The sequence below is a fragment of the Microchirus variegatus genome (assembly GCF_963457635.1).
Source record: "Microchirus variegatus genome assembly, chromosome: 17".
Lineage (NCBI taxonomy): Eukaryota > Metazoa > Chordata > Actinopteri > Pleuronectiformes > Soleidae > Microchirus > Microchirus variegatus.
The window spans coordinates 3019750-3308107 of record NC_139818.1 but is presented as its reverse complement, the minus strand read 5'-3'; the positions used below and the strand labels follow the sequence as shown (position 1 = coordinate 3308107).

The window sequence follows — 288358 nt, the reverse complement described above, 5'->3', positions numbered from 1 at the left end:
AAGATGATTGTTGAGTTTAGTATTCTTCTTAGTGCGTTTGAAATATATCCTTCTCTTTCCTCACAAACATCTATTCGTCAAGCTAATTTGAGCTACTTTTGCCAGCTAGCAAACACATATGGTTGCACCTTATGCTTTATTTACATCGGATCTCAGAACTGGGAGCGACGTCACCGCCCCAAGTTCACCACGTTCCGGTTGAGTTAAGTCGGAAACGTAAACATATCTCAGGCTAGCTAATATTAGCTATTATTAGCAATACCAGTCGATAACAACGCCCTACATCAAGGGGCCTCACACTCAAATGACTAAATATCTAGTCTGGCCAGTAGGGGGCCAGTGACGTGGAAAAATAAGTCTATTTTCACAGACTGTCCAAAGAAAAGCATATTTATGATGTAATATTAATCTATTACTCAAAAACAAAATGTACCGGATTAGTGATTTATATTAGAGCAACAAGAAATTGGTAGGAGGACCGTTGGTTTGCGACCTCTGCTTTTCATGATATTTGTCGATGTTTATGTTTATTAAGCGTAAATATTAAGCATAAATATGCGTTTTTATGTGAAATAAAATACAACACGCGTGATACTCATGGTAAAACAAGTGGTGTTTGTACAGTGGAAATCCTAGAAAAAGTGTAATATGTCTGTTTGTTTCAGCTCAGTTAAGATTAAAAAATGAACATGAACCAAACATACATTATTCAGTGATTTATTTCCATCACACCTGCTCTCATGGGCTCTGAGATTTGAGCTTTTTAATGAGTAGAAACTCAATGCCACAGAGTTTTAATGGTTTATACGCTGCTCATATAACACAGCTCATTACAGCTGATTTAATATGAGCACATATTAGTCAGAGAGCAGCGTGGAGGAAGGAAAAATGCTTCTTTTTTTTGTTTGTTTCACGCATCAGCCTCAGCCTCAGCCTCACCGCTGCCGACTGCAGCCCCTACCTGGTGTTTGAATAACCCCCCCGAGCACATCTGCGCTCGCCCGCTTTCATGGATGCTGTGCTGATCGAGTGGCGGCGGGAGCAAGAGAAAGATCTCGGGGAATGACTTTGCGATCTCAAAGTATAACGCCCTGAAAACACACGGCACCCCCCAGGGTTCACGGCCGCTCTGACCCAGATGCAAGCACTTAAGCCGAGAAGACAACTCCGCGGGAACAATGCCTTCATTAGATGTGCGCTTCAAGCCGACGCCTGATACTAGTTCAATTACTCAGAATAGTGAATGGGCTTCAAAGGCTGTGAGAAATTCCTATCTTAACCCTCATCTCAACCCTTAATCTTAACTGGCCTCAAAACCAAGTGTTGAGGGTTATTTTGTCACTTAGAAATGGGACACCCCTTAAATGCAGATACGTCTTCAGACTGTAGGGGGCAGAAAAACACCAAAGCTGCGTCCAGTCTGTCAACTCCAAAAAAGAAGAAGAAGAAGAACACATTTACGTCAGGATTATTTATTACGATCCGTTTGTCAGTCAAGTTATTAGGTTGTCAGTTAGTTATAAGATGATACTCATACAAATATTCAGCTGACAGTTACCACACACCACAGCTTATTGAAAAGTAAACCACACCGGCCGACTATTGACAAAAGATCGTAAAATAAAAATAAATGTTACGCAACAATGACGTCAGTAATCCATAATATGGGCCTAAACTAAGATAATACAATGGTTTTCATCATTTTTATATCTCTATTAACAAAGAAAATACTTCATTTGTATCGCACTCGCTTCGCTGCTTTTTCGACGCCATCTTTCTTATGTGAAAACACGCAATGCATTCTGGGTAGCCCTTGCTCCCAAGGGCAGTGTCGTTTTTTTGAGAATCAGGACAGCACTTGCACTAGAGGGAGAGCATTTTTGAGATTGAGGGTTAAGATTGAGGGTTAAGCAAGGAATTGGAATTCACCCAAACTCTCTGGTCTGGTCTTAACGTTTCATTACAGAACAGAACTGCACCTGTGTGAGTTCCTGGATGCAGGAGGTATTTTTGTGTTGCGCTGTAAATTCTGTTTTCTCCTCTCCAGGGTTTTTCTGGTTCTTTGTAAAAAAGTATCTGCTGTGTGAGCTGAGAAGTAGGTCAAGACGGCTGCGTCGACTTTTTTTTTTCCCGTTTTATGTCGTTCCCTTTTCAACGTCAGACAATAAAACTTAAAGAGTTTTATTTATGTGTCTGACGAGAGAGAGAGAGACGGGGAGAAGAAGAAGAAGAAGAAGGACATCATGGACGTGACGGTGAAAACAACATGGATGCTGATTTACGAGCGGCTGCAGAACCTAAACCTCCAGTTCTTCTACTGATGTATCCTCCACATGAGGGTCAAGCTAAGACACAATGTTCAAAGAACCTAGGTTCTCCTAAGGTTCTGCTCAGGTTAGTTAAATCCAAACCAAAAACTAACATTGCAAGAATGTTCCCTCAGGGTTTGGTACACTCTTAGAAATAAGGGTTCCAAAAGGGTTCTTCTACAAGGGCTGAGGTTCTACCTGGAACCATTTGCTTCTGAAAAACTATCTCCCGAAGAAAGGGTTTTTCAAGGGTTCTTGGTAACACTAATGGTTCCAGTAAGAACCATTTTGATCCAGAGAACCCTTTAAAACCCCTTTCCTGAATAAAGGATTTTAAAAGGGTACTTGGTGGAACCCTCCAAAAGGGTTCCAGGTGGAACATTTATAAAAAGGTTCTACCTGGCTGATCACGGCTGTTACACAGTAACGTTCTGGGAACCAACTGTGCAATCAAAAAAACATTTGGGGAACATTCCATATCAACCACAGGAGAAACCGCACTCTTAGAAATGAAAGTGCTAAGTAGAACCATATAAGGTTCTTCGGCTTGTTCTCATAGGAGAACCCTTTTTGGCTCCAGGTGGAACCCTTAGTGTTACCAATAATGTAGTACTGACAGCCCTGCTCTAAATGGACTGTGAGTGTGAGAGTGGAGAACCCTGTGATGGACTGCTGAGTTGACCACGGCAACCCCAGCTTACCAATTTTTGGTTCCAAGAACATTGTGGGAACGTTACCTTTTGGTTGCAGGAACTCTTAGTTCTGTTCCTCTACAAGGGCTGAGGTTCTACCAGGAACCATTTTCTTCTGAAAAAACTTTTCCCGAAGAAAGGGTTTTTCAAGGGTTCTTGGTAACACTAATGGTTCCAGTAAGAACCATTTTGATCCAGAGAACCCTTTAAAACCCCTTTCCTGAATAAAGGATTTTAAAAGGGTTCTTGGTGGAACCCTCCAAAAGGGTTCCAGGTGGAACATTTATAAAAAGGTTCTACCTGGCTGATCACGGCTGTGACACAGTAACGTTCTTTCCTGAAAAAATAAAGGGTTTTAAAATGGTTAAATAATCTCACTTCCTTCTACCACAACCAAAAATGTAACTATACCCAAAAGCTAATGCTACTAGCTTACTTTTCAGAGGTGTTTCCTTTGCATCACAACACAAAACCCCCCCGCCAATTATTGAACGTTCAATCCAAGATGGCGGCTTCCCTGTTCGTTTGAGAACATAGGTTTCAATCGGTCTTTTCACCGTCTTGACCTAATGAACGCGTGTACCAAGTTTCGTGCATGTACGTTAAAGCTGATGTTCTGGCCAACCTCGTTTGTGGGGCAGAGCATTAATTTGCCCCTCATACTTCCAATTTTGCATGACATTTAAATACATTCATTTTCACCACGATTGATGCGGTTGCAATAAAACTTGTGCTCGAACCCTAAATATGAAATACATGACGATTTGTTGGCTGAATGTTTGTGTGTGGTTTGGTTCTTGCTTCCACCATAAGCTTCTCTGTGTGTGTCTGGAGTTTGCATGTGTGTGTGTGTGTCTGTGTGTGTCACACCTGATTCAAATAACCACGTCGTTATCAGGCGTCTGCAGAGCACGGACCATGGATTGGAATCAGCTGCGTCAGAGCCGGAGGAAACTAGGTCACGAGGTCACGAGGACTAGACCGGATTGAGAAAACCTGGCCTGTATCGATTGTTTGAAGCTCTGCACAGATATGAAAATACTGTTGACGGTGAGTTTAGGCTGAACTTAATCCTACTTGGCAGAAAGTTTTCAGCCATTTGACAAAGAGAAAGACATTGATTATGTATAATTCTCTTAAAACAGCATATAGTATAGAATATGTCATATTGCCACCCATGTATCGCCAGATTAAATGACCAAAAACATAGAGCCACAGCGGTTCATCAAAATTAAAGGTATACTTTCTAACCCTAACATTGCAAATTGTGTAATTTGAGAGCAACAATAAAAGCTAAATTCTCGCTAATGGACAACTCTCACTGTGGCTGTGTCTCCACAACTGAATGCATTGATTGGATGAAAGTCATGGTTGCCTATGATTGAACGTGCCGACTGGACACAGACACTATTTTACACTATTTTACACCATTTTACAGATTTAATCCTGCAGCCGTCTCGTGGTACGGACACGACACCAGCCGATCGGATCGCCGCATGCACCTTTGAAGAAATATCGGAGGTTTTTTGGAAAGATTCCCTCAAGAAGTTCTTGAGAAATCAATCTAAAAAAGAGTGGGATGATACAGATTTACAGAAGTGATCGGCCATCATCCATCAATCGCACCGATCTCGATCTGAGATCCCGACGATCGGCAGAGGATCGTCTGCCCCGACTGAGAGTCCGGACTCGTCCACAGATAAGTTTTGGAGGACGAGCGTTTCCTCCTGAATGACAATGAGGCGACGGAGAGACACAGCTGGATGTGACAGAGGGAGATAAATGAGGCTGAAGACGAGGAGATCAAACCAGTCTGAGCTCACACCTGTTCACTCAGGGACTCGGAGGATCAATATCACAGGGAAACAAAGCAGCTGACAAATAACCACAAATATCAGTAGATGTAATGTTAAAATGTACATGTTTATCCTTTATATTATTATTTTAAGAACAGCTCATCACAATGCAATACCGGCCAATTTATTAGGAACACCTGTTCACCAACAACTTTCCAACATTGTCCAAAACAATAGAAATAATCCAGTGAACAGCCGTTCTCTGGGTGATGATGTCTTCTTGAGTTCAAAGGTCAAACAAAAACAAACAAAACAAAACAAACAGATGTCTGTACCTGATAAATTGGCTGGTTTATTTCCAAAGAACCACGTCGTAGCCCCGACTGCTTTCACCCTCAGTGTCTTTACACTTCACTTCAGAGTCCAGTCATGGACACAGAGGAGCCGCTGCCCAGCTGCAGCGCCACCTGTCTGCTGTCACGTCGCTGAGATAAGAGTCTGAACTCATTGTGACTCGATGTGGGTCAGCAGAAGGAAACGCAGAGGGAGGTCGGTCAGAGACGTGATCGTCGCATCTGTGTCACCGACCGAGGATTCTGCTTTTTTTTTGTGTTTTCTTGGCAGCACTGGAGTCTGCAAATGTAGTCGTCGTTTTAATGAAATCGCACTTTGGCCAAGAAGGAAAATTCATCTCAGGATGAGGACGAAGGCACGTCATTGTTTTTGAGGTCAAGCCGAACGAGTGGGAAAAAAAAGGTTCTTTCCTGTCACAATAAACTAAGATCAGAGCTTTTCCCTTGATTGTTGTGCTGTGAAGGAACCGTTTATAACAAACTCTGTCAGGGAGGTTTTCTTTTTCACCAACGTCTGTGTTTTGTTTGTTTGTCAGGAACTTTGTGTCCTGTGATGACAACATCAACACAAAAATGTCACCGTAAAGTGATTAATTATATCTTTTCTGACAGAAAAATGTGTTATTTTCGACATAGTACGATGAGAATAAAGTCGTAATATTACGAGATTTTCTATCATTATTTAAAGGAATTCTGAATCCTCATCTTGTCGCAGGTTGTAGCTGATATGGCGACAATATATATATATATATATAGTTATATATATACGACATTTTTCTCTCAACATTACAACTTTTTTAATGCTGTATAATAATGACTTTATTCTCGTAATACGACTTTATTCTTGTAATATTTTATGAATTTATTCTCGTAATATAACAACTTTTTTAATGCTACGACTCTATTCTCATAATATTGTGACTTTTTCTCGTAATACGACTTTATTCTCATTTTACGACTTTTTCTCGTAATACGACTTTATTCTCATAATTTTACGACTTTTTCTCGTAATACGACTTTATTCTCATAATTTTACGACTTTTTCTCGTAATACGACTTTATTCTCATAATTTTACGACTTTTTCTCGTAATACGACTTTATTCTCATAGTATTGCAACTTTATTCTCGTAATATAACAACTTTTTTAATGCTACGACTTTATTCCCAAATTGCAACTTTATGCGACTATTCTCGTAATATGGCTTTGTTCTCAGAATTTTATGACTTTATTCTCGTGAAACGACTTTATTCTCGGAATTTTATGACTTTATTCTCGTAATACGACTTTATTCTCGTAATATGATTTTATTCTCATAATATTGCGACTTTATTCTCGTAATACGACTTCATTCTCATAATATGGCTTTAGTCTCGTAATATTAAGACTTTTTTAATGTTACCAATTTATTCTCGTCAAACCGTTGACCTGATTTGGTCCTCACTAAAGCGTTTCACTATGTGAGTGCGCTCAGTCGGAGTTCTGTTTCCTCCTCTTATTGCACTCTCACCTTCGAACTGAGGCCCTTTCACGTTAGTGGGACCAAAGTTCGCAAACACTTCAAAAAATAAATGCAAACGCTCTCGTATCAAACCCCAAACGTACGCTTTCACGTTTTTGGCGCGAGTTTAACGACGTACTGTACGTAAACACGGAACTACACTTCACCTGCTCTATGTCTCCCTCTCTTCTCTACCAGTGGTACTGCAGCCTCAACACAGGAATCTGCTCTTATTCGCTGCTTCATTTCCTCACATTTGGGCTGAATTTTAAAAAAGTGTTGGAGCTTTTTGATCCATAATTTTTTACTCTGCAGTTATACATTTATATACATATATATGTACAGTGTATAAACATATTATATTGTGTGAAGAGGAGAAAACTCCTGCTTTCACTTTCCCTGGTCTTTAAGGGTTCGGGCGGGGCGGACATTGGGTCTGGGCCCATGTGTTCTGGACTCTGTCGTTTGTCAAAGTCTGAGAGTCTTATTTTTAGAGCTGCTGAAGGTGAGACAGGAAACAGAGTGAGGCAGAAGGGGAATAACACGGCGTTAATGACCCACCTGCTGCTCAAGGTGTCTGCATCTGTGTGGCTCTGACATGCAAGAAAGAGAGTTTTTCAGCCTGTAAATGGATCCTGATTTAGAAGAGTTTGACCAATCACAGAGCAGTTCACACACACAGAGAGAGAGCGAGAGGGCGCCTCCTATTGGCTGCTCTACTAAACATCTGCATGTACACGTGTCCTTTGTAGCTATTCTTTCAAAATTGTACTTATAGACAAGTTTTAGTTTGTATTTCAATGCTTCATGGGCTTAGGCGTCATTTTGGCCATATTGCGAAAAAAACATGCTATTTCCACTAGATGGCACTGTCACAATTTCCCGCTCCTTCTCATTAACATAATCACACACTATACTACTTACTTTGCATGTAGTATATTGAAAAAAAAAGAGAAGATGTTTTCACCTATAAACATGTAGAAAAAGTGGAATATTTAATAATGTGTAATATTTTTTTTTACTAGCTTGAGTTTCTAAAAAGCACATTTTTGTGCTTAGTGGTACGAGTGTGACTAATGTTAGAACCGGCCCTATGGTTACCTTATGTTATAAGGTTATTATGGTAATATTAACGAACAATGACAAATATACGTATGTCACCTACCCCAGGTTTAAAGAGGGTTAGGGTTAGGCTTTTGCCGTGGAAGTGATAGTTTTTACCTACTCTCCACCAGATGGCGTCATTTTGGCCGTATTGCGAAAAAAACATGCTATTTCCACTAGATGGCACTGTCACAATTTCCCGTTCCTTCTCATTAACATAATTACACACTATACTACTTACTTTGCATGTAGTATATTGAAAAAGAAAGAAGAATATGTTTTCACCTATAAACATGTAGAAAAAGTAGAATATTTAATAATGTGTAATATTTTTTCACTAGCTTACTTATAAAAAGCACATTTTTGTGCTTAGTGGTACGAGTATTTGAACCGGCCCTATGGTTACCTTATGTTATAAGGTTATTATGGCAATAATAACGGACAATGACAAACATACGTATGTTACTGTATGGAATCGCACACACGACAATAAGTTGAGGAGATTCTGCTAAAGTTTTGTAACGTATCAGCTTTTTTCAACTCGGAACTGACATTTTGGAAACCCTAAAATATCACTTTTTCTCGAAGTCATTTTTCTTGTGTTTGGAGTTTATACATTGTTCGCAAGCTTTATACTTCTTCCGTGTTTTTGGTGTGTTTCTGTACTGGCGTTACAGCGCCACACGCAGGTCTGGCATGTGTACTGCAGCCATTTCTTGAATTGATGCCACGTTTTACGAGAAATGTAAAGGAAGTTTCTGTTTCTGTGTGGATAAGGCCTCGGTTGTTTCATTCGAACCGTTAACTCAACTTCAGATTTAAGGCGTTTGAATTTCCTACAGCTTTGTGTGTGTGTGTGTGTGTGTGTGTGTGTGTGTGTGTGTGTGTGTGTCCTCTGAAGCAGGCAGCGAGGCATTATCTCACTTTCACACAAATGCACTTCCGTGCGTCCGACACCGAGAGAAGAAAAAAAAAAACCAGCCGAACAAAAGGAATCATCAAAGCTTGAACACCTCACTTCCTCTTCCATTTTTCATTCACAAATAAAAGAGAGCGATTTTTTTTTTTTTTTTAATGAGGTTGGTTCTGCAGCAAAGAGAGAAGAAATCACTGAAGTTGTTTACCACGCTGCCGGTTTTTAATTAAGCGAGCCAGACACAGCGCGTAGAGCGGAGGATGCGATCCGCTCACTGGAACCGCGACCACGGCCCGTGATGAATGAGCTGTCATCTCCAATCGCAGCCGAACCTCGATCTCCCAAACACCTGGAGATTCCCACCACAGTGGGTCCACGCTACAGCTACGGCTGCAGCTCCAAGCGGTCGGCGAGGTCAGAGGTCACGCTGGCATGCTAATGTAAGCACGGGCGCAACGCCAGAAAACTGACACTGTGTTGGAGGAACAGACTCTTTCAACCAAGATGCTTGTTGGTACTCAAACTGTGGTTTGGATAGGGGTTCATATAGTACAGTACGTGAGCTTCTTCTGGTGGTAAATTAGACGCACAAATCCAACTTTTAATGACTTGCAATGACCACGTCACACAGTCTGACTGAAAGGATCGGATCAGATTAGCTTCGCCGTCCAAAACACCAGAGTCTGAGTCGAGAGAAGCTGCTGCAGACGTTTGCCCCGAAGATTCTAGAACGCTGAAGAAAAGCGATGAGGACAAAGTTTGGCTGTGACAGGTGACATTTCTCTAACACTGGCCACAGACTCTGTGGGGAACAACCCTACTTCTGCCTCAGCGTCCTTCAAACACCAATGTGGCTTCACACAGAGAAAGTGACAATGACAATGTGACCAAAGCTGAGATAGTTCGCAGCAGACACTCACTGGGTTTACATTCATCTTATTTGAAAGGGCATCACTTTCCTTAATCCATGTGGATTATCTAGGACGTTGACCACATCATTCAGAGAGCACAGACCTCCACCTAGGGTTAGGGTTACAGAGATGGTTGGAGATGGCAGGCTGAAATTTGGTACGTTGGTAGAGTGTCTGGTTCAATAGACAAGCACCGACTTTCATTTAAATTGAATGAGTTTTGACCGAGATGTGATGTATTTTACAGTTTTGCCCATTAAAAGCAATAGTTTTTTTGGTTGTTGCCATCATCAGTTGATAAATGCTTACTAAAAATGCATTAAGAACATATTTTGGTGTTTAACTATTCATTAAGAAAAAATTCAAATTGATCCGTCAAAAACTGTAAACAAGGAGTTGCTAACAGAGTTCCAAACATGCGGGATTAGGGTTGGGGTTATGGAGATGGTAGAGGGTGGCAGTTTGAAACTTGGTATATTGGTAGATCCGTCAAAAACTGTAGACAGGAAGTTGCTGAAAGAGTTCCAAACGTACAAGATTAGGGTTAGGGTTATGGAGATGGTAGGGGTTGGCAGGCTGAAACTTGGTGTATTGGTAGAGTGTCCGCTTCTATATACTCACACCAGCTTTTGTTCAAATGCAATAAGTTTTGACAGATATATGGCTTATGTACAGTTTTCCCCATTATAAGCAATAGGGATATCTTGAAAATTTGATATTTTTTTGTGACGTCATCAGTTGGTAGATTTTTACCAAACTTAAATGAGAACATAGCTGAGTGATTAACTACACATCATGAAAAATTCAGATTGATCCATCAAAACTGGACATTGCTAAAAGAGTTCCAAACGTACAAGATTAGGGTTAGGGTTATGGAGATGGTAGAGGATGGCAGGCTGAAACTTGAGTTTCTGAGTCTATATACAAGTACCAACTTTCAACGTTCAAATCAGATTGAGTTTCTTGTGTTTCCTCGTCACTGTTCGTTGAGATTGACGGCCCCGTTTTCATTAAATCATACAAATCAGGTTACTGCTAACTTACAATGGGGAAAAAGTACAATTACAATATTTTCAGAAACGGTGATGAACTGACAGCAGGAAACGACAAAGGCCTCTCCATGCGAGCGTTGATTTGCTAACTTCTCTTTTTAAATCTGTAACAAAAAAACATTGAAAAGTTCACCTTTGATATATACATATGCTTTAACAAAAAGAGCCCAAAGTTACTTTGTGGTTACTGTTTCCACAAATATCAGCAAAACATGTGTTACGTTCTTTTACAGAATGGAACAACAGCCGATGAGTCGTTATACTTTTATATTTCCCGGAATAATAAACCTATAAAACCACAGTCTGTGGCTCGACATCGTTTCTGCGTAGGACTTATGACGTGGGTTTGTTCTTCATCAGATTGACATTTCCTCACAAACGTTACCTCCTCTCAGTCGTCTTTGTGTCCGTCCTTGGATCTGGGACAGAGCACCGTCCAGCGTCCCTGGCATCCTAATCTCAGGTAATGGAAAAAAATTGGTCTGGTCTTCGTCCTTCTTCGTCTCCATCCCGAGCCTCCTGACCTCCACACGAGCTCACGTCCACCGTTTAGAATAAACGCTGACGGAAAACCACGTAGCGAGGTTAAATCCCGTAAAATCCAAACCAGTGCACCAGGTTTTTTTTTTTTACCATCATAAAATCCTGGGGATGGATGTTTCTTCCTCAGCAGATGGCACAAATAAAAATACAAATAATTAATTTCTCCCAGTTCTGACTGGAGTAGCAGAAGAAAACTGCACAATGACCTTGAACTGAATGAGACAAACAGAAAAAACCCATTTCTAAATTTGTGGTAAATTCCACAAAGCAGCGCAAGAAAAGAAGTTGTATTTTTTTGGTTCTGATTCTGCTAAAATAACTGCAAACGCTAAATATTTTTGCAACTATGTGAAGCATAATGACAGCAACATTTAGCATTTAAATGTGAATATTTTCTGTTTTCATCGCTCCACATAACAAATAAAACATTAAAAGTGAATAATTTTTGGTTTGTGGACAAAACGAGACATTTGAGAACATCATCATGTCCATCGTGTTCATGCTAGGTCGGTTGCTAACCAACCTACCAAGTTTAAAATGAGTTATTCTACATTTATTAATCAAAACCTAAATCAGCCCTTTCAGTCGTTCATTATTAGTCGTAGTTAGTAATACTATTAGTTGTACCGTCCGCCATGTTTGTTGGCTAAAAGATAATCAGTTGGCTGCTAAATGCACCTTCACCTCTAGATGTCACCAAACCCTTCACGCAGATTGTTCACGCAGTCTGTTCATCCCGACCTTTTCTAATCGTAAATACACTAAACGTACGTTCTGGCTAGTTTGTGCGATCGATTTGACGTAGAAACTTGGTAGTGTGAAATATCCGCCTCTAAAAAACAAGTTATTTTACCTAAAATACATATAAAGGTTTGTTTTAAGGTTAAAATAACAAAGTTTTTACATTATTTTTAATGGATGAATTGCGGAGTTTTTTCCAGATTTTGTTTTCAGACCAAGGTTGAATCTTTTTTTTTTAAGATTTATGACAGTGAAGCATTTTCTTCTTCACTTTAGCAACGTTCAGTTATTTATGTTTTTATTTTCTTCCGTCAGCTTTAACGTTTAAGAAATGCACTCACTTTTTAAAACGTTCAATCAATTTTTTTTTTCTTCTTCTTCTTCTTCTTCCCTGAAATATATTAAATTATTTCTGCTCTCTCTTTAAGTGGGTGCTTCATTCAGCGACTGTAAATGTCATAAGGGAGGGTGGGGAAAAAAAATAGACGACTCGAGACTTTTAAGTGTAAACAAAAAACATCCTGAAATTGCAGAGCGATGGAGTGATGGCGAGGACGGAGGACAGAGGTTCAGCGAAGGACGACGGCGGCGGCGGCGACGACGACCGGGGAATGAATTAACGGCCTGGCGAGTTATGGAGGGTTGTTTTTAATCCCTCAGCTCGAGCGCTTCCATTCGTCATCGATCACTGGTTGTCATGGAGGATATGTGGCAGCCTCCAGCCCCGTCGGCTGTGTGCCATTCTGCAACATGCTGGGATTTTAATGGAATGCTTCACTCTCTGAGAGAGAAGGGGGGGGGGGGGAGGCGGCGAAGGTCGCTCAGCTGTTTAACCCCTCCGGCACGTTAGAACGACTAAAACAAGAGGTTTTTTTACATGAATCCAATCGTTTGCGTTAAACCTAAGGATGGGAGGATAGAACTATTTTGTGTCCGATGCCGATATCACAAACTCGAGTATCAACCATTTTCAGCCATTTTGGACCATTTATGAACGCTTGAAGATGTTAGCGACACATTTGTGCCGAATCATTGCAAAGACGTCATTCTACAACTGTTTAGCAAATATTATTCTACCCAAAAAATGAAAAAATGGGTTAGCCCAAAACGTGACTGAATGCCTAACTAATTTAATTCTTCTAGATTTTACCAATTTACCTCCTTATCAATTAGGGTTGTTTGTTTGTTAGTCCGACTAAGACTATATTACGGTTTTCATAATGTCACGTAAGCATGATGGTTCTACTAAATCCGAGCTACTATTAGTCCGACTTAGACAAGAATTTGGTTTTCTTAATATCCCGTAAACATGTTAGTCCGACTAAAACCGAGCTAGTCTTAGTCCGACTAAGACAAGAATTCGGTTTTCTTAATATCCCGTAAACATGTTAGTCCGATTAAAACTGAGCTAGTCTTAGCCCGACTAAGACACAAATTCAGTTTTCTTAATATCACGTAAACATGTTAGTCCGACTAAAACCGAGCTAGTCTTAGTCGGACAAAGACAATATTGCGGTTTTCTTAGTTGTCTTAGTCGGACTACGGTCTTAGCTTGATTAAACTGTGCTAATTTGTGGAATTAATGCGTACATTTTTTTTAGAGGAAGAAAAAAGAAAGAAAGACACACAGTTGTAAGTGGCTCTGCTGGCGCAGATAATGATATAATCATAACATTAACAGTCACTGTCTAACTAACGGGGACACAGACAGCAGCTAACTGCTAGCATTCTGACGCTAACGCTAACTAGTAGAAGCAGTGCTTCTCCTGCTGTGGGTTTAGTTCTCCCAAGAAAACTATTTAACTTCTATACTTTAAATTTTGTTTATAATGTGAGTTATTTACAGTGCAACGTGTAGTTTTTAAAAAAGTTTTTTCAAAGTTATTTACAGTATTTTACTTTTTTTAAATTTTTTTAACAATGTAATGTTTATTTTTACTAAGTTTGTATAGGTTTTTTAAAAAGTTATTTACAGTATTTTATTGTACTTTACATTTATATTTTCATATACTTTATTTATCGCTCCATTCCTACAACAATATAAAGAGAAAATTGTAATTTTTCTGGCATATTTACGAATGGTAATTAATCGTGATTAATCGTGATTAATCCACAGCTACCCTGTGATTAATCTGATTAAACAATTTAATCTTTGACAGCCCTAATATTAATGTTTTAACTAGCCTACGCTGTCGGGGGCTGACAGCAAGGGGTATATCCGCGAACTTGTCCAATCCTCAACTTTAACTATTTTTTCTGTGTTCACTAATAAGTTAACCAGTTAACTTATTATGTAACTATTACCAATCCTAGCCAAAGTAATAATGATTGTACTTGTAGATAGTTGTTACATGAATCATTGTACAACATTTGAAGGCAATATCTCCATCAGTCTGGAAGATAAAGCCGAAAATGTGTTTTTAGCATAATAAATTAATTAATTTGCTAATTAATAATAAAGCTACAAAGATAGGGATAATTCTCAGGTGGTGTGTGATGCCCATGCAAAATTTGAAGCCAATACCTGCAATACTTTGGAAGATACAGGCGAAAATATGTTTTTTCTGGCCACCGTAGAAAAGGGCAGAATCGTGGCGTCTCAGCTTTAAAAGTGACACAAATGCAGAACCATCACATTTCAGACTCCCAGTGAAGCAGCTTCTCCTGATGGAAGTGTGAGGAGGAGGAGGAGGAGGAGGAGGAGGAGGGAGATTAGGGGTGAGATGAAGAGCACAGAAGGACCTGAGATGAATGAGGGACATGAGAGCCCAGATGCTCAGATAAATAATTCACCTCCTCTTCTTCTTCTTCAACGATGTCCTGCCAGACTCCTTTCACTGGCTCTGTCAGGTGCCAGCGAAGGACGTCATGGGAGGAGAAGAAGTGTCCGTCACAGCAAAGACTGAGGGGAGGAGGAGGAGGAGGAGGAGGCTGTAGACTGGTTATATAATGCAATTCACTGGGCTGCGGTGCTGAATGACCTGCAAGAGGAAGAAGAATTCAATTTTATGTTCATCAGGCTGAAAGACGTCGACAACAATCAATGTCAATTTTTATCTGTCGATGGAAAAAATAATGGAAAAAAAACCAGAGTAGAGTTTGTGTGCGAGGTGTGTTCCATGGACCAGAGTCTGTGTGAGAGGTTTTAGACGATAGAGATGGAGCTTCAGCGTTAGAAAAGTCATTAGAAAAAGCTGTCACACGTTTGAGCTCCTGTCATGAAAATCTCACACACACAGTTGTCGGGAGGTTTCCTGTGTGTGACTTGATTCTCGGTCGTTTGCGGCTTCATTTTCGGCTGCTGTTCCACTGGTTTAGCTCACGGTGACTCGAGAGCGAGACTCGTTACGCTTCCATTCACGGTAACAGAGCTTTATTTGGATAAGGGGAAAAACGGAGGAAACAGAAAACCACACTGCGCTGAATATCAAATACACAGTTTTAAACACCGACAAACAAGTCACCGCGTGAAGCATGACAGTGTGTTTTCTAAACATGTTAGTCGAGCTAGTCTTAGTCCGACTAAGACAATATTACAGTTACAATATTATTGTTTCCTTAAGAAGCTGCAAAGTCAGAGAAACTGTTTTTTATTCTTAAGAAAAACACTTGTGTCGTTTTAGTCAGGCTTCCTTCTTGTTCAGAACACCAGGTGATGAGATGATGATGTAGTAAGAAACTCCTCTGACACAAGACTCATATCGAACAAAGGGAATTTTATTTGTCACAAGTCAAGCGTCAGATCGAGTACTGCAGATACTCGAGAGAGTGTGCACATGTCGAATCTCCGAACAACTCTCCCTGCAAAGAGCAGAAACCTAGTTTTTAAGGATTCTCTGAGTTCCTTATCTTAAACCCCACATTTGGCGGTCGCCCCTGTCTCCTACTTTTATGAGGGTAGCTTTCCTGTGAAACAAGTTGTGTCAGCCAAATCTATACCTTCTCACGATTGTCTCAGAATCGATCCTCTCACAAACGTACACATATACAAGTTTTGACATTGGTGTTATTTGGTCCAAACAGGAAACATCTGTACTTCTTTGACCTTATGCATTGTTCAGGAATAACAGACAGGCTTCTGTTGCATCCAGGTTTTAGGTGATGCATCTGGGTGCAGACTAAACCCTCTCGTGAGGAAGTTCCTGTTTGCCTCTCAATGCATACTCCTCACACAGACAGGACAGAAATCAGCTGAGTCAGAATTAAACATGTAAGAACCACAGATTAGCTGTGTTGATGGTGTTCATCTTTGTTCATACACTTCACTTGTTTTAGGCCTAATTGAACGTGTACCAGCATCCTCTGTTTTGGATTAGCCTAACCCATAACCCTAACCCTACCCTCCTCTGTGTTATATAATAAGAAAATTAGCAGAATTCTATGGGCATCCTGTGTTGTTTTCCTCGCCAAATGATGGCTCGTATAAGTCGGTAATCATATTTTTCCTCGACGGCTTCATTTATTGACAGCCGTCTCGACCTGAAAGTGATTACAGACTCAACCTTTACAGCTCCAATCTCGTCCTCGCGGGGGACGGTGCGATACCTCGCCGATATCGACTCACTCCTAACGACGCGGTGGTGTAAAACTGTCGCAGAGTCTTTCTCGCTGTCAGCGCTAATAACGTCCGTGTGAATAATTGGCGGCGACGGTGGTCTCTAAAGGGCCTCGGTGCCACCGTTTCCCTGAGCTCCAGTCCGTCCTGATCAGTCGACTGAGGACGTGACAGCGAAAGTCGCCCTGTTACTTGCAGCTGTCTCCGTACCTCGCTAATGATCGCCGGGTTGGACAGAGATTGTCCAGCTGTGTGTTGTGTTGTGTTGTTTTTGACAACTATCTTAGATTTAGTCTTAGTCTTAGTCTTTTGGACGAAAATGCTTATTAGTTTTAGTCTCATTTTAGTCACTTCTGTATGTGATAGTTTTAGTCCAGTTTTAGTCGACGAAAACTAAAAAAGGTTTTAGTCTAGTTTTAGTCAAAAAAAAAAAGTATAGTCTTTTAACAAATGTATTTAGGTCAATAAGTATTGGAGATTGTTGTTGGGCAGTGTCGCACATAAGTTGTGAAAATAGCAGCAGATCTATAAGTTCAACACACTGTGAGCTTGCAGATTGGCTATTATTACACACAAAGAGATCACCACACTGTCACTGAATGCTAACATGGCAAAACATGCTGCTAAAGAAACACACACATAATGAATTGACGTTAGCGTAACAAAAGCTAACTTTAGCCACTACTACTAACTACTGTGTCCAGTTATTGTCATGTCCTGCTTTCTTTCTGCCGCTAAATAATCCATCTGTTCGTTGTTTGCTAACACGTTAGCATAAAGATCGCTAGCTTAAAATGCTAACGAGTCCACTTACATGAGTGTCGGGTTAGAAGAAGTACAGCCGCAGTTCAGTCCCTCTGTGGGATTCCTTATCCATCGCCATTTAACGGTGAACAGAAGCAGTAGCGGGTGACGTGCATATTAAGTAGCCATGTGCTTTCTCCGTGACCGTCAGGTGATTGGCCGAAAAAACGAAATGTCATGAATTTCAAACGTCTGACAGACCACCCGCTGACATTTCCGTCCATTCTCGTCTCGTCAACAAAACTCACACAAGTCTCGTCATGTTTTCGTCATCAAAGAGTCACGTTTATCTCGTCACCGTCTCGTTATCGTCATGAAAAAAAGTGGCGTCAACGAAAAGATTTCGTTATCGTCATCGTTGACGAAAACAACACTGGTTGTGTTGTGTTGACGACCTCTTCAGAAAGACTCAGGCTGCCAATTAAGGCAGGCTGGGGTTTGTAACCCTAACGGTGGAACGTGGTAGACGATAGCGGTGCAGCTGATCAATAATCTGTCTTTTGTCTCTGACAGAAGATGGAATCAGAGAAAAAGGGAAAAGCAAACACATGTAACCCGGGGGTAAAAGGGGAAAATGTTTGAGAGTGGGATCACGGTCTCGTCGTACATCACCGCTCAGTGTGAGACTTGACAGCGGGGATAAATGTGAGCCGTCGCGTCGGGGGTTTGACAAAGAGGCTTTGTGTCAAAAGTTTAACCTCAACCTGTCGACGGAGTCAACGAGCGAGGGAGCGAGGGCGACGGCGCGGGTCATAAAGTCGTCAAGCTCCTCGCGCTCCGACAAAAACGTACATTCGTTCAATTCAACTGATTCATATAACGCCAAATACAACGTAAATGATCTCAAGTATCTCTGTTCATAGTAAGGCAGGAACCTTTAAAATGTTATAAGAAAACCCAACACAACCTCACACAGTGAGAAAATATGTCAAAGATGTGCGGTCATCTGCCTAGACAGGTTGGGGTGAAAGGATTCAGTTATGACAATGTCATTTATACGAGCAGCAGCAGCAGCAGCAGAGATTGTTGATAAAGAATGATACCCATATCAACTTTAATCATAGCATAATAATAATAATAATAATAATAATGGTGACGATATGAAAACCCAAACCGGATCTGGATCCTGCAGCCTGCAAGATGAGGACGCAGAGAGGAAGAACAAGGTTAATGACACGTAATGAAGTTATATTCAAACCCTGAGTGTGAGTGAACCGCAGGAATTCACCCGGCAGTCAAGAATAACTAGAATAACTAATAATTATTGGGTTAGTCCAACTAAAACCAGGCTTTTGACGTACAGGTTAGTCAGGAAAATGGCTCCATCCACACGGAACCTCCCGAAAAAATGTCTCAAAACCAAAACCAATTCAACTTCAAAACCGGGAGTTCAGTTTCCTAAGGTAAAAGATGCCAATTCTCTGTTTCCACTATGAATAAGTGGAATTATTAAGGTGGAGTATTTAAACCAGAAAGGCATTAAATATAGATTATGGGAATAAATACGACTTTTTATGACACGTCGTACGAATGATACCACATCATTTGCAGTCATGTGAGCCCAGTGTGTACTTGTACACACACACACAGTATCACTTTACATGTCTCTTACAGCTCGATTTCTCATGCTCCACATGTTCAAAGAAAAAAACCTGCTTTAATTATGGAATAAGCCAATTTGAAGCTATGAAGCTGTTGGACCGCTTTCCTTTGTGTTTAAAACATGTTTTTTTTCCGGGAAACTATAAATAAAAAATGGCAAAGAGTCTGAACCAGAGTATGAAAAGGTTTTGTGCTCTGAAAACTGAGAATTTAGAGGAACCATAATTTGGAGCCTGACACGTGGAACCTGGCACCCAATGGGACCATCATTTACAAAATTGACGTAATGCGAGATTGAGGAGGTACTATGAAGTAATGGAAAACGACGTGACTGATACCAAACCGAGTAGAGTTGAGTCAAGCAAGAACTGTTCGCTTTCTTGGGACAGGATATCCCTGTTGGAAGACCTCAGGCCAAAGGACCATGGGTGCGATTCTACCCACGGTCCTTTGCTTTGAACCCATCCATTGGGTTCTTTTAGTGCCAGGTCCCAAGCCTGGATACCTGGGAAGATCAAAAATATGGACAGATTATCCGCTGTGGCGACCCCTAAAAAGGAGAAGCCGTTTTTGTCCACAGACGCGATCGTTTACCATATTATCTGCTGTGGGGACCCCTAAAAATGAGAAGCCGTTTTTGTCCGTCACGGTCACTTTTATTCTGCGCCGACGTCTGGTGGCCTTTAAGTATCACACACAGTGAGACGGAGAGTGATCCGCTGTAGTCGGTTAGAGCCGCCATTTATTTTGGCGCCGAGTAAAACAGGTTCGCGTTTGTTTCCCCCGCGATTCATTTCCCTCGCGTCGCCAAACTGATTTGGCACTTTAATGAAACCCTGACCTTGAGGCGCGTGAGTTATGACGCGGGCGTAAAAGTAATGTGTCATTTGGTCGCGATAAAACATGCGGCGTCGCCTCCAAATTTTTTTTAATAAGCCCGGACACACTGTGCGATATTGACGTCGGCTGCTTTGGGAGGAAAAACACGGGGCGGATTGGCAGAGACGGATTGAAGCCGGTGGACGAGATGTGCGTCGAGGAGCCGCGTCGCTGGTGAATTCAATCCCTCACAGCGAGACAAATTGTTCCATTAGCGACTCGCTGTCCCTTGAGTTTCTCAGCCTGTTGATTAATAGCTAAAGAGCGTCTGTCTGTCACCTCGACAGTCTGACTGAGCACGTCTTCCCGACGCTCGCGTTTACCCTCGCCGCGCAGAAATCCACAAATCCACAAATCCACCCACTCACCTGCGTCGCTGCCCGGGAAATTAGATGGGCAGCGCTCGCGGTAATGGTGAGGGGGGGAAACAGGCGGCATCAATACAAATGAAAACGCGAGCGCGGCGGTGTTGGCGGCTCGCTTTAATGTGATGCGGTAAGACGTGGATTTTCATTTTCAGCTCCGTCTTGGCTCCAGCAGGCTCATCAGCCGCTCACACACTCGCAGGGCGCTGCATATTTCAGCTGCGAGGTTTGAAATAAGAGAATGGCAGCAGAAATCAATTGGCCTTGGCTTATTCAGTAATGCCTCAGTGTCGCTGTGGAATGCTAATGTTGTTCTGGCTCCTGATCTGTGGAGACTGACAGCAGCTCCTTCTCATTCCCTCTTTCCCCCCCTCGTTTCAACTGCTTCTTTATTCTCCTCGTGTCTCGTTTATTTTTTATCTATTTTGGGGGCAAATTGGCCCCAAATTTTACACCCAAATCTTCCTGACGTTTTTTAGGATAAGGAACGCAAGAGATGTCAGAACGGAACAGTTTACCCCCAAATTTGCATTCAATTACTGACCTGGGAACTCAAAGTCGTGTAATGACACTTTGGGAACACTCTGCTGGGAAAGTTGGCAGCCCATGGCTAAGTGGAAAGGGTACTTGACTTGTAACCGGAGGGTTGCAGGTTCAAATTGCTAACCCATCACGTTAATGACAGGTATCCAAAGGCCACTGCCCCTAACCCTAGGAAGGTTCCTAGTAGAGGATCTTAAGGGATTGTAGGGGTGTGTGATTTCCTCGTCTTCTCAATCCATCAAGTTGGAAAACCCAGATTAAACAGGGTTTCATCTGAAGTAACAGAAACCACAAGTTTTACGTGCTGCAGATTCAAAATGCTAACCCATCACGTTAATGACAGGTACCCAAAGGCCACTGCCCCTAATTCTAGGAAGGCTCCTAGTTGAGGATCGTAAGGGATTGTAGGGGTGTGGGATTTCCTCGTCTTCCCAATCCATCAAATTGGTAAACCCAGATTAAAAAGGGTCTCATCTGAAGTAGCAGAAACCGCAAGTTTTAAGTTGGGTTCGATTTATAAATGTAGATTAATTACTTAGGTCACCAGTGTGAGCAGTAAGGACTTTGACGTATTTAGGATAAGAAACTCAAGAGATATCGGAACAGTTTACCCCCAAATTTGCATTCAATTACTGACCTGGGAACTCAAAGTCGTGTAGTGACACTTTGGGAACACTTTGCTGGGAAAGTTGGCAGCCCAGGGCTAAGTGGAAAGGGTACTTGACTTGTAACCGGAGGGTTGCAGGTTCAAATTGCTAACCCATCAGGTTAATGGCAGGTACCCAAAGGCCACTGCCCCTAACCCTAGAAAGGTTCTTAGTAGAGGATCTTAAGGGATTGTAGGGGTGTGTGATTTCCTCGTCTTCTCAATCCATCAAGTTGGAAAACCCAGATTAAACAGGGTTTCATCTGAAGTAACAAGTGTCTCAGCTGACATTGGGCGATAGGCGGGGTAAACCTAGGCCACATATCGAGACAAACAACCATTCACTCACACTCAGTTGACTATATATCTCATGTTTTTGGACTGTGGGAGCCGGGTCTTCTTACTGCAAAGGCAAGAGTGCTAACCACTACACCAACCATGGGCCCCTACCTAAAAGCCACTGCCCCTAATTCTAGGAAGGTTCCTAGTTGAGGATCTTAAGGGATTTTTGGGGGCGTGATTTTCTCGTTTTCCCAATCCATCAAATTGGTAAAAAGGGTCTCATCTGAAGTAACAGAAACCGCAAGTTTTAAGTTGCGTTCTATTTATAAATGTAGATTAATTACGTAGGCCACCAGTGTGAGCAGTAAGGACTTTGACGTATTTAGGATAAGAAACTCGAAAGATGTCGGAACAGTTTACCCCCAAATTTGCATTCAATTACTGACCTGCGAACTCAAAGTCGTGTAGTGACACTTTGGGAACACTCTGCTGGGAAAGTCGGCAGCCCGTGGCTAAATGGGAAGGGTACTTGACTTGTAACCGGAGGGTTGTAGGTTCAAATTGCTAACCCATCAGGTTAATGGCAGGTACCCAAAGGCCACTGCTCCTAATTCTAGGAAGGAGGATCTTAAGGGATTTTCAGGGGCGTGATTTCCTTTGTCTTCCCAATCCATCAAATTGGTAAACCCAGATTAGGATTGGGGTTAGGGGAAAACGCAGGGGGATGTCAGAACAGTTTACCCCCAAATGTGCATCCAAGTACCGCCCTGGGACCTCAAAACTGTATTTATTTAGAAAAGGGTTTTGATTTTCAGTCGTGTAATGACACTTTCCCTTTGCTGGGAACGTTGGCAGCTCATGGCCAAGTAGAAAGGGAACTTGACTTGTAACTACAGGGTTGTAGGGTTGAATTTCTGCCAGGTCACGGGCAGGTACCCAAGGCCATCGCCAGGAAGGGTCCTGGAAAAGGATCGGTTCATTTCAGAGAGGAATTTTCCTACTTTGACTTCACAAATTCCGTATCACTGGCTCTGTGCAGAACAATTTAAACCAATACTCCAAGGGATTTGTTTGGGGGCGTGGTTTTCTTGGATTGGGAAGACCCAGATTAAACAGGGTCTCATTTGTAAATGCAAGGAACATTTAGAACAGGTCATGTTTTCGTGTTTTCTGCTTTCGTGTTTTCTGCTTTTGTGTTTGCGTTGTGTGATTTGTATTTTCCGTTTTGAGTTAATGTTTTTGTGTTTTTGATTTGCGTTTGTGATTTGCGTTTGTGTTTTGCACCTCAGGGCCACCGTATCATCCACATGTATGTTGCCCAAATTTTTTTTTATCCTCGATGCTTAATATATTGGTGCCCCGGTTGCTTTTTACACTCTCCTTTTATTGTCTCGCGTGTGTTTACTGCCGTGACACACGAGTTTAATTAACTTTTATGGATTCTAATGTAACCGCACGGCACTTTGGCCAAAAACGTGTTGCTTTTTAAGTGCTTTGTTAATAAAAAGGTGGGTTGGCCTGGATACAGGAAAGCGTCAAAGACACGGAGAAAGACGGGAGGAGGACGGTGACGCAGCAAAGGAGGACGAGTCGTTGGCTCCACAGAGGACGTTCGGTTTTATTTTATAAAACGAGCTGCTCTCCGTTGATAAAATTGGCAAAGTGCCTCCACAACACGTTTATAAATCATCATCTCGAGCCACGGACGGCGGTAATCGCCCTGTTAGAGTCAGGGTTGGTGATGGGAAGATGCACGAGCAGAGTTTTCGGGGGTTCCTCTTGTCAGCATTCAGTAATAGAGTGAAGTAATTCAGCAGCAGCAGCAGAAACAGCAGCAGCAGCAGCGGTGGCGGTAGTGTCGGCACGTCGACGACGGCCCTGATGTCATAATCCATCAGGACGGCGTTAGAGAATCCGGGCCTCAGGCCGCGGTGATTCGTACATCAGACTTTTAAAAGCAATATCTCGCCGAATGACAGCGGTGACACGTTTCAGAGGAACGAGCGCCGCCACCGCCGTCTGCTTTCTGCTGACTCCACGCGCTCGCAGACAGAATGATGCAGGGCGCTGGATTCTTTTAAATAATTGCTTTTCTCTGTGTGTGTGTGTGATTCCACCCCCGTGACAAGTAAATGAAAAAGACAAAAAGAAAACAAAGTGAAATCCAGACGTGGTGCCGTCACCTGCAGAAAAACTGCTCGGCTGAAATGAAAAATCTGCCCTGACAGACGTTTCTGTGCAGACGCTTATTAAAAATAAACATTTATAAAACGAACAGGAAAGCAGAACTGATAACCGACCGCTTTATTAGGCACACTCAACACCAGTTATGTATAATATTATAATAAAGTGACTTCAGCTTCTACCAAACCAATTTTCTGGTGAGATACTTGGGAACAATGGAGTGTTAGCGACACACTGAAGCCACAGTGAGCATAAAATGGCTATAAAGCAATTGCAAGTGTGATTTTTCAGTAGGACTAAAGAGGAGAAACTCGTCTTCTGATCTCAGCGAGAGCAACTGAACTTAACTGTTTCGTGGGGAAATTAATTATAAAACTGATGAAATATGGATCAAAAGTTAAATCAGACACAGAGAGAAGCTGGAAATCAAAAGACTCTGGAATGAATTAAAAAAACGCTGCAGTTTATGAAGCCTGTGGGGAGATCTAACGTCTGGTGGATGATGTTTGGTTGAGAATCACTGACAAAAAGTCTGTAAAAATCACGAGAGGATTTTCAAATCACAGACACAACAAACAATGGTCAGAGTCTTGGGAAGACATCTATGTTTATATATTCCAAACACCTGTTTCTAACTGTCCAAAACCACAAAAAAAAGGGTTATGGTATTGGTTTACGAGCGTCAGGAGGCTTCCGGGAGCTCCCGCATTTAAATTTGTGAAAAAAGGGTGTGAATTGACCAAGAAATGACAGTTTGAAAATCACCCTTGTCTTGAGTTTAAAAACTCCAGAGATTACTTTTAACCTGTGAGACATGTAAACACTTTAGTCTGACTAAAATCGAGCTAGTCTTAGGGCCTGATTTACTAAGATTCCAAATAGCGAGCGCTAAATTGCTTGCGCGAGCAGAAAGAATGCGCCTGTTACTGGATTACGTTTCGCGGGTGAACTACTAAGATTGCGGCCGTAATTGACTACAGGCGCAGAAGTGGTTAAGACCGCCCTATTTAAATGAGGATTTTGCGCAAGTCAAGAGTTGTCCACATGGAGAAAGAGCAGACTCAACGGAAGCCCAAAATTAAATTTGAAGCCACTGAACAGAAAGTGACGTTCAGTGATGAGCTGATAACTGAGATCGAGGGATATGACGTCCTTGTTCCCCGCGTCCATAGGACCTTTTTATATTATTATTATTTTGATCGTGCGTCGGTATTTTGGACAGCTCCATCATTACCTGACGTATCAAACAAAGAAAACTATGGACAATGGATGTTGCTGTAAAAAAAAGAAAAAGAAGGTGCTGCGCTCTCCTCCTGACTCACCTGCAGCTCACTGACAGCTGCCAGGGAGCGAGTTCTGCTGTTTCTATCAAGATTACACATAGGTCTAATTTCAATGGATGAGTCACTTTTTTGTCAATATGTAAATAATAAATAAATCGGATCATCACAACGGCTTTTTAGTCCCAGTCCGTCCCTGGTTTCATCTGTGTTCATTCAGTCAGGCTGAGTTTCCATTACGCGTGCCAACAGCCTTTGATCTGACGTCAGAGGCGACGGAACAATCGATATAGATGATATATCTATAGCTGATTCAGATAGTTACATTGAATAGTGATTGTTGTGATTATTTATTGCATTTAAATGTGTCTGGAACTGGAAGGGTAAGAGTTAGGGTAACCTGCCTGTGAGGTTTTGGTGACGTGTGCGCACTGTGCCACCTGCGCTTCGCCGTGCATCGAGAGTAGACCAGGTTAGAGCTGGACCCGTTAAGGTAAAGCGGGGTTCCCCGTTCCTCCGGTCTTAACCGGGGAACATAGGTACGACCCCTCCTTCAACCACAAACTGCAGACCAAGGTAAGCCCATACCAGTACAAACACGCATTTATCCTGGTATGGATATTTATATTTATTTTATTCAGATATACCAAATAAGAAATAAATGTGCGTCATCTGTGAACGCGTAGTTGAACATGCTCTGAAAAAGCGTAACTTCCTGATTTACAAATATAACTATAAATAACCGCAGCCATGTGCGCCCACCACTGTGCCAGTTAAGACCTGCCTTTCAAACGTGCTAAATATAGTCACAAAAATAATCACCGCAATCAGTTTCAGGTTTGATAAATCACTTTGCGTGTGCTAAAATAACATATTTACATTTTCTCCTCCCATCACACGCAAAATAGCGTGTAAACGCCCCATATTGCATATGCATTAAGGCAAGAACGCTAAATGGGTTGCGAGTGCTATTTTGCCCGTCTGAGGGACGCACTCCTCGTTACGCCCTGTTAGTAGATCAGCATCAACGCTAATCTGCGTGTGCAATCCAGTTTGCACACGTTTTTGCACGCGCAAAGCTTTAGTAAATCAGGCCCTTAGTCAGACTAAAGCAGTATTTCGGTTTTCTTAATGCCCCAAAAACATGTTAGTCTGACTAAAATCGAGCTAGTCTTAGTCAGACTAAGGCAGTATTTCGGGTTTTCTTAATGTCACGTAAACAAGTTAGTCTGACTAAAATCGAGCTAGTCTTAGTCAGACTAAGACAGTATTTTGGGTTCACTTAACACATGTAAACACTTTAGTCCGACTAAAATCGAGCTAGTCTTAGTCAGACTAAAGCAGTATTTTGGGTTTTCTTAATGTCACGTAAACAAGTTAGTTTGACTAAAACCAAGCTAGTCTTAGTCAGACTAAGACAGTATTTCTGTTTTCTTAATGTCATGTAAACAAGTTAGCCTGACTAAAATCGAGCTAGTCTTAGTCAGACTAAGACAATATTTTGATTGGATTAGTCATAACACAAAATGTCCACTTGCAGAATTCTACGTCTTAGATTCATCGATTTGCATTAAACTAAAAGGTTGTAATGGATTTATTGATAAATGACAACAGCAGCTGCAAAAAGCTGCTATAATTAATAACCTTTGATATAAATGTGGTGGTATGATGTAATGACGCTAGCTTGGGTATAAAAAGAAAACATCTACTCAAGTACAAACTTATTCACTAAATGTAAATTCAGTCATTATAGGCAGAATATATTTCCATGGCAAACTTTATAACCCCTGACGTACAGGAGAAAAACCCCCGAGCAAAAGCCCAGTGCCACTAGCACGCTTCGGTCTGGTTCGGTTTGGCCTCCCTGTGGTGGCTCTGGCCTCAGGCTCACCAAAGTGTCTGGAATAATTGTAATAATATATATATATATATATATATATATATATATATATATATATATATATATATTCACCCGTTCACTCTCTTGCTGCAGTTTGGGGTCAAGTTAAATTTTTCTGCATTTTTGCCAACATCATTACTCCAGCAGCAGATGGAGGCTGAGCGTAGGTATGATTTTTACCAGCTCTGGTGATAGTTTCTCATTCTCCGCCTCAGTCACAAACCAGGAAAACTCACCTAATGAGGAATCACTTGCTATAAAACCATTAAATCTGGTAAATAAATCACCGGGTGACGACGGAGAGTGAGATATTATCAGGATTAAATGAGGAATCATGTTTCTGACGTGGGTTTTTAATCCTGGACAGAGAAGACGACAATGTGTTTGTTTTTTTCTCAACAGGTTTTTTAACTTCAGATAAACTTAGATAAACAGAAAGTTTCAGCCTGTTTTATAATAACAACACTTACACTTGATGATGATCTGCTAGATTGACTTAAAAAAAATAGATGTTTCACTTTCTAGTCGCAGACATCTTTAACAGGTAAAGTTACAGTGATGGGTTGTTTGTTTGTTAGCTGCTGTCGGATAAGATGAGATTAAATGGACGTTTGTGAGAAGAGAAGGAAAAAGACAGAAAATGTAAATGTCCATGTCCTTCCTGAGAGGAGACTATATTGTAGCTGCTAGTTTTCTTAATTTAGCCCCAAGTTCTGTAGCTACTACTGTTGCTGCTAGTTCCGTAGCTGCTAGTTCTGTAATTGCTAGTCCTATAGCTACTACGTCACTGCTAGTTCTGTCACTACAACTTCTGTAATTTATAGTTCTATAACTACTTATGTAACTGCTAATTCTGTAATTACTAGTTCTGTAGCTGCTATTTCTGTAATTGCTTGTTCTATAGCTAATACTGTAACTGCTAGTTCTGTAGCTGCAACTTCTGTAATGGCTAGTTCTATAGCTAATATTGTAACTGCTAGTTCTGTAGCTGCAACTTCTGTAATGGCTAGTTCTATAGCTAATAGCCTACTGTAATTGCTAGTTCTGTAACTACTACTCTAACTGCTAGTTCTGTAGCTGCTAGTTCTATAATTGATAGTTCTATAGCTAATACTGTAACTGCTAGTTCTGTAGCTGCAACTTCTGTAATTGCTAGTTCTGTAACTACTACCTTAACTGCTATTTCTGTAGCTGCTACTTCTGTAACTGCTAGTTCTGTAGCTACTAATACTGTAGCTGCTAATACTGTAACTGCTAGTTATGTAACTACTACTGTAACTACTAGTTCTGTAGCTGCTAGTTCTATAATTGCTAGTTCTATAGCTAATACTGTAATTGCTAGTCCTGTAGCGCCTTGTCCTTTAGCTGCAAATGTTAAATATGCGAGAGCGAGCAGATTCAGATTTATTTCAACAGCGTTAAAAGAAATATGAGGGAACAAAATGAGTTATGTCATTTCTGTAAAGTCGATGTACTTACAACATCTCTTCAAACAAACTCCATAAAAACAGCTATAGCGGCTACATTAGCAGCTTTTTCACAAGCCAACTTTAGCAAATTAAACCGAGTCGTATAAATCTTGTGATGTTAGTAAAATACAACTCTTATCGGGGGTTAAATCTAGTATAATATCAATTTTAAATACTGTGTTATGTGTGTGTTGTGCTGCATAACATATAAATCAAACCACAGGCACATTATTCACTTCCTTACCTCAACTTTTAACATGAAAAAATATTCTATTTCTTTTTCTTTATTCTTAAAGTGTGGGCTCTGGATTGAATTTATGTCCCCATATGTGGGTAATTTGTCAAAGAGCATTCAGGATGAAGAAGGGCTGGATGTGAAGGATCTGTGACGAGGCTGTTGCCGTATTAATTGCATGTGCAAACCCACTGTGGACCAGTGTTTTATGGATTAGCCCAACTGTCACTTCCTCTTTGGGAAACCTTCCATCGCGTTTAGGTGGATCAGGCCCTCGACCACTGACCACTTGTATATTAATAAGTAATCGTGGCAGCAGTCGGGACATACGGCATACGTCCAGAATTGTAATGACACGAATAAATCAAAGAAAGTGGGCTACTGGGGGGGACGTTGTGCTATGTTCGTTCTTAATCCAACATGGAGAAGCTAAGGCGTCTTAATGAGCATCAAAACGTCAAAGACGACTCAGGAGAGAACGGGAACGGCACAAAAAAACCAGCCACATTTGGTATTCACCAAGAGTCCGTGCATTTGTCTGGGGAGCTTTCGATTTAGGGTAAAGAACGTGGAGCGGTTAGCGGTTAGCTTCTGTCGTAAATGCTGTGGTTCTCAGTGTAAGGCATGTTGTTCAGTTTGACACCCGGTCAATAAGATCTGATGTTCCTCAAAATGATGAAGAATAGTTTATTTTTTTATTTTTTTTTTAAATCAATATTGCTGCATCTTCTAGAAGTTCTGCCCGAGACTTTGTGGAAACACGGCGCTTGTTACCAACTGTAATCGACCGCGGACAGATACCATCACGGTGTCTGACTCTGGAGATGAGCAGCCGCTCGATTGTTTATTGAATTATTTATTGCAAATAAATGAAGGCAATAGATCAATAATGACAATCAACGAAAAGGCAGAACGGGTGGAAGAGGCTTCGAAATCATGAAATAATCATAACAGAGAGAGAGAGACCAGGAATTTCTGTAATAAACAAAAATTTAATCCAAAAATACACAAAGCAGGTGCTGTAATCTACATGATATACAGCTATATTCTGTATATAATTAATTTATATAATTAAGTAATAATATAATTTCCAACTCAGGAACTCCGATCAACCTCAAGTTCCCCAAGTTAGGGTTCCAAGGTGACTTCTTTTACCGTTAATAGCACTTTTTTGTATTTCTTTCTGAATAAATCAGTCGTACATGGAGTTCTGCCAAACACAAAAGCCACAACACAAAAGCCACAACACAAATACAAAAGCCACAACACAAACACAAAAGCCATAACACAAAAGCAACAACACAAACACAAACACCACAACACAAATCAAATACAAAAGCCACAACACAAATACAAAAGCCACAACACAAATACAAAAGCCACAACACAAACACAAAAGCCATAACACAAAAGCAACAACACAAACACAAACGCCACAACACAAATCAAATACAAAAGCCACAACACAAATACAAAAGCCACAACACAAATACAAAAGCCACAACACAAACACAAAAGCCACAACACAAACACAAAAGCCACAACACAAATACAAAAGCCACAACACAAAACAAAAGCCACAACACAAAAGCCACAACACAAATACAAAAGCCACAACACAAATACAAAAGCCACAACACAAACACAAAACCCACAACACAAACACAAAAGCAACAACACAAATACAAAAGCCACAACACAAAACAAAAGCCACAACACAAATACAAAAGCCACAACACAAACACAAACGCCATAACACAAACACAAAAGCCACAGCACAAATACAAAAGCCACAACACAAAACAAAAGCCACAACACAAACACAAAAGCCACAACACAAATACAAAAGCCACAACACAAACACAAAAGCCACAACACAAACACAAAAGCCACAACACAAAAACAAAAGCCACAACACAAACACAGATGCCACAACACAAACACAAACGCCACAACGGAAGTGAACGGTAACGGATGTTGACAATGCGACGGATTGTTGCTGGCGGACTATTTCATAGAAGAAGACAGTTCTTGTGTGTCGTTTGTATTTGCGTTGTGGCTTTTGTATTTGTGTTGTTAAGATCCCGCGGATACGCTTTCACTCAAAGTTCCGAGTTCCAATTGAAATAAAACTCTACAACTCCTTTAAAAAAAAAAAAAATCCTTTCTCTCTTAGGAAATTAAATTTGGAAACTAGTAACTCTGCCACACCAAAGTCCACAGAGGACATCAGCAGTTTCATCTTGCGGGGACACAGCGGCGTCTGCTCTTAACACATTTGACGTCGCTCCTGTGCGCTGTGGTGTAAAATCACACATTTTCCCAGGGGACTTTGGTGCAGGCGGGCACAGAACGCTCCGTGACAACATTTATCAAAATATTGCGACAAGAGCCTCTTATATCATCTCTGAATGGCACACATAAAGATGATGCTGAGGGCTGGAGAACAGCTCGTTACAACAAGATCAATGAAAACACAATCTGCGATTAATAATTTTCAACATTTTCTTAACGTCTTTGTTGAGACTTGTAAATTCGTCGGGGTAAAGAAAAATCCCCCCTTTCCACTTCCTCCTCCGCCATTTCCCCGACTTCACTGTAAGTCGTCTGAACTCTGGCTGCCGCTAAAATCCATTGTGATTATTCTCCTTTTCATGTGTGTGAATTTAAAGCCACCGAGGCCCTGAGGCCCTGTGGGCGTGTGGGGAAACGACTCGCGCTGGTTCAAACGTGGAGCTCAGCGAGGAGTCGGCGGCGGCGGCGGCGGCGGCGGCGACACAAAGCCTTCACTCGGCGGCGGCACAAAGGAAACTCGTGTCCTTGTGCTTCGACTGTAATGAGCGCGGCGCTCCGAGCTGCTGCTACTGCTGCGCGATTCCTTCAAGTCAAAAAGCAAAATTCCCTTTCAACTCAAGTTTCCCGCAGAAAAAGTAAAGTGTGTCGCTGATTTAGGGACGAACTGGTGACACGAGACCTTTTTCATCTTAAAGGAGGATGACGGGGGTTGAGGTGCAGAGGTGTAGCAAGGCTTTTACTCTCAGGCAGTAAAGGTTCATAGAAGTGTGGATGATAGGGAGCGACACAGATGTTCTACAGTTCACGCTTCCAGCTCTACTCATGTTTTCAGGGATTGTCAAAGTCTTTTTAACTGATCTACAGTTCGGCATTGTCGTCTTTGATTCTCGTGTCAGACGCGACCAATCGGTGGCCAGCATTCTGTCGCTGTCACATTTTAGTATCGTTCACGTCATAGTTCCTCCTCAACGTGGGCGAAGTCATTATTGCACGGCCGTGCAAAAATGGGTGCAAAAAAAGATGGTAAACCACTTGTTTAATATCCTTGGTCCAGATTTACCTGTGTGACAGAAGCTTAGCTAACAGGGCTGCAGTAGAGCAGCAGCAGCTCACGTGTCCCTGCAAGCTAAAAAATGTCCATTTTCTCGATGGACTTTTTTTGAGTACAAGGGCCAATTCCAATTCCTATCTTAACCCTCAAGCTCAACCCTAAATCTTAACTGGCCCTCAAAACCAAGTGTTGAGGGTTATTTTGTCACTTAGAAATGGGACACCCCTTAAATGCAGATACGTCTTCAGACTGTAGGGGGCAGAATAACGCCAAAGCTGCGTCCAGTCTGTCGACTCCAAAAAAGAAGAAGAAGAAGAACACATTTACGTCAGGATTATTTATTACGATCCGTTTGTCAGTCAAGTTATTAGGTTGTCAGTTAGTTATAAGATGATACTCATACAAATATTCAGCTGACAGTTACCACACACCACGACTTATTGAAAAGTAAACCACACCGGCCGACTATTGACAAAAGATCGTAAAATAAAAAGAAATGTTACGCAACAATGACGTCAGTAATCCATAATATGGGCCTAAACTAAGATAATACAATGGTTTTCATCATTTTTATATCTCTATTAACAAAGAAAATACTTCATTTGTATCGCACTCGTTTCGCTGCTTTCGGCGCCATCTTTGTTATGTGAAAACACGCTATGCATTCTGGGTAGCCCTTGCTCCCAAGGGTGGTCTCGAAAAATCTCAATATTGAGGGCGATACAGCCCTTAAACTTGTCCCTCAACTTAATTTTTCTGAGAATCGGGACAGCACTTGGACTAGAGGGAGAGCATTTTTGAGATTGAGGGTTAAGCAAAGGAATTGGAATTCACCCCAATTCTTTCATCTGTATTTTCCTTTTCTTTACTCGTCTTTGTGTCGTGACTCGTCCCTTTGAGCTGTAGACTTCATGTACGTCAGTTCCACGTGTCTTTTTAATGCTGTATTGTGTAAGACATGAGTCATAAATGACATAAATGAGTCATAAAAAGCTCTATCCGTGGCGCTCGCTCATCATCTCAGTTTGCTATCGAACCAAAAGGCAGGAGCGTAGGGGCCGGTGCATGCTATATTGCATGCTAATTAACATGCTAACCACCTAAAAATTCCTGAACAGAAGTCTGTTTTTTATCATTTACTCCATAATTAATGGTTTTATACGGTCTCAGCCTCTATGTGGCCTCGATTTTAATCCAACCTGGAGAAGCTAAGGCGTCTTAATGAACGTCAAAATGTCAACGACGACTGAGGAGAGGACGGGACGGCACAAAAAAACCGGCCACATTTGGTATTCACCAAGAGTCCGTGCATTTGTCTGGGGAGCCTTCGATTTAGGGTAACGAACAGTTAGCTTCAGTCGTACATCCTGTGGTTCTCAGTGCAAGGCAGGTTGTTCAGTTTGACACCTATGGGTGCATTCACACCGGCTTCTTCGTAATCGAACCCTAGTTCATTTGCTCGGAAAGTCCGCGTTCGTTTGGGTAGGTCTGAATGGGCAACCGAACTCCGGCTTCGGTTCGCTTCAAGTGAACCAGCTGACTATAACGCAGGGCATTGTGGGTAAACGCAACCAAAACATACTCAACGTGCAACCCCCAATTGAACCGGGACTATCGGACGATTTGGTGTAAAAACCACCCACGTCATCTGAAATTGCCACATCACGCCGGGCGAACTCTCATGTGGAGGATAAAGCGGTAGAAGATGGATGGTTGAGTACTAGAAAGCAGAGAAATAGAGTTATAACCCTAACCCTTACCCTGGATTTCCACGACGCGGAACGGCCGCGGTGCGGTCGCCGTTGCAAATCGCTTCCATTCTAATCAATGAGAGCATTTCCACCAGACGCGCTGCGGAGCGTCTCAGAAGCGTCCCATAAGCGGCTCGCCGCGCCGCAGCGCTATCGATAGGTAGCAGTACTATTTTTGCCGTTGCCGCTGCTGAACCTCGTGAATTCCAACAGAGCAGTTCGCACCAGACAGGAAAAGCGACACAGAATCAAAGCAAAACACTTCCGCCCCCCCCTTTCCAAATAAAACACAATACGCGGGTCATATAGCCTGTCACAACTTCACATCAACATTACGCCGTGACCGGTGCTGCCAGGTCAACGGTCAATTAATCAGAGCGTCTCGGAGAGTCATAATGTACGACGAGAGACTGATTGTTGAAGTGGAGAAACGTAAAATCATTTATGACACCAGATCAACAGTTCTTCCACGTCGGAGAATGAAAAGAGGCTGTTGTTGTTGTTGTTTCCTTTATAAACACAGTCTATCGCTGGATCTCGCGAACTCGCGTCCGTTCGAGATTACCGCGAGATCTTCCGTGAATACCGCCGGCTCCCAAGTCGCCGCACCGCTGCCGTAACGGGTAGAGCAGAAATGCTCTCATTGATTAGAATGGAAGCGATTTGCAACGGCGACCGCACCGCGGCCGTTCCGCGTCGTGGAAATCCAGGGTAAGGGTTAGGGTTATAACTCTATTTCTCTGCTTTCTAGTACTCAACCATCCATCTTCTACCGCTTTATCCTCCACATGAGAGTTCGCCCGGCGTGATGTGGCAATTTCAGATGACGTGGGTGGTTTTTACACCAAATCGTCCGATAGTCCCGGTTCAATTGGGGGTTGCATGTTGAGTATGTTTTGGTTGCGTTTACCCACAATGCCCTGCGTTATAGTCAGCTGGTTCACTTGAAGCGAACCAAAGCAGAACCTTGCCGCTGCCGTTCCGCGGCCAGTGGAAATCCAGGGTTACGCTCGCCCACAAGACTTGCCACATATGCCACATATGGAAGTTAAAGTTATCTTGGGGAAAAGAAAATAGGGGCAGAAAAACTCACTCATTGAACATTTTCTCGGACAATTCTACAGCCATAAAATCAAAATAAGTCCAGATTATCATGATGGTGATAAGACGGTTAAATTGACACCTCAGGAATCGTCTAATTTTCATTATCATTTCGGTCCGAGACGACGGGGTTAAACAATCTCCACCTCCACCCTCTGACGCACCCTGACATCATGTGGGTGAACAGCTCATTCTGCGCTCTCTATGCTCCTGAAACACACACACTGCCGTCTATATGCTAATCCCGTAGCCTCAGACGCTCACAGGATCCCAAGAGAGGAAACTCCGCCAGACTCACGCCACCTGTTCTCCGTGCACTTTATTCATGTGAGGAAATAAAAGCGTCGTTTCATAAACACTCTTCAGAGATGCAGATTAAAATGTTTTCCTTCATGCATCTCTAACTCCAATTTCCTTCGTTCTGGGTTTTATTTTATTTTATTTTATTACCCTCCGTCATGGCGGTAAAACAAAACAAAAAAACACCATAACTCAAAACATTTAGGAACAGACTTTGATTACATTTTCTGGGGATGTGGCTTTCAGCCCGAGGGAGAACACTGATTAGATTTTGGTTCGGATCCCGATCCCAAAATCACGATTAAAAACACAACAGTCCTCGCATGATTGGGGAGTTTTTGACTAATGACTGAGAAAATATAACAGTTGTTAATGGTTGAAATCCAGAACATGTTTCCGTATGCAAAGCATGAAAAAACATCTCTGATTTTTTGGTGATTTTCCACTCTAAGGCCCCATCCCAATACCTCCCCTAACCCTACATTTTTGCCCTAACCCTACATTTTGCGCGTTCACATGTAGGGTGGAGCAAGGGGAAATGCGATTTTGCCCTTAAAATCAACCCTCAAAATGTAGTGAGCTCCAATGCAGTCTTAAAAAGAAGTGGAAGATGAAATTACCCATGATGCTTTGCGAATTTAGCGAGCCAGCTGATATTTTTCAACAAAAATGGCGGCCACATCTGCCGAGGAACATTTTCGTTGTAATATATTTTCGCAAATAAGCACGTTACGATGTTGAAATGTGTTGGAACATGTTGGTTTGATGTGTTTAACTGATGATTTATGAACGAATCTAACGAACTAGCTAGCGAGCGGCTACCCGCAGAGCGCCCTGAGATAGCGAACGCTCTCGAAGCACTCTGCAAATAGCCGCTAGCTTGCTCTGCTACATCTGGGTAGTTTTGTCAGTGTTTTGGATGTGTGTAGCTGTGTTCACTTGAATACCCTGGACTCGTCAGATTTCAATCACATTCGTGATTTAGCGTTTGCGTGGGCGGCGTTGACGGAGAAAAACAAAGTGATCTGCCGGTATTTTTACTGAATGAAAATAGTAGCACGCTCCACCGGTAGAACTGTCAACATGTGACGTAGGTTACCACGTTTGTTACGTTCACTACGCTAATTTGCATGTAGTGGTGTCCCAATACCACTTCCCTCAACGAGGGGAATTTACGGTTGAGGGCGCTCAAAACCAAGGGGAAATATTAAGGGGGAGGTGTTGGGACGGAGCCAAAGACACACATATTTCATGTGAAATTTGATTAAAACGTAATCCTGTACTAAGTTGTCCAACTTTGACAACTTTTGAGAAAAAAAATGTTTTGGTCAAAATTTGGAAAAAAAACGTCATACTATACTATGTCGTCCTAAATTGACAATTTTTTGGGAAAATAATGTTTTGGTCTAAAAAAGCGTCATACGTCGTCCAAAATTTGACTAAAACGTAATACTATACTATGTCATCCAACTTTGACAACTTTTGAGAAATAAAAAATTTGGTCCAAAATTTGAAAAAAGACGTCATACTATACTATGTCTTCCAAAATTAAAAAAAAAATTAAAAACATTTTCTGGTCTAAAATTTGAAAAAAAAAGTCATACGTCGTCCGAAATTTTAACAAAACATCATAATATTCTATGTCGACCAAATTTGACAACTTTTGAGAATAAAACATTCTGGTCAAAACTTTGAAAGAACGTCATACTATGCTATGTCGTCCAAAATTGACAATAAAAAAAAAAAATAATAATAATAATTTTGGTCTAAAAAAGCATCATACGTCGTCCGGAATTTTACTAAAACGTAATACTATACAATGTCGTCCAACTTTGACAACTTTTGAGAAAAAAAAAAATTGGTCCAAAAAACACATCAATACAAGGTGGGTTCTGTTGGCTCCTCAGGCTTCTTTATTACATATCTAACAATCATTTCTCGCATCTCCATCAAGGACATTATGTTTTTGTTCCTTTAGCCAGTGTTTGTCTGTCTAACTGTTCGGTTCGGCAGCATAACTCCACAAAAAGTTGTGTTGTTGAGTTAAAAAAAAAAAAAAGTCGGATTACATTTTATTGCGCCGTAGGTCCTCGTTCCAAAGAACAAGTGATTCGATTTTGGTCTTAGTCGTTCTCTGGATTAAAAAAACAAAGAAACAAAAGGAACTGTAAGTATTGCTAAATCAACTAGGTTTCTACATTTTCATGAACAGCTCTGCTAAAACTGCTTTAAACAGTAAAAATCATGTTAATGTTCATATACTGTTAAATCGGACACAAATCAGTTGTTGTCATGACTCTTGTTTTGATGCTTTAATTGACGCCGTCACATCTCGGCTGATGCGCGCGGTTCAGCAGACTTTCTTAAATTGATGCAGTAACTGAATTACAGTGAGAGGAAATCGAGTGATCATGGATTTGTCTTCCCCCCCGCCTCACGCAGCACTTACTTCGCTCCCGCAGAAACTTTACGTGGAGCTTCGTCTCTCATCTGTTATTAAATCCGGCAAAACAGACTTTATATGAACAAACTGAGATCTAATAAACTCCAACAACCTGAGTCAGACACGCTGAAATTACAAACAACAACAACCCCTCCCTTTTTTTAAAACCTGGAGTTCTGAACTGTGATGAGATTACTTCCTTTGTTTTGCTCCCCCGAGGCAGTTGTTTGGGGTTCTTTAATTATTCATGGGTATTTCTTTCATTTTCAGGGATGAATGTGTGAATAATGTGGGGTTGGATTCTGTTTACCTTGAGGGGGAATATCTTCAGCTAAATAACATTATGAATGGCTACGCAGAGTTTAGTCTTCATATTGCTAGCATGTTAGCCGCGGGCGAAGTATCAGCTTTTAATGTTGCGGGTCACAATCAATCACTCCACTCATCCAAGTGAGAAAACACTAACACGGAATAATAAAAAAAAAAAATGATTAACCAGAATTCAGCAGGAATGAATAAAGCAAGAATATATATAACAAATAAAATGAAATAGATAAAGAAATAAACAATAAACATGTAATAGAGATGCTGTAAACAATATTTATCTAATAAAGCTAGTTTAAAAAAGGTAAAAGGAACTAAGAGAGTTGAGAAATAAGGAAAATAAAATGAATACTTTGAATAAATAAATTAAGTTCAGTTAAAAAGGCAAATCTTAAATGTGTAGCTGCTGTCCTCGGGAAACAAGATTATTACTTTGAACTATGTTAAATTTGAGTTGCTCCCAAATCTGTAATCTGGATCAGATCCAGATGAAATTTAAGATGGTGCTTGAGTGTACGATCCTGCATACATATACCGAAATTTATTCAAATCCAATGTTAAGGATTTGAATAAAATTCGGATTTGTACAGGATTAGGGTTAGGGTTATGGAGATGGTAAGGGGTGGCAGTTTGAAACTTGGTATATTGGTAGAGTGCCTGATTCTATGTACAGATGCCAAATTTCATTTATATCCGATGAGTTTTGGCAGAGAAAATGTATTTTTTCAGTTTTGCCCATTATGAAGGGTAAAGCATTCCTTGAAAATTTGAATAAATATGAATTGTGATGCCATCAGTGGGTAGATTCTTACCAAAATTTTATGAGAAAATAGTTGGGGGATTACTTAGCCACCATGAAGAATTCAAATTCATCGCTCAAAAAATGGAGACATTAAGTTTCGAACAGTGTTCCAAACATGTACAGGATTAGGGTTAGGGTTATGGAGATGGTAAGGGGTGGCGGTTTGAAACTTGGTATATTGGTAGAGTGCCTGATTCTATGTACAGATGCCAATTTTCATTCAAATCCGATGAGTTTTGACAGAGAACATTTATTTTTACAGTTTTGCCCATCATGAAGGGTAAGGGATTCCTTGAAAATTTGAATAAATATGAATTGTGTTGCCATTAGTGGGTAGATTCTTACCCAAGTTGTGTGGGAACAATAACCAATGAATAACAACAATTAAAACACCTGAATGTGTAAATAACTAGCTGGTATTTTAGCTTCTCTTAAAGTTAAAATGTTAACTCTGTTGATGATGCAACATCACAAGGAGTTTCAGAAGAAGAAGAAATGTCACGTATCATCTGCATAACATTTTATAATCTTGTTATTCAAAGGCTGCAGATGCGTGAGAGTTGTGATTTTTCTGAAAGTCAAGTGTACGACGCGATCGCACTCCTGGAGACAGTTGTGCGTGAAAAAGCCGGATGACGATGAACGAGTGAACGACCCGGCGTCCCCGTTGTCGCCACGCTCGTCTGATTGTCTCTCTCTCCCTTCCAGGACAATGGCTGCTGATTTCATTTTCACCCCCGCTCTCATTGTTGCGCGGTGATTGAAAGGATAATGGAGAAGCGGACACCTGTAATCAGGAATTATTTCAGAGTCAGGAAATGAGATTGTGACAGGATTTATTCATCTTATCTGTGTGTTTTTTCTTTCTCCCTCTCTCTCTGTAGAATCTTAAAATCTCACCCCCAAACAGCTGCTGCTGTTTTGAGGTTTAGGCTATAAAGGGTTAAATGGAATTTAATTCATTTTGTACATCTATTTTTCATTTTTAGTTCATTTAATTTCAAAAATGTATGATCACTGGTTTGTAAGTCTAACCCTTAAACCAAGTCTTAACCCTCACAAACACAAAAAGTTGTGCAAAATGTCCTCATAAATTGAAAATATCCCCACAAAGTCAAAATGTCCCCACAAGGTCAAAATGTCCTCACGTGAAAGGTGTAAATCATGTTTTATGTCTCCGCTACAAACTATTACTTCTCCCTCTCTCTCTCTCTCTCTCTCACACACACACACGAACGAACACAGCACACAAACACACAAGGCCCTCGACTCACACTCAAAAAACACCAGGTGCAACACTGCCCCCCACAGGTCACATCTGGTATGTCGGATTTTTAAGTGGTTTCATCACTTTTTTTGTTGGTTTCTGTTTGTTTTAAATATGAATAAATACAGAAAATACACAAAAACACAAAAAAGTACACATTTTCATTCAAACACACAAATAATTACCATAATAACCCTAACCCATTTTCTCTTTCTCATTTTCTTTGTGTTTTATTGTGGTTTTTCCTCATTTATCATGCAGTCACAATGCCATGAGAGGGAGAAATACAATTATTTATATATATATATATATATATACACAGTATATCTAGGTCAGCACATACTCTCTATATAGAGAACTGTTGCTGCTTCAGTGGCAGTGATGATGGTATTTGACAGATATTCACAGCAAGTGACAAAAATGAACAGACTGTGGAGATATTTTTACTTTATTTACTGACACGAACAATAATAGTGTGACAACTGTAGAGTAATGCAGTGTGTGTGTGTGTGTGTGTGTGTGTGTGTGTCATTAAAGTGGAGTGGAAACACCTGCCCAGTGTTCCCACTCACTCCAGGTGGCCTCATCAACTACACCAGTTTATTTCCTCCCACTTAAATCCTGTATACTGTCACACTTTATCCATATTATTATTGTTTTCTTTCATAAATTTCACATTGAGTCAGATAAATTCAAATGTTTGTCCTATTTTTGTTGCAGTAATAAGAGCTGTTGATATATAGTGATATATATATATATACATATATATATATATATATATATATATATGTATATATTATTTTGAGGACACAATAACGTACAACCTTTGAACATATTTGTACCATAAGAAATAGACTTTATTGGTAACAAAGTGATTTGGTATAAGTAATTGTTCATAGTTTATCTGGATTGAACTAAACATAATTAAATATAGATTTAGTACATGTTTTAAATTCACTAAAGATACTTTTGCCATAATATTAGTATATATTTTATATAATATATATATATTAAGTAATATAGTGAAATTTCATGTCACTCCCTATATAAGGTAATACAGTGTGTGATTCTCACGTAATAAATAAACACATTTTAAATACAATTTCAAATTAAGTAACTGCATAAGATAATTTAAAAAAACATATTTTCATATATTTTTTTATATGCAAAAGTCATTGGTTGCATCTATAAAGCTGGAGCTTAGGAGAAAATAATATTGGAATCTGCATTTAGGACATTTAAAAATAATAAATTAATGTTTATATGTATTTTCATACATGTATAAAGTAAAATAAGGGTGTAAAAAAACATGAAAATGAAATGAAAATGTTGGTTTTACTGCCCTTTTAAAATGTGATGGCTTAGCATTTTTGAAAACGGTTTATTTTAGTGGGTTTTTTACGATATTGGGTCACGTCTTACGTCCAAGTATTTTAACTCAAGTGACCAAAGGGGTTTCCAAACCTTACACAAGATGCAAAACTGTTGAATTACTGCTTCTGTGATATGACAGAAGGGTACAGTCATGTTTGTACCAAGTCAGTCTAATGGTCTAAAACATCTTCATCAGTCATGGCATTCTTAGCCTCCCAACCCATGAATGTTTGTTTTTGACTGTGACTAGTAGCTCAGCGTCCAGTAGATGGCGCTGTTTCCCTTTCATTGACAGCCACAGAGCTTGACATCGTCACAGCGTTGAGGTGAACACGAGCCCTCGCGTTGACCTTTAACTCAAGACTCAGATGACACAACACATTCACATCATCTTGTGAAGTTTTCGTTGCGTTTTAAGGCACAGATTTGATTTCCCCCTCCCACACACACACACAAACACAGAGAAGAACAAAAACCCAGCGTGACCTCCTGCTCTCTCGGCTAAATTCAGCTAAACAGCGTTGATGGTTGCGCTGATGAAGTGCAGAGGGAGGGGATGAGCGCCGACATGTGACACCATCGCAGGTCTGCACATCGTCTTGTTAGCGTGGGATCTTATCTTCTCCAGAAAGAAAGATAAAACATCATTATGTAACGGGACGAGGATTCTTCAACCGAAGCCTCGGCCTGTGATCCTTCAGCAGAGGCCAGAGGAATGTCCTGGAAACGCCTGGAAGCTCCGGGTTCCACCTTCCAGTTCCCCGAGTGAGAAAAGGATTCCTGCGAACAGACGAAATCGCCCTTTAGCTGCGTCTGCGCGCGCGAGGTGATGATGTTCCAGGAGGGGGTTAGCGTGAGCGATGATGAGAAGAAGAGGCCGCCCTGTTTCTGAGTAGAAGACACTTGTGGCCAAATCTGGGCAGGATGAGAGAATGAGGACGTTTTGGACCTCGGGCTTCGAGCCCAGAGGAAAATTAATAGTGTTTATGTCGAGGAATTCGTTGCAGGGGGATTTCTGACAGGATGCAGGATGTGTGTTGATGTGTATCAACATTTCTTTTTTTTTTCTTACCCTGCAGCAGCATTTTTCTGCAGGAGTGAAACTCCAGAGACGGAGAATCAAACAACTCAGAGGCAACCGACATCAGTCCAAGTCACGACAACTTTAGAGCTTTTTAGATCGAACACCAGCTTGAGACAAAACCTGCAGATACGATGGATGTCAGCGTAGAGACTCTGTAGATAATCTATACTTCAAGGTGCATTATGTAATAAATCTGAAATCCTCCTAATATGTCACAGAGACTCAGGAATAATGTTCATATAACAAACTGAACTCACCAACAACAACAGTACAGACAAAATATTTGCATTAAAAATAATATTTTGCAGACTGCAAATGTTTATGTTTTGAAATCATGTTTTGGCATCATGTGGCGCCACCTACCGCCGCCTACCAATCATTGCAGTCAGTAGCGTCTCAGCTGCCGAGCAACCACGGGTTGCCAGTTACATCAGAAAACAAAGACCTAAAAGGTATTTTGAATTTGAATGTACGATATCTTGAAGTGGACATAGACCGGAAGTTCCAATTAACGCTGTTTTTTTTAGTATGTATCTGCGTCATTACCTTGTTTAAGAAGCCCTGAAGGTTCAAAACAAACAGTTCAGCCACTGCTGAGAACGCTCTGTTTTATTGTAATCTCGGGCTCAGCAAGATCTCTGAAAAAACCCGTTCCAGTTACGTAAACACCGGTTCTCCTGACTCTGGGTCTGACTCCGGGTCAAAGGTCGTCAAAGGGACTGTGGCGGGGAGTCGTGAAGAAGCTATTTTTAAACACTGTTAAAACAATGTTTTGATAATGAGTAGCAGTGCATCCACCGTTCCAGAGGGGGGAGCTGTGCTTCTGAGAGCGGGTGTGCTGATTATGTCACTTCCGGGTTCTGGCCAATCACAAGACAGTGAGATTTCAGTCTGAAACACCGCGGCTGAGGAGAACGTCAGTCAGGAGAGATTTCTATCGGCTCGTTTACAACAACTAGGAGGTTATTGACCTTAAAAACAAGGTAATGTATGTAAATAGACCTCCATAACTAACATATATGTGCAACAGGACCACTCTATGTGAGCTTTAAAATGGACTCAAATAAAGAGAATAACTCAATCACGTAATCCCCAACCAAGAACTGGAATAAATTGGGTTGGTTTTGGTTTGTTATGACATGTTTTGTTCATGTTTTCTTTGTGATATTGTGAAAAGAGAATGTTGCTAAAAAAAAAATCATCTCACTGTCAAACAGCTTATTTCACTGGGAACTATAACCCTTCCAGAGGCGCAGCTTGTGAACAGGCAAGGTAGGCAACTGCTTGGGGCCCCGAGCCTATAGGGGGCCCCCGACACTCGGAGCCTGAGGGCTGTTTTTACTGAAATGTGCAGTGAGCAGCCGCCTCCCCGTCCCCCTTAAACATCAATGACATCTCAGTAGGAAACCTCCCTAAAGGGGCCCCACCTCACGTTAACCTGTGTGAAGTTATCGTTCTGCAAGTTGGAAAATGAAGAGGATTATTTACAGTGTAATGCATATCTTTTTTTACTTATCTTATTTACAGTATTTTATTGTTCTATATATTTATATTGTTCTGGGTTCTTTACAGTGTAATGTATTTTTTTACTAAGTTTATATCGTTTTTTAAAAACTATTTACAGTATTTTATTGTTCTTTACATTTATAGTTTCACATACTTTTTTATTACAAGGTTTTTCATTAATTTCGGAAAAAAAAGAAAATATTTTGAACTCATACATTTTTCGTTGGTGTCAGATTATTTATAACATCATGGTGATGAACACTGGTTGGAAGGAAGGGCCCCCCTAGGAATTTTTGCTTAGGGCCGCTACAGACTCTAGAACCGCCTCTGCACACACCCTCCTGCACTAAAGTCCATAGAGAAAAATGACGTTTTTAAGCTAGCTAACGAAGGCCAAAATAAGGCAATAGAAGTTGCCTGTGATGTAAAAAAAAGTGTTGATTTTCTCTATGGAATTTGGTGCAGGGGAGTGAGTGAGAGTCTGTGATAAGGGAAATATTTCCCTGAACGATCTGCATCAATCACTTGTGAAGCTCCTGCAGCTCGGAGGGTTGTGTCGGAGCTCTGTTTGAGTCTGATCCACTGCCACAAATCACGCCTTCGTCTTTACAACGACATCCAAACCATTGGACGCTTCTTCTGTCGACGTCTCTGCGATTGCTAATCGACCTCTGTGACCTCTGTGTCTAAAACCTACCACCGCTAACACGTCCCCCCCCCCATCATCCCTGTGGTTCATTGGCCGCTGAGTTACTCGCTCTGGTTTAAATCATCCTTATGGACGCAGCTGCTGCTGCTGCTGCTGCTGCTGCTGCTGAGGCCCCTGACGACCGAGCTGCTGCCGCCTCTACACGACAGAGATTGTTTACGTTAGCGGTTCTATCGCTAACAGCCCACGTTATAACGCGGCTGCTCCTGTAGACCACGTTCACAGTGTTCAGTCAGGGTCTAACTCCACATGTTTTATGGTCTATTTTGACTCTAAACGGGACCATTATTTTCTTAATGGACACAGCACTAATGTCTAGGATTTATTCGAGGAACCGGTGGAGACGCCCCCTCATGGCCGTTCAAGAGAATACACGTTTAAAACTTCAACTTCAACACTGGATTCATTTTATTGACCCAGTAACTTTGTTTCTTTGGTAGGTGAAGTCAACAGCAGTGGTGGTTCCCAAAGACTGGGTCGCGGCCCACAAATGGGTCACGGGTGATATTTTTTGGGTCCTCAAACAAGGATTTTATGTGTGATTTGTGTTTATTTTTTACAACTTTTAATTAGATAACCAAACATCTCCAGTTATATACCAATATATTATACCAATTATATTCTTACTTTTTCTTTGTTTTTTTTGGCTAACTACTTTTTCTTTACCGCTATTTTAGGGGGATAACTAATTCAGCTTACTTTACGTACAGTGTTGGGCAGCGTTTAGCTGTAATGCTCTTGTTTTTACTCAGGTAGCGTGGAGTTTCATCAGAGGAAATATGCAGAAAAACAGTTGTTTTATTGCTTTTATTAGGTCCTGAGCCACCATTTTGCATTGTGACAAACAAAAACATTGGGTAATTTACATAACAGCAGTTACATAAAGATGAGAGCTTTGACTGCTAATTTCTGCCTAAGAAAATAACGTTTCTATTAAAAATCAAAAATTTCAAAAAATCTGAAATTAGCGCTACAACAAATTATTTAGTTATTATTGATTAGTTGTGATTATTTCTGCCTTCTTTTTTTTTTACAACAAGGAAGTAATAAAATATTATTGTTGTCACTGAAATAGCTAAATTAAAGGTGCCATATGTAAGAATGTGGCCAAAAACGGTTACTACATTCAAATAAAACATACCGAGGTCTTTTTAGGTTTCGTTTACTGACGTAACTGGCAACCCGTGGTTGCTCGGCAGCTGAGACAATTTTTTTTTCTTACCCTGCAGCAGTATTTTTCTGCAGGAGTGAAACTCCAGAGACGGCAACTGAAATCCGTCCAAATTGCGACAACTTTAGAGCTTTTTAGATTCAACACCAGCAGATATGATGGATGTCATCGGATGTCAGCGTCGCGACTCGGTAGATAATCTATACTTCATTAAGTCTACGATACCTTAAAGCGGACCTAGGCAGAAGTTTCAATTAACGCAGTTTTTTGGTGTGTATCTGCGTCATTACCTTAGGGCCCCTACAGACTCTAAAACCGCCTCTGCACACACTCTCTTGCACTAAAGTCTAAAGAATGTGGCCAAAAAGAGTTCCTACATTCAAATAAAACATACCGAGGTCTTTTAGGTTTCGTTTTCTGACGTTAACTGGCAACCCGTGGTTGCTCGGCAGCTGAGACTCTTCTGACTGCAATGATTGGTAGACGGCAGTAGGTGGCGCTACATGACGCCAAAACATGATTTCAAAACATAAACATGATTTGCAGTCTGCAAAATATTTTTTTTTTAATGCAAATATTTTGTCTGTACTGTTGTTGTTGGTGAGTTCAGTTTTTTATATAAACATTATTCCTGAGTCTCTGTGACATATTAGGAGGATTTTAGGATTTTATGGCCAGTTGCTTTAGATTTATTACATAATGCACCTTTAAATGAATGGTTAATTTTGAATAAGTGCCATGAGGCAGTCGTTGTGATATAAAACCCCTATTTTCCTCCCATTCATTCTTCTTTGTTGGTTCAGAAAACCAGTTAATGGTGTACACAACGAACTACAAATGGCACCTACTGCCCCCTGCACTTCCTGTAGTGCATTGCAGTCACTGAACCTCGTGTTTCCCATTATTTTTCCAATTATGTTGACGTTTTCCTGCAGGTCTGGTTAGTCATCACATGACGTCCCCTTGTGTAAATAAAACCTGAGCTCACCGGTGGTTAAATATAGAACCAGATGATTGTGTCGGTAAACACTGGATCACAGTGACCTTGACTTCCACGATCGATTATGACTTCATGTTTGTCCGCGCTCGTCCGTTTACTCGAGGCTTTCGCTCGAACGATTTCGCCCTAGATGAAGTCGACGATAAATAAATAAACGTGGGCTGGTGCTTGGCGCGGATCCTAAGGTTTGATCGCTATCTCAAGCGAAACACACATAAAAAGAAGAGATAGAGACGTTCAGGAGTTGCACATGTGGGGATTTTTCTTTGCTGATAAATCAAAGTATTTGAGTTCTAGTTTCTGTTGAAAACCTGCCGTTTCTCCCGTGTTTCTCCTTGGTTTTATTTAAGCAAAACTTAGAACCTTTAAGCGTCTCAAGCGCGTCGCGGTTATCTCCGCGTCTGTACACAAACATGACAGCAGCTTCTTCATCGACCCTTCGTCTAAATATAAACCGCCCTGCGTGGATAAACATGGTCTGATTAGCATCGGGTTTTCTTCTTCTTCTTCTTGTTTTTAGTCTCTTTTACTTTTATAAAGTAGCTTTATTCTGTGTATGTGTGTGTGTGTGTGTGTGATCAGAAGTTATGGTGGAAACTGTGTGTTGTGATGGCGACCATGTTATTTAGGAGACTTTGTGCCGTGTTTAGACTGAGCTGCTGAGTGTGTGTTTGGGAGAAAATAAATGAAGGATAAATCTCTGAGTTGACATTATTTCAACCCCCCCCCCCCCCACACACACACACACACAGCTAAACTCTCCCTCTCTTTACTCCAGAGAGTCTCTCTGCCTTTATATACAGTATATATACATATATATACAGTACATACATACAGTATATACGTACATACATATATCAGAGATGTGAATCTTTGGGCGGCTCACGATTCGATTCATACGATTCTCGATTCAAAAGTTGATCCAATGCAATGTGCGTTGAGGCGAATTTTGGCATCAAAACAATAGAGTTTGTATAAGATAATATGATCACACTAAGGCAAATTTAAGACAAAAGTGAACATTTATTCATTCAAAACAAATTTTAAAAAAATTTCTTCCCAGAAGTTACAAAATTAAACCGTACACAAATAACACCAACTGGTGTTTTGTGTGATTTTTCACAATAGAAAATTCCAAAGAAATTCTATTTTTTTTTTTTTCAAAAATCGATTTTTTTGAACTTTATGAATCGATTCAGAATCGTGGATGATTAGAATCGGGATTCTTATGTGATTTGATTTTTTTCCCCACCCCTTCTATATGTATATGTGTAAGATATTCCAACTTTCAAACAACACTTTAACCAATCACAGTGCAGCTCAGACTGAGAGAGGGCGCCTCCTGTTGGCCGTACTCCAAAGCACATGTTCATATAACAACGATAGCTATTTAGGAATAATGCTAACAGCTGTTTATGACGATAAAAATCACTTTAAAAAATGTTATTAAAAGTATTGGATGGCAGAGAAAATAAACATACTTAATAAAAAAATATATGATGAAAAGGTTTTCATCATATATTCTTTGATCTAAGTCCATTTTACGTCATCGGAATAACTGACTCTATTTTACGATCAACTCCTTATTTATTTATGTAGCGATTTGTTTTTTGTTTGTTATATTTACATACATTTTTGTATATTTTGTTCTTGTTATGTGATCCAAGTTTTTTGATGACATGAGCGCCCCCCTGCGTCCACAACCAAGTTAACAAGAGGCTTAACAAATAAAATCTAAAGTCTGCCCATGATATGTTCAGAATATCTTATGAATTTTCCATTGAACCAAACCCCATTGAAAAAAATCAAAGTTTTTAACTCACAAGGACACAGGCGATTGCTGGTCCACTGCTGCCCCGTGTGGTCAGTTTGTGTCACTGAGGTGAATCAAAATTAAGGATTTGAAACATCGAATTTACTAAATAAGACATTTGAATTTACTGATGGATGGATGTTTTAAGTATGACACGGCAAAAACTGCTTCTATTTTTCAACAACGTTAGCTGACTGCTAAATAAGCGCGTAGCCCCTGCGTACGCGTCTCGTGTTTCAAGTCACAGAGTGAGAAAATTCTAACATCGGCTAATATTAATGCTAAATGCTAAATACATTGCTAGCAGGTGTTTGCCTCTTGTATTGAAAACTGGAAAGAGCCTTGATGTAAAATCTCACATTTTCTCTATGAGGTTTGGTAGTTTACGGTTTTGCGTAAACCTGCGTACTACAGCTTTAACGTGACTCACCACATACAGACAAAAGTATGAAAGTGAAAACAATATAAAAACTTAAGAGGAATAAAAATCCACTCTCAATCTGACAGGGTTAGGGTTAGAGGAAGAGCGAGCGGCAGAGAGACGGTTCTTGACGTTTGAGATTGGAGGCATCTTTCATTTTGTTTCCTGGTCGTCGCCTCAGGACGATGTGGATCTGTTTGAGAGGAGAATTAAAGGGGTCGAGTCCTGTGTCACCGTCCTGTTAACGTCCTCAACGACCGGGGTAATATCTGATCACAGCGATCACAGGCTGCAATAAGAAGAAGAGGAAAAAAACGCCTGAAGGCTTTTAAAGAACGGTTAAGTAAGGTTCTTCTGCAGAGAGGAGGAAATGGAAAAGTAGAAATGTAGAGATTAAAGTCACATGTTTTATTTATTCACATCTTCCTTCTTCCTTGTTTGTTTCTTTTAATGATTTATGCCGAGTCACTAATTGAGTCACACCAGGAAACCTGGACGTCATGAGAACCAAAGTCAAGGATTAAGGCCCTAGCTAGAATTTGTGAATTAGCCACAGATTATTGTTATTATTATAGCCACAGCATCGCGGTCATTTTTGAGTGCGTTAACGTGCATAAACACTCTTGAACCTTTGCCTGGAGGTCAGGTCTTGGCAGCGAAAATTAGCGATGTTGGCATAGGTCCCCAGATCTGTGCATTGCTCAAGGGCTCTATAGCGCTAAGCCCTAATGTGAAAACAGAGGCAAAATTGAGTTCTGCCGAATTTCACGAAACTTGGTGGGAAGATGTTATAGACCAAGATGAACAAAAAAGTCGACCGTAACCATGGCCTAAACGCAACAGGAAGTTGGCCATTTTGAATTTTGGTGTCCATGATTGGCAATTTGCACCCGAGTAAATGAGCAAACTCGTCCAATCGCGTTTTCCGTACCAACATAAAAAAAAGACATGCCAATTTGTACTAGACACATCAAAGATGAAAATGTATCAAAAAGTTTTGCGTGGCGTGGCGTGGTTCTTGGCGAATGACCATTCGCTACAAAACAGGAAGTGCCCTATAACTTCGGCATACATTGAGTTCCACCGAATTCCCCCAGACTTGGTGGGAAGACGTTATCGATCAAGACGAACAAAAAAGTAGACAGTAACCATGGCCTCAATGCAACAGGAAGTCGGCCATTTTGAATTCTGGTGTCCATTTTTGGCGATTTGCACCCTACGTAAATGAGCGAACTCGTCCAAGCATGTTTGTCGTACGGACATTTTTTTTTTAAATGCGCCAATCTGTACAAGAAACATCAAAGGTGAAAAGTTATCGAAAAGTTTTGTGGATTCAAAACGGCGTGGCCACGGCAACCCTCTGCGTTTTGTCGAATTTCGACCATTCGCTACAAAACAGGAAGTGCCCTATAACTTCGGCATACATTGAGTTCCACCGAATTCCCCCAAACTTGGTGGGAAGACGTTATCGATCAAGACGAACAAAAAAGTCAACCGTAACCATGGCCTCAACTCAACAGGAAGTCGGCCATTTTGAATGCCGGTGTCCATTTTTGGCGATTTGCACAGCTACGTAAATGAGCGAACTCGTCCGATTGTGTTTGTCGTACCGACATAAATAAAACACACCAATTTGTACTCGACACAACAAAGACTTCGGTGTATTTGCTTCTTCTTCTATGAATGAATGCTACGCGTGCAGGAGTGGCTCAACCTCCAATCGCATTATCGAGGCTAGTTTCTTCAACATAACACAATAATTAGTTGTTGTTGTGTGACAATTCCAATGACAATATATCACCACTTTGGTAATAAAAGCCTGTTTACTCCACTTATTCATTGTTTTTGTATAGAGTTCATTATTTGGTCGTTGCCACAGCCAGAAAACAAACACTCTCGCCGCTGCACAACCTCGGCGCCTCAGGGTCGTTAACCAACTCGTCCATCGATGGCGGTTCTTGATGCTGTTATTTGGCGACAGAGCGATGCGGCGCCTGGAGCCGTCACTCGGCCAGGTCAACAGCAGACAGGATGTTCCATAGCGCGTCCCCGCGGGGATGGGGGTGGGAATGTTGGTGGGGGGGGGGCTCCAGGTTTGTTTTTCCGGCTGAGAAGTGACACTCGCCATCCTCTCTCCGCTCGCCGTCGCTGTGCCTCGGCAAGAATGTAAACACGTGGATGATCCATGCACATGTTGTCTGTGTGCTGCTAACACAAGCTAACACGCACAGTAAAGTTCTGCATAGCAACAATATTTCTTGGTGTCATGTCACACCACCATGAAATTTTTTTAAATAAAAGGTAAATAATATCTGCTTTAGTGCCCTAATTATGTCACGGTAACATTCTATTTCCTATAAATCCAGAAAATAAAGGATATTTCAGTGTTTTGAATTGAAACCATAGCTGCTAGCATGAAGATAAAGGCACTTAACTCAAAATCAAAAGACTTAACTATTCATATTTCTCGCTACCTTGTCTACAGTATCTAAAGAATATATTTCTTGCCTTATCTTCTTGTTAAATCGCCCCTTTTCAACTAAAAATCTACATTTCTAAACTGCTTACTCTCCCACACCAAACTCCATAGAGAAAATCATCGTTTTTAGCTCATGGGGGACACAGGAGCTGCTGGTCTACGGCCGCCTCATTACGTGGCTTTGTGTCCCGCGGTTAAATTCAAATGAAAGATTTTACAAGCCGAATTAAAAAATAATTTACATATTTGAAGTGAGTGGTGGAATCAGCAGTGATTCAATACCATAATAACAGTCCTCAGGGCTGTGATGTAAAACTGGTGGTTTTCTCTATGGACTTTGGTGAAGGTGAGTTAGCAGTTTGCAAACTTCACTTTCTTGATGGAAAACTGCTTTAAACAGTGAGATAACATGGCAGACATACTCTTATGATATTGCAGATGCACATTAGAGTAGATTGTAGTAAGAGAACCATGGCCTAATTTCTCCTGCATGCACCAGCTCATAATGCTACCAATGCTACCTTATGAGATCAAGGGCTGCAACCTGCGTATCTTGAGCCACGTGGTCATTTTTGAGCGGGTTAACGTGCATAAAATGTCTGGAAACTTGGCACGTAGGTGAGGTCTGGCGAAATGTATTTATGCTAGCAGCTATGAAATGTTAATAGTTTTCCCTTTTGTAGTTATTAAGTTTCATAAATGCTAGTTATTTAACCTTTAATTCATGGTGTTAGCTTCATTTTATGGGTCAAAAATGGCTCTTCTTACACTCGAGTTTTGCCGACCCCTGACCCAGATGTTCCAGAGATGATCCTGACCCAAATAATCTCGTTACACAAGAACGACAAACCACACTCCATCTTCTGGAGCATCTGTAAATGCTTCTCGCCGCGTTCTCTGCCTGTTTGACGTTGTCCAGCGTCTTCACAACCAGGGGTCACCTCTTCCGCCGAGAAAAAATGTTTGCACTTCTTTGCGGCATGAAAAATTACCAAAAGCTGGGGCCGGGGGGGACCGTGGGGGGGCCTTGGCGGGGGGGGGGCCTGCGCCTGGCGACCGAGAGCCAAACTTAAACAACCTGTTTAAGCTTCCACATAGCACCTGTCCTGTCGGCTAAACACTCCGCAACCCGTTTTGCAGGCGGTTGTAAACATTTGCGGCTGCTGTGTTTACGCAGGACGTGTAAGAACACCGCTAACCACCTCCTCCCCCCCCCCCCCTCCACGATCCCGACTGACCTCCTTGAACTTTCCTCGCTCTAAAGTCTGTGTGGGCCGAGCTGAGATTTATGCATCGCCTTCAAAACACGCGGTCAAACTGACTGATGGAGCAAAAACACCTTTTAAAACTTTTCACCTCTCTGTTTAAAGGTCACTTTTCCACCAAGATAAATGAAGGCGTTTCATCAAGGAGCGAACATACTATCCTCCATAACTAGCTTTATTTACGACCCGGTTAGCGAAAACACTTTCTAGGAAAGAGTCGTTCATCTCAGAGTCGATGAGGTCACACAGTTCACACAGGACAGATATCAGTGGAATGCAGCGAACGGCTTGAACTCCAAACTGTACGTGAAACCATATGGAAGAGGGATTATATGTAGCAGGGGTGCTGCAAGAGATTCTGGGAGCCGAAGGCTAAAGGGCACATGAGGGGCCCCAACATTAGCACAACCACTATTAGGTATATTTTTTATTTAGTTTTTGGACTTAGCTAAATTAACGTTCAGCCCTTATGGTTTCACGTAAAAACACCGATTATAAAACTGCATCCATAATTTCAAACTTTAGCATTTAGGATGCTAAAACCCCATGTTTTTTGGGGAACAACCGCTTTTAATATTATTGCTGCAACTTTGCATAAACCTGTATTTACGGGTTTACACACTCATGGTGAGAAGAGGTGGTAAGACGGTGTTTCAAAATACATAAAGCAGCATGGTCTGGGTGGTTTGTCCTTTTGGGCTTCTGTAGAAAATGGCCACACAAGATGGCGGCCTCTGTAAAACCGACGTACGTAGAAAAGGCTTATTCCAAGGCGTCAAAAGCAAAGTCATTCTTAGTAATTTATAAGTGTTGTAAACACTTGAACACTCCAACCAACCGCGATACTTCACAATAGCACGTTAAGTGTCTGCTCCCACACTTTAATAAGGCCTCAAAAACCCCTTCAAGTCCTTAAAGAGGTTCTTTAAAACAGGCTAATTCTGCTCTGAAGTGTGAAATGTGGACGTGTCCATGTATAGGTCATGGAGGCTGGTGCAGGTGTAACTTTAGCTCTCTCTGCTCTCTCGTCTGTGTTTGGTTTCACTTCTGTCCGTTTACACTAGATTCACATTAGTGTCAGAAACGCTGGGTGATGATGAGTAGGAGGAGGAGGAGGAGGAGGAGGGACTACAGTCTACAGTCCAGGTGGTATTTACACGCTTTTTAACGTATGAGTTTGTTTAAACGTAAGTTCTCACGGTGGCTGTCTCTGGCTCTGCAGAGTTTGTGTGATGATGATGGTGATGATGATGATGATGCAGCAGATGCAGCCCGGCTCTCGCTCCGCAGGCCTTATCATGATTGGTTGTGGGGGGGAGGAGGAGGAGGAGGAGGAGGAGGACAGGGCAGGAGAGGCGAGCTGTCGTTGAGGATCCACATGCGCTCTCAGTTTGCACCGCGTCCTTAGGGAGCACGGACTGAACCACGGACTAATCCATGGACTGATCTAAGGACTGATCCACGGACCGTTCTAAGGACCGTTCTAAGGACTGATCTAAGGACCGATCTAAGGACCGATCTAAGGACTGATCCACGGACTGATCCACGGACCGATCCACGGACCGATCCAAGGACTGATCGTCCACTGATCCACGGACCGATCTTAGGACCGATCTAAGGACCGATCTAAGGACCGATCTAAGGACCGATCGTGCACTGATCCACGGACCGATCTTAGGACCGATCTAAGGACTGATCTAAGGACTGATCCACGGACCGATCCACGGACCGATCTAAGGACCGATATAAGGACTGATCTAAGGACTGATCCACGGACCGATCCACGGACCGATCCACGGACCGATATAAGGACTGATCCGAGGACTGATCCGCGGTCTCCACGGCCTCTCAGGTCTTCAAGGACAAGAACGAGATCAGGACCTCTTCACCTTGACCATCGTGTCGGTCATCAACAACTTCTCAACTTCAGCAAATTTCTCGTTCGGAGAGAGAGAGACTTTGAGGAATTACAAGGATCATTTTTAGGGAGGAAACATCTAAGAACCCGAAGAAGAACCCGGTGTGGATGATGAGCGCGAGGCCCAGCGAGGACCGTGGCTGAGGAAACCGTCCGAGAACTGGTTCCGATGTGAACACGGAGCACCATGCTAACCCTGCTGCTAACCCTGCTGCCGACCTGGCACAAGACGACCAGCACCTCCACCTCCTCCTCCACCCTCCTTCTGCTCCTCCACGTCTGCAGCCAGCAGGTAAAACTTTCTAACTCTTTTTTTTACTCAGTCTGTGCTGAAACAACTGCAATCACCAGTCTCTAACAGCAGAGGGCGCTGTCATTACTCACAATATCATCATCTTTATATAATTGTACTGTACAGGCTTGTATAAAAGTACCTTAAAGATATTTTTACTTGAGTAAAAGTACAAATATGTTACCAGAAAATTACTTTGGTAGAAGTTTAACTCACTTTTATCTTGTATTATTTAAGTAAAAGTCTTAAGAGCAATAATATAATATACTACTACTACTAATAATAATAATAATAATACCAACTCTTTTTCTTCTGATTTTATTTGGTAACAGTTAAAGATGGAGGAAATGTAAAAGTTGCTAGAAATAGAAATAACAAAGTAAAGTACAGATAATACTTTATATATACACACATATATATATATATATATATATATCCATCCATCCATCCATTATCTACCGCTTTATCCTCCACCAGAGGGTCGCGGGGGGTGCTGTGCCTATCTCAGCAGACATTGGGCGATAGGCGGGGTACGCCCTGGACAGTTCGCCAGTCCATCACAGGGCCACATATAGAGACAAACCACCACTCACACACTCACACCTACGGTCAATTTAGAGTGACCAATTCACCTAATCCCCATATCGCATGTTTTTTGACTGTGGGAGGAAGCCGGAGAACCCGGAGGAAACCCATGCACACACGGGGAGAACATGCAAACTCCTTGCAGAAAGGCCCTTGTTCCGAAGACGTTCCAAACGGGGCTCGAACCCAGGAACCCGGGTCTTCTTGCTGCTATATATATATATTGATGTTTTATTGATATTCACCAGAGAAAACCAACATTTTCAACAAAAACAATAATAATAATAATAATACATATATTTAGTGTCGTAAATCAACATTTCTACAAAAGCCTCATTAAATAAAGCGCTCAGGTCAAATAACATTTCAAACAAACAATAATTAATGTCATGGAAAAGTTGTCGATTTCTCAAAATATGTCATAAAAGCTGCAAATGAACTATTAGGTCATAAAATAATGTTTAAAAAAGATCATAAAATGACAATAATGTGTGTGTTTTAAACAAATATAAAGTGGCGTGCGTCTCCACATTTAAATATTTAATCAACTACAACAGGAAAGTACTATAAAAAATTTCTTTACACACTCACATATACACACACTCAGTTCTATCCTATAAAAGATAACATTAAATCAACAATAACTAAGTAAATTTTGCTCAAGAAATGATGCTGTACGTTCAAAATCCCATACATGTTATTATTATAATAATAATAATAATAATATTAAGACCTTTTTTACGTGTAAATAGGGTTTGGGCTGAAGAATATTCAAAATATCAGTTTTGTTTTTTGTTTTTTTAAATCAAAAGACGTCAATGTTTTTACTAAAGGTTAGAAAAACTGAAAAAGTTCAGAGAATCCTCAGAAATTTGGGATTATAAACGTTAATCTGTCTCAGTAACGTCAACACACGATGTGACGACCGCTGAAACGCGATCACCTCCCAAACATCCTGTTTATAGACTTTAGAGCCTCAGGAGACGTGTGTGTGTGTGTGTGTGTGTGTGTGTGTGTGTGTGTGTGTGTGTGTGTGCGTGTGCGTGTGCATGTGCGTGTGCGTGTGCATGTGCGTGTGTGTGTGTGTGTGTGTGACACTAATGCAGCGTCCCTCTGGAGTTTGATAAATCACACAGATCACACACAGGTGGAAGTGTTTCCCCCGGCAACGCACGACGACCACGCTGCTGAACAAACACTCCCACCAAGTGGGTAAATACTAACACTGCAACATTATCGGGCTGCAAAACAATCATTAAAGTTTAATCATATAAAATATATATATATATATATATATATATGATGTTGTTTTCATTTTATGGCCAAAAATAGTTGTTTCGCAGCTCCAGATTAATTTATCCTTGGGTAGAGCGCAGACAAAAATGGCTTCTCCTGATACTAGAGGCTGCAGTTCCCTGATCTAGACTGAACCATGGATGACGATGGGTGACAAGTAACAAACAAGTTGGGGGTGTAGCTCAGTGGTAGAGCATTTGACTGCAGATCAAGAGGTCCCTGGTTCAATTCCGGGTGCCCCCTCATCATGGCTATGATTAATAAGCCTTTAAAGGAAACTAAAGGAAACTAGAGGATGGGTTCCTCTTCAAAGACACCCAGTCTGTAGAATAACCTACTGACGACGCCCATGTCTGTCTTCAAGAAGCTCTTGAAAGATTGACAGCTCACTTTTCAAGATGCTAGAGGTTGCAGATCCCTGGTCCAACCCTAACCCTAACCGATGATGGGGAAATCTAGCCAATTAGTTGGGTGTTGTAGCATTAGTATTAGCATCTTCTGTCCTAGCACCTTACCTTACCCTCTGTCAGATTGCTATCGATTGGTTTTCCTTTCAAGGCTACTAGCGTCTGCTCAGCGCTTAAATGTAAATTTCACAGCCTAGTTCCTGGAGTTAGGACACTCTTCGTTGGAATGGCTGCTTCTCCAGCACCAGCAACCACCTCCTACACCACAAAGAAACCTCAAGAGTTTAAAGAGTCTAAAAGAGTCGGACAATAGTCGTATCTCCAGAATCAAAACTGCTCATCTGATCACGTTCTCGCTCTCTCTTGAAAAGGTCTCGGGCTCAGTTCTGGAAAGTCTGATCGCTAAACGGACCGAGTACTGGGAGAACTGCAACAGAACCCTGGTGCACTCGAGTGCACTCTTGAAAACTGGTGAGTCTTCATCATTTATTGAGTTATCTCTGTCTGTACATTACGTCCTGTAGATTAAAATCCTCATGATTTTCATCGCAGGAAACTTCTGCAGAGGAACCTTTGACACGTTTGTGTGTTGGCCTCATTCATCTCCTGGGAACGTGTCGGTGCCGTGTCCGTCTTACCTGCCGTGGATCAGCGAGGGTAACGTTTTGATTTCACCACGTTATCAGATCATTTGTGAGTTTGACAGGAATCCTCTGCTTTGTAAAAGCCAGACAAGTGTTGTTTAAAAGTCTTAAAGTTTCTGAGTTCGCTGGTGCTATGGCTAGCGCAAGTCAACGGTACCAGTTAGCATGGCATTAGAAACACTCATACCGACTCCACAGTGCACCCGAGGCGAATCAATTGTAACGGCAGACTAAAGATGTACATATCTGTGTTGATAGAATGTTTGAAATAAAACTAACCTTGTAATTTGAAGGATTTATGTCTCAGCGCGTCATACTTCCTGTTAGGCTATGGCAGCGGCGGACTGATTCTGCTGCTGCTGAGAAAGTAGTCCCTCAAAAATTCATGCGATGCAAGGTTAGTTTTGTTTCAAATATTATTCTATCAACACAGATATGTACATCGATAGTCTGCCGTTACGATTGATTTGCCTCAGGTGCACTGTGGAGTCGGTATGAGTGTTTCTAATGCCATGCTAGCTCGTACCGTTGACTTGCGCTAGCCATAGCACCAGCGGACTCGGCAACTAGAAGAACTGAATGAAATTTCTTGAAAACGTCTCCAGACGTCTCCATCACACCGGCTGAGTTGGAAAATAGGTCTTATGTCCAAAATTCCCAACTATCCCTTTAAGGTCAAATGTAGGTCAACATCCTGTGGGAAAGAAATGGCTTTAAAGCCCATTTTGGGGCAAAGTCGCCAATCTTTTTACTTCATATTTAAAGTAATGGCTCCCACTTTATTCGTTTAAATTTGGAACCTGCTCTTGTTTGTCCAAAATAGCTGCCAAATACGGTTGCTAAGTAGCGAGACTTCCCTTGAGGGACTTGAAACAAAGCTTTTGACTGATTCGATCATTTGTTGAAAGCACCTTTGTGCGAACTTTGTAGCATTCGTTCACGTCAAACATAAATCTGTGGCTAACGTGATTCAATCTCACCATCGAGACTCAGAGGAACATTAGACTGACAGTGAATGGCTATTATTCTTTTAAATGATTGACAGAGTGCATTGAAATCCCGCTGTGGATTTATATAATAGCTTATATTGGTTTCCTGCTTTATAATAAAACACATCGCACGGCACATGGGGAAAGGATTAGCTCATGAGCTTCAGTCAGTCAGCCTGTCATCTAATGAAATCACGCGCATCCAGAGTTTCTTTTCAATCACACGCAGACGCCTCCAGGAGGGTGCACAGGGAATGCTTAGCGAACGGGAGGTGGCGTCAGAAGGAGAACTCTTCAGAGGCGTGGAGAGGTGACTCAGAGTGTCAGGAGGACCACTTCTTCAAAGACAAGGTGAGGACGAGGAGGAGGAGGGGGGAAAACGGTTGTGACGGAAACTGGTTTTATTGGCAAGTTTTTCCCTATACCGTAAAAGTTCTCTCCGTCCGTCCAGGAAGACGAAATGCTTCGTCAGACGGCGCTCAGGCTCATCTCCGTCATCGGCTACTCGCTGTCGCTGACCTCGCTCACGCTGGCCACGCTCCTGATGGGAATCCTGAGGTCAGTGACCGACACTTGTCCTGACTTTCTTGCACAGTAATCGTGTAAACTGAGGACATCTTACAATCCAGTGACCCAACGGTCAACCGCTACGAAAGGTTCGGCACCTGGAGGTAGCAGGTGGTGGCCGTCTGTATTCTGTATATCGTCATTGGGTTAGGATTAGGGGTTAGGGTTAGGGTTAGCCTCCACATGAGACAAGCTCCGTGAAGTTGGCCCCCCATCCCCAATAAAACAATTTCAAAATACTTGTAATCTTTGTGATTCGTTTGTGCTGGTTTGTGCTGCAAAGATTTTTGTTTGTGCTGCTTTAGTTTTTGAGATATTAAACATTATTGCAAAATGGGGCGCGCGTGCCCGCGCCATACTGAGCGAGCCCCTTCACCACTCGGTAGGTGAAGAAGAGGAATATGAAGCAGAACCAGCCAGATTTGTCCAAATGAGCTGAAAATGGTCTCGTTTGTTTGTGCTTTGTTTTATGCTGGTTTGTGCTGCAAAAAGTTTTGTTTGTGCTGCTTTAGTTTTTGAGATATTAATATATCTATATTGTCACGCAGCCCCCCGTATCGTCCAAATCAGCTGAAAAAGCTCTCATTTGTTTGTGCCCTCTTTTGGACCCTGGGGTCTTCCGTCAGGTGTGACGTTGACCGAAACGTCACCTACCATCAAAGACCAAACTTGTGTGACAAAGTGTTTAGGGGGGGTGTGTGGCAGTGTCTGTGGCCGGTCTGGTGGCCCCCCTGGGGCGGGTAAGCGTCTGTGAAAGCCTGGATGTGGAGCTCCAGGAGTTAGTGAAAAAATGTCAAAGTGTTGACTTCCAGGATTTGGGGGCGGTGTGTGGCGGTGGCTGTGGCCGGGACAGGGGCCCCCTGGGCCGGGTAGACCTCCGGGGAAGTCCCGGTGCGGAGCCTGGAGGTCCAATAACGGTTAATATTAATCCCAGTACTGTAAAGTAAAGCAGCACAAACGAAGCACGAACAAATGAGACCATTTTCAGCTGATTTGGACGATATGGGGGGCTGGATATAAACATGTTAATATCTCAAAAACTAAAAAAGCACAAACGAAGCACAAACGATTACAAGTATTTTGAAAAGGTTTTATTGGGGGGGGGGGGGGGGGCAACTTCACGCAGCTCATGAGGCAGGGTGGAACACCCTGGACAAACAACAACGAGCAAACAACCATTCACTCACTCGTACAATCAATTTAGAGTGTCCAGGAAGTCAGAGTAGAACACACGGGGTAGAACACGCTAACTCTGCACAGGAAGTCCCTCGGTCAAACCAGGACACGGAGACCGGTGACCTTCTTGCTGTGAGGCTAACAGCGCTAGCCTCTACTGTATGCGGTCATCTAGAAGAACTATCTGTCACAAATAAACGACAGTTATTTGTTTCTCCCGTTACTCGATCGCTACACGGACACTTGTTCCAGACGATCAGGCCGTAGATCCGTCTAGATTAGTCATTTATTTGCTTCGTCGTTTCCTTCAAGAAGATTCGTGATGGCTTTATTTGTCCCATAGGAACTCCGTCTTAGACACAAAGTACCACCAAACACAACCATGACATGGACTAATACCCCCAAAAAACATCAAAGACCTTCTTCTTATGTCCCTTTCAATAGTGGATTCAACGTTGACCCTCCACACCTTCATTGGCAGGTCTTCTGTCAACACAGATTTGGTTATCAACGATCTGATGTCTCCAAATTAAGAAGATAAACGCTGAGATATGAAATTGATGTTCTTTAACGCACCGTCAGGAGCTGGAGCAGCAGAACACTCGAGGCCTGAGGAGTTATTTACCAGACAGCGAGACAGATTAATGATTCTAAATGTCACGGGAGTCAAGAATCGATTCCACCTCCGATCGTTCGTCTTCCCCTCTGTAATGTGGTCTCGGTTGCTCTTCCTGTATCTGTTTACCAGGAAGCTCCACTGCACCCGGAACTACATCCACATGAATCTGTTTGTGTCGTTCATCCTGAGAGCCGTGGCCGTCATCTCCAAGGAAATCATTCTGTACGTCATGTATTCCAACCTGCCAAAGGACGACCCCGGATGGAACTCCTACCCAACCTCTGCGGTACGCAAACAAAAGACGACGTGACGATCCTGTTCTGGAGATTTTTTTTAAGTTCCTAAACCATTTTGCTCACATTTTGTTCCCACAGACGGCGCTGATGTGTAAGTTCTCCAAAGTGTGCATGGAGTACTTTGTGGCCTGCAACTACTTCTGGCTCCTGGTGGAAGCCATTTTCCTCCACACGCTGCTCTTCACCGCCGTCCTGACCAAGAGGCGACTTCTGAAGAAGTACATGCTGCTCGGATGGGGTAAGAGATATTTCCATTTTTTCCACTAGCTGCTCACTGGGCCGCCGGTTGGTGTAGTGGTGAATTCCAATTCCTTGCTTAACCCTCAATCTCAAAAATGCTCTCCCTCTAGTGCAAATGCTGTCCCGATTCTCAGAAAAAATTAAGTTGAGGCCAAGTTTAAGGGCTGTATCGCCCTCAATATTGAGATTTTCCGAGACCACCCTTGGGAGCGAGGGCTACCCAGAATGCATTGCATGTTTTTAACATAAGAAAGATGGCGTCGAAAGCAGCGAAGCGAGTGCGATACAAATGAAGTATTTTCTTTGTTAATAGAGATATAAAAATGATGAAAACCATTGTATTATCTTAGTTTAGGTCCATATTATGGATTACTGACGTCATTGTTGCGTAACATTTATTTTTATTTTATGATCTTTTGTCAATAGTCGGCCGGTGTGGTTTACTTTTCAATAAGTCGTGGTGTGTGGTAACTGTCAGCTGAATATTTGTATGAGTATCATCTTATAACTAACTGACAACCTAATAACTTGACTGAAATAAAATAATAAATAAATAATCCTGACGTAAATGTGTTCTTCTTCTTCTTCTTTTTTGGTGTTGACAGACTGGACGCAGCTTCCGCGTTATTCTGCCCCCTACAGTCTGAAGACGTATCTGCATTTAAGGGGTGTCCCATTTCTAAGTGACAAAATAACCCTCAAAACTTGGTTTTGACGGCCAGTTAAGATTAAGGGTTGAGATTGAGGGTTAAGATTGAGGGTTAAGATAGGAATTGGAATTGGCCCTAGCACTCTTGCCTTTGCAGCAGGAAGACCCGGGTTCCTGGGTTCGAGCCCAACTTTCGGAACAAGGGCCTTTCTGCAAGGGAGTTTGCATGTTCTCCCTGTGTGTGCGTGGGTTTTCTCCGGGTTCTCCGGCTTCCTCCCACAGTCCAAAAACATGCGATATGGCGATTAGGTGAATTGGTGACTCTAAATTGACCGTAGGTGTGAGAGTGTGAGAGTGTGAGTGAATGGTTGTTTGTCTCTATATGTGGCCCTATGATGGACTGGCGAACTGTCCAGGGTGTGACCCTATCGCCTATTGCCCAATGTCAGCTGAGATAGAAACAGCCCCCCCCCACGGTGGAGTATAAAGCGGTAGATAATGGATGGATGGACTAGCTACTCAAGGAGCCAAAGATGTTCAGGTTTTACTCTGTAGATTAAATGGACTTTGACATTGTTTGGACAAGAAATGCAAAGGAACAGACATGGACGCTGTTTTACTAGAACATATAAACAACACAAGACAAGAATTAGTGTCACATTCATTCGCTTTAACTGTTCATTTCATGCTTCTGTGTCTTTTCAGGAACCCCCGTCCTGTTCGTGACGCCGTGGACCGTCGTCAAAATCGTTTATGAAAACACAGAGTGAGTGTTTGTGTGATATCACATGATTCACTGTAAGCTAATAACTTATATTACAACTTTCAAAATTGATTCCTAAGGTGCTGGTCAATCGTGAACAGGTGGTTCTGGTGGATCATCAGAGGCCCCATCACTCTGTCGGTGCTCGTAAGTGAAACTCCTCGACTAAACCCCTTTGAAAGTCTTGAGAATGACCAACAGTAGCGTTAGTTCGGCGTGAGGCTTGTTCCTCTGCCATCAGGGCCTCAGATGAGTGATCCTGTGATTTCATACCACGTTTACAGGCCCCAGTCTTGTGAGGGCATGTGACGCCGAGACAGTCACAAGCATGATGAGATTTCAAATCCACTGTGGTTGTGTGTGTGTGTGTGTTGCAGGTCATTTTCTTCATCTTCATCAAGATCCTGATGCTGCTGCTGTCCAAACTCAAAGCAGATCAGGTGAAATTTACAGACTACAGATACAGGTATTCGCTATGAAAAGTGGTGTCATTAAGCATTTACTGATCACATTATCCTTGAGGGACTTGTGGGAAGTCCATGACCTCGTGGAAAGGGAACTTGGCTTCTAACCAAAACCCAAAGGCCGACAGGGTCAGGGGTATCTGGGGAACCACTGCCCTGCATCTTTTAGATCATTGGTTCTCAAAGTGCGGCCCGGGGGCCAATGGCCCCCCGGGCCGCACAATGACGATGCTGACCTTCTGAATCCTGTGTTGAGGAACATCTAAAACGTGCAGGCAACACTGGGCCCCCCCGGGCCCCAACCAAGACCAGGATTAGCAACCACCGTGGTAAACAATCTTCGTCCTCATTTGTATGTCCTTATATCCTCTGAGCGATGGCGTGTACATGTGTGGACGTAACCTCAAGTTCTGACCAAAAAACAAGAGCTTGCCGCTAACTGCGCAGGAAAGTGTTCTGCTACGAGCTAGCTAGCGCGATCAGAGATACAGTCCATGTGGTCACACGAGAACATGCGCACAGGGTCGGGGTTTGGGTATCTGGGGAACCACTGCCCTGCATCTTTTAGATGTTCCCTGTTCGAACAAACCTGATTTTTTGGGCTTTGGCGGAGCTTGATGACGATGTTGACCTTCTGAATCCTGTGTTGAGGAACATCTAAAACGTGCAGGGCAACACTGGGGCCCCCAAGACCAGGATTAGCAACCACCGCGGTAAACAATCCCACATGAACGCAGCGTATTTATAAAAGTCCAGCTGTTCGGAAAATGGGAAAACTGCTGGAACGGTAGCTGGAAAAGAACGTCACGCCGCATTCTACTCCATAAAAAAACAGTATCAATCCTCGTTTCTTGACATCTTGTACGTCTTAATGATTAATACTCTGTGTATAAACAGTACATGAGAATTTAAAATACCACCACCAGCCGTACATCGTGTCCTCTTTATCGTAAACATCTTCACATGTTTACGCTTTCTCGTCTACTTTCTTTCTGTGCATCAGTTTGGCAAGAGCGACACTGGTCCTCATCCCTCTGCTGGGAATCCACGAAGTGGTCTTCACTGTGCTGGTCGACGAGTGCGTGGAGGGCAGCAGCCGCTATGCCAGGAACTTCCTCAACCTCACGCTCAGCTCTTTCCAGGTAACTGCTGGAACTTACCCGGAGACTTACTTATTACTGCTTTTCTAGATCTACGTCGACCCTAATGTGACTTTTTTCTAGGGTTTCCTGGTTGCTGTGCTCTACTGTTTTGCTAACGGAGAGGTACGTAGCCTACGTTTTTGGCAATTTGTTGCAGATTTTGTGCAGCGTTCCACCTCTCGTCGAGTGAACGAGGGCGTTTTCCAGACATAGCTGTGAGGTTGCAAATGTCTGCAAAAGTTGCTCTTGACATTTTTTGATAACGTCATAGTGGGAAAATCATCTGAATGTTCCAGACATTCTTCTGCTGTTAAACTTGTCCGACCCACACTAAGATTTATTCATTTGTGAAATTCCCTAAATTTTCTGCACCCAATTTCGTGGACATTTTCTGGAGCTCATGTTTAAAAACCAGCCCGATCGTATACAATCAGTATATGTTATAGTATATGGCAAATTGACAATTTTTTTGTTTTTCGAAATACAATTAGCATCATTATTGACTAGCAACGGCTAGAGCCTGATATTGATTTTTTTCCCCCTAATTCTCAACACAAACGTTACGTCAAAAAACCAGGCACTCAAGAGTGCCCTCTCCTGGACGTCGCAGCAATTACTACAGCCAGTCTGACGCGCCGATATTGGCTGAAATGTACGAACTATTTCGAACCAGCGCTAATTTTAGCAAAATTTAGGCTGTTGTTTTATCAAAATGAATAGATTAAATTAGACCGTAATTTATTGCTGTATTTAAGTCAAGTGATTGAGGCAAAAGTCGAAATATTTGCACGTAAACTTGCGTTCAAAGCAGTGGAGTTGCCCCCTGGTGGTCACTCGATAGAATACGCCTTTCAGACGCTGAAACTATTTTCGAACCAACGCTGAAACTATTTTCGAACCAACGCTAATTTTAGCAAATTTTAGGCTGTTGTTTTATCGAAATGAATAGATTAAATTAGACCATAATTTGTTACTGTTTTTAAGTCGAGTGATTGGGGCAAAAGTCGAAATATTAGCACGTAAATTTGCATTCAAAGCAGTGGAGTTGCCCCCCTGGTGGTCACTCGATAGAATACGCCTTTCAGACACTTCCAAATCGACTTCCCTTTCCAGATTTAGTCACTATGTCCTTTAAAATATATGATAGATATATAGATATATAGATATTTAGTATGCAAACCCAATACTTTTGGGTCATGGAATGCTCTTATAATCTTGTGATTGGGTTCGAAACTGTTCAAAAATGGCCTTTATTTGCTTAAATAAGTGTGAATAATTCATTTCTACTATGCAAAAATTTAGTAGTGTTCTTAAAAAACAGCCCGGTCATATACAATCAGTATATGTTATGGTATATGATAGGACTTATTGGTTGGGTTTCTTGGTAGAATGTGACCCCCAAAAAGTTTTAAAAATCACAGCAGCTTTAGTAATTTCTTTGTCTGATTTTAGGTCCAAGCTGAACTGAAGAAGCGCTGGCAACTCTTCCTGTTCACCAACCACTTCCAGGTCAGGGGTTGTTTCCAAGGAGAGCCGCTCAAGCACCTGTGGAAGTGCGCTCGATGGCGCCACCCGCAGTGCGCTCAGCAGAACGACTCTTGCGACGAGGGCGGCGCCTGCGCGACTCACCCTCACCTGCATCAGGTGGCCGTGCACGGAGGAGGAGGAGGAGGTGGTGGTGGAGCGCTCAGAGTCGGCGAGGTCAAAGGTCAGGGGCTGAAGGGCGGCGACGTAGCAGGACTGGACTTCCTCACCAGGAAGAGTTTGTCCAGCAGCGACGGCGAGATGACGCTGGGGGAGACCATGGAGGAGATTCTGGAGGAGAGCGAGTTCTGATCGCCGGTTAGCCTCCAGGTGCTGAGATAAGAAACAACCAAAACCTGGATCACCCACATGGTTATAACACTGCCTCAAAGTGGCTGAAGACCTTCACAAGAAGGACCTCCAACTTCTCCAGGCCCAAGATTCAAGAATCTGTTCCAGACTGCAGGTTTTAGATCTGGGTTACACCTGGGTCCATTCATGCTAGCTACTCGAGGGTGGTCTTCAAAGGTCTTTCGTCCTCATTTATATGTCCTTATATCCCCTGAGCGATGGCGTGTACATGTGTGGACGTAACCTCAAGTTCTTCATTGTCTCTTTTGACCAAAAACTGGCTAGCTGGCCGCTAACTGCACAGGAAAGTGTTCTGCTACGAGCTAGCTAGCGCGATCAGAGATACAGTCCATGTGGTCGCACGACACATCACCGAGAACATGCGCAGTTAAAGATATTCTTGGCATGTGGATCACAGATCAGGCAAGCTAAGGGCTAACATGTTAGCATGTTAGGTAGCTAGCTTGCCACCTTTGTAGCTTGGTCAGTTTGTCATTAGTTATGAGAGGAAAGTGTACGACGAACTCCTGTCTCGTATCCTCCGCAGACCTCTGCTGCTTCCTAGCTAAACGTAGGGGATGCTAAATAGCTAAAAGGCTAAAGTTGGATTCTCTGACACACCACCGAGAACATGCACACTTAAAGATATTCATGTCACGTGGACCACAGACATGCCTAATCTGGCAAGCTAAGGGCTAACATGTTAGCATGTTAGGTAGCTAGCTTCCTAACTTTGTAGCTTGATTAGACTGTCATTAGTTATGAGAGGAAAGTGTACAACGAACTCCTGTCTCGTATCCCGAAACACAGGCCTCCGCTGCTTCCTAGCTAAACGTACGGGATGCTAAATAGCTAAAAGGCTAAAGTTGGATTCTCTGACGCACCACCGAGAACATGCGCACTTAAAGATATTCATGTCACATGGACCACAGACACGGCTATCCCGAAACACAGGCCTCCGCCGCTTCCTAGCTAAACGTAGGGGATGCTAAATAGCTAAAAGGCTAAAGTTGGATTCAGAATTACTCACAGAGGTTTGAACGCAAGCGACTGATAGCGGAGATTCTGGTTGACCTGATCTGACCATTCATTATTTTTATGTATGATATGAAACATTATACATTTTTCGCAGCCGTCCAGACTCATAACCCACAGACGCTACAAAAAAATAATCAAATATCTGTCGCGTACTCTGCCGTCATATAAACACGCCACAATAATCCGCTACTATACGAACGTTGTGTTTGATTTTACCGTGAAAAACATCGTCACAGGCCAGTTATAAATAAATATCCATATGACTCATCTGGATTGAAACGTATAAACGTATAAATACAGTGTATTTGTCGTCTGAATGTGAATAACGAGACTCATTGTGCAGCAAGTTTTACGGCTTTACATGTTTTCTACTTCTACTACGAAGCTCTTACGCGTGTATGAGAAAGTTGTTGTACAGTTGTATAGTGTACTTGTATATCATGATTTGTACTCGTAGTCTCACCAAAAGATATATAAAGATGTATGCACTAATAAACAGTTTAACTGTCAGGGTCGTTTTTCTTCTTACGCTGCCTCTAGTGGTAGCTGACAGAACAACACCTAGTGAAATCAGGTTTGATGAAATATTACGTGGCATAATATTTTCCATTAAGATGAATGATTTTCAGATGTTTTGGTCTAATGTCTCTGATTGGAATTAGACAGCATTCAAAGATGATGTGCTGGTGCGTTCCAGTTTTAGTCGGAAGTCAGAATTTCCGACTTCCTAGTCGGATGTTTCTGTTTCTGCGTCGGATTTCCAACTTGGTAAGTCGGAGCAACTTTACATCTAAGATGGCTGCCGTTTACTTCAATAGTAAAAACACTCTTTTTTTAATTTTGTCGTATTTTGTTCACGTTAAATCAGTCGCAAAAATTGACCAAAAAAAAAAATATTGTTTTTTGCGAAATACAATTAGCATCGTTATTGACGAGCAACGGCTATAGCCTGAAATTGATTTTTTCAGAATTCTCAACACAAATGTTACGTCAAAAAAAAACAGGCACCCAGAGTGCCCTCTGCTGGACGTCGCAGTAATTACTACAGCCAGTCTGACGCGCCGATATTGGCTGAAATGTACGAACTATTTCGAACCAGCGCTAATTTTAGCAAAATTTAGGCTGTTGTTTTATCAAAATTAATAGATTAAATTAGACCGTAATTTATTGCTGTATTTAAGTCGAGTGATTGAGGCAAAAGTCGAAATATTTGCACGTAAACTTGCGTTCTAAGCAGTGGAGTTGCCCCCTGGTGGTCACTCGATAGAATACGCCTTTCAGACGCTTCCAAATCGGCTTCCCTTTCCAGACTTAGACACTATGTCCTTTAAAAATTATGGGTTATGGTTACATACACACACACATATATATATAACTATATATATATAGATATAGATATATATATCTATATATATAGTACACAGACTGTCATCGAATGCTCTTATAATCTTGTGATTGGGTTCAAAACTGTGGTTTCCATCAATCACATGATGCCTCAGTGTGACGTAGAAATAAATGACCTTTATTTGCTTAAATAAGTGTGAATAATTAATTTCTTCTGCGTTGTAAAAAACGCAGGGGGGCCGGGGGGGGGGGGCTTTGTTTGTGCAGTTGGGACATGTGAGTCGTATTTACGCCCTTTATTTAAGCCAATCACGCTGTGATTTGAGTCACCAGGGGCTGGATCTTTTAGCCTTAGCAGCGGCTCGTCTATATTATCCTCCCTCTCTGCCTTCCTGCTGCTGCTCCTCATCCTCTCCCCCGGTGTTTTGACCATGGCTGAATCCGCTAAAAGCGACTCCTCGGCGGATCGTGTCGGATACATCACCCGCGTGCAGAGCTTCAGCGCCTGCCACCGGCTCCACAGGTGAGCGGCGTTATTAGCAGTGGAGAAGCCTTTATTATCTGTAATGTCCGCTTGAATTATGCCCTCGGCTGTATGCCGAATTGAACCTCTACTATCCACTTCCCAGGCGGACTTTTTATTTTCCACTTTTCTGCGGTGGTTTTCGTACGAGGGCGAAAGAGAAATTAAAAGTGTTGAATTTTACAACGGGGACTGGCGCTGTCGGCTCGAGACTCGATCCGCTAACCGCACTGCTGTTACACAGAGTGACGTAGAGTCGCTAACAACCTCCTCTGTTTGCAAATGTTTGTTTTATTCGACTTAAACACGCGTTTAAACTCACATTTTATTCATTTATTTTACACTTAGACGCCGGTTTTGGCTACAACTAGTTCGGTACGATGTTGTGTTACGTCAACGCCGCCGGGTCCGCCATATTGGACGGTGGTGGTCAATATTATTATTAAATATTCAATATAATTTTGTATTATTCAGTGGTTTATATTCAATGGTTAAATACTTAAACGATAGTCATACAGTGATTTAATCACGACCAGATGCTAAAGTCATGTATAGATGATTATTAGGGCCACTTTTTTGCTAATGTGTGGAAGACTGTTAATGCCATGTAGCTAAAGGTGTATGGAAGGTTATTAGTGCCAAATTAAAGGAACATGCAGCTAAATTAAAAATTAGACCGCAGACATGGATAATTAGCTTTGGATGACTCTGTAATAATTGTGTTTACCTGCGTTAATTTGTAAACATAAACCGCTAATGCTATAGTGGTAATCCAGCCAGCAGTCATACGTATTTTGTTTATGGAACTGTCAAGTCAAGCTAGATTTAATGTTGTTGCATAATTAAAATTAAAGGACCTTAAACATCAAAGTTATATATGGAAGATAGTGCTGTCAAATGTTAGCGCGTCAATGTTAGCGCGTCAATGCACGACACGTTTCCATGACGACTGACCGGAAAAAGACGTGCGTGACGTCATACATGACTCCCGATTGTTAAAATGAGTCTCTAAAGCAGGGGTCACCAACGTGGTGCCCACGGGCACCTGGTAGCCCGCAGGCAGCCAATACAGTGCCCGCGGGCTCACTTCACTTCACTTCACCTCACTTGCATGTATCCGTATGATCGCAAAGTGAAATATCTTTGATATTGTTTATAAAAACTGGTAATCGTTAGGATTAAGCACTGGAATGAATGTGTATGCAGTTGAATGCATAATATTAATCATTTAAATGGTAAACAAACAAAAAGATATTATATGGTAGCCCTCCATATTATTTTTTACCCTTAAGGTAGCTCTCTGTCTCAAAAAGGTTGGTGACCCCTGCTCTAAAGTAACGCTAAACTTTAAAAACAGAGGAGCACATACGCAGTACACAGGTACGCTGGTTATCCATAGCGCTGTTCTTTTCGTTTAATAAACAGACCACTCCAGTTCGACTGTAGGCGCGCTAACGGAGCTAAAAGGAGCTAATTAAGCTAACGGAGCTAACTGATAAACGGGGCCTGGACTCTGGTGTCACGGGACGTAAACATGGCGTCTTGCGCGTCTTTTTCCAGTCAGTCGTCATGGAAACGTGTCATGCTAACCTATTGCACAGCACTAATGGAAGATTATTAGGGCCAGGTGTAAGATATGTATGGAATATAATTAGTGCCAGACTTTAGAAAAGTATCAAGGAATAGTTTTTGTTGGGCTAGACATACAAAAATGTTTAATTGAGTACGTCTTCATCTGTTTTCAGTGTTTTGCTGAGTGACGAAGAAAACAAAGAGGTGTTTGGGAAGTGCAACAATCCTCACGGTCACGGACACAACTACAAAGGTTTGTCGTTAAGTTATGCTAACTTATGCTAAGTGTGAACTTTCAATGTTTCCCGTTTGTTAATTCCATTCATTTCTCTCGTTTCTCTCCACAGCGGAGGTGACCGTGCGTAGAAAAGTGAGTATCTGTCGGAATCTGCATGCTATCGCTAGGACCTGATACGACATTATCAGCTAATGTTGTGTTTTCTGCTTTTGGCGTTGTGTTTTACTATTTGCGATGGTGATTTGCACTTCACGAAACCGACGCTTTGCTCAATGTTTACTTTTCTAAATCGCATATGATTCGCGTTATCAGCTAAATTTAGCATCGTGAGTTTTTGCTTTTTTCGGCACCAGTCAGCCGTCATGGCTAATGACGACTGCAGCAGAGATAGTTGGGAGAAATGTTTTGGCGAAGCCTGAATAAAAGTAAGCATTGGTTTTCCAGTTAGCCTTTGTGTCAATTTTGAATTTCCCCTCGGGGGGCGGAGCTGGGGATTAAAGAACGTCTGATCTCTTTGCTTCAGGGTTTAAGAACTATCAAAAACAGGTTTCTGTCGCACATTATTTATCCCAAAAGCACACACACACACACACACACACACACACACACACACACACACACACACACACACACACACACACACACACACACAAGACAATCCTTGAAAGTGTGTGAATTCGAAAATCGCCCTAAATAGACACGGGTCATTGAAAGTGCTTGAATATTGTGCTAGCTTTCGGAAACCGCTAGCACAAACCGTTGCGTACAGGGATGCTAACGTATCGTCTGCGATACTCTCTGTGTTAAAGGGTTTGTATAAGCTGTGTCGGTATATTCTAGTCCTTGAATTTGAGGGGAATTGGTCCTGGAAAAGTCCTTGAATTTGAGGGGTATTGGTCCTGGAAAAGTCCTTGAATTTGAGGGGTATTGGTCCTGGAAAAGTCCTTGAATTTGAGGGGAATTGGTCCTGGAAAGTCCTTGAATTTGAGGGGAATTGGTCCTGGAAAAATCCTTGAATTTGAGGGGAATTGGTCCTGGAAAGTCCTTGAATTTGAGGGGAATTGGTCCTGGAAAGTCCTTGAATTTGAGGGGAATTGGTCCTGGAAAAATCTTTGAAATTGAGGGGAATTGGTCATGGAAAAGTCCTTGAATTTGAGGGGAATTGGTCCTGGAAAGTCCTTGAATTTGAGGAAAATTGGTCCTGAAAAAGTCTTCGAATTTGAGGGGAATTGGTCCTGGAAACTCCTTGAATTTAAGGGAAATGGTCCTGGGAAAGTCCTTGAATTTGAGGGGAATTGGTCCTGGAAAGTCCTTGAATTTGAGGGGAATTGGTCCTGGAAAAGTCCTTGAATTTGAGGGGAATTGGTCCTGGAAAGTCCTTGAATTTGAGGGGAATTGGTCCTGAAAAAGTCTTCGAATTTGAGGGGAATTGGTCCTGGAAACTCCTTGAATTTGAGGGGAATTGGTCCTGGAAAAATCCTTTAATGTGTGGAAACCTTGACTCCTGCTGTGTTGCGTCTCCAGATCGACGGCGTCACCGGGATGGTCATGAACCTGACGGACCTGAAGAGACACATTGAGGTAAGAACTTGTCTTTACTGGGATTTAACCCCCCAAAAAAAGCCTAAAATTCGTTTTTCTAAATCGTTTTCCTTCAAATGTTCACATTTCCATCACTTTTTAATCCACTTTTGCAGTTTTCTGACTGCAAATATGAGTTTGTGTCGCTTTTGTGAACCGCCAACACCTCCGCACCAGAGTCCATAGAGAAAATCTGCGATTTTACGTCACGGCTCACCGGAGTTCTTGATCCACTTCTGCCTTCATTTCTGACTTCAAATGTTATTTTGTGACTTTGCGAATTTAAAACGCTTAGTTCGGCTTTAAATCAGTGACGTAAACTCGCCGAACAAAACGGCAACAAAACAGCGACGCGTTTTCCCCTATGAGCTAAAACGCTGATTTTCTTTATGGACGTTGGTGCGTGGACAGGAAGTGACACGTCGGGCTGCTTTTGTCGCCATTACAACATTTATTTTTTACGAGTTTCTCTTAAACTGAGCACAAAATTCACTCTCCAGCGCACCGACTAAAATCGTCCCCGTCAAACACAGATGCACAGAATGGTTCCTACCTCAACAATTCTCACAGATTTAATGCAAAAAAATATAGTGTCGTAAAACAACAGTCATTTCAAGCGTTGTCCCTGAAATGATGCTGTCCTGCAGGACGTCATCATGACTCCACTGGATCATAAAAACCTGGATAAGGACGTCCCGTACTTTGCCAACGTCGTCAGGTAAATATCTTGCGTAGCTACTTCGTACAGTTGCTTCTACAGATTATATGTATATGTGTGTGTTTTACGTGTGTTTATTTATTTATTTATTTTGTTCCCCTTTGTGCGTCAGCACCACCGAGAACTTGGCTGTTTACATCTGGGACAACATGGCCAAGGTCCTGCCGCCCGACTCCCTCTACGAGATAAAGATCCACGAGACGGACAAGAACATCGTCACGTATCGCGGAGAGTAGACGACGAGTGTTTTCCCCTTTTTATTTAAGTGGTTTTTGAGGGTGTTTTTTTTTGACAAAGGCTGTCAGGGTGTCAACACTGAAGGGAAAAACCTCATTGAGAAAACCAGTGATTTTGAGCTCACAGAGACACAGGAGCTGCTGGTCTTCTGCAGCCTTGTTTTATAAATTTGTTTCACTAGGGTAAATAAAAATGAGTCATTTCACAAGCCGAAGTCACAAAATAACTTATTTTAACTTAATTATGGAGGCGTCAGTGGATCGACAACTCAACAACTGAACTGTGTGCTGTGATGTAAAATCAGTGATTTTCTCTATGGGGTTTGGTGCAGGGTTGTATTCTTCTTTGTTAGTTTATTTTTACTTAAAGTCATTCCTTCATATTCAGTGAATAGTTTAACGTCTCAAACACATTTAATGACATACAGATTATAGATTTGTTACATGTTAATCCCTGAGATTATTTGCGTTTTTTGTAAATAAGTGTTGTTTATGAAGCCGTGTTGCAGATATGGACAATCACTTATTTCTGTTGTTGTTTTAGTATTTTATCGTATAATGTTCACTGAAAAACTGGAAAATTATTGACAAAACTTCAGAAATACTTTTTATTTTTAATTTAAATTAAAGCTATTTGAAATGTTTTTCACATAATTGAATACATTACTGTGGATATTGAGTATTTTTCTTGTTTCTTTCACTTTAATTTCACTGTGACTGCAGCTAAACACTGACACCTAGTGGTAGAAGTGCGCACAACAGTTTGTTGTATTAAACTTTGAAGGACTGCATTTTCTTACAATAAAATCTACAATTACAAATCACTGATTCTGTGTTTTTGTTTTTCCTCTCATGGCTCCTCCCCCATTATAACCCCACCCGCATTACGACTCCTCTTCCATTATAACACATTAAAGGGCACTAAAATATTTTTTTAAATGTGGTTTAAGTTTCTCTAAACACTCCTACAATTCCCATGGTGCAACATGTTTTTATCATGTTTATGTTTGGTTCCACGATAAATCATAATAAATAAATAAAAGAAAGAAAAATGAACAAATGCATAAATAAAGGAATTAATGGATAATTAAAAATAAATAAATACAGGAATACTGAAAATAAAAAATGTATAAAGACAGAATAAATACAAAAATAAAATTAATACACTCATTTATAAATGTGCTTTTAATTGTTGTTATTATGTCCTTTATCGTCCTCCATAGCCTTCTATAGTCAAAAAATACCATATTTTAAAGTGAAAAATAATGTTTTTGTGTGAGTTTTTATTTAATTTTAGTGTTTGGACAAAGGTTTCTTTAAAAAGTAACTCATTTAAACTCAGAAAGTGCTCGCACTCATAGGTTCTCAGCTTTAAATTAAGTTTTATATCGAGTTTTATGTTGTTTTTCCTCAATTTTAGAGGCAGAAAAACATTCAAATGATAAAATGATCAGTTTCAGTAGTGGAGGTGTCTGACCACTAGAGGGCGACATATTACCTCTCTATAGATATACCACGTTCACTTTAACATTGAGAAAACCACACGTCTACAGTGAAATTGAAAGATATTGACATAAATATTAACTTTTTTTTTACTTAATTGATAAAATATTAATTTTATTATCCGATATAAATCCGACAAAATTCATCTATGTCATTTTTAAGTTTTTTCTTCCATCTGTTTCCACGTTTCCTTCCACATGATTTACGTTGACAGTTGGACATGAAGCAGGAGGAAGAAGACGTGTAGGATAACATATGCCGTCTGATTTATTACCCATGGTCCAGTGCAGCGGCGGGGGGGGCGGAGCTCCTCCTGCGGGGTTTGAAAAACTCCCAGTGACAAACGGCAAAAGTGTAAACACAGCTCGTGACGGACGGCGAGTGTGATGCATCGTGGGTACATTTAAGACATTTCTCAGCTTAACGATAACACGCCACAAAATATTTTACCGCCTCATTTCGCAGAATGGAATTCCTCGTCGCGGCTTATAAACGTGTGACTTTGACACTGTGTGGATTAAAGCTGTAGTATGTAACTTTTAAACATAATATTTTTAAAAGTTACATACTACAGTGTATATTATACACACACACACAAACTTGAGGTTAAGGAATTAACCCCGGTTCTCTGAAACATTTTGGCGGGAATGGAGTAGCAATGTTTTGACGACTAGGATCAAGCTAGGGTCAGTAGAAGTGGAAAAACTTTACCGTTTAATTAGCGTATAGTATTGGATTTTGTCACATTGTATTGTATCATATATATCGTAACCTATCAAATTATCATATTGTATGGCAATTATAAAACAAAGTATCATATCGCAATGTATTCATGTTTTGGTTTATTAGCATTTTTTGTCGTAAAAATATAATTTTTTTAGCAGATCATATTGTAACATATCAAACTGTTCGTAATGTGACGTAGCATACTGAATTCTTGATTTTTTCCATATTGTATGCTATCATCTCTATCAAATTCTTCATTTCGTATCATATTTTATCACAGTATGTTGTAGTAAATCGCAATTTGTCGTATCATATCGTAGCAGATTTTTTGATATCATTATGGTATTTTTTCGCATCACATAAACATTTTTAGCATTTTTGCGTATTGTATCATATTGTAACGTGTAGAATTTTTCGTATTGTATTATCTCACATATCGTAACCAATCGTATTTTCATATTGTATCGCAGTTATAAAACAATTTTCTTTGGTTCATTAGCATTTTTTGTCGTAAAAATATACATTTTGTTGTCAGATCATATTGTAACATATCAAACTGTTCGTAACGTGACGTAGCATACTGAATTCTTGTTTTTATTCGTATTGTATCCTATCTAATCATATTTCATCGCAGTATATCGTAGTAATTTTGTTGTATCATATCGTAACATATTTTTTCACATCACGTAAACATTTTTATCATTTTTTTTGTATCGTAACATTACGTTAATGTAGCATATTACATTTTCCCGACCGTATCTTAACATATTAAATGTTTTTTTGTATCGTAAAAGTGATTTCACAGTAAAACAGTGATATAAATCAGTGATTTAAAAAGTACTTTATTGCCTCTTCTTTGATCGTTGTTTTTCTTTGCGGTTTTCTTAAACCGTTTTTTACCAAACACTCGCTCAGAGACGTCAAAACTGTGATGGATTAACACTTCTTCTTGATGCGTGTGATCCCTTTAATGCCGCTGTGAACTCCGACCGCAACATGTGTGAAGTGTCACTGGATACACACACACACACACACACACACACACACTGAGGCCACAGTTGTAATCTTTATGTCAGGATTTTGCCGTCAACTCACACCTTTAATTAATCAAATTCCATAAACCTGTGTCAGACAAAACAAGACGGAGCAAGAGGCAGGAGAAGCTGGAGAAGGAGATAACGCCACAGCCTTCCTCCTCCTCCTCCTCCTCCTCCTCCTCCTCCTCCTCCTCCTCCTCCTCCTCCGTCACTCTCTCTGATTCCAGATCAGAATCAGCCTCCATCTCCTCCTGGAATTCCAGGAGCCGTTACCTGATCCCAGGTCTGCTCAGACAGACTCACGTCTTCTTCTCTGGTGATACAAAACAAATTTATCGCCTGTCTCTGATAGAAGGAACCTGGATTACTGCAATTAACGCGTAAAAGCTGGTGATTTTCCAGCTGCTTCGGGGACAAAGTGCCTTATGATGATCCTGAATTAAGTCTCTCTCTGTGTGTGTGTGTGTGTGTGTGTGTGTGTGTGTGTGTGTGTGTGTGTGTGTGTGTGTGTGTGTGTGTGTGTTAGCCCACAGCGAGACAGATGTGTCGGATTACATCCCCCTAATTGTCTTGGCAAATGTAAAAGAAAGATATGAGGAGAATTTCTCGAATTGAACGTTTTCAGGAGCTGAGATTTATGGACTGAAAGTGAAGTGGGTTTTCCGAGTCGCAATTTTTCCTTTCACCCCAACCTGTCTAGGCAGATGGCCGCACATCTTTGAGTCTGCTTCTCTCGATTGATGTCTCGAGTACAGAGCCTTGAGATAATGTATGTTGTGATTCAGCTCGGTGAAAAGTCTAAATAGTCCAACTAAAAGGCCTAGTAGTCCAAGAAAAAGTCCAACTACAAATTCAATTAAAAGTCCAACTAAAAGTCCAATAGTCCAACTAATAGTCCATCTAAATATCCAACTAAAAGTCCAACTAGTCATCCAACTAAAAGTCCAACTAATAGTTCATCTACAAATCCAATTAAAAGTCCAACTAAAAGTCAAATAGTCTAACTAATAGTCCATCGAAAAAGTCCAACTAGTAGTCCAACTAAAAGTCCAACTAATAGTCCATCTAAAAGTCCAACTAAATGTCCAACTAATAGTCCAACTAAATGTCGAACTTATAGTCCAACTAACAGTCAAACTAAAAGTCCAACTAAAAGTCCAACTAATAGTCCAACTACAAATTCAATAAAAAGTCCAACTAAAAGTCCAATAGTCCAACTAATAGTCAATCTAAATATCCAACTAAAAGTCCAACTAATAGTCTAATTAAAAGTCCAACTAGTAGTCCAGCTAAAAGGCCAACTAAAAGTACAACCAGTAGTCCAACTAAAAGTCCAGATAGTCATCCAACTAAAAGTCAAATAGTCTAATAGTCCAGCTAAAAGGCCAACTAAAAGTACAACCAGTAGTCCAACTAATAGTCTAACTAAATATCCAACTAAAAGTCCAACTATGTCCAACTAATAGTCCAACTAAATATCCAATGTTAAATTTGTTCATGGTTAACCGTTAACATTGTGTAAAATTTAGCCTTTGCTAAATTATATAATTTGAAATGAAAATGCCCTTTTTCACTTTAGGCCATGTTGAATTTGTCGATGTCATTTTTTAGTTTTTGGAACGAATATCGGTATATTAACGCCGCGTTGACGAGTTCTCGGTCCACGAAACAGGAGAGTGTCGGACAAATGAGGCCGTTCATTTTCCAAAACTTCACCTGAATAAAAAAAAAACCCTGAAGACGAGACACAAAGAGATAAATTATCCTCCGCTGTCATCGTAAAGTAAAGAAATCACTTCTTCTTCTTCTTTTGCCCGCGGCCTGACGATGGTCTAAGGAGACGAGGAGTTGGCGAGCGACACTTTGACGCACAAACCAATCCCAGCTCATTATCCACAGAATCCTCTTTTTGTGAGACGCGTTGATTCCTCATGAATACGTCGATTTCACAGGTTTAACTGAACACTGGATTCAGCCTCTGGCTCCGAGAGTCTGTGGTTTAAAGGTGATTTACTTTAGTGTCAGAACCGTGACAGTGTTTCACAGGGAGGAGCGAGGGAAATAACAGTGAAAAGTCATCAATGAACAAGCAAAAGAAAGAAAAAACATTTGTTTTTATTTGATTTAATGAAGAAAAGCCATATTCTATATATTAAAAAAACTTAAATATATATAGCTACTGTATTTTAGCCTTCAGTTAGCATGAAAATACAAAATATGTTTAGTTTGTACATTGTGGGCTACTGTAAACACATGATATACGAGTAAATGACTTTACCTACATTTTGTGCACTGGACCTTTAAATTAAATTAAATTAAATTAAATTAAATTAAATTAAATTAAATTAAATTAAATTAAATTAAATTAACTTTATTTGTTTTTTAGGTGGAACCTGAAACTAAACTAATGAATGAATTAACACATGACAAAGGGAAAGAAAAACTCATCATTCTTTTCCCCTAAATATGTTTTTACCACACAATGAAAACCAATATTTAATTATATATTTTTATTTTTTTCATGAAACACAATCAAAATTCATGTGTGTGTGTGTGTGTGTGTTTGTGGATTCTTGTCAATGCATCCTTGTGAGGACCAAAAAAAATCAATCACACCTTATAAGGACTGATAAAGACCTGGTTTTAGGGTTAGGTTGTGTGTGTGTGTGTGTGTGTGTGTGTGTGTGTGTGTGTGTGTGTGTGTGTGTGTGTGTGTGTGTGTGTGTGTGTGTGTGTGTGTGTGTGTGTGTGTGTGTGTGTGTGTGTGTGGTTGGGGGGAGGGGGGGGGGTTGTAATCTGATTTGATTGTGTTGTTCTTCTGTCAGATGTTGGTGTGGCTTCAGGGTGGAGGGAGAAGAATGTGTGTGTGTGTGTGTGTGTGTATGCGGGTTACTTGTGTGTTTGTGTGTGTGTGTGTGTGTCCTGTTGAAGCTCGTCGGTGTGTGTGTGTGTGTTCTCGTTGCTCGTCGCCTCCCTCTCTGCTCATCTGCAGGGTCAGGTAGCAGGCGTTACACACACACACTCTCTCTCTCTCTCTCTCTCTCTCTCTCTCTCAGTCTCTCTGTCTCCCACTCACACACACAAACACACACAAACACACACACACACACACACACCCACAGCCTGAAGACAACACACAGACACACACACTCATATGCTTCACTCTGTCTCCAGAGCCCACACGGCTGAGGACAGCATGGACGTCTGTGAGCAGCAGTGATGGATAAGAGAGTGTGTGTGATCCAGACTGACTTCCACCAGTACAGACCCACCATCGTCCTGCACTCCAGACCTCTGGCTCACGTAAGACACCTCCTCCTCCTTCTCCTTTATCTCCTTCACCTCCTTCAGCTCCTTCTTCACCTCCTCCTCCTTCATCTCCTTCACCTTCTTCTTCTTCACCATCTCCCCACTCTCTCTGCGGTGGTTTCAGTCCATCACTGTTCTCCAGCCTCTTCCTCAAGGCTCCTCCTCCTCCTCCTCCTCCTCCTCTGACTCCAACAGAGGAGCTCCTCGTTCAACAGGGGGCGCCAGAGTGCACAGGATCATTACTAAGTGTGTGTTTGTGACGTAGGTCATCTGAGTTTCCTTCCTGAGGGCTTTTGTACATTCTACGTCCATAACTGTGAGGACATCAAACAACTAGAACATCTCACATAAAGACACCAAACTATGGTTTTTAACAACTTTAATTGGCTATTGTTCGTCAATAGGGCGTCTTCCAGCGAGGGTGTGTGGTGGTTACCAAAGAAAACCCTCAAACATCTCCACTGAAATGAAAAGTCATATGGTGTTGCAACATTTGCTAATTAAAAAACAGTCACTGCAGTTGTTAAGCGTGTGAATTGTACTGTGAAGGTTCCAACTAAAAGTCCACCTAGTAGTCAAACTAAAAGTCCAACTATTGGTCCAACTATTAGTCCAACTAATACTCCAACTAAAAGTCCAACTAGTAGTCAAACTAAAAGTCCAATGAGTAGTCAAACTAAAAGTCCAACTAAAAGTCCAACTAATAGTCCAACTAAAAGTCCAACTAAAAGTCCAACTAATAGTCCAACGAGTAGTCAAAATAAAAGTCCAGCTAATAGTCCAACTATTAGTCAAACTAAAAGTCCGACTAATAGTCCAGCTAATAGTCCAACTATTAGTCAAACTAAAAGTCCAACTAATAGTCCAACTAAAAGTCCAACTAATAGTCAAACTAAAAGTCCAACTAATAGTCCAACTAATAGTCCAACTATTAGTCAAACTAAAAGTCAAACTAATAGTCCAACTAAAAGTCCAACTAATAGTCCAACTAAAAGTCCAACTAATAATCCAACTAATGGTCCAACTAGTAGTCAAACTAAAAGTCCAATGAGTAGTCAAATTAATAGTCCAACTAATAGTCCAGCTAATAGTCCAACTATTAGTCAAACTAAAAGTCCAACTAATACTCCAACTAATAGTCCAACTATTAGTCAAACTAAAAGTCAAACTAATAGTCCAACTAAAAGTCCAACTAATAGTCCAACTAAAAGTCCAACTAATAATCCAACTAATGGTCCAACTAGTAGTCAAACTAAAATCTCAATGAGTAGTCAAATTAAAAGTCCAACTAGTAGTCCAACTAATAGTCCAACGAGTAGTCAAACTAATAGTCCAACTAATAGACAGGCATCGTATACTTAAAATTAAGGATCGAATATCTACCAATATATTCCGATACGTGGTCATTCTTAGACCATTTATGAAGGTGTTAACAACATATTTGTGCTTGGATTTATCCCTCCGATATCCGATCCAGCGAATTTGACCAGTATCGGACCTATACCGATTCCCATCCCTACTTAAAATACAATCTTATTGATATTTGAATATTGTGTATAGTAAAACAAAGTAGGGTTGACAAGCCAACGATACAGATGACCTCTTGCGACTTTATTCCTGAAAACTCAAATTTTGTGGCATGAACCCCAAATCAGAGGTTCCATGGAGGCAAAATTGGCTTTTGTAAGATGATGGACCTTCAAAATGACCTTGGAGACACAGATAGAGATGTTTGAAGGTTAAAAACCTGCATTTTGTTGCTTTAAGACGTGAACGTTTCCCTCACATGGCGACTGCTGTAAATGCTATATTTACTCGCTATCTGTCCATGATGATGATGGCGATGATGGTGGCCAATTCAGCACATGAATGCGTGGGCTTTTCGTCTCTGACGATGCTCCATGTGGGTCATCATGCTACTTATTGTATCGCTGATGCTCTGATAACGTGACGATGTTAGGTCAATATCTGCGGTTAATCATGTCTACGGGGCGACTGGCGCTGCTGTCAGTCGGGTTTGCCAAAGGAACATAAAAAAAACGGCAACTCCTGCGTGTAATTACCTGACAACAATCGCACCATTGATATGATTCATAAGCTGCTGTGATTGCAGCTGACGTTGCGGCCAGCGGACCAGCGGAGTGTAAGGGAAATGTTGAAGTGCTCGACTGATCAAAGGTTGCCTCTGCCTCCCTCGCCTGAACCTGGATCTGCGGGTTCAGCCAAAGGCCAGGCGTTCAGCCTGAAGACCGGTCACCTGGGAGCAGTTTGTGCTTCTTCTGCAGGCACAAACACGGCACAGTGTGATTAACAAAACCAGGCCTGGCTCAGTTTCAGACACCCATGCTTTTGGGGGTTGATAGGTTCTTGGATCAAATCGAGGTTTTGCTGCATCTCTTCTTTGCAGAGTTTGCATCATCCTTTGGTTTTCTTCATAATAAACTCCAGGTTCTGAAGCAAGGCTATTCAACTTAAGCACTGGGGGCCAGATCGGGCCCTTCAAGCGATTTGGACCGGCCCGCAGCCCATTAACCCATAAATAATGAATGTATTACTAAAAAGCCAATAAAACCATAGCTTCGCCTATTTCTGGCACTTTTGCGACACTTTGTGATACTTTGCGTCCCTTTTTGGCAAATACTAGTACAACTGTAATTGTAGGCAGGCTATGTATTATGTACTATGTATTACCAGAATATTTTGCACTATGAGCCAACTGTAGCAGTACCTGTGTATTGTTGGTACTGTAACTTTTATTGTTTGACCTAAAAGCCAACTTGAGCACTTGTACCTGAATATCATTGGTACTGTTGCTAATATTTCGGAAAAAATAGCCTATTGTGGCCATTGCGCCATATGTAAGAATGTGGCCAAAAACGGTTACTACATTCAAATTCAAAATACAGAGGTCTTTTAGGTTTCGTGTGTTCATAAAACACCAAAAGAAGAAGAAGAAGAACAACAAGTATTAGTGGACCCCACCGATCACCCAATGTCAGCAGAGGTGGATAGATGGATTTTTTGTTGAACCCAGAAGAAACCAATATTTGGAAAATCAGGGAGGGTTAGTCCACCTACACGGGCAACAATGCACCAATTGGTCCTCACGTACCAATGTCCAAATAAATGCTTTACTTCATTATCCATTTGACTCCAAATGGAACCTGGAAGACCTGAAACGAACAACTGGGACTATAAACTCTAAATCGATGGTAAAATAGTCGGATTATCTTCTCGTAGCGTTGTCCTGTGATGGCTATTCAGCAGAATCCAGGTTTAAAGCATTATGTAATAAATCTAAATCAACTGGCCATAAAATCCTCCTAATATGTCACAGAGACTCAGGAATAATGTTCATATAACAAACTGAACTCACCAACAACAACAGTCCAGACAAAATATTTGCATTAAAAAATATATTTTGCAGACTGCAAATCATGTTTATGTTTTGAAATCATGTTTTGGCGTCATGTGGCGCCACCTACCGCCGTCTACCAATCATTGCAGTCATTAGTGTCTCAGCTGCCGAGCAACCACGGGTTGCCAGTTATGTCAGAAAACGAAACCTAAAAGACCTCGGTATTTTATATTTGAATGTAGTAACCGTTTTTGGCCACATTTTTACATATGGCACTTTTAATAATGATCTAAAAGTAGTTTCTCCAATGATTGAAGTGCTACCGGACTTCTGAAGCGGAGCGTCATAAGATATTTACTGTACACGGTGAGTTCAGCTGTGTTTCAGTTCAACGACTGCAACCGGTCAAGCACCGAGCGATTCCGTGAACAAATCTTTTTAACGATTCCCCGTGAATCACGTCACTGGACTCCAAAACAAAAAACAGCTGTTTCTTATCGTCGGAAAAAACGCTAAATATTAAAAAATTTTACTTTTCTGTAGCTGTTGTTTTCAGTAGCGTATTAAACCACTGGCAAAGTGTTAATAGGAGCTGGATTCTGGAGCAGCTGTGCAAATAAAAGAAAAGGGTAGAGATTAATAACCGGGGTTATCTCCTCTCAGGCTTGGAATGTCAGGAATTAGAGACATTAACGTTCAGAAATGACTGTATTATGTTGAAAAATGCAACTGTAAATGAGTTGTTTTCACTCCTTCAAGTCAAAACATGAACACTTTTTTGTTTGACTGTAGCTCGTACTCGTCAGACAAAGAGCACATTTCAGATTTGGCTTTAGAGGCTGAGCCCCGCGATCGCGCTAAAGGTGAACCATTGAGGCTCAAGGTTGAGTGCGGCGGTAAATCCTGCGCTGACAGGTAAATACGCCGTGTGTTTGAACTGACTGGAGGCAAAGGAAGTTCAGGTGTGTCAGCAGTCAGAGGCTAATGACGGCTACAACGCACTCGTCCCTAAATCTTACTTTTGGATTACAAGGCAGTTACTCACCAACACATGGCGATGCCATGTTTTTAGCCGTCTTAGGTTCCCGCTGACAAACAACAAAGATAAACTCTCTGTCTGGTTTCAGAGATTTGAGCTAATGACAGCTCTTTTCTAAACAACAACTGCTTTATTTTCCCCTCTCAGTTTGGAAAATCAACTCACGTCAATTGTTTAACTGTATATTGGCCCACTTGTTGTTAATTTAGCCGATAAATGTTCACCACGGCATCATTCAAACACGGCTACTTTTACCGTTAATAGCACTTATGCTTACAGTATCAGTCGTACACATAGTACTTTTTAATATTTTGCCGTAGAAACGAGCTATTTGTTTGCGCAAAATACCATGTTTTGACTGGCATTGCTAACAATGGCTAGCCCAAGATACGTTGGCATGTTCTCAATTGGAACGTAGTAAAGACACAGGCAACCTTAGTTCCGATGTAAATGGAATGCATCATAAATTCACAGTGATGTGCTGATCTAGCTGCTAAATGCTATGTTCACTAGCTATTTGCCAATGTGGCTGTCAATTCCTAGATTATGTTCACCATATATTTGCTAATTTAGCTGCTAAATGCCAAGTATGTTCACCAACTAGTAGGTTATTTAGCTGCGAAATGCTACATTTTATTCACCAATTAGTTTATTATTTAGCTGCTAAAGGCCACATTATGTTCACCAGCTAGCTGGCTATTCAGCTACTGAATGCTACATTATGTTCAACAGCAATTTGCTTATGTAGCTGCTATTGTCTTTATTGTGTTCACCAGCCAGTTGGTTATTTAGCTGCTAAATGCTGCGTATGTTCACCAACAAGTTGGTTATTCAGCTGCTAAACGCTACATAATATTCACCAGTTAGTTTATTATTTAGCTGCTAAGTGCCACATTATGTTCCACAGCTATTTGCCAATGTAGCTACTAATGTCTATATTGTGTTCACCAGCTCTTTGGTTATTTAGCTGCTAAATGTTACATATGATCACCAGCTAGTTGGTTATTCAGCAGCTAAACGCTACATTATATTCACCAGTTAGTTTATTATTTAGCTGCTAAATGCTACATTGTGTTCGACAGCAATTTGCTTATGTAGCTGCTAATTTCCATATTGTGTTCACCAGCTAGTTGGTTATTTAGCTGCTAAATGCTACGTATGATCACCAGCTAGTTGGTTATTCAGCAGCTAAATGCTACATTATATTCACCAGTTAGTTTATTATTTAGCTGCTAAATGCTACATTATGTTCACCTGCTAGTTGGTTATTTAGCTGCTAAACGCTACATATGATCACCAGCTAGTTGGTTATTCAGCTGCTAAACGCTACATATGATCACCAGCTAGTTGGTTATTCAGCTGCTAAACGCTACATATGATCACCAGCTAGTTGGTTATTTAGCTGCTAAATGCTACATATGTTCACCAGCGAGTTTAGCTGCTAAACGCTACATTATATTCACCAGTCAGTTTATTATTTAGGTGCTAAATGCTACATTATGTTCACTTGCTAGTTGGTTAGCTGCAAAATTCTACATTGTGTTCACCAGCTAGTTGCTAATTTAGCTTCTAAATGCATAAAGGTTTATGAGATGTTGACCTTGACCTTTGTTGGTATTTTAAAAGTGGTGCAGTCCATTCATGCTTTAGTCATCTGATATATTGTAATTAAGTTGTGAATTGTTGAACTGTTTGGATAGCATGGCAACGACTGACAGATGTTTAGGCGCAACGCCACTTTTCCTGGCTTAGTTTCCTGCTGTCAAACGCAGGATTGCGAGATAAACTCAACGTCAGGCTTCATCGACCTGAGCTAATGACAGCTCCTTTCCAACCAGCCTTTCAAATCTGCTCTCCCTTTTTCTTTTTTTTCTTCTTTTTCTTCAGATCTCAGTGTCGGAAAATTAGCTCACGTCTGTTTTTCCGCTGATGGAAACTGCAACTTTTTTTGTTTGTGCGTCGGAAGTAAAGCCAGATTTACTTGTAGGATCTTGTTAGGTGGTTGGAGTGAAAAGAGAAAAAAAAAACTTTTTTTCTTCTTTTTGGATTTTGGAATGGAGTGTGAAGTCATGCAGTTATAAACCACCGCGCTCTGCAGGAAGCATTAGTCGCTTTGTGCATTGCATGTAGGTCAAGGTGGTTTAATGGAGTAAAATGCAGTAAAAAAATGTGGGTATTTAAGGCCTAAAAAGCCTTTTAATGTTAAGAATTCAACACAGACTGTAAATACCCCATGTGTTTTGCATGTACATGTACAGGATAGTACATATAAAGCACTCCATGTTCTTAATAACTGCATTCTCCTGATGTTTAAAGGCGTTATACTGTGTGCAAAAGCATTTCAGTTACTTCACAACTTCTGCAGAATTTCTCCTGCCAGTTCCTGAGTTTAATCTCTGGAAAATGTCGGCGTGAGCCCATGTGTCTTTATTCGCCTGTTGATTCGCTTAGTAGAAATATTATTGCTCGACAGATTAAAATTAGCTTGTGGCTAAATCTGGTGTAGCCACAAACCTGCTGCTCACTGTCCCTGCCAACTAAGCTAATGGCTAATAAAAGAAATGATAAATGACAGTGGACAACCAGACGATCCTCTGCTGCTAAAATGTCTATTTTTTTCAGCAGTTATATGCTAACTTAGCTGCTTGATCACCAGCTATTTGCTAATTTAGGTGTTATTTATATCCGCTAGTTGTTAATTTAGCTAAACTACGTAATGTTCACCTGCCCTGCTAGTTGCTAATTTATCTATCAAATGCTATGTGATGTCAACTAGCTAGCTGGCCATTTTGCCACTTAATGTAGTGTTATGTTCTCCAGCTATTTGCTAATTTTGCTCCTAAATTCTACATTATTGTTGTTTTATCTATTCATTTTGTTCTATGACTGGCTAGTTGCTAATTTAGTGTTATTTTCACCAATTTAGCTGCTAAATTCTGACAGCTAGTCACTAATTCAGTCAATAAATGCTACATTACGTTCGCCTGCTAGCTGCTAATTTATCTATCAAATGATGTGTGATGTCCACTAGCTAGCTGATCATTTTGCCATATTTTTTGCTAATATAGCTCCTAAATGCTACTAAGTGATATTATCTCTTCATTATGTTCTATGACCAGCTAGTCACCAATTTAGTCGCTAAATGCTATGTTATTTTCATTAGCTTGTTGCCAATTCTTCTGCTAAATGCTGTTATGATCACAGCTGGTTGCTAATTCAGCCATCAAGGGCTACATTAATCTCACCTGCCCTTGCTAATTTACGTATCAAATGCTGTGTGTTGTCCACCAGCTATTTGCTAATTTAGCTCCTAAATGCTCATTATGTTCAGTTTATTTTGACCAGCTAGTTGCTAATGGTGCCTTTGGATGTAGTTTACTGTGTTTACGAGATGAGTCCATTGAAACGACACCTTTAAGTCGGTAAGTTGAACGTTTCGAAGAAGTTTTTGTTGATGTTTTGAAAGAAAACGATCGAGTCCTTAGAGGTTTTGAGGTCTGTCAGTGATATGGAGTTCAGGAATTGTTGAATTTTTCCCAGGAAAAAAGTTTTTGAAGCACATAGCGAGAAGAAAGGAATAATAATAATAAGAGCAGAAGAGTCTTCTGGTTTCCATATTTGCCTTTGCCAATGTTCTTTTCGTCACTTTACAGTTGAAACAGGCTTTGTTTTCATTTTTATTCACGAAAAACGACAGTTAACGATACCAGTTTTTATAACATCTTGCAGCTCACGTCAAGACAGAAGCTTAAAAATTGCAGATCTTTAAGACTAAGACTAGCTCGATTTTAGTCAGACTAACGTGTTTACGTTAAATTAAGAAAACCAAAATACTGCCTTAGTCTGACTAAGACTAGCTCGATTTTAGAAGGACTAACGTGTTTACATGGCGTTAAGCAAACCGAAATACTGTCTTAGTCTGACTAAGATTAGCTCGATTTTAGTCAGACTAAAGTGTTTACGTGAAATTAAGAAAACCGAAATACTGTCTTAGTCTGACTAAGACTAGCTTGATTTTAGTCAGATTAACATGTTTACATGATGTTAAGAAAACCGAAATACTGTTTTAGTCTGACTAAGACTAGCTCGAATTTAGACAGATTAACGTGTTTACGTGAAATTAAGAAAACTGAAATACTGCCTTAGTCTGACTAAGTCTGGCTTGATTTTAGTCGGACTAACTTGTTTACATGGCGTTAAGAAAACTTAATACTGTCTTAGTCTGACTAAGACTAGCTCGATTTTAGTCAGACTAACATGTTTATGTCACTTTAAGAAAACAGAAATACTGCCTTATCATATCTTGCAGCTCACGTCAAGACAGAAGCTTAAAAAACTGCAGATTCTAGCGATAAAAGCTTCCAACGTTCGTATCCGAATAATGATTTTAATCCGATTACGTGCGTCTCCAGGGTCCACGGCCTCTCATTTTTCAGCCGTGACACAGCGTGTGCGGAACATTACCGTTGTTTACACCGTGAGGGACGTCTGTTTACACTGTGAGTCTGGAGGTTCTGCTGATAGAGGGAGGACAGGTCTCAGGTCCAGAGCAGGGACATTTGGTGAAGTGACTGAGCTTCTTCTCTTTGACCTTTGACCTCTGTACCATGTAGTGATCATAACCAGAACGACGCTTGCTCTTCACTCTGTTTGTTGTATTTGGTTAGCGTGGAGGAGGTGGAGGAGGTAGATGTTTAAAACTAATTTACAGCTTCATAACTTTCTAGTCGTTCGACGTCTGTCTCTTTAAGGAGAAGATAACGCTCAGTTTTTTGTTATTAATGATGCTTAATCCCATAATAACTTTTCAGGATAACGTATATCAAGTGACTTCTGGTGCTCGTCCAGACACTGTTTCTGTCTTTTATACTGAAAAATGACGACAAAACAGGGGTTCTCAACCTCCGGGCCAGGGGCCAGCAACAGGCCTTGATATGGGCTAAACTAGGCCGTGAGAACCAGCAGGAAAACAAGTTGTGTTTTGTTCAATTTGTCATGGAAATGTCAAAGTATTCAGTCTATATTACGAGGCAATTTAAAAGCACCAAACCAAAACAAGGCTCAGCATCAGAGAGGACATTTAAATTACTCACTGAATCTATTCATGAGATATGTTACGTATATTCATTTAAAATGGTTGCGTTTTCTGCATTTGGGACAGTTGAAATTATGCTTTTACTCCTTCCAATAATAATAATTCCCATCACGCTGAGACATGAAATGCTGCCCTCTATAGTTCAACGTTCATTTACTCTTGTTTACATAACGTGTTTACATGACGTGTTTACATGGTGTTAAGAAAGCCCTGAATACTGTCTTAGTCTGACTAAGACTAGCTCGATTTTAGTCAGACTAATGTGTTTACGTGACATTAAGAAAACCCAAAATACTGTCTTAGTCAGACTGAGACAAGCTCGATTTTAGTCAAACTAAGACTTGCTCGATTTTAATCGGACTAATGTGCTTACGTAACGTTAACAAAATTCAAAATACTATCTTAGTCTGACCAAGTCTTGCTCGATTTTAGTCGGACTAACGTGTTTACATGGCGATAAGAGAACTGAAATATTGTCTTAGTCGGACTAAGTCTAGCTCTATTTTAGTCGGACTAACTCTGTTTACGTGACATTAAGAAAACAGAAATACTGCCTTAGTCTGACTAAGACTAGCTCGAGTTTAGTCAGACTAATGTGTTTACGTGACATTAAGAAAACCCAAAATACTGTCTGCTTCAGACTAAGACTTGCTCGATTTTAATCGGACTAATGTGTTTACGTGACGTTAAGAAAATTCTAAATACTATCTTAGTCTGACTAAGTCTTGCTCGATTTTAGTCGGACTAACGTGTTTACAAGGCATTAAGAAAACAGAAATACTGTCTTAGTCAGACTAAGACTAGCTCGATTTTAGTCAGATTAATGTGTTAACGTGACATTAAGAAAACTCAAAATACTGCCTTAGTCTGACTAAGTCTAGCTCTATTTTAGTCAGACTAACTCTGTTTACGTGACATTAAGAAAACAGAAATACTGCCTTAGTCTGACTAAGACTAGCTCGATTTTAGTCAGACTAATGTGTTTACGTGACATTAAGAAAACTCAAAATACTGCCTTAGTCTGACTAAGTCTAGCTCGATTTTAGTCGGACTAACGTGTTTACGTGACATTAAGAAAACCCAAAATACTGTCTTAGCCAGACTAAGTCTAGCTCAATTTTAGTCAGACTAACATGTTTACGTGACATTAAGAAAACCGAAATACTGCCTTAGTCTGACTAAGTCTAGCTCGATTTTAGTTGGACTAACATGTTTACATCATGTTAAGAAAACCGAAATACTGCCTTAGTCTGACTACGTCTAGCTCGATTTTAGTCAGACTAACGTGTTAACATGACGTTAAGAAAACCCTAAATACTGTCGTAGTCAGACTAAGTCTAGCTCAATTTTAGTCAGACTAACATGTTTACGTGACATTAAGAAAACCAAAATACTGTCTGCGTCAGACTAAGACTAGCCCGATTATAGTCAGACCAACGTGATTACATGATGTAAAACAGTGTTTCTCATTACTACAAAATAAAATCAGAAGAAGAAGTTTTACAATAGTTGTTATTATGGTCTGTATTTACAGTATATAGCTTTTCTGTTCTTGTTGAAGCTGCTTTTCACTACAGTTTTCAGCCATCAGATTTAGCAGAGGCAGGAGCTGTTGATACTTAAGTGCAGTAAATGTCATAAAGTTTTTACATTTTTACTTAAAGGTACAATATGTAGTATTTATGGGTTTATATAACCCAAAATCCACTTTTTTGTACATATTATGTGCTCCTGCATTGTCTAGTCGCTGTATAATAGTTTTTGTTTCATTTTCGTAGTGTTTCAAAAAGTCATGTTAAATAACATGACCGCGGACCGCGGTTGCATTGCCACTGTTAGCAGCTAGACGCCATGTTTCTACCGGAGCCTGTAAGGACAAACGCGAGAGAACAAATCAAGCGTCTCTTTACTTGTAGCAGAAGTCCCGCCTCCTCTCTCTCCGCTTCCTCTGCTACGGCCGCGGTAGGTCGCCCTCTCCCTCGCCTCACGAACCTCATCTGCTGACACGGAGAAAGACGACGAGGACGACATTTGACCAGCTGCGGATACTGCTCAGGGAAGGGAGGGGGTGAGCAGAGCAGCAGGTCTTTGTTGTAAATTTCAGCCTCTCCTCTAGATGGCACTATAAACTACTTATTTCCCCTTTAAGTAATATTATCGAAAAGGTCATTTTTCTGGTACTTTTACTCCAAAAGCATCACCTTTAATAAGATACGTTTATACAAGACTTAGTTAGAAAGAGAAGAAAGTTTGATGTCGTTCCAGAGAAAAGAGAAGAAGAAGCAGCAGGAGTTCAGAGAGAGAGAGAGAGAGAGAGTGAAAGAGGTATCTGAAGAAATGAAAAAAATGAGAGTAACTGAGTGTGTGTGTGTGCGTGTGTGTGTGTCGTCAGGTCGACTCTCTGTCGCTGCAGCAGCAGAGCTTCCACACACAGGACTCGGAGATGAGGGAGCGTGAGGATCTGAGCAGAGCCGTGCAGCAGAGCGAGCGTCTCCTCGCCAAAGTCCAGGCTCTGGAGCAGCAGAACTCTGAGCTGCACCGGGCCAGGAACGAAGCCGCCGTCAGACACCGAGCCGTGAGTCTCACCCTCTCTTTCCTCCAACCTTCACTCCATACTTTTCGTCCTAGAGTTTCTGCTCCATCAGGGATTTTCTTGAAGGTGGTCATTACATTACCGCCGTGGCTGGATGAGATTAAGTGGATAATGATAGAGCAGACGCCGGAGCAGGGTTTTAATGCTGCGGCGGCTTTTTTTACTCGCGTGTTGACCAGTTTCCAGCTGATGGGTTTTATAGAGAAGATGCTGATGATGATGATGATGCTGTTTCCTGGCCTCAGGCTCACGAGGAGGAGGAGGAGGAGGAGGAGGTGTCACCAGCCCTAAAACCCTAACATTCCTGTTCATCAGAGCAGGATGAGCTTAAAAATCACTTATTTAAAGCGGACCTAGACAGGAAGTTCCAATTAACGCTGTTTTTTTGTTGTGTATCTGCGTCCTTACCTTGTTTACGAAGCCTTGAAGGTTCTAAACAAACAGTTCAGCCACTGCTGAGAACGCTGTGTTTTATTGTAATCTCGGGCTCAGCGAGATCTCTGAAAAAACCCGGTCCGGTTACGTAAACATCGGTTCTCCTGAACAGTAGATCCTCCTGCTCCGGGCACTAGTCCGGGCACATCCGGTTTGCGTACATTGAACCGCAGAAGAAGAATAACGTCCGTTGTGGAGGTGTTTCACGAGCGACAGTGTCTTCTGACTCTGGGTCTGACTCCAGGTCAAAGGTCGTCAAAGGGACTGTGGCGGGGAGTCGTGAAGAAGCTATTTTTAAACACTGTTAAAACAATGTTTTGATAATGAGTAGCAGTGCATCCACCGTTCCAGAGGGGGGAGCTGTGCTTCTGAGAGCTGGTGTGCTGAATATGTCACGTCCGGGTTGAGAGAGTTGAGTCTCAAATCTCGCGGCTGGGGAACAGCGTCAGAAAAGAGGATTTCTATCGGCTTGTTTACAGCAACTAGGAGGTTTTTTGAGCATAAAAACAAGTTAATGTTTTTATACAACAACACCTGGGGCAGCTGTGGCCTAGTGGTTAGGGCTTCGAGCTCGAGACCGGAAGGTAGCTGGCTCAATCCCCGACCAGTCCGCAGCTGAAGTGCTGTTGAGCAAGGCACTTAACCCCCTCACTGCTCCCCGAGCGCCGCTCACTGGCATGGCAGCTCACTGCGCTGGGTTAGCATGTTCTCCACCTCACTGTGTGCTGTGTGTGTTCACTAACTCACTGCAGAATTGAATTTCCCCTTGCGGGACTTAAAGGGTTCTTAATCTTAAAAAAGTAGACCTCTATGGACCACTCTATGTCAGCTTTAATCGGGATTAAAACTCATTGAGATTCAAAGTCTCCTAGGACTGATACTTGTTGTCAGCACCAAAGGTTCAAGGCGAACTCTTCCTGGAAACGAGTTGCCTCCAAAACTGCCTGAAGCTAAATAATCTGACAGCGAGAAGACGCAGATGACTCATTCAGAGTCGTGATGGACAGCAACGGCGAGATTATTCTTCAATCTGTTGCTTCTGTACCTCAATGTTCTGAATCTGTGGTCTCGCAGAGGTCAACAAAGAACTGACCTTTGACCTTCTTTAAAACCCTGGACCTGTGCATGTGAGATTCTTCACTGTGCGGCATCCATTCACATTAATCCACATTAATCCACATTAATCCACATTCATCCACATTCATCCACATTAATCCACATTAATCCAATTTAATCTACATTAATCCACATTCATCCACATCCATCCACATTAATCCACATTCATCCGCATAATCTACATTCATCCACATTCATCCACATTAATCCACATTCATCCATATTCATCCACATTCATCTACTTTCATCCACATTCATCCACATTAATCCACATTCATCCACATTAATCCACATTAATCCACATTCATCCACATTAATCTACATTCATCCACATTCATCCACATTAATCCACATTCATCCACATTCATCCACATTCATCCACATTAATCTACATTAATCCACATTCATCCACATTCATCCACATTAATCCACATTCATCCACATTAATCCATATTAATCTACATTAATCCACATTCATCCACATTAATCTACATTCATCCACATTAATCCACATTAATCCACATTCATCCACATTAATCCACATTAATCCACATTAAGCAATATTCATCTACATTCATCCAATTGAATCTACATTAATCCACATTCATCCACATTAATCCACATTAATCCACATTCATCCACATTAATCTACATTCATCCACATTAATCCACATTCATCCACATTCTTCCACATTCGTCCACATTAATCTACTTTCATCCACATTCATCCACATTAATCCACATTCATCCACATTAATCCACATTCATCGACATTCATCCACATTAATCTACATTCATCCACATTCATCCACATTCATCCACATTAATCTACATTAATCCACATTCATCCACATTCATCCACATTAATCCACATTAATCTACATTAATCCACATTCATCCACATTAATCTACATTCATCCACATTCATCCACATTCATCCACATTAATCCACATTCATCCACATTCATCCACATTAATCCACATTAATCCATATTCATCCACATTCATCCACATTAATCTACATTAATCCACATTCATCCACATTAATCCACATTCATCCACATTAATCTACATTAATCCACATGCATCCACATTAATCTACATTCATCCACATTAATCCACATTAATCCATATTCATCCACATTAATCTACATTAATCCACATTCATCCACATTAATCTACATTCATCCACATTCATCCACATTAATCCACATCCATTCACATCCATCTCTATCCTCATCCCCATGTGAATGCATGTGAATGAATGTGGATTAATGTGGATTAATATGGATTAATGAGGATTAATATGGATTTAAGTTGAAAGGTGTGGATGAATATGGACGGATGTGGAAGGATTGATGTGGATTATTGTGGATTAATGTGGATGTGGATGGACGAATATGGATGATGTGGATGGATGTGGATTCATGTGGATGGTTTGGGATGGATGTGGATGGATTAATGTGGATTAATGTGGATGAAAACTGTCGGTGTGACTCGTCTTCTCCGTCTCTCAGTACGTCCTGACGTCTCTTCTGACGTCTTCAGTTAAACTCTTCGTAGCTTCCGCTCAGTGTTTTCCGACATATTCCTGCCACAGTTTTCTTCTCCATGTGCGATGACCTCGGTTTGTCCGACCATCAGAAAACCTCACTGATACGAGTCGTGGTCGGTCGTTCTTTTACGTCTGTTTCTCCTGCAGCTTTAATTCTTCCAGTTTCCTCATTTCGTCAAAGTGTGGAGCCTCTGCAGCCTCGCTCTGTTCCTCTTTTATCACCGTTTTATGGAAAACAATATGTCCTTAATCTGGATCACCAGGTGTTCTCTGGCTCCCGCTGCGTGTTTTCTTTACTGCTCTGATTCTCCCCGACCGTAAATAATGAAGGTGAAGTGTGGAGAAGACAGCATTCAGCGCTGGTGTGAGTCCTTGTCAGAGCTGCTTAGTGATGCTGCTGCTGCTGCTGCTGCTGCAGGAAAACTTTCCAGTTTTCCAGGAGAAGCCCCGTCCAGTTCCTCATTATTTATCGTTATCATCAAGAGTCTGAGGAGACGACTCGTCCGTCAACGGCGGTTTGATGAATCCTTGCTCCCTTGGTCATCGCTTATTTAATAAACCTCTGCACAGCTGGACACAGAGCAGCAGTGATGCTGCAGATTATACACTTTTTTCTATAATCCTGAATCATCACAGTGTGGGTTTCAGAGAAAATACACATTTTACAGAGTGGACTGTCCCTTTAATGCTGAAATAGACGTACAATTTTAATAATAATATATTTTTCAAACTTCTTTTTACTTTTTGTTTTAAACTGTTTATGATGTTCAAAAAATCGAAACAATCTGTCTTTATACATACAGTGTAATCTAATCTAATCTAATCTCATGTAATCTAATTTCTTCTGCATTAAACTTGTCGTTACGATGTTCCAAAAATCCACAATCTGTCTTTATACATGCAGTATACAATCTAATCTAATCTCATCATATTATCTCATCTAATCTAATCTCATCTAATCTCATCTAATTTCTTCTGCATTAAACTTGACATTATGATGTTCCAAAAATCCACAATCTGTCTTTATACATCTAATCTCATCTCATCAAAATTGTTTTTTGCATTAAACTTGTCATTATGATGTTAACAGTCATAAAGAAAATCCACAAACTGTCTCTCTAATCTAATCTAATGTCATCAAATCTAATCTGAGTACTTTTTTGTTTTAAACTGTCATTATGTTCCGAAAATCCACAATCTGTCTTTTATACTAATGTAATCTACTCTAATATAATCCAGTCCATTTTACGATTTAAAAAATTGAATTATGATAATAGCCATCAAATTATCCATGTCTTTAGGATAATCTAATCAAAGTAGTTCTTGTTTTAAACTCTGATTCCAAAGATCCACAATCTCAAATTCAATCTAATCTAATCTAATGTATCCAGTCCAGTCTAGTCAAATCTGGCAACTTTTTCTTTTAAACTTGTCCTTATGATGCTAAAAAGCAATAATAAATGCCAATAATCTGTCTTTATCGCTGCTCCTTTAACCCTTAATTTCACAGTGTTAATCTCGTGTTGCAATAGTTTTGGCATCTTCTTTAAAAAAGCTGTTCCTCGCGTAAAAAGTTCAGGAAACATTTTGATAAAGAACCTAAGAAGTCGTCTGTGTCAGACGTCTGTGTCATGTTTCCACTTTTGTCTTTGAACATTAAGACACTCCTTCAGTCCTTCTCGTCCTCCTCTCGTCCTCCTCTCGTCCTCCTCTCGTCCTCTCGTCTCGCCCCAGTCTTTTGTCTCGCAGTGTATTTTTTCTCTTTGGCCTCAGAAACTTCAGAGTTGCTCCAGACTGACAGTTTTTCCACATGCAGCTGAAGCTGAAGCATCTGCACAAACGCTCCACATTTATTTCCCATTAACAGTAATTAAGGGCTAAATAGTGGACTTTTTCTCTGCCGATGTCCATTTGTAGCAAAGATGTTTTGGAACAAGAAGAAAAATCCCCACTTTTCCCAGCGCTCACTTCTTGCAGATTCTCGTTCTGTTTTATTGTCAGTTTTTTATTGGTGTTTTTGTGCTGCACTTGTGAGTAAGTGTAGATTATAGTAAAGAGCATGTGGTCATAATTTGTTTTAGGGTATTTTTCATCTGGTTTCCTTCCAGCAAGAGTCTCATGTTTCATTGTCATTTGTTTTGTTTTTTATCAGAAAACCGAAATATTGTGACTAATATCTGACTAAGACTAGCTCAATTTTAGTAGGACTAACGTGTTTACGTGACTTTAAGAAAACCAAAATACTGTCACAGTTTGACTAAAATCGAGCTTGTCAAATTCTGACTAAGACTAGTCAATTCTGACTATTATGATGGTAAATTTCAAGTCATTCCGAGATACTTTTTGTTTTCGAGAAGAAAGTCAGCTCACTGTCAAAGTGCATCAGGGCCATGGATAATTTCATGATTTTAAAAAATTAATTTAAATTATTCCTTAAGAGATTTGCAAATATTTTCAACGGATCCTTGTTCAGGGCGATGCCGACTATTATGATGGTAAATTTCAAGTCATTCCGAGATACTTTTTGTTTTTGAGAAGAAACTCAGCTCACCGTCAAAGTGCATCAGAGCAAATTAATAATTTCCTCAATTTCAAAAATTCATTAAAATTATTCCTTAAGAGGTTTTCAAATATTTTCGTCGTATCCTTGTTCAGGGCGATGCCGACTATTATGATGATAAATTTCAAGTCATTCCGAGATACTTTTTGTTTTTGAGAAGAAACTCAGCTCACCGTCAAAGTGCATCAGAGCAAATTAATAATTTCCTCAATTTCAAAAATTCATTAAAATTATTCCTTAAGAGGTTTTCAAATATTTTCGACGTATCCTTGTTCAGGGCGATGCCGACTATTTTGATGGTAAATTTCAAGTCATTCTGAGATACTTTTTGTTTTCGAGAAGAAAGTCAGCTCACTGTCAAAGTGCATCAGGGCAAATGGATCATTCAATTTTAGTCTGACTATTGTGTTAACATGACGTTAAAAAAAACAAAATACTGTCTTAGTCTGACTAAGACTAGGTCAATTATAGTCTGACTAACGTGTTTACATTCCTTTTTTTTTCTCGGAAACCACATTCATAAAAACACAGCTATTCGTAAAATAAGTCAACTTTGCTTCAGTCGTATTTGGATCCTGTCGATTTTTGGTTGAAATCAAGCATAATATTTAGGAGCGGGGGTTTCGTTACTGATTTGGTCGGTCTGATTTTCCAATTCATACCTATATATCGATTCATTTTGGAGATAGAAGAGTAGATCTGCAAATCTGCACCCATAGCTGTTAGCTTAGCTGTTAGCTCCACCCATGCTAACACACGTCTTATAGTGAGATTTGTGCAGAAGATGCAGCAAATGGTGACGTAGTTAAAGGTTGTTGTCAGGGTTTTATGAATCAATATCAAATATATATTAATGTTAATGTCTTGAATTGAAAAAAAGCTTCATAAGAAAGTTTGCAGTGAAATATGGATAATTCATAATTCAAAGCCTCACTGAGCCTCTACCTCTGGTTCAAGTGGCTTCTTTTTTGTTGTCTCCCCCCCCCCCCTCTTTCTTTTTTTAACAAGACTCCAAGATTGATATCTTCAGTTAAAAGCATCTGGCAGCTGAACCCACAACCTCCTCTTCCCTCTGGTGTTATCACTCATCTTCCCTTTAGCATGTTAAAAGGCAGCTGGTAATTAAATACCAGGTTTTTCTACCTTCGCGGAGGCACCGACAGAACATTCTCAGAATATGGGTTTCATTTGGAATGAAGTGGTGTAAGGCGACGGCGCAGTTACGTCTGCGTAACCAGAGGCTCTTCCTGCGATCCTTTCATCTACTGTAACCATGTCCTCCAGTTACCTCGTGACTCTGTAATCACTAAGAAAGTCAGACTCCCTGAAAAACAAGAAACTGATTTCGCTTTGAAGCATTTGTATGATTTAAAAAACGTAGTAGTATTTGAATATATCTGATTCTGTGGCGATTTCTCTTGTTGCTGTTGGACATAGAGCGGAGTCTGGGAGTCGCAGCTGAGCTCGGTGTCCTGACTTCCAGTGGGAGTGGGAGAAAGAGATCGCTCTGTGCCGCCTCTCCGCACAAGAACCCAGACCACATTGTCAAAATAAGACTGAATCTGAATTCTCGGAAATCCTCGTCGTTTTTTTTGTTTGGTGCCTGGACACAGCTCAGTGGCATTGGCAGAGTGCTTATCCACGCTATCACTATTTTAGATCAGCTGTTTTTCTGTGGTTTTGTTTGATTTAGACAAACTCGCACTCAAATGGATCATTTCCTGAATTTCAAAAATTCATTAAAATTATTCCTTAAGAGCTTTGCAATTATTTTCAATGGATCCTTGTTTAGGGTGATGCCGACTATTGTGATGGTAAATTTCAAGTCATTCCGAGATACTTTTTGTTTTTGAGACTAAACTCAGCTCACTGTCAAAGTGCATCAGGGCAAATGGATCATTTCCTCAATTTAAAAAATGAATTACAATTATTCCTTAAGAGGTTTGCAATTATTTTCAACGGATCCTTGTTCAGGGCGATGCCGACAATTATGATGGTAAATTATAAGTCATTCTGAGATACTTTTTGTTTTTGAGAAGAAACTCAGCTCACTGTCAAAGTGCATCAGGGCAAATGGATCATGTCCTGAATTTCAAAAATTCATTAAAATTATTCCTTAAGAGGTTTGCAAATAAACTCACACTCACAGACAGAAATATAATCCTCGTCGCTGGAATGTGTGGTGCGTTGAGTTGTTTGCACACAAACACAGGTGTCGTTACAAATACGCTCACTTTTCAACACCTATAAACACTCTCGAAGGTGTCGTGTAAAGCTCTCTACGACCCCCCGTGAACCCATTAATGGGTGAAATGTTACAGGTTTTTTTGCACATCTAATAGCTGTAAGTTTTCCCTCTCATTCCTCGACTTTATAGCGTTATTTGTTGCCAATGTTTTCCACTTATTTCTCATGGTACATAACTCACATTATTCGGCTCGGCAGTCGAGCTACAGCAGTTGAAGTTGACATTGCAGTTCCTGCAGAGGTCGGTCATTAAAGTCGGTCGAAAGAATTCCACATTCACGACTATTTCCAAGATCAAGAGTTGAGCTTTTTCGAAATCATGGTATGGAATTTCACAGTCGAAGCTTAAAAAGGTGGCAATTAAATTTGATTGTTGTCGTTATTGAGCAATAACTATTCAACACACGGTGTAAATGAAGTGATCCGAGCGATAACTAGACTTCAATAAGTAGTTTCTATCCTATAACTCAATAATCAACAATGTTTCCATTAATTCAATCTTCTACGGCTTTGCACAACTCATATTTCGCAAATAACACTCGTGTATGTACAGTTTTTGGCACCTTGCACACGTAATTACCATCAGCCCATCTCTATTTACAACATCAAGAGGTAGCTTTTTAGAAATCAAGATATGGAACTTCGCAGTTGTTGTCATTATTGAGCAAAATTAAGTGATCTGAGAGATAACTAGACTTCTTCTCCTCCTCTAGACTCTTCTTTCAGTCTTGCTCATCAAGTTGGAGGTTCTCAATAAGTAGTTTCTATCCTATAACTCAATAATCAACTATTTTTCTATTAATTCAACCTTCTACGGCTTTTGACAACTCATATTTTCGCAATAACACTCGTGTATGTACAGTTTTTGGCACCTAGCACACGTTATTATCATTAGCCCATCTCTATTTACAACATCAAGAGGTAGCTTTTTAGAAATCAAGATAAGGAAAATTTCGCAGTTGAAGCTTCAGAAGGTGGCGATTACATCTGCTTGTTGTCATTATTGAGCAATAACCACTCGGCACAGTGTAAATGAAGTGACCTGAGCGATAACTGGACTTCTTCTCCTCCTCTAGACTCTTCTTCTAGCCTTGCTCATCAAGTTGGAGGTTCTCAATGAGTAATTTTCTTCCTAAAACTCAATAATCAATCAATCTTCTACAGCTTTGGACAACTCATATTTATCATACAGCCTGACTTGTAGCTGCAGAGTTTTTGGCACCTAGCACAGGTTATCGTTATCGTTAGCCCCCATCGCTAACATCAACAGTTTAGCTTTTGGCGAAAATCAAGATCTGGAATTGTGCAGTCGAAGCATAAAAAGGGGGCAATTAAATCTGAGGTGAGCAGGATATTGTGTGATATGTTGTTATTGAGCAATAACTACTCAGCGCGGTGTAAATGGAGTTAATCTGAGCGATAACTCCTGTAGACTTGACTTCCAGTTGCGTGGGAACTTTGATCCTACAACTCAACAATCAACAACTTTTCCATTAATTCGAACTTCTACGGCTCATATTTTCGCCCCATACTCGTGTATTTACAGTCTGTTTTTGTGATTTTTTTTTGGCACCTGGCAGATGTTATCATTAGCCTATTGCTGCCACCCTGAGCCTCTGATGTAAACTCCAGATATGAAAGTGCTTAGTCTAAGCCTTTGTGTGTGTGTGTGTGTCTTGGTCGCTTCATTCAAGGGAAAACATCCACGCGCGGACGTGAGCGAGGCACAGTATGCCTCCTTGTTCTGGCTAAGATGAATGGCGTGGCATTGTTGGGGGGAGGGGGGAGGGTTGGTGTGGGCGTGTGCGCGTAAGACATTTATGCCAATTATAATGTAGACTGTGAGGAGAGCTGACTCTGGAACAGTGCCCTTGTTTGCGGCCGAGAGAGCTTACGTATCTTTTCGAGGATTTTTTTCCCTCCCTGAAACTGACATCCAACACCGGGCGGCCGCCGTCCCAGCGGGACACCTTCGGATCCACCTGAAACTCTTGAGGAGGCACCTGTTCCTAAAGGGGAGGAGATTATCAGTGGTGGTAAAAACACTGGAAAACAATTGGACTCTCGCAGTGGCTACCTGCACATGCCGGGAAGCCGGCTGTGAACCGTGTACTTAGGAATGTTTGGATTTCAGCGGGCGAATCCCAGCCAGCACAACCTAAACAAGACAAGATGAACAAAGGAGACGAAGGAAGGCGAAGGAAGGGAAATATGTTGTGTGAGAGAAACTCCGGGATCTGCTAAAAATCCACCTGGAACAACCAGAACCAGCTGTGAACCAAGAGAAGGACGAGAGGAGGAAAAAAAAAAAAGTAGAAGTGATTAGGCCTCGAACAGACGGGCAAGTTGCTACATCCCCAAACAGGTGAAGTCTGCACAGGGAGGCGGTTTATAGACTCGCGGAAGTATCGTCATCATGATGATGTCTGCGAGGCAGCGCCAGCGTCGCAGCTCGCTGTCTGACGACTCCGAGGAGGCCAATGGGAACCACGCAGACCCTGGACCAGAGCCAGAACCTGAGGACCTGGACTGGGATGGCTACAGCACCACACTGGAGCACCGGCTAGCAGCTGTGGGTAACCGATGCAAAATTTAATGACGCCAAAAGATATTTTGACAGGACAGAAAGTGTGAGGGGGGGCGGGGACAAGCAGCAAAGGATCATGGGTTGCTGCTCGTGGTCTACGCCCTGAAGCTACTTGTCAATCCATGTGTTACCATCCAACTTATTTGCAGTTTTAAAGCATTCATTTGTGAAATGATGTCCATTGTGAGGGTTACTATGGTGACCCAATGGCGACCACCAAATACCCATGAGTGCCGGTTGATCAGAGTAGTTCTGGAAAATTGTCAAAACAACTTTTGTTGGGCATTTGCGGTTGTCACTTTTGACGAGTTATGTGCCATGATCGGACTCACACTGACTAATGCTAGCTTACTGTTTAAACGCGATGTCATTGGCACGTACATTTCTGGGTTTCTACGACAAAAGATGTCCCGTAAGGCAAAGATTGCGTTCTAGAACTAGTAACAACCTCCTGCGATACAATAAATGACTTCTTCTGTGATGGTTATTTAGCCAATAATAACGTTTTTCAGGTGCTTTTCAAGGTTCTTTGAGAACTTCTCCGAAGTCCTTTGTTTTCCATCATGTTCTATTTTGTAAAAAAGTTGTTTTGTTTTGATGCTCATGGCCATGGTATCGGTCATTGGTAACATTGGTAACAGACGTCTAGACAAAAACTGTTCGAGAACAAGTAACAACCTCCTACGATACAATAAATGACTTAATCTGCAACGGTTATTTCGATATTTTTCATCTGCTTTTCAAGGTTTTCCAAAGAAGTTGCTCTGTTTTCCGAAGCCTTTTGTTTTCCGAAGCTTCTTTTCCATAATGTTGTGTTTAGTCTAGAAACAGTTTCTATCCATTTTCAGCTAATTTTGTTTTACTCCAAAGCCAAAGATTGCGTTCTGGAACTAGTAACAACCTCCTACGATACAATAAATGACTTCTACTGTGGTTATTTAGCCGTTTTTCAGCTGCTTTTCAAGGTTTTCCAAAGAAGTTGCTCTGTTTTCCGAAGCTTCTTTTCCATAATGTTGTATTTTGTAAAAAGTTTTCATGGCCATGGTATTTGGTCATTGGCAATGGGCGTCTAGAAACAGTTTCTATCCATTTTCAGCAGATTTTGTTTTACTCCAAAGCCAAAGATTGCGTTCTAGAACTAGTAACAACCTCCTGCGATACAATAAATGACTTCTTCTGTGACGTTTATTTAGCCAATAATAATGTTTTTCGGGTGCTTTTCAAGGTTCTTTGAGAAGTTCTCCGAAGTCCTTTGTTTTCCATCATGTTCTATTTTGTAAAAAAGTTGTTTTGTTATGATTCTCATGGCCATGGTATCTAACATTGGTAACATTGGTAATAGACATCTAGACAAAAACTGTTCGAGAACCCTCATACGATACAATGACTTCTACTGTGGTTATTTAGCCGTTTTTCAGCTGCTTTTCAAGGTTTTCCAAAGAAGTTGCTCTGTTTTCCGAAGCTTCTTTCCCATAATGTTGTATTTTGTAAAAAGTTTTCATGGCCATTGTATTTGGTCTTGGCAATGGGCGTCTAGAAACAGTTTCTATCCATTTTCAGCAAATTTTGTTTTACTCCAAAGCCAAAGATTGCGTTCTAGAACTAGTAACAACCTCCTGCGATACAATAAATGACTTCCACTGTGATGGTTATTTAGCCAATAATAACGTTTTTCAGGTGCTTTTCAAGGTTCTTTGAGAAGTTCTCCGAAGCCCTTTGTTTTCCATCACGTTCTATTTTGTAAAAAAGTTGTTTTGTTTTGATGCTCATGGCCATGGTATCGGTGATTGGTAACATTGGTAACAGACGTCTAGACAAAAACTGTCCGAGAACAAGTAACAACCTCCTACGATACAATAAATGACTTAATCTGCGACGGTTATTTAGCCGTTTTTCAGCTGCTTTTCAAGGTTTTCCAAAGAAGTTGCTCTGTTTTCCGAAGCCTTTTGTTTTCCTAAGCTTCTTTTCCATAATGTTGTGTTTTGTCTAGAAACGTTTTCTATCCATTTTCAGCAAATTTTGTTTTACTCCAAAGCCAAAGATTGCGTTCTAGAACTAGTAACAACCTCCTGCGATACAATAAATGACTTCTTCTGTGTTTTTCAGCTGCTTTTCAAGGTTTTCCAAAGAAGTTGCCTTGTTTTCCGAAGCTTCTTTCCCATTATGTGTATTTTGTAAAAAAGTTTTCATGGCCAGGGTATTTGGTTATTGGCAATGGGCGTCTAGAAACAGTTTCTATCCATTTTCAGCAGATTTTGTTTTACTCTAAAGCCAAATATTCTAGAACTAGTACCAACCTCCTGCGATACAAGACATGTTTCAGCTGCTTTTTAAGGTTTGTCCTGAAAAGTTTCTGTGTTTTCTGAAGCATTTAGTTTCCCTAAAAGTCTGTTCTGGGAACATAGTGTTTTGTAAAATATCACTTTGTTTTGATTCTCCCAGTCCCACAGTAAGTACACAGTACTGTATACTTACAGTTGAAGCGATTCATGTCTCTGTTTATGCGCTTTAAGATGCATCACTTCCTCCTGTACTGTGTTTGCATCGGCGTGTGTTACAGTCGCAGTCGGCATACCTGCGCGAACAGCTGTGTGCACTTCCTCCTTTCCACGTTTGACTGATCTCGTGTTACGGTCACACCTGTTCGGCTGTCGTCGTGTCTTAAAGGTGCAAAAACAGCTGAGAGCGAAAACAAAACCCAAACCAAACCAAAAAGAGCAGGCGATCGAAAAAAACCCAACTCAAAACCAAGTACTTTTATGGAAATAAATGCAGATGGAAATGTGGTCGTCTGTTCCTGTCACAAAAGCCCAGATATTTGGGTTTGCTATTAGCTCGTTCCAAAATGCTTTGCCCATGATGACTGGTCCACGAGAGTGTAACAGTAACCAGAGCAGGCGCTCGCACTGAGCTCTTTCACTCCTGTTATGGATGGCTGTCGACAAAGTGATGCGGTGTTAAGAACTCGCTTATCTGGTCAGCAGCGCTACGTCACCGCTGCAGCTCTGCTGCACTATATTAGCACTGGCAAGTGCAAACCAAACTAAAGGGTTTCTCTTGAGTCTGGGCTGGATACGTTTCATCTTGTGCCATAAGCTGTGGTAAGATCCTCTTGAATTAATTGCCTTTATTTTTTACTTGAGCATTTTTTACTCCACTAATCGCCTGATGTTCACCTTTTATTCTCTTAATACCTTGATTTTTTTTTTCCTTACCTCATTTTTTTGGGGTACGTATAAAGATACGTCTGAATACTGCACAAAGAACAGGGTATCCGCGGGGTCTTATAAAGTCTTAAAAAGTCTTAAATCCAATTATTTGAATTTAAGGCCTTAAGATTGTCTTAAATTCTCCTAAAATCTCATAAAAGGTCTTAAATACAATTTTTAAAGGTCTTAAAAATCTATCAACGTTACTTTTATTTCAAACATGCATAAACTTTAGACTCGCTTTGAAATGTTTTTGTAATGTAACTACAACATGGAACTAAAGTAGGCCACCTGTGTTCCCCGGTGAGAATTTATCAAGCACCGCTAGCTAAGTGTGCTGTGCGCGAGCCGCGGTGTGTTACAGCTTAGCATAGCAGCAGAGAAAACTTAAAGAAAGCCCACAGCTGAGCCGAATTTCCAAGATTTGTGGCTCCAATTATCCTTCATGTCTTTTGTACTTTATTGCCAGTATGGATTTGAAATGGGTCTTAAATTGTATTCATTATGGTCTTAAAAGGGTCTTAAAAAGTCTTAAATTTGACTTGTTGAAACCTGCGGAGACCGTGAAAGAAAACTTGCATCTTGTAAACGTTATATAATATGATAATTGTTGAGGTCATAAGATTTACCAGAGTTCTGAAATCTCAGTGGTGAATACATGAATTACCTGTAACTGTAATCTGTCTTTGACGGTCGGTCTCCAGGAGCAGGAGTGCGCCCAGGCGTCCGAGCAGCGCTGCGTCCAGCTGGAGAAGGCTCGGCGTGAACTGGAGCGGCAGCTGTCGGGCTTGTCCGACTGTCTGGACGAAGAGAAGGCCTGTGCGGCGCAGCTGCTCCTCCAGAGGGACCGGCTGGAGGTGGAGTGCAGCGGCCTGAGACGAGACCTGGACGAGCTGGACAGCACTCTGGCTGTGGCCGAGCAGTGTAAACAGGTGGGCCGTTACGCAATCTCCACCACAAACTGAGCTGACAGTATGTCGTGAAGAACGAAGTCTCTTTTCTGACTAAAGTGTTTCCATATTCTACCAGAGGTTTCATTCACAAACTCTCAACTCTCTACCAGCTATAGCTGCATGATACCGAAACAAACTATAGATACGATACAACTAAACTGCTAAATTCTCACTCACTTTTAGAAAGATTTTGGTGATCGTGGACAGCAAAGAATGATCTGCATAGAAAATAACCATGTGCATATAAAATAATCATCATCTGCATAGGAAATAATGACTGTCTGCATAGAAAAGTATCATCTACATAGAAAAGTATAATAATCTGCATAGAAAACAAATATCTGCTTAGAAAAGTGTAATAATCTGCATATAAAAGTATCATCTGCATATAAAGGTATCATCTGCATATAAAAGTATCATTTGGATATAAAAGTATCATCTGCATATGAAGGTATCATCTGCATATAAAAGTATAATTTGGATATAAAAGTATCATTTGCATATAAAAGTATCATCTGAATATAAAAGTATCATCTGCATATAAAAGTATCATTTGCATAGAAAAGTATCATCTGCATAGAAAAGTATCATCTGCATAGAAAAGTATCATCTGCATACAGAAGTATCATTTGCATATAAAAATATCATCTGCACATACAAGTATAATACTTTGCATATACAAGTATCATCTGCATATAAACGTATCATCTGCATATAAAAGTATCATCTGCATTTACAAGTATCATCTGCATATAAAAGTATCATCGTTATATAAATAGAATATAGAAATAGAATATAGAGAATAATGATCATAGAATGACATGTATGTAGTCTGTAGACGAGTCATGGAAACGATAACCGTGTGAGTTTTGTTCACCTTAATAAACACGTGTTCATTGCTATGACTTTAACGATCATATCACAGCTCTACCACCAAACCCTAACCCTGAATGAGGATTAGATTAATGTTTGCATCTCATCCAAATATGTTTGTTTTTATTATGCGTCGCTGTCGAGTGACAGATGAGCTCGTGAGCAGATTTATTATCAAGTGGGGTAAAAAAAAAACAGTCCCCAAAACACATGAAATGGTTTTTTAATCACGACAAACTGTCTCTTTGACATCTCCCGCTCCAGCCCCCTTCACCAAACCCCTTTATCTTCTTTACTGAGGGGTATTAAAGGATTAAGATGCTATCTCGCCTCAGGAATGCCCAAAAAGAATGCACTGAACTCTCTGCGCTGCATTGTCAGGACGGATAGAAAAACGAGCCCCTGCAACTCCATACGTATCAATTAGATCTGGGTCAGTGCATTAAGGATCGTAATTGTTGTTCCTGCACCACGTGGTGAAGGTTACAGTAACACAGAGTTGTGTGTGTGTGTGTGTGTGTGTGTGTGTGTGTGTGTGTGTGTGTGTGTGTGTGTGTGTGTGTGAGACGACTGTAGATGCAACAAGACCGGGCCTGTGTGTGTGTGTGTGTGTGTGGAAGCAAGAGTTGACACAAGCCTTTTGGAAAAAAGAAATGACGTGACCGCTCGTGTCTTATGTCTGTGGTATGCTGTCAAAACAGTCGTTAACACCTGGACGCGATGCGATTGATCCAAAGGCGCTAGTTTTTTTCTTCTTTTTTTTTCGGTGCATGGAATTTACTCGAAAGTCTGCGTTTTTGCTAAAAATTTATTGTACGCGACATATGTGGCTGTTTTTGAAGAGTTAGGCGTGCAAAGCCACATTTGCTGCCCAACGCTCTCTAAACTATCACACATGTCCCCATCGGGGTCTTCGGGTCGGCGGCGTTCTTTCAACACGGAGGCAAAATGAATGGCATTTTGTTTGTGCCATGAAAGGAGATGCTCGTTTCACAGTGTGGCTGAGAAGACCACGCCGTAATCCATCACGGCCCGATGATGAAAACATTTGCAACCAGACAAAGATGAAGGGTTTGAGCAGCACTAGATTAGCAAGTTATCTAGCATCTGCAGCAGGCTTTTAGCCAGCAGGGCGTCCGGGCGTCCTGGGGGAAATTAGACGCCCTACTTTTAGGCAGGACGCCCTAAAGACGCCCTATTTTTCCCCCGGTAACCACCGAAACGATGTTGTGATGACGCGCGGGTATAGACAGGCGCGTGCTGGTCGCAAAAACTACGGCCAGCACGGGCCAGCCGACTGGTTAGTTAGTTGGATGGTTGGTTGGTTGGTTGGATGGATGGCTGGATGTAATGCAGGCTGGCTGAACTGGTTGGTTAGTTGGTTGACTGGACTGGTTGGTTGGTTGCATGGATGGCTGCTATCTGGGTGGGTGGGTTGGTTGATTAGTTGTTGGATAGCTGGCTAGTTAGTTTGTGGTTATATACCTGGAAGGATGGATAGTATTTGGTTGGTTGGTTGGTTGGTTGGTTGGTTGGTTGGTTGTTGATTGGTTGTTTGGTTGGTTGGTTGGTTGGTTAGATGGATGGCTGGATGTAATGCTGGCTGGCTGGACTGGTTGGTTGGTTGCATGGATGCTGCTATCTGGGTGGGTTGGTTGATTAGCTGTTGGATAGCTTGCTGGTTAGTTTGTGGTTATATACCTGGAAGGATGGATAGTATTTGGTTGGTTGGTTGGTTGGTTGGTTGGTTGGTTGGTTGGTTGGTTGGTTGGTCGGATGGATGGATGGATGGTTGGATCAATGGATGTATTTCTGAACTGGTTAGTTAGTTTGACTTGGTTGACTGGTTGTTTGGTTGTTTGCTTGGTTGGTTGGTTGGTTGGTTGGACAGATGGATGATGCATGATGGATTTGTCAAACTATTGGTTCCAAATTGAAGAGTGAACAATGCTTTTTTTACTGTAATAATTACAAAAATGTCACTTATTATAACATTGTTTTTGCATTAGTTATGGTATAGACAGGCGCGTGCTGGTCGCAAAAACTACGGCCAGCACGCGCCTTTCTATACCCGCGCGTATACCACAAGATGCGAGTACACGGTGGAACGGCACCCATTAATTGCTGGAGTCTCTTTGCGTAAAAGCAAAACTTGGCTGCAGCGCGGATTATGAACTCCCCGCGACAGGACTCTCTTCTCTCCCTCTCGCCCTTTGAGCTGTTCACTAAAGCAATCAGCTCATCCGATGCATCTGTTATTCCCTAATCACAGCGCTAGCAGAGTCAGCAGGGGCGGTGCGCAGAAAAAAAGCCCCGCACCAGATGAGGGGCACCCTCTATATTTGCAATGCCATCACTTTAGTGATGTCAGTACACAGAGTCCCAGCCATGACAACAAAATTAGATTGAAAAAACTAATGAAAATAAATAAATGTTACAAAATTGGCACAATAATTAATTTTTTTTTTTCAGTTTTTTTTTTTCATTTTGAGTTACTTGCCCTTACTTCATGAGTCACTATAATGATCCTTGGGCCTCAAAATGCCCCATTTTTACAAAAATCCTAGCTAAAAGTCTGATCTGCAGCCCCTCGCGTTCGCTAAATGGCTGCGCCGATTGAACGTCTTTGTCCGTGTCCTTCTGCAGTTGTCGGACGGCGAGGCGAGGAGGCTGTCGGAGCAGCTGCGTCGCAAGGACGAGGAGGTGCAGAAGCTCCAGAAGGAGAAGGAACATCTGGTGGAGCTCAGTCAGGTGAGATCACGGCGATAGAGCGCGGTCACGGTGCCATTACGTTCGTTTCTTATTGCGCTTCCATAGAAAAACAAGACCCTAGAAAAACAACACGAGTCATTAACGGTGCAGACATCACCGGGGTTATTTAGAGGTTTGCCTCTTTTCAAGAACTTACAGAAAATAAGGGGGGAAACAAAAATGAAAATGACGCATATATACTCTACCTTTTTTTTGGGCTTCCCGGAGCCGTTTTCCATCTTCTCTGCAGACAGCGCACACATGTGCGGCGCAGGCCTCAGAGCGTGTGGAAATAATTCACTTGTCATCGTAGAACTTTTAGTATGTGTAATTTTTGAAGTTCAGGACTTAATATATCCACGATTAAAGATCAATGAAGGAAGCGGCCACGACAGGCTGCTGAAAAACCACTTCAAAACACTGAGAAGTGACTCTGAGTTTGTTTTGACTGCTCGGTTGAAAGAACGGACAGTCGGACATTTGGGTGTGTGGTGGTTTGGCCTTTTAGATGGATGGCTAGCTGGGTTGGTTAACTAGTTGATTGGTAGTTTGCTCGCTTGGTTGGATGGGTGAATGTTATGTGTTTGGCTAGCTGGGTTGCTTGTTTGATTGGTTCTTAGATGGATGGATGATATTTTTTGGTTGCTTGGTTAGTCAGTTTGTTAAGATTCCCTTATTAGTCCAGCAGTGGGGAAATTTCCAATTTCTGCATTTTAACCCATCCGTGAGTTAGTGAACACACACAGCACACAGTGAGGTGAAGTACATGCTAAACCCAGAGCAGTGAGCTGCCTGCATTCAGCGGCGCTCGGGGAGCAGTAAGGGGGTCAGGTGCCTTGTTCAAGGGCACTTCAGCTGCGGACAGTAGCCGGTCTCAAGCTTGAAGCCCTAACCACTAGGCCAGTGTCCTGTGTTGTTGGACAGCTGGCTGGCTACTTTGTGTATATCTTGCTGGTTGGTTGGTTGGTTGGTTGGTCGGTCGGTCGGTTGGTTGGTTGGTTGGTCTGTTCGATTATGGGTGATGATTGTTTGGTTGGTTATTGGTGACTGGCTGACTAGTTTGTGGATATCTACCTGTATGGATGGATGGATATTTGTTTGTTTGTTTGGTTGGTTGGATGGATGGATGTCTTGTTAGCTGGCTAGACTGGTTAGTTAGTTGGTTAACTGGTTGTTTGCTTGGTTGGCTGGATGGCTGGATAGCTGGATCGGGTTGGTTGGTCTGTTGGTTCGTTCACTGGTTGGTTGGTTGGTTGGTTGGTTGTTGTATGCTGGCTGGCTGCTTTGTGGATATCTAGTATTTTGTTTGGTTGGTTAGTTGGATGGATGGATGGATGTATTGCTGGCTAGCTGGACTGGTTGGTTAGTTGGTTGGTTGGTTGGTTCGAATATGGGTGATGGTTGTGTGGCTGGTTGGTTATTGGTGACTGGCTGCCTAGTTTGTGGATATCTACCTGTATGGATGGATGGACGTTTGTTTGGTTGGTTGGTTGGTTGGTTGGGTGGATGTCTTGTTAGCTGGTTAGACTGGTTGTTTGCTTGGTTGGTTGGATGGCTGGATGGATGGATCGAGTTAGTTGGTCTGTTGGTTCATTCACTGGTTGGTTGGTTGGTTGGTTGGTTGGCTGGTTGGTTGGTTGGTTGGTTGGTTAGTTGTTGTATGCTGGCTGGCTACTTTGTGGCTATCTACCTCGATGGATGGATAGTATTTTTTTGGTTGGTTGGTTGGTTGGATGTATTGCTGGCAGGCTGGACTGGTTGGTTCGTTGGTTGCATGGATGGCTGCTATCTGGGTGGGTTGGTTGCTTAGTTGTTGGATAGCTGGCTGGTTAGTTTGTGGTTATATACCTGGAAGGATGGATAGTATTTTGGTTGGTTGGTTGGTCGGATGGATGGTTGGATGGTTGGATCAATGGATGTATTGCTGGCTGGCTGAACTGGTTAGTTAGCTTGACTTGGTTGACTGGTTGTTTGCTTGGTTGGTTGGATGGATGGCTGCCGACTGGTTAGTTAGTTAGTTGTTGGATAGCTGGCTGGCAAGTTTATGGATATCTACCTGAATGGTTTTTGGTTGGTTGAATGAAGGATGAATTGCTGGCTGGCTGAACTGTTTAGTTAGTTTGACTTGGTTGACAGATTGGTTGGTTGGTTGGTTGACAGATTGGTTGGTTGGTTGGTTGGTTGGTTGGTTGGACAGATGGATGATACATGATGGATTTGTCAAACTACTGGTTCCAAATTGAAGAGTGAACAATGTTTTTTTACTGTAATGATTACAAAAAATGTCACTTATTATAACATTGTTTTTGCGTTAGATTCAGTGTAAACTCTGTCCTCGTACGTGTGGTCGTTTGTCATTTGAGTTGATAGCCTCGTCTCATTGGTCACAGCGTACAGAGATACCTCACTTACCGCCTGACTGAGAGGGAAAACGGAACCATACGTGCTGAAGATCTGCCAGAAAAGCCCAGGACTTGAGATCAACGTGCTGCTCCCTATCACCTACAGCAGCAGCATTCTTTCACAAGTGGAGCAGACGCTTTGAAAATGGATAGAAATCATAACATTTAGTGTTCTATGGCAGCGATTTCCTCCCAGATGCTTTGACCAACAGTAGCCTCCTTCATTGTGTAATGTGTGGGAGCAATTTAGCCTCAGACCTCATTATCCTCCTGCTATTTGTTGAACATGTCGTACATTATTAATTCGGCTTGAGGAAACATAATACGGATCATCTTGGCACCGTCGGCGCTCTCGCAGCTGTTTGAGGCAGAAATCACAGAGTTTGACGTTCGTTCCGAGGCTTTATTTGTTGCCAGTCGATGAAAAGCCCGGAGAGAAAAAACCTCTGATCCATCAAATCAAACTGGAGATGACTTCTGACATTCTCTCTCTCTCTGCAACCAAACATCTCCAGCATCTTAGCGAGGCAGCAATGTGGCAAACAGATGGATGTGAATCAGCGCGCTGGATGATCAGTGAATTAAGGGGCACATGTGCGGCCCAGACTCAAACGTCTTGTTTCACCCCCAACAGCAGGCCATCGAGGACCTGCAGAGCGAGGAGGAGAAGGTGAACTTTCTGACCAAAGAGAAAACCAAACTTCAGATGCAAGCTGAGAATGTAAGTACAAAGTATTTGCATTATTTTCTATTCAACACAACACTCTTGGGCCCTGTTTTAGCTTTAAAATGTTTGAAAATGATGTTTTTTGGGGCAAAACATTGGTCCCTTTGACTCCAGTTTTGAAGCCTTGAGTTTAGAACTTTGCCCAGCACCAATTTGGTGTTTAGAAACCAGAAGAAACTATCTTTGGTGCAGTTGGGGCGAGCTTCTCTGAGATTTCATCCACTGGAATATCACCTACAATTGCAACCATGCACCGATTGAATGGCTTAGCTGTCAATCACATGATGGCGTCCATTCTCATAAAATCTGATTCCTTTATTTTCTACCATTTCCAAAATTGAAGTCTTTTTGTCCTGAAGATCTGAAACTAGAGACTGAGTCCATACATTTGCCAGGAAACTGTTTCTAGACTTTGTTAATAGAGTAAGAAGTAGGCTAATTCGGTCGTGTCGCCGCCCTGGTGGCCATTCAGGACAATACAGGTTTGCGATTCAGGTATATACGGGCCAAATCTTGACTTATCCTCTTCCAATATATCCTTTGTCGTGCGTCCTTGTTCCACCATTGCTGATCCTTATGTCCAATCTGTGTTTAATCTGCGTTTCTCGAAGATAAACCAAAAGAAACATCGGTACGAACAAAAGAAGTGGTTCAAAAACCATTTTACTGTGAAACACAGAAACAGGACAGAAATATTTGACATGTGATATGCGGAATGGAAACTCAAGGTTAAGATTCCCTTAATTGCAGCCCTGTTAGCCAATAGGCTTTGGCAAATCCGACGAGGGAGACATTGAACACATGTAATTTTAACACATAAAAAATGGTCAGATGTAATATACGGTCAATGAAAAACATATCGATTACCGGCAGAAATTGTTTTAACTGCCGGCAGTTATCGTTAAAAAGAAGTATTAGTGGCCTTTTTAATCTTCAAAAAACCTCCCCTCTGCGTGTAAACTATCCTCTCTGCAGCTGCATGACATTACCATCACAGAATATTGTCTTTCCTCCTCCTCCTCCTCCTCCTCCTCCTCCTCCTCCTCACCGTTGTGTTTGTGTTCAGCTGGAGTTCCAGCTGGAGCAGGAGCGCCGTCAGCGCGGCGAGCTGGAGAAGAGCCGGAGGAAGCTGGAAGGCGACAGCCGCTGTTCGCAGGACAGTCTGGGCGAGATGGGGAAGATGAAGAGCGGCCTGGAAGACCTCATCAAAAGGTTCGGCCAAACGCAACGATACAGGAAATCAAATGCTGTAAAAGAGAAATTCCAGTTTTGGTCAGTGATAAATCACGTTTTTTTTCACTGACTGAGGCACCGTCTGACTGTGTTTCTCCATGACTAAGACATAAACTGAACAACCATTAGACTGACGTGGTACAAACATTAATTGCCCCCCAGAGGACAGAATCTACTGATCATGTGACCCTTTTTTTTTGTTTATCGTAGAAGCAGCAATTCTATTTTTTTTTGTTTCTTCTGTAAACGTTTGGAACAATCGTGATTCCAAGATGAAATAGTTTGTTCACAACAATGGAAAAAGACAAAAACACAAGCGCTAGCATCAGCAGAGAGGGGAAAAAACCCTCCTTTTTAACAGAAGAAGACCAGAACCGGACTCAAAAATGTGCCGAGACAGGTTGGGGTGAAAGGAAAAATGGGGGACAGAGCAGAGAAAGAGAGAGGTTTGAGGTAGAGGCAGAAGAGATAGACCAGGAGCAGATAATATAACAGTTGTGTCAACCCATGCTAATGAGAAAGAAAGACCTAGCAAATAAGGGGACCGTACCTATGTTCCCCGGGTCCTATGTTCCCCGCTTTGTATGTGACTGGGGAACATAGGACCCTTTCTCTAACCCTTATCCCAACCATACCCTTTTTTGGAAAATGGGTCCTATGTTCCCCTCTCACATACAAAGTGGATCTTTTTTGGGAAAAACGGGGAACATACAGAAGGAAAGGGCACGGCAGAAAGTTAGCGTGACGTTGTAACGTCTGAAAATGTGAGCGCCTCATTAATCATTAATCAAGGTGTTGGTTGTTGCATTGTTGTGGGAACGTTTGTTGCTTATTATGAGCATTAGCACCAGGTGAATAGCTGTGGTTTACTCGTGAATAGCAACAAAACACACCTTAATGGTTTGTGGGCTAACGGTACGAGATCATCGTAATTACATTTTATCTTCAGGGTGGTTTTTTCCCCTCAAGTTTCACTTACTTGCTTTTGACTTTATCGTTTCTTTGTGATGTTTTCGTGGGTGACATTAGAGTCTCTGTGTGTCTCTGCAGGAAGGAACTGGAGATCACCAGCACCAGCTCCAAGCTGGAAGCAGAGGAGGCGCTCAACAGTGGCCTGCAGAGGAAGAGCAGGGAGCAGCAGGTCAGTTCACCAACTTTGTGTGTGTGTTTGAGAGAGAGTGTACGACACTTTGAAACCATGTTATTACCAGGGCTGCGAGGTTGAATCCCAATTTGACAAACCATCTCCTAAGACCCGGCGTCCAAATGCGTGCACATCACATTTTGGGTTGCCTACACTATAAAAGAGTGTTTTAGGGTGAATTCCAATTCCTTGCATAACCCTCAATCTTAACCCTCTCAATCTCAAAAATGCTCTCCCTCTAGTCCAAGTGCTGTCCTGATTCTCAGAAAAATTAAGTTGAAGGGCGAGTTTAAGGGCTGTATCGCCCTCAATATTGAGATTTTCCGAGACCACCCTTGGGAGCAAGGGCTACCCAGAATGCATTGCGTGTATTCACATAACAAAGATGGCGCCGAAAGCAGCGAAACGAGTACGCTACAAATGAAGTATTTTCTTTGTTAATAGAGATATAAAAATGATGAAAACCATTGTATTATCTTAGTTTAGGCCCATATTATGGATTACTGACGTCATTGTTGCGTAACATTTATTTTTATTTTACGATCTTTTGTCAATAGTCGGCCGGTGTGGTTTACTTTTCAATAAGTCGTGGTGTGTGGTAACTGTCAGCTGAATATTTGTATGAGTATCATCTTATAACTAACTGACAACCTAATAACTTGACTGACAAACGGAAATGTGTTCTTCTTCTTCTTTGCTTTTTGGAGTTGACAGACTGGACGCAGCTTCCGCGTTATTCTGCCCCCTACAGTCTGAAGACGTATCTGCATTTAAGGGGTGTCCCATTTCTAAGTGACAAAATAACCCTCAACACTTGGTTTTGAGGCCAGTTAAGATTAAGGGTTGAGCTCAAGGGTTAAGATAGGAATTGGAATTGGCCCTACTAGATGGCAGTTTAAGTGTCCACGTATGTAAACATCGGGCCCATTTTATGATGAATTAAGTTTTATAGTATAGACAACCCAAAATGTCTTAGGTCTTAGGAGGCTGGATGAAGGTATCTTAACCGAGGACCTTTGCTTGGACCTTTGCCCAAGTTCTAAGGTCCACAGTCCAAAGAATAGGACTTGGAGATTATTAATGTTTTAGATGTTTCCCCTGCTCCAACACACCTGATTGAACTCATCTTCAAGCTCTGCAAACATTTAAAACTAAAAGCAGGAGCGCTGAATCCAGGATTGAGAGACCATGCTATCAACGGTCCATAATGGGTGTAAATATGAGAGTGAACGGTCCTTCGTGACTGTTCAGTCCGGCGCGAAACCCCCGGCTTTTGCCCTCAATCTGCTGGGATTGGCTCCAACTACTGTACCTCCACAACGTTCTACAAAACTGTATGAATGAATGTTGAACAAACAAAAAGGAGGACAAAGCGTGCGCCACTCGATCCGAGAGCGTCTGTTTTGATAGTCGTCTGCCAGGTAGGAGGTAGGAGGACTGGTATGTTCCTGCCGTCTGCAGCCTGTAATTTGAGAAGATGTCGTGAAATTGTTTTTTCTTTTCAAAGCGCTGCGAAATTACACATCCAGAACAAGCAAATCTTACTCGACAGGCAGCTGCATATCATGATGATTCAGTGCAGTTTTACAGAGAGAAGAAGTCAACCTGATTCTAGAATGAATGTCCACCTGAGAAGAAACCAAAACTGTCAAACTGTGGTGGAGGATTGTCTTTAAAAAAACACCCCGAATCAGGGATTGAATCATTGTTCTTGAAGGACACGCAGGAGAACATGGTGACGCATACCTGTCTTTCAGCAGAGCTGCTGGTTTTTTCCTCGCCGTGATTGGACGATCACTTCACAGCTCGCCGCCTACCCCCCTCGATGGTGTCACGAGATGCAGTCATCGGGGGGTTAAACAGCTCCTTCTCCTTTTAAAGACGAATAATATCACATGTATATTTTTTTCTGTCCCTGGTTTCTTTTATGGAAGTTTCCATCTCTGCCACTTTATTTCGTGGCTAAAAATGGCACAAAATGCGATTACATCGTTGACATTTTCCAGGCACCGTTGAGTGAGGTCAGCGATTGAAAGATTAATTTGCAGGGACCACGTTTGTCTGTCAGTGTCAGGTTGAGAATAAAACCTCAGATTTGCCCGGGTTTATCCCGATCTGCACTGGAACCCAACTGCATTCATCCATCTTCTACTTTATCCTCCACATGAGGCTCGCCAATCTCAGCTGACATAGAGCGAAAGGCAGGATACATCCTTTGTTTTGGTGTTTTTTTAGGGTGTCCAATTTGCCTAATCCCCCAAATATTGCATGTTTTCGGACTGTGGGAGGAGATCAGATCGGAAAACCTGGAGAAAACCCTCTCACTTGGGAGAACGTCCAATCTCCAAAGGCCCTTGTTCTAACCCGGTCATGAACTTGGGTTTTCTTGATGTAGAAGCATGAGCGCCAACCGCGTGACCCCTGGTGGTCATTTAAGAGGAATCGAGTGTGGAAAGTAAGCTAGTTAGCCAGTTAGCCAACATTAGCAGCTATGTTTTGACAGTTTTTGGACGATTTCAGTCATTCTGGTGTCAAAACATCGAGTTTGTTGGAGCTGGAATACATGGAATACAGTTTTTTTATTATGGGGACCATGTGGGCCAAATAAGAGGATTACGTTCAGGCTGACAATATGGGTCCCAAGTGGGTTTGTCTGTGGTTTCCATCGTGGAGCAACCCATGTTTGTCCATTTCAAACCCGTGCCCACTTAGTACCTTTTCCAGGCTACCTGGGTACTAAGTGGGCAGATGATGCCGGTGCCATAAGTTTTCAGTAAGATGTGGGCAAACCCACCTGGGACCCATATTTGTCAGCCCAAATGTGGGGCCCACATGGACACGCTGGCTGATTGTGAGCTACTCAAGAAGATAGATAGATAGAAGAGATTTTGGTGCCAATGTGTGGGGAGTATACGTTATGGCCCCCGAGGAAGAAACGATTATATTTTGATCGTGTTTCAGATCACACACCAGGAACCGGTTTGGTTTCCTCAACAACTGTGAGACACTGACAGGTTTGCACTCCCTTGTGCTTAATAAATACTCAGGCTTTTTTGCTGCATTCTCCAACCCTCGTTTAAAATGGGGGTGAAAAAAAAAAAGAAAATCATTTGTCTCATCTGCTTCTCATCTGCTCGGCCGTCTCAGTGAGCGATCGGTAAATAACCCGCGCGGTCGTAAAAAGCCGTGCCACTTTACCGAACCTCAGAACAGCAACAACATTATGGGAAAAACGCCATCACATTAGTGGCCACGCGGATTACGAGCAGGAATGTCCATGTGCAGCGGAAAAACCGACCCACAACAATCGAAATACTTTTACGCCGTTTATAATGCCGAGCGTTTAAAGAGCCGTCTGAATTACGCCGACTCTGAGAGGCCTCGTAGCACATCGTCGTTTTTATCATCGCGGCCTCTGTTTGTTTGGATATCGTCGGTAGCGGCGAGCGGACTCTGCTGTTTTGTCTGGTGACGTTTTTACAGCGAGGCGGATATTTCTGTGCCGTTCCAGATAGAATCAAGAACCTCTGAGTCTGAGAGCTTTTATCTGCGTCGTGTGTTTTGTCTCGATGGAGCGAAGAGAAGTCGTTTTTAAAGCTCAGGTGGGGAAGAATAAAGGGCGTCTTTGTGATGTGAAAGGTGATCCCTGCGTCTTTGAGGTTGTTGTTTTTTCTTCACATTTACTGTAGCTTTGGCATTTTCCCGCTCTTACAATGAGGCTATTATTATTAGAGTATGTGTGTGAGTGTGTGAAGACGCGAGTGGACAGTCCTTCGCTTCTGTTGCCCACTCTGGTCTGGTTCTGACGGAAAGGTCACATGAATATATCTCCACATGAAGGAGCCACACATTCATTGTTTTGGTCGTTTTTTTTTCTCAACCAAAACTGTTGTGACGGTTTATTTTTGATAGTTTTTAAAGTGTCTACGTCATGTTGATACGACTCAAAAATGTCTCATTCAGACACTTTTGCATCTGTGTTTTTGCAGAAAAAGAAAAACATAAATTATTTCTAGGAAGTAGAACAAATAATAACATGTTATTTTGTCTGAGATCGCACTAATGATAGTTCTCGTTACCGACGACGTCAGAGCTTCTCCTCGACGTGGTAGAATTTCGAAGTAGAAAGTTTGAACGTTTTATCAGTAGAATTTGAAATTCAAATAGAATTTGGAATTATAAATAGAACTAGGAACTAAAGCAGAATTTGGAACTAAAATAGTGAAATATAAGTAGAATTTGGAACTAAAGTTAAATTTGGAATGAATTTGAAACTAAAGTAGAATTTGGAACTACAAGTAGAATTTGAAATTATAAGTATAATTTGGAGTTCTAAGAATTTGGAATTATAAGAATTTGGAACTATGACAAGTAATTGGAGCTAAAGTAGAACTTGGAACTAAAGTAGAATTTGGAATTATAAGTAGATTTTGGAATTATAAATAGAATTTGGAATTATAAGTAGATTTTGGAATTCTAAGTAGATTTTGGAACTAGAAGTAGAATTTGGAATTATAAATAGAATTTGGAATTATTAGTAGAATTTGGAATTATAAGAATTTATAACTAAAGTAAAATTTGGAACTATAAGTAGAAATTGGAACTAAAGTAGAATTTTGAATTTTAAGTAGATTCTGGAACTATAAGTAGATTTAAGAATTATAAGTAGAATTTGGAACTATATGTAGATTTTGGAATTATAAGTAGAATTTGGAACTAGAAGTAGAATTTGTAATTATAAGTAGAAATTGGAACTAAAGTAGAATTTGGAATTTTAAATAGATTCTGGAACTATAAGTAGATTTTAGAATTATATGTAGATTTTGGAATTATAAGTAGAATTTGGAACTAATGTCATACATCTCAAATTTGGATTCACACTCCCTGATAATCCATTTCCCCAGTTTCCATGCATTTACATTAGAAAAGGACAGTGGTCCAGGTGAATGGACACAGTAGCTGTGAATGGAAACGTACTGAAACAGTGGTTGACCTAAAGCAGAGTCTTACTGTGAGGTCACAGTCCTGCACTCAGCCCCTTGTTCCTAAAGTGATGTTTATTAGACGGTCGTAAAGCAGTTAATCTCCCAGCGTCCCTCGCTGTAAAGGGGTTATCACCAGGAGGAGCAGATACAGCTCAGTTTGTTTACTTTACACCAGATGTTCCTCTGGACGTGATCCGTCTTACCTCGGCGCAAAAAACACACACAAAAAAAAACGTATTGAGAACTCCCAAAAGCTGCAGTACCACCGATGGAGGAAGAGGGAGACTGTGAACCACCTCTGTGTTTGCATACAGTATGATGTTGTTGAACTGAGACCAAAATGGTGATAATAATCTATTTGAACCTGACAAACAGTGACTTTGGTCCTCACTAAAGTAGAAAAAAGACCCGGTTTTAGGGTTAGAATTGGTGTTGGGTTAGGGTTGGGGTTAAGTACTTAGCTGTGATGGTTAAGGTTTAGGGATAGGGTTGGGGTAAGGGTTAAGTACTTAGTTGTGATGGTTAAGGTTAAGGGATATGGTTGGGGTAAGGGTTAAGTACTTTACTGTGATGGTTAGGTTAAGGGATAGGGTTGTGGTAAGGGTTAAGTACTTAACTGTGATGGTTCAGGGATAGGGTTGGGGTAAGGGTTAAGTACTTAGTTGTGATGTTTAGGTTAAGGGATAGGGTTGGGGTAAGGGTTAAGTACTTAGTTGTGGTGGTTAAGGGATAGGGTTGGGGTAAGGGTTAAGTACTTAGTTTTGATGGTTAAAGTTAAGGGATAGGGTTGGGGTAAGGGTTAAGTACTTAACTGTGATGGTTCAGGGATAGGGTTGGGCTAAGGGTTAAGTACTTAGTTGTGATGGTTAGGTTAAGGGATAGGGTTGGGGTAAGGGTTAAGTACTTAGTTGTGGTGGTTAAGGGATAGGGTTGGGGTAAGGGTTAAGTACTTGTGAAGGTTAAGGGATAGGGTTGGGGTAAGGGTTAAGTACTTAACTGTGATGGTTCAGGGATAGGGTTGGGGTAAGGGTTAAGTACTTAGTTGTGATGGTTAGGTTAAGGGATAGGGTTGGGGTAAGGGTTAAGTACTTAGTTGTGGTGGTTAAGGGATAGGGTTGGGGTAAGGGTTAAGTACTAGTTGTGATGGTTAAGGTTAAGGGATAGGGTTGGGGTAAGGGTTAAGTACTTAACTGTGATGGTTCAGGGATAGGGTTGGGGTAAGGGTTAAGTACTTAGTTGTGATGGTTAGGTTAAGGGATAGGGTTGGGGTAAGGGTTAAGTACTTAGTTGTGGTGGTTAAGGGATAGGGTTGGGGTAAGGGTTAAGTACTTAACTGTGATGGTTCAGGGATAGGGTTGGGGTAAGGGTTAAGTACTTAGTTGTGATGGTTAGGTTAAGGGATAGGGTTGGGGTAAGGGTTAAGTACTTAGTTGTGGTGGTTAAGGGATAGGGTTGGGTAAGGGTTAAGTACTTAGTTGTGATGGTTATAGTTAAGGGATAGGGTTGGGTTAAGGGTTAAGTACTTAGTTGAGATGGTTAAGGTTAAGGGATAGGGTTGGGGTAAGGGTGAAGTACTTTACTGTGATGGTTAAGGTTAAGGGATAGGGTTGGGGTAAGGGTGAAGTACTTTACTGTGATGGTTAAGGTATAGGGTTAGGGTAAGGGTCAAGTACTTTACTGTGATGGTTAAGGGATAGGGTTGGTGTAAGGGTTAAGTACTTAGCTGTGAAGATTCATGGTTGGGGTAAGGGTTAAGTACTTTACTGTGATGGTTAAGGGATAGTGTTGGGGTTAGGATTAAGTATTTAGCTGTGATTGTTAGGATTAAGGTTAAGGGATAGGGTTGGGTTAAGTACTTAGCTGTGATGGTTAAGGTTAGGTTAAGGGGTTAGGAAAGGCATTACTATCTATACTGTCTATAGTAAGCTATAAAAACAAGAGTGTCACTGAATTTCCCATGACCTGAAACCTAATTTTTAATCTAATTTTTCAAATTTGACTCAGTGGTCAGAAGAGTTCATCATTTTTGCAAGAACTTTTAAGGATCTGCAGAAAATCGTTCCCTCGTGACCGACTTCCCTGATCGCTCACTGCGTGGGAAACAGAGCGATCTAAAAACAGCTGAGCATTGTAAGAAAATCAGGGAGTGTTTTCGTACATGATTCATTTCCTGTAGCTGCTTTAAATTTGCGGGGGGGGTTAGGGATAAACAATAATCCTCTGTTGTACACATGACTTTACGCACCTGTGCCGGGCGACACCGGGTCAACAGAGAACTTTCATCGCCCGACCGCGACTTCTTCTTCTTCTTCTTCTGCCATCTGAAGACATTTAAGAGAACAAAGCTGCGGCTCCATGTGTGGACAGTGTGCTGGACTCTGCAGCAGGGGCTCCACAGGCACGCCTTCCAAATTCCAAACAAGAGCCACTTCCACGGGGCAGAGTCTGACAGGACGTAGCTGCCCACCAACACGAGCGAGCGTCCCTCACACGCCGACACAGCGGGCCACATCTGACTGTGATTTATCAGCCATTATTTCAGGTTTTTTTCCAGAGGAAAACGAATTACAGAGATCAAAAAAACCTTGTTTCTCAGCCGTCACGGAGTTAATGTTTCTGCGACTGAGGGTGAATTTCATTCAGAAAAAATCACACAAAAACAAACACAGAGTTTAACTCGTTGTGGTGTGTGGACACGTCCTGGTGTGGACACAACCTGGTCTGGACACTACCTGGTGTGGGGACACTTCCTGGTGTGGACACGTCCTGGTGTGGACACAACCTGGTCTGGACACTTCCTGGTGTGGGGACACTTCCTGGTGTGGACACGTCCTGGTGTGGACACGTCCTGGTATGGGAATGTCCTGGTGTCAGGACACGTCCTGGTGTGTGGGGACAAGCCCTGGTGTGGGGACATGTCCGGGTGTGGACATGTCCGGGGGTGGACACGTCCGGGTGTGGACACATCTGGGTGTGGACACCTCCTGGTGTGGACACTTCCTGTTGTGGACACGTCCTGGTGTGTGGGGACAAGCCCTGGTGTGGGGACACGTGCAGGTGTAGACACGTCCTGGTATGGGCATGTCCTGTTGTGGACACGTCCTGGTGTGGACACTTCCTGGTGTGTGGACACGTCCAGGTGTGGACACTTCCTGGTGTGTGGACACTTCCTTGTGTGTGGACACTTCCTGGTGTGGGGACACTTCCTGGTGTGTGGACATGTCCGGGTGTGGACACTTCCTGGTGTGGACACTTCCTGGTGGTGGGACACTTCCTGGTGGTGGGACACTTCCTGGTGTGGGGACATGTCGGGGTGTGGACGTCTCGGGGACACATTTGGCTCGTCGCGTCTTCGCTAAAGTTCGGCATCAGAGACGCAATATTTATTTTGAGGCCGAAGGAAAAGTGGAGAATCTAACGAGAAACAGACAAAGCGAAGCAGAGAGAGAGAGAGAGAGATGCTGTGTGTGTGTGTGTGTGTGTGTGTGTGTGTGTGTGTGTGTGTGTGTGTGTGTGTGTGTGTGTGTGTGTGTGTGTGTGTGTGTGTGTGTGAGGGGGGTGTGGACGGTGAAATGCCGGAGGGGATCAGCAGAATGTGTGTGTGTGTGTGTGTGGTTCAGTCAGTCAGTCAGTTGGACTGCTGCTGCCTCACCATGGCTGTTCTCTCTGCAGACGTGCTGCGCTGGCATGTGAGTCTTTGTTTATTTCCTTATTTATATACATATTTATTCATAGTTAATGTTAATGTTCGTCAGTTTCACTTTTTAAAAAGAAGAAGAAGTTTCACAGTGAAGCTGAGTGATTGTTACAGAGTCTTTGACTTTAGCTGCTGTTGAATTATAATGAATGAAACAGGGATGAGATGATGTTACACTGGTGGTTTTTGTGGTGAATTGTTATTATGATTGTGATGATCTGAAGTCCGTCCTGCTTGCCAACATACAGTCCTAGTGATACACTTTAAACTGCCACAAGGGGGAGTTATTTTATTTATAATGTGATCAATTGTGATCATTTAATTGAAATTCTTGGTTGTTGTTTTTTTTTACTGATTTATTATTTTTATTTATTTATTTATTTTATTTTTTGTGTGTGTTTTATTTTGAAAAACTACCAAAAGCAGGAGGTGATTGACTTTTTTGTTTAAAAGTAACATGAAAAAATAATTGTGTCATATTTGCGATTGTAGCCGAATTCTAACGTAAAGTGACGTCACAGTGTTTTATCGCAATTGTGATTGCGATCGCGACAACTTTTTTTTCACGATCCGATGCCTGTTAGCGATTGTAGCTAAACTGACAAAAATGGAATCAATAGATACCACCCCTTTTTATGAAGCTCCGCCCCCAAGTTTTCAAAAGTTTAAAGTTTTTTTTATTTTTTTCATTATCGCAATATTATCGCAAGTCACGATTATTTTGCTAAGGATAATCGTGACAGGAATTTTCACAACGTGCCATGCTTTTAAGTGGTATATTTTATTCCAGTATTAACGGATTTGAATCACGAGAAGTTAGATTACAGGAATACGGCTCCTCCCATTTCCTTTCAAGTCTCCAAATTGTAGAGTTTTTTTGAACAATATTGTAATATATATATATATATATATCGCAAATTTTTCTCAGGGTAATTGTTACCCATCTAAGCTCCACCCCAAATAGGGGGCGGGGTTTTACATTTTTGATCATGTAAGTTATGTTTTGTGCAACTTTAGTAATATTAGTTGGTGTTTTTACGATATCCAGCACTTTTGTTTTTTTTACAATAACAATATTTTTGTGAATTATTACTAATTCACAATTATTATTTTGGTCATTTTTGGTCATTAATGTGTTATTCCAGATTATAATGGTACAGATTAACACGTGCTGCTGTATCTTTAGTTTCTGTGAAGGTGGTGACTGTGTTTAAATATGAGTTTAAATGTGTTTGAATGAGTTTGAATATATTTAAATATGAGTTTAAATGAGTTTAAATGTGTTTGAATGTGTTTAAATATTAGTTTAAATGATTTTAAATGTGTTTGAATGAGTTTAAATGTGTTTAAATTAGTTTGAATATGAGTTTAAATGTGTTTAAATGAGTTTGGATATGAGTTTAAATGTGCATTTAAATGTGTTTAAATGTGTTTAAATTAGTTTGAATATGAGTTTAAATGTATTTAATCGGTGTTTAAATGTGTTTTAATGAGTTTAAATGTGTTTAAATATGAGTTTAAATGATTTTAAATGTGTTTGAATGAGTTTAAATGTGTTTGAATATGAGTTTAAATTAGTTTAAATGTGTTTGAATTGTTTTAAATGTGTTTAAATGAGTTTAAATGAGTTTAAATGAGTTTAAATGTGTTTTAATGTGTTTAAATGAGTTTGAATGTGTTTAAATATGAGTTTAAATGAGTTTAAATGAGTTTGAATGAGTTTAAATGAGTTTAAATGAGTTTAAATGAGTTTGAATGAGTTTAAATTTGTTTTAGTGTGTGATTAAATATGAGTTTAAATGTGTGAATGTGTTTAAATGTGTTTAAATATGAGTTTAAATTAGTTTAAATGAGTTTGAATGAGTTTAAATGAGTTTGAATGTGTTTAAATGTGTTTGAATGTGTTTAAATATGAGTTCAAATGAGTTTAAATGTGTTTGAATGTGTTTGAATGTGTTTAAATATGAGTTTAAATGAGTTTAAATGTGTTTGAATGTGTTTGAATGTGTTTGAATGTGTTTAAATGTGTTTTAATGTGTTTGAATGTGCTGGTGTTGTTGTCCTCTCGTCCTCTCCTGGTGTCAGACACACTTTTCCTGACACTGAGACGCAGATAGAAAGTGCAGATAACGGCGAGCGTGATTCAACACGGTCACATGCAGCCATAAATCTTTAGTGGAGGCAGAAAACACGGCTTTGGCACCAGATGAGTGGAGTCGTGATGCGACGCTGCTGCTGCTGCTGCTGGGGATTATTTATGTTTGTTCGCTCTGATTGTTTTCAACGCTGGAGCCGAATCAAATGAAATAAAATTAGGATCGTTTAGTGCTCGCAGATGGCGGCGCAGGAAGAATAAAGGCTTTTTATTTACGCTGAAAGAAGCAGCAGCGGCGCAGTTTTGAAAGTAATCCATTAAGAGTTGCTGTAGTCTTCAAAAACCTCATATTTCATGGATAAAAATGTGTTTTTTAATGTAAAATCTTACTTTTTAAAGTCATTTGTGGAAGAAAAAGTGAAACAAATCATAAAAATACGACATACTTTGACTTTATAACGTGTTGTTATCCACGTTAGCATAACATGTTCATTCTCTGTGAATAAAACGACAACGTAAATCCACATTTACACAGTTTTGACAAATAATAAACGTCTAATTTGAGTTTATAAACCTTTATAAGACATTAATTAACAGTTAAGTAAAAACTAGTGTCTTATTTTGCATGTTTAATGTTCATAATGTTGTTATTATTAGGTAGTTTGTCCTAGGAATGTTAAAATTTAAACTTCATCAACCAGGAAATGACCTCACTCGAGTCAAACTTTGCATGAAAAGCATCAAATCGCCAAAAAAAACAACGTAATTATATCAACTTTTCACGTTTTTTAGTAAAAATCGCGATATTAAGATAAAATTTAACACAAATATGTCCAAAGAAGTAGGAGAATGGTATTTTCAGGAAGTAGAAGAACACACAAGAAGCAAAAAACAACAACAAAACACTTTCAGTTAAATTTAAACTTTGACTGGACATGAACTGTGAAACCAAGCAGGAAAAAAAAAAACACAACACAACTAAAAAATTCCCTGAATGTCTTGAAACTGGCACCAACGTGTTTTGTTGGTGGTTCTGAACCGGACGCTGCAGAACCAGAACCAGAACCAGAACCTGAACCACCAGTCCTGGTTCACGGGGACAGATAATGACGGTGGATACAGACATTCTTACTCTAAATTACTACCTGAGGTAAAACACAGATCCCCAGAGGGAACGCAGTGTGTGTGTGTGTGTGTGTGTGTGTGTGTGTGTGTGTGTGTGTGTGTGTGTGTGTGTGTGTGTCGGACTGAAATAGTCGTCTGTGGAGGTGACGCCCCATTTGTTCTCTGTCAGAATGATCTAGACTCTATGAAAAACCGCACACGCTAACAAATCACCGGCGCGCGCACGCACACACACACACACACACACGAGTCGTACGTCACATTTCCCTGAAAGGCAACAGACTGTTTTCTCCGCTAAAGTCTCAAGTTTAAATCTTGGGGCAGGGCCCAGAAATGGGCCGCGTGGGATTTTTTTGCGGTCCCCCCAAAACAATTTGTTCCTACCTTTTAGTCTAGCTTAACTCAGAAATGTAGCTAATTTTAAAGGTATGTCAAAAAGTGCATGAAAACGTGACAAAAAAGAGCTAGCAATAAACTTACTTTGGTCCTACACTCTTAGAAATAAGGGTTCCAAATGGGTTCTTCTACAAGGCTTGAGGTTCTACCTGGAACCATTTGCTTCTGAAAAACCCTTTCCTAAAGAAAGGGTGCTTGGTAACACTAATGGTTCCAGTAAGAAGAACCATTTTGATCCATAGAACCCTTTTTCCTGAATAAAGGGTTTTAAAAGGGTTCTTGGTGGAACCCTCCAAAAGGGTTCCAGGTAGAAACTTTTCTATAAAGGTTCTACCTGGAGCCAAAAAAAAAGGGTTCTCCTATGAGGACAAGCCTAAGAACCTTATATGGTTCTACTTAGCACTTTTATTTCTAAGAGTGTGGAAAAAGACTCAAAGATGTGCCTAGACGGGTTGTGTGAAAGGAGAAATTGGGGACAGTGGAGAGGTTTTGGTGAGGGTTCTTTGCATTTATTCACCTACAATTAGCCTAGCGTGACTAGCAGCAAGAACCCTGAGTGGATAAAGTGCTGTGGTTTCACTTAGAAGCAAAAGTTTCCCTCCGAGGTTTCAGATTTGCGGACGTTGATTTGAATTTGCTTTAACACGAGGTTTCTTTATCTTCTTCAGGCTCGTATTGAGGAGCTGGAGGAGGAGCTGGAAGCGGAGCGCACCATTAGGACTAAGGTATGGACACATCATCTACACAACTCTGTCCCAGGAACGCAGCCTCACATCTGCATCTGGAACCTTCAGGTCCATGAGTTTGAAGGCGGTTCAGAGTAGAAAATGTAAAAAAATGTAAATAAATCAAAATAAGAGGAGAAAGGTGGCGGTGGACGGTGTGTCGGTGTTCTGGTGCAGACCTCGGGTCAAACCATCTGCACCTGTGATAATAAACTCAGGGGGAGAGACCTCATGTTTCTGATTAACATACAGGGCAAAACCCAGAGGCGAGGAGGGACCCCGACATCCCTGTTTCTGATTTTTCTCTAACACACACACACACACACACCTTCTGTTTCTTGTAATCCCTTCATCCTTCTCCCTTAGAAGAAAATTGATGGCGACTTCCTCCTTCACCGTCTTCACTTCTCATCTTTGTGATGTGAAGAATTTTTAAGTGAAGATGAAGAAGTGGACGTTTTTGACTTTGTTCTTTGTTTTAGTTTCATCTCGGGCAGAATTCTGCACAGTTTGTTTGTTTGTTTGTTTTTTTGACTTTTTCTTTAATTCATGACATCACGTTCAGTGAAGAATCAAACTCGTATTTGTTCAAGTAAGTGTCATATTAATGCTAGGCTTTGGCTAGAGTAGCTGCTAATATTGAACACTAAAGTTACTAAATGTGGCTACAGCAGCTGCTAACGTTGCACACTAAGGCCAAAAAAATGTGGCTACACTAGCTGCTAACATCAAACGCCACTACTATAGCATCTGGCTACGGTAACTGCTAACTTCAAACACCAATACTATAGCATCTGGCTACAGTAGCTGCTAACTTCAAGCACCAATACCATAGCATCTGACTACGTTAGCTGCTAACATCAAACACCAATGATATATTATCTGGCTATGATAGATGCTAACGTCAGTAGTAGCTGCTAACATCAAACACCAACAATATAGTGTCTGGCTATGGTAGCTGCTAACTTCAAACACCTACTGTATACTTTCGTATCTGGCTACAGTAGCTGCTAACATCAAACACGAATACCATATCGTCTGACAACAGTAGCTGCTAACGTCAGTAGCATCTGGCTACAGTAGCTGCTAACATCAAACACTAATTATATTTTATCCGGCTACGATAGATGCTAACATCAGTAGTAGCTGCTAACATCAAACACCAACAATATAGTGTCTGGCTACAGTAGCTGCTAACATCAAACACGAATACCATATCGTCTGACAACAGTAGCTGCTAACGTCAGTAGCATCGGGCTACAATAGCTGCTAAACATCAAACACCAATACTTTAGCTACTGGCTACAATAGCTGCTAACATCAATCACTGATACCATAGCGTCTGATCATGGTAGCTGCTAATAACAGTAGCATCTGACTACATTAGCTGCTACTTATAAATGCTGCGGTGTCCGGTTTGCTAGTTAGCTCAAAATGAATGGGTACAATTTAATGGAACGTCCAGGACCAGCGGAAAAGAACCGTCCTCTAATAGTTTCTGTTGCTTCATCTCGACTTTATTCACCTGGTTTATAGCATCAAGCTAATCTTCTGATGGTAGCGCTCTCAAGTGCTTGTTGTTGTTCCAGCGGAGACGCTCTCAAAGCGAGTGTATGTTTAAGGACGACTTCACTTCACGTCTTCACAGCACAGTAAAGGTGAAGGCAGCATTTTTTTTCCACCCAGCGAGTGTTGAATAGAGTGACGGCGGCGCCCGAGGGTGTGTTTTCTACACTTCTTCTCCACTCTGGGTGGTATTCCTAATGGTGCTCGTCCGGGTCGGGGGGATTGGGGGGGGGGGAGGGGTTGTGGACAAGCACGGACCTGCAGGTCTTTATCTTTTTCCACAACCGCTTCACATCCAACATACCTGAGCTGCAGACAGGCTCGCCATTGTTATGCTGCGCTCCTCAGGTCACACAGCGGAGATATGATCAGGAGATAGAGGCTGACAGATAGACAGATAGGATCTTCATGCCATCATGTACACACACATGTATTTGCACAGTGGAGTGTTCCCACTCAAGAAACGGTTGAATCAGTGCCTAAAACAACACAAAACTGGGTCAAACTATGACCTCAGTGGGGGGGAAACTCAAATAATAATTCTTACATCAACAATAATAAGTCAAGTTATGAAGTGCAACATGAAATTTGCCACCTGACTCTTTGAAAAGTCAAAGTCCTGCAAGGGATTTGTTTTGACAGTGAGTTGTCAAGAGCTGCACTGAGGTCTGGACATTCTCCAGAGTTTGTCCAGAGGGGCTCGCTCGCTCCATGGAAGTCACTGTGGACGTTCTCCAGAAACTCTCCCTGCCACTCTGATCTCCAAATAACGTCCAAGTGATTCCATGTGAGAAGGAGAAACTCTGGACAAATCCACAGCGATCATACATCGGCGACCTGTCCCCAGGTCAAGATGTAAATTAGCTATTAAGCTAAGTCTGGTACAGACAAGACGTTCTCTGGACAAACTCCAGAGAACGTCTTGTACCAAATCTGCTGACGTTATTATGATCAAAGTGGTTTGAAAACAGTGAAACACGTGTAAAAACATGGCTGAGACGCCCCCAAAAACAGGGTATCTGCAGGGTCTTAAAAAGTCTTAAATCCAATAATTTGAATTTAAGGCCTTAAAATGTCCTTAAAAGGCCTTAAATTCTTGTAGCTGCTAACATCAGTGGTAGATGGCTACGATAGCTGCTAACATCAAAAACCTACTGTATACTTTAGTGTCTGGCTACAGTACCTGCTAAAGTCAAACACCAATACTATAGCTTCTGACTATGGTAGCTGCTTACGTGACTAGTAGCTGGCTACAGTAGCTGCTAACATCAAACACCAATACATCGGCGATATGTCCCCAGGTGTCACCTCCTGGACTTCCAAGATTCTCCTTCCTTGAGATCGTCTCCTAAGATGTAAATTAGCCATTTAGCTAAGTCTGGTACAGACAGACTTGGTACAAGACATTCTCTGGAGTTTGTCCAGAGAACGTCTTGTACCAAATCTGCTGACGTTATTATGATCAAAGTGGTTTGAAAACCGTGAAACACGTGTAAAAACATGACTGAGACGCTCCCAGAAAACTGATTTCAAATACTTCTCAAATGTTGGACTTGAAAAAATCAACATATTTTAAAATCTAGGATATTTTAAGAACACGTTTGCTGCTTTATTTCGTCATTAGACGTCATTTTCCGACTGCAAACTGAACCTTTTGTGGCTTTGTATCGTGGTCACGCCACCAGAGACCAAAGTCTATCGGAAAAATCCGCAATTAACCGTAGAGGAGTTCCTGATCCACTGCTGCCTCCGTTAATACATTGAAATTTGTTGTCCGGTGGCAGCAGTAGATCGCCAGCTCATGCGTAAGCTAGCTGCAAGCTAAAAACACAGTATAATTGTGATGGAAACAGGGTGTTAACAGACTCTTAGACACCGCGCAGGTATTTGCACAACACACTCTTGAGCAAATGAAGATGAATCTCCCTCTCTGAGACTTTGACCCCACCGTTAGCATGTGAATGGCAGCGAGTGGTGTCGGGTGGTGCTGTTGACTGAGGGGGGGGAGTGATGATTGAGCCCAGTGCTCGGAGGCTGAAGCCCGTGGTTCTGCAGAGTTCCTGGAGAGGCTGGTGGGAGTGAAGGGGAAGCACTGGGGCCCCCAGCGAGTATCATCTGTCCCCCCCCCCCCCTCGTTCTGCCCGAGGGGCGTCGTCGGCCGTGGCTCGTTGCTGCTATCAGGGAGGCCTGAGACGACGGGTATTTACGGACCAGTCTCAACAGCGACGGCGGTCTTTAAAAACAGCTGTAAGGAGGTCCGAGTTTAAAAACAACAAGCGTTGTTTAACTGCGCGCCGCTGTAATGGTCCTACGTTAGAGACTAAATTCTCTCCATGTGTGTTGCTGCACCGCAAAGGACTCAACATGTGAGGGGGGGGGGGGCTTAGGAGATGTTAGTGAACCAAGCAGGGACCGACGGGACACATTTTTGGGGGGTGTTCGTCCACTTATCCCAGTCTTGTGAAGGGAATATCTCAAGGAGTTCTTGATGGAATCCTTTGAAATTTGAATTGATTCGAATTTGGTGGCCAAACGCCAAAATTGCCATAGTTTTAGTATGCCTCAAGGAGTTTCTTTCAAATTTGGTACAAATATTCACTTAGAACTTGGTGGCCAAAAGGTCCAGGTCGCCATGGCTAGTAAATCCAGTTGAATCTTCCCAGAATCCTTTTAAATTTGGCATAAACATTCAATCGGACTCCAGAATGATTGCCATGATTTTGGTGGCCAAACGCCAAGATTGTCATTGCCATTTGCCGCCATTTGACGGCCTTTCAAATTTGGTACAAATTTTCACTTGGAACTGATTAGAATTTGGTGGCCTAAAGGTCAAGATTACCATGGCAAGTGAGTCCAGTTGCCGACTGCTAACCTCTGAAGATGCTATAACCTGGATGACTGAGTCCTTTAAGATTTGGCACAGATATTCATTTGTACTCAAGGATCAACTGATTAGAACTTGGTGGCCAAAAGGTCCAGGTTGCCATGGCTAGTAAATCCTGTTGAATCTTCCCAGAATCCTTTCAAATTTGGCACAAACATTCACTTGGACTCCAGAATGAATTCCAGAATTTGGCAGCCAAACGTCAAGATTGCAATGCAATTATCTTAACTATTCCTCAAGAAGGTTCTTTCAAATTTGGTACAAATTTTCACTTGGAACTGATTAGAATTTGGTGGCCAAAAGGTCAAGATTACCATGGCTAGTGAGTCCAGTTGCCAACCGCTAACCTCTTGAAGATGCTGTAACCTGGATTGGCACGAATATTCATTTGGACCCAAGGATCGACTGATCTCTGAAGATGGCTATAACCTGGATGACCTTCATAGAGTCCTTTCAAATTTGGCACAAACATTCATTTGGACTCAAGGATGAACTGATTAGAGTTTGGTGGCCAAAGATCAAGGTCGCCATGGTGTCACAAATCTGTTTTGTCACTTGGACTGTATAAAACGTGTGTTTGGCCTAAAATGACTTTTAAAAGAGTATGATTACAAAACATTTCAAGTTATTGATATAAAACTGGATCCAATTGATTGAAATAACCGTTTGGCAACAGGGATCCGTGAGCCTCAGGGCTGATTTCCACCGTCAGGATTCTGGAGGTGGATTTGATTTATTTGACATTAAGAAAAAAATGCTGTGTGAAGTAAATCAGCCTGAGCAAATAACTGTAATTGTGCTCTGTAAATGACAAATGTGAATCTATCATCGCTGCGTTTATCACCGCTGCCAAGGAGATTAGGGCTAAGAGGTTGGGCTGAGAAAGCAGCCGTGAAACTTTAGCGTGGATTCAGTAAACGGGGGCAGAGCCAGGATTAATTAATCACTTTTCTTTGACACGACTTGATGATCTACAGTACGTTGTTTTGTTGGCTTAGCTGTGAGGCTTGTTCATATTCAAGAGGACTGTTGGGCCCTTGGCGAAGGTATGCACGCTACTAAATCATCCAAACAGAAATAAACAAAAAGTCTGTTTCTTTGAAGCCACTTAAAATCGAAATTCAAAATGTTTTGTTTTGATTGAACTGACTTGAGAGACAGTGTGGTGCTCTGACTCTGTCTCTGCCAAGATTGTTTTTTTTTCAGTGTGACCGCATTATCTTAAGTATGCCTCAAGAAGTTTCTTTCATATTTGGTACAAATATTCATTTGGACCTAAGGATCTGATTAGAACTTGGTGACCAAAAGGTCCAGGTCGCCATGGCTAGTAAATCCAGTTGAATCTTTTCCAAAAATTTGGCATAAACATTCACTCGGACTCCAGAATGAATTCCACGATTTGGTGGCCAAACGCCAAGATTGTCATAGTTTTGTTCAATGTGATCGCATTATGTTAAGTATGCCTCAAGAAGGTTCTTTCAAATTTGGTACAAATATTCACTTGGAACTGATTAGAATTTGGTGGCCAAAGGTCAAGATTACCATGGCAAGTGAGTCCAGTTGCCGACCGCTAACCTCTTGAAAATGCTATAACCTGGATGACTGAGACTGAGTCCTTTCAAATTTGGCGCAAATATTTTGTTTGTACTCAAGGATGAACTGATTAGATTTTGGTGGCCAAAAGGTCAAGATTACCATGGCAAGTGAGTCCAGTTGCCGACCGCTAACCTCTGAAGATGGCTATGACCTGGATGACTGAGTCCTTTCAAATTTGGTGACCTAAAGGTCAAGGTTGGCATGGCGAGTGAGTCCAATTTGAAGCCACTTAAAATCGAAATTCAAAATGTATTGTTTTGATTGAACTGACTTGAGAGACCTAGCATGGTGCTCTGTCTCTGACGGGATAAATCCATGTGAAACTATGAGTGACGGATCACGCGCTCCATGTTGTCAGGTGGAGAAGCAAAGAACAGATCTGACCCGGGAACTGGACGAGCTCACTGACCGGCTGGAGGAAGCAGGCGGGGTCACGGCCTCGCAAGTAAATGACTACTTATTATTTTATATACACGATTTACACCACATCCAGGGCTTTCTCCTCGACCCATTTAACACATCCTGACATCGTCAGATGGAGGTGAACAAGAAGCGCGAGGCCGAGCTGCAGCGTCTGCGCCGAGACCTGGAGGAGTCGTCGGTGCAGTCCGAGGCCCTGGCCGTGTCGCTGAGGAAGCGCCACGGCGACGCCATGTCCGAGCTGAACGAGCAGTGCGAGGCTCTGCAGCGCACCAGGGCCAAGCTGGAGAAGGAGAAGCAGAACCTGAGGATGGAGGTGGACGAGCTCGCCGCGTCGCTGGACAACCTGCAGAAAGCTAAGGTCGCCGACTGACGCCGCCGACGCCGTCGCGTCGTGTGGATTTCCACAAGCTTTTAGCCCACACTTCACGTGTACGTTTTTGTCTATTCAGATGTCCTCGGACGGCCAGGTGAAGAAGCTGGAGGAGCAGCTGTCGGACGCCAACAGGAGAGGAGACGACCTGCAGAGGGCGCTCACCGAGCTCAACGTAGCCAAGAACAGGCTCACAGGTAACCTAAGCCGAGAAGATTTACGACAGAACGGTGATGAAACACCAATGTTTTTGCTGTTTACTGTGAATCTACGTGCTGAATATTTGTACCAAATTTGAAAGGATTCCCTCTCAAGGTTCCTGAGATACAACATTCACCGATTACTACTACAATATAATCAGTTTTTCCAACTGAGTAACGGGAATATCGTGAGATATACATGCACCGTAGTGTACGAGATACAAATCCCCCCCAACAACTAGCGTTGAAAATCCATATTCCTGTGCTACGACGTGCTACAGCTTGTTAGCGCACAGTTGATCTGTATTTATGTGACAGTTATGTAAACCTGTGTAAAAGCAGAAAGAAACAAGGTTCCCTCCTGAACCCGACCCTTGTTTTTACCTTTACGTAACCTTGTAAATCATCACTGGGCGTCATTTTTTTACTTTTCCTCGAGAAACAACTCATTCTTCAATCACTTTCAGCAACAGACACACCTCCGAAATGTTATTTTTAATAGTATTATTTAAATCTATTCATGTATTTTTGGCCAAGGCCACTAGGGGGTGCAGTAATCCCCTTGAAACAAGCGGTAGATTGATCTGTCAGGTACTGACGTGACTTTAGATTTCATTAATCGTATTGTTTGTCCAAATAATCAGATATTACACCATGTGGCTTGTGTGAAGTTCTTCAAAAACAACTGTGTTGTTGTTGTCGTTTGTGACGTCAGCCGATAACGCAGACGTCGGTCGACAGATGGAGGAGGCCGAGGGCAGAGCCAGCCAGCTGTCACGCTCCAAAACTCTGCTCCAAGCCCAAGTGGAGGATCTGAAGAAGCAGCTCGATGAGGAGGCGAAGGTAAAGTGTGGAGCGCGATCGCAGGTCCAGGTGGTTTTTTTTTCTTACGGAGAGTTTACCGACTGACGCGTCTTTGGTGTCGCCGGCCAGAGCAAGCAGGCGTTCAGCAGCGGTCTGAGCTCGGTGCGGCAGGAGTGCGAGGTCCTGAAGGAGCAGCTGGAGGAGGAGCAGGAGAGCAAGCAGGAGCTGCAGCGTCTCGTCTCCAAGCTCAACAGCGAGGTGACGCACTGGAAGACCAAGCACGAGTCGGAGACCATCCAACACTGCGACGAGCTGGAGGAAACCAAGTACGCGGTGTTGACGCCGGCAGATCACAGTTTTGACACTTTGGGTTGATTCCAATTCCTATCTTAACCCTCGAGCTCAACCCTTAATCTTAACTGGCCTCAAAACCAAGTGTTGAGGGTTATTTTGTCACTTAGAAATGGGACACCCCTTAAATGCAGATACGTCTTCAGACTGTAGGGGGCAGAATAACGTGAAAGCTGCGTCCAGTCTGTCAACTCCTAAAAAGAAGAAGAAGAAGAACACATTTACGTCAGGATTATTTATTCTGATCCGTTTGTCAGTCAAGTTATTAGGTTGTCAGTTAGTTATAAGATGATACTCATACAAATATTCAGCTGACAGTTACCACACACCACGGCTTATTGAAAAGTAAACCACACCGGCCGACTATTGACAAAAGATCGTAAAATAAAAATAAATGTTACGCAACAATGACGTCAGTAATCCATAATATGGGCCTAAACTAAGATAATACAATGGTTTTCATCATTTTTATATCTCTATTAACAAAGAAAATACTTCATTTGTAGCGTACTCGTTTCGCCGCTTTCTGCGCCATCTTTGTTATGTGAAAACACGCAATGCATTCTGGGTAGCCCTCGCTCCCAAGGGTGGTCTCGGGAAATCTCGATATTGAGGTGCGATACAGCCCTTAAACTTAAATTTTCTGAGAATCAGGACAGCACTTGCACTAGAGGGAGCGCGCATTTTTGAGATTGAGGGTTAAGTTATGCAAGTAATTGGAATTGGGCCTTTGAATGTTTCTCGGTGTGCTAATAAATCTGCGCGGTCACAGGAAGAAGTTGGCGACGAGGTTGCAGGAAGCTGAGGAAGCCGTGGAAGCCACTCAGGCCAAATGTTCATCGTTGGAGAAAACCAAGCAGAGGCTGCAGGGGGAGGTGGAGGATCTCTGCATGGACCTGGAGAAGGTAGAGCTTTGCGAGGCCGGCCCGCTGCGGCGTGAACCCTTTTTTTGTTGTTGCTGTTGTTGTTCTTGAACGTGTGCTTTCTGCTCTCTTGTGTTTTCAGGCCAGCAGCTGCGGCCAAGCTCTGGATAAGAAGCAGCGGGTCCTGGAGAAGCAGCTCGGCGACTGGAAGCAGAAGTGCGAGGAGCTGGTGGCCGAGGTGGAGAGCTGCCAGAAGGAGAGCAGGCAACACGCCAGCGAGCTCTTCAAGCTCAAGACGGCGCACGAAGAGACGCTGGAGCAGCAGGAAGCTCTGCGCAGGGAGAACAAGGCCTACCAGGGTACGTTTTAGGCCTTCTGGGAAATGTGCTCGAGTCAGACGAAAAAAGACTGACACTGACACTCTCTCTCTCGTGTCTCTGCGTTTAAATATGGAACCAGCTTTGTTTTTCGCTAACAGCTGGTTTGACTTTGTCCGAAAGTTCAAAAATCGTGGCTGCTCTTCAAAGTCAACAGAGCTGTTTTCAGAAACCCTGCACAGTGTCTGCGGAGGCGGCTGTTTTCGTACGATGATGAACGAGATCGTCTGGGTCAGATCAGATGAGAGGTGGCACCTGGACTGAGTGTGCAGGAGGCAGGATATGACATCAATCCGTGGAAAACCCCCGTTTTCATTCTAACAAAAGCTCTTGGATGTCCTCGTCTCACCATCTTTGACAATGTTTTCTATCTTATCTTCGTCTAATCCTGATGTCTTTGTACTTTGTTACATCCAGAATGTGCCCGTACCTCTATTGCGATGCTCCTCAGACAACGTCCAGATGTTTGACTAAAGGCAGACCCGGAGAAGTTTTACGGAAAATGTTCTTGATATAGTGCAGAGGTGGAAAAAGTACTAAAATATTGTACTCAAGTAAAAGTACCAATACTTTGATGAAATATTACTCAGGTAGAAGTAAAAGTAGTCATCTGAAAATGTACTCAAGTAGAAGTAAAAAGTAGTTCATTTGAAATGTACTTTAATTAATAGTTACTTAGTTACTTTGCGTGGGGTGTGAGGGTAGTAGAAATATGACAAGGGTCAGGAAACCAAAACTATTTTGGAGCTCACGCACCCGGCACGACACAGGATATGACGTCACTTTTGGCCACGCCCTCTATGTTCACGCGCCAGTGCTGGTGCTAATGCTAATCACAACATCATTCGTCTGGTTCTGCTGTATATTTTCCCCCTGTAGGTCTTCATTGTGCTGAATTTTTATTTTTACTCAGTAACGGATAGGATTTATAAAGTAACTAAGTACAATACTTGAGTCAATATGTACTCAAGTAAAATACAAAATCCTGATTTTAAATTGTACTTAAAAAATACAAAATACACACAACAAAAGTATTCAATACAGTAACTTGAGTAAATGTATTTCGTTACTTTCCACCTCTGATATAGTGTTCGTTTGTGTCGTTTTCTTCCCACAGAGGAGATCGCAGACCTCACCGACCAGCTGTCAGACGGCGGTAAGAGCGTCCACGAGCTCCAGAAGGCGAAGAAGAAGATCGAGATGGAGAAGGAAGAGCTGCAGGCGTCGCTGGAGGAATCTGAGGCGGCGCTGGAGGTAAAAACAGCTTCGGGAGCATTGTTAGATGTTCTCAGCGCCCCCTTGAGACTAGAGCCTGCTATATTATCTGCTCGAGTGTCCTACATCATAACCGGGAACATTTGCAGGTTGAATTCGATGTAATGCAAAAGAGTCATCAGAGTGTCATCAGCGTAGACGGAGAATGAATGCGGGTAAATCAGAGCTAGCACAGTGACGATCTAATGGTTTTCCGTGGGTTTTTTTATTTAAAGGCTGAGGAGACCAAAGTGCTGAGGCTGCAGCTGGAGTTGTCTCAGGCTAAAGGCGACCTGGAGCGCAGGCTGCAGGAGAAGGAGGAGGAGTCTGAAGCTGCGAGGTACCTCGACCTGTCTTCAACCATCCATAGCACTAAATAACGCACGTTTAACACCATAGGATCGTGATGTTTCACCTTGTTCTCTGTCTTTCTTTGCTTCCTCTGCAAAGTACACGATCTGTGGAGGTAAGAACTGTTTCTGTCAGAACATTGGTTCTCAAAGTGCGGCCCGGGGGCCACAGCGGCCCGCAGAAACATTTCTGGCGGCCCGCAATGAATTACAGTTGATAGTTTTAATCCAGGAGCGACTAAACTTGTAAAATGTTTATTGGACATTACTGGATACAGACCAATAAGTGTAAACAAAAATTATTTATGGTTTCTATATGGTGAATTTTAGTGTATTATTGGGTTATAAACTGGTAATAAGCAGGTAGCTACAGCCCCCAATTACTAGCTATTTACCCAGTAAATATATGGTAACAGAAATGTGTTACTTGAAGGTAAGAACATTGGCCAAAATACTGGGTAATTACCCAGTAAATTACATTATATTAACGCTTATATTACTTAACGCTAAACTGTAGAACTGCAATCTGGTCATTAAAATTATTACAAATGGGATTTTTTTTTCCGTTTTTTTCCTTTGGCGGCCCTCAGTCCAATGTTGGGTTCCTAAATTGGCCCTCAGCTATCAAAACTTTGAGAACCCCTGTGTTAGAATTTACGGTGCCTGTGACCTCGGAAATCGTAAAAATTCTTGGTTCTTGAAGAACATCTCCAGGGAATTCTGTCAAATTTTTGCACTGGGACTCAAAAGATCGGCTAAAGGTCAAGGTCACGATTTTACACCGCCCCTTGTTCTTCTCTCCCCTCCCAGAAAGATCCACCAGAGGGCGCTGGAGTCCCTGCAGGCCAGTCTGGACGTGGAGGTGAAAGGCCGCGTGGAGGGCCTGAAGCTCAAGAAGAAACTGGAGGCCGACATCAACGAGCTGGAGCTGCAGGTGGACCTGCTCACCAAGGGCAACGTGGAGCTCAGCAAAAGCGGCAAGAAGGCGCAGCAGCAGGTCAAGGAGCTGCAGGCGCAGCTGGAGGAGGAGGCCCGGAGTCACGAGGAGCGCAAGGAGGAGCAGGCGGCCGTAGAGCGACGCTGCGCTCTGCTGCTCGGCGAGGGCGAGGAGACCCGGGCGGCGCTGGAGAGCGCGGAGAGGGGGCGCAAGGCCATGGAGGCGGAGCTGCAGGAAGCTGCCGAGAAATACTGCGACCTCAGCAACCAGGTGATTAAGGACGGACCAAAGAAGAAGACGTAGTAGTAGGAGCTGGTTCACGGTTATACCGTTGTTTTTGTTCAGTTCCAGTTGGCTCTGAGCGGCAGGAGGAAGCTGGAGGTGGATCTGCAAACTCTGCAGCAGGAGCACGAGGAGCTTCAGGCAGAGCTGAGAGGATTCACAGACAAGGCCAAGAAGGCCTGCAGTGAGGTAAGGCGCGAAAAAGACGACAATTCGGTCGTTTTTACATATGCGGTCAGGTCGTTTTTTAAAATCTAAATGGTCTTGTTGCGTCAGTTGGCCCGAGTCGGCGAGGAGCTGCGTCTGGAGCAGGAGCACACCCTCCATCTGGAGAGGGTGAAGAAAGGTCTGGAGGCTCAGGTCAAAGATATGAGCGGCAGGCTGGACGAGGCCGAGCAGATGGCTCTGAAAGGCGGCAAGAAGATCATCCAGAAGCTGGAGGGAAAGGTACGTGACGAACATGGACAATCCTGGTCCTGGGTGTCTCGATTGAGCAGGGAATCGTCTAAACCCTGGTGTAGTGAGTGTAAAGGATGTGCCCCCCCCTCCCCCGTGTGCAGGTGAAGGAGCTGGAGCTGGAACTGGACTCGGAGCAGAAGCGCCACGCCGAGACCTTGAAGACTCTGCGGAAGAACGAGCGCCGGCTGAAGGAGCTGCTGTTCCAGTCGGAGGAGGACCAGAAGAACCAGCAGAGGATGCAGGAGCTGGTGGAGAGGCTGCAGAACAAGATGAGGGCCTACAAGAGACAAGTGGAGGAGGCCGTACGTCACCTTCCGTCATCGTCATCATCATCATCATCCTGTGAACCTAGATCACGATATCACGCACATCTTTTTTCGATTTCATTTCAGGAGGAGCAAGCGAACATGAACCTGGCGAAGTACAGGAAGACCGTCCATGAACTGGACGACGCTGAGGAGCGAGCCGACATCGCGGAATCGGCGCTCACCAAGATCCGGACCAAGAACAGAGGCAGCTTCGGGAAAGGACACTCGTCTGTGAGTGAGAGGGATTTCCCTCCTCGTACAAAAATAAATGAAGTTATATGTTTGTTTTGATGTTAAAGGGATAGTTCGGAATTTTGGACATAAGACCTATTTGCCAAATCAGCCGGTGTGATAGAGACGTCTGGAGACATTTTTCAAGAAATTTCATTCAGTTGCCGATTTCGCTGGTGCTATGGCTAGCTCAGTAAATTGCTACGGTACCTGCTAGCATAGCATTAGAAACACTCATAGCGACTCCACAGTGCACCCAAGGCAAATCAATCGTAACGGAAGACTATCGATGTACATATCTGTGTTGATAGAATAATATTTGAAGCAAAACTAACCTCGCATCGCATGAATTTTTGAGGGACTACTTTCTCAGCAGCAGCGGAATCAGTCCGCCGCTGCCGTAGCCTAACAGGAAGTATGACGCGCTGCTGCTGCTGAGACATAAATCCTTCAAATTGCAAGGTTGGTTTTATTTCAAACATTCTATCAACACAGATATGTACATCGATAGTCTGCCGTTACGATTGATTTGCCTCGGGTGCACTGTGGAGTCGCTATGAGTGTTTCTAATGCCATGCTAGCTGGTACCATTGACTTGCGCGGGACCGTATCTATGTTCCACGGGTCCTATGATTCCCGCTTTGTATGTGACCGGGGAACATAGGACCCTTTCTCTAAAAAAGGGTCCTATGTTCCCCGCTGTTCACCCAAAAGGACCCGGGGAACATAGGACCCTACCCCTTACCCTAACCCCTAACCCTAACCCTTACCCTTTACCCTGGAGCTCCACACCCAGGCTTCCACAAAGTGCGGAATATCTGACCCTTTTTTTAAAAAAAGGTCCGATGCTCCCCGACCGGGGAACATAGGACCCGGGGAACTTAGACCCTACCCCTTAGCCTAACCCCTAACACTAAATCTAACCCTAACCCTTACCCAAACCCTACCCAACCCTAACCCATTACCCCGGAGCTCCACACCCAGGCTTCCACAAAGTGGGGAGCATTGGACCCTTTTTTTTAAAAAAAGGTCCGATGCTCCACGATCGGGGAAAATAGGACCCGGGGAACATAGGTACGACCCCGACTTGCGCTAGCTAGCCATAGCATCAGCGAACTCAGCAACTAGAAAAACTGAATGAAATTTCTCGAAAAACGTCTCCAGACATCTCCATCACACCGGCTGAGTTGGAAAATAGGTCTTACGTCCAAAATTCACGAACTATCCCTTTAACCCCGATGTTAACGTTGCGTAACGACCTCCAGGGTTACAGCACGCCGTACCCCGGCAGGGTCAGGTCACCGAGCTCCGCGGGGTCCGAGGGCAGAGGCGAGAAGATCCTCAACGACGACAACGAGTCCGTCAACTCCCTCATCCCGGCTTATCTCAACTCCCTCAAGAAGCTCATGATCGATTAGACGCCTGCGTCACCGTCTACGTCACTTGTGAAGTTTGAACCATCAGGGAGGCGGAAACTGTGGTTTCACAACACGTTCGGGTCACTGGGTTTCGGTGCCTGTTTGTGAGTACTGTACATCCCCATTGAACTTTATCTGAAATATGTTCGTCTGTGTGTTAGGAACGCAGTCGGTGTACGATCACAGCTTTAACACCGTAACGTAAATCCTCACACACTTTACGACCACTTAATTATTATATTAATGTAATATTTGTATGTAAAAACACATTGAATATGGTAAACTGCTCTATATCACAAAAGACCAGTAAAAAATGAGGAATCAATCAGGAAGAAAATTAACCAAATCTTTTTTTTATATATTTACATCACACAAAGTTTGAAAAATAATCCGTCTCACTGTTTTATTGTTAGTAATAATCTCATATGCCTTATTAATGAATTAACTAAATCACTACGTAGTTGGACGACCCAGAAAAAGCAGCTCAGTGAACACAAATCTGTTTTTGCTATTTTTTAAATCCTTACTGGACCAAATTTGGCTCATTTTTTAGCCCAGAACACAGAAACTTAGCCGTAATTAGCGTAATTAGCGTCCACACAACCAAAATTCAACAACCATTATTAGACCAGAGCCACTAATAGTGACTTAATTCTGCTAGCTAACTGTTTTAGGCTATATCTAACTTAAATTGGCAGCAGAGTGAAGCTAAAAGTGACGTTAGCTAACCAAAGATGCTGCAAGCTAGCTAGTTACCTAGTTTCTGAAATGAGTTCTGTTGGCTGTAAAATACAGTAACTAGCTTTTTTTTAGTCTTGCTAGTACGGAGCGGAACACCAAGGCTAACAAATGCTAGTACTATGCTAGTAAATCCAACAAAAAAGCCTAGAAAAAGTATCTTAGGATGATTCCTTACATTAATGTGCTGAAGATTAAGTAAAATTCTGAAAAACAAAACAATGTTCGTGGACAAAAATTCCTACTCGTGAACAAAAATAAGTAATACGCCTAATCAGCAGCGATGCTAATGCTGCGGCTACTTCACTTATAATGTAAAGTGGTTTGTTTACCAATGAAATTGATTTATTATGTTAATCTCTAATGGTTTATAGCATGAATCCAGTCCGTCAGTGTTAACAAGTAAAAAAAAAAACAAGGTGCCATCAACACACACGTGTTATTATAGCTCAATATATTTTGACTGTTTTCATTAAGTAAGTGTTTGTATTTGTTTGAGTGTTTTTTTTTTCTTTATATCACTGTTTATTCTTGTAACAAATCAATCTATTGTTGAACGTGAAAATGTTTTTTAGGGAAATTAAAAACGTTTTTTCATTTAATATGTGTTTGTCTGAAGTTTGTGATCACACAGGAAAATAAGACACAAACTTTACTCTTAAATTGACCAGAACTGTTTCAGACACAGAATCCAGAGTCTTCTGTGTTAATCAGGAGTGATGGTTTTCACCTGTTTCCTCTCACACCTGAGGTCAATCAACCTGCTGAGAGGTGATATCAGCAGGTCTGAGATCAGCCGCTCACTTGGTTTCGTGTTTCAACTCCTTGACTTCGGATTTTCTGTTTTAAATGACGGTGAGCTGGATTTATTTTGAAATTTTTATATGCTCTACTTTTTGGTTTCCACCTTCCTGTCCAGTGAGTTTCGGACACAGTTTTCATGTTTATTTATCATTTTGGATAAATGAAAGGCGCCATATGTAAGAATGTGGCCAAAAACAGTTACTACATTCAAATTCAAAACACAGAGGTCTTTCTGGTTTAGTTTTCTGACGAAACTGGCAACCCGCGGTTGCTCGGCAGCTGAGACTATACTGACTGCAATGATCGGTAGACGGCGGTAGGTGAGGCCACATGACGCCAAAACATAAACATGATTTGCAGTCTGCAAAAAGTATGTTCTACTCGTCCATGTTTACCACTTTACCAAGTTTCAACTCATATAAACGTAGTAACTTGTGTTACTATGTAGTCCAAATTATTTCACATAACTTAACCAAAACAACCACGAGAAAGGACTTCCTCGTACGATTTTTCCTTTTATTGCTGAAAAATGCTAATTTTCTTATTAGCTGTTAATGTACAAAAACATACAGATCCTCATTAAGTTCTGCTATAAAAGATAAGACGTGATAGAAAAAAGAGTTTTGAACAACATTTACTGAAGCTTCTGAGGGACGAACGGCACAAACGTCCCAAAACTGTAAAATTGTCTTTGTTTAAGATGCTGTTGTTTATTGTGTTTCAGTCCTTCTGCTTCTTTAAACAAACATATAATATATACTGTATTTATATATAAATATATTACAATCATTAATAATAAGATGTGAAACAAGTTAAATGAAAGTTTAAATGAACAGTAACGGTGCAATTGGCTGATTTTTAATAATCAGGAATGAAATAAAAACTGGGTTTGTATTGTTGACTTCTCAGTAACTGCCTGTCAAGCTTTGAGACACAAATAGTTTAAGGTTATATCATAATTTTAATGACATTTAAATTTAGAAATACTAGGGTTGCCAGTTCAGGAAAAATACAAAAAAAAAAAATGGTTTATTTACTTTCGTTACCTGTTGGCTACATGAATCTTTTGAAACAAATATTTTCAGGAAATGAAGAACGAGTGTGTTTTCTATAAATAACAAAACTGCAAAAATGTCAAAAATAAAAGCTTTGTTCTCTTGTAACCACATGTATTTAATCATTCCGATAATATTTAAAGTCAATCGACCAACTTTATAAACAACTGGAAACCTTGATAGAGTTTTTAGCCTTAAGCATTAGCTTAAACAAGCTAACTAGCAAAACAACAATCAGTGCGCAACAGAATTTTACCAAGAAAAACAGCAGTTGGACACAAGAAATGTACGTTTTCTTTGTAAAAAGGAACATTTATTACTCTGTAAATCTGGCATCATTTATTTATTTTATAGATAATTATTCAGTACATTTGTTGTTAGCTTGACAGGCAACACGTAGCAACAGAGCTGGGGTTTAGCAAATAATCAATACTTGCTTGACAATTTTTGCCATATTCTGGTTCAGGGTGAGATTAACTCTGAGATTAAAGTTTAATCATTTGTCTGTGAACATTTTCAGAAAATGTAAAAACGAGTGAATTCGGCAAAACTGCGAAAACAGCAAAAATCAAACCCCCTTCAAAACAGCTTCAGTCTCTTCAAACACATGTATTTAACCACTGTGTTAACATTTAAACCAAAATACTGGAAACTTTTAAGAGTTTTTCAGCCGTAGCATTAGCATAAACAAGCTAACTAACAACACAATCTGCGCGTGACAGAATTTAACCATGAAAATCAGCAGTTGGACACGAGGAACTTTGCGTTTGTCTTCACGTCTTTGTAAAAGTGAACATTTATTACCGTGTAAATCTTTACAGACACATTTTATTTTACTTTTAACACTTTTGCCGTAACGTTAGCTTGACAGGAACAGGAAATGAGACAGCTGGGGCTTTAGCAAATAGTCAATACTTGCTTCTTATTATGATAAAAACGCGTTATTTAGTCCGAGCGGCGTCCAGCGTTGCAGTCCTGGCGCTCCGTGTGATTTCAAGACCTCGCAGAACAAATTTAAAGTGACGCGTTCGCGCGCGTTTAGCGTCGTCGCGCGACGTCCGCTGCGCTTCCTTCAGTTTTTATTTTTTTACGCTCCGATTTCACGTTGGTTTTTCCCCCCGCGCGAGAAGATCGCGACTCCGTTTACGACGACTTCGTTCATCCTCCGAAAACAGCGACGTCCTCCTGAGGAGCCGCAGACGGAGCTCGTGCCGCGGGTTTTTGCACAGTTTTGTTCGACTGTTTGTGGATCAGCGGTTAATCCCAGCGCAGATTTAATCTCGTCTGTGGTCCTCGGATTAAATCTCGATGTCCACCGGTCGGACGTCTCCAGTCTTATTGTCTCGTACCCACAGCTCTCTGTCTTTGCCCGGGTCCACGCTCTGCAGCAGCTGGTCCACTGGCTCCATCGTCTGGACAAACAGGGGAATTACACCAAAAAAAAATTAACATTTAAAAAATGACACCAATGTCTTTTTTTGCCCTCATATTTATATCATACAACACAAAATAAAATATTTATACCCTATAATTATAAGTTTAAGTCTTTTTTTGTGCTGTATTAGACTTTTGACTTATTTTTAATTACTTTAATTCCTTTTTTATGTCTTACTACACTTGACGCTTTTATTTATTGCAATACTGTGAAGTTTTGTCTCAAGATACTGTTATATTTGTATACTTACTACTACTTTTACTATACTTTTACCAGGTATTATAATACTTTTTATTATATATTTCTAAAGTTACTATGCAATGTTTCATTATGATGCCTTATATATATATATATATATGTATATATATATGTATGTGTGTATGTGTATATATGTATGTATGTGTGTATATATATATATATATATATATATATATATATACATGTGTGTATATGTATATATATACATGTGTGTATATGTGTATATATATATGTGTGTATATGTATGTATATATATGTGTATATATACATGTGTATATATACATGTGTGTATATATGTTATATATACATGTGTGTATATATACATGTGTGTATATATGTATGTGAATATATGTGTATATATGTATATATATGTGTGTATATATGTATGTGTGTGTATATGAATATATATATATATATATACATGTGTATATATGTGTATATATACACATATATACATGTGTATATATACGTGTATATACACTTGTATATATATATGTATATATGTTTATATATATATATATATACACGTGTGTATATGTGTGTATATATATATGTATATATATATACACGTGTGTATATGTGTGTGTGTGTATATATATATATATATATATATATATATATATATACACGTGAATATGTGTGTATATATATATATATATATATATATATATATATACACGTGAATATGTGTGTATATATATATATATATATATATATATATATATATATACGTGTGTATATATGTATATATTAATGTATATATATATATACATATATGTCCTAAAGTTTGTGGTTTGTGATGTGGTCATATCTTGTCATACCATGATATTTTTTGTTGTTCTTAAATTATACTGTATATATGTTTATTGACATTTTTTAATTATCTCCAATGTGTTGAGGATTAGGATAATATAGGAAATAGGAAAACAACATAAAGACCCTAAAACCACAATAAAAACACATTTAAATCATTAAAAATGACTGTACATTTGCTGTATGTTGATATTTTAATGAAAAAAAGTGTTTTTCTTCCACTTGTGAACGTTGTCGTACTCACACTCTGGTTGAACATGTCCGTCTCGTGCCTCAGCGTCGTGTACTGACACAAATGCTGTCGTATCATCTCCACACGCTCCACCTCCAGACGCTCCAGCTCCTGAGGAGAACAATAATAATATTATAATAATAATAATAATAATAATAAATAAAAGCTTCTCCGCTTCATATCTGTGGACACTGAGCTGATTTCTCACCAGACTCGTCGTCACCATCTCCTCAAACCACTTGGACTGAGACTGGTTATAAAGGTCCACGCAGCGCATCAGGTCGTCTCCTGTCACCAACAAGGAAAAAGAACGCGATTAGAGCCGCGGTTCTCAAACTGTGGAGCGTTCACCTGTGAGTGGTTCACGCAAGTTTCCTCTTCCTGTTTTAACGTTGGTGAGAAACAATGACGTAGGAATCATTGGGAAGGAGAAAAATTAAAAAGTCTTTTCAAACGAGATTTTTGAAGACGACAAGCTGTTTTTGTATAAAAATGTATGATTTTCTAATTAAATCTACACTTTTATTACCAATAATGTGAATTTTAAAGGTAACACGATGAAAAAGAGACAGAAAGGACAGACTTTAAATCCCTAAAGCTGCAGTAGGACCCCATGGTTTCTGCGATGCAGGAACATGTGAACAGAATCATGGAATTAAGATTATTATTATAATAATAATAATAATAATAACAATAATAATAAAGCTCAGTTTTTCCTCAGATGATTCTTCGTATAAAAAGGTTTCACAACCACTGGATTAGAGGCTTTTATTTTGGAATAACTCGTGATTTTGTGGGGGTCCAAACACTTTGACGCAGTACCACTTAGCCTCCAGCAGGGGGTGCTCATAATGTTTCCCACCATGTCATATAATTCAGTGACTGTGTTAACAGTATTTAATATTTAGTTGTTAAGCTGTTAATAATTTAACAATTATTCAAATGATGAATAAAGAGGGACAGTCCTCACTTTTATTCAATAATCCTTCAATTTTAAACAGTAAACAGTAAAATGATCACGATAAAAACACGAGCTGCTAATACATTAAATAAACAAACTGTATAAGTGGGATTCGACCTAACCTGACCTGCTAACTGAGCTTCTGTAGGACACCCTATCTCCACCAGGTGGTGCTGCTGCACAGCTCTTCACTCACAGCAGCAGCCTTTACTCAGCTGATGTGATTGTGAGGAAAACATGCAAACCATGAAGCTGACGACGATCATAACGTGATCAAATCTGTCCCGGTTATTAATCTGACAACACGGACATAAATAAAACATTCATCACGTGTGTGTGTATATGTGTGTATATATATATGTGTGTGTATATATATATATATATATGTGTTTCATTTCATCCTTGAATCCAAGTGAACGTTTGTACAAAACTTTGAAAAATTCCCTAATAACGTTCCTGAAATATGACATTCACGCAACAAAAAAGGTCAAACCTGAGCTCACAGTTACCTTGACATTAAAAAAATCTATTCCTGAGTACAAGTGAACATTAGTTTCCTTGACTTTTTATCTTTAATTCTTTAATCCAGGTGAACGTTTGGACCAAATGAAAGATTCTCTAAACATCCTTAGGATCATTTTGCAAGTAAGGGGGTTTCTGAAATCTCTGAACACCAAAATCCAATCACTTCATCCTTGAATCCAAGTGAACGTTTGTACCAAATATCTCATAATTCCACACAACACGTTTTTTGAACAGAACTTTTGAGAACAGCTTGACTTTAAAAGAACATCGGCCTCCCAGAGCGTCTGCGGGATTTAACAGGTAAAAAGAAAAAGAACGTAAAAAAAAGTCTTAATAACTGCTGCTGCAGAGTTTACGGCAGCTCAAAATACGTCGCTATAAACAGAAACCGGAGATAAAACAGGGAAGAAAAACAAAACAGCAGCTGCTTTTTATACGAAAACCATGATCGACTGCAACAAAGAGACGAATCCTCTTGTTTTCCTGTAAATAAGGAGTGAAGGAGTTGGGCCTCAGGTGATGGTGATACACAAACATTAGGAAAAGGCGATAATAATAATAATAATAATAACAAAGAGACGAAGGAGACGCTGCAGCAGATAATGACTCTTTGTTATGAGCAGACTGATGCTGCGCTTTAGCTGTTTTGGCTTCAACGTCGTTCGCTGTCTTCTTTTCACGCTGAGACGCCCAGAGCATCGTCAACAACTGCTGCTGTTTTTCTCCCCGGTTACATAAACTGTGTGTGTGTGTGTGTGTGTGTGTCTGTGTGTGCGTGTACGAGTCATGACATCACACTTTTGGCGGCGACTCGACATCTGTTTACTTTTAGCAAAGTCGCCCTTTTTTTTCTCAGGTTGTTAACATTTAAAAAAAATAAAAAAATTTTAGTCATTCTGCTCATGCTGATTCTCCACCTACACACACACACACACACACACACACACACAGATAGACCGACCTCCTCGCTAACTTTAGCTGTGTTTCTATTATGATATAGCATGATTCGGAATGGTAAAGCCCTGGGTCAGGCTTGCGTTTCTTACCGGTGCTACGACATGAAATGACAACATGGAACGCCACAAATCAGGCAAGAAAGGAGGACATTGAGCAGTTTTTCGGAATGGTAAAGCCCTAGGACAAGCTTGCGTTTCAACTACCCGATCACAGTACTTGGCAGACGGGGTGTGCACGTGACTTCGTACCAGTGCTACGACATGAAATGACAACATGGAACGCCACAAAACAGACAAGAAACAAGGACATAGAGCAGTTCTCGGAATGGTAAAGTCCTGGGTCAGGCTTGCGTTTCAACTACCCGATCACAGTACTTGGCAGATGGGGTGCGCGCGTGACCTCTTACCGGTGCTACGACATGGAATGACAACATGGAACGCCACAAAACCGACAAGAAAGGACCACATACAGCAGTTTTTCGGAATGGTAAAGCCCTAGGACAAGCTTGCGTTTTAACTACCCGATCACAGTACTTTGCAGACGGGGTGTGCACGTGACTTCGTACCAGTGCTACGACATGAAATGACAACATGGAACGCCACAAAACAGACAAGAAAGGAGGACATAGAGCAGTATGTTTGTCTCAACACGACGTCAAACTTTGACTGCGGGCGTTGAAGAAACGCTAAAATGCACATTTTTGTCACCCAATCCGCTGACTGCGTTGGGTGGAGCCAGTCTAGCTCCGCCCCTTACTGTACTGTACCATTTAACGTGGCACCCCAAGGGAAGTGTCCTGAAAGTACGAACATCCAAATCTTCATTTGGCATTCCTAAGGAACCTAACTTTGAACCGAACCACAGTTTGAGTTTCAGTCCTAAACTTATCCAGTTCCTCAGAAATTAAGAGGTTCTGCCTCATTAGGACCAGGTTGTGGTCTCCACGAGGACTACTGGTCCTTAGAAAAGCTCTGAAAGAGACAAAATCATTTTTAAGTTTAATCCCAGAGTTCACTCCCAGGTCATCGGCTTCTTCTTGTTTGGTAAATATTCCAGCTGTTTGCACAGCCGTGAATGTTTGTCATGAATCTTACTCTTTACAACTTGAGATATGACAGAATGTTTTGACCAAAGTCAAAGATACAGAAAACAGGCTCTCCCTCCCTGAGTTTTACTGTGTTGTTGTTTTTCGTCCTCCCTTTGCCTTTGTTTCTTTTCCAGCATCACAGTTCACATGTGTGTCACACGGAGGTGAAAAACAACACAACAGGACAAACCAACAACTGCTGAGCGTCTTCAAAAACACCAGGTGTGTCCACTAATTCCAGTGTAAAAAGAGGCTCAACGTGCGATAAACTTAAAAACCAAAACAAAGGGCAATAACAAACCTAGTTTTTAATGAACTTTCATGTATTGTAATGTAAATGTGTTGCTTTGTTAAACCGTTTAACTCCCTCTAAAAGTGAGATTTTCCAAAACAGCCTCTATGTGTAAAAAAAAACAAAGCATCAGCCCGGTGTTCTCTTGCATTTCGTTCCAAAAACAGCTTTTAGAAAACAATGTCGTGAGACACCCACAGCGACTGTTCAAGTCCAAACAACTTTCGCTGTGATCGTTTACATTATACAGCAGCAGAGCTGCTAACATTGTTGTGCTGATTCTGCCTCTTTGTAAAACAGGAATCACTGAGGGTTACGGAGTAATAAATGATTATTTCACGCTCGTCTGACCATAAACATGAAGAAATTAGTACAATTACATCATGACATTCTTAAACAATTCTAAAAAGAGAAGAACGAATAACAAATCCTTTTAAAATTAAGTTAAAGCTGCTGTAGGCAATAGTTTGGCTAACTTCCTGCCTGTTGTTGCTGTTAGCATTCAACGCTACTTCTCTGACATCACCTCATGAACATGTTACCCTTCTACAAAGTCCAACATGTAGAGAAAACTCAACATTTTAAAAGTTGCTCAAAGCTGTTATCATGATTATCATCTTTTTGGCTAACTTCCTGTCTGTTGCAACTTCAACTTCCTCCATTGTCACCTCATGAACGTGTTACCCCTCCTTCATATTCCTACAAGTAGAGAAAACTCAAAATGTCAACAAATTGTCTCGGAGATTATCATTTTAAAAGTTAGCCAAAGCTGCTAGTCAGCATTATTTAGCTTTTTGGCTAACGTCCTGTCCATTGCTGGCAATTAGCATTCCCCTCCCTTCTCTGTTGTTACCTCATGAACCTTGTAGCCCCTCCTACAAGCAGAGAAAACCCAGAATCAGTACATTTTCTAAAAGTTAGTCTAAATCAATATGAACTTTTGGCTAAGCTTTTGGTAAACTACATGTCACAAAGAACTACAAGCAGAGAAACCTCAAAATGTCAACAAATTGTCATCATTAGCATTTTTAAGCTCCCTTTCCACTAACTTCCTGTCAGTTGCAACTTCAACTTCCTCCTTCCGTTGTCACCTCATAAGCGTGTTACTACCCCTCCTACATATTCCTACAAGTAGAGAAAACTCAAAATGTCAACAAATTGTCACGGAGATTAGCTAGCCAAGTTAGCCAAAGCTGCATTATTTTGCTTTTTGGCAAACTTAACTAAACTCAGTCTAAATCAATTACAACTTTTGGCTAACCTTTTGCTAACTTCCTGTCTGTTGCAACATTTAGCAATTCAACTTGCTCCTTCCGATGTTGCCTCATGAACATGTTACCTGTCCCACAAAGTCCTACAAGTAGATAAAACTTATGACTAAAAAAAGTTAGCCTCTCATCACTCATCATTAGCATCTTTTGTTGCTGACTTTTAACTCACTTCCTGTCTGCGTTGTCACCTCGTGAACGCGTTACCCGTCCCACAAAGTCCTACAAGTTAACGAAAACATCAACAAATTGTCTAAAAAAATATCACTAGAAAAGTTAGCCCCTCGTCTCTCATCATTAGCATCGTTTTGGCTGACTTTTATCTAACTTCCTGTCTGCGTTGTCACCTCATGAACACGTTAGCCCTCCTACATATTCCTACAAGTAGAAAAAGGTAAGTAAAAAGTAAAGGTTTGTCAAAATCAATATCAACTTTTTGCTAACTTCCTGTCTGTTGCAACATTTAGCATTCAACTTGCGTCTTCCAATGTTGCCTCATGAACATGTTACCCGTCCCACAAAGTCCTACAAGTAGATAAAACTTATCACTAGAAAAGTTAGCCTCTCATCATTAGCATCTTTTTGGCTGGCTTTCAACAAAGTGTCTCAAAAAATATCACTAGAAAAGTTAGCCCCTCGTCTCTCATCATTAGCTAACTTCCTGTCTGTGTTGTCGCCTCATGAACGCGATAGCCCTCCTACATATTCCTACGTAAGTAGAGAAAACTCAGAAAGTCAGCATTTTTTTCTGAAATATATATCATATTAAAGGTTTGTCAAAATCAATATCAACTTTTTTGCTGGCCCTTTGCTAACTTCCTTTCTGTTGCAATTGTTAGCATTGAACTTGTTCCTCCTTGACACCTCATGAACGTGTTACCCCTCCTAAGAAGTAGAGAAACAAATGTAAGTTTAAAAAGTGTCTTTTGGGACATAATCTTATGCTAATGATGATGTTTTTAAGCCAAAAAAGAAAAACACAGTATCACGCTAACAAGACCGTTGTATAGTGAGTCCCACATTAATCAGAAAATAGTTCCTCATGTTTCCACTTGAACTTTGGACGTTTTATTCAAACAGAGAAAATCTGACCACAAATTCCCCCCCAAAAAAGGCTGGAATTTGTCAAATTATCTCGAGTAAATTTGTACTCGGTATAATCTGTGTGATAGATGAAGGGACTTTATGGGATGGACGTGAGCCAATGTGTGTGTGTGTGTGTGTGTGTGTGTGTGTGTGTGTGTGTGGAGTTAGACCACGCCCACGCCGTACTGTCAGTGTGGTGTGAAGAATGCCTCTCACCTCCCTTGTTAAAAAAAGGAATTCCCAGTCTCGCTCGAAGTGCTGATAAAGCTCATGACTCATGTGCAAAGACAAACACAGCCGGACCCTTTTGTTGGCGCGCTCCACTGAAGCGGCTAAAGAAACGACGACGAAGGACGGAGTTACGAGCAGCGAGGTTAACTATTGACGGAACGACGTGAGACACTTTCTGCCAGAGCAGTTTGATTTGTAGCTGCAGGGAACATAAACCACTGATGATGATGATGATGATGATGATGCTCAGTAGATCTCTGATGAGAATCCTCCGTTTGAACACAGGAATGATGAAGTCCAGACCTGCATTTGTTTGAGTGCCACGATGTCGTTTTCTTTTCACAGTTTTCAGGAGTTTTCCAGGTTCTCAAGAAGACATGCAGATTTGGTTAAAGCTATTGTAAAAATTGCCTGAAGTGTCTCAAAGGATCAGAGGTAATATCTCTGAAGGTTCTCCAGATCATTATATCATAGATAGATAGATAGATAGATAGATAGATAGATAGATAGATAGATAGATAGATAGATAGATAGATAGATAGATAGATAGATAGATAGATAGATAGATAGATAGATAGATAGATAGATAGATAGATAGATAGATAGAGATTTTCCGACACCACCCTTGGGAGCAAGGGCTACCCAGAATGCATTGCGTGTTTTCACATAACAAAGATGGCCTCGAAAGCAGCGAAACGAGTGCGATACAAATGAAGTATTTTCTTTGTTAATAGAGATATAAAAATGATGAAAACCATTGTATTATCTTAGTTTAGGCCCATATTATGGATTACTGACGTCATTGTTGCGTAACATTTATTTTTATTTTACGATCTTTTGTCAATAGTCGGCCGGTGTGGTTTACTTTTCAATAAGTCGTGGTGTGTGGTAACTGTCAGCTGAATATTTGTATGAGTATCATCTTATAACTAACTGACAACCTAATAACTTAATAATCCTGACATAAATGTGTTCTTCTTCTTCTTCTTCTTTTTTGGAGTCGACAGACTGGATGCAGCTTTGGCGTTATTCTGCCCCCTACAGTCTGAAGACGTATCTGCATTTAAGGGGTGTCCCATTAAATGCAGATACGTCTTATTTTGTCATTTAGAAATTTTCTAAAACACTTGGTTTTGAGGGCCAGTTAAGATTAAGGGTTGAGCTTGAGGGTTAAGATAGGAATTGGAATTGGCCCTTAGACATCAAGAAGAGCAGTAGTCATAGGTTTCAGTTAGGTGGCAAAATATGAGCGACTGAGTGATGTAGGACTTTTCTAACCCCAGAAGATTGGCAGAGATGCAACGCCATGGATGCAAAATGCGCTTGGCGCTATCAGGGAATTCTTCAGGATTCTCCAGAAGGCGCTGGAGCCTCAGCCCTCACAATATTGGACAAAAGGATTGGTAAATCGACCGTACCCCGACGCCCTTCGACCCCCGACTCTCACCTGCTTGCGTGGATTTCCTGCGGGCCTTCTTGATGTCCTCTTCCATCTTGCTGTTGAGCTTGATCTCCATCTGCTGGCTCTTCAGCTCCAGCTCTTTCTGTCTGTCTGCCAGAGCTTTGCGAGCCTGGTGGTTGAACAAGAGAACGAGGGGAACAAATCAAGCTCAGATTTCTCACAAACACACACACCACACCCCGACGTAGAAAAGAGTTTTGTTTGATCCCATCTTTAAGTCTTTTTTTTTTTCTCCTCCCCATCATCAACAACATGTGCTCAAGCTGCTTCTTTAAAATGCCAACATGGACGCTGACCAGCTTCCTGACCGTCTTCCATCAGATGAGTTCATCAGATGAGTTCATCGCACAGAAATTGTGTTTTTTTTTGGAACAAACGCTGCTCAGATGACAGATGATGCGAGACAGATTCGCAGTTGCCTTCGGGGGCTCCGGGAAAAATTTGCATTTCATTGTACACATACAAAAAGCAGGAAGCGTTCCAGCGACAGGAAACAGCCGTCACGGTGGAATTTTAATCACCAGTGAGACGACTCCCTGAAACTGTGCTGCTGCCAAGTGCAGGGGACAGAACTTTAGAGTTACACGAGTTACTCTGCCCGATCTTAAATCTTAAATCTACATTTGTGTTTACCTTCTCCACCGCCGAGTAGCGTCCGACCAGCTGCTTCCGCAGGTCGGCGATGTGGTGGTCGAACCTCTTCATGTCCTTCTTGAAGTTCTCCCTGAAGTTCAGCAGAGGCTTCTCCACTTCACTCTGGAGCTGCAGGACAAAAACAACAACCACCGCTTCATCAAGAGAAGAGAATCCAGAAGAATGTGAAAGAATGTTGTTTGGGATGCTAACAGCCACAAAACACAACTACCAACCAACCAAAAGACTCTAGGAAGAGGCATCAGGGTTCTTTTTGAAGGTTAAAGCTCACATAAAGTGGTCCTGTTGCACATATATGTTAGTTATGGAGGTCTACTTACATACATTAACTTGTTTTTATGCTCAAAAACCTCAGAGTTGCTGTAAATGAGCCGATAGAAATCTGTTTTTCCTGACGCTGTTTCCCAGCCGCGAGATTTGAGACTCAACTCTCACACCCAGGAGACACAGTGTGTTGTGATTGGCCAATACCCAGACGTGACATATTCAGCACACCCGCTCTCAGAGGCGCAGCTGTTAAAACATTGTTTTAACAGTGTTTAAAAACAGCTTCTTCACGACTCCCCACCGCAGTCCCTTTGACGACCTTTGACCCGGAGTCAGAAGACACTGTCGCTCGTGAAACACCTCCGCAACAGACGTTATTCTTCTTCTGCGGTTCAACGTACGCAAACCGGATGTGCCCAGACTAGAGCAGGATGATCTGCTGTTCAGGAGAACCGCTGTTTACGTAACCGGACCGGGTTTTTTCAGAGATCTCGCTGAGCCCGAGATTACAATAAAACACAGCGTTCTCAGCAGTGACTGAACTGTTTGTTTAGAACCTTCAGGGCTTCGTAAACAAGGTAAGGACGCAGATACACAACAAAAAAAACAGCGTTAATTGGAACTTCCGGTCTAGGTCCACTTTAAACAGTTGTCCCAATCCCTCATATTAGAGATCTCTACTTCCCGGGACTTTAACATTGTCTTTGGGCCGAACTAAACATTCTCTGTCTGTACCAACACTCCTGAAAATGCATCTACTCACAGCAGTTGGCTGCTTCGTTAGAGAAAATACTACAAATGAGAAACAGCGACGGCTGAGTGAGTAAAAATTCAGTTGTTGGACCAAAGAAGAGGTGAAACTCTTCCTGCATCGACTGTTTCCAAACGTCCTTGTTTCTGTTTCGCCTGAGCTTAAATACAAGCGAAATGGGACTGCGGCGTTGCATCCAAATGTCTCTGTTTCAGGTGCTTGATGAACACTCTTGTTTCGTGTGGACACCAGATGTTGAAGTAGCAGTAATTGGCTTGTGGAAGTAACCGTGAAAGAGAAATTTGCATTTAGGGAAAAAAATAAAGTAGGACAAAGCTACAGCTCAGCAGCTCATCACATCGAATCAAACAGTGTCACCTAAGGACAGCGAGTTAAGCACCAACACAGACGAGCACCAGGAACCCTTCACAGGAAGTCAAATGTTCCTGCAGACTTGATTATTTGATTATATTCTCTCTTTCTCTTGAGTGATGAATGACAGTCGAGATCCGGGTGCAGACGCATCAAACCGTCTCGTGAAAGAAACGATGATAGCTGACGTTCAAAAAGGGGAAATCACTTTAATGCCCTCTCTGCATAATATCTGATTGAATTACCTCAAAATCCATAATTGGCTCCATTTCCTTTAATTCCCGTCTAAATCATCCTATCATCATTATCATCATCATCATCATCATCCTCATCATCATCATCATCCTCATCATCATCCCTCTGTGCCAGTTTAGATGAGCGAGGTTTCATTTTACAGCAGCCAGAACATCGCAGATAACGACTGTTTACACAACGATCCGAGACCAAAGTTTAAACCCAAACCCTAATCTTACAGAACCCTTAATCTTTAGCCTTTTCAGTAGAACCATATAAGGTTCTTCGGCTTGTCCTCATAGGAGAACCCTTTTTGGCTCCAGGTAGAACCTTTCTATAACCAAAATTTGGTTCCAGGTAGAACCTCAGCCCTTAGAGAAGGACACTTTTGGAACCCTTATTTCCACTTCTGATGTTGCCTCATGAACATGTTACACGTCCCACAAAGTCCTACAAGTAGATAAAACTTGACTAGAAAAGTTAGCCTCTCATCTCTCATCTTTAGCATCTTTTTGGCTAACTTCCTGTCTGCGTTGTCACCACGTGAACGCGTTACCAGTCCCACAAAGTCCTCCAAGTCAACGAAAACGTCAACAAATTGTCTCAAAAAAATATCACGAGAAAAGTTAGCCCCTCGTCTCTCATCATTAGCATCTTTTTGGCTAACTTCCTGTCTGCGTTGTCACCTCATGAACGCATTACCCGTCCCACAAAGTCAACAAATTGTCTCAAAAAATATCACTAGAAAAGTTAGCCCCTCGTCTCTCATCATTAGCATCTTTTTGGCTAACTTCCTGTCTGCGTTGTCACCTCGTGAACGCGTTACCAGTCCCACAGTCCTCCAAGTCAACGAAAACGTCAACAAATTGTCTCAAAAAAATATCGCTAGAAAAGTTAGCCCCTCGTCTCTCATCATTAGCATCTTTTTGGCTAACTTCCTGTCTGCGTTGTCACCTCATGAACGCATTACCCGTCCCACAAAGTCCTACAAGTCAACAAATTGTCTCAAAAAATATCATTAGAAAAGTTAGCCCCTCGTCTCTCATCATTAGCATCTTTTTGGCTAACTTCCTGTCTGCGTTGTCACCTCGTGAAACGCGTTACCCGTCCCACAAAGTCCTACATGTTAGCGAAAACGTCAACAAATTGTCTCAAAAAATATCACTAGAAAAGTTAGCCCCTCGTCTCTAATCATTAGCATCTTTTTAGCTAACTTCCTGTCTGCGTTGTCAGCTCATGAACGCGTTCTTATGGACATATTAGTGTCCATATTTGATGCTAACAAGTAAAGCGTTCTATCCTGGCTGACGTTAACCTACGAGGAACTCTTCCTGCTTCCTCTCGTAGCTGCCGCTGGAAACTGTTGTTCAAAGTTCACGTCCACTCGATCCCTTCCGTCTTCTCGGGGGGAACTCGGAACATCAGCGCACATCTGTGCGTCTCTGGGGGGAATAACATCACCGAGTCCATTTCCTCCATCAGTGCAGCTGTAACCCCGGCCTCTCCGTCTCAACGCTCATCAATCGCTGATTCAACACAAGCTTCAGATTACTCGTCGTGTCCTCCCCCCCCTCCCGTGCAGTTCATCTGCATAGAATATGGTATTTTTCCCCGACTCGTCCAAGTCACGACTGCAAGGAGAGGTGGAAAAACATGGCGGCTGATAGACGATTCATCCAAATGTCAGATGTACAGGACGTGCATCATCAGCCCACAGTCATCACGCAGATCTTCACTGTGTAATTATATCTGACAGCGGTTTGTCATCGGCTGCAGCGTCCACGTCAATATGGATTAATTTAACCAAAAACATTATCATACTTTATGGTGCTTCAGTGCACAATCACACGCTTTGTGTTCCTCTCTTTTCAATGTAAAAATATAAATAAGATTTTTTGGATCCCCACACTGGAGAGCACCAGCGGGACATGACTTTGTCATGAGTTACACTGTGTGAAAATCACATGGAATGACCCCAAACACTAAGCATTACAGCGTCGCATACCTCTGTAAGTCTCAATTACCGTTTCCACGAGTGAACACAAAGAAAATAAAGTTGTGTTTAGTCTGCAAAGTGAAATTCAGAGGAGGCGACAAAAAAAAAAAGAAGTTAAGAAAACACGTTCTGAGATGTCTAAGCTGAGGTGACCACGTGTTAGTGTGAGGGCGTAAATGTTTTCACTTTAAAGTAAACAGATGTGAGAGGGGAAAAGGTTTGAAACAGAAACGACCAAACTAGAAATGACTGCCCTGTGGTTTTAGACCTAAACAACAGTGTCAGGCCACACATGAGTTGACTTCATTGATATTGAATTTTAAAATCCCAAACACCAACCTTTGGCCACCCAAATCTACGCAGTCAACCTGGGAGTCCAGATTTAAGATTTCTCTCAAGGGTTCTGAAAATGATCCATTTGCTCTGATGCACTTTGACAGTGAGCTGACTTTCTTCTCAAAAAAAAAAAGTATCTCGGAATGACTTGAAATTTACCATCATAATAGTCGGCATCGCCCTGAACAAGGATCAGTTGAAAATATTTGCAAACCTCTTCAGGAATAATTTGAAATTGAAATTTACCATCATAATAGGCGGACTAGTCAATCAAATTCTTCATCAGGTTGAAGATGTTTAGAGATTAAACGCGAAAAGACGTTGTGTGACTTTACCTTTGAGGAGAACTTTAGATGAACTTCAGCTTCGTCTGCCAGACTCTTCTTCAGCTGGGCCCAGGCCTGTCCCAGAGTCCTGAGAGCAGATATGTGGGAGGGAAAACAGTGTCTGAGTTTAATATCTCACACCAGAAAGAACCCCCCCACACACACACACACACAGACATACTTTTACATCCAGACATGGAGGAAAGTGTCAGGGAAAAGTGGGGAGTGAGACAGAACTGTGTGACGATGGCCGAGTGGTTTCAATCTCACACTCGGAGCAAAAGTTCACAGATGCATAAGTTGTCAGTAGATCTACGAGCTGAGGTCCACGACCAGTTCAGCAGACGATCGGGACGTACGCGACGCGAGATACGGCTTCGCAGCTGGCGGCTTTAGCCGCGGTGAAGGCTCGCATTGTTTTCAAGAGAAGCGTCGCAATCACGGGTCGGACAAAGTGATTCATGGGCCGGGATTAGGCCCTGACAGAAAACAGCGTAAGGCAGGAATCCTCTCCATATTTCTGCCCGAGTTGTAGAACAATCGCCCAGCAGGCGGAGGGAGAGGACTGGACGTTTTTTTTTATGGGTAAGCGGGTCACTTCAAAGCATCGCTCTGAACAGAGACATGTGTGGAATTCCCTCAGACCGACATCCAAAACATTCCTCACACTTTCAGAGTAAAGTCTGGCACCTGCAGCTCTACGGCCGGGGAAAAAAGAGGGTCCAAAAAGATACAGAGGACCGAGTTCCTGAATCCTAACCCAATGGACCCAATTTGGCTTGGACACCAGAGAGATTCTCGAAGAACTCGAAACATTTGTCCAACTCTTCTGTCTTTGTGGTTTTTTAGATCCAAACGTAATCAGACATCTGTCCTTTAGCTTGGAGGTTTCTTCAAAGTAGAGGTCAACCATTCTGGGTTTTCCCTATGGCTGATTCTCATGGCCCGAAGTTTCTAAGTTCAAGTTCAAGTTTCTCTTTTAGTAAAACATGGCAAATATTGACCCAATCAATCGTCCCAACTCATGAATTCGTCCACCTCTACTTCAGTAGCGGGGAGATCTTTTTGGTTCTGCTAGTTTTTGGAATCATGGTAACGTTTCGCGAGACTAAGGGCGCTTTCACGCCACTAGTTTGATTATTTGATCCGCACCAGGCAATACAATTGTTATTATGTAACATATGACTCCAGTGTGGTCCGCTTTCACACCAGCAAACGAACCAAAATTGGCCCGATTGACGTTTCATCAATGTGTTTATATCTTCAGGTAGAAAAGCGCCAATTTTGACTCACTATGGAGCAACACGTTCGCACATTGCTACTTGCTCTGATCTTCGTTTATTACATTCTCTGTATTGGCCATTTTTGGCAAAATATCCAATTTGAGAATGAGTCGCGGCTGCGTCTGGAAAACAATCTGCTGATGCACTGTCGGCGAAGATGTATAACGCGTCATTTCAGGCAGAGGAGACGCGCTATTTTCACGAATGTGGTCGTGCTAACTATGAGACGAAGATTGCTCCAAAGACCTACAAGGTAGGCTATATCCATGGCATTTACTGCAGAATATGGTTTAGACCCGAGTTCGCATTCTAACCAGATCTCGGTCCGCTTGATTTGGTGCGGACCCGAGTGCGATTGATGCTTTCACACCAACGAAAACGAAACCAACTAGAGTTTTTGGTTCGAATGGATCGTTTGGTGCGCACCAACTGCTGTTGGTGTGAAAGCACCCTAACACAGGTTACATAAATATTGGTCTCGCAATTTGGGGAAGGAAAATCTAGACAATTTTACACCATAACCAACAAAGTCCAATTCAAAAGATACTGTAGAACAGGGGTTCTCAAAGTTTTGATACCTGAGGGCCAATTTAGGAACCCAACATTGGACTGAGGGCCGCCAAAGGGAAAAAAAAGACAAAAAACTGAAAGAAATCCCATTTGTAATAACTATGGCGTCCAAAATTTGACAAAACCGACATACTATACTACGTCGTCCAAAATGTCTTTTTTGTTTGTTTTTTTTTAAATTTTCGTTCCAAAATTTGACAAAAACGTCATACTATACTATGTCGTTCAAAATTTTTAAATTTTTTGGGGAAAACAGTTTTTGGTCCAAAATTTGACAAAAACGTTGTACAATACTATGTCTTCCCAAATTTGAAAAAAAAAAAAATGGACAAAAATGACATATATGCCGTCCCAAATTTGACATTTTTTTTCAAAAAAAATTTTGGTCCAAAATTTGACAAAAATTACATATATGCCGTCCCACATTTTTGGGAAAAAATTTAAATGCCAAAATTGGACAAAAACGTCATACTATACTGTGTCACTATGTCATCCAAAATTTTATGACATAGTAAATACAGTTGTACAGTTTATACTTATTGGTCTGTATCCAGTAATGTCCAATAAACATTTAAAGGTACAATATGTAGTATTTATGGGTTTATATAACCCAAAATCCACTTTTTTATACATATTATGTGCTCCTGCATTGTCTAGTCGCTGTATAATAGTTTTTGTTTTATTTTCGTAGTGTTTCAAAAAGTCATGTTAAATAACATGACCGCGGACCGCGGTTGCATAGACGCCATGTTTCTACCGGAGCCTGTAAGGACAAACGCGAGAGAACAAATCAAGCGTCTCTTTACTTGTAGCGGAAGTCCCGCCTCCTCTCTCTCCGCTTCGTCTGCTACGGCCGTGGTAGCTCCGCCCTCTCCCTCGCCTCACGAACCTTATCTGCTGACACGGAGAAAGACGACGAGGACGACATTTGACCAGCTGCGGATACCGTAACGCTCAGGGAAGGGAGGGGGTGAGCAGAGCAGCAGGTCTTTGTTGTAATTTTCAGCCTCTCCTCTAGATGGCACTATAAACTACTTATTTCCCCTTTAACAAGCTTAGTAGCTCCTGGATTAAAACTATCAACTGTAATTCATTGCGGGCCGCCAGAAATGTTTCTGCGGGCCACCATTGGCCGCACTTTGAGAACCAATGCTGTAGAAGGAATGATTTTGTTCATTCAGATTCAGCTGTAGTTGATTAATCCCCGTTTCTGGCCTTTATTTCACTAGCTTTTCAAGTGGAGATCCAGGCGAGGTTGTTAATTCAGCAGGAATTTTCGAGGCAGTATTTCATGGCGTGTTTAAATACGGTTAAGGTCAGACCGACGCGCAATATGGTCCCTGCATTAAAAACACATGAGAAACTAGTGGAAACTGGGCTGGAACGCTCCAAATGTTCCTCACACTCAATTAATTACATCTGTCGGGTCGCCGTGGTCCGGTCCCTGGTGACAGACACTCCGTTTTCCAACAAAACACAACAAAAAAACAACTGTAGGAAAATGAACTCCTAATCATTCAACAGCGCTGATACGTATCAGCGCGACAGGCCCGAAGGGAAAGAGCGGTCACATGCCACCGAGCCACAGCTCGGCCAAACAAATGGTAAATTCAGGAATAAATAGACGAGTGGCCGCGGGGCTGCGGCCGCGAGCTCGGACGGTAACTGACCAACAAAACAGCGATTGTGCCGTGTGACAACAGAGCAGCCTGAGCGAGAGAATAATGACAGTATTGTGCTGCACTTTTCAGCGTGTGGGCAGATTTAGCTGGCCGGCATAATCTGGATTCTATATAGGACAAATCCATCCCACTCTCGCCCCTCTGCTGCTAGGCTGCCATGAGGAGAAGTTACCTCTTCTGCATGTAAACTGTGCAGGGGAGGGATAAGCTGAGCTAAATCTGCAAAAAAAAAAACCTTCTTAGGCTGATGTAAAAACTTTTACATTATATTGTAAATATCGTAAACTGATGCAAAACGTACAGTTCTTTTCTTATTTTTAGCTTTCGGAGGAGCTTATTGTGCCCAAAAAAGTAGCAAAGTAGTATAGCAATTAAGACAAATACAGAAATAACAATATAGTATATTTCTACGTTTGCTAATATTAGCTAGCACACGCCAGAAAAGGTTAAAGATTAAACGAGAAATTTTTGCCAAAAAAGTAGTAAAGTTGGGTTAAAGCTAAATGCTAATCTTACATCTTGTGATTAGAGACCAATTCAGAAATGTTATGTACATGATACAGCTAGCATATACCAGGGGAAGCTACCAGAACAGGCTAGCTGGAAAACCACTGACTAGCATTAATATCTGGTATTACACATCACAAAACAACAAAAACTAGCTTAACTCCTCCAGAATATATTTAGCTTAAACGTACTAACATGTTTCATGCTATAGCCATCCCATAACAAAAAATACAGCTTTAAAAAGGCCCCATTCAATGATATTCTACACAATAAAGGCTTAGTTTGCTGATAGCATCTACTCTTAAACATAGCTAGCTTTGTTTGTAACATGTAGCCATAGCAATGAAATCTTTATGGCTGTTTAATTTAATAACAGTGAAGAATGCTTTTGCTCTATTAGCATACCATGCTATTAGCATACCATGCTAAAAGAGCATGCAGCAGTTTTTAGCCTGGCAGCTACCTCTGGTTTATGCTATAGGTAATGTTGGCAAATGCAGACCAATGTTGTATCATGTACATTATGTATTAGCATTTAGCATTGGCCCAAGGTTTATCTTTTTTTAATCTGTTCATGTTTTTATGTCAGTATAAAGTGCAAACTCTGATTTTATAGCATTATTGGATAACTTTAAGATATATTCTGTGAAGAGCTGGTTAAAAACTAGGGCTGATACTGTTATTTTAGACTTTTAAAACTAAGCTGTTAGCAACACATTTGTGCTGAGTCATGTCAAGCTATTTCAAAAAAGACCAAATTATCCAACGGTGTAACATAAAGAAGCTAATGGCCCACAACACGACTCAGCTAAAACGCTGCTGCTGACTTTTACAGACAGTTTTACAGACATTTCCATATTATCCTTATTATACACTGGAGTTAGAATGTGTTCTCTGACACTCGGTCACATCACCGTGTGCTCTCACACCGTCCTTGTGGAATCTCTTAATAATCTCTGAGTTTAATAACAACACAGTGGGCGTACAAATCACAGTGTCTTCTCTTTGTGGCTCTCAGGAGTTCCTCGTTACTCTTTCCATGTTCCTGAGCCTCATCAGACAAAGAGCTGCCCTCAGCTTGATATCTGCTCTGCTGTCAAACTCCTTCTCCGCCCTGCAGGGACTCCCCCGGCCCCCGAAAACACACCGCTAACAGTCTGTCTCCTCAAATCTCATTGCCCTCATTTTTCACTCGCACCACCCCCTCCTTCATCCTCCTCCTCCTCCTCGACTCTCTCTTAATCTCAAAACTATGCTGCAGCACTGAGATCAAAGCGTCCAGTGAAGTTACAGGAAGGACGGACGGTTTCAGAGCATCACAGAGAGGACCTCCACTCTCAGGACACCCACCAGGAGCTGTTGCCTGGACGGTTTAGTCCAAACTTTGCTGACAAAACTCCTGAAATTTACTTTACAATATCTTAATCTTAATTAATAGCAATTAAAAATTAACAATTTTTGTTGTGTTTTCTATTAAAAGTCCATTGTTTCCATTGTTTCCGTGTGGATTAAAAAAAAAAAAAAACGTTTACGCTGCAAATTCTCCTGAACTTGTTTCTTGTGTGTGTGTGTGTGTGTGTGTGTGCGTACGGGCCGTGAGTGCCGCAAAAAAAATAAAAATAAAAATAAATTAAAACACATCTGCTGCGAGAGACGAGGCCTTAAATCACAGCCTCTCACATCCTCGTCCTCCTCATCATCATCATCATCATCATCGTATTAATTACACCAGAGCAAAAGAGGCCAAAAATACAAACGTACAGCTGCTGTGTTTCTCAGAGCAGCTGTGAGTCTGGCAGGTTTCGCTTTCAACTCATTTCTTCTCATTTCGTTTGAATATTGATTCATATCTTTTCATGCAGCCGCGTGTGTGTGTGTGTGTGTGTGTTCTTGTACTTGTGGCATACTGAGGACCAGTGAGGGTTTTTAACCAACAAAGTGAGGTCATTTTTACAAAGTGAGGACATTTTGGCTGGTCCTCACTTTGTTTTCACTGAAATCACTTCCTTAGGTCGTAAAACATGTTTTTATCTAAGGTCCTCCGAGTCTCTATCGTACAACATTTATTGCAATATATTGTGAGTCTATGGTACGATATTTATTGCGATATTTTGAGAGTCTATGTACGATATTTATTACGATATTTTGAGAGTCTCCATGGTATGATATTTATTGTGATATTTTGAGAGTCTATGGTACGATATTTATTGTGATATTTTGAGTCTATGTACGATATTTATTACGATATTTTGAGAGTCTATGGTACGATATTTATTACGATATTTTGAGAGTCTCTATGGTATGATATTTATTGCGATATTTTGAGAGTCTATGGTATGATATTTATTGCGATATTTTGAGAGTCTATGGTACGATATTTATTGCGATATTTTGAGAGTCTATGTACGATATTTATTACGATATTTTGAGAGTCTATGGTATGATATTTATTACGATATTTTGAGAGTCTCTATGGTGCGATATTTATTACGATATTTTGAGAGTCTCTATGGTGCGATATTTATTACGATATTTTGAGAGTTTCTATGGTGCGATATTTATTACGATATTTTGAGAGTCTCTATGGTGCGATATTTATTACGATATTTTGAGAGTTTCTATGGTGCGATATTTATTACGATATTTTGAGAGTCTCTATGGTGCGATATTTATTACGATATTTTGAGAGTCTCTATGGTGCGATATTTATTACGATATTTTGAGAGTCTCTATGGTGCGATATTTATTGCGATAAGGTCTCAGTCGTTCTTTATAGATGTCATTAATGAAGTAGATATTTGTAATTGTGTTGATTTATAAAGTGGAAATGCTGGTCCTCAGTATGCAGCAAGTACGAGAATGTGTGTGTGTGTTAGTGTATGTGTGTGTGTGTGGACATAATTGACAGAACAAAGTCGCTCACCCTTCTTCTTGTCCTGCGAGCGGGATCTGGGAGAGCTTAGAGAGATTCTTGGCGTACTCCTCTTCTATCTTTATCCTGAGAGGGAAGTGGAGAGTTTCATTAGCCTTTATGCAACTCTGACTGTTTCCATGTGTTGTGCAACTCGGTGATGTACATGAATGAGCACGAAGAAGAAGAAGGAAATGGTTTGTTTAATGAGAGAAGTGGATGGTTTTCAAGAAAAAAAGCCCACACAGCGGATCAGAACGCCGATACCTTTCTCGGATGAACTCGGCCATCTCTTTCTGCATCTGTTTCCCCTTCAGCTGTTTGTGCAGCAGAACCTCGAACCCCGTGATGCAGCCGTTGCCCTGGAGATCCTTCTTATCGGCCTGCGAGGGAGAAACACCGGAATAAACCAAACAAGCATCGCACATCGCACCGTAACTGACGAGCGTCGCCGCGGGAATCAAACAGAGCTGATACGTTGCGCGAGGTTTGCGTTCACTCTTTGCGCTTTATCTGATCTGATAATCGGCTTGACAAACTCGGCTGCAGCCTCTGCACACGCCGGCTTTTTAATGCATTTAATGATTTAATGCTTTGACGGATAAAATTGTGTGGGGGGAAAAAGCTCAATTTAAATCACTTTATATCGCAATAATGATATTTGTGACGTACTTGTATGGAACGAAAGAGAGATTATGCTCCAAAAAAGTGTATTCATGATGCAACTTGAATCTGTACATGACAAAACAGGACATTCTCAGCGCTCTGACTACAAATGGAATAGCTTAGCGTAACGGCTCCATGTCCTGTCAGCCATTTCATTTTGTGTCGGAGCCTCTTTGACAGATGACGTCTAGCCTAAAAACTAGGCAAAAAAATGTAAAAAATAAACTACAACTCAAACTGCAGGCCAATGAAATGTGGAAAAAAGTAAATTTTTGTGCGGGGAAAAAGCTGTTCATCTTAAATTAAAAAAATCGCAATAATGATATTTGTGACGGAATTATATGGAGCGAAAGAGGGTTTGTGCTCCAAAAAAGTGCATTCATGATGCAAAATGAATCTGTACACGACAAAACAAGACGGAAATAAGTTGATGTTCAGTGAAAAGGGCCGTAAGGAATTGACTGGGGGCCACATTTGGCCCACGGGCCATGTGTTTGAGACCTAGTTAGCTAACACTTAGCTAACACCCCCCGAGTTCATCGCATTCCAGTTTATTAAGACAGACAAAAAATGGACGCAACCGTATCTCAGGCTAGCTATTGCTAGCCACTGTTAGCAAAACCAGTAGCAACGCGTCTGCGAATCGCAAAACAAACACGTTGGAAATCCGAGTTCATTAGCTTGGAAATTCTCAGTCGTTCCGACTAAAAATGGAATAGCTTGGCCTAACGGCTCCACTTCCTGTCAGCCATTTTAGTTTGTAGTTCTCTGGCTTTCCCTCCATGTTTCCTTCCTCGATTACCTGATTGTTCCCAGGTTTGTGAGTCGTATTCAAACCCTCAGTATTCTCTCGTCTGTGCCAGAGAACCAGAGATTTGCCTGTAAACAAACTTTCTTGTGTTTTTGAATCTTTTAGATTCCACTTTTTGAACTCTTGTTTTGGATTTCTGTGGACGAGGATTGCTTATTTATCTCTGGTGAAAACCTTTGCCTGTGAATCTTTGAACTCCTAAGGCCAATGAGACTCAACAAACAGCTATTTTTCCACCCACAGCGACAGCATTAAAGATCCAGTATGTAAGAATTAGTGACAGTTAATGGATAAAGGACTATTTCCATCAACGCCTCCCTTTTCCAGGCAGCGACGATGGCCTTCACGTAGCAGAGGAGATGTCCTCCTTCTCTGACTTTGGGGTAAGGTTCTGTTTCAAAACACAAAAAACCTTCTTAAACTCTATGGCTGGTTTGTCCATCCAGGCTGCCGTAGCAACATGGCATGAACAGACTTTCTTTCCTAAAGTATTTGGGTTTATTCGAGAACAATAATACACTCTTAAAAATGTATTTATGGGACTTTTAAGTGTTCAAACCCATAGGCTTTGTGTTGTTCTTCAACTCAGAGGAGATGAAATGAGGGCGTGGGTCTGTGGAACAGCTGCACAGAGGAATTCAAAGCATCTACTTTCACTTTTTGACCTTTTCTAACTTCTATTGACACATATGTGAAGATTCTGTACGGAGATAAATGCATTTTTGGGTTTTTGTTTCATGAATCGCACGCTGAAGGGTAAACACGAGCAACTTAGGGTCAACACAAACTGAATATGATCACTGTTCACGGTTCTTATGTCTCGACCAGATCTTCTTGTGATGATTAAGGGTTCTTCTTTGTACGATTTTACTGTCGCGATCTGGTTCCTTCAGTGCGATTAAGTCCAAGGAACTGAAGCCGCAGAAGCTCGACGCGGGAGGAACAGTCGTTTACCACATTAACAATGTATAGTTGGTGTATTTATGATTCATTTAATGTTAGATTCATTGAAAAAAAAGTGCTTTTCCTTCAAAAACAAGGACATCTATAAGTGACCCCAAACTTTTGAATTATATTGTATCTGTATACCCACAATGCCCTGCGCTGTAGTCCGCTAACTTGAACCGAGACCTCGGTTTAAAGCCAGGGATCTGCAACATTTAGGCTGAAAAGAGACATTTTTGTAGCTTCTCCACCAAAAAAAAATGAATTTGGAACCCACAAAATGAATATAATAACACGTATAAAGGTTTTTATACAGATATACTGTATAAAATAGCAATGGTTTGTTTCATTTGTGAAATTTAAGAAATACAAAATGTTGACCTAGTTCTACCATTGGAAAAGGTATGTGGATCCAAAGACGGACAGGACATCCAAATGTGTACTAATATCGCATTTTACGTCCACGTTGGATGCGATGCGCAACACATTAAAACACTTAGTATTTGTCGCCTTGATCGCTAAAGCTAGCCGCACGTTGCAGACCCGTTTTAGGCGGACCAGAGTTCGGTTAACAAACCGGACTTTCCTAGCAAACAAACTAGGATTCCATTTAGAAGGAGCTGGTGTGAACGCAGCCCAAGAAACGACCATCACTGCTGGATAAATCTGGTCTGGATCCACAATTTGCACCAAGATTGATTCTTTTGCAAGTCGTGTATTCGTTGCGTGTACAAAAACTCAAAGATGGCATCTCAAGATGCTTCCATTTCCCCCCCCAAAAAAGCCTCCAAGTCTCCAAACGTCAGTTTTTACGTTCATAAAAGTAAAAACTGACTTTAACTTAAAGGCTTCCACGTTCGTACCACACCTGGTGGAGATTATGACCCTGCAGTGTCGGTGTGCGATGTCCAAACAGAGCCTCAGACATGTATGTTAACGTGTTAGATGTTCTGAACGTCCACGCTTGTTCTCAGCACGTCTGAGATAAAAGATGAAACGGATTTCGGGGTCGTGTTTTTCTCGTGGATTCATCTTCTTCCACTTTTCCTGTGTTTGGTCCGTAAACTCTAAAAAGTACGATCTCCGTAAGACGGTTAAAGGTTAAATTTACCCAGAAGAAGTCGCAGTAGCTCCACTCGTCCGGTTTCAGCAGCTGCTGCTCGTGCAGAGACACCGGCGACGGGAACATCACGCAGTTGATCTGAAACACAGAGAAAACGGGATAAAGATATTAAAAAAGCAGCTAAATGAGAATAATAACAGGATATGGTTGTAACCATATTGACGTACATTAATACAAGAGATCTAACTCCAATCGTCCGTTTCCCCAATCTACATTTACTGTCTGCACTGCAGCGCTGAAAGTGTTTTTAAAATAAAAGATTTATGCGTAAATTAAATATTTAACACATGAAACAGGTCCTCAAAAACTAAAAATGTTAATTTTTTGCACTGAAAAATACAGTTTTAAAGATTTAGAGCAACATTTATCAAGGCAAATAACAGCGGGATTATTTAACCCAATTCCTCATTCACTCCTTAGGACAATCTGGTTTCAGATGACAGATGAAACATTTGTCATAATCTGTATCGATCTCGCCAAAATCTTCAAAAGTGGCTTGATTATTTGGGAAAAAGGAAAATTTGTTTTAAAAATTGATGAGAGAGACATGGTCAGTTTTGTTCCCGGTCACTTTTTAAATAATCGAATAAGCTCTGTCGATAACGTTGCTCAAAAAGTTCTGAGGTAATCCCAGTTTTAGATCTTAAATATTGAATATTTTTCTATTTGAACTGTTTTTTGAGCGTCCGTGACGATCAGAAGGTGTGACGATAAAACGAACTTGGTGCAAATCACGGTTCCAGATCAGATTTATCCTGGAATCCCTGTGTGAACCCAGTGTTAGTTAAACCCTAAGAAAGAACTTTAAAGGGGCCATATTACGCAAAATCAACTTTTTAATCATTTAAATCCTTATATTTGGATACTCTGGAGGCCCTACCAGTCGCCAAAGTGTGAAAAAAGATGACTCACTCATGTTTTTGTGGTCCTCCTCAGTCTAAGTACAGGAGATAAAACACGCAATGTTAACTTCGCTCACCGGGACGTCACAATGCGCTAAATTCCTGGAATTGTTGTCTCGCGGAGCTCCGCTTTGTTCGTAAAACGCCGTGCTGTCGAGGGAAAACGGTATTCCGAAAACCGGAAGACCGCAAAGTCCGCGAAACGTTCTATACTTGGCTCCACAGTGCAGCACAGAGTTCTACACAAACTCCCAGCCTCAGAGGATTTATCTGTCCAGTGGATACATGTTATATATGACAGCAATGTGCCTGCTAGAGCCTGCAAATGGGACCGTATCTATGTTCCCCGGGTCCTATGTTCCCCGGGTCCTATGTTCCCCACTTTGTATGTGACCGGGGAACATAGGACCGTTTCTCTAAAAAAGGGTTCTATGTTCCCCGCTGTTCACCCAAAAGGACCCGGGGAACATAGGACCCTACCCCTTACCCTAATCCTTACCCTAATCCTTACCCTAACCCTAACCCTAACCCTAACCCTTTACCCTGGAGCTCCACGCCCAGGCTTCCACAAAGTGGGGAACATAGGAACTTTTTAGGGAAAAACGGGAAACATAGGACCCGGGGAACATAGGACTCAGGGAACATAGGACCCAGGGGAACATAGGACCTTTTTAGGGAAAAACGGGGAACATAGGACCCGGGGAACATAGGACCCGGGGAACATAGGACCCGGGGAACATAGGACCCGGGGAACATAGGACCCGGGGAACATAGGACCCGGGGAACATAGGATCTTTTTAGGGAAAAACGGGGAACATAGGACCCGGGGAACATAGGACCTTTTTAGGGAAAAATGGGGAACATAGGACCCGGGGAACATAGGTACGACCCCCCTGCAAATGATCACTTTCCCAAATGCTAACTGCTTTTAGCTCCCAGTAGCCTCTTTGGCTGATGTCATTTCCTGTCCCTTAAGTTTCGTTTAACTTTTTTTTAAGGTGGACCTAAAGAGATAGTACTAAAGCGAGCGTTCTGAACAGGGCTGTTTTGGCCGAACTGCTGTGGTGCCTCATCCTTATGGTATTTTGACCAAAGCATGTCACAGACATGTTCACTAGGACCCCAGGGAACTTGATTAACTTGTAGAAATAAGGTATAATATGGGACCATTAAAACATTCTCGATATTAAAATGAAGTAATTTACCTCATGGGACTTGCTTATGAAGTTAGCCTGAACTCTCGTCTCAAGACACAACGGCCTCGACCATTTTATGGATTCAGAGTTTGGCTCTAACTCTGTAAACTTGTTCTGCTGATAGTTTTGGGCCAAAGACGGCACTTATTAATCTTCACTGACGTTTGAATCTGCTGCTGCAGGGACTTCCTGCTGTGAACTGGGCGATCTGAGACTCTCCAGCACTGTTTTTGCACTTTGTTTTAGTACAAAAACCAACCAACGCACGAAAGAACGTCTGGCTTTTGTCTGCAGTGGGAGTGAACACGAGTTAAAAGACGCTGCTGTGTAGACGCAGGTTTTTATCAGCGCTAAACGTGACGCGTGGGTGACACTGCTTTTATTTTTAACTCCGATAACACCGGGGTGCTTATTTTGGTCCGACAGAGTTGTCAGCAATCGGGAGAATAATGACGCCGTTTTCTTGCTTGGAACTGGAAGAATCTGATTTGAAGTGATGCCAATTCAAAGATGTAAACAAACAAAAACACGGCGGCGTCGCGCTCCCGCAAAAGAAAAGACAACAAACAGGGAGACAACGTCTCGACGATGACGACGGAGACGAACAAAGGACCTTTGTCTTCTCTCGCATTCTTTCCAATTAACCTCGGGAGGTAAACGGCCTGCAGTGAGGATGTTTCTATTTAAAACTCGTCTGCAGCAGCAGAAGAAGAGAGAAGAAGCTCCGTCTAACGCCAAACCCCCGACGTTCAGAGCAAATCCACAAATACGGCTTCGCTGATGACTTTTCCAGATCCAATATTTAGATTCAAACTGGCGGGAAAACGACGAAAATAAGAAGAAAAAGCATCTCATTCAACCTCATCTTGGCTCATGAAGTGTGTCATTTATTTAAAGGACTTGGCGAAGACGTCCCTGCTGAGGTCCAGAGGTTTGACAGTGACCTCTGTTTCTTCTGCTGAAGACCAAGGCCTTAGATTAAAATGTGTTGGATAGTCAATGAGTTCAGATGGTTTTTGGTTTCCAAAACATCTCAAACTCCGTCCCTAATGTGTCGCTGAAGTGTAAACTATTATAGTCCCCATTTCCTTTGGTTAAAAACATTGTTAATCCTTAGTTTCAACAGGTCTTTTTTTTAGTGTTTATGTGCTAATTTAATTCCCGGGTCAAATCTGCTGGCCATTAGCACAGTCATCCATACATGTTTTTAGCTAATCTCGCTGTAATGTTGTCACAAAATTCCACTTTGTTGTTGTTTTTTATAAAAGGTTTATTTTGAAAGGAAACGATGTATAGTTCACAAAGTAATATTTAGAATACAAATATGTAAATAATAGCTCACGACTGGACCGCGTTAAGTTGTTTAGCAGGCCGTATATGGCCCGCGAGCCACGAGTTTGACACCTGTTTGTTTTAAAGGGAATCACGCAGATTTAAAAAAATTATAATAATTGCATCCCCAGTAGCGACCTGCATCTCCACAAAGTCGTGGGAATGCTAACTGCTGTAGTTAGCCAAAAGCTAGCCAAAAAAGCAGCTTAATCATTCCGTTAACTAAAGCTAATTCTAGCTATATGGCTAAAATCTGCTTTTGTTTTGTGGTGTAATGGTACGCAGATGTGTGCTGATGAGTACCTCGTGTGGCCAGTAGGGGGTCGGTGAATTTGTTGGGGGGGGGGGGGTAAATTAAAGCAACTGGTTTTTGTAGCATTTCAAAATGAAAGTGTCTGTGTTGATATGGACCGATTATATAGTTTAAAATAAAAAACCTCTTTATGATGCACAATTAATATATTCCTTAAAAAAAAGATAAAAATAAGTCAGAACTTATGATATTAACTGTTTTATGTGTTTGAAAAGACAGAGATAACATCTTCTTCTAAATATAGTATCAGTTAATCTGGAAACAAGCGCTCTTTCATCTTTCCTTCTGCTTATCAAGAACATCACCTGGTTGTCATGGAAACCGAGACATCACACACACACACACACACACACCCCCCCCCCACACACACACACACACACACACACACCTTCACTGTCTCATCAAGCTTGTTTAGTGATAAAAAAAACAAGATGTTAGTCAAATTAAAACGTGACACAACATCACAGCAGCAGCAGCTCAGCTGATTCAGAGTCAGTGAACAAACAGGATGCGACGACCTGTGAGTGACAGAAGAGAAATGTTGTGGTTGATGGAGACGATGATGTCACCGTGACTCTGCGTCCTAGCAACCGCAAACAAGCACCAAACAATAACTACGTCTCCACGCACAGTCGAGTCAAGCTGCTCGACTGGGGAAACATTTGAGTGGAGTACAGTCCACCTCCACAACACTAGGTGGCGATATGACTCATTTTCTGATGTGTTATTAGTATTTTCATTGACTTGGTACTTCACGGACCAAAACAACTTTAGCTCCTGGCTAGTTTACCTACTGTACTACTTTAGCTCGTGGCTAGTTGACCTATTACTTCATAAACCAAAACAACTTTAGCTTGTGGCTAACTGGCACATAGCTACTTGTCCTATTACTTCAGAGACCAAAACAACTTTAGCTCGTCTCTCATTGGCACATGGCTAGTTGACCTATTACTTTAGCTTGTGGCTAGATGACCTGCAGTATTACTTCAGAGACCAATACAGCTGTAGTTTGTGGTTAGCTGGCACATAGCTCATTGACTTATTACTTCACAGACCAAAACAACTTTAGCTTGTGGCTAGTAGACCTACAGTATTACTTCAGAGACTAAAACAGCTTTAACTCATGGTTAGCTGGCACGCAGCTAGTTGACCTATTACAGACCAAAACAGCTTTAACTCATGGTTAGCTGGCGCGTAGCTAGTTGACCTATTGCTTCAGAGACCAAAACAACTTTAGCTCGTGCCTAATTGGCACGTGGCTTGTTGACTGATTACAGAACAAAACAACTTTAGCTCATGGCTAATTGGCACGTGGCTAGTTGACCAATTACAGACCAAAAAAACTTTAGCTCGTGCCTAATTGGCGCGTGGCTAGTTGACCAATTACAGAACAACTTCAGCTCATGGCTAATCGTCAGAAGTCGGAAGTTTAAACTGGAATGCCCGGATTTCCAACTCCCAGCAAATCAACAAACCCTAACATAGGCTAATGGTTAGGGTTAAAATAAAAATACTGTGTACATTGGTGTTATTGCTAACAACAGCTAACCAAGCCTAGCCGCAGATACGCTCGCATCCATGACGGTGACGTCAATCCCATTTCAGACGTCCGGAGTTAATGGAACGGATTAAACCAAATTACCGTTAAACTCCCAACTGCCGTTCTCTGGGTGTGTTAGCAATTTCTTGTTTGCATGTTTTTTCCACAAGTCTGGTTTTAGTCAGACTAACACGATAATTAGATTTAAATTTTTTTTTTTTTTTTTTGTTTGTCATGTAAATGTAATGAGGAACACGCCTCAAGATCTCAGTGACTGTTGTGTTCAGACAAAACAGAAGAAAATTAGAAAATGTGTTTTTGTCATGACGTAGGATGGGTGAATATAATGAGTTCACACGTAGTTCAATGAAAGAGTGGCTCCACTCACCGTGACCGTGGTCTCCTTGCTCTGTTTCCTGGTGGGCGACGACGACGTCGGGGTCTGCGGGGACAAGAAGAAGAAGGAGACGCCGTCAAAACCTCTGCCGTCTGGATTTGACGACATGATGCATTCAGCGCACGGCGTCACACTGAGCTGTTTTCCTGACGAGGGCTGGCAGTTTGTCTGCTGCTGCTGCTGCTGCTGTTGGTGTGTGTGAGTGTGTGTGAATGTGAATGTGTGTGAGTGTGTGCACTTCTGCAAAGCAAAGTGACAAAGTCTGTGTATGTGTGATTTCTAACACTCAGTCAAAACTAAACAGATTTCCTGTAACCTGGATAAACCAAAACGGTGTGTGTGTGTGTGTGTGTGTGTGTGTGTGTGTGTGTGTGTGTAATAATAACAAATAATAATAATTATTATAATAATCTCTAATCTGATTTCCTTTCCGTTCATTATTTTATTATGATTAGTTTGGTTTGGTTTGGTTGAAAAAAGTTTTTGTGTTACACTCAATCTAAGGCTAGCCGCCGTTAGCAACACCTGCTAACACGGTATTTTGCACGCACAGGCGGCGTAGCAACACGTCCACGGTTAAACATTTCACTGAACTATGTGTACGGGTGATTTACTGTGAAATAAACAAGTCAGAATTGCAACTAAAAGTAAAATAAATACCAGATTTGTTTTTACTGAACTAGCTAAACGCAGCCTGACGCTATTTTACTTGGAAGAGGAATACAGCGATTAGCGACTGGTCGAAGTAGTAGATACAGTTTGACCAGAAAGTTGCTGGATTTGTAGTTCGCGAGCGTGGTCCGACTGCGTTGAGAACTCGGATGAAAAAAACACTCCGGTATCTCAGGCTAGCCACTGTTAGCAACACCTGCTAACATGGTATTTTGCGCGCACAGGCAGCGTAGCAACACTTCCACAGTTTACATTTCACAAGTGATTTACTGTAAAATAAATAAGTCAGAATTGCAATTAAAAGTTTAAAAAAATATACCAGATTTGTTTTTACTGAACTAGCTAAACGCAGCCTGACGCTATTTTACTTGGAATAAGAATACAGCGATTAGCGACTGGTCGAAGTAGTAGTTACGGTTTGGCCAGAAAGTCGCTGGATTTGTAGTCGCTAGGGTGGTCTGAAAAAAATCGCTAAATATAGCGACAAATACTCGGAATTTCCGACTGAATACGAACTATACACGCCCCCTAGTGGCGATATAAATAATGGCAATTTGCTACAACACAAGCGATACTGAGGTCCGGGCCAAAAAAGACAGGGCTAGTAAATTAGTAAAAATTAGTGCATGTAAAAGTAAAAGTTAAATTGCTGTCATTTATGCTACCACTAGGGGGCGCTGGATATGAACTCGTAAATATAGGTTGTAATTCCTGCGTACGACCTGCATGTACGAGGACAGTCTCTGTAGGAGTGTTAGATACAGTAAAGCAGGGTAAGGAGTTATAATTCTGATTTCGACAGCGTGGATAAATGGTGGGTGGATCACAGCTGCCGGCTTAATTAAGATCGAGAGCAGATTGTGTCGGAGGGATTAATCTGACATCAGCCTCTACATTAATAATGAACAGAGGAGGCTAATCTGAGATGTGTTGTCATCTCGTGTAGCCTCTCATTTCTCTTTAAGACTCTACGGAGACGCTGTGGAAGAGGTCGCTGTGTTGTCGTTATTGTTGTTGTTGTTGCCCAGTTTTATGAGTTCATTTCAGTTGAATCATTACCTCGTTAGCTCGGAGTAAAGCTCAGCAGGACGTTAAAGCCAAACGATGAATAACAACAACCAATAACAACACAATCGCCTGTGTCTGATTGACCTATCACGTCAAACTTTAGCTAAACGTTAGCTGGTAGCTAGTTGTTAGCGTGTCTTATCGTGCTTGTCACGATGTGACTTGTTACCATGTGTTAAGTTAAAAAACGTTTAATTTTTTTAAGCTAACGATGCATAAATTCAGTCTACCTATCAATCCACAAATGCTAGTCTGGATTTCGCTTCTTCGGTGTCGTAGCTTTTTGTTTTATAGACTATTTTCGCGTCAAGCCGCGCCGATTGCGTCTATCGTGATGGGATCACAAAACTAGCAGATTTTATTCGCGTTAGCTAACTCTGGCCCGCTGGCAAGTGCGTGACTTCATGCAGAGAATGTCAACGCTAACTGGCTAGCGTGTCGAAGCGGCCACTCGCCTCGTCTGTGCGTTGACTTTGTATGAAAACTCGACAAATTTGCACGTATGTTTACGTGTATTTTAAAAAGTCAGATTCTCGATTTCCAGTTTTCATATATAACGAACAGTCATCAGCAAGGTAACATTCGGAAATGGGAGGACGAAAACTTGGATATTATCAGAAAATTTGACTCCCAAATTGGCGGCAGTAGAAGTTCTTGAGTGACTTTTCTACAGTGATGTTTAAAGTGGAAACGTTCAGTTTCACGTTATTATTATAGCAGTATTATGAACTCACCTGTGGTTCTGTGCTGCTTTTTCTCACCAGGCTGTTGTGTGAATGCTCCAGATGATGTAAGGGACTTCCACCAGAGTGAAATCCATTCACTGAGAGAGAAAAACATCATTATCTTTTCACAGGAGAAATCCACTTATCTTTACGGTGAGAACCGTGTGAAGAATCACTTTATAGACAATTTACACGTCTATTCACGTGAAACTCATGTTTCACGTGACGCGGTTTAGAGAATTGTTTGAAAGTCTATTGGGAAACTTAAAGGTGCATTATGTAATAAATCTAACGCAACTGGCCATAAAATCCTCCTAATATGTCACAGAGACTCAGGAATAATGTTCATATAACAAACTGAACTCACCAACAACAACAGTACAGACAAAATATTTGCATTAAAAAAAAATATTTTGCAGACTGCAAATCATGTTTATGTTTTGAAATCGTGTTTTGGTGTCATGTGGCGCCACCTACCGCCGTCTACCAATCATTGCAGTCAGTAGAGTCTCAGCTGCTGAGCAACCACGGGTTGCCAGTTACGTCAGAAAACGAAACCTAAAAGACCTTAAGGTGTTTTGAATTTGAATGCAGTAACTGTTTTTGGCCACATTCTTACATATGGCGCCTTTAATAAAAACGCACATAAATTAATGTGGATAGAGTGAAAATTTAACTTTAAAACATCACCTTGAACAGGAACTACTGAATACAAAATCTAATCTCATAAACAGTAAAAAAAAAAATATGACATTCAAACTGTGTCATTTTAGTCGTTGTTTGGTCATTAAATGACAGAATTTCCCCCAAACCTCAAAATAACAATGTTTCTCAAACCATAAACAATTAAATGATTCACTTTTAATGATTTATTTGTTTATACGGAGCAAAGAAACCCGACAAATATTCACATTTAACAAGCTTAAAACATCACAGAAACTTGAATCTAGTAATGGTGGCCTAGTGGTTAGAGCTTCAAGCTTGGTTCGAACCCCCGACTTCTCCGCAGCTGAAGTGCCGTTGAGCAAGGCACCTAACCCCCCTCACCGCTGAATGCAGGCAACTCACTGCTCTGTGTTAAGCATGTACTTCACCTCACTGTGTGTGTTTATTAACTCACAGATGGGTTAAAATGCAGAAATTGGAAATTTCCCCACTGCGGGAATCTTAATTAATGATTAAAAGCGCCATATGTAAGAATGTGGCCAAAAACGGTTACTACATTCAAATTCAAAATAACGATGTTTCTCAAACCAAAAACAATTTGTGATTCACTTTTAATGATTTATTTGTTTATACGGAGCAAAGAAACCCGACAAATATTCACATTTAAGAAGCTTAAAACATCACAGAAACTTGGATTATTAATGGATTATTAAGCCCAGTCCGTGCAGCTGACTTAGTCACAGGAAGTGTGTGTGTGTGTGTGTGTGTGTGTGTGTGTGTGTGTGTGTGTGTGTGTGTGTGTGTGTGTGTGTGTGTGTGTGTGTGTGTGTGTGTGTGTGTGTGTGTGTGTGTGTGTGTGAAAGTTCACGAGAATCCGAGAGTTCAGACGACGGTGGAGGAGCTGAAATACCTGCTGGCAGCGAGTTCTTGTGTCGGATGGAGGTTTTGGGAGTTCCAGGAACGCTGGACGGTCTCTCCCATGTCGTCTCTGACGGAGCAAATAAAAAAAAATACAAAATTTTACAACCATCATAACTGCCAGATTCCATCTATGGGTCGTTCTAACAGGGTCGTTTGCGGCAGTTGCAGCAGAAGAACGTTCAGATCGTTGTTTTACGATAAAATTGATTTAGAGTTCACCTCTAAATCCTCTAAAAGTAATAATAATAAGTCCGTGTTGCTTAAATAGTGGAAATAGTCTTGATTGTAGAGGTTTAAGGGCCAATTCCAATTCCTATCTTAACCCTTAATCTTAACTGGCCTCAAAACCAAGTGTTGAGGGTTATTTTGTCACTTAGAAATGGGACACCCCTTAAATGCAGATACATCTTCAGACTGTAGGGGGCAGAATAACGGCAAAGCTGCGTCCAGTCTGTCAACTCCAAAAAAGAAGAAGAAGAAGAACACATTTACGTCACGATTATTTATTTATTATTTTATTTCAGTCAAGTTATTAGGTTGTCAGTTAGTTATAAGATGATACTCATACAAATATTCAGCTGACAGTTACCACACACCACGACTTATTGAAAAGTAAACCACACCGGCCGACTATTGACAAAAGATCGTAAAATAAAAAGAAATGTTACGCAACAATGACATCAGTAATCCATAATATGGGCCTAAACTAAGATAATACAATGGTTTTCATCATTTTTATATCTCTATTAACAAAGAAAATACTTCATTTGTATCGCACTCGCTTCGCTGCTTTTGATGCCATCTTTCTTATGTGAAAACACGCAATGCATTCTGGGTAGCCCTTGCTCCTAAGGGTGGTGTCGGAAAATCTCAATATTGAGGGCGATACAGCCCTTAAACTTGGCCTCAACTTAATTTTTCTGAGAATCAGGACAGCACTTGCACTAGAGGGAGAGCATTTTTGAGATTGAGGGTTAAGCAAGGAATTGGAATTCACCCTAAATCTTTAACTTTACCCCCCGCTCTTTTCAGGCTCCCGATCACGTGATTCACATTGTGAATAATAATATTATGCAGCAGCGTCTAATGAGTCTTTTATGGACCGTAAAAGTTCCAATTCATGCTTTTCTGATTCCCCACAACAACATGTTATTATCGTGCAACCAAGTGGCTGCAGGTTGAGGCTCAGCAGAGCAGAAGTGAACGTATGAATGGATGTGAAAAACAAAAATAGTGTCTGTGACACCAACGTGATGCACAACAACCCAGATTTTCAAGTAGAAGAAGAAGAAGAAGAAGAAGTGTCCCAGTTATTTTATCAGCAGCCATGTGACTCTGCTCCCTGATGATTCTCTGATTCTTATCCACTAAATCAGCTCATTCACTCTCTGACACTGCAGTGTTGATCTGATCTGAGCAGCAGTAAAATAAAGGTAATATGAAGAAACGGTTGCTAATGGAGATCTTTTCAGGCTCCAGTTGACATTTTAAAGGGTTTTTACGGCACAAAAATATAACATTTTGTCCATTAGTGAAAGAAAGAGAAAGCAAATGAACATGAGAGATGTTCTTTTAGCTTAGCGGCGTTTGACTGACAGCTGAGCTGTTAGAGGCAATTATATTTAATGGTAAAAAAAACAAACCTGTGGTTTTCAAGCTTTTTATTTTTTTTCCAAAATGTCAATATTTGATGAGAGTGTTTTTAAAAAATGTAAAACGGGAAATTGCATGAAAGAGAAAGCTGTGCAGGGAGATTAGAACGTGTTAGCTCAACATAATGCTAACAAGTTAGGCATTACATTTTTTCAGAGGGATATTTTTACATAAAACAATATACTGGAATCGCAGCTAGCCTTAGCTAACTACTGTTAACGCTGATGAAATTAACACAAACATAATATGTTTATGAGAAGAATCTCAGTAGCTGTTGAGCTAACGTTAGCTTAGTTTTTTTTTTTAAGCTTTGTTAGCTTTTTATCTAAAGTGAGCTTTCATTAGCTTTCTTTTCCAGAAAGAGATTTTTACAACAACAGAAAATACTGGAATTGCAGCTAGCCTAGCATGAAAGTGGCACCAGAACGGAGCAGCTAATGAGTGTTTAGCCAATGAACTACGCACATTTAACTAGCAAACTAATGTTAGCACTAAACTGTCAATGGTAATATAACACATTAGCATTAAAATGTGGGCAATAAATACTCATTCGCTCACGTTAGCTTAGCTATTGGCTAAATGAGTTTCTTGTTATATTGAAGAAACAAATTGAATTAAAAAGAAGAAACATTTGATTTGGTAAAAATATATTTACATTTGTTCATGTTAGCTTAGCATTTTGCTCAATATAATGTCTTCTATATGTTCCTGTGTGGCTCAAACAACATTTAAAAATGTATTAAAAATGAACTTATATTGAAAATAGTAGTTTGAAGCTTGAATATCAGTATTTTAATGATTTTATATATGATGTACAGTAACTGTGATGTAGCTTTGTTTATTAGCATAAATACAGTGGATTCACCCTCACGCAGTTTTGAGGAATTTCAGTTTTATTTTCGCAGTCTCTGGTGAGTCTGCAGTAATCTACATGTACTGGGATTATACGATGTGGGGGTTAGGGTTAGAGGAGAGTTTTACAAACCACGGCAGCACCCGGTAACACAGGAAGAGAAAAAACAACACAACAAAACACACGAACCCTGACACAAGGACATTCAGGCCTCACCCACGCACCCTGCTCTGTTACTATGACGACACAGGAACACAAAGTGCACACACACACACACACAGGACAGTATCTAATCTGGTTGAACTTTAGCGCAGTGAAAGGCAGCAGAGATGCTATAAATACTGATCGTTTCAGGACGAATGTTATCAGATGGGTTTGTTTGGAAAGAGCAGCAGCGTTTGTTAGGACCAGGACTTCATTTACTGATGATGATGATGATGATGATTTAAAGACACGGAAAACAAACCACGTCCTGGAGGTTTTTCCTCTGCCCTCAGAACAAAAAAAATCGTTGGAAATGGTAAAAAAAAAATCACTCATAAGAGAATAAAAATCCCATTCTGGAGCTTCAGGATTCAGGATTATGCGATATTTGCCATTTTTTAAGAATTGGCATTGGACAATTCTTACTTATTTTTAATCAGTTTCATCCAAAAGTTCATTTTTGTAGTTTTTAATGACCTATTTCTTATATTTAATACTCAGATTATACATAATTATTTAAAATACTGCATATTATTGCACAGCCCTCAGCTGCCTTGATTGCTAAAAATTCATAGAAAAACCCATATTGGTCCAATTCTAGACACGTTAACATCTAAAATTTCACAGATTACACCTTTAACCAGGCTCCTACCAGCTGTCAATCACACTGCTGCCATATGTTATTGTCTATTTTCCTCAAAATGAGAAGATTATTTACAGAAGAAGAGCTGAAAATAGTGATCATTCATTTTTGCAGGCAGTGAAGTCGCCCCCTTGTGGCTTTTCTGTATATTCTTGTTTCCTGGTTGGCTTCAAGAGAAAACTGCCATACGACATGAATCTAATGCCTCCATCTGAAGTAAAGTTCTAAAACATTCCAGACGGTGAAAATAGAGTTAGACGCTCTGTTTTGTTTCAACCTTTTCGACTGAACCATTTTTAGCCTTTCATTCAAATCTAAATAGAGCAAAAAGGGAGGAACAGCAGCAGCAGCAGCAGCAGCAGCAGCTTCCCCCGTGTTTGTGTTTGGGTGGAGCCCCCACCCGGGCTAAATTTAGAGCCTCTTTCATGGCCGCGACTTGACCACGGTGACCACGGTCAGGGGCGAGCATGATGTCAACAGCTCTGGTTTCTGACGTTAAGTGACTGCGAAGCCGCACGGCACGCCGTCGTAGGAAGGACACAGGTGCGTCACAAAAACAAACCAGGAGCTCGTCACCTTCAGAATAATCCTCACGTCGTTTTCCGTGACTTCATGTTTCCTCCTCAACGTGAAACTGCCGCAACTCCTGTGATATCTAGAACTATGGACTGGCCTCATATGGAGGATAAAGTGGTAGAAGATGGATGGATACTGGAAAGCAAAGAAATGGAGCTTTAACTGCGCCAATATACTTGTCATTACGGTAGAACCTCAGGAGTTCGTTTGTGACGTTAGCTTCTCAGTATTTAAAAGATATCGTAATTAAACCAAGTGGTTGAATAACTTAAACGGTTGAATTACTTCCAGATATGGAAACGAAAAAAAAGTTTTTTTGGAAAAAAAATTTTGGAAAAGTTTTTTGAAAAAAAGGGGGTTTTTTTGGAAAAAGTTTTTGAAAAAAAGTTTTTTATTTTCAAGTTCTTTGAAAGATTTTGAAAAAAAATTGGTTTCTTTATGTTTTTTTGATAACGATGGGATTTTTAAGCCTTTTTAACTGATGACAACACAGTGGCGGGCAGTCTGTTAACGTCACATTTTAAGTATCTGCTCAGCTCTCCAGTCGACCTCAAGTCGAGCTTGAACCGTAAAATGGAAAAGCGCCATAATTCAACATCGTCTGTCGCAACTAAAAATAACGGATTATTCCTGAAACTCCTAAAAGTGTCAGTGTCGTGAGACGAAGAACCAGACGACGTGGAGACGTCGTAGCATCATCTGTCCGACGAGTGACTTCTCTGTTGGTCAAAAGTGCACTTTGTCACTTTTATTGCATCCTGAAGGTCAAAGGCTCACGGGAGTTCGCGGCAGATATTAACGCCATCAGTCAGCCTTTATACTGTAACTGATAGTAAATGCAGTTTATGTCTCTGCCGCCTGAGATCTGTAAATGCTAACAGGAGAGGGTGTTAAAGTGTGTGTGTGTGTGTGTGTGTGTGTGTGTGTGTGTGTGTGTGTGTGTGTGTGTGTGTGTGTGTGTGTGTGTGTGTGTGAGTTCTGCACCAAAAAATACAGTTTCAGGTCCTTTAAAATGCTGTCTCCATGTTGGAAACCTGGACCAAACCAGCCCATGGTTCATGTCCTTGTTACTAAATGATGTAGACGTGTGCATGTGTCGTCTCTCTCTCTACAAACTAGAAACAGTTTATTTCTTCCCCTCTGGTTTGAACCGTCCAATAAAACGTTGTTTTTATTGAGGCCAACAAACCAAACCCAAAGCGATGGTTTCTGTCCATTAACTTCTCATCAAACTCGTGTCTGTTCATCAAAAACAACAACAAAATGTCCAGTCATTACTTTTTTCTTTTTTTACGACACTAAATGATCTTCTTACCATTATTTGTGGTGTTCACGTAGTATCGCCGCCCCTGTGGTGACATGTAGCACCTCCATTGAGGCGGTAGAGGGTCTCTGAGGTCCTCCACGGGGAGGTGACTCAGCGACGCCGTCCTCTGCCCAAACAGAAACAACGATAATTAGTCAGAAAACGCTCATTAACATGCATTTGTTCCCATACAATGATTTATTTCTGCAGGATTTGTCACAAAGATAAACAAAGACACAGAACCAGGCTTCATGTGCAGCGCTCAGATCTGTTATTTCACAACCAGGAAAAAAACAACAACATCAGAGCACATTTCGCTGAGCACAACAAACTGGCGCTGGCGTTCTGCACTTGGACCAACACCAGCAGTGATCGCATGTGCTCACAACACACGGCTGAAGAACATGGGCGAGCAATGAAAACAATCCACACAAACATCTGCTGCTGGTTAGCGGCAGAACAGCAGGCCACGGACTCATGTAACACAGTTTGGAGATGATGTTTCGGGGATTTGGGGCGAATCGAACGATTGTATCATGTTTGGCTATTTCATGGCCATTTAAAAAATAAAAAAAATAACTTTTCTTAAAAAAAAATTCGAAAATAGTTGTTTAGTTTTTAAAAAAAATACGTTTTTGAAAAAAAAAAATCTTAAAAAATAGTTGTTTGGTTTTTGAAATAATATTGAAATAATTTTTTTTTGAAATAACGTTTTTTGAAAAAGTTTTTTGAAATAACGTTTTTTTGAAAAAGTTTTTTGAAATAACTTTTTGAAAAAGTTTTTTGAAAGAAAGTTTTTATCTTTTTTACCTCGTCTCTGGAGAGCTAATGTCCAAACAGAGCTATGTGACTGGAACTGAAACATCTGCCAAGTGTTGGATGCTTAAAACGTGAGCTGACATAATAGTAAGAGCCATGTTTGCTAGTTTAAGAAAATACCCGGTCTTATTAGCAGCTCAACACTAAGCTACTTTCCGTATCCCGTGTCCATAAAAGGTTAGGAAGTGTTCCAGGTACATGTTCCATCCAGGAGTGACCACTTCATGGACATTTGCCTGATCCAGATTCATCCATCCATTTTCTACCACTTTATTATCCACGAGGGTCATGTGGGAGCTGGAGCCAAACCCAAATGGCCTTGCTCCAATTTAGCCCCCAATCTGCATGATTTTGGACGCAGACCTGGAGAGAACCAGGGAACAAGGACCTTTGGTCAAACCTCCATCCAAACCAATGACCTTCTTGGTGTGAGGAAACAATGCTAGCCACTGCACCACTGTATGCCCCTGATCCAGATTCAGTTTCATTCCAATATTTGGTCACCTGGATCACATCCATCCCTCCTATCCACTTGAGAACTTCTTCTGCCTAATTTCTGGTTAACGTCTGATTGGACGAGCCTACATCAAGACTTCTAGCTAGGTGTCGCCTCAAAAATCCTACGATGCAAATCCCACAAAGATCTGAAGACCCCAAAATCGGTGTTAATCCTTTAAGTTGTAAACGTTCCCTGTGTTGCATGGATTTGCTGGTTTTGGAATGTTGCGTTTTCCCAGGAAAGAGGGACTAGAAAGTGGGTGCGGAAGTTACTTGATTCCATCTTTTGGTAGCACTTAACATCTCCAACCGGAAAGTCACGATTGGTTGTTCTTACTCCAAGACATCCAATTTTTTTTTTTTAAGTTTCTTTTTGAGAAAAGTGGTTTTTTTTAAAAATCTTTTTAAAAAGTGTTGAAAGAAGTTTTTTTTTGAAAAAGTTTTTTTGGAAAAAGTTTTTTCTGAAAAAAGTTTTTTTTGAAAAAAGTTTTTTTTGAAAAAAGTTTTTTTTTACATTATTATTTCATTCCATTATCACTGTTAGCAGACCATTACAAAGTCTTTGTAGATACGTAGTCATTACATTTCTGTAAACTGTTTCACTAAAAGCAGCAAAGCAAAGAAACCCGGGAGTTCTCTGGTCCCACAGGACCGGAGAACATGAATCCATGTCAGTGACTTATGACTCGGTGTAATTACATCGTCTCCAGCAGCATTGCATTTGTCATGTTTGCTCTTTGATGGTCTCAGTGGTCGCTGTTATATTTGTCCTTTTGAAACAGCGGATTTGCTTAAACACTCAAGTAATTTCCTTCAGCGGGGGGAGGGGGAGGGGGGGTATTATTCTGACAGATGCTACAATTTAATTTGAGTTATGACTTTTGTTAAATAGTCACTGCGTAATTGATTTAAAACTGGGATACGGACCATTACCACATGAAGAGAAATCTACTACTATAAAAACTCTTTATATCCTGAAATACAGCCTTTGTGTTTTGCTAATTGCTTCGTTTAAATAGCAAATTCCATTTAGCTACGGTAGCTAAATGCTACTGCAATCCAGTTCAAAAGGTCAGGTGATTAGAGTTGGGTTCATTTGAATGAACACTTGTACTTTGAATTTGGTACGGTTTACTTTAAGTTCTAAAAAAACATGTCCAGATTTCTTATTTTCACCAAATTTCTTCTCCGTTCCTGAGCTGCGATGGAGATCGCGGTTTATTTGTGACTTTAGCGATCTATCGGTACGATGTAGTACCATGACAATACAAGTTTGGTAACCAACCATATATTTAGAGGTACAGATACATAACAAAAATCAGTATGTGCTGTGTTTGTAGTACTTTTTACGTCTATATTCATTGTTACTACATGAAATAATGAATTTAATCCAACAGAATTCAACCGAGGAAAATCGCACGGTTGTGAAATTCCTAAACTAAATGTAATATTCCATGGTCTGAGTGGTTTTTGTCCAACAATAACCAATTTCTCCTTATTTCCTGCCCGCTACATGTTTGTCGACAAAACAATACCACAGTGTTGTTTTGCTCTCGCGGCTAAGCTAAGCTATGGTTCCTCCCGCTGAGGTTGGACGTGGGACATTTTCAGGAAAATCCTGATCTAAATCTTTTTCGACTGAGCCAGAAACGTGGAGAGAATTCTCCCTCCAGCACCGAGTCTGTGGCGGTTCTGACGGCGTCGGCCGTTCATCGTGGAAGAACAATGGGAGAAACCACGGTGGTGAGAAGCGTGACGAATCTCCCGAGTCGGCTTGTCTCGACATATGCGGCGTTAAATAATGCACCCCACTCCAGATGGTTTAACCCTCTAAAGCCAAAGGGTGTCTTCAGTGAGCCAGCAGAGCCTCGGGGGGCTGAGAAGGACGAGGACTGTACCACCACAACAGGACAAGGACTGTACCACCACAACAGGACAAGGACTGTACCACCACAACAACGTGAGCTCCACCAACGATGATCTCAACATCATGGTCTGAGCTCCAGATTAAAGGATGATGGACTGAGTCGAGCTTCAGTTTTCACAGCTGTCACAGCTGATGCGTCAGCTCTTCATTATTTTATTCTTTCCATCTTTGACTGAACAGTGAGAAGAGCCAGAGCTGCAACCAATCAGAGCAAAGATCGCGATGATACGGTGGCCCAGAAGACTCAACTCAAATACAAGGATTTACTAAAATGAAGAAGTGTCTGTTCTTTGTCTGGATTTTTCAATTCATAAACTCATAGATCATAAATGGTTTAATTCAGTTCTTATTTAGTAGTTAGTTTAGTAGTTTAGTTAGTTCAGTAGTTATTTAGTAGTTTAGTTGGTTCTTAGTTAGTTTAGTAGTTTAGTTACTTCAGTAGTTAGGTAAGTTGGCTCTTAGTTTAGTAGTTATTTAGTAGTTTAGTTAGTTCAGTAGTTTAGTAGTTAGTTAGTAGTCTAGTTAGTTCTTAGTTAAGTAGTATAGTTAGTTTCTTAGTTTAGTAGTTATTTAGTAGTTTAGTTGGTTCTTAGTTTAGTAGTTAGTTGTCTAGTTAGTTTAGTTAGTAGTTTAGTTATTTCAGTAGTTATTTGGTAGTTTAGTAGTTAGTAGTTAGTTAGTTTTTAATTTAGTAGTTATTTAGTAGTTTGTTTAGTTTTTAATTTAGTAGTTATTAAGTAGTTTGTTTAGTTCAGTAGGTATTTAGTAGTTTAGTTAGTTTTTAGTTACTCTAGTAGTTATTTAGTAGTTAATTTGTTCAGTAGTTTAGTAAGTTCTTAGTTTAGTGGTTATTTAGTAGTTTAGTTGGTTCTTTAGTTAGTAGTCTAGTTAGTTTAGTTAGCAGTTTGGTTATTTCAGTAGTTTAGTAGTTAGTAGTTTAGTTAGTTTTTAATTTAGTTGTTATTCAGTAGTTTGTTAAGTTCAGTAGGTATTTAGTAGTTTAGTTAGTTCTTAGTTAGTTTAGTAGTTATTTAGTAGTTTGGTAGTTAAGTAGTTTAGTTAGTTCTTAGTTAGTTCTTAGTTGGTTCAGTAGTTAGTTATTTCTTAGTTAGTAATTTCAGTTATTAGTTAGAACAGGGACTTCATTTGAATACATTTTTGGATTAAAATATTGGATTACAAGGTGAAAAAATGATCCAGAAAAGTAGCAGAATTATTCTAGAATTATAGGATGAATCGCTCTAAACACCTCCAGCTAACCCTAACACAAAAGTTAAAGTCAAATCTTTTCACCCAACTCTTAAACTGCAAATAACCATAACTGAGATGAATCCATTAATTAAAGTCAGATCGACATAAATATCTTAATATTCAAACACAGCAGTTGTGTCTGTCGTCACACACACACACACACACACCCCAACATTTGCCGGCTATGATTAGATCTCAGACGTTTCCCACAAAACGCTTTTGATGGAAAACTAAATACCTCACGGTCATCGCTCTATTTCAGTGACACTGGCGTCCTGCCTGGAAAATCAGGAGTCATCGGTTCAATTCCCTCGGAAAATGCTTTTAAATCAATAAACGGGGCTTGTTTTTTGTTTTGTTTTTGTCTTCTTCCTCATTCTTTTAGGTCAGACGAAGAACAACAGTGTAGTAAACTTATTTGCCCTTCAGCGAGATTTCGACAGCCTCACTTTGTCCTGATGTAACCGACTGTTTTAAGGAAGTTTAACCACGATGAAGTAACTTTGGGGTGAAAATGCACTTATTGACAAAAAAAGATAAAAAACAATGGCAAAAACATGAAAAATCCTGTTTTTAGTTAAAACATGCGGAGCATTCCACCTTTACATGAGTTTATACACAAATATAACCCCAGATTTTCAGATATTTGGATTTAAAAATATATATGGTTATATATAAATATAAGCAGATAAACACTGCACTCTCAAATTAAATTCAGCTGTTTTCCACATGGGGGCAGTGTAGGAATTACTGCAACACCCGGTGTGTGAATCGCCAGAGATATCACGATATTATCAATATATATTCAAGCCACGATATGATATAATCAATGTGTTACGATATGTGATTTATCACGATATTTGACTCACGATACAATATCAAAATATTGAGTCACAAATTATTTTCATGATATTTAAATCACGATACAATAGTATCACGATATTTAAGTCACAATACGATATCACGATATTTAAGCCACAATACGATATTATCACGATATTTAAGTCACGATACAATATCCTGATATTATCACGATATATTTAAGTCACAATATGATATTATCATGATGTCAGGATACAATATTTAAGTCACGATACAATATCCTGATATTATCACGATATATTTAAGTCACAATACGATATTATCATGATGTCACGATACAATATTATCTCGATATTTAAGTCACAAAACAATATCCTGTATATTATCTCGATATTTAAGTCACGATACAATATCCTGATATTATCACGATATTTAAGTCACGATGCAATGTCCTGATATTATTGCAATATTTAAGTCACAAAACAATATCCTGATATCATGATATTTAAGTCACGATACAATATCTTGATATTATCACGATATTTAAGTCACACAATACGATATTATCACAATATTTAAGTCACGATACAATATCCTGATATTATCACGAAACTCAAGTCACAATACGATATTATCACGATGTCAGGATACGATATTAGCGCGAAAAAGCGATACTTGGTGTCTCAAAAGCGATATTGTATCGCCACACAAAATATCGTGATATTTCACTATATTGTTTTTTTGTCCCCCACCCCTATACAACAATGTGAGCTAACATTTAAATAGGAAGTATAGCAATGCTAAGATCTTGTGTCGCCCGGTGACATTCCCGTGATCATTTTCTTAAGACAGATAGAGGCAACAACGACAACAACAACAACATTGGGCTAGTAAAGTTGGACGACTGAAAACACAAAAAGTGAATTCTACAGACTCGTTTTGTCGCCGCCCACCCCTGCTTTGCTGCTGCTGTATACGCACGAGCGCTCCCCCGGTCATTCTAATCAGCAGAAGTTACGTACTGCAGCTTTAAAGCTAATCCCAACCTTGTGGTTCGTCGCAGAAATAAGCTGATGAAGATGATGATGTCACTTATTCTTAAGCACTTTTTCCCCCCACTTGAATAACGACGACCTCCCTCCCTCTGCACCTCCCCCGGTGGATTAGCGCCGTCACTGCACAGACGGTGTTTGTCTCGAAAACGGTGACTCATCGAAATCCCTTCGGTCGCCGACTGTCGTGGTTTTTGTGAAACTCTGGTCGCCCACTCAGCGTGGAGGAGGAAGAGGATGAGTGTGCGCAGAGTTTCAACAGAGTGGATTACTGGAGCGGACTAACACTGAGCTGTCCTCACACATGAGTGTGTGTGTGACTCACCGCCTCCTGACTCTGTGTGTGTGTGTGTCTTTGTGTGTCTTTGTGTGTGTGTTGTATATCGCGGGTAGGTGTGAGGTGAGACTTTGCTAAGTCTGCAAACTCCACCCAACCTCCGCTGACCCCCCGCGTGGAAACATCTGGACGTGGAAAGAGGGAGGTCGAGGTCTGTCGGAGCAGCTGTTCCTCTGTCCAGAGAAAGAGATTTGGAGCTGCCGGAGTTTCCATGACGACCTTTGACCTCAAAAATGTATTGTGTACTTTTGATACTCGCAGATATCTCAATGTTCTCAAGGTTTGATACCAAAGCCTCGAGTCTCCGCTGATACTATTATCGGTCTGATATGGTCCCATTCTTTCTGTTTTATCTTTAAAAATAAGTCACTCACACATTCCTGAGCTTAAGCTTGAGCTTAAAGAACCTTGAACCTGATAATTCTGGTTTTTTGGATCATGTCTGAGGATAATCAGACTGATCCTGGTACTGAGCGTTGTACCAGGATCAGTTTGCACAATATTTAAGTCACGATACAATATCACGATATTTAAGTCACGATACAATATAATCACGATATTTAAGTCACGATACAATATCAAAATATTTTAAGTCACGATACAATGTTATCGTGATATTGAAATCAGGATACAATATTATCATGATATTTAGGTCACGATATTTAAGTCACGATACAATATCACAATATTTAAGTCACGATACAATATCACAATATTTAAAGGGACAATGTGTAGTATTTATGGGTTAATATAACCCAAAATCCACTTTTTTATACATATTATGTGCTCCTGCATTGTCTAGTCGCTGTATAATAGTTTTTGTTTCATTTTCGTAGTGTTTCAAAAAGTCATGTAAAATAACACGGTCGCGGGCCGCGGTTGCATAGCCACTGTTAGCAGCGAGACGCCATGTTTCTACTGGAGCCTGTAAGGACAAACGCGAGAGAACAAATCAAGCATCTCTTTACTTGTAGCGGAAGTCCCGCCTCCTCTCTCTCCGCTTCGTCTGCTACAGCCGCGGTAGCTCGCCCTCTCCCTCGCCTCACGAACCTCATCTGCTGACACGGAGAAAGACGACGAGGACGACATTTGACCAGCTGAGGATACCGTAGCGCTCAGGGAAGGGAGGGGGTGAGCAGAGGAGCAGTTCTTTGTTGTAAATTTCAGCCTCTCCTCTAGATGGCACTATAAACTACTTACTTCACCTTTAAGTCACAATATTTAGATCATGATAGAATATTATCACGATATTTAAGTCAAGATAAAATATTATCATGATATTTAAGTCACGATACAATATTATCATATTTAAGTCAAGATACAATATTATCATGATATTTAAGTCACGATACAATATTATCATGATATTTAAGTCACAATACAATATTATATTTAAGTCATGATACGATATTTAAGTCACGATATTTAAGTAACGATACGATATTATCACGATGTTTAAGTCACAATACATCATGTTATTATAAATATTATCATGTTCTTCACAAAAACACGTCATCACCATCATCAGGAGGTGCAGCAGGCACCAGGAAGTGTCTGTTTCCTATTATTCACTGGTGAACCTGCCTCCACTTTCCCTCTCTGTGGGAAACAACCACACAGCCTGGGTTACTGTTCAGGAAGTTCACGCACACAGGACGGACGCTGGTGTCGGAGTGAGGCGGCAACAGATGAAGATGCTTCATAAAAGGACAACGTGAGGCTCTGTAAGAGTCTCCAGTGTCGATGATGCGTTTACTCAGGGCTTGATATCAAATTCAAGGACTTTCAAGGACCAATTCCCTCAGATTCAAAGACTAGAATGTGCTGACACAGCTTTAAGGTCTAAACGCATTTGGACAAGTGATTGTCCTTGGGATCTCGGGTAAAAGTCGGTCTTTGGTGAGTCGGTCTCTCTCTCTCTCTTTGCTTAACTTTATTGTTCTGCCTGGAATCTCACATCAACGGCAAAGTCAAAGAGAGACAGTGTCCACAACACCGTTTGTCCTGCGTAGGTTTAGTCCTTGTAACAAACAAGCAGCGAGAGACACCCGATAATTGGATTGTTGCAGGTGGTACATACCGGCTCCACCCTTACTTTTGCCAAAATGGTTTCTTCTAGTTTCAAAAACCCATTAAACCCCCCAAAAAATGGCGGCCAACAAACCAACGGATGATGTCACAATGGGTTCAGATTGATCGCACGTCCCTGTTTATTATCGTCTGTTGGACCAGAAGACTCGTGATTTAGACTAAAAACTCAAAAGTAAATCACGTGGTATTGTTGGGAGGTGCAAATTGTGGATCTAGGTTTGGACCCAAACCATCAGCTTCAGATCTAAGGGCATCTGTACAAGAGATTGTCCTAAACTTTACTCGCTCATTGTTCTGCCTGGAATCTCACGTCAACGGCAAAGACAAAGAGAGACAGTGTCCACAACATCGTTTGTCCTGCGTAGGCCTAGTCCTTATACCCAATAATTGGATTGTTGCAGGTGGGACATACCGGCTCCACCCTTACTTTTGCCAAAATGGTTTCTTCTAGTTTCAAAAACCCATTAAACCCCCCAAAAAATGGCGGCCAACAAAACAAGGAAGGATGTCACAATGGGCTCAGATTGATCGCACGATAAAACACGTCCCTGTTTATTATCGTTAAGACCCGCAACTCGTGATTTAGACAAAAAACTCATGTGGTAGACGCTCATAAACTTCTCATGAAGACAAATGGACATGTTGGGAGGAGCCACGTGATCTAGTTGGACGTACATGTGGTTCTAAAGAGGGGATTTTCCCTCTCGACGAGAAGAAAAAAAATGTGTAAATTGTGGATCTAAGGTTTGGACCCAAACCCTCAGGACTCGGGTGAAACCAGAGCTAGCTTACAAACAAACACGACTCCCACACAAACATCATCACCGCTGTTATTGAAACTCCCCCCCGACAGAGACCGTTAACGCTGACCCACACAACTCTCCACAGGAGATTCATGGTCAGAATCAGCAGCCGGGGATTTGAGACGTTTCTCAAAACCTAGAGAGACGAACGAGGGAGTAGACGGAGGAGGAGGAGAGAGCGAAAGAATCCCCCCCGGGGGAGAGGGAGACGGAGACTGACGGGGGCTGCCGACCATATCTTTATTTGGGAGACATTGTTTTGGTTTGGGCAGATGTGGGAGCCTGAAGCGAAGCCACATTCCCACATGGAGAGACACTTCAGACACTCAGGGAAAGAGGAGGAGGAGGAGGAAGAGGGGGAGTGATGCACATGCGTGTTCAAGCATGTCGTACGTACGCTCACACTGACTGACTGACTGACTGTCCGTCATTGTGCGTGATGTGAAATGTTCGGCGAACAATGCCCCGTTTTGTCAAATCCCCGCCCTCCTTCAGCTTTATGTCGGTTTCTCCAGTCGCCCCCGTTTCACCGGCGAGATCCGGATCCACTTCGACACATGAAGTGACGTCGCTGTGCAGAGACATCTTGGACGACGCTATGCTTCCAACCTTGTTTTGCAACAGTTTGAGGACGGTCATTTTCTGCTTCAAAATGTCTGTACTGGACAAAAGCAAGATGGTTTGACTTTGACCGATCTGACCTCAACCCCATCAAGAACCTTTGGGACGAACCTGAACTCTGAGCCTTAGACCTTCTCGTCCAACATCAGTGTCTGACCTCGTCAATGCTCTACAGCACATGCGTCAAACTCAAGGCCCAGGGGCCAGACGTGGCTCGCCACGTCATTGTATGTGGCCCGCGAGGTCTATGCTGCTTTTAAGGCGTGCGTTGACCATAAACTACATTGTGTTACCCGTGACGTGACGGCATCCCGCCACTAGTTTGCAAGCGTATCGTCGTACGTGCATCGTGCGACGAATGACATTGAGATTGAAATATCCACAAATGATCCCAAAATGTCCCCGAAGAGAAAGATCGATGCAGATGGAAGGCAGTTTCAAGAAAGATAGGAAAGCGAATACATATTTGTGCTTCAAGGAGAAAAACCGGTGCGTCTTTAGTGTTACGAGGCCGTGACGGTCGTCAAACAATACGATCTACATCGGCGTTTTGACGCCAAACAAGGAGCCAAAGTGTGTCAAAGTTAGCCTTCAAGGAAAACAACAAATTGCCAAAGAATTAAAAGGCAAACCCTAAAATCCAGGCAGCAGTGAAAGCGAGCTTTATTGTGGCTGAAGAAGTTACATCCGGCCCTTTGAGGGCAACCATTATGCTGATGTGGCCCTCAGTGAAAATGAGTTTGACGCCCCTGCTCTACAGAATGAATGGACACAAACTTCACATAGAAAGTTTTCCAAAAAGTGTTGGTCTCATGGTCAACTGTCCAAATACGTTCGTCCATATCTTACATCTCATGCCACGAGTTGGAAAATCCAACTTCAAAGGACGTTCCTGTGTAAGGAACCTCTGAGGAACATCTGAATATGTTCTGAAAATGTCAGCGAGTCAATCCACTATTCTGCTTTACATCCAATTAGCCGAGGTTTCAAACTCGCAACCCCTCCTCCCGCCGTTGAGTTACAAAATTCCGTATTTCCTTATCCACGCATCATAAACACGTTTTCATTGCCAACTACATATCAGTCCATTGCAAAACGAGCACTTTTATTTTGAAATTCTGCCAAATATGGTCACATATCAATATCAAATATCAATAAAGTGCTAAATAAATCCTGAAGATATTTTCAGACTGCTATGAGGCTTCGATGTCTTCACTCAGCCACTAAAGCAGAGTTCTCCAGCATCGGAAGTCTTGGTTTTGTGGGATATTTCAGGGGTTAAACTCACATCATCCTAGTTTAAACAGACCCAGCTCCTCTCAGAGTGCATGCCAGTGGTTTAGTGTGTGTGTGTGTGTGTGTGTGTGTGTGTGTGTACTGTTGTGAAATATCAAATGGTCGACTCCTGTGGTGACGATTGATCTGGGTTTTTTTAGCTCCTGATCCAGATTTAGCCTTCAAACAAACGCATGTGGCACCAATTCTGCTTCTCGAAAGAAGACAAAAGCCTGTCGTAGGTTATGGATCGCACATGCTTTACATACATATATATATATATATATATATATATACACATATGATGTTTGCACTTGAGTCTCCTGCAGATGTTGGAGCTCTGCCGGGTTTTTCGTCTACATGTGAAACTCCTGGATCCGTTTGCGTCCGAGCGTGAAGTGACTGCAGCAGAACGAGAGTCAGCGTCTCTGAGGACAGGAAGTGACGTGGTGTTTTCTCAGGACCGGAAACTTGAGGAGCGTCAGACGAGAAGAACAACGGTGGACGAGTGGGTTTCGCAAGGTGAAAAAAGGTACATCCAGAAGATCTGATCCAGAAGATCCTGTCTGGACGGAACGTTCTCAGAACCCCTAAGTGAAGGCCACAGAGAAGAGCTGAGTCTTTGAAATTGATGTTCAATAGTGGGGGTAGATTTAATTTCTAGGGATAAACCGTTCCATAACTTAGGGGCAGCTACAGAAAAGGCTAAATCACAGTGGGTTTTTTTAGCTAATTCTCGAAGAATCGGCTTAAGGCCTCGCCCACGCTAGAGGATAATTGGCCAGATTTCAGTCGTGGGCGCCTTCCAATATTTGGCCGATTAGGGCTCGTCCACATGAAGACAAGTTCAGGAGAATCTGCTTAAATGTTGTATCGTATCAGCGTTTTATCCACTGAGAAACAGCGTTTTGGAAAACACGTCCCAGAGTGGGGAAAATCTCTGCTTACAGCACCACATACAGGCCTGGCATATGTACTACAGCGTTTGGAGTTGGTTTGGGGGGCTTTTGTGCATATGAGACATTTCTCGAAAAGAAAAAGTAAAAGATCGTAGAGGGAAAGTTCCGTTTCTCCGTGGACGTCTAAGAGCGTCTGGTCGTTCGACCTCAGTGATCTAAAGGTTGTGTGAAAACGAACGAGGTCGAATGAGTAAAAGAAAAACCAAGAACAGCATTTTAAAATCAGTCCAAAAACAAACAACCCCAGGTGAAGAATTACAATAATCCAGATGAGACAACGTTAGCTTTTCGCTTCGGCTCGTACAACGTTGTATGAAATGTGACGTCTTGGACAAACCTTTCCTTTCTTACAACATTTTTGACAGCAGTCATTTAAAAAAAAAAAAAATGGCATTAATTTAGGTTCCACTCCATTTAGGTTTAAATGAGCCAAGAGTGTGAGCCGGAGGTCAGGCTAAATACTCGACACTGAGGCTGTTAAATATGTATAAATATTTGTGTGTTTTCAGGCTCTTGTTCGTGAAGGACATTTGGAGAGAACTGGTAGATATTTTGGAGCTCAACGTGGAGACGAAGCCAAGTGCTGCGAACACAAGAGGGTGTTTCCTCTAAGGTGATCACCATAGACCCTAAGACTAAACTCTTTAACATTCTAATCAATTTCAACAAAGAAAGTCTATTGGTTGGAATTCAGTTTGATGTAGGCCCTTTCTGTGAGGACTTGTTTCTCCATGTGTGCCCTGGGTTCTCCGGTTTCTTCCCACGGTCCAAAAACCCTGCAGATTAGGTTAATTGGACACTCTTAAATTGACCGTAGACGTGTATGCGAGAGCGTGTCAGCCTTGGCCGTAAACCGGCGACCTGTCCATGGTCGACCTTCTGCTCTAAGTCTTCTGGGATTGACTCCAGAAATGACCACGACCCTCGTGTGGAGGATAAAGTGGCAGACGATGAATGAATGAATGATGTCTGTTGGCACAGCAGGGGTCTGACTCTGGCAAAAACTCTGACTTAAAGCTCACATAGAGTGGTCCTGTTGCACATATATGTTAGTTATGGAGGTCTACTTACATACATTAACTTGTTTTTATGCTCAAAAACCTCCTAGTTGCTGTAAACGAGCCGATAGAAATCCTCTTTTCTGACGCTGTTTCCCAGCCGCGATATTTCAGACTCAAATCTCAAACCCAGAAGACAGAGTGTGTTGTGATTGGCCAGCCAACGTAGAGCCTTCCCAACTGTCTTGTGATTGGCCAGTACCCGGAAGTGACATATTCAGCACACCCGCTCTCAGAAGCACAGCTCCCCCCTCTGGAACGGTGGATGCACTGCTACTCATTATCAAAACATTGTTTTAACAGTGTTTAAAAATAGCTTCTTCACGACTCCCCGCCGCAGTCCCTTTGACGACCTTTGACCCAGAGTCAGACCCAGAGTCAGAAGACACTTTCGCTCGTGAAACACCTCCACAACGGACGTTATTCTTCTTCTGCGGTTCAATGTACGCAACCAGATGTGCCCGGACTAGTGCCCAACTCTCCGTTCAGGAGAGTTGTGTTTACGTAACCGGACCGGGTTTTTTCAGAGATCTCACTGAGCCCGAGATTACAATAAAACACAGCGTTCTCAGCAGTGGCTGAACTGTTTGTTTAGAACCTTCAGGGCTTCGTAAACAAGGTAATGACGCAGATACACACTAAAAAAACAGTGTTAATTGGAACTTCCGGTCTATGTCTGCTTCAACTTTTACTCCAGAGCCTTCAAAATCATCAGGCCAATCAAACATACAGGTACATTCTTTCCCCTGATAACCCTCTGTAACTCTAAGATCTGATTTTGTCTTGGAAAAAAATACACCTGATGCCAACGCGATAAACTTTCCAGACATAATAAACCCCGTCTGTGTGCATTACAAACCACCGAGGTGTGTCGTGATGGCCGATTAACCCTGAACAGCGTTAATCTCTTGACTCAAATTTCACCTGACGCAACCGAACCACTGTTTTGTCAGTGGAGGTGTTTGGGTGTCGTCAGGTCAAGGAAGATCCGGGGGGGGGGGGGGCAGCTCCAGCTGGATGGAGATCCTGAGATAGACCCCGGAATACGTTTTTGATGTAATATAAAACCCATGTGGCCTGGGAATGCTGGAGGATCCCCCAGGAGACACTGCAGGATGTGGTTAGGGAGGGAAAGAAGGGCACTTTGCTTACACTGCTGTTATGACAGACTCGGAGATAGAAGAAGAAAATGGACGCACGATCGATGCAAACGCTCAAAAACATAAGCGATCGGCGAGTAATTGATTCAGAGCGTCCAAAAATGGACCAGACGCGCGATTTGTTCAAAATAAGAGCCACTGACTTTGGCTTTTTCACTTCTTCCTGTGTAAACCTTGAGCCGTAGCACTTTAAAAAATTGCTTATAGTCGGTATTACAAGGGCGTCAGTTTGTCCCCACCGATGTGTGTGTTTTCATCAGCAACTTCCTGTCTCCAAGGATGTTCCCGTAAAGTAGGGGTTCTCAAAGTTTTGATACCTGAGGGCCAATTTAGGAACCCAACATTGGACTGAGGGCCGCCAAAGGAAAAAAAACGGGAAAAAAATCCCATTTGTAATCATTTTAATGACCAAATTGCAGTTCTACAGATTAGCGTTAAGTAATATAAGCGTTAATATAATAACGCTTTATAATTTACTGGGTAATTACCCAGTATTTTGGCCATTGTTCTTACCTTCTAATTACAGGTTAATACAAGTAAGTAACACATTTCTGTGACCATATATTTACTGGGTAAATAGCTAGTAATTGGGGGCTGTAGCTACCTGCTTATTACCAGCTTATAACCCAATAATACACTAAAATTCACCATATAACATAACCAGGTAAATACCCAGTATTTTTGTTTACACTTGTTGGTCTGTATCCAGTAATGTCCAATAAACATTTAACAAGTTTAGTTAAATGCTCCTGGATTAAAACTATCGACTGTAATTCATTGCGGGGCCGCCAGAAATGTTTCTGCGGGCCGCCATTGGGCCCCGGGCCGCACTTTGAGAACCAATGCCGTAAAAGTTTGGTGAGGATGTGAATTTGAACATTTCGACAGCTCAGAAAGAATGCAGTCATGGTTATGTAAAAAGGGTAATAATAGCTATCACAGCACGTCATGTTCAGCTGCTGCTGGTTTGGTGTAAACACAGGTGTTTACAAAGTGTTTACGCCTCGACGGAGGTCTGCGCCGTCCTTCGTTTTTCCTTTTTTGTCGCAATTCCACAACTGTTGTGAAGCCTTCATGGTAACGGTGATTAACTAAGATTTACGCAACACCACAGAGGAGCAATTCCCGGATTCCATCGCGGAGTTTTTGGGACGCGGCGACGAGGAAAAATTGAGACGCGAGTTTGAAAATAACTGTAATTACTGTTTAACTGAGCTAATGTTTTTCGAGCTATAACTCAGAAATAGCGACAGAGGAGCAAAGCAAAGACTCGTGTGGGGGATCTGAAAATAGTTTCTTCTGGTAACGCATTCGCCTCATTACATCAATCACACACACTCCACTGAGGCCTACACTGACCTGCTGCCACAACAGACGAGTCCCTTTTCCCTGTGTTTGTTGACATGTAGTGAGGGTGATAGCATCCACGACGGCTCAGATCTATTCTTCAGTGTCAAAACAAAACACACTGTGGTTAAAGAAGGTGCTTTCGGAGACGCCGCGGTGGGCGTTTCACAGTCATTCGTGTGAAATTTCGCTTCACAGACAAGAGACGACTGTATCGGCGCACGGTTGGGGAAGCACCTGGCACCGTCTACGCCAACCGTGCGACCCCCGCATTCCATTTTGCCAGGCTGAATCACCATGTAAACCTCTGCGAGAAGTCCCCCACGCCCGAAAACCCCAGAACCCCCACTCTACTCCACTCCACTCTACTCTCCCCTTAGTTTCATAACAAACAACCAAACCTTTTTTTCCAGAAATTGTCAAATTTTGGGCGACATAGTATAGTATGACATTTTTGTCAAATTTTGGACCAAATTTTTTTTAAGAAAAAAATGTCAAATTTTGGACGATATAGTATAGTGTGATGTTTTTGTCAAATTTTGGAGTAAAACATTTTTTTTCAAAAAAATTGTCAAATTTTGGACGACATAGTACAGTATGACATTTTTGGAACATTTTGGACCAAACATTTTTTTTTCCAAAATTTGTCCAATTTTGGGCAACATAGTATAGTATGACGTTTTTGTCAAATTTTGGACCATTTTTTTTGCCAAAAAACTGTCAAATTTTGGATGACAGTATAGTTTGCCGTTTTTGTAAAATTTTGGACCAAACATTTTATTTACAAAAAACTGTCAAATTTTGGGCGACATAGTACAGTATGACATTTTTGTCAAATTTTGGACCAAACATTTTTTTTCCAAAAACTGTCCAATTTTGGGGACGTAGTATAGTATGACGGATACACAGCAATTAACTGGCTTCTTCACATGGAATAAGAAAGTCGCACTCCATATGACGGAGTTTGAGAGCGTGGGAAGGGGTGGTAGGTGAGGAGGACGGGGTCTTCTACCAGCTGCAGAGACTCTGTTACTGACTTTCATGCCTGATGTCTGTCTCTGTTTCCACGTGGTATTGTTTGTTCGCTGTCAAGACGCCCCGCGCTAGACAATCCAGACCTACCGAGCCTTACCAGAACATCCCTGTCTTTATCCCTGGAGGGAAAGGGTAACCCTAACCCCCTAACCCTAACCCATAGCGGGTTAATAATTTAATAATTTGGTACCTAAGAAATCTCAAATGTCACAGATGATGCCAAGCTGTGCCAAAAGTGAGAACGCCCAGACATCTCTTTACTAAAACCTCTGTAATTTCACTCTGCTTCATTTCAGCAGCATCAGACTTTGCACAGCTCATGTCCACATGTTGTTATATGACCTCCATGTGTTTTTAAGCTCCTACTGCATATTTTAAAGGTGATATTTGTTTTAAAATGCAAAAAAATGTTATGCGAGAGAAAAAAGTCCTTTAGATATGCTGTGTTCCATGTTGATTTACTCTGACACAGTGACATCTACAGTGAAACTTACACCTCTGGTGGAATCTCACAAGTGTTATCTGTAGTTTGATATCAAGATAATCCATATAGAGCTTGTAACTGCAGAGATTTATTACTATTTAGTTTTGGCATGTCATTTTCGAGCAGGGACTCCAAAAAGAGGGTCAGGGAAGAAGAGGTTAAATATTGAATTTTGCAGTGTCGTCAGCAGCAGCAGTAACAGGTTCTGAATGATTGATTCTGCCTGAAGAATGAGTTTGTTTGTAGAACAAAGGCTCCAGCGCTGGAGATGACAGAAGAAGAAGAACAAAGAAGAAGAAGAAGAAGAAGAATGCTTCATTGTCCGCAGCAGAACAAATCCTCGTCTCTGTGGTGAACGTACATCAGCGTGGATTTCGCAAACGGTATGAAAATGAGGCAACGGCGTGAAAGAGTGACGTTTGTTTCCCTCTGAGTTTAGAGGAAACTTTTTTTTACTAGAATGAGGAAACACTCCGATGTCCTACAACCCTGAAACGCATCAAACAAAAAAAAACTACGAGTTTATGACACAAACTCAGCGAGGGGAAACCTGTAGTTTCACTATGACGGAGGAGCCACCACCACCACCACCGCACTCACACAGAAACCACACAGGAAAATATGATCTTTGACAAGTTTATTCATGAGTTTTTACAAAAGGAAACTGTCCATCGTCTTCTTTTATCTGATTAATATCTGTACGATTTTAAAAAACGTTATTAAAAAAGGATCAAATCGTCCTTCATTAGTCCTTCGATGGGCAAATTAAAGGTGATAAATAATAAGACTATCAATGTACAATATAGACAAATGTTGACTTTTAAGATAAATATAAGTTTTGACTATTTTGATTTTGATTGTTTGAGTGTTCAACTGCTATTTTACTGTTAATTGAGAATGCTGAGTCATCATTTTCAACTGTAGTTTTACTATTTTAATTGAGAATGCTGAGTCGTCATTTCCAACCATGTTTTACTGTTTGAATTGAGAATGCTGAGTCGTCATTCTCAGCTGCAGTATTACTATGTTAATTGAGAATGCCGAGTCATCATTTTCAATGATAGATAAACGGCTTTAATTGAGAATGCCGAGTCGTCGTTCTCAACTACAGTTTTACTACTTTATATTCATCGAGATTGCCGAGTCAGCATTTCCAACAATACTTTTATACCCTACTTTTATATTTTCTTTTCTTTTTTTTCATCAGTTAGAGATACTGAGACAGCATTTCTAATTTAAAGTGTTCCAAACGTCTACGACTATGTCGTCGTGAAATGCTGATTCAGCGTTTTCAGCGTTTTTTCGTTTTCAACTCCAGTACTTTAATGTGTGTATACATATATATATATATATATATATATATATATACATATATATATATATATATATATACATATATATATATATATATATATATATATATAATATCTGAGTCGCAGGGATTTTAAAAATTCACTCGAGAGGACAAAGGGAGGGCGAGCTGGGTGTGGGCGAGAGACTTAGACAGAGAGAGAGAGAGAGAGAGAGAGAGAGAGAGAGAGAGAGAGAGAGAGAGACATTCAGACCTGAGTGTTTCAGAGGAATGTGTGGAATGAGGAAGTGAATGAAGACGGAGCTGAAGGTTTGAGTTCATGTCAACACAACACGGGAAAACTATTTATTAGCTCTTTTTTCTGTCGTAAACACTGACCTCGTCAGGACCATTAGTCGTCACGGAGACCAGAACCTGGTCCTAATGAACCTCTGAACCTGATTTACTGAGGAACTGGTTCAAGTTTAGGACTAAGATTTGAACTGTGGGTTAGTGTTAGTCATCAACTGGTCATGGTTAAGTTATGTTCACATGACTTCATTAACTGAAACGCTGCCCCCTACAGGAAAAAGGTTTCCGCGTTTAATGTTTAAAAATGTCTCGTACGTTGCGCACTGAGAGGTGAAATGCTGCCCTCTACAGGAATAAATACGTTTCTTCAACTGGAACGACCCCAAGTCGGAGAAACCTCACCAAACCCCGTCACTGGGACTCTGAAATGGCTACGTTTACGGTTAATAGCGTTTAAGCAGTCGTCATTTTTATCGGACGTGTTGAAAAAACATCGCGTAGTTCATTTTTTTTATCAACTGGCATTGCTAACAATAGCTATCAACAGCTAACAAAGGCTAGCCTGAGATATGTCGCTCCGGGTTCCGATCTCCCACCTCAACGGTAACGCACCATAATTCCGACTTCTCAACTGGAACGCGTGGACAAACTCGGAAGACGATGTAACTCCCACTTCCGAATTTCCGAACTTTTTTTTCACACACGAGTACTTGAGTACTTTTTAAAATTTACTTAAAACACTCTTAAGTTGTTCTTAAACCTTTTTTTATGAAGTGTTGATGCCATGTTTTCATTCAATATTTGATGAAATATAATAATTCAAAAGTCAGAATTCTGAGATTAACGTCAGAAAGTTGAGGAAAAAATTAAAAAGTCAGAAAGTTTGAATTCTGAGAAAAACATCAATCTACGATTTCTGAGAGTAAAGTCAGAATTTTGAGAAAAAAAAGTCAAAATTCAAGTCAGAAAGTCAGAATTCAAAAATCAGAATTCTGAGATTGAAGTTTGAATTCTGAGATTAAAGTCAAAAAGTCGGAATTCTGAGATTAAAGTCAGAATTCAAAAGTCAGAATTTGGAGATTAAAGTTTGAATTCTGAGAGTAAAGTCAGAATTTTGAAAAAAAAAAAAGGTCAAAATTCAAATGTCAGAAAGTCGGAATTCTGAGATTAAATTCTGAATTTAGAGAAAAAAGTCAGCCTTAATCGCCTTAATATCAGTAATTCAGCAGCTCTAACCAAGTACCACCAGAGGAAGCTCGCGTGCCACGGCTGGTCCACGTGCCTCACTTTGAGAACCAAAGACTTATCCTTCAACAACAGAAACAAGATTTTTAAGATACATTTTTTTGAAGATTCTTGGTCAAAATCTGCCAATAAATCCTCCTAAATGTTACAAACTGGACCTTTAAATCCACACCACGTGTGTCCATAATAACTGATGTTATTACAATAATAAAAAAGAAGTACATTAGTAATAAATAGTCTTCTTACCTCCAGCACTTGGACATAACTGGAGGGGAACCAGCCCCGGGCTCCATCGTCCCTCTCTCCCTCCCACCAGCCTCCGGGCAGAGCTTGGACCACCTTGATCACGTCCCCGGTCTCGAAGCTCAGTCCCTGCTGGTGCTGGTCCCCACTGAACCGGTACAAACTCTTACAGTAAGATCCAGACATGATGCGAACCCCGTGTGTGTGTGTGTGTGCAGCAGCTCCTGGCGCGTGCTGGAGCAGAGTGAAAGTTGTGAGGAGTTCGTGCACAGGTTCTCCTCCTCTTCCTCCTCCTCTTCCTCCTCCTCTTCTTCTCCTCTGACTCACAACAACAAGACCTCACTCTCTCACTCACTCACTGCTGCGCTGTCTGCGTCCAGCGGAGACTTTTCTGTCGAGCTGCGAACAGTTACACCGGAAACCAGGCGTATGCGTCTTCAAAATAAAACTTTTTTTTTTTTTTTTAACAATAAAATGACGATTTAAATTGAAAATGTTGCTGAGTCGACAGTCCCAACTATACTTTTCCCGTTTTCTTTATTATTAGTTGGGAATGCTGATTCGGCATTTCTATTTTTTTTTTTTTATTATTAAATGTGAATGCTGAGTCATCATATTCAATTGTTTTAGTTGAGAATGTCAGGTCAGCATTTCCAACTATTGTACTGTTTTTAATTGAGAATGCTGAGTCATCATTTTCATCTATAGGTTTAACTATTTTGATTGAAAATGCAGTCATCATTTTCATCTAGTTTTACTGTTTCAATTGAAAATGATGAGTCATCATTTTCAATGACAGTTTTACTGTTTTAATTTAGAATGCTGAGTCATCATTTTCATCTATAGATTTACTGTTTTAATTGAAAATGCTGAGTCATCATTTTCATCTATAGTTTTACTACTTTAATTGAGAATCCAGAGTCAGCATTTCTTTCGGTTTTCTGCAGCCCACGTCAACATTTCACACAGGAATGTGTTTTTTTTTTACGTTTTATTTTGAAATACCTAACCGGAAGTCATATCTTCTTTTGCTGTAGACTTGATGACAATAACAAGAACAAGGTTTCTCTTAGAAGTAGTTGTGAAATACAGAGAGAAAGAAGAACATCATCATCATCATCATCATATTCTGTTTATTTCCAGAGAGTTCCAGAGATGAAAGCTGTTAAAGGACCAGTCTGTAGAATTCTGGGTGAAATTATTGTCATTTAATAGAAAGGGTTTTTTTTTTTGGTTTTGTTTTATTTTACGAGTGGACACTTGATTCTTGTAATGAAGAAGTGTTGATCTGAGTCAGCGCTGACTTACATATTATGAACAGGAAATTTGCCCAAAACACACAAAAACCTGTTGGTTCCTCTTTCGCTAGGTTGCCTTGCATCACTGACACATCGCTGTTTTTCATTGTTTCCTGCGGTTGCCGCGGTGACGTGTTTTTTCCATTTGTGTAGAAATAATGACACAAAATTAGAACAAATTAGCACGTTAATATGTCGTGTACGAGTAAACATCGACCAGATCTGAACGAAAAAGGAGGGGTTTAAAACCACAAACTAGTAACTGCCTCCATCTTAAATGTGGGCTACGTAAACATACCTCAGGCTAGCTTGTTAGCAATACCAGTCAGTAGCAACGCCTAACACTGTATTTTGCGTACAACCATGTCCACGGATAAAAATCAAAACGTGACTTAATGTGAAACAAATAAGACTAAAGGTCCGCGTGTTTTTGCACTTGACGCGAGTGGCAGCCATTTTGGAATCCTATGTTGGGGTTTGTAATGTAAATCTGTCTTTCCTGTTGATGGAATGTCCCCCTAAATTCGGAAATTCTGACTTCCAACTAACTAAAACTAATCAGTTCGGTTTCCATTGCTCAGTCAGTTTGTGCTACCGTTGTGCCACAAGCTATTCGAGCTATGCTACACTATGTAACTGGACTAGCATAACAATACAAAAATGTCTCGATAATCAGGATAGTTAGCATAACGAGCTTGTTGCTATGTTTTACTGTTAGCTGCGGCACCAGCACCCAGTCCATCTGATCTGAAGCTAACCTAGTTAGTACCTGGAAAAGAACATTATGTCACGTTCATACCACGAAAACGGAACGCCTTTGAATTGATCAAGTTCAAAGACACGGACCGACTTTGAAAAAACAACGACGGAATTCCACCTGTAAGACAAAAGACAACATGCTAACTGAAGGACAATGAGAGGAGGAAGCTTAGAGAAGAAGAAGAACAACAACAACAACCTCACAGAACCATGTCGGACACTGGGTCTGATGACCTAGAAAATGAACGCAATAAACTTGGGGTGAGGAATGTGATTAGCGAGTTAGCTAGCTTCCTAGCTTGGTTATAGTGTCAGCTAGCTGGGTCTAGCTAGCTATGTGTGTGTTGCTAATTAGCTAAGCAGCTACCTAGGAAGTCAGCTAATTCGCGTCTTAGCTTGATAGTCTTTTCCTGCTGTTTGTTATTGTTTGATAGCTTAAGCCAAAGTTGGTACTAGCTAACTGTGTGTGTGTGTGTGTGTGTGTGTGTGTGTGTGTGTGTGTGTGTGTGTGTGTGTGTGTGTGTGTGTGTGTGTCAGGAGTACGAAGGGGACAGAAATGCAGAAGGCGAGCGACACGGCGTCGGCCGAGCCGTCCTGCCCAACGGCGACATCTACCAGGGACATTACGAGAACGGAATGAGACACGGATCGGTATGTGTCTTTGTGGAGTCTGAATCCGATCCATTACAAGCCCTAATGTCCAGTTTAGGTCTTGTTAGTGTTTTAAGTGCTAAAAAAAAAAAAAACGAAGGCAACTGGACTTCTGTTAGGTTCCTGAAGATGCTACGCAAGTCCAGTCGCCTTCGTTTTCAGAAGTAAAGACAACCATGACCTGGATCACTGAAAACCCTCTTAGGCGTCTCGTCGCGTAATGTCGTCTCGTTTTCTGTCAAACAGGGAACGTATTACTTTAAGAATGGGGCCAGATATGTGGGAGACTACTATCAGAACATGAAACATGGACAAGGATTGTTCTACTATCCAGATGGATCCAAATATGAAGGTACAGAGACTTGTTTTTTAATAGTTTGACCTTAGGCCCACTTTAAATTACGCTTTTGATGTCGCGACAGCGGGAAATTTCACCCCTGTCCCGGAAATCTGGCAGGACACCCACGCTGTTGCATTTTTACGTTGGCCATCTTGTTCCTGGATGACTCCGGCTTCTTCTGGATCTCGTCCTCCGGCCAGATACCGACCAGGCACTTGGTTTTCGGAGGTGCTCCACGTACGGCGTCCAGCGCCCTCCTTCGCCCCCCCGCCATTATTTTATGGGGGGAAAAAAAGTCCTGCGATATGCGCTAGTTATCGCGCGATATATGCTAATCGCCTTAACTCTGACCTCCCGCCGTCGCAAGCTCCGACGCGTTCTCTTTATACGAACTGTAAAAGTTGTCGGGGGACTCCTGCAGAGTTGTCGGGCGACCACTTCGCAGTTGTCGGGAGAAAATTTGAAGTCCCGCTGTCGCGAAAAAGCGTAAAGTAAAGTGGGCCTTAGTTTTGGTCAATTTGACGTCTCGGTTCAGAGTCTCGCCTCGTCTCTTCTGTCAGGATCCTGGGATAAGGACGTGAGGAAGGGTCACGGTGTCTACACGTACCCCAACGGAGACGCCTACGAGGGAGAGTGGCTGCATCACCTGAGGTTTGTCCCCAATCGTTTTTAGAATCGCACATTCAAAGTCGTTAAAGCTCTAACTGGCTGTGGTTTGACTGACAGACACGGTCAGGGCTTGTACCTCTTCCGCGACACCGGCTCCAAGTACAAGGGCTCATGGGTCAACGGCAACATGGAGTCGGACGGCGAGTACATCCACTGTAACCACAGATACAAGGGAATCTTTGCCAACAATAAGGTACGTCCTGACTTTATGACCCGTTGAAATTGGTTTCCTGCCTCACACGAGATAAGAAACCACACTATCTAGTATAGCATCGTATTAACACCAGCAATCAACTACAAAAAAGGAAATATTTAGCTCTTTGGTTTGTAGTGATGTAGCTAGCAGCTGGTAACAGCAATTTAACACGTAGAACAATATGTTGACTGTCCCTAGAAGGTTGTCTACTCTATCACAGGGTTGCCCCGCACCAGTAGATATGGTGCGTTCCATTTGCATTGGAGGTCAGAAGTCGGAACTGGAAGTGATGCCATTTCCGAGTTCTGAATATGTCTTAGGAACAGTCCTAAAGCATGCAGGACAGTGGTCCCTGAAAACCAGGATTGGAAAACACTGTCTTAGGCTAGCCATTGACTTTAGCGGTAGCCCTCTTGAAATCCTATGTTGGGGTAGATGAGGTTGCGCCGACTTTCCGAGTTGGAAGACCAACCTTCGGGGGCATTCCAGGGGATGGAACGCCCTCAAGATGGAAATTTGGACACCCTTTCTAGTCTTTGTTTGGTTCTATTGATGTAGCTAGCAGTTAGTAACAGCAATTTAACACGTTGAACAATGTGTTGACTTCCCCAAGAAGGTTGTCTACTATTGGCTAAATACAGGTTACAAGCCATTACTTGCTCACAGGGATCACAGGGTTACCCCACACCAGTAGATATGGTGCGTTCCATTTGCATTGGAGGCCGGAAGTCGGAACTGGAAGTGATTTTATTTCCGAGTTAAATGCTTTCCAACAGAAATCTGAAAAGAAATGTGGATGCAGATGTTCCTTAGGAACTTATTAGCTTATTAGCGGTAGACCTCTTGAAATCCTATGTTGGGGTGGATGAGTTTGCTCTGACTTTCCGAGTTGGAAGACCAACTTTAGGGGGCATTCCAGGGGACGGAACGCCCTCAAGATGGAAATTTGGACACCCTTTCTAGTCTTTGGTTCTAGTGATGTAGCTAGCAGCTAGTAACAGCAATTTAACACGTAGAACAATATGTTGAATGTCCCTAGAAGGTTGTCTACTCTTGGCAAAATGCAGGTTACAAGCCACGGTTACCCCGCACCAGTAAATATGGTGTGTTCCATTTGAATTGGAGGTCGGAAGTCGAAACTGGAATGATGTTACAGCCAAATTAAAAAAATCTGAAAAGAAACGTGGACCAGGATCGGGAAACACTGTCTTAGGCTAGCCTTTGACATTAGCGGTAACCCTCTTGAAATCCTATGTCGGGTTTGATGAGGTTGCTCTTGACTTTCCGACTTTAGGGGACATTCCAGGGTAGGGAACCCCGCTCAAGTTGGACATTTGGACAACGATGCACCAATATTAAGTACACATTAGGCCCAAAATATTGGGCCTAGCATGTTTCCTTTTCATTGGACGAAGACTATCATGAAGGTTTTTCGAAGGTCCGTATCTTCTTACGTTCATACGTGTTCTGATGTTTTGTCCCAACTTCACAGCCCCTTGGATTCGGGAGGTTCGTGTTTGACAACGGATGTGAGCAGGAGGGCGAGTTCCAGCAAACGGAGCCGGTAATTTGGTTTTTTTTAACGCCGTCGTGCATACTGTACCTTTATGTGCCGAGATGTCCCTGATGTCATGGAACGTTATTTTCAACGAGTCGTCTCTTTGACAGGAGGAATCTGACAGCGACGTCGGTGTCCTCAAGTGGATTCCCAACTCTATGAAGTGAATCTTGCAGAGAGACACTTCAGGTGGAGTCATCCACGGAAGAGTCCACTTATCTGATCGACCGATGACTTTACACCCGGCCTTTGTTTTAAGGCTAAAATAAAGACACGCAATGTTTTCTGTAGGTTTTTGACACGAGCTGTGCTCAGCAGTCCTCAGTACTTTACAAAAAACAAGGAAGATTATAGAACAGAACAGAATAGAATAGATGCTGTGAAAGTGTAAGCAAGTCTAACAGTGCCCCCTAATGGACAGAATAGAGTACTGACACTGGTGACTTTCTGTCCAGATGTTGTTGTTGTTGAATCTTAGCTTTTCACAGAGCTGTGAGGCAGGAGAGACGTATTTGTTTTTGCTGCATATGGAGCAAAGTGTACTTGAGCGGTTGTTCATATATAAACCTACTTGTAATTTGAATAAAAACTTTGAAGAATATCCAAATTCGGAGTCATGAGCTAAATTTCTATTAAAATGTATCACAAATTTTAACCACATTTTCCAAATAAATTGGCAAACTTAAATGCATAAATTTATTCCTGTATTTATTTATTGATATGTCAGGTCTCGTCCTCCATAAAAGTGTGAGCAATTAGTTTATTTTTTTATAATAGTTGTAGTTACACAAGAGGAAATGTAGACCACAGCGCCCTCAAGTGTCACTGCTGTGCAACGACATGCACATTATACACAAGACAACAGTGAAAATATCTAACCAGATTTAAAATATATAAAAAACATGTCTGACTGTTGTTGTTTTTGGTGTTAATTTAACTTGGTTTGCAGAGTTTTACAGAACTAAAATTGACGCTACATATACAACCATTGGAGTAAATAATTCAGTAAAGAAAACTCGCCAAACAAATATGACTTTCTGAAAGGTTTAACTACCCAATCCCGGATAAGACCCGCCCCCTCTCCCTTCTCTGCGTCTGATTGGCTCTTCTTGATGACGCAACACCAGAGTTATCCAATCACGCCACGAAAGGGGGCGGGGTCTTTACACAGCCAGCGACAGGAAGAGGTAAGGAAACAACCCCGCCTCCTGCTGGTCACGTGTGAATGTACTGTTGTCATGGTAACTGTAAACACTGACTTCCTTCACAACCACACACACACACACACACAGAGAAAACAATGTCGGATGTCGGATCTGATGATCTTGAATATGAACAAAACAAACTCGGGGTGAGAGAACACAGTTAGCATTAGCACATTTAGCTATTTTTTCAACCCCTCCACTCTGTTGTTATGTTGTGGCCAAGCTTGTGTGTGTGTGTGTGTGTGTGTGTGTGTGTGTGTGTGTGTGTGTGTGTGTGTGTGTGCGTGTGTGTGTGTGTGTGTGTGTGTGTGTGTGAGTGCGTGCGTGCGTGCGTGCGTGCGTGTGTGTGCGTGCGTGTGTGTGCGTGCGTGTGTGTGTTACTAAGAAGCTAATTTGCTAATCTGAATTTTTTTGTTAGCAAACTGAAGCTGAAGTGTTACTAGCTAACAGTGTGTGTGCGTGTGTGTGTGTGTGTGTGTGTGTGCTTTAGCTACTTTGCTAATTATAGAGTAAGCTAAGAAGCTAATTCGAAAATGAGCTAAGAAGCTAAATGTGAGTGCACTCGTTACCCAAAATGTGCTTAATATTAAGTTAGCAGCTATGTAACCTCTTAATACTCGTTTCATTGTGTGAAAACAAGCTAAATTTGCATAGTAGCTAACTGTGTATGTGTGTGAGAGTTTTGCTAGTTGGCTCAAGTTTTTACATTGTTAGCTCAAGTATTTACATTGTTAGCTCAAGTATTTACATTGTTAGCTCAAGTTTTTACATTGTTAGCTCAGTTTTTACATTGTTATCTCACATTTTTACATTGTTAGCTCAAGTATTTACATTGTTAGCTCCAGTTTTTACATTGTTAGCTCAAGTATTTATATTGTTAGCTCAAGTATTTACATGGTGAGCTCAAGTATTTACATTGTTAGCTCAAGTTTTTACATTCTTAGCTCAAGTATTTACATTGTTAAATCACATTTTTACGTTGTTAGCTTAAGTTTTTACGTTGTTAGGTCGCTTAAGCCAAAGTTGCTACTAGCTAATTGTGTGTGTGTGTGTGACAGTCTTATGAAGGGGACAGAAACGATGACGGAGAGCGACATGGTGTCGGTAGAGCTGTTCTGCCCAACGGGGACGTCTATGAGGGACATTATGAGAAAGGACAGAGACATGGACAGGTACAAAACATAATACTTTGTGAACGCATGCAAATTTTATGCATAATCTAACAATTATGGCTATTCTGTAGCAGCTAATATTATATTTTGTCCACCAGGGGACATATCGCTTTAAGAATGGGGCAAGGTATGTGGGCGACTATGACCAGAACATGAAACACGGACAAGGAACTTTCTACTATCCAGATGGTTCCAAATATGAAGGTAAACATTCTGATTTTAAACAGTTTTAACCTCAAACGTGTCCAGAACCTGACCTCGTCTTGTCTTGTCTCTGTCCATCAGGGTCGTGGGACAAGGACGTGAGACACGGTCACGGCGTCTACACGTACGCCAACGGAGACGCGTACGACGGAGAGTGGCTGAATCACATGAGGTCCGCCTGTCCGTCACGTTAACATCACATCTGTGTGTTGTCGTCTGTGTTGTAAAGTGACTCAGCTGTTTGACTGACAGACGCGGTCAGGGCACGTACGTCTACTGCGACACTGGCTCCAAGTACGAGGGCTCGTGGGTCAACGGCAACATGGAGTCGGAAGGACAGTTCATCCACGCCAACCACGGATTCAAGGGGAAATTTGCCAACAATAAGGTACATTTTTGACAATTTTTAAGCTTGTTAAAATGTGAACATTTTCCCGAGGTTCTTTCCTTCACTGAATCTTTTTCTGTCTCTGGTCTTACTTTGCAGCCCGACGGCCCCGGGAAGTACGTGTTTGATATCGGGTGTGAGCAACACGGGGAATTCCGTCAAACAGAGGAGGTAGTTTAACTAAAAACATAGCGCTGGGCGCGTTAATGGCGTCAACGTAAACGCATGGCGCCGTTGGAAAAAGACTGGCTGGAAAAAGACGCGAGTGACGTCATGTTTACGTGACTCCAGATTGTTAAAATGAGTCTCTAAAGTCACAATTTTTAAACTTTCAAAACAGACGCACACATACGCAGTACGGCTGGTTATTTGTTAGCACTGCTCTTTTCGTTTGATAAACAAACCGCTCCAGTTCGACTGTAGGCGGCTGAGAGAACACAGTTAGCATTAGCACATTTAGCTATTTTTCCCCCCTCCACTCTGTTGTTATGTTGTGACCAAGCTGTTCCTGGATTGGCACTAGCTGTGTGTGTGTGTGTGTGTGTGTGTGTGTGTGTGTGTGTGTGTGTGTGTGTGTGTGTGTGTGTGTGTGTGTGTGTGTGTGTGTGTGTGTTACTAAGTAGCTAATTGGCTAATCTTCATTTTGTTGTGATATTGTTTGCAAACTGAAGCTGAAGTACTAATAGCTAACAGTGTGTGTGTGTGTGTGTGTGTGTGTGTGTGCTGGGCGCGTTAGCGGCAGTTAACAGCGTCAACGTAACTGCATGGCGACATTTCCATGACGACTGACTGGAAAAAGACGCGCGTGACGTCATGTTTACGTGACTCCCGATTGTTTAAATGAGTCTCTAAAGTAACGCTAAACTTTAAAAACAGAGGCACACATACGCAGTACACAGGTACGCTAGTTATTTGTAGCGCTGCCCTTTTTTTTTTTTGATAAACAGACCGCTCCAGTTCCACTGTAGGCGCGCTAAAGGCGCTAAAAGGAGCTAATGCAAGGTAAACGGTGCCTGGACTCTGGTGTCGCGGCACGTAAAAATGATGTCACACGCGTCTTTTTCCGGTCAGTCGTCATGGAAAGGCGTCATGCACTAACCTAGTGCCCAGCACTACAAAAAAATCAGTCGACTTATTTCCCTCATAAATAACCTTTTAAGGCACGTGTGAAACTCAAGGCCCGGGGGCCAGACGTGGCCCGCCACTTCATTTTATGTGGCCCGCGAGTGATTAATTGGTCTTAAAAATGTGTCAAAATAGGTCTATGCTGCTTTAAGGCGTGCGTTGACCATAAACATAAAATTTCCCACAATGCAAGGCGATTGCGTTACCGGTACCGCCACCTGGAGTGTAACATTGTATATGCATCATGTGACGAGTGAAATTGAATAAGTAATAAATACAGAAAGTTATTTATCAATATGTTACGGAGTAGTTACCTTTGTTTTACATTATATTTGGTTACATTTAGTTACATTTATTCTGTATGACGGTTACATCAGGCCCTTTGAGGGTAACTATTATACTGATGTGGCCCTCAGTGAAAATGAGTTTGACACCGCTGTTTTAAGACGTTTGTTGTATTAGTCATAAGATCTGTGCCACACTTAAAAAAACATGAAAGTTATAGCGACTAAAATGCCTAAAAATGACGTCAAGTGCAATCGTGACCATGCCAAACCTATAGGGGGCAGTGGACCGGGAAGCATAGAGTCATGCTAGCCAACCAGAAACCTGAAAATTACAAAAACTAATTACACAGCTGATTTTCAATCGTTGTCACTGACCTCAAATATGAGTTTTTAAACCGCTCACTTTCCCACACCATCGTCTTTTGACAGGAGGAGTTGACCGAGGCCAAGTGGATTCCAAAGTTTATCACCGGCCTGACGCTGTCGACTCCGGCAAGAGAGACTTCAGGTGAAAATGGCAGTTTCAGATTCCACCTCACTAATCTGTGATATTGTTGTGATGTTATTGTATTGTTTCAGCCTCAAAACTAACTTTTTTTGTCATTGTAAAAAGAATTGTATACATTATTGTGTGTGTGTTTTCTTTTTCAGCTGTGGAAAAAGAAGCTGTTTCAGCAGACGAGGCTGAGGAGAACACAGCTGACTGAGCCGTCCATGCATGAGATTTGCGGAATTTCAAAATAAAAGTGTTTGTTTTGATATATTTACTTCACACTAAGAAATGTATTTATGGTGCAAAAAAACCCCAGACTTTGGTTAGCTGCTGATGTGTGTTTTAATTTACAGTTTCTAAGGTTAAAAAAAAACAAAAACAAAAAAACAGCTACATTTAGCCAAAACTATGAGGAAATTATCCAGCTAGCTAGAAGAAATATCACAATTCTGTGGTAGAAAGGTAGCTTTAATGAGTATATTTTGTATTTGATTGTTTTGGGATGTTTGACTAGATGAAACATAAGCAAATAAAGACTAGAAAATTCCGCTGGCGTAATTTAGATTTTTCGTGCAAAGTTCGTGTTTAGGGAAGTTCCCTTGTTACACCGGTCATGTTTCCTGCAGATGGGACAATGTTAGATTTTACTTCCTGTTTCGGATGTTGCACTTCCTGTTGGGAGGTCATCTTTAGGACACATGTTAAGGACAGATCAATGTTGGCAAAAGTTAGTGGGTACTTCCTGTTTAAAATGGCCGACTTCCTGTTGGGTCAAGGGCGTGTCCCTAAACATGTCCAGGGAAGGTCCCTTGTCTCGCATATCGTGTTTCGTGCAGATCGTTTAATGTATGGCAAAGTTATATTTAACTTCCTGTTTCGGGCGTTCCACTTCCTGTAGTGAGCTCACCCAGAATGCATTGCGTGTTTTCACATAAGAAAGATGGCGTCGAAAGCAGCGAAGCGCGTGCGATACAAATGTACATGTACAATGATAATACAAAACCATTGTATTATCTTAGTTTAGGCCCATATTATGGATTACTGACGTCATTGTTGCATAACATTTATTTTTATTTTACGATCTTTTGTCAATAGCCGGCCGGTGCGGACAAGCGATCGTTTGCTATCGTTTACCCTTCAATAAGCCGTGGTGTGCGGTAACTGTCAGCTGAATATGTCCGTGGTTGTGGTATTTGTATGAGTATCATCTTATATCTAACTGACAACTTAATAACTTGACTGAAATAAAATAATAAATAAATAATCCTGACGTAAATGTGTTCTTCTTCTTCTTCTTTTTTGGAGTTCACAGACTGGACGCAGCTTTGGCGTTATTCTGCCCCCTACAGTCTGAAGACGTATCTGCATTTAAGGGGTGTCCCATTTCTAAGTGACAAAATAACCCTCAACACTTGGTTTTATGGGCCAGTTAAGATTAAGGGTTGAGCTTGAGGGTTAAGATAGGAATTGGAATTGGCCCTTGGCATGTAATTGATTGAGGGGGCCGCCACCAGTTTGAGACGTAGAGCTTTCCCAGCAGGTATGGAGCAAGTGCAGTGCGTAATCAAAGCACAGATGTCATCAAAGCTTTGTCTTGTATAGTGTAGAATAAAACCTCTCAAAGACACTCGCGTTGTCCACCGGCTGTACTTCTTCTCGTCGCCCCTTCCCGTAGAGCGCAGTTTCTTGAGCTGTAGGAAGCAACCGGTAAAACTCATGGATCCTCTGAGGTTGCCGCGTTGCAGAGCTGTCATATTTTTGACGACCCTCTGTCTCGTCTCCATGGGTGTGTCCATGTGTCTCTTACTTTGGCTTTTGCGCGACGGCTCCGGCGGAGAGCCTCGCACAGTGCCGCTGCAATTCTCCATGGACCTGCCTGGATGTTTAGCCATCACCGCCGGAGACGCAGAGAGCATGAAAAGTGAAGTACGAGCACTTGTGACGTCGAAGAAAAAGACGAGAGCTTTCTACCCTAATGTGGCGGAGGACTGCCCGTCCTACGTCGACGGGAGAGGCTTCGTCACGGCGCCTTTCAGTCGACAAGAAAGGGATTTCCCCATCGCTTACTCCATGGTGATCCACGACCAAGTGGAGATGTTTGAGCGACTTCTTCGGGGCAATTTACGCGCCTCAGAATGTCTACTGTGTGCACGTGGACCAAAAATCCCCGAAAGAATTCCACGTGGCCGTACGGGCTATTATTTCGTGCTTTCCCAATGTGTTTGTGGCCAGTAAATTAGAAAGCGTGGTGTACACCTCGTGGAGCCGAGTGCAGGCCAATCTTAACTGCATGGCGGATCAAGTGGACGTACCTGCTCAACACCTGTGGGACAGACTTCCCCATCAAAACTAATGGAGAGATTGTAAAGGCACTGAAGGCCCTCAATGGAAGAAACAGTATGGAGACTGAGAAGACCCCGCCCTATAAGAAAGCGCGCTGGCAATATCACCACAGCGTCTCAGACAGTGTCATCAGGACGGATATTGAGAAAAGTCCTCCACCTATAAGCAGCCCAATGTTCTCAGGAAACGCCTACTTTGTGGTCACCAGACACTTTGTGGAACATGTGATGCAGGACAGAGAGATCCAGGCGTTTATGGAGTGGGAGAAGGACACGATATGCCCTGAAGAACACATGTGGGCCACTCTGCAGAGGATGCCCGCTGTTCCCGGGTCACTTCCTGCCCACGCTAAGTACGACGTGTCGGACATGCAGGCTATCGCTCGCGTGGTGAAGTGGAGTTACTTAGCGGGCGACGTAAGAAACGGAGCCCGATACCCTCACTGCGCTGGCACTTACAGGCGATCGGTTTGCGTTTATGGAGCTGGCGACCTCTGGTGGCTCCTGGATCAACAGCACCTTTATGAACAAGTTTGACCCCGCAGTCGATGACGTCGCCATTCGATGTTTGGAGACAGTTTTGTATTTTAAAGCCCGTTTTTTTAAAGCTCATGAGCCGTAGATCACTTTTCTAACATTCTGTAATAACCATAATCATTTGTACTGTTATGGAAATACTCCATGCTTATACTATACACCAAGTATGGAGTATAAGTACTATATTTGCTATATTTGAGTGCTGTTACTATCAGGTTGTGGAGCTGTTATATAATCAACTTTATTATCACTACAGCAGAACTGGCACTGTATTAAACTATTATATATCTAAATAAATGGATATCTATTTTCTCCAGTGAATGTTCATGACTGAGTTTTAATGAGGTGCCTGTGCCGCAATGCACCGGACGCTAAAATGCCATTTAAATGGAAAAGGAAAATAAAATAAATAATGAAAAGTTTTTGAGGTATTTACCCACACTTTTATAAACAAGCACGGCTCATTTTTATTAATTTCTTTTTGAACGCTCATTCACAAAATACACTGAATCGTCTAGTTAGCTAGCTAGCAAACTGGGGAGCTATCGCGAGTTAGCTAGCTTCCAAAAAAATGGATTTTAAATAGTTGATAGTTAATTTTAAACAAATTAATATCTAGCTCAAAAATGTATCAGGAAATTTTAATTATAAGAGATGCTTCAACAGCAATGGTTTGCAAGTAGCACAGATAACATTATATAGTTGGCTTTTAATTGGAAAAAAGTAAAATAAAATAAATACGTTTTTGAGGTATGGTTTAATTATTATTATGTTATTTACCCACACTTTTATAAACAAGCAAGGCTCATTTAAAAAAAATAATTTCGTAATTCTTTTTGAATGCTCATTCACATTACACTGTTAAACTATTTAAAAATGTATTTTAAATAGTTCACAAATTACTTTCTAGCTCAAAAATGTATCATGAAAGTATATAACAGTATCGACTAATTCACATAAAAGTAATTGGTGTCACATTTTATTACTCGATGATACGATTTATACTGCATTTCGGACTATCGGTACCGATTCAAACTATACAAAAAAATAAACAGGTTTTTTGATACTCTTATTTTGAAGGTCACCGGCGGAAGTTTGTCGTGTCACTTCCGTGTCTGAAGTTTCTGTGCTGTCACTCTGAGTGACGTCGCGACTCCTAGCAAAGTGAAAGAACGCAGAAAGTCGTCATGAGCGGGAGCTGACGGTGACGTGTAGGCGGTCCCCCGGTTCATGTTTGTCCGCCTCTGTCGGGATATATTTACCGTCAACGCTTCCCGTCGTTTAACGCAGAAACGCCGGTCGAGAATGGAGGACGCCGCCGCTCAAACACAGCCACTGTTTAGCTTCGGCGTCATAGCCGACATCCAGTACGCCGAACTCGACGACGGACACAACTACAGCCGGACGCGTAAGCGCTACTACCGGAGCAGCCTCCAGCTGCTGAGACGCGCCCGGGAAAGTTGGTGCGAGGCGGCGGTGAAGCCCGACTTCGTCCTCCAGCTGGGGGACATCGTCGACGGCTTCAACAAGAGACGCGACGCCTCGCAGCGAGCCCTGGACACGGTGCTGAGAGAGTTCAGCTCCAGCCCCGAGCTGGAGGTCCACCATGTGTGGGGCAACCACGAGTTTTATAACTTCAGCCGGAGCTCGCTGCTCCGGTCGAAGCTCAACACGCGGCCCCTGAGCGGAGACCCGGCCGCCGCCTGCAGCTCCGACATCTACGCCTACCACTTTAGCCCGGTGCCCGGGTTCAGGTTCGTGGTTCTGGACGCGTATGACGTGAGTCTGCTGGGGAGAGAGAAGGACAGTGAAGAGTACGAGAGAGCCTTGAGTCTGATCCGACAGCACAACCATAACGAAGACCTCAACTGTCCCCCAGGTAGGAAACCGCTCACTTACAGCCATTATCAGAGGCGTTTCAAGGGGATTTTGAGGTCCAGGGGGGCACCCCTACATTAAAACTCAGGCCGTGTCCACACAGAAACATAACGTAAACAATCTTTCTCTGTTGTTTTGAGGTAATTGTTGATGCTGAACGTTGTAGTACATATGCCAGGCCTTTATGTGGCGCTGTAATGTTGCTGTACTACAAAAAAGGAAAGAAAATAAATGGTATTTTTGATCTCCGCCAAGGAGGTATATGTTTTCGTAACTCGAAAAGTCACAGACAGATTTGGATGAAATTTTCAGGAAATGTCCGCAATGGGACCAGGAACAAGTGGTTAACTTTTGGACGTGATCCGGCAGGGTGTATTTTGTAGGCACTGAGCTACCCGAACGCTCTCCGAGTGCTTTTCTAGTTTAAAGACCACAATCGGCATTCTCCGAAAGTAGCGTATCGCGTATAGCCGTTCCAACCCAGAAATTCCAGCAAATGTAACGCGGCGTGTGCTAAGTGTGGCTACTTCCTGTTGAAACATTTTTAGTAGTTATTCTTGAAAATTGCTTACTTTGTTGTTGTAATAAATTAATAATAACTAGAAAAAGACCTCCGCCAACGCAGCTCAGTGCCTACAAAATAGCGATAAAAATATCGATAGCGTCTACGGATCACACCCAAAATGTGTTCACTTGTTCCTGGTCCCTTTGCGGACATTTCCTGAAAATTTCATCCAAATCCGTCTGCTACTTTTTCGAGTTTTGTTGTTAACACAGACAGACAGACAAACAAAGAAACTCTGGCGAAAACGTATGATTAATAATAATAAAATGTTTATATCTTTTTGTTGTTGTTTCAGGTTATGAAAAGCAGAGGTTTACGATGTTCAACGGCAGCTTCAGTACGAAACAGCTGGACTGGCTGCGATCTGTCCTGACGTCGGCTGACGACAAACGCGAAAGAGTCACCCTCATCAGTAAGTATTAGCAAAACGTGTTTACGTGTCATCATTAGCTCCTTAAGGCGAGTTGCTGATCTATTTTAATTATACTCTAAGGTTATAAATTCTCAGGATTGTCAGCAGGCTTTTAGCTAGGATTTTTTTAGAGGGTGCCCCCCCTTGCCCTCTGGAACCCCCCCCCCCCAAAAAAAAAGAAAATAAACAAAAAAATAACCAAATAAATAAAAAATTGCAGAGCTTTTGAAAATTTGAAGTAAAAATGGGGCATTTTGAGGCTTTTTGAAGGATCATTATAGTGACTCATGAAGTAAGGGAAAGTAACTCAAAATAGAAAAAAAAACTGAAAAACCTAAATTAATTATTGTGCCAATTTTGTAACATTTATTTATTTTTCGTTTATTTTTCAATCTAATTTTGTTGTTATGGCTGGGACTGTGTGTACTGACATCACTAAAGCCCAATTTATACTCCTGCGTAAAGTGCTCTGCGTAGCTACGCAGAGTCCTCTACGTCGACGCAGAACCTGTCGAAGAGCCTCTGCGTCGTCTCCGGGTGCACGGAATATTTTTTAAGTGTCCGTCACTCCGTCAAGGGACTACGGAGACGGCAAGAGCTGCGATTGGTCCTCAGGACAGGCCGAGCTAAGCTGCTCTGTGCCGGCTCTCAGTGCGCTCCGGGCGTCCTGACAGAGGCGGAGCTGATCCCCGCCGATAACGCCGCTGCCGAACTATAAATACGTCATATCTTAACACACACAGCACATGTTTAGACTCTAAATGGCCAATTTCTCGCCTCAAATTATCTTAAAACTGCGTTCCGTGACACAGAAAAGTGAGAAACGGCCACTTTTTCAACAACAACAGTCTTTCTCTCTCTTTCTTTCTCGGACGCCATTGCTCACTGTAGCCAGAAGCACAACAACCTTGCGCAGCGACCCCTACTGATCGGGCGGGAAATTGCAGCGAGTGTCCGTCACCACGACGCAGAAGTATAAATGCTCGAGGCGTCTCCGTGGTGACGCAGACGGATAACGCATACGCAGTCGGAGAAGTATAATGTGGCCTTAAAGTGAAGGCATTGCAAATATAGAGGGTGCCCCTCATCTGGTGCGGGCCTTTTTTTTCTGCGCACCCCCCTGCTGACTCTGCTCTTCACTCTCCTGCATTGTGTGCCGCTGTACGCGGATCATTCGCATCCAACGCAGAATGGATGGATGGATTTCACTATGCGCAGTTTAATCCACACATCCATATAATATGACACATGCATAATTATCTTTATGACGAGGATCGAGTGCAGTCGTGATGACGCCCTGCTGGCTAAAAGCCTGATTGTCAGCACTCACTGATGCCGTAAACTTGGGGCGCGGCATTCCATTCGAAATCAGAAGTTGGAATTTCCAGTCACAGACAAGGAACTTCTGCCAGTTTCTTGCTCAGAATCAGATTTTTTGTTTTCTTCCACTCCCTCCCCCAGGTCACCTCCCCGTCCACCCCTTCTCCGCCGACGCCATGTGCCTGGCGTGGAACTTCGACGAGCTCCTCGCCGTCATCCGCGCCCACAGCTGCGTGGTGTGCTTCATGGCGGGACACGACCACGACGGCGGATACTGCCGCGACGAGGACACGGGCGTGCACCACCTGACCATGGAGGGCGTGATCGAGACGCCGCCCGACGGCGACGCCCACGCCACCGTCTCCGTCTACGAGGACAGGATGGTGCTGAAGGGGAGCGGCAGGGTCGAGGACCGAGTGTTTCCGTTTCCGCGGTGACCGCTCGATCGCCTACGACTGTCCGTTTCTAGCTTTAGCATTCCTTTCGTCGGTTTTTTTGAGGGTGGGCAGGGCGTTCAATTTCATGAGCAGAAAGGACCGCCTCTTTGCGAAGTTTTGGCTAAAGTTTAAACGCGATGAGGTTGCATACAATTTACCATCAAACGGTTGCGAATAGCGACGTGAATATCCAGTCATGATAATGAAGCAAATTACGCAAAACAGGAACACTGCGTTTTTACCTCGATTTTCTTACGCGCACATTTAATAAAATACTGTAACCTTGTTAAAATTTGCGAATAAATCTGCCGGAAATATGTTTTCGGTCCAGGATGAATAAGCAGATAAGGTGGGGCATTTTTTGAATATCGCCCCCTGCTGGCCGGGCATGTTTACAGCGATTTTTGTGTTCCCAACTGAGTGGGAACACAAAAAAAACAAACACATTTTTGTTTAAATGCAGTAGTGAAGAAGAGGTCCAGGAGACCGGCGTCCTTTAGAAAAACATCATGGATCCATGAGAAATGTAGGAAAATAGAGTTATTTATTACAGATTGTATTGCTTTAAATATATTTTTTAAGAAGAAAAAAAAGATTGTGGCGTTCTAAAAACACGCAAATATATCAACGTATTTCAGCAGAACAAATACCTCAAAGACATTTTATTGCACTTTTTAAATGAGATTTGACTTTTATTTTCAGCTGCTTTCAGGGGTTTCAGATCAGAGATGAATATTTATTTAACCAATATTTTACGTTTTTTTCTCCTGCATTTTTCTGAGTTTTGTTGTTGGGGAAAAAAAACTATGTTGTTAACTGTGATTAACTACGCACAGAAAATAAAAACAAAAATACTATAAACAACACATTTTCCTGCTTGGCTTAATTTATTGTGTTACCTGGCTTCGTGTGCTGCATTCATGGAAACATGGGAATACATTAAATACAAGTTTTAGACTTGGAATGAAGAAAAGAGATGTCAGTTTTTCCTCAAGTAGTGGTGAAGGCAATTAGAAGCAAGAAAGAAAATTGCTCATGAGTAGACCATGAATTACAAATGATTATTATTGCATTTAATTATTATTATTACATTATTATTGCATTTAATATTACTTAATTAATAGTATTAAAGGTGCATTATGTAATAAATTGAAAACAACTGGTCATAAAATCCTCCTAATATGTCACAGAGACTCAGGAATAATGTTCATATAACAAACTGAACTCACCAACAACAACAGTACAGACAAAATATTTGCATTAAAAACATTTTTTTTTTGCAGACTGCAAATCATGTTTATGTTTTGAAATCATGTTTTGGCATGTGGCGCCACCTACCGCCGTCTACCAATCATTGCAGTCAGTAGAGTCTCGGCTGCCGAGCAACCACGGGTTGCCAGTTACGTCAGAAAACGAAACCTAAAAAGACCTCAGTGTTTTGAATTTGAATGTCGTAACTGTTTTTGGCCACATTCTTACATATGGCGCCTTTAATTAATTAATTAATTAATTAATTAATTAATTGCTTTAATCAATTCATAATATAAGTAATACATAATAATAAATTATTATTAATTAAATAATAATAATTATTAAATTATTATTAAACAGTTGCTATGGATATATATGGCTAACAAAATAAGAAATATTTAGTTTTTAAGTTTACTTATTTATTTATCTTTTCTTAATCCGTTTACTAACTAAAGTTATTGCGATGCAATTTCAGTTAAATGCTTTGCTCGCGGGTGACAGTTTTATGAATTTCCAAACCGTGATGGGCTAAAACAAACAAAATATGTATTCTTGTATTCATTTCTGTTCATGTAAATTAGACCGTGAAGGCTGCTTTTCCGGCGGGCCCCTGAACGCGTCATCGGCACAGACGTGGCCGTGTTTGCTGCAGCTGCTGCTGCGTTCAGGTGACGCAGTGTCCCGCCCCTCTCTCCCCTCTCTCTCCTCTCTCTCTCTGCATTGCAGCCTGAAGCGCTGCTGCCGGAACCCAACACAACAATGGCGACTCCCAGTCCGGACAGTAACTCCAACAGCAGCAGCAGCTCCAGCTCCAGCTCCGGCTGCATCCTCGGATCCACGTCGCACCAGTTCCACCAGCAGACGCAGAGCAGCACTATGCAGGGTGAGCGACCCACAGTCCCGTCCAGTCCAGTTCCGTCCTCTCGAGTCTTCCGCGTTCCGTGAACGTTTCCACCGCAGACTCTGGAGTTAAAAGTAGGGGAAATGTAGCTTGTAGCTTGTAGCTTCAGCACCGCAGTCAAGGCGGACGCTGTGAGCTAGCCTTTTCCGATCCGAACTGTCAAAATAAAAGCATAAGCTTACGCCAACCGAGAACATGTTTCGTATGTTAGAGTTTTTAAAAGCTTTTATTTTGAAAGGTGGAGCGAGCAGTTTCCGCTCTGGCGCCACTTATCTTTGCGTAGCTTGAAGTAGCAGGTTAGCAGCGGTGCAGTGAAGCTACATAGCGAACACGGGCCTCAGTGAAGTGTTCTGTCCTTTAAATCAGTCATGGTTAACATAATACACTTTAATAAAACCACTAACGTGTCGTTATTCTAAGTAAAAGCTTAATAAATGTATAGTTATCGATGTTATTACATCAGGCTGCTGCTGTTAGCATTGGCAAGGCCTACATTGGAAAGTGTCTCTCCCTCCTTTAGCCAGATCACCGTTTTCATTCACCGCTGACTGTAGCTGATAAATACACATAATTAGTGCAATTATATCAACATTTATTACATTAAATATGTTAATAATCGTGTATAAACTGTGCCAATGTCGCCGTTGAGCGTCATTAGCGTGTGTTCTATATAGGTTACGTTAGTTACATGACGTTTCACGGAGTTTAAGCATTAAACAAACGCTTCGGTGTTTATAAAATTGCAAATCTGAACTTAAATCAATTGTCTGCCGCTTATTTGCGCGATTTAAACATGTTTATGTTCAAGCTAAGCTAGTGAGGATGTTGTCTGATGCAGGCTAACGCTCTAGTTCCATTATCGGATATGGTCGCAGCCAAATTAAATGTTTTATTTTTCATTAAATTTTACAAGGATGTGACGATATTGAGATTCCATGATATGAGAATGACTTTGTTACGAGTCCACGATACGATATTTATTGAGTTTTAAACTAAATAAAAGTCAAATGAGCAACAGTTTACTAAACAATGTAAAACAGGAAGTTTCCTGTTTTAGTTTCAAGGAACAGAGCAACATCCTGTAATAACGTACCTTGTAGTTTCGTGTTAAATTTTGAAATGCAAAAAATAAGTAAACTATGTTTTTTTTCTCCGCATCACCTTTTTTAAGTTCCTTAACACAAAGATTCAAACACATTTTGAAAATATCAGTTTCTCATTCTGAGATTCATGCTCTTTTCTCTGTTGCTACTGTTGCTAGCATTCTCCATTTTTGTTGTATAGACCTATAGTTTTGTACCATTACAGGCCTACAATGCACTTTTGTTAACACAAATATTGTGAAATTGACAATAACGTTACTTTTCCCACATCAAAATGACTATTAATATTGGTTATTATTTCCATAGCAATGATTATAAACTGAGGATAAACCGTAGTTCTAGATGACTATGTTGATTTTAGCGAGTGTGGGATTTAATTAGCATCATTACTCATTACAGTAGCGTGTGACTTGATGTGATTTACTGTCCAAATATCACTGGGTTAAGAAGGGGTCATGTCCGATAGCGAATGTGTTATGTGTCCCGTTAGCTGCTGGATAATGAACAGCGGCCATTGCCATTGATTTGATTGACTGTTAGCGTCCTGGAGCTAATTAGGAGCGGCGCAGCCTTGTCTGTCCAGTCAGTGGTGGTTGTTGTTGTTGGTTTATTTTTGTTTTTCCCTGTGGCAGATGTGTAGTATCAAATGTTTTATCTAAACCTTACAGAAACCAACACCTGCTGGAGATGTCAGAATGAAACAGGTATTAATTCACACTTACTTTCCTCCGGTTTCAGTCTGCCGTTAAAGGTTCTTATTTGTTGTTATTTTGTGTGTTTGTCTGGTTCATATCCTTGAAATGTGCCCTTTCCACCTTCTCATGTTGATCTTTTTTGGTTCTTGTTGTGAAAACTTAATTTTAGTGCTTTAGTGCAAAAGGTTAACGCATGACACGTTTCCATGACGACTGACCGGAAAAAGACGCGCGTGCCGTCATGTTTACGTGCCACGACACCGGAGTCCAGGCACCGATTTCCAGTTAGCTCCGCCTAGCTGCGTTAGCGCCGGTTAGCGCACCTACAGTCGAACTGGAGCGGTCTGTTTATTAAACGAAAAGAGCAGCGCTACAAATAACCAGCGTACCTGTGTACTGTGTACGTGTGCCTCTGTTTTTTAAAGTTTAGCATTTAACTTTAGAGGCTCATTTTAACAATCCGGAGTCACGTAAACATGACGTCACGCGTGTCTTTTTCCGGTCAGTCGTCGTGGAAACGCGTCATGCGCTAACGTTGACGCATTAATGCTTGACAGCACTACTTAGTTTCCTTTTCTTCTTTTTCTGATTTAAATGTTCATTTATGTACAGATGTGCATGTTTTAAACCTGACGTAGACCCCGTTTCAAGCAGCTCCGTAGGAGAGTGTTTTACTTTGGACAGAAATCAAAACTTGACTGTTCTGAATCAGAATTCTGAATATCAAAAGTGTCAATATAGTCAAACTATTCCTGCCAGTGTGGACACAAGGGCTGCAACTAAGGGTTATTTACGTTGTCGATTATGTTCCTGACGTGCCACTTTGAGCACGAAAACGTTGGAACTATTGGGAAATGTTCCTCAAATCTTCAAAATCATAATTATTCAGTTTTTATGACGTTTTGGTAGCCCTAAAAGGCAATTTTTTGGAAAACGCACAAATGCGATTTTGTGGATACAACTAATACCTAACTTTAATCTTGCCCTCTTTGTCTCTCCATGTCATCTCCATTTTTTCTGTTTATTTAATGTCTCGAAATGATGCCGTGTTTACGGAAAAACCTTTAAAAAAAAAAGTCCACTTTCCGTTTTTCCCCCCTCTATTCCACTTGCAGCATTGACTCGTAATGGGATGTCACTTGCTTACGAACGACCCGCTAGCATGTAATTCAGCCCTGAGAAAATGTAGTAAAAATGTCTTTTCTTTACTTCAGGGTTTCAGATAAGCCTGTCTGGAGTGCCCCAACGTAAGCACTAGCCTTGCACACGAAGCACCCCCGACCTCTACTATCTGTGGGTTCACCTGACCTCAGTAGTCTAAAGTGGTTTCCTTTCCGACAGTCCTGTTACTGTCGCCCTTTTATTAACTCCAGACGAAGTGGAACCACTGTAAACTACTGAAGCGGCCTGTGTGGTGTTTTGGTAGCCGGGGGAGGAGGAGTCTGTCCACTGTTGGCTGCTATGAACTGTCATGAATTCAGTTATGGCTCAGAGCGAGAGGTTCCTTTGCACTGGGGCTTAAAAGGTTGAGGGACGTGTTTGCACAGGAGAGCTGGTTGAACGAGGGCACGGCAACGTGTACCCAAACACTTTAACACAGCACTTTTCACGGAAGCCAAGTTTGAACAACTGTTTAAGCCTCGTTCACACTACAGGGGTTTCCAGTCCTCAAAGTTTTTTCCCCCCCATTTCTTTAGCGAAAACACAATCGGCATTCTCCAAAATGTGTAAACATGATGGGACGGTATTTTTTGTTTTTGCCTAAATTGCGATTTTAAAAAGCTCGCGCAATAACTCCATTGTGGTGAATTTCCCTTATTGCGATAATTGTGAATGGGGCAAAATCACGTGAGGGACTTGAGATTGTCGTCCAGCTCCCGAACACGCAGTCCAAGTACCACAAGGGGGCGCCTGATTCTTGCCAGTTATTCCAAAACTTTTTGAGACATTTTATGCACGATATTGGACTTTTGCCAACATCCGATATATCAGCAGTACTTTATCGGTCAATTACCGATGCATATTTTCTTTTACGATTGTCCATGAATCCCGAAACAGAGATCGTTGAATCTCTTCTGCGGTGAAGTTAACGTACTATTTTTCGTACTCATTTTGCAGCAGATTTAGTCATTTGTCATATTAGCATAAAAAGCACTCGCAATAACTCCATTGTGGTGAATTTCCCTTATTGCGATGATAGTAAATGGGGCAAAATCACATGAGGGACTTAAGATTGTCGTCCAGCTCCTGAACACGCAGTCCAAGTACCACAAGGGGGCGCCTGGTTCTTGCCAGCTATTTTTGAGACATTTTAAGCACGATTTTGGACCTTTGCCAATATCCGATATAATTACTGATGTATATTTTCTTTACGATTGTCCATGAATTTTGAAACGGAGATCGTTGGATCTCTTCTGCGGTGAAGTTAAAGTACTATTTATCGTACTCATTTCGCAGCAGATGTGCAGTTTTAGTCATTCGTCATATTGGCATAAAAAGCACTCGCAATAACTCCATTGTGGTGAATTTCCCTTATTGCAATAAAAGTGAATGAGGCAAAATCACGTGAGGGACTTAAGATTGTCGTCCAGCTCCCGAACACGCAGTCCAAGTACCACAAGGGGGCGCCTGATTCTTGCCAGCTGTTTTTGAGACATTTTAAGCACGATTTTGGACTTTTGCCGATATCCGATATAATTACTGATGTATATTTTCTTTACGATTGTCCATGAATCCCAAAACAGAGATCGTTGAATCTCTTCTGCAGTGAAGTTAACGTAATATTTTTCGTACTCATTTCGTAGCAGGTGTGCAGTTTTTCGCGGGGATCTTGGTGTGTTTGCCGATATCCATCGGACAATAAATTTTTAAGCCAGTATTGGCCGATACCGATAATATCGTACGTCCCTAATTTTTATATTGTCCCATGCCTGGTGGAAAATATTGTTTCGCAGATCTGTTGTCTGTCCTGCTGGAAGTTTGATACGTGCAACTCAAGCTAACCCAGCCCATTCCATGATTCTGAAAGTCGTGTAGTGTGAACAGTTTTACCACATATAAAAACCAAAATCTGAATCAAGTGCTTTGTTAAGTGTTGGGTATTTTTTTATATCCATCAGGGTTTTGTTCTGGATTTATTGCTTATTTTTACAAGGAGTTCTCGAGGGAAATGTTTTGGACGTGGATTCCCAATATCTTCAGCCTGCAGTGAAGCTCTTTATTTCTTTCTTTCTTTCTTTCTTTTTTTGGCTCAGTCGCAATATAAATATGTGACAAAATACAAGATTTCAAGCTGAAAGAGTTGGTGCAGTGTTTGAGTGTTGGGGATCCTCGTACATCTGGGCCCTTTGCTTGTCTTCAAAATGCATTTTGTGCTTCCTCCTGATCTTGACAAGAGGTTTGAAATGGAGTCGTATCACAATTTTGTGGCATGAATTTCTTGATAGTTGAGGTGTTTCTTTAAGTGTGGTTGTATGAGGTACTGACAAGGAGCAAATTTGACCCCCAAAAGACGACGTTCACTTTATCTCGGCATTTGACAGTCCAGTCAGATTGGAAACCCAAACAAAGTCTAATGAAAAAAATCTGCGTTTTTAGCTCACAGGGACGCACAATCTCTTGGTTTACTGAAGTGGATCAACAACTCTTGCTGGGTTTTTTTTCCCATGGGATTTGGTGCAAACTTTTGTAAAATCACCGAATCTGATCACAGATTAAAATGTTTCAATCCCTCATAGAACCACACTTTAAAAAAAAAAAACATCTAATTATCTCAACTCGGGTCAGATGTTACTCAGATTATTGTGTCTCCCGCCTGCATTCAGCTGGTCGAAGCCACAGTGTCGTCTGGTGCATGTTGTGTGGATCTGGATCTGTTTCTGTCTTCACTCTGTCAGGGAAACGCAAAGCGCTCAAGTTGAACTTCGCCAACCCGCCAGTAAAACCCACCTCCAGGCTGCCGCTCCATCCGACGCCTCCCTCCTTCCAAAACCCTCACATGTAAGTACAGAGGCTTTTTCTTTGACTCAAACTCCTTTACCAAATTTAATTGGTTGACCGAAGATCAACAACCCTGTGACCTCTCAAATCAAATTTGGTCCAAACATTTACTTGGACTTGAGGATGATTTTGGTTTTTAGCAGTCAAGAGTTAAAATACAACCAGGGAATCCTTTTCAAATTTGGTAAAAACATTCATTTGGACTCAAGGATTCATTGCTTAGATTTTGGGTGGCCAATGATCAAGAACCCTGCGACCTCACAAATCAAATTTGGCATCAAACATTCACTTGGACTTGAGGATGATTTTGGTTTCCAGCGGTCAAGAGTTAAAATACAACATGGGAATCCTTTTCAAATTTGATAAAAACATTCATTTGGACTCAAGGATTCATTGCTTAGATTTAGGGTGGCCAAAGATCAGGAACCCTGCGACCTCTCAAATCAAATTTGGTCCAAACATTCACTTGGACTTGAGGGTGTTTTGGGTTTTTAATGGTCAAAAGCCTAAATTTAAAGGTCAATTTGACCCCAGAAGTCGATTCACAGTAAGGGAATCCTTTTACGAGACGGTAAAAACATTAATTTGGACCCAAGGATTCATTGCTTAGATTTTGGCTGGCCAAAGATCAAGAACCCTGCAACCTCTCAAATCAAATTTGTCCCAAACATTCACTTGGACTTGAGGGTGTTTTGGGTTTTTAGTGGTCAAGAGTTAAAATACAACCAGGGAATCCTTTTCAAATTTGGTAAAAACATTCATTTGGACTCAAGGATTCATTGTTTAGATTTTGGGTGGCCAAAGATCAAGAACCCTGCAACCTCTCAAATCAAATTTGGTCCAAACATTCACTTGGACTTGAGGGTGTTTTGGGTTTTTAGTGGTCAAAAGCCAAAATTTAAAGGTCAATTTGACCCCAGAAGTCGATTCACAATAAGGGAATCCTTTTACAAGACGGTAAAAACATTAATTTGGACCCAAGGATTCATTGCTTAGATTCTGGCTGGCCAAAGATCAAGAACCCTCCGACCTCTCAAATCAAATTTGGCCCAAACATTCACTTGGACTTGAGGATGATTTTGGTTTCCAGCGGTCAAGAGTTAAAATACAACATGGGAATCCTTTTCAAATTTGGTAAAAACATTCATTTGGACTCAAGGATTCATTGTTTAGATTTTGGGTGGCCAAAGATCAAGAACCCTGCAACCTCTCAAAATCAAATTTGGTCCAAACATTCACTTGGACTTGAGGATGATTTGGGTTTTGTTGGTCAAAAGTCAAAATTGAAAGGTCAATTAGTCCTCAGAATTTGATTCATAATAAGGGAATCCTTTTCAATATGGTAAAAGCATTAATTTGGAATCAAGATTCATTGCTCTAGATCGAAGGTTATTATTATTTTCTCCTTGATATCCCGTTAGTATCTTGAGAGAATCCTTCCAAATTTGGCAAAAAAAGTTCACCTAAGCTAAAGGTTGTGGTCATTGTTACCTCAAACGTCAGGTTAATGACCTCTTGACCATCAAATTCCAAGTCGACAAACTCCTTAAAGCCTCTTTTCCCTCCAGAGAGCGGCTGCGGACGCACAGTATTGAGTCGTCGGGGAAACTGAAAATCTCCCCCGAGCAGCACTGCGACTTCACCGCCGAAGACCTGAGAGACCTCGGCGAGATCGGCCGCGGAGCGTATGGCTCCGTCAACAAGATGGTCCACAAACCCACGGGCCAGATCATGGCCGTGAAGGTGACCTGGATTCACCTCGTCATTGACGTGGTTTTTGCGACGTCAGAGTCGTAACCGTGTGTGTCCTCTGCGTCTTTTGTCCCTCAGAGGATTCGCTCGACCGTGGACGAGAAGGAGCAGAAGCAGCTGCTGATGGATCTGGACGTGGTGATGAGGAGCAGCGACTGTCCGTACATCGTCCAGTTCTACGGCGCTCTGTTCAGAGAGGTCCGAAGAAACAAAAAAACTGAATTATGTTGTACGGAAGGGGATTAGGGTCATATGTGAAACATGAGATTAAAGTCAGAATTCTGACTTCTATCAAAATTTTCTGTTTTTATTTTTTATTTTGTTGACTTTTCAGAATTCTTACTAAAATCTCAGGAGTTCAACTTTTCTTTGTCCAAATTCTGAAATTTCTTTTTCCAAATTCTGACTTTTTCTCTCCAAATTTTTACTTATCTTTCTCGAAATTCTGACTTTTCTTTCTCCAAATTTTAACTTTACTTTCTCCAAATTCTGACCTTTTCTCTCCAGATTCTGACGGCTCTCTCCAAATTTTTTCCTATCTTTCTCGAAATTCTGCCTTTTCTTTCTCCAAATACAGACTTTTTTCTCCAAATACAGACTTTTCTTTCTCCAAATTCAGACTTTTCTTTCTCCAAATTCAGACTTTTCTTTCTCCAAATTCTGACTTTTCTTTCTCCAAATTCTGACTTTTCTCTCTCCAAATTCTGACTTTGTTCTCCAAATTTTTTACTTATCTTTCTCCAAAATTTTGACTTTCTCTTTTTCCAAATTCTGACTTTGTTCTCTCCAAATTTTTTACTTATCTTTCTCCAAAATTTTGACTTTTCTTTCTCCAAATTCTGACTTTTTTCTCCAAATTCTGACTTTTTTTCTCCAAATTTTTTACTTATCTTTCTCGAAATTCTGACTTTTCTTTCTTCAAATTTTGAAATTTTTTCTCCAAATTCTGACTTTTCCCCCTCCAAATTCTGACTTTTTTCTTCCAAATTCGAACTCGCCTTTCTCAGAATTCTTACTTTAATCTCATAATGCTGACTCTGACTAATTTTATTACCAAATGTTTGGCCCTAACCCTCTTCCGTAACATTATCACAGTTTTATAGAAACGGATAATCACATTACCAGGAACTAACGTTTGTCCGTCTTTGTTTCAGGGGGACTGTTGGATTTGTATGGAACTCATGGCTACCTCATTAGACAAATTCTACAAATATGTTTATAGTTCACTTGACGACGTCATTCCAGAGGAAATATTAGGCAAAATAACATTAGCTGTAAGTTTGTTTTTCTTTTTCTTCGTAGATTGATTGATTGATTATTGGTTTTCTGTCACAGAGAAAATGACTGGAACTGTTTTATTTTGTCTTGAACAGACGGTTAAAGCACTGAACCACTTAAAAGAAAACTTGAAAATAATTCACAGAGGTGAGTTTTCCTGTTTATTAGCAATAAAATGACGGCTTATTTCACAAACATGGAAATTAAAACAACTTTTCACGCTCTTTGTCGCTGCAGACATCAAACCTTCCAACATTCTCATGGACCGAAAAGGAAACATCAAGCTGTGCGACTTTGGCATCAGCGGTCAGTTGGTCGACTCCATAGCAAAGACCAGAGACGCAGGCTGCCGGCCGTACATGGCGGTCAGTTCATTCACCTTTAAAGTTTTCAGCCAGTAATTTGGCTCAGATTCATGATTCTGTGCCTGTGAAAGGAGGAAAAATTAAAAAAGTGTCCAGCAGAGGGCAGTAAAGTATGTTTATTTTTTTTTATTCTGTGTTGCAGCCTGAGAGGATAGACCCAAGCGCTTCCAGACAAGGCTACGATGTCCGGTCTGATGTTTGGAGCCTGGGAATCACTTTGGTAAGACTTTATTTTCTTATGTTTTCTTATAAAATAATGGAAGTGGTTAAAAAATCTGAAGTCAAACCAAAGAAGAACAGAAATGGACACATTTTAAGTGTCAGTCATAGTAAGTTGATCCTTCAGAAAACCGTCAATTTAATAATTTTAGGGAGGAAAAAAATACAAAAAAGTTTTAATATTACCAAATTTTTTCTCTCCAAATTCTGAATTTTTTCTCTTCCAAATTCTGACTTTTGTTTCTCCAAATTCTGACTTTTTCCTCTTCCAAATTCTGACTTTATATCCAAATTCTGACTTTTCTTTGTCCAAATTCTGACTTTGTTATCTCCAAATTCTGACTTTGTTATCTCCAAATTCTGACTTTATCTCCAAATTCTGACTTTATCTCCAAATTCTGACTTTTCTCTCCAAATTCTGACTTTTCTCTCCAAATTCTGATTTTGTTCCCTCTAAATTCTGACTTTATTTCTCTCCAAATTCCTGTTTTCTTGTTTCCTCAGTACGAGTTGGCCACGGGCAGATTTCCTTACCCGAAGTGGAACAGTGTTTTCGATCAGCTCACACAGGTGGTGAAAGGAGAACCTCCTCAGCTCAGCAACTCCGAGGAGCGACAGTTCTCGCCCAAGTTCACCAACTTCGTTAATCTATGGTGAGCAAACGTGAAAAGATGTAGAAAAGAAATAGAGAGAGCAGTTATGTTTTTAAAGGTAAAGTTTTTTAACCATTTCACGCTTTCTCTCCAGCCTTACAAAGGATGAATCAAAAAGGCCAAAGTACAGGGAGCTTCTGGTAAGTTCTACCTCATTTTTAAAGCTACTCGTCAAGTGGTTTTTGTGCTTATTTCTTTGAAATTATCAGTTAAATCAAAGTTATGGTCAGATTATGCTCCTCTAAATCTTCTCTAAGGGTTAGTGTTTGTAGAAAAGTTTTAATAATCGATTATGTCTTGTGAATTCAAGATTCAAGATTCAAGATGCTTTATTTATCCCGAGGGAAATTCTTGTGCAGCAATTGGGAGGTAAAAGTGGAGATGTACAAGAGTTAAAAGATACATAAAATAAAATAAAATAATCTGCCGAATTATTACAAATGACACATTTTTGCTCTTGGAAATTTGCTAAAAAGGTTGCTAAGTCTCTAAAACTGAATTGTTTCATTCAGAACTTTATTGTTTTCGTTTGTTTTTGATGACTTTTTTGAAGTTTATCTCATTTTTTATTATTTTTTTTACAGAGAACTGTATGTATTTGCAGTGCTGAAATTAAGACCTTTGTTATCATTAGACTTAGGTCTGATTAGGTTATTGTTAAACAAAATGGGGGGAGAAAAAACTGGAAATTGTCAAAAAATATGGCCCCAAAAAATTGGCGCTACCTTGAGTAAAAAACCTAAAACTAAATTCCCTTAAAGTTCCTTTAGACATTTTCTGGTTCCAACAGAAATTGACACCATTTAAGTGTCAGTCATAGTAAGACGATCCTTCAGAAATGGTAAATTTAATAATCTTAGGGAGAAAAAAAATACTAAAAGTTTTAATATTACCTAATTCTGAATTTTTTTCTCCAAATTTTGACTTTTTTTCTTTCTCCAAATTCTGAATTTTTTTCTCTCCGAATTCTGACTTTTGTTTCTCCAAATTCTGATTTTTTTTCTCTCCAAATTCTGACTTTTTTTTCTCTCCAAATTCTGAATTTTTTTCTCTCCAAATTCTGACTTGTGTTTTTCCAAATTCTGACTTTTTCCTCTTCCAAATTCTGACTTTTGTTCCTCTCCAAATTCTGACTTTTGTTTCTCTCCAAATTCTGACTTTTGATTCTCTCCAAATTCTGACTGGTGTTTTTCCAAATTCTGACTTTTTCCTCTTCCAAATTCTGACTTTTGTTTCTCTCCAAATTCTGACTTTTGTTTCTCCAAATTCTGACTTTTTCCTCTTTTGGAGAAACAAGTCAGAATTTGTAGAGGAAAAAAATCAGAATTAGGAGAAAAAAAGTCAGAATTTGGAGAGAAACAAAAGTCAGAATTTGGAGAAACGAGTCAGAATTTGGAGAGAAAAAACTTTTAGTACTTTTTCTCTCCCTAAAATTATTAAATTGCCCGTTTCTGAAGGATTGACTTACTGTGAGTGAGTGTTTTTCTCACTTTGCAGAAAATCCACATCCAGTTTTCCACATTTTACAGACTTCTCACTGAAAACGCTCTCAATCCTTAGCTTAAATGTCGCATAAACAACATTTCTCTCTCTCTCTCTCTCTCTCTCTCTCTCTCTCTCTCTCCGCAGAAACACCCGTTCATCATGATGTACGAGGAGCGTTTCGTGGACGTGGCCAACTACGTTTGTCGCATCCTGGACATGATCCCCACCTCGCCCATCTCGCCTATGTACGTGGACTGAGCCCCGAGTCCAGATCTTCTCAGCTTTGTTTCGCCGTCGTCGTCGTCGCCATCATCAAGTAGCGTTTCCTGTTTTTATATATTCACGCGTTCCAAAGATTTTAACTAAAGAGGGAACTATTAAAAAAATTCCAAAAATTGCCCGGTGCAATACGACGAGTCGTTAAAAAACAAAGCTTCCACCGTTTTCGTCCATCATCACTTAGAAGAAGTAGGGTATATATATATATATATATATATATATATATATAAAAGGTGTGGGTGTATATGTGTACATCTATATTTATATAGATATATATAAAAACCGTAAACACATGTGTATACACTTGAATCAACCAAATAGAATGTCGAACAATGACGCATACGAACAAATTTTAGCCACCGGTTGGATTGTACATTGACCCGTTGACGTGTAAATGAGTGTTTGGTAGCGTGGCTTTGTTTTTATTTTTCATTATTTTTCTTTCTCCGATATGCAAACCTGTGTTTGACTTTGTCTCTCACAGCCGCCACACCCCACCCCTCGCTCTCTTGCGCGCTATCGCTGCGTTTTGCGTTGAAAAAGAATAAAGCGCTAAAAAGGTTTTTGATGCGGACGATAGATCGCGAAAAAAGGCCATTTAACAACACGCAAAGAGTAATTGATATCCTACTTTGGTTTAAAACTGTACAAGACTGAAAAAGATTGCTGCTAGCTCGCAACAACTACATTAGCTGCAAGCTAGTGCTAGCTAAAAATGTTTCTAGCACTGGGGGAAGAAAATGGTTTATGTTGCTATTTTTTGTAGTTTACTAAAGGGGAACTCAGTCATTGTAAACTGTTTAATGTAGGCTGGTGCTAGCTTAAAAAATAAGTTTTTGGGGGGTAAATATTGGCAGTGAAAAAGATTAGCATGGGTGCTTTACTATTTTGCTAAAGGGGAACTGGGTCACAGTCATTGTTAAATAATAGTTAGTGCTAGCTAAAGATGCTTTTCCTGGTATAAATTAGCAATCAAAATGAGATTAGCGTGGTTGCTTTGCTACTTTGCTCAAGGGGAGCTAGGTCATTTTAATTGCTAAATGCTAACAAGTGCTAGCCCAAAAAAAACAACCTGTCGATAACTTTAATTTAACACCGTAAAGGAACTGTTTTAATCTTAACACGAAACAAAAATAGCAAATCCACTGATATTTACCATGTTTTTTTATTTAGTTGTGAATATTAGGACACGACCTTAGCGTCTTCCTGCGGCAACATTGACAGTGACTCGACAAAATTGCCTTTTTAGCCTCTTTAACTTTAGTTTACATATCACCTAGAAACACTTAAATCTTGGATACGTGTGTCGTTAAATGGCCTTAAATGATCAAAAATCAATGATTTATCTCACACAAATGAAAAGAAGCTAATTTCTTGAGACGTAAATGCAATAAGACCGCACGAGAGAGACAAACTGGGGCGGAGCCTATGCTATTTGCCTGATGTAAAGTTACTTTAGGACGCTTTGTCCCTCAATGTAAATGTGTATGTATATATAGAGTGCATCTAATCTGCTCGACAGTTAAGGCTCATTTCTTTAAACCCAGAGATGATCAGATTTGTTTTGGCTGCTGGACGCTGAAAATAAATGAGTCTCAACGCTCTTCGGCAGTCTGTCATAGCACTGTACAGTTCAACTGATCACACGCTGCCACACGGAGGCAAACAGCAGTAACTACACTTTTTTTTAAAAAAGGCCCCGAACATGAGAAAATGCTGCTAAATGAACAAAAAAAAACTGTCCACCAAAGCGCAGGACTGTCGGGAGACGAGGACACGGGATGGTCCACTCCTTGGACACAGGACGGTCCGCTCCTTGGACACGGGACGGTCCACTCCTTGGACACGGGACGGTCCACTCCTTGGACACGGGACGGTCCACTCCTTGGACACGGGACGGTCCACTCCTTGGACAGTTACTGGTCACCACCAGTTTGGCATGTTTCACCGTTACCGGGCCGTTACCGCTTCTCTCTGGTTTGCACCGACCGTAAGACGAGAGTTTCTGCGATTTATGCTTCGTCGTTCTCTGAGAAAACCGCGTCCGCCGTGCAGGGTCGTTTTTTTTGTTTTTTTTAAACCTCGTAAAAACTAAACAAAGTACAATGTGATATAAACCAAAACAGAGTACCGGTTACTCATTGAGTTTTTACCCTATATTTTTTATTATGTTTTTTTACATTAAAAGCCCAATATGCAATCGCGACCTAATCGCTAATGCCAGTAAGCTACGATGCCTATTCTAACTCTGCGACGTAATTAAGTTGATAGCTCTTGCAAACTCTTATTTGCGTTCCTGAACTCACGGCATGTGCTAGCATTGTCAAAGGATTCTCCAAATTTTAGTACTCTACGATATACAGTATTAGCATTTGGGTGATTTTTATTTCCTGCTATTGGACTTTTAAATTAATTTGTCGTAGTTATTATTGGGAAGTTACCATGACAACGTTATTGGTCGGGACGGGCTCGAGTATCCAGTAGCAGCAGCTAACATCCAGTTTGTGGACTAAAGAGGTCTCTTGAATGCATCTCGTTCGCTGCTCCCGTTAGCATTTCACGAGTCACGACTAAGAAAACAAACAAACGCGTCAACTGTAGCTTAACCCAGCAGTTTAAACGTCGGAATGAAAGACCAGATAGGATTTTTTTTTTCACATTAAATGGTGCAAACCTCAGAGAGAACGCCCAACATTTGACACGAGCGTTTAAAAATTAAAATGCATAAAACACATCCGTTCTTCGCTCGCGGAACGTTTTTCCAGGAAGCTAACGAATACCACTGGTGAAGGTGAATTTCCAGGGTACCGTGTTGTATAAATTTGCAATTTTACTAGAATGTTCATATTAGATTATAAGATAATATTATGGGCAATGAATATTATATTGTATCTTTATCGAGGGTTACAAAATAAAGTTCCCATGGAAGAGAAATATAAATGAAAAAATCACCTGTATTTGCGTGCTTCTTGTGAATTTTTGACAAATATAAAAAAAACAAAGAAAACTGTTGAGTGTAAGTGTCATTTTTGCAGTGATGATTTTATTGCTTTTCTTTCCGTCGTATACAGAGATGCAGGCAACAAAGGAAATACTGTCTCTTTTTACAATAGAAACGCAAATCAGTGGCCAAGCAACATGGAGGCTTCTGTCGGGGTGAGGTTGTTATTTTTTTTGGTCTTTAATTTGGAAAAATTATCGTGAAATGAACCCAGACACACAAAAAAAAATATTCACGACATGTACATGTAACCATTGAACCCACTGGTTAAGTGCAACACTTAAAATTATCATAACAGACAATAAGCAATAATTGGTCGCGATGCACGTTTTTTTACGGAGAACGCTAGCTGTCGGTGTAGGAAATGTTTTTGACCGAGTGCACTTGAAGTAATAGTTTGAATAAGTTTGTACTCACTTTTCTTCATGGAGAATTTTGACGAGAATTACGTGTTCCATTTAAATTGGAAGTCGGGGGATGGAATTGGGATTAATAATGGACACAAACGTATCTTGGGCTAGCCCTTCTTAGCTTAGTTACCTAGCAGTTTTTTGTGTATGACAGATTTACTGTGAATTTATTCACCATGGTTAGTAGTTACCTTAGTTTAGCTTCGAAAGGCAAGTTTGGCTACATCTGCGATTAAAAAAATATAATAAAATAAAAATCTAGTTAGCATATTTATATGTATATATATATATATAAAAAACAGTGATTTCCTCAGGATTTAAGTTGATTAGCGTTTTAGATATGCTAGTGTGAGATACAGGCTAATAACTAAGCTAACCTCAATACGTTGCTAACATTTAGTTTCGGTCGTGTTCACCGTGTTAACAAAGTTAAAACGTATTAGTAAAAGTAAAACTTTTTTTTATTTGGTGGACAAATGTCTTGCGTTTCGAGCTAGCTCCTCTGTTCCTGCTCTTTGTGTAAGCTAACCTGCTGTCGTCATCAAACCGTAAAGTGAGTATCGCAAAATGTTAAAACTATTACTTCAAGTTTGTACATAATTTAAAAACAGGAAGAAAAAAACCAAGCTGTTTTCAGAAACTGCCGCGTGTCTTTGGTTAGCTCTATGTTAGCGCTGCTCTTCACAGTAAAAGGTCTGAATATATTACATTTTCCTATTCACAAGTGCTAAATAACGGGCGTTTTCCACTTCACACCATTGTTGGAGGACAAAGTGTTTTAAGAGGACATGGCTTTTTCAAAGTGGTTTCTTCGCTGTGCGTCACATTATTTTTGAATTTTTGAACGTTTTTTTCCACGTCAGAGTGAAGGGTGAACTGGATTTAAATCAAAAAGGGAAAAAAAAGGAATGCCAGTTTAAATACAGGTAAAAGTATAAATATATATAAAAAAAACACAAAATAAATAAATGTACTTGGTCTTAAAGATAGTGGGAGATGAATTTTTGTGTTTTTTATCATCAAAAATTGTCCGATTTTACTGGAAATTTACGTGTGCGTAGCTTTAAGGGAATGTATATAAAAAAAGGGGGGGAATTTGTATAAAAATAGTCGTAAAAAGCGATTTCATATCAGGCACAGTTTGTTTGTCGGTGGATTAACGATAAGACCAAAAGTTTTTCACAGACATTCGCTCCATAATGTGAATATAAAGGCCAAAGAGTGAGAACAGAAACTCGTATAAAAACAACAACATTCTACGTTCAGGCAAAATTGGTGACAAATGGTGTATAAAGCTAGAAGTGCACAGTGACTGTTTGTGTCATATTTACATCAAATAAGGAATCGATTACGTAATGCGATGGATCCGTGGTCGCGTCAAGACGTCAACATTGTCTCTGTCGCCAAACGTCGTTGTGATATTTACATAAACAAATGAGTCGAGTCGTCCTTGTAGTTCCTTTCGTTGTTGTTGTTTTTTTGTTTTTTTTCCAGTAACACAAACATAGACTCGTAATAGAAAATATACAAAGATTGTCGGGGGGGGGGGGGGGGGATAGACGTGTCTTCAAGTCTACGTGGGCGTGAACACTGAAAAAAAGGAAAAGCACCGAAATCGTGCTCGTCCTTTTAGAAGGAAGTCCTTCACGTGTCTGTGTGCGTTTTTTTGTGAATCGTGTCCAAAAAAATAAAGCACCGCGGTCGAGAGAATGTCATAATTGTGTCGTTAAACTCCTGACTCTCCTTCATCAGTCTTTTAAAACAACGTAGATTCTCAGCTCTTAGTTCAGGTTTATTGAGGTGTGGAGTTTGGTGTATCCCCTGCTAGCAAATGCTAACGGTCAAAAACAACCGGGGTTAAACGGCCTTCGTCCAAATGTGTTATTGAGGCTAAGTTGACGTAAATCAGTTATCTGGTGTATTGGACTTGTGAAAATAACAGAATGAATGCGTCGGTACGCGGCGTTAATGGCGTCAACGCACGTGAACACGTGACGCGTTTCCACGACTCCCGATTGTTAAAAGGAGTCTCTAAAGTTTAGCGCTAAACTTTAAAAAACAAAGGTGCACATACGCAGTACACAGGTATGCTGGTTATTTGTTAGCGCTGCTCTTTTCGTTTAATAAACAGACCACTCCAGCTCCACTGTAGGTGTGCTATCGGCGCTAACGCAGCAAGCGCAGCTAACTGATACACGGTGCCGCGGCACGTAAATATGATTTCATGCAGGTCTTTTTACGGTCAGTTGTCTTACGCGGAAACGTGTCGTGCGCTAACGTTGAGCCGTTAAGCTAACTAGATATCAGTATCGGACAAAGAATGGTGGCGTGGAGACGTCTCGACTTCATCCAACCACACCTCAAAAAACCTGAGCCATCGCGATGTGTACATGGAATAAAAAATTATAAAAAAGCATTGCTAAGTGTTAGCGAACACCAGGGCGGTGCTGTTGCCTTCACCAGTGGTCCAGGTGAAGGTCCATGGCAGAGTGCAAGTTAATGTCCGTGGCGTCCAGGAACTCCGCGTTAAAGACGCCCCCCGCTGGAGGGACGCTGAAGGCCGCGGCCGAGTTCGGCGGCATCAGGTCCAGCCACTCCATGGTCTCCCACGGCGTCTCGCTGAACGCCATGTTCACCATCCCCATCACGTCGGGGAAGGCGGTCGCCTTGGCGCTGACAGGCGACAAAGGCGTGTCCATCTGGTCCCTGCCGGTCACGTGTTTGTGGTGATGGTGGTGGTGGTTGTGCGGGCTGCCGTAGCCGTCGCCCTCTCTGTGCCCGTCGCAGCAGTCGTCAGCGGTGGCGGCGGCCATCTTGGGAAGGGCGGCCTCCGCGCCGCGGCCGATGGGACTCCCCAGCAGGGTCTCCAGGTGACTCTCGGCGCTGTGATTGGCCGAGTGCTCGTAGTGGGGCTGCTCCGGGTAGAGGTGCTCGTAGTGGCGGTGGCACCGCGGGACGAGGAGGCCGGGGCACCCTGAGGACGTGTGAGGGACAACTTTGGTTACACAGCGCACCTCCCTGTCCTCTCTGGAGTTAGCGGGCATCTCTTAAAGAGAGAGAGGGAGAGGAGGGCGGAGTCACAGGAGGAAGAGGGATCTGATACCGGCGAGAGGGGGAACGGTGCGTTCACACGTGGCTTTACTCGCGATCTCCGAGTTGCGGGATCTTTTGACTTTACTCACGCAAGTTAAGTCTGCCCCCAACCTAAACGACCGATTGTTTTATAGCACAGACTACGCAAACCGGTCGAGCTGCAGGACCACACGCATGGTGTTTAATCAAATGAATACGTTATCTGATGCGATGGCGCTAAAATCACGTCTGCTAATCCCTCGCGCTACAGGACAATTTGGCCTGGTAATCTGTTCAAATCAGCCTTCAAATTGGAAGGCTGCCCACGATTGTCGTAAAGGGCCAGATCGGGGTCCGAAATCTGTCCAACTGTCCTCTAAGTGAGGGGCGGGGCTCGATTTGCCTAAACACATTCCGTGATTCACCTGCGGCTAATGCTATAGCTAACAACAACAACAGTTGGTGTAAAAACATCATAGCTTTTCTAGGTTAGTAAGTTTTTAGCTTAACCTCCCTCATAAAACACTATTATGTCTTTAAGCTAGCTGGCTAGGTTGCTATACTTTCTATATCATCATGGCTTTTGTAGTTTAACAAGTTTGTAGCCTGGCCCCACTCATCAAACACTATTATGTATTTTAGCTAGCTGCCTAAGCTGCTATACTTGCTATATAATCATAACTTTTCTAGTTTGTAGCTTAGCCTCTCATAATGCTATTGTGTCTTTTAGCTGTTTGGCTAGCTTGCTGTGTCATCATAGCTTATATAGTTTAACAAGTTTGTAGCTTAGCCTCCCTCCTTAAACATTATTTAATATTTTAGCTAGCTGGCTAAGTTGTTACAATTGCTATATAATCGTAGCTTTTCTAGTGTAACAGGTTTGTAGCTTGACCTCCCTCATCAAACACTATTTTGTATTTTAGCTAGCTGGCTAAGTTGCTATATTTGCTACATCATCATAGCTTTTATAGCCGCTCATACAATGCTATTGTGTCTTTTAGATGTCTTGCTAGCTTCCTGAACTTGCTGTGTCATCATAGTTTATATAGTTTAGCAAGTTTGTTTGTAGCTAAGCCTCCCTCCTTAAACATTATTACATATTTTAGCTAGCTAGACACACTCCCTGTTTAATCCAACCATATCGGGAAGTGTTTAATACGTTCTCTGATGCGATGACGTTAAAATCGCGATCATTTGGCCCCTGATAATCTGTGCAAATCAGCCCACGACTGTCATAAAGGGCCATATCGGGTCCGAAATCTGGCCAACTGTCCTCTAAGTGAGGGGCGGGGCTCGATTTGCGTAAACGCAATCGGTGATTCACTTGCGGCTAATGCTATAGCTAACAACAACAGCTGGATTAACATCTTCAATTTTCATGCGTATTTTCAAAGAACTACTGAAGAAGTTTTTGGCTCATTCCGTCTTCCTTTTACTTGGTCAAATTGGGATTAGAAGTTCAAATATATCTAATATATCTATTTACAAGTGTTGCCCACTTGTGTCTCCGTGGGTTAGGGTTAGGGTTACAGTACACACATGGGGGGGGGGGGGGGTTCCTCTTACCTCCACTCTCTTTCAGGACGTCCAACAGTTCGTCCATCTGCTGACTTCTGGTCATTTGCTGTAAAAAGAAAACGACAACAAAATCCAATTTTATTCAGAGTAACGTTTGAAAATATGTATTTTAATGAGAGGATTTTACAGGTAAATACTCAAGCTTTCAAGCGGTTAACTCAGATTTGCAGAGGAAAGATTTAGGTGAAACTAACTTTATTTTTTTCAGCTTCAAAATCCATTTTCTTCATTAAATTCAAACAAATATTGTTTGTGTTTCACTCAAGTTAATGTTTGACCTTTAATTTTACACCCGTTCATTTGAGCTGTATGTTGTTTGACAACATTAGACTTGTACTAGCATAAAGTCGAAGTAGTTGGTGTAGGGACTACAACTTTCAGATATTACCTTACTATTTTTTAAGTTGAAGGTCGGATCATTTCTGAATTGTCTTAAATGTATCATCTAATTGAGAAAGAGTGGCCTTTTTAATGTTAGCTTCACAAGGTTAGCAAGCTTTTAGCCTTGTCTCTCACATCAAATGCTATTGTGCATTTAAGCTAGCTGGCTATACTTGCTGCATCATCATAGCTTTTCTAGGACAGTAAGTTTTTAGCTTAGCCTCCCTCATCAAACACTATTATGTATTTAAGCTAGCTGGCTAGGTTGCTATACTTTCTATATCATCATGGCTTTTCTAGTCTAACAGGTTTGTAGCTTGGCCCCCCTCATCAAACACTATTATATGTTTTAGCAAGCTGCCTAAGCTTCTATACTTGCTATATAATCATAACTTTTCTAGTTTGTAGTTTAGCCTCTCATAATGCTATTGTGTCTTTTAGATTATAGCTATTATAGTTTAGCAAGTTTGTAGCTTAGCCTCCCTCCTTAAACATTATTATATATTTTAGCTAGCTGGCTAAGTTGTTACACTTGCTATATAATCATAGCTTTTCTAGTTTGACAGGTTTGTAGCTTGGCCCCCCTCATCAAACACTATTATGTATTTTAACTAGCTGGCTAAGTTGCTATACTTGCTACATCTTCATAGCTTTTCTAGCCCCTCGTCCAATGCTATTGTGTCTTTTATATGTCTGGCTAGCTTGCTGAACTTGTTGTGTCATAATAGCTTATATAGTTTAGCAAGTTTGTTTGCAGCTTAGCCTCCCTCCTTAAACATTATTATATATTTTAACTAGCTGGCTAAGTTGTTATACTTGCTATATAATCATAGCTTTTCTAGTTTGACAGATTTGTGGCTTGGCCTCCCTCATCAAACACTATTATGTATTTTAGCTAGCTGGCTAAGTTGCTATACTTGCTACATCATCATAGCTTTTCTAGCCTCTCGTCCAATGCTATTGTGTCTTTTATATGTCTTGCTAGCTTGCTGAACTTGCTGTGTCATAATAGCTTATATAGTTTAGCAAGTTTGTTTGTAGCTTAGCCTCCCTCCTTAAACATTATTATATATTTTAGCTAGCTGGCTAAGTTGTTACACTTGCTATATAATCATAGCTTTTCTAGTTTAACAGGTTTGTAGCTTGTCCTCCCTCATCAAACACTATTATGTATTTAGCTAGCTGGCTAAGTTGCTATACTTGCTACATCATCATAGCTTTTCTAGCCTCTCATCCAATGCTTTTATGTCATTTAGATGTCTGTCTGGCTAGCTTGCTGAACTTGCTGTGTCATCATAGCTTTTATAGTTTAGCAAGTTTGTAGCTTAGCCTCCCTCCTTAAACATTATTATATATTTTAGCTAGCTGGCTAAGTTGTTATACTTGCTATATAATCATAGCTTTTCTAGCCTCTCATCCAATGCTATTGTGTCTTTTAGATGTCTGGCTAGCTTGCTGAACTTGCTGTGTCATCATAGCTTTTATAGTTTTGCAAGTTTGTAGCTTAGCCTCCCTCATTAATATATAATCATATTTTAGCTAGCTGGCTAAGTTGTAGTACAAGTTGGTCTTTGTTTTGACAGAAATGAACGAGTTTTATTTAAAAAATATGAATATTTTTCAGTTATTGACTATTTTTTAATGGACAAACTTTGTCATTACCAACGTATTTTTTACATTTCTGTGTTGCAGCAGATATTTACAGCCTGTTCGATGTAAATCTGCCGTAAATGTAAACAGCAGTGAGCTGCAGACCTGACGAAGGGTGAGAGACGTTAGTGCTGTGAACGAAGCGAATGGATGAATTAAAAGAGGTGCAGCAGAGGGTGATGGACAGATGGGAAAAGAACAAAATAAAAGAAGAAGAAGAGAAAGAGGAGGGAGGAAGCAACGCCGACAGGTCAAAATGCAAAACAAAAAAAAATCTCTGGCCAGCCATTTAAATATTTAAATATCCACGGAGCTTTAGCACAGATTTCAGTTTACCTGCTTGACTGCATCCTCATAGCACGGAGGCTGTCTTAAGTCGGATGCATCTGAATCTGAGCTACTGAAGGCTGAAGGGGAAGAGACCTGGCTTTTATGGCCAACATGCCGAGGAGAGGGCAATACTGACATCTACATGAGAGATGGGTGAAAAGTGACATCAGCTACGTAAGAATAAAGGTCGTCACGTTTTTTTTTTTTCAAATGATCGCATGAATTGAAAACATTTGACTGTGAGGAAAGTTGGCCGTCGTGTTTCTGGTGAAGGAGGAACTGACGTGAGAGCGACGGACGTTCATTCACGTAGAATCAGACCAGAGCTGCAACTGACTATTTGTTCTCGGTTAGACGATGTTCTCGAATGTGCAAAAAAACAAAAAATTCAGATCGAGTTTGAACGATTTCTTTGTTGAATGGAGCAAAGAAACCGGAAAAATGTTCCCGTAATCGCTCTTTATAATCGTTGCAGCCCTGAATCAGACAGATCACACATTAATGGAAAGAAGAAAAATGTGAGGGGGTTCAGACGAACACTGTAAAAGCATGTGAATGAGTGAATGAGTGAGTGAGTGAATGAATGAGTGAATGAATGAGTGAGTGAATGAGTGAGTGTACCTTCGTCTGCATGTTGTGGTTCTCAGATTTGACCGAGCCGCTGTGGTTCAGGCCACAGTCGGCCGAGGACGGAAAATCTCCATAAGAGCAGTTCGCCGTCTTCTGCTGCATAAGGACCAAGACAAAGAGTCTAATATCATTCACGTGGTGTGTGAAGCAAAGGCTAAATCACGATTTGAAGCATGCTAGCATAGGTTTAAAGTGTTAAAAAAAAATCATATTTGTATTAGAAACAGTCGCTTTGTTGGAACAAAGTCCATTGAGAAAATCAGCTATTTACGCTCCCATACTATACTATGTCGCCCAAATTTGTCAATTTTTGGGGGAAAAAAATTTGGTCCAAAATTTGACAAAAATGTCATACTATACTATGTCGTCCAAAATTTGACAACTTTTGGGAATAAAAAAATTGGTCCAAAATTTGACAAAAATGTCACACTATACTTTGTCGTCCAAAATGTGAAATTTTTTTGAAAAAAAATGAGGTCCAAAATTTGACAGAAACGTCATACTATACTATGTCTGATGTTTGTTGTCTATGTTTACGAAGCAACTAACTTTTAATGACGAGTTAAAGCAGGAAATGTACTCTTAAGATGTTGTAGACTTAAACTAATTTAGCGTCTTTTCTTGTAATGGCTAAATTCTGGTTCCTTTGGCATTCGGTTGGATCTTGACTTGGTTCCCGACCCTGATTTGTTATTAGCTAACTCGCTAACCAGAGAGGAGAGTTCGTAAAGATAATTCCTACCTGCATGCTGGACGCTCGGCCGTTGCCCGGGGTGTGGGGGTGAGGCGACAGCAGGTAGGGGTTATTCGGGGATGGCGGTTGAGGACTACTGGAGGTCTTCCCGTTGGGCGATTCTGTTGGTGAGCACTCTGGACTGAGGAAGGCGGACATGGCGGAGGACGGCCCAGTGTCCATACACGACATGGACGCGCTGCAGTGTCCCACGTCCTCCATGCAGCTGGCGGGAGGACTCTTCAGCTGTTTTGGCGAGGACAGAGGACAGCTGGTGGACAGGGACATGGGCTCCTGCTTGATGGTCACGCCGAAGAAGTGTTGGCCCATCGCAGCCGGAGTCTGCTGACGGTGCGTGGCGGGGCGAGATGGAGGCGGGGCGACGACGGCGGCGGCGTCCTGCGTTGCCCTGTAGCAGCGTTTCCTGTTGTGCAGCTGCATCTTCAGCTCTTCCACCTGACGACAAGTGGCAGCAAAACGTCAGAAACAATAAAGTTAATTTAATGTTAATTTAATTTCCGTCACTCACAGCAAACCCACCTGTCTCTGCTCCTGGTGCAGCTTCCACGTCAGCTCCTCGATCACCTTTTGCTTTTCCACCAGCATTTTATCCTTCTCCGCTTCCACGCCGTCCATGGCGGCGGCGCCGCTCCCCGCCCGCTGTCCTCCGCCGTCCTCCATGCCGAGCTGCGCCGGCGACGGCTGCAGGTTGAACTGGGTCGGCGACGACATGGGGAAGTCGCTGAAGCTGTCGGGGAGCGAGCCGCTGAGCGAGAGCTCCGAGGAGGCCGGCGAGATTGGAGGGGTGGAGGAAGTGCTCGGGTACGGGTAGTAGCCTCCCTGCGACAGGGCGCTGGAGGAGGACGGGGACTGGTAGGAGGACAAGGACCCTGTGGGTGTGATGGGGAAGGTCACTGCAGTGATGTCGGAGGAGCCTGACGGCGAGGAGCCGGCGTTGGAGTCCTTGAAGGGTCGAAGTCTCTCGATGAGTGTGGTCTTGGTGCCTGAGACCGGCATGCCGCGGATACGAAGGTGCTGCCTGAGCTCTGAAACCTTCCAGAGAAGATGGAACAGACGTTTAGGAACATTTCTGACACGGTGGACTTTTGAGTGTCTTAATCGCTTCCAACACCTACTTTCAGGTCGTCCAGATTGGCCGGCAGTGAGCCAGGTTTGACCGCTGAGATGTTACTTTGGTTGGGATGTGTGCTCTTCACCGGAGACGAGGAGTTGCTGTTGACCACGCTGGACGGACCAGTGGAGCCGCACGCCGAGATCTGCTCACTGGATCCTCTACAACCACACAATCGAAATGGACCAAAGGAAGTAAATATGGAGTTTATTGGCAGAAATGGTCAAAGGTCAAAGACACAAACCACAACATTGCTTGATTAATCCAGCCAAGTGCTGGTCCCAAACCTGGATAAATGTAGTACTAGCTCGCTTAATCCTGAGAAAAGATCTGATCTGAGAAAAGTCAGTAATCCCAAGAACTTTCTAATCTTCAGCCTCAAACTCTTCAAGTTTAACTCTTTCAAATAGCTGTGACAGGAAAATGGTTTGACAAATGTTTTGGTCCAAAATTTGACAAAAACATCATACTATACTATGTCGCCAAAAAATGGCAATTTTTGGAAGAAAATTGTTTTGTCCAAAATTTGACAAAAACGTCATACTATACTATGTCGTCTGAAATATGAATTTTTTGGGGAAAAATAATTTTGGTCCAAAATTTGACAATTTTTTGGGAAAACATTTTTTGCTCCAAAATTTGACAAACACTATACTATGTCGTCCAAAATTTGACAACTTTTTGGGAGAAAAAATGTGGTCCAATATTTGACAAATACGTCATACAATACTATGTCACCAAAAAAATTGCAATTTTTGGAAGATACATTTTTGGTATGCCGTCCAAAATTTGTCAATTTTTTGGGGAAAACATTTTTGGTCCAAAATTTGACAATTTTTTGGAAGAAAAAAAAGTTGGTCCAAAATTTGACAAAAACATCATACTATGTCGTCAAAAATTTGAAAACTTTTGGGAAAACATTTTTTGGTCCAAAATTTGACCAAAACGTCATACTATACTACATCCCCCAAAATGTGACAATTTTTGGGGAAAAAAAATTGGGTCCAAAATTTGACAAAAACGTCATAGTAAACTACGTCACCCAAAATGTGACAATTTTTTGAAAAAAAAAATATTAGTCCACAATTTGACAAAAATCTGACCTCTGCCGGTCAAAAGTCTTTGGTCAATTACTCGATCAGTGACGATTATGACATCACAAACTGGTACATTGATATGATTTTAGCATTTCTTTTAGCGTTTGTGACTTACTTCTGGGTCTGGACCTGCGGGTGAGGCTGGTAGCTGAACGCCGGCTGCCTCTGCTGGACCTGCAGAGTGTGTGTGTGCTGCTGATGACTCTGTGAGTGTGTGTGCGAGTGTTTCTGCTGGCTGAGGATCTGCAGCTGCAGGAAGAGCTGCTGCTGCTGCTGCTGCAGGAGGCGAGCGTAGGCCGAGTCCATGGGCGGAGGGGACTTCTCCGCCTTCTGGTCCGGAGGAATGTACTGGTGGTACTTGAGCTTCTTCACTTTGGGCTTCACATCTTTGGGTTTCTTGTGCCGGTTCTTGTCCGACGTCTTGGACTGTGGAGGACGTTGAGAAGACGTGAGGTGATTGTGGTCGTAACTCTTTTTTTTTTTTTTTTAAACGTCTTAAAGACTTTGCTCACCTTGACGATGGCGGGGACAGGTATTGGGGGCGTGGCCAGGCTGTTGTTGGCGCTGGACAGTCCTTCATCCTGGCTTTGATCGGTTGGGTCTCTGGTTACACCTCCCTGTTCACAGACAACACCGGCATTTGTGACTCTGCAAAGTCATATTTACACACCCCATATTTCAGATAAATCACCTGCAACCTAGATCCTATTGGACGACACCAGCCGTCAATCACACTGGTGTCCACGCCCAAATAACAAGTCCATACATTTGGGCTTTGGCAGAATTGTTTACTTTAACATTTATTAGCATGTTTTGTAGGATTTGTGAGTCGTGACCCGTAATGGGATCTTGCCAAATAGTGAGACTCCATCAATATTTGATTGAAAACATTTCTTTAATTGTTTAAGAGTTAATAGCCAAGTTATAAACATGTATAAATCATATATAGTCTTATCGATACCAATGTATTTCTTTATAATTTTACGGTTTTCTCTTTTCTTGTTTTTATCCCACTTTTTTGCTAATCCTGTTCCTGTTTTATATTTGCATACTCTTACTTCTTAAATCTTATGATATTTAATTATTCACTTCATATTTTGTTTGATGTCCCTAGTCGTACTTTGACCATTTCTGCTGCCGGTGGTCCAAATCCTGGGACGGGTCAAGGCGGAGGGTTCCCCTGAGCAAGGCACCCAATCCCCCCTGGAGGCAGATATTGATGTATGCGCAAAAATAACACATTCTAACTATGATTCCTTTGTGTAAAACAATCTGCTGGGATTTGTTGTTGAAAGTTGACTCTGAGGTTTTAATCCAAAACAGATTTCATCAACGTGGAAGGTCCAGAGGAGCAGTTACACTGAGCCACCACAGGGGGGCAGGACAACCAAAACAACCAGGGATGGAGAGGACGCAGCAGGTCGTTTTACCTGTGGGGGACTGGTGAGGGCAGGCGAGGAGGACGAGGACGGCGCGCTGCCCGCCGCCTCGGACGACGGACACGCCGAACCCTGGGACTCGTCGCTGTGGTGCTGCTCCGGGGACAGACTCTCGCTGCCGCTGTCCTCCTCGAACGCGTACGAGTCCTCCTGCTTTGGGAACTTTCCCTGGTTTACTGTGTGAAAAAAAGAACAGAGAGACGGACAGCAGGGGGCGTCAGAGAGCTGAGAAGACATTTTGTATAGTAGATGCTAACAGGTGAGTCTGTACCTGGAAAAGGAAGGTTTAGCTTCCTGTTTGATGAAAAACAAACTCCATTTATTGAACATTTGTAACATTCAGTGATGTTTACAGGTGAAATGTACGAAACATTAGCTTTATGAGATGTTCAGAAACAAATAATCTGTTTAAGTTTGATGTAATTTAACTATTTATATTAATATTTAAACCCCGTCCTGTTCATTCTTACTGTTTTGTTTGAAAGCTCAGAGTTTAAGAACTACAATTTCACAAGTTCTGCTTGAATATTGCAAGGATAAGACAGTATATTATATTATATATATTATATATTATTATATTATTATATTATATTCGTAAATATTGATGATGGTGCTTGTTTTGGGCCGACGTTCTGCCTCTCACTTTTGCATTTTGAATGAATGAATTCATTAACAATACAAATACGAGTTTAACTATAATATATTACTTATGTGATTTAGAATTTGATATATACAATGTGGTGTATGTGACATTTTCAACGCCTTGGTTTAATAAACATGAAAGTGTCAAAAATGTGTCTTTGTTTTGTTTGTCATCAAAGTGTTTAGAAGAAAATGAGACCAAAAAAGTCATACTTAAGTGACTAAAGTATTACTTTTTTGTCGAAGTTTGGACGACAAAATAAAAAAAAAAACCTCATACTATACTATGTTGTCCAATATTTGAAAAAAAAAATTTGAAAAACATTTTCTGGTCTAAAATTCTAAAAAAGCGCCATGCGTCGACTATGTCATCCCAATTAGACAACTTTTGAGAAAAAAAAATTATGGTCAACATTTTGAAACAACGTCATACTATATGTCGTCCAAAATTTGATTTTTTTTTGAAAAACAGTTTTTGGTCTAAAAAAGCGTCATACGTCGTCCAAATTTGACTAAAACATAATACTATACTATGTCGTCCAAAATTTGACAATTTTTTTGAAAAACATTTTTTGTTCTAAAAAATCGTCATATGTCCTTCAAATTTGACTAAAACGTAATACTATGCTATGTCATCCAACTTTAACAACTTTTGAGAAAAAAAAATTTTGGTCCAAAATTTGACTAAAACATAATACTATACTATGTCATCCAAATTTGACAACTTTTGAGAATAAAATTTTTTGGTGATTATTTTGAAAAAAGGTCATACTATACTATGTCGTCCAAAATTTGACAATTTTTTTGAAAAACATTTTTGGTCTAAAAAAGCGTCATACGTCGTCCAAATTTGACTAAAACATAATACTATAATATGTTATACAAATGTGACAACTTTTGAGAATAAACATTTTTGGTGAAAATTTTGAAAAACCGTCATACTATACTATGTTGTCCAAAATTGGACAATTTTTTGGAAAACATTTTTTAGTCTAAAAAGGTGTCATACGTCCTCCAAATCTGACTAAAACGTAATACTATGCTATGTCATCCAACTTTAACAACTTTTGAGAAAAAAAAGATTTTGGTCCAAAATTTGAAAAAAAACTCATACTATACTATGTCGTCCAAAAAATGAAATTTAAAAAAAAAATTTTTTTTGGGTCTAAAAAAGCGTCATACGTCGTCCTAATTTGACTAAAACATAATACTATACTATGTCATTCAAATTTGACAACTTTTGAGAATAAACATTTTTGGTGAAAATTTTGAAAAAACATACTATACTATGTCGTCCAAAATTTGACAATTTTTTTGAAAAACATTTTTTTGGTCTAAAAAAAGCATCATACGTCATCCGAAATTTTACCAATACGTAATACTTATACTATGTCATCCAAATTTGACAACTTTTGAGATTAAAAAATTTGGTCCAAAATTTGAAAAAAACGTCATACAATACTATGTCGTCCAAAATTTGAATTTTTTTTTGAAAAACGGTTTTTGGTCAAAAAAAGCTCCATAAGTCGTCCGAAATTTGACTAAAACGTAATACTATACTATGTCATCCCAATTAGACAACTTTTGAGAAAAAAAACATTTGGTCCAAAATTTGAAAAAAACGTCATACTATACTATGTCGTCCAAAATTTAACAATTTTTTTGAAAAACTTTTTTTGGTCTAAAAAAGCATCATACGTCATCTGAAATTTGACTAAAACGTAATACTAAACTTTGTCGTCCAACTTTGACAACTTTTGAGAAAAAAAAAAATTGGTCCAAAATTTGAAAAAAACGTCATACTATGTCGTCCAAAATTTGACAATTTCTTTGAATACATTTTTGGTCTAAAAAAACGTTGTACATCCTCCGAAATTTGACTAAAACATAATACTATCCTATGCTGTCCAACTTTGACAACTTTTGAGAAAAAAAAAATTTGGTCAAAATTTTGAAAAAACTTCATACTATACTATGTCATCCCAATTAGACAACTTTTGAGAAAAAAAAACATTTGGTCCAAAATGTGAAAAAAAAGTCATACTATATACTATGTTGTCCAAAATTTGACAATTTTTTTGAAAAACTTTTTTTGGTCTAAAAAAACGTTATACATCCTCCAAAATTTGACTAAAACGTAATACTATACTATGTCGTCCAACTTTGACAACTTTTGAGAAAAAAAACATTTGGTCAAAATTTTGAAAAAAACGTCATACTATACTATGTCGTCCAAAATTTGTCAATTTTTTTGAAAAACATTTTTTGGTCTAAAAAAGCATCATATGTCATCTGAAATTTTACTAAAACGTAATTCTATACTATGTCATCCAAAATTTGACAATTTTCTTTACATTTTCTTGTGTCTAATTTGTTGATGAATACACAACATGTCTGGACAGCACTAATCTCCAGTGGCCTAATGGTGTTGGCCTTTCAAGCTGAGGGTAGTGAGTTAAAAACCCTTAAAAAAAATTATACTATATTATCATATTTTATAAAATCTTTCAGAGTTGTGCCAACATTCATCAAATTTCACCAACGTTTACTGCCTTAAAAAAATGTGATAATACAGCTGTGTGTGTGTGTGTGTGTGTGTGTGTGTGTGAGTGTGTGTCACTGACACTTCGTACCACACTCCTGAAGGTGTTACACTTTTCCTCCTGATTGGCTTAGCTGAGAGGAGCTAAGTGCGGCTATCTGACAGTGTGTGTGTGTGTGTGTCTGTGTGTGTGCGTGTGTGTGTGTGTGTCTGTGTGTGTGGACGTATAAGATTCTCTTTTTGTATCCAAACATGTGACAGCCGAGAACAGACCCTGGTTTCAATCACAGCAGCAGAATCATTGTGTGTCAACTCAGTGACCTCCCAATACACACACACACACACACACACACACACACACACACACACACACACACACACACACAGTACAATACATCAGGTACAGAAGCAAACGTGCATTTTCAGAATATTTTTCCAGCTTTATCTCACCATTAGACAGCACTTTTATTCTCCACACCAAACCCCATAGAAAAAAACAGCAATTTTTACATTACACCTCAACAGTTCAACTCAAAGTTGTCAATCCACCTCTGCCTCCATCAGTGAATTCAAGTGTGTTCTTCTTCTGACTTCGACTTTTGAAAACCTTTGTTTTGATTAAACACGGTGGCAGAAACTTGTGAAATGAGAGCGCAGCAGAACAGGAGCTGCTGTGTTACCATGAGCTTAAAATGACGTTTTTCTCTATGGGGTTTGGTGCCATTTAGAAATGTTATTTTCTAGTTAGAAAAAGGCTGTGTTGTTTGTTGTACGCCTGTGTGTAGGTGCAGGGGGCGCTCACAGACTATAATACAGTCAGTTCTTCATCACACATGTAAACACACACGCACCAGTGAGCGATGCGTTCGCGAGCCCTGCGCGAGATTGAGATGTCAGAATTGCAGGAAATGTGCGAGTCACGTACGCTTCCTCTTCTCAAGTGGCTGCTGGTTTAGAAGCTGCTGCGAGGTCACATAGTTTCCAACACTGCCACACTGAGGTCGAAGCAGTCATCTGGAGTGTTGTGTAAAGGGCGGGGGGGCGGGCGGCCAAGGGGGGGGGGGGGTGTAGATGTAGAGCTTTGAGGTCAGGGGTTAATGCTGTGCAGGCGAGGCGGACGCAACAGCCTCATCGTATCACGGCGCTCTGTAGGTGTGTCCAAACACACACACACACACACACACACACAGGTAACGCCCACATGTACACACTCAAACACAAACGCAGCTGCTGCTCGTCTCAGTAAACGACGCAAACGCAACGTGTTTACGGGAAACTCAGAGTGGCAAACATTAAAAAAAAGAACGAGTGACGCCGAGTCGCAGCGCTAAATCAGAGGAGGAGGAGGACAAGGACGAAGACGAGGACACGCAAATAAATAAATACACGAAAATGTGCCGATTCAACAACAACAACATTTTTGATGAAGCAAACAAACGCCGCGTCAACAACATTCTTTGAGCGCGAAAAACAAATATTTGAATTCCAAATGAAAGTATGCAGACTTTGTATAAAATACCTTCAAATATTACTTGAGTAAAAAGTCTTAAAGTGAATGACATTTACTGTACTTTAGGATCAAAAAGTCCTTTTCTGATATAAAACGTTACTTAAGCTCTTTATTCTGTAAATACAGACCATAATACTAACTGATTACTTTCTGATGTTATTTGGTAGTAACGAGTAACAAAGAGAGTTAGAGGAAAAGGAGTAAGTAAAATAAAAAAGTAAAAGTTACAGAAAGTCGGAGGCTCTTATTTTGAAAGCCAGGTTGAAAGGAAGTGGTGCTATGCTAATCGGGCTCGTCAATACGTTACGTTATTTTTCTCACACAAAGAAAGAAAGAAAAAAACTGAGATAAATAAAGAAGAAGAAGGAAAGTAAAAAAGGATAGAAAAAGGACGTAAAGAAGGAAAGGAAGTAAGGAACGAGGAATTGTGAGGGGGAAAAAAAGGGGAAAGACGAAGGAAAGAAAAGGACTGCACTGCACCTTTAACTGAGATTGATTTTCTACTTTTTAATCTGAAAAATAGTCGTGGATCAGCTGTGAAATCATTAAAGACGCAGCAGGTGAGATTTAATCTGACTCTGATCCAGAACCAGTCAGGAGAAACCCAGAGCGAGCGCTCTTATTTTGAAACAGGAAACAGAGCCAAACTCAGACAAAGAGAATGATTAAAAATATTATAGATTATTATAATAATAATAATAATAATAATAAAGTTATTTCAGGTATTTCTGTCTCCTTCATCTCTGAGATTTATCTGCATCTGTGAGAGGAGAAAGAGGAGGATGAAATAATGGAGGAATATTGAGGTGGAAATGATAAAAGGAAAGACACAAAAATAAATAAATGAAGAACGAAAGGGATGACGAATGGATGAGATAAAGAGAGAGAGAGATGAAAGAGGACGAGTGGTTCTTGTTTTTTAGATGGTGATACGAAAACGAATGAGAGGAAAAACTGAGAGGAGGAGGAAGAGAAAGAGGAGGAGGAGTAAACAAACGTATGATAAAAGCAAAGGAGTTCAAATACAGAAGGACGAGAAGAAAAGAGAGAAGAAGAAAGACGAAGAGACATTGTTGAACCTGTGTCATGTGACTTTTTTTTGTCCTGGAAAAATTTAAAAATGATGAAAAGTGGACAAGGGCAGAGAAAAGGAAGGATGGAAGGAAAGGAAGAGAGAAGCGAGGGAACGGTCTAAGAAAGAAAGAAAGACTTGATCATTTTTAGACAGACATCAAGACAAAGGAAAGGAAACAAGGGCTCAAAAAAGGAAACCAAGGAAGGAAAGGACATGTTTTTAAGAGTGTGGGAATTAGGGAAGGAGGCAGTGAAGGTCACACGGGTGGATCAAGTGTCCTCACTTACATCCTTCCTGAGAGAAGGTAAGGAGATGTGAGGAAACACGAAGTAACGTAAAGTGAAGTAACGTAGCGTCAAGTAACGACATAATTTGACGTAATGTGACATAATTTGACGTAACGTAAAGTGACGTAATCTGAAGTAACATAACGTCAAGTAACGTGACATAATTTGACGTAAAGTGACATAATTTGACGTAATGTGATGTAACGTAACATAACGTGACATAATGTAAAGTGACGTGAAGTAACGTGAAGTTACGTGATGTAACGTGAAGTAACGTGAAGTAACGTGATGTAACGTGAAGTAACGTGAAGTAACGTGTTGTAAAGTGACATGATCTGAAGTACCCTGAAGTAACATGAATGCGACGTAACGTGACGTAACGTGAAGTAACGTGATGTAAAGTGACGTGATCTGAAGTAGCCTGAAGTAACATGAAGTAACGCGATGTAACGTGACGTAACGTGAAGTAACATGACGTCAAGTAACGTGGCGGAATTTGAAGTAACGTGAAGTAACGTGATGTAAAGTGACGTGATCTGAAGTACCCTGAAGTAACATGAAGTAACGCGACGTAACGTGAAGTAACATGACGTCAAGTAACGTGGCGGAATTTGACGTAACGTGACATAATTTGACGTAATGTTATGTAACGTAACGTAACGTGACATAATGTAAAGTGACGTGAATTAACGTGAAGTAACGTGATGTAACGTGATGTAAAGTGATGTGACGAGAAGTAACGTGATGTAACGTGATGTAGCGTGATGCAGCGTGATGCAGCGTGATGTAACGTGATATTACGTGATGTAACGTGAAGTAACGTGATGTAACGTGAAGTAACTTGAAGTAACGTGAAGTAACGTGATGTAACGTGAAGTAACGTGATGTAACGTGAAGTAACGTGAAGTAACGAGAAGTAACGTGATGTAACGTGATGTGACGACAAGTAACGTGATGTAAAGTGATGTGACGAGAAGTAACGTGATGTAACGTGATGTAGCGTGATGTAGCGTGATGTAACGTGATATTACGTGATGTAACGTGAAGTAACGTGATGTAACAGTGAAAACAGTGAAAACAGTAGAAACAGTAAAGTTCAGTAACAGGACACTTTTCCATGTTTTCAGGTAAAAAAAAGATAATATAAACGACGCAGTAAAGAGGAAAAACGTGCAGTAAAACCTGCAGCTATTATCTTTATGAGGAGATATTAGATAGTGTGTGTGTGTGTGTGTGTGTGTGTGTGTGTGTGTGTGTGTGTGTGTGTCAGTCAGAGCCTGAGAGGCCTGACTGTGTCGGACTCTTGAAGCCTCTAATAAACACCAGATGTTCTGAGGGTAAGACACACACAGACACACACAGACACACAAAGACACACACAGACACACACAGACACACAAAGACACACACAGACACACACAGACACACAAAGACACACACAGACACACACAGACACTGTGTCCATCGCCTTCTCCTCAGCAGCAACAACAACCACAGAGACAGACAGACACACAAAGACACACAGACAGACACAGACACACACAGACATAGACACACAAAGACACACAAAGACACAGGAGGACGAGCTGAAGGACATTACAGCTCTAAGAGTTAGCACTCTTTGTCTTTGCAGCATTAGACCTGGAGGTCACGACCCGGTCTGAACAAGAACTTTTCTACCTGGGTTTTTCTCTGGATTCTTCACAAAACTTAATAAAAATAACGCTTCAAAATCAATATGTTTGGCTAATTTTTTGACATCATCCCAGACGCCCAACATTTGTTTATGTGCGATTACAGCAACATCGAGTCTTTAAACTGACCTTTAAAGGGTTAAAAGGGCTCAAAATAATTGAATGTTAGATAGTTTAGAGCAGGACTGAAGTTGTTTTAGAGGTTTTTGCAGAAAAAATATTATATAATATCATCTAATATCGTATAAAATCTAACATTTCACAGATTTAGTCCAAACACGTCTACATCGCTAGTTATCGATTCAATTTTGAGGAAGTTTTTGCTCCAAATGAGGACGGAAGAGTTTTTTGCCGATATATCGGGAACATTTGGACCAATAATCAATGCCGATATGTACGTTTAACCTTTAGCAGTAATCCAGATCATTGCTCTGATTGGTTGTAGGTCTGTCCAATGATTGATCTACGTCGCATTGGCCACGCCTCTTGGAAATGGGAGGTGTCAAAGAAGATTATTCAGGGATCATTGTGAGATATGAACAAGAATTCAAAGAAACTGTGAGAAATTTGTAATTCTTGCAGGTGTGTTCCATTCCTCAGATTCCAACCACTGCCTGTGCTAACTCAGCTCCAAGGGACAAAATGGTACAAACCAGGACTTGGACTGGTCCAAAAAAGATCCAGCGAGGACAGAGCGATAAGACATCAAGTGTAAGAAAGAGCGTACGCGAACAAACGCAAAGCGTTTTCGTCTCTATCTGCGCCACCCGCCTGCAATCCACCAGAGATAAACGGCCAATTCAAAGTTCCTTTTTTTAAAAACCGCAGTGGGCCAATCGCGTTCCTCGTCGGTGCCTTATCTGCGACAGACTCCCAGAAAACTGATAGGGAACGTGGTCGTGGGGCCTCTGGATTCCGTCCCCCCCCCCTCCCCCCGCAGCACTTACCAGCAGTTTATCTGGAGGCTGGAGCCGCTGTGAAACGGCCAATGGTGCCAGAGATATCGTTGGACAAAATCCCAGTGTGCTCTGGCGTCCACGTCCCCCACCACCAACGTCCCTGTGTCCACAAAAAACAACCGAGGACACACCGAGGACACTGAGGACACACCGAGGACACACCGAGGACAAACCGAGGGCAGACCGAGGGCTCACCGAGGACACAGTGAGGACATAGTGAGGACACAGTGAGGACATAGTGAGGACACAGTGAGGACATAGTGAGGACACAGTGAGGACACAGTGAGGACACACCGAGGACATAGTGAGGACATAGTGAGGACACAGTGAGGACACACGGTGCCACGTGCACTAACGCAGCCAAAATGATGTCCAGTTAAAGAGGGAAAATTTGGCCAAATGGACAAAAATTTCCACAATAGTGACATCTATTGGTGAGAGTGCAGATTGCATTAAATGGGAGGAAGACTCCTCCGCTCATTCTTCCCTTAAATCACATCACGAATCGGCCTCTGGAAAACGTGACGGGAGGTTGTTGACGTCAGCTGACGAGAGGTTGTCATGGAAACAAAGTTCGTCTTTGTTTGCGTCGTAGCTTGTTTTGCGTAAAACAGGATCGCGAACTTCATTAAAGCATGACCTTCAACATAAGACGTAGACCTCATCTACATCTTTTTTTGGTCATTATTGATCAATAATTCCACAGAAATAAAGTGTTCAAATCAAGTCATCGAAGGCAGAACTCCTCCTCCTCCTCCAGACTCTGTTCAGAAACAAACAGTGCCTCCTAGTGGCTGATCTACCAGGCAGCTGTGTGCACGTGTTCCCCTTCAGTCGGAGGTTTGAATTTAAGACGACGCTCTACTCTGCAAAGAAACTTCCATCTTTTCCATCTTTCTGCTTCAAGCAAAACAATTCTTCCTCATCGTCCTCTTCCTCCTCCTTCTCCTGTTTCTTAAACCAGCAGCAGATTGTGTTTGTTTCAAACAGACAATCACTGAACTGTCAGAGTCAATCGAGTCCACGCAGGTGAAGACGCAGCTTCTCACGACTGCTCTCCAACACGTTTGACGTAAAAAACGCAGCGAGCCAAGTCCAAGATCACGAAGAACGTTCAAAAACACAACAACGGATTGTTTATGTACAAAAGTGCCGCACAAATCTTGTTTACATACGTTCTAAACCTCCTCTATGCAATATTTTTTACACCAACAGTGAACCAGCTGTTAGTTTATTTCCTGTTCTATATGAAAAACAACATATTAGCATGAAAACTGCAGAGCTACAGAGTCAGATGTTTGCCGGTGGAGACCAAAAACGGAGCAAAAAGAAATGGAATACTCACGTCGTGGCCACTAGGGGGCGCATAAATCAACGCTTATGTTTCTAAACTCTACTTAAATGACTTTAGGTGAATATAACTGAAGAATTTGAGGCTAAATACAAGATTTGGACTTTCAGCTCCTGATGGAGAATGCAGTCGAGTTTTGTGGGAATGTGACTTTAATGAGGCGTGGAGCCAGTGAGGGTTTTTAACCAACAAAGTGAGGTCATTTTCACGAAGTGGGGACATTTTTCATCCGGTCCTCACTTTGTTTTCATCGAAATCACTTCCTTAGGTTTGAAACATGCTATACTCTCACAGAGGTCCTCAATTTGGTACAAAAACCCCTGGTGTTTCACACACTTTTTTTGCTCTGGGGCTCCACCTGCAGACTTTTTATGGCACAGCACCCAGTAGTTCTTTATCGATGTCATTCAAGAAGTAGATATTTTTGTAATTGTGTTGATTTATAAGGTGGAAATGCTGGTGCTCACTTTGCCAGCACTTTTACCCGTTCCTCAGTATGCAGCAAGTACAAGAATGTGTGTGTGTGTGTGTGTGTGTGTGTGTGCTGCGGCTTAGTATCGGCGTTACTCACGAGGCATGATGATGCCTTGGTCTGCCAGCTGCTCTCGTGTCCTCCTCTGCTGAAGTCTTAACTGCAGGACTGAAGAAGGTGGAGGGAGGAGGAGACAGTGAGAGAGGACAGATGGAGACAAAGAGACAGGACAGACAGACAGAGACATGAGAGGGACAGGTGAGGACAGACTGAGAACTCAACCCAATACTGAAGACATCGACGCTCACCTTCATTCTGACCGACATAGCTGTGAATAAATGTCACTTAAAAAATCACAATAAAATCACTTAACCTTACATTTGAGTGAGAAACACATAGATGGAAAGATGCAGTGCCCCCCTGTGGTTGGTCAAAACAACTGTCAATGGGGACACGATGATCTTAAAGGTTACACTGGAACTTTCCCTTGTTTACTCTCCTCTCGTCCTGGTAAACAAGTGTTAACCCTGGTGTTTTGGTGCAGACCACAAATAGCAGCAAGGAAATAAATGAATAAATAGAAAAATAGATAAATAGATTAAGTTAAGTTAAGATCAAAGCAGATTAAATTAGTCAAAGAAAAAAAGTGCAAAGTGTACAGGAAGTGTGGTTTTAAATCGTAGGATTTAAGGGTTCATAATAATAACTTTTGACTTTAGTGTTTGCTATTATTGAGAAAATGTAACGCAGACAATTCTGAAGCTAAATAAGTATCATTAAGTATCATTAAGTATCAATAAGTATCATTAACGATCAATAAGTATCATTAAGTATCAATAAGCATCAATAAGCATCAATAAGTATCATTAAGTATCATTAAGTATCAATAAGTATCATTAAGTATCAATAAGCATCAATAAGCATCAATAAGTATCATTAAGTATCATTAAGTATCATTAAGGATCATTAAGTATCAATAAGTATCAATTAGTATCATTAAGGATCAATAAGTATCATTAAGTATCAATAAGCATCAATAAGTATCATTAAGTATCAATAAGTATCAATAAGGATCATTAAGTATCAATAAGTATCAATAAGTATCATTAAGTATCATTAAGGATCATTAAGGATCAATAAGTATCAATTAGTATCATTAAGGATCAATAAGTATCATTAAGTATCAATAAGCATCAATAAGTATCATTAAGTATCAATAAGTATCAATAAGTATCATTAAGTATCATTAAGTATCAATAAGTATCATTAAGAATCATTACGTATAAATAAGTATCATTAAGTGCCAATAAGGATCATTAAGGATCATTAAGTATCAATAAGTATCATTAAGTATCAATAAGTATCATTAAGAATCATTAAAGAACCGATATCGATAATTATCGGTATTGTATCAGTATCACCTCAGCCCTACTGAGTGTTTTTTTTATTGCAATGCGGTATAAAATTATCATAAAATAAACTATCCTGCTTCTGTTAAGTACTGATACCAATAAGAACCGATACTTATCGGTATCGGTACTTTAGTCAGTATTGTTTTAAATCCAAATTATACAAACATCTACTTAGTAGTTTTTACAAGAATATATGATACAATTCAAATGAAGTATTGTTGTATTGTTTCCGACTGTGAATAAGTATCCATAAATACTGATACTTATAAGTATCGATAATTATCGGTTTTGTATCAGTATCGACTCAGCCCTACTGTTTTTTAATTTATTTATTGCAATGCATTATACAATGATCATAAAAATAAACGATTCTGCTTCTGATAACCACTAAGTACCGATACCGATAAGTACAGATAATTATCGGTATCGGTACTTATCGGTATGGTTTTTTTAATCCAAATTATACACACTTGTTTTCTAGAATATAGGATTAGATTATAATGAATAAGTATCGGTATTGTATCAGTATCAACCCAGTCATACTGTGTTTTTTTATTTTGCAGTGCACGTTACATGCTACATGCTACATGCTACATGTGTCTATAGAACATGTAGAAGAAGAAGAAAAACCACTGCTTGCTCACAAATATTTCTGTGAGCAGGATGTAGACGACGATAAACACAGCTCCTGACTTTTAAACAGATCTGAGGTCCTCGCCAGTGTGTGGTCCACAGTGTGTGTGTGTGTGTGTGTGTATGTAGGTGGGAGTGTGCCTCATAAACATTGTGTGTGTGTCTGTTGGTCGTCCTGTGTCTGTGCCTCTTTTCCTGGGCTGTTATCTGCGACGTGGAGGCCTTTAATTACTCAGTGTCTGAGCTCAGGTTCACGGTTTATGTTCACGCAGCTGAGGCTTTTAACGTAACCGCAGAACCGCAGAACCACAGAGGGAGAACCACAGATTATGTAAGCGCCGCTCGCCGCTCGCCTCCCTTCATCTCACATCTGCTTCGGTTTACAGTGGAGAGGTCGTGACCTTGTGGTCGCGAGAGAAAACCGACACAGACTTCTGTCGAGGAAGAAAACGTCATTTCTAACAATAACCGCCACGCGACCGCCAAACAAACACGTTTAAGGAAATTAAAGGAACGAAAAATATGCTGTTAAATGCTGTTTTTATGACCGATATATATCTGAGATTAACGATATTTGCAAAATTTATATTGTTATTTTCCAGTTCTACGATGTTCTGGGTCGACTAGAAAGAGGCAGCGCTGATTTTTGTTGATATATTTACGATATATTTCGATTGTGAATAAGTACCGATAAATACTGATACCTATAAGTATCGATACTTAATGGTATCAGTATCTTCAGAATCAAAACTTTTACTTTTTCTTGTTTTTACAAATCATGATAAAATCCTGATTAATTCAAAGTTTGATTGTGAATAAGTATCGATAAATACCGATACCTATAAGCATTGATAGTTATCGGATGGTATCGTTTCAGTATCTATTTCATTCAAATTATACGCAGCCCTACTGAGTGGTTTTTAATTGCAATTCATGATAAAATCACGATTAAAGATATAGTGGTGATTTTGATTGTGAATAAGTATCGATAAATACCGATTTGGTATCGTTCCAGTATCATATTTCATATGCAGCCAAACTGAGTGGTTTTTAATGCAAATCATGATACAATCACAATTAAAGATATAGTGCCGATTTTCATTGTGAATAAGAATCAATTATCGATATCGATAAGTATCGATACTTTATGGATAGTTTTTTTCATGAATCTTGGACATTTGGAGAAGAAAAACGAAACCAAAGAAGAAGAAAAAAGACACAAATTCAGATTGCGTTAACGTTAAAACAGACGTCACGTAAACGTAGACAGATACATGACGGTGTATCTCTCATCAATAAGTATCATTAAGTATCAATAAGTATCAATAAGTATCATTAAGGATGAATAAGTATCAATAAGTATCATTAAGGATCAATAAGTATCAATAAGTATCATTAAGTATCATTACGTATCAATAAGTATCATTAAGTGCCAATAAGTATCATTAAGTATCATTAAGTATCATTAAGTATCAATAAGTATCATTAAGAATCATTAAAGAACCGATATCGATAATTATCGGTATTGTATCAGTATCACCTCAGCCCTAATGAGTGTTTTTTTTATTGCAATGCCGTATAAAATTATCATAAAATAAACTATCCTGCTTCTGTTAAATACTGATACCAATAAGAACCGATACTTATCGGTATCGGTACTTTAGTCAGTATTGTTTTAAATCCAAATTATACAAACATCTACTTAGTAGTTTTTTACTAGAATATATGATACAATTCAAATGAAGTATTGTTGTATTGTTTTCGACTGTGAATAAGTATCCATAAATACTGATACTTATAAGTATTGATAATTATCGGTATTGTATCGGTAGACAGATTCATGACCGCTCTGTTTTCAGTAACTCGTCATCTGGATTTGACTTTTTTTACAGTTTTACCAATAATGAACCAATACAGACACCGATGATCATATCAGCTCATCTATGACGACAAAGCCCAGAGTCTAACACATTTGTCCAGATTTATGGAGTCAATAAAGTTAGCGATGATGACGCCAGGCCAGCGCGGTCGTCCTGTGATTTACGTTCACAGAGAGAAGGAGACGCGATATATATCAATTTTAACGGCGTCGCTGAATGTGAATCGCAGGAATGCGAGCGTTTGTGACACACGACGCTAAACGGTGAATCTCAGGTTTGTTTTGATCCACCTTAAAAGTCTACAGTCAGAATACGTGACTTGTTTATGTCGCTGTGAGACAAAAACAAACATTTATCTGCCGTCAAACGCTTCAGTTTCACCGTAAAATCCACACATTTATTTAAAAAAAAGTTACCAAAAGTAACTTAGACCTCAACGTTGACGCCTTTAAGGACATTTCTTCTGCGTCACAGTAAAACAATGGAGCGGATTTGAATGAACGATCACAGACACAAGTGTTTTCCTGATGATCGATTAATCAGCCTGATTTCAAAACTTCAATGACGCTCATAAATCACATTCTGTCGTCTATAAATGACCTGATTCTCTATTTTAAATGCGAATATTTCCTGGTTTAAGTCAAAAAGATTTTTTTTACACCTTTTTATTCATGAAAAGCAGAATTAAATAGATAAATAAAGCAACTGAAGATCATTTTTTTGAAGGTTTTGTGTGTATTTGTGTAAATATTATCTGTATTTTATTATTATCGCTGTATTTAAACTTAAATTCAATAAGAGAATAACGGGCGGTTTCATTCGAACGGCTTTTTAATCTCCTATTATTTATTCAGATTAATTTATTTTGTATGTTAGAGTGTTTTTTTAAGAATCTAACGACAATAAAAGTTTATATTCGATTCTAAAACTGTTGTATTATATCAATCAATCGTCATATCTGTGATGACTTTTCCTCATTTTACAGTGCGAATGACGACATCTATTGATTAAAAAAAATAAATAATAATAAATGCACAGAATCAACAAAATTATAACTTTTACAGCAGCAGTAGCTGAATTTTCACCACGTTTACAGTCAATTTCTTGACGTACGTGTCCTTTTTTTTATTTAAAAACAGCAGATATTTGAATATTTACAGTGTACCGTGACTCTCGTGTCTCACATAGACTCAAAACATACACAGAGATACTGATCTGAGAGGGAAATGCGGCGTCTGAAGAGCATTTTTAAAGGTTTTTTTTGTTCAATTATTCGTGTTTCTGTTCTCCCATGTTCCTTAAATGAACGATAATAATAATAACAATAACAATAAAAACAGGTGTTTTTTTCACCCGGGTCACGTTTCGCGAAAACATGGGGCGAGGGAGGGGTCTGAGGGGAGCGCTTAGAGTCAGATCTTTATCTTTTAATAAGCAGCAGCAGCAACAACAACTGCTGCTGATTCTGAAACTGTAAATCCTGAACAAGCAGAGCTTCATCGTCCTCGTCATCATCAGCTTTTATCACAAGCAGATTTACAGGCGCCCAACTTCACTTCACTCACGCAATAATACTTCACTCGCGCGTTCGTGAATTTCAACTCAAACGCGTAAATCTGCGACGTATTTATCACTTTATTTCGCCTCACTCTCCCGCACCAAACCCCATAGAGGAAGCGTTTTTATTCCACGGGGACACCGAGGCTGCAGGTGTGCTGCTGCTGCTGCTGCTGCCTCGTGTGGTCACTCTATGTCACTCCAGGAAAACCAAAACAAACTCTTTTAAGCGCAGAAACGACAAAATACGACCGCTTTCATTTCCCGACGGAGGCAGAAGTCGTTGACGTGGCCGTGGCGACGCGCTATGGCGTAAAACCGATGGTTTTCCCGATGGGGTTTGGTGCAGGAGAGTGAGTTCAGAAGAAGATCAGCTCAGATGTTATTTTTTTTAAGACGTGATGGTCACTTTGATTTTTAAGTGTTTTTTTTTTGCTCCATATTTCTGCATAATTCATAAAATCGCTGACATTAAAGCCTCACAAAGTGATTTTGTTGACTCGTGTGATTGTGGAGAAGACCTCCCTCCTCCCTCCTCCCTCCTCAGTGCTCCCCGGGGGTCGTAGGGGCATCATTTCCCCCCCGGCTGATTATGCTCTAAACATTTGTAAGGAAAGGAATAATTTGCTGCTGGAGCATTCGTGGAATGCAAATATAGAGAAGACAGAGAGAGAGAGAGAGAGAGAGAGAGAGAGAGAGAGGACAGTAACGTTCTCCTCAGGGAGGTGGCAGTGTTGGGCTGACAACTCTCACTGGACACACACACAGACAAACACACACTCCAAGATAACGTGAGGTTTGACGACGTCTAAGCTCAAATCTTCCAACGTCCAGAACCTTCAGAAACACACACACACACACACACAGATCCTCCTCAGCAGCTGCTCAAGATGTTCCTGCAGGTACACACACACACACACACACACACACAACAACAAACTGCTGCTTCCACTTTCAGCCGTGCACAGATAACCTCTGACCTCTGACCTCCTGTATTATCTGCATCTACAGGCGATGGCAGATAATACAGAGAACGAGAACGACGGAGAACAAGTGCAGGAACCTGCTGATGGACGTCAACGTTCACGCCGCGGCTGTAAATCCGTCGTCGCACACCTGTTGCTGCTTCGCCCACAGGCGTGTGTATGTGTGCGTCTGTGTGTGTGCGTCTGTGCTCCCTTACCTGATCTGAACTTGCTTCGTATCAGTATGGAGTGCTCGGAGCCCAGCAGAGTCATAATGCTTCACAGTTTTACGGTTCCACAAGTCAAATTAAAGCCACACTGCGGGGGTTAGCGTCTCCCCGCGGCGCCTCCTCCTCTTCCTCCTCTTCCTCCTCCTCCTGACAGCAGATGGAGCCTCTTCATCAAACTCTTCAAAACTCTTCTGTGAAGACACCGGCAGCTTCTTCTTCTTCTTCTTCTGTCCTCTCTCTCTGACTCAGTGAAGCTCTGGTCCATGAAGCTCTGAGCAGAGTCACAGGCAGCACACGGGGTTAGCTCTCAGAGGGGAGGAGCTAACTGAGGGTTCTCCAAAAAGCCACGCCTCCTCCTGAGCTCAGACCTGGAGCTGATGACTTCCTCCTCCTCCTCCTCCTCCTCCTCCTCCTCTGCCACCACCAGTTTAAATATATCTGCCTATCAGCTCTGACTGTCATTAAGGGGGAGAAGGAGGAGGAGGAGGAGCAGATGAAGATAGAAGCACAGAGAGAGAGAGAGAGAGAGAGAGAGTGTTCTAGTGTAACAAGTACAAATACCACTGTTACTGTACTCAAGTACAACAGTCACGTATCTTTACTTTACTTTGTTATTTATGTTTCTAGCAACTGTGACTTTCTTATTATTGTGTACTTTTACTCCACTAGTGTGTACTTTTACTTCACTACTGTGTACTTTCCCCCACTATTGTGTACTTTTACTCTACTATAGTGTACTTTTACCCTACTATTGTGTACTTTTAACCACTATTGTGTACTTTTACTCCACTATTGTGTACTTTTACTCCACTATTGTGTACTTTTCTACACTACATTTCATAAATAAATTGTGTACTTTTCTCCACTATTGTGTACTTTTACTCTATTATTGGGTACTTTTACTCCACTATTGTGTAATTTAACTTCACTGTTGTGTTCCTTTACTCCAATATTGTGTTTTTACTCAACTATTGTGTACTTTTACTCTACTATTGTGTATTTTTACTCCACTATTGTGTATTTTTACTCTACTATTGTGTACTTTTACTTCATTATTGTGTACTTTTATTCCACTACATTTCATAAATAAATTGTGTACTTTTACTCCACTATTGTGTACTTTTACGCCACTACATTTCATAAATACATTGTGTACTTTTACTTCACCATATTGAGACTTAAATATCATGATAATATTGTACTGTGATATAAGCATGATATCGTATCATGGTAATATTGTATCATGACTTAAATATCATAATAATATCACATCGTGACTTAAATACTGTGATGATGTCGCCGTCACTGAGATAAACACATCTGAACATGTTCAATGGGATTTCCCATGTTAAATTTAAATTGTCGCCAAATCCATAATCTTGATCAGATCAGGATGAAACTAAATCTTGTAATAGATCGTCTGATCCTGAACACACACACCAACTTTCGTTTAAGTCCGATGAATTTTGACAGAGATATGATGTATTATTTTACAGTTTTACCCATTGTAAGTGATCGGGATTTCTTAAAAGTTTGATCACGTTTTATGACGTCATCAGTGGGCAGATTGTAACCAAAATTGAATGGGAGCATATTCGGGTGATCGCGTACCCATCACGAAAAATTCACATGGATTCGTCAAAATAAAACAAACAGGAAGTAGCTAAACACACGACCGCCGCTAACAGCTACACACACACACACACACACACTGAGGAGTGACATACTAAACAAAACACACAATAATTCACTGTTAGAAATCACACAAAAACACCCCATCGATTCAGATATTTACATACATTTCTGTTTCTGTTGAAAATCACTGACACTGAAGTTCTGTGTCGTGTGTGTGTGTGTGTGTGTGTGTGTCTTAATTAGCAGGTGAAAGTGCTTAAAGGGACGCTCTGTTACAGCCTGACAGTGTACACACAGAGATTCCTCAAGAGGTCACTCAGCCCTGGCTTAATCCTCCCCTTTAATTGGGCCCAGTGTCAACGGACATGACAAGTCTCATCTGAACTGTCTGGAGACACACACACACACACACACACACACACACACACACACACACACACACACACACACACACACACACACACACACACACACTAATGTGTGTATTAATATCTCTGTGCGGACATTTTGTCACAACTTTAAAGGGCTTTTTAAGGGTTAAGACCTGGTTTGAGGGTTAGGTAAGGGTTAAGGTTAGGCACTTAGTTGTGATGGTTAAGGTTAAGGTAAGGGGTGAGGGAATGCATTAATGACTTCACTAAGATATGACAACAAGTTTGTGTGTCAAACGTGATATTTTACATCATTTTCCAGACGATTTAATGTGTATTTCATTACAAAAAGAATAGTATTTTAATTTAAAGATGCAGTACGTAAGCTTTAAAGAACAAAAAAAAAGTGTAATAGCGCTACATCAGAGGTATTTTATGTGGGAAAACAGTAGAAAACACAGAACTAAAAGGAGGCGTGGTGGCCAAGTGGTAAGGCGTTGGTCTCGTAAACCAAAGAACATGGGTTCGAACCCCATCCATGCCTATAGAGAAACAAATAAATCTCTGAAACAGGAAGTATTAAAGTCCAACTGTTAAAAAAATGTATTTTATTTTTTATATATTTATAAGGAAATATAAATAAGTTAAAAAAATAAAAAACTACTATGGTACTGTAATATTCATTTAAACCCATTTAAATGTTATATCCTGTAGGTTAAGGGTAAAGGTTAAGCGTTTAGCTGTGATGGTTAAGTTAAGGTAAGGGTAAGGTCTTTAGGGAAAGCCTTAGTGTATGTATAATGAGTGTCTTTATCAAGAACGCTTTACAAGTTTTGTACATTATAACAAAAGTTTTTCACGGATAAAAAAAAGCTTAATATTATATAAAAATACTTGGATTTAAAGCTGCAGTATGTAACTTTTGTCAATTTTGTCGTTTTACTTCACGTCGCATGTTATTTGTTATTTGCCGAGTGCTTCGTACAAAAAACAGGTAAAACTATCAGACCCCACAACGAGAGCGAGAGAGAGAGAGCGAGGGGAGCGTTTGCGAGTATACAGCAGCAGAGCGGGGGGGGGGGGGGGGGGGGGCGGAGCCAGACGTTTGTTTATATTTAAATGTTGCGCTCTATTGTTCTGTTCTGAGTCATCGTTTTCCAAAGAAGCGATGAATCAGAAGAATGTGTCGGACTGATGTGACACGTATGTGAGATATGTGTGTACCTGTGACACACACACACACACACACACACACACACACACACACACACACACACACACACACACACACACACACACACACACACACACACACACACACACACACACTAATGTGTGTATTAATATCTCTGTGCGGACATTTTGTCACAACTTTAAAGGGCTTTTTAAGGGTTAAGACCTGGTTTGAGGGTTAGGTAAGGGTTAAGGTTAGGCACTTAGTTGTGATGGTTAAGGTTAAGGTAAGGGGTGAGGGAATGCATTAGTGACTTCACTAAGATATGACAACAAGTTTGTGTGTCAAACGTGATATTTTACATCATTTTCCAGACGATTTAATGTGTATTTCATTACAAAAAGAATAGTATTTTAATTTAAAGATGCAGTACGTAAGCTTTAAAGAACAAAAAAAAAGTGTAATAGCGCTACATCAGAGGTATTTTATGTGCGAAAACAGTAGAAAACACAGAACTAAAAGGAGGCGTGGTGGCCAAGTGGTAAGGCGTTGGTCTCGTAAACCAAAGAACATGGGTTCGAACCCCATCCATGCCTATAGAGAAACAAATAAATCTCTGAAACAGGAAGTATTAAAGTCCAACTGTTAAAAAATTGTATTTTATTTTTTATATATTTATAAGGAAATATAAATAAGTTAAAAAAATAAAAAACTACTATGGTACTGTAATATTCATTTAAACCCATTTAAATGTTATATCCTGTAGGTTAAGGGTTAAGGCTAAGCGTTTAGCTGTGATGGTTAAGTTAAGGTAAGGGTAAGGTCTTTAGGGAAAGCCTTAGTGTATGTATAATGAGTGTCTTTATCAAGAACGCTTTACAAGTTTTGTACATTATAACAAAAGTTTTTCACGGATAAAAAAAAGCTTATAAATATAAGATAAGATAAGCTTAAAAATACTTGGATTTAAAGCTGCAGTACGTAACTTTTGTTAATTTTGTCGTTTTACTTCACGTCGCATGTTATTTGTTATTTGCCGAGTGCTTCGTCTAAAAAACAGGCAAAACTATCAGACCCCACAACGAGAGCGAGAGAGAGAGAGCGAGGGGAGCGTTTGCGAGTATACAGCAGCAGAGCGGGGGGGGGGGGGGGCGGAGCCAGACGTTTGTTTATATTTAAACGTTGCGCTCTATTGTTCTGTTCTGAGTCATCGTTTTCCAAAGAAGCGATGAATCAGAAGAATGTGTCGGACTGAGACGGTGACGGCCGTCACGTATGTGAGATATGTGTGTACCTGTGACACACACACACACACACACACACACACACACACACACACACACACACACACACACACACACACACACACACACACACACACACACACACACACACACACACACACACAGGGAGGAAGTGGAAGGACAGGAATGTGCTGGACACTGTGGGAGCTGCTGTGTCCAGCGTGTGCTGCTCAGCTGTTCCTCTGCAGAACAAGAGAGGAAACACTCCTTCATCACTTCACGACCTGTGGTCCTCATGGACAACCCAGAACCTGGTCCTGATGAGGACCAGAACCTCATTTCTACTGGTGAAAGGAAACCTGTAAAGTTAGCGTTAGTTATTAACTATTTAGACGAGTGGGTTCGAGACCCACAGAGGTGTCACTTAGGAACTTTTACTGTCATAAACATGGACCTTCTCAGGACCTGTAGTCCTCATGGAGACCAAACCCTGGTCCTAATGAGGCAGAACCTCATTTCCGAGGAACTGGCAAAGTGTAAAGCTATTCTAGGTTTAGGGTTTAGGTTTAGGTTAGAGTTAGGGGCTCGCGAATGCATTATGTCAATGGGGTCCTCATTGTGTGTGTGTGTGTGTGTGTGTGTGAGGGAGTGTGGAGATAGAGGTTTTGATAGAGTGCAGATAAAGAGTTTGTCGCCCAGAGCTGAGGCCGCAGGGTCAGGAGAGCACAGGATATGGGTGGGAGGTCTTCTAGGGCATGTGTGTGTGTGTGTGTGTGTGTGTGTGTGTGTGTGTGTGTGTGTGTGTGTGTGTGTGTGTGTGTGTGTGTGAGTGTGTGTGTGTGTGTATGTGAGTGTGTGTGTAGGCACAGACATCCCAGCTTGCAGCATTAGCAGCAGCATTAGCAGCAGCTGTGTGGCATCAGTCTGCCGTCACTCGGCTCAGCCTCAGCGCTCAGGTAAACACTGACGTTTTAATGACCAGTGACAGTGAAGAGATAGAGAGCGATGCATCATGGTCCTGTGTGTGACATTTGTTGTTGTCACACGTTCACGTTACAGAGAGCGAGTGTACGTTAGTTACGACACATCTGTCAACACACGTTACACGCGACACGGATCCCCATCCCCACATAAAGAGGCGTGGTGGCCAAGTGGTAAGGCGTTGGTCTCGTAAACCAAAGAACATGGGTTCGATCCCCATCCATGCCTTGAAAATGACATGTGTTTGCTTAAAATGTCAAGTTCACCAAGATGTAGATACAAAAACACCTCTTCGATGTAGTCTGTGCAACCTCATCAACCCTAAATATGTTGAATACAGCTTGAGTTACATGTTTATCAGTTATAAACATGCTGTTTAGTTTTATCTTTGAAAAATACTGCAGAACTTAACTTGTTTAACTTAGCCACCGATTCAGGAGTCTAACAGCTCCACATCGGAAGCAATTTTCAATACAACGATTAGTGAAGAGGCGTGGTGGCCAAGTGGTAAGGCGTTGGTCTCGTAAACCAAAGAACATGGGTTCAATCCCCATCCACGCCTAGAAAACAGGAAAAGCCTAAACTTTGGTAACCTCATCGACTCCAAAAAGGTTTTATGAAATGGGAAATATGTTTTTTTACACCGTGTTTGGTTTTATCTTTGGAAATACAGATTGAGATCCAGAAAAGTAGCACAAAATGGGCCGTGGTGGCCAAGTGGTAAGGCGTTGTTCTCGTAAACCAAAGATCATGGGCTGATCCCCGTCCATGCCTGGAAAACCACATACAATTGCTTAAAATCTCAAGCGCTATATAATATATTTCTTCTTGTTAAACCAAAGAACATGGTTTCAACCTTTCCATACCTAGAAGACAGGAAAACATGTACACATAATTGCAGGTCGAGAAATAACATCAAAAGAGGCGTGGTGGCCAAGTGGTAAGGTGTTGGTCTTGTACACAGAAGAACATGGGTTCGATCCCCATCCATGTCTATGGTCTGTCTTTTCTTAAGATGTCTAATTCATGAGATGTACCTCTGAACTTAGACTGTACAATACCAACAACTAACATTTTGGAGCATTTTTTCAGCACGGATCGAAATTGCGAAAAGCTCAAATGGCACAAACGGAGGCGTGGTGGCCAAGTGGTAAGGCGTTGGTCTCGTAAACCAAAGAACATGGGTTCGATCCCCATCCATGCCTAGAAGACTCTGTGCATTCGTATGTGTCTTGTTTACCAGAATATATTTAGATGTTTTATCTCCGGAAATACAGATCGAGATCCAGAAAAGCAGGATGTGTGAAGCCGTGGTAAGGCTTGGTCTCGTAAACCAAAGAACGTGGGCTTGATCCCCATCAAAAACCAACATATGCTTCTCTAAAATGTCGAATACAGCAAGATGTTTCTGTAGAAATAGACATATACAGTATAAAGCAAAGGTAGCACATTATTCCTGAAACGAGAATGCAACCGCGTTGACCCTGAAATGAGATTCCAAGATGTTTGCTCTGCATAAAAACCGTAGATTTCATTCACTACTGGCAAAAATAATCGAGTATGTAAATTGCTAGCCTTCTCAAGGTAGATGTCCCACAGAGGTGAGAGAAGATTTTACCAGATCGCCAAAGATTTAAAGAGACGACAGAGTTGAATCGTTCATTAAATCCATCTTCTACTGGTTTATACTCGAAAGGTGGATTCACATCCTGGAGAGATCGCCTACATGATGGTCACCTGGACCCCCTGTGACCCTGATGTGGAGGATAACGTGGTAGAAGATGGATGGATGGATGGATGGATGGATGGATGGAGGGAGGGTCACTTGGTGAAGATGTGAACTTTTCTCCTGTACAGTTGTACCATGAGTGGGCGGAGCTAAGCAAACATCGGTAACTGCATTTGGCTTTGATTTGCCCCGCGGCGCGTTTCCTTTGCATATTTAGAAACACCGGTGATGAAGTGAAGTGAAGTTGACGCAGTGTTTTCTTAAGCTATCATTTGTCGTTTTAGCTCCGCTGTTAAAGCAAATTAGCAAAAACGCGAGGAAGTCGGCAGGAGAGTGACGCGAGGGTGATTCATTCCTTTATCAGAGCCCAATCAGTCTTATCAGAAAGAGAGGCGCGTTTCTCACGACACCAAGAGAATATAAGAGGAAGGAGGAGGAGGAGGTGTGGATGTAGAAGAGCGAGGGGAAGAAGGAGAGGTGAAGGAGGGTGGGAACCAGACGTGGAGTCAGGTTCAGCGGTTGCCGTCTTCCTCTGAGCAGCAGCAGCAGCAGCAGCAGCAGCAGCAGCAGCAGCAGCAGCAGCAGCATCATCATCATCATCATCATCATCATCATCATCATCATCTCCTCTCACTCGTCTTTATCTTGGTCACCCCCCCCCCCCCCCCCACGGGGTTGTAAATGTCAGCCGATCCCAACTGAATCCTTAAAGCACAACAAAAGTGCAAGAGTGGATAGAGTTCCCCTCAAAAAAACGCCCGGGGGGGGGGAGAAAACTGTTTTGTGTTTTTGTGGTTGTTTAGATTCTTGGCAATTGACTTCGCCTCCGCTGCAGTCTGTAGTCTGCAGGCGCTGGCGTTCGGCCACCGGAGGGAGGGAGTGTTTTGGGAGGGAGGGAGTTCTGGGTTTGCGAGCTGAAGCCTCGCAGACGAGCCTGCATCACCACAGCTTAGCTGTAACTCCTACCTATTACCGACGGCTTTATGCGGCATTACCAAAACCTCGCTATCAGAAATTTAATAACTCAACGTCTACTTTGTTGTTGCTAATGTGTGTGTGGCCCGTGACTAATGGGCCCAGATGAAGGGAGAGCGCATATCAAGAGGAACCGTCGTCCAGGCCAAAAGTTGAATATTCTTTCATTCTGGCCTCAGACGAACAAAGAGGAACCAATTAATGAGAAAATGTATTTAAAAAAAAACAAAAACAGTTGACTTTATTCCAGGACAAACAGACATGATAAAAATGTGGTGTGCCACAGGTCTGCTTTCCTTACCGCGGACTGTAGAGACACAATCAGCTGTGTCAGCAAACAGAAGAGATACACTTTATGAAACGCTTTCAACTTTGAAGCAGAACAAAAGAGGCGTGGTGGCCAAGTGGTAAGGCGTTGGTCTCGTAAACCAAAGAACATGGGTTCGATCCCCATCCATGCCTAGAAAACAACATGTATTTGTTTAAAACATTAAGTTCACCAGGATATGTTTGCAGAAACTGGTTGTTCCTTTAACAGGAACACTCTCTAAACTAAAGTCAACCTCATCGACGCCAAAAATGGGATCATAAAATAGCAAATACAGCTCCTTAGCTGTAAACCTCAAGAGATACACACACGGTTTCTGAAAGCCTTTTGACTTGATTGATGACTGATTGATTGGTTTAGTACGACAAATCAGACTTGTTCTGTCAAATTGGACTGGAGACACCAGAAAAAAACAGCAAGATTTTCATTCAAAAACAGCATAGAAAGTGGCGTGGTGGCCAAGTGGTAAGGCGTTGGTCTCGTAAACCAAAGAACATGGGTTCAATCCCCATCCATGCCTGAAAGACTACATGTGTTTGCTTCAAATGTGAAGTTCACCAGGTTATGTCTGCAAAAACCTGATGTTCCTTTAACAGGAACACTCTCTAAACTAAAGACAACCTCATCAATGCCAAAAATGGCATCATGAAATAGCCAATACGTAACCTTTAACTGTTAATTAGCTGTAAACTTAGCACAGTTAGCTTTTATCTTTGGAAATACAGATCGAGATTCAGAAATTTAGAGTATATGCGGGCGTGGTCTCTTCTCCACAATCAGCTGTGTCAGCAGAAAACCTCAAGAGCTACACACACACTTTCTGAAAGCCTTTCGACTTTGATTGATTGGTTTGGACTGGAGACACCAGAAAAAAACACTGAAATTTTCATTCAAAAATGACACAAAAAGGGGCGTGGTGGCCAAGTGGTAAGGCGTTGGTCTCGTAAACCAAAGAACATGGGTTCGATCCCCATCCATGCCTAGAAGACAACATGTGTTAACTTGAAACATTAAGTTCACCAGGATATATCTCCCGAAACTGGATGTTCCTTTAACAGGAACACTCTCTAAACTAAAGGCAACCTCTAGGCAACCTCTGTGAAACCTCATCAACGCCAAAAATGGGATCATGAAATAGCAAATACATCTCGTTTAGCTGTAAACCTCAAGAGCTACACACACACTTTCTGAAAGCCGTTCGACTTTGATTGACTCATTTGGACTGGAGACACCAGAAAAAAACTCCAAAATTTTCATTCAAAAACAGTACAAAAAGGGGGCGTGGTGGCCAAGTGGTAAGGCGTTGGTCTCGTAAACCAAAGAACATGGGTTCGATCCCCATCCATGCCTGGAAGACTATATGTAGTTGTTTAAAATGTGAAGTTCACCAGGATATATCTGCAGAAACTTGATGTTCCTTTAACAGGAACACTCTCTAAACTAAAGGCAACATCTGTGCAACCTCATCAATGCCAAAAATGGGATCATGAAATAGCAAATACATCTTTCTGTAAACCTCAAGAGCTACACACACACTTTCTGAAAGCCATTCGACTTTGATTGATTGGTTTGGACTGGAGACACCAGAAAAAAACAGCAACATTTTTATTCAAAACAACAAAGAAAGTGGCGTGGTGGCCAAGTGGTAAAGCGTTGGTCTCGTAAACCAAAGAACATGGGTTTGATCCCCATCCATACCTGGTAAACTACATGTGTTTGCTCAAAATGTCAAGTTCACCAAGACGTAGATACAGAAACACCTCTTGAATGTAGTCTGTGCAACCTCATCAACCCTAAAAATGGCAAATACAGCTTGAGTTACTGTTAATCAGTATGTATACGTACTGTTTAGTTTTATCTTTGAAAAATACTGCAGAACTCAACTTGTCGAGGAGAAAACGAAGAAAAGAAAAGAAAACCACAGTTTCAAAAGTTTAACAGCTCCACATCCCAAACTTTTGTCCATACATAAGACATTGGCAGAGGCGTGGTGGCCAAGTGGTAAGGTGTTGGTCTCGTAAACCAAAGAACATGGGTTCAATCCCCATCCATGCCTTGAAAACAACATAAGTTTGCTACGTTACAGTATTTGTGACAGAAATACCTTTGAGTTAAGTGGTTAATCCCCTGCTTCATCTCGGGAAATGCTTAAGCTCGGATCTTGGTAGTTTTGACCATGACCAGTCCAGTTAAGAGAGGTCAATGGGGGGTGTTTGGCTAACAGAACTAATTTGTCTCCCTGCTCTTGTAGAAGGACCTTGTGTTGAGTGAAGCTCACATGTACAAGGGAAGACAAATGGGACCCCAAAAGGTTCCAGAGTTAATACTCTCCCTGATCTGGTAGAACCTCCTGAACAACAGATTCCTGTTCTCTGACACACCTCAAAAGTTCTCCTTTGGACAATAACCTCCAGAAAACATTTAATATAAACTACACAAACATAAGCAGCCATAAATAAGACCTCTTTGGCCATCACTACGGCATCCTTACAGAGGAAGTGAGAAGAAAAGACCCAGCAGTGCAAATATTTAGCTATCTGGATCTCCAGACCTGGTCCGACCACTTCTAAATGGTCTGGCTGAAACGGCCTGTCAGCCAGAACATTCCACCTCTCAGTGAGGACCGACCAGAGCCGTGTTTTTGTTGGTATGACCCAACCCTACCTACCCTGACCCAAACCCTCCCTCCTTCCCCTCGCTGAAGTCTGTTTAACCGAGTCAAAGATCTGATCCCAGGTCAGGTCATGAAAGCGTTGCCTCTGAGGTTCTGCCACCCCGTGATCTGACCCAGGAGCAGCAGCAGCGTTTGAGTCGGGTTGACAGACGGAGAGCAGACCGCAGACGGTTGCCATGGACGACAGACTGGTATCTGCTGGCCTGGTCTCCACTTAACCATTGAGGACCAAAGATGTATTAATAGCCCCTGTGTGTGTGTGTGTGTGTGTGTGTGTGTGTGTGTGTGTTTATCTGCCTCTGCGTACACGTGTGTCATACGTTCTCGCCGAGAACGTCTTATCAGCATCGCGGAACATTCGTCAGGGGAGGTGACATTTTCGTCCGTTCCGCAGCTCAAACCAAACATTTGCTACCGCCGCCCTGCGGGAGACGCTGAGGGGCCTGACTTATGTGAGTTGTCAGTAAGAAATTACACCATCATCGCGCCCGCGCTCGCCGATTCGGTACGTTGCCGTTTCCTATTATTCTTGCGGCGATAGGCGATTCAGTCGGACAGACCTTTCTTTTCACCCTCCCTGCTCCGATCCCGAAAAGCTGAATCAACAAAGCTGGGGCACCGGCGTCTGCGCGGCCCCACTCGCCCTTTTAACACCCCCGGGGACGGCGAGCGAGCGGGTTCGTGATCGCATGTTGTTGAAGAGTTCGTAAAGAGGCTAACGTGCGCGTACGCCTCGTCCAGCCTCGGTGGGGTTTGGACACGGTCGTGATCGAGATAAAGTCGTAAGATACGGCGATGTTGTTGACTCAGTTAACAGCACTGTGACCTGTGTCAAAAGTGTTGCCTTTACTTCATTTGTTATGGCAATTGTCTTGGCCAGAGGGCAAGCACAGAGGGGGGGGGGGGGTCTATGGTGACGTATGGAGAGAAAACACAAAATAAAATCTGACTGATGGTTGAGGAAAGGTCAGATTTATTAACCTCTGTCTTTACAAATTAATCACAATCATAAAAAGGAACCCCATCGTGCCAACAGTACCAACTAAATAAAGGTTTTGGACACGTACTACTCTCAATTTGCGCGATCACTGGCGTCCGTAGAGTCACATGGTGCTTTATTGTGTCAATATAATTTGCGCGAAACGATATCTAACTTACCTGGAAATGTTTGTTAGTCGCATAGGTGTCCGCAACGAGGCTCTGGCAGCGTCCAAAGAATGTCTTTGGAAAAGGAAAACAGTGATTGCTGATGTAACTATAAACCCTGTGTTGTTTAAAGCTGGCCGCGCTTCGCGATGACCATAGTTAGCCGTAGAGTTTGGCTGCAGTGTAACACAACGCTAAAAGTAGCTTTGTGTTTGGTATGAACGCAGCATTAGCATCCATATAATCGGAATTATTGTTGTGGCAGCCAATTAAACCAAATATTTTACGAAAAAAAATTCTGCCTGTTTTCGAAAAGGTGAAATCGGAAATCACACAATTTAGCAGCATTAGCATCATATATTCATAATTATTGTTGACCCTTAAAAGATTAATTATTACAGTGTTCCAACACTCAATTAAAAATAGCTACTCATTTACTTCGAATGGTGGTGTCAAGCGTTGCTGAAATGCATTGTGGGTCCATTATTGAAATATTAGGCAAATATTTCAACACATTTCAAGGACCAAATGGAGGAAATCACACAATTTAGCAACATTAGCAACTCTCGCTATGTTGTTAGCCACGACGGACAACCGGCTCTGCTAACCTAACGATAGCTAGCTGGCACACCACAAAGAGTCCGGTGTTGTCAACTGCATTTCTTCAAACTACGAGCAAAACAACTGAGCCTCTAATCATGAGTGTTAGCATCCGTGCTAACTTCACAGCGTCCGTTTTAGGGTCCTATTTCAACGCGGACAGCTCAGCGTGCCGTGACGATCACCCCGTGTACGGTCACGGTGTCCGCAGTCGGCACAGAAGAACACCGTCTATGGATTCACTCTGCTCCGCTCAAACCAGCCGCGCATTAAATATTATTAATTATTTTTGAAATGTCACGCAGATTAGAGACGAGAGACTTTGTCTCTGTGGGTTATTTACGCCCTCTGTGTGCACACACACACACACACACACACACAATCTGGTACGAGATTAAACGTGTGCTGAACGATACACATCACACTAATTCAGTTTTAGAATCAGGTGTAGATTGTGTTTCGGGGAGATGTTTTGATGATGGTATCCGCTGTGGAATGGACTTGGTTTTCTTCACGTTCACAGGCAATAAAGTTGGAATTTACTCCTCTCCCCGTTTCTTTTTCTTTTTATGAAGTGAGTATTGAAGTACAAACGTAAAGAAACATAAAGGCCACATGTCTGTGGATTCCACACACACACACACACACACACACACACACACACACACACACACACACACACACACTCGCAGCCACAATTAGATCTGACTCAGAGCATGGAGTCGGTGGGTGAGAGTGATCGTGTGTCACAGTGACCAGAGGTGTCACTTTCTCCCTCCTCCTCCTCACACACACACACACACACACACACACACACACACACACTGAAGCATGATGTCATTGGCTGCTTGTCCGCCGACTCGTGGACCAGAGCCACGATCACAGCCTGAACGACTCACAGTCTCCACATGATGAGGGGGGGGAGGATGGGGGTGAGGGTGAGGGAGACGGGAGGATGGACGACGAAGAGTCAGACGAGAGACAAAGTCAACAGTTTGTCCTGGAATGGACGGAGACGGAGACGGAGACGGAGACGCTGGAAACGCGGAGATCGTCTTCTGGCCTCGGTCGGAGCGACTATCGCGATATCTTTGGCCCTGACATTTAAATGAAGCCAAACAACACTGGTGATGTTATGTGATATATATATAAAGATATATATCCTCAATTATAAAGATATATATATATATATGTACTGGAGTTTATGCCTCTCAGCCACATAACACTGATTATCATGTGATGTCCCTTACAGGTTAGACCTCTAATGTCTAATAAGGCCTCACATAATGTTTTATTATGATAATTAGCCTTAGCTTTTAATTTCTCTTCCTACACTGACTCCCCGTTTGCCAAAGAATTGATTTGGTTAAGTGAATATTTAAGGCCCAAAATGCATTTCTGACCTGTTGGAGAAGCCATCCTCAGCTTGTATGCACCCAAATATCAGCGTCGAGGTCAAATCCGTGAATTATTTTTAAAAAACTAGCCTGAAAAACCCCTGTGTGGTTAATTTATTTTCCTCCCTTCTTTCTTCTTCTCTCTATTTAAATGTTTTGATTGCATTTTATTGTGCTTTTTTAAATCTTTAATGCTGATGTGGTTCATTATCTTTCATACGTTATTATAATAATAGCAATTTTGCCAGTTGATTTGGCCAAATTGGCTAGCGCGGACAGATGGACCAATGAGTAGAGACTTGTCAACAAAGGGCGCTAGCTAGGTGCAGAAACAGGTTTTAAAGGCACCATATGTAAGAAAGTGGCCAAAAACGGCTACTACACTCAAATTCAAAATACCGAGGTCTTTTTAGGTTTCGTTTTCTGACGTAACTGGCAACCTGTGGTTGCTCGGCAGCTGAGACTCTACTGACTGCAATGATTGGTAGATGGCGGTAGGTGGTGCCACAATGCCATGATTTGTTGTCTCTGTGACATATTAGGAGGATTTTATGTCCAGATGCTTTAGATTTATTACATAATGCACCTTTAAGTAACATATTTAACATTTTCTGGTCATAAATGACATTTGCAGTCATTGTAGTAGAGTATATTGGGATTGGGTGCCTTCCCTTCATGGGATTTGAACCAGCATCCCTCCAGTTACAAGCCTCATAAACATGGGCTGCCCAATATGGGAGCAGGGGGCACCCGGAATTGAACCAGGGACCTCTTGATCTGCAGTCAAATGCTCTACCACTGAGCTACACCCCCCGCTACAGGACTGCTAGCTGCATGAATACAGAGCTATTGAAAAACAGATTTGAAACAAAGCGTTTCACTGACAGCAGCTTTAACCTCAGCTCTGTGTCGACACGGACGACTTTCACTCTCCACATTCCTCACACTCGCCCGCGAGCGCTTCTCCCCCCTCCCCTCGTCAGCTGCTCGTCAACTTGACTGACGGCTCGGAAATGTTTGGGCTTCCCAAGGTCGCAATTTGTCCGATAAACAACCCTCCGAGGACGGACGGACGGACAACGACCAGCTCGTCAGGCTCAGAGGCAAATCAGGAGAAGCTGAGCAGAGAAAGACTTTACTGCGAAACACGCGCCGATCGATGCGAGAGACGTCAACAATTTTACGACGAGGCATCGGCCGAGTTCTTTTTGTCCAGCGTGACCTCGCGTTTGTTGCTCGGCGGTGATTGGGAAC

General features: G+C 41.2%; 9 protein-coding genes and 2 pseudogenes across 12 annotated transcripts; 9 read left to right on the top strand and 2 right to left on the bottom strand.

Moving 5' to 3' along the window:
- Positions 1 to 57541: 57541 nt before the first annotated feature.
- glp2r (glucagon-like peptide 2 receptor) lies at positions 57542 to 66700 on the top strand (the record flags this gene model as incomplete). The annotated part of the gene is made up of 13 exons (XM_083904281.1): positions 57542 to 57616; positions 57687 to 57786; positions 57868 to 57972; positions 59178 to 59299; positions 59400 to 59506; positions 61440 to 61596; positions 61685 to 61844; positions 63201 to 63261; positions 63339 to 63405; positions 63636 to 63724; positions 64726 to 64864; positions 64946 to 64987; positions 66317 to 66700. The coding sequence occupies 13 exons, from the start codon at positions 57542 to 57544 to the stop codon at positions 66698 to 66700; spliced, it is 1608 nt and encodes a 535-aa protein (XP_083760407.1).
- A 2852-nt stretch (positions 66701 to 69552) lies between these two features.
- Positions 69553 to 73989, top strand: pts (6-pyruvoyltetrahydropterin synthase; the record flags this gene model as incomplete). Its single annotated transcript, XM_083904268.1, has 6 exons — positions 69553 to 69644; positions 71390 to 71469; positions 71564 to 71586; positions 72979 to 73035; positions 73683 to 73753; positions 73866 to 73989. The coding sequence occupies 6 exons, from the start codon at positions 69553 to 69555 to the stop codon at positions 73987 to 73989; spliced, it is 447 nt and encodes a 148-aa protein (XP_083760394.1).
- Positions 73990 to 137244: 63255 nt separating this feature from the next.
- Positions 137245 to 142230, top strand: LOC310939510 (uncharacterized protein MYH16; the record flags this gene model as incomplete). The annotated part of the gene is made up of 10 exons (XM_083904278.1): positions 137245 to 137346; positions 137437 to 137633; positions 138431 to 138563; positions 138664 to 138880; positions 140016 to 140152; positions 140389 to 140492; positions 141313 to 141709; positions 141791 to 141910; positions 141998 to 142168; positions 142219 to 142230. 10 exons carry the CDS (start codon positions 137245 to 137247, stop codon positions 142228 to 142230), a joined length of 1590 nt encoding a protein of 529 aa, XP_083760404.1.
- Positions 142231 to 142413: 183 nt separating this feature from the next.
- Positions 142414 to 144777, top strand: LOC310938889 (paramyosin-like). Its single transcript, XM_083903517.1, has 3 exons — positions 142414 to 142482; positions 142573 to 142719; positions 143985 to 144777. The coding sequence occupies exons 1-3, from the start codon at positions 142417 to 142419 to the stop codon at positions 144135 to 144137; spliced, it is 366 nt and encodes a 121-aa protein (XP_083759643.1). The 5' UTR covers positions 142414 to 142416; the 3' UTR covers positions 144138 to 144777.
- Positions 144778 to 147205: 2428 nt separating this feature from the next.
- gas7b (growth arrest-specific 7b) lies at positions 147206 to 208558 on the bottom strand (the record flags this gene model as incomplete). The annotated part of the gene is made up of 14 exons (XM_083903481.1): positions 147206 to 148146; positions 149485 to 149583; positions 149681 to 149760; positions 157327 to 157450; positions 157975 to 158103; positions 162287 to 162365; positions 169243 to 169317; positions 169498 to 169613; positions 172764 to 172853; positions 178447 to 178500; positions 180930 to 181018; positions 182497 to 182574; positions 187752 to 187869; positions 208376 to 208558. The coding sequence occupies 14 exons, from the start codon at positions 208556 to 208558 to the stop codon at positions 148033 to 148035; spliced, it is 1428 nt and encodes a 475-aa protein (XP_083759607.1). The 3' UTR covers positions 147206 to 148032.
- Positions 208559 to 210639: 2081 nt separating this feature from the next.
- On the top strand, positions 210640 to 214010 carry LOC310939509 (radial spoke head 1 homolog; the record flags this gene model as incomplete). The annotated part of the gene is made up of 7 exons (XM_083904277.1): positions 210640 to 210690; positions 210967 to 211080; positions 211327 to 211432; positions 211981 to 212071; positions 212147 to 212282; positions 213778 to 213849; positions 213954 to 214010. The coding sequence occupies 7 exons, from the start codon at positions 210640 to 210642 to the stop codon at positions 214008 to 214010; spliced, it is 627 nt and encodes a 208-aa protein (XP_083760403.1).
- Positions 214011 to 215143: 1133 nt separating this feature from the next.
- On the top strand, positions 215144 to 218931 carry LOC310939507 (radial spoke head 1 homolog; annotated as a pseudogene). Its single transcript has 7 exons — positions 215144 to 215194; positions 216107 to 216220; positions 216319 to 216424; positions 216506 to 216812; positions 216912 to 216983; positions 218654 to 218732; positions 218876 to 218931. The product of its transcript is annotated as a radial spoke head 1 homolog (transcript).
- A 1568-nt stretch (positions 218932 to 220499) lies between these two features.
- Positions 220500 to 221681, top strand: LOC310939506 (beta-1,3-galactosyl-O-glycosyl-glycoprotein beta-1,6-N-acetylglucosaminyltransferase 3-like; annotated as a pseudogene). Its single transcript has one exon. The product of its transcript is annotated as a beta-1,3-galactosyl-O-glycosyl-glycoprotein beta-1,6-N-acetylglucosaminyltransferase 3-like (transcript).
- A 1085-nt stretch (positions 221682 to 222766) lies between these two features.
- On the top strand, positions 222767 to 226951 carry adprm (ADP-ribose/CDP-alcohol diphosphatase, manganese-dependent). The gene is made up of 3 exons (XM_083904322.1): positions 222767 to 223475; positions 224335 to 224451; positions 225913 to 226951. The coding sequence occupies exons 1-3, from the start codon at positions 222827 to 222829 to the stop codon at positions 226206 to 226208; spliced, it is 1062 nt and encodes a 353-aa protein (XP_083760448.1). The 5' UTR covers positions 222767 to 222826; the 3' UTR covers positions 226209 to 226951.
- A 1261-nt stretch (positions 226952 to 228212) lies between these two features.
- map2k4b (mitogen-activated protein kinase kinase 4b) lies at positions 228213 to 243134 on the top strand. 2 transcript variants are annotated; one of them, XM_083903898.1, is made up of 13 exons: positions 228213 to 228342; positions 230132 to 230167; positions 231373 to 231405; positions 234055 to 234157; positions 235726 to 235900; positions 235988 to 236107; positions 237064 to 237183; positions 237283 to 237334; positions 237425 to 237552; positions 237695 to 237772; positions 238276 to 238424; positions 238519 to 238564; positions 240054 to 243134. In XM_083903898.1, the coding sequence occupies exons 1-13, from the start codon at positions 228219 to 228221 to the stop codon at positions 240165 to 240167; spliced, it is 1278 nt and encodes a 425-aa protein (XP_083760024.1). In that variant the 5' UTR covers positions 228213 to 228218; the 3' UTR covers positions 240168 to 243134. The 2 variants fall into 2 exon arrangements, with proteins under 2 accessions (XP_083760024.1, XP_083760025.1); XM_083903899.1 differs by lacking the exon at positions 231373 to 231405.
- A 2921-nt stretch (positions 243135 to 246055) lies between these two features.
- Positions 246056 to 273015, bottom strand: myocd (myocardin; the record flags this gene model as incomplete). Its single annotated transcript, XM_083904131.1, has 12 exons — positions 272839 to 273015; positions 266273 to 266341; positions 255633 to 255817; positions 254715 to 254819; positions 254318 to 254628; positions 253110 to 253266; positions 252514 to 253026; positions 251983 to 252429; positions 251232 to 251336; positions 250617 to 250748; positions 248238 to 248295; positions 246056 to 246645 (listed from the first exon to the last, which is right to left on the bottom strand). Exons 1-12 carry the CDS (start codon positions 272891 to 272893, stop codon positions 246056 to 246058), a joined length of 2727 nt encoding a protein of 908 aa, XP_083760257.1. The 5' UTR covers positions 272894 to 273015.
- Between the last annotated feature and the right edge of the window lie 15343 nt (positions 273016 to 288358).

Coding starts and splice junctions, on each gene's coding strand:
- adprm (XM_083904322.1), top strand. CDS start 222,827: ATGTTTGTCCGCCTCTGTCGGGATATATTTACCGTCAACGCTTCCCGT. Junction 223,476..224,334: donor AGACCTCAACTGTCCCCCAG/GTAGGAAACCGC, acceptor TTGTTGTTTCAG/GTTATGAAAAGCAGAGGTTT. Junction 224,452..225,912: donor CGAAAGAGTCACCCTCATCA/GTAAGTATTAGC, acceptor TCCCTCCCCCAG/GTCACCTCCCCGTCCACCCC.
- LOC310938889 (XM_083903517.1), top strand. CDS start 142,417: ATGCAGGAGCTGGTGGAGAGGCTGCAGAACAAGATGAGGGCCTACAAG. Junction 142,483..142,572: donor AGAGACAAGTGGAGGAGGCC/GTACGTCACCTT, acceptor ATTTCATTTCAG/GAGGAGCAAGCGAACATGAA. Junction 142,720..143,984: donor TCGGGAAAGGACACTCGTCT/GTGAGTGAGAGG, acceptor AACGACCTCCAG/GGTTACAGCACGCCGTACCC.
- map2k4b (XM_083903898.1), top strand. CDS start 228,219: ATGGCGACTCCCAGTCCGGACAGTAACTCCAACAGCAGCAGCAGCTCC. Junction 235,901..235,987: donor GCCAGATCATGGCCGTGAAG/GTGACCTGGATT, acceptor TTTGTCCCTCAG/AGGATTCGCTCGACCGTGGA. Junction 237,773..238,275: donor GGAGCCTGGGAATCACTTTG/GTAAGACTTTAT, acceptor TTGTTTCCTCAG/TACGAGTTGGCCACGGGCAG.